Here is a 245,303-nt window from a genome sequence, read left to right on the forward strand (position 1 = left end):
AGACGTCCACAGCGCGGCTCTCAAGTGCCGGGTGGACGTCCTGTTGTTTACATTCCTCGGGCGCGCAGCGGGGAAACAACTTGCCCAGCGCATCGCTGGAAAGCCGATGTGTGTGCCTAGCGGCCGCGATGTCCGCCAGGTACCTGCGATCGACGGTGACAGCAGGGACGTGGAGCTCTGTGTGTAAACACAGAGCTCCACGTCCTGTCAGGGAGAGAGGAGACCGATCTGTGTCCCTTGTACATAGGGACACAGCATCGGTCACCTCCCCCAGTCAGTCCCCTCCCCCCACACAGTTTGAACACACCCAGGATACACATTTACCCCTTCCTCACCCGTAGTGTTAACCCCTTCACTGCCAGTCACATTTATACAGTAATTAGTGCATTTTTATAGCACTGATCGCTGTATAAATGTGAATGGTCCCAAAATTGTGTCAAAAGTGTCCGATACGTCCGCCGCAATATCGCAGGCCTGAAAAAAAAAATAAAAAAAAAATCGCAGATCGCCACCATTACTAGTAAAAAAAAAAAGGAAACATAAATCTATTCCCTATTTTGTAGGCGCTATAACTTTTGCGCAAACCAATCAATATACGCTTATTGCGATTTAAAAAAAAATAAAAATATGTAGAAGAATACGTATCGGCCTAAACTGAGGGAATGTTTTTTTTTTTTTTTAAATGGGATATTATTATAATAAAAAGTAAAAAATAGTGTTTTTTTTTTCAACATTTTCTGTCTTTTTTTGTTTATAGCGCAAAAAATCAAAATCGCAGAGATGATCAAATACCACCAAAAGAAAGCTCTATTTGTGGGAAAAAAATTATAAAAATATAATTTGGGTACAGTGTTGTATGACCGCGCAATTGTCATTCAAAATGCGTCAGCGCTGAAAATTGGTCTGGGCAGGAAGGGGGTTTAAGTGCCCAGTAATGAAGTGGTTAAAGATGCACTCAACTTTTTGTCCATGCCCACCATTTGGCCACGCCCAAAAGAACTCAGACAGCAGCAAGTTGCGCAAGTGGCATCAGCCCTTCACCCCTATACTTCCAGCAGCAGCACAGCAGACCCCCAAAAATTTGCCTCCCCCCGGGTATACAGGCTACAATCCCTAGAATATCAATGGCGGCCTGCGAATTCATGGTGATGCAAACCATTACACAGAGCAGGCTATCCCCGTAGACGTCCTTATTGCGACGAAACGCGTAGGAGTGGCCTAGCCGAAGTGACGTCATCACGCCATACGGAGACACGTGACGAACGGAGGCACGAAGCAGACAGAGGTGGATCTGAGGAAACGCCATCCTTTCCACGCTATATCCCACATGCGGTTATTTCACCTGTTAACTGTAAGTGCACACCTGTTTTTAATAAATCAAATCTTTTACACAGTAACGCACTATGTGGTTTCCCATCATTCTCTATTCTATGACTTTTACCAACGCCAATTGATTACTGGAGTGGATATGATCAGGACCTTGTCCTCTGGATTTCTTGTGCTGGTGTTGTAGCAGTATCAGGACCCTGTCCTCTGGATTTCTTGTGCTGGTGTTGTAGCAGTATCTGGAATAGTCTTTTCAGGGAAGACTAAAAACATCCCTATATCCTATAAGACCGTTGAAAGCACGGTCTTTTTCTCTGGTAAGGAGATTTCATTTCCCACACATCGGGTGTTTTTTTTCCTTTTTCTTCGGTGGAGGACCTTTTAACGTAGACACCTATGGATATTTAGAAGGACTCATTCCACTCATTTCACTTATGAATTTTATATTGAATTGATAATTTAATTGAACTCATTCATTCATTTGGATGGTTCTCATATCATGAACTTTTCATTAATTTTCACATTTCAGACTTAGTTCTGGTTAACACTTCACTTGTTTAAAATTACTTTTTCCTTCATTGGTTAAGTTAGTAGCGCTGTATTATCTTGTTTTTCTGTTCTGTTGTTTACTATGGTATTTAGTAATTAATACTGGCTGCTTCCTTTTCATTTCACATGTTTCGATTATAATTTAATTTTTCACGTTAGCGCAGTGTTTTTTCTGTATATACAGAAAAATCTCCTTCCAGGTAAGTATAAGGCTTCTTTCACACTATGGATTGTATGTCCGTTTTATAATATCCGTATTACACCTATTAACGGACGTTTATTAACGGATTTAATAACGGATACATACGGATAAATATTTTACCATTCTTCCTTTATTGAAAACGGATAATGTTTATCCGTATATATCCGTATACATCCGTTATATCATTCCTTTCTAACGTCCGTTAATAAAAAACATTTCACCCTTTCTTGAAGTCCAGCTCCAGAAGTCGCATGGATATTCAGGGGAACCCCGCCGTCAATTTAAAACAAAAAATGACGTGCGGTTCCCGGTAAATATCCATAACCAGACCCTTCAGGTCTGGTATGGATATTCAGGGGAACCCCGCCGTCATTTTAAAACAAAAGTGACGTGCGGTTCCCGGTAAATATCCATAACCAGACCCTTCAGGTCTGGTATGGATATTCAGGGGAACCCCGCCGTCAATTTAAAACAAAAATGACGTGCGGTTCCCCCTAAATATCCATAACCAGACCCATTATCCGAGCACGTTAACCTGGCCGGCCGCAGAAAAGAGGGGGGGACAGAGTGTGGCCCCCCCTCTCTCCTGAACCGCACCAGGCCACATGCCCTCAACATGGGGAGGATGTCCCCATGTTGATGGGGACAAGGGTCTCATCCCCACAACCCTTGCCCGGTGGTTGTGGGGGTATGCGGGCGGGAGGTTTATCAGAATCTGGAAGACCCCTTTAACAAAGGGGACCCCCAGATCCTGACCCCCCCCCTGTGTGAAATGGTAATGGGGTACACTGTACCTCTACCATTTCACGAAGGAAGTAAAAAGTATTGTAAAAAAACACACTGACACAAAAGAATAAAGTCCTTTATTTAAAAAAAAAAAAAAAAAAACTCCAGCGCTGAAAAATCCACTCGTTCCCGGCTTCCAGCGTTGTCCTGATCCTGCGACGGGTGCGGGTGATCTCCCGCGATGAGAAGATCCAGCGTCGGGTGATCTCCGCTCCGGCGATGTGAAGATCCATCCAGCGCAGCATCCCGGACCTCCTCTCACCGCTGGGCACAGCCCAGCGAATGAGCGGCTGAAGCGGTGACATTTCTTATATAGAGGAGGCAGAGCCACCCGTCACGTGACCCTGCCCCCTCTGACGTACCTCTGCTACGTCACTGGGGAAGACCATGAAGAGGAAAGGTCTGGATCTTCTCATCGCGGGAGATCACCCGCACCCGTCGCAGGATCAGGACAACGCTGGAAGCCGGGAACGAGTGGATTTTTCAGCGCTGGAGTTTTTTTTTTTTTTTTTTTTAAATAAAGGACTTTATTCTTTTGTGTCAGTGTGTTTTTTTACAATACTTTTTACTTCCTTCGTGAAATGGTAGAGGTACAGTGTACCCCATTACCATTTCACACAGGGGGGGGGTCAGGATCTGGGGGTCCCCTTTGTTAAAGGGGTCTTCCAGATTCTGATAAACCTCCCGCCCGCATACCCCCACAACCACCGGGCAAGGGTTGTGGGGATGAGACCCTTGTCCCCATCAACATGGGGACATCCTCCCCATGTTGAGGGCATGTGGCCTGGTGCGGTTCAGGAGAGAGGGGGGGCCGCACTCTGTCCCCCCCTCTTTTCTGCGGCCGGCCAGGTCAACGTGCTCGGATAATGGGTCTGGTTATGGATATTTAGGGGGAACCGCACGTCATTTTTGTTTTAAATTGACGGCGGGGTTCCCCTGAATATCCATACCAGACCTGAAGGGTCTGGTTATGGATATTTACCGGGAACCGCACGTCATTTTTGTTTTAAATTGACAGCGGGGTTCCCCTGAATATCCATGCTCAGTAAAATTAACGTCCGTTAACATAACGGACATTTGCAGAGACATTTACTAACGTCCATGTGCCATAGACTTCAATGTTAAAATATAACGGACGTTAATATATCCGTTACTTGCAACGGACAAATAATTTACAAAAAATAGTGCAAGACCCGTCACATATTCCGTTATAACTAACGTCCGTATGTTATAACGGACTATTACGGATCTTTACGGAACATAAAAAAATCCCATAGACTTTAATGATATTTTATAAAGGACGTATAACTTCAGTTTTTTAACATTATCTGACGGATTTTAAAACGGATTATTAAAACGGATTTATTTTGTAGTGTGAAAAGGGCCTAACATGTTTGTTATTTTGAAACAAGAAAACTCAAGACTTTAATATCACTTTAAGTCTTATGTTAACTCGCCATAATGCTCATGTGGCCCGTGCTAAAATTGGGTTTGCGACCCCTGTCATAGACAATACCAATTTAAAACAGTAGACATCATGTGCATGGTGAAAATTCCAAGTAAACCTTCAGTAAAATAAAAAAAAGGTAATAACATTTGTAAATGATGCATAGTAATGAATATACTGCATGTGTTCAGGTTTTGTGATTTGATGGTAATGTAATGTATAGCAATACAGTGTATGAATGTGGGTGTATATGAATGAGTGTATAGGAAATTGTATAGTAACTGAACTGCGATAAAGGAAAACACCAACCACTCCAGTTTACAAAGTATTGTGCAATTTAATTACAGCTGCATAAAAAAAAAAAAAAAAAAACTATTTTACAAATAGAACTATACTCAAAATTGAGAAGAATTCCACCAGAACATAAATATGCTACAAAATACTGACTTCCGCATCAGAGTTGGTCCGTAATGAAAGTGTTCACAATGATTCCTGCTGCTGGCAAGTTATAACGTGTAGAGAACCGGATCTTCAGCTTTGCGTTAAATGTCGCCAGTCATTATGGAAATGAATTCTTCTATATTTACTGTATACACAAAACAAAAGGTATGTTTTAGACCTCAATCCAGTAATATTTAGTTATTAAGTAAATGTTATTTACACGGGTGGGGGGCAATGTGGTTTTTAAGAACTGAAGTTAGTTGACCTCTATAGTGACTTTCCCTGTTTAAAAGGAATAAATACTCCAGTAATCCCTATTTGTTTGTACAAAGGCTCCATAACATAACCACCAAACATTTTTGGACAAGTATCCTTTAAAAAAAAAAAAAAAGTAACTTCATGCTCCTGACAACCAAGCATGCAGAAAAAAACGTCTTTGCAAGGATGTGAATGGATCAGATGTTGACGCAACTGACTGCAAGGACTACTATCCTGTATTCCGTTTTAGCTTTTAGGGCCAGTTTACACATGCTTCAAAACAAGGCTTCGGACAGGCTTTGTTAAAGTTCTCTGAATACCAGTCAAAGCCCCTGTAACTAAATAACTTGGTTACCTTACAGTCCTGTTTACACCTTGCACTTGCTTTGCTTCAAAAATGATACTCCATGTCGCTTTAGTGGTGCTTCAAAGAAGAACTCTATGACAAAGCTCGCTTGAAGCACCTGTAACTTGATTTTTGAAAGGTTTTAACCCTTTCGCTACCAGTGCCATTTTTGCACACGTTTAAAAGAAATTTAGGCCTGAAGATTACACAAAACCCACAAATATATATTTTCTGAAAGCAGACACCCTAGAGCACAGGTGTCAAACACAAAGCCTGTGGGCCGAATCCGGCCCTCCAGGCCATTTCATGTGGCCCTCGCACCTCTCCTGCAGGCTGCAGCTGCAGGAGAGCTCCAGCCCTCCTCTGGTCCTCCTCCAGACCCTTACTTTATGCTTTTAAGCAATGCATCCAGCTTCTTCCCAGCAGCATAAGGAAAGGGGGGTGCTCTGTAATGTAAGGGAGAGTGGGGGACTCAACTTCTGATGGTGGGGTAGCTCTTGAAATCTAATATATGAGGAGGGGATGCACTGGACATCTAATATTACAGATACAACCGGCCCATTTGAACACAATCATAATGCTAATGTGGCCTAGGATGAAATGGAAAATAAAATAGTGGTAGTGGCATTTTTTAATATGTGTATTATATGTGGGGGCTCAAAAAAAATTAATAATTGTATTGCAAAATTTCCTTTCTCTGCAAAGCGAGCCGGGGACACAGAGAGCTTGACCCAGAAGTGATGTCAGAGACGTCGCTTTACAGATCACAAGAAAAAGGAGAAGAGGACGGACCTACCCACCAGCACCCACCATTAAGATCCCAGGCCTGCCAATGGGCAAGCGGAGCCTGGTAAGCATGGCGTGTTGCGGCAGCAGGGGTGCCGGTACCGGGGGTATGTGTGAGCGATCGGGCGGCAGTGGAGCCGCCCGAATGCTCTCACCTGACAGGCAGGTGTCTGCCTGTCAGTTTCACACACAATCCACACATGGTCAAGCGGTAAAGCAAGTGCAAAAGAGCCCTTACTCTCCTGCCTGCCCATCTTCTAGGACGCTTGAAACTTCTAAGCCAGGATCATTACCACATACATTCCTGTTATGCAGGGGAGCTTTCCATGTGCTGTAAAAGTAACAATATGATACCGAAGAGGGAAAACGGCTAATTGGGCCCAATTTGGACATTTTCACTTAGGGGTGTACTCACTTTTGTTAGACATTAATGGCTGTGTGTTCAGTTATTTTGAGATGACAGCAAATTTACACTGTTATACAAGCTGCACACTCACTACATTGTAGCAAAGTGTCATTTCTTCAGTGTTGTCACATGAAAAATAGTCACAAAAATGTGAGGAGTGTACTAACTTTTGTGAGATACTGTATGTTCTTCCAAAAGTATGGAAGGATGTACATGGACGCCCTCCCGGCAATTTATGCCCGCGCTGTAGCCGTCTTTTGGCTATAGAGCAGGCACGAAGGGGGCAATATACCCAACTGAGCCTTGGAGGGTAACTCGATCGAGCCTTTGAAATGCAAAACCCAATCCAAGTCTGCCTTTTACTGTCTCTCCACATCATGGAGAACCGACCTAGATTTTTTTTTCCATTGCATAACCCTGAAATTTTTGGATACAGTGCAGATATAGTTGCCAATATCATGACAATTATTAATACATCCTTGTCTGTGCTTTTCACTACTACAAGGGCAGTGTGCTTCCACAAATACTGAAAAAGTGGCAATAGAACGCTTGTATTATTAGAAAAACCTTTTGCTCTCAAATTTAAAGGGGTTGTAAAGGTTCATGTTTTTTCACCTTAATGCATTTTATGCACCTGGTTGTCACGGCCCCATAGCGACCCTTCCCCCCGTTTTACTTATCTGAGCCAGTTCACCTGCTCTGTCCGTTCCCCACAGAGTCTCGGCATTGATTGGATAGATTGAGAGCACCACAGCCATTGGCTCCCGCTGCTGTTAATCAAATCCAATTACGCGACCGCGCGTGGGGGGAGGGGCGGAGTCCATGGACACCGAGTTTATGACATGGGAGCGCGTCCGCAAGCTAATCCCCTTGGGAGAGAGCTTCCCAGAGGGGGTTATCTAATGCGGGGGAGGAGCTGCCGCGGGACCACAGAACAGGTGGTTTGGGACCACTCTGTGCACAACGAACTGCAGAGTGGAGGCAAGTATGATATGTTTGTTGTGTTTTTTTTTTTTTTTTTTTTAACAACACGGGAAGCTTTAATATGACTTTAAATGTTCATTCAACGTTTAGCAATTATTTTTTTGGTGATACATTTGTTTGGATCGTGATCACAAGAGAAGTGATTAATAATGGCATAATAGTAACTTTTTAATCTATCTTATTAATTATTTATGCAAGGGCAATAATGGGAGATCGGCACTCAGGTTCCTTAGTTGATTCTCCCATTCCCTGCCCCCTTGTTTCACTTTTAATCCATTTCAATTGTAAAAAATATGCTGGTAGCCTGTATCCCCTTGACATGACAAAGTGCATTTGTGCTAAACGAGTCGCCGCGGCAACCACCATGCTTGCAGTCCACACTGGCTCCCTCCTACTTTCTCCTGGTGGCTGGTGACTGCGTCATCCATGGCATGCCTAGTCGGCACACAGGACTGCATCATGGTCTGTAGGCGTTTATCCTGCCACCCCTATACTGGCCTCTTCATCGGTAAATGAGTACAAGGTCTCAGCACAGCCCAGAACACCTGGCATAATGGTACTGCTTGCCATCATTGATTGTTTAATGACTTGTTGTTTTATACGCTCTGGAATAACCAAAGGTAATTTACAACTTACTGGGCAGTTTTATACACCTAGAATTACATCCATTTAGGATCCTGTGTTGGTGAATTACCACGATTCGTTTTATTTGCACGGAGGGTCCTGAACGCTGTTCATCTTTGTTTGTTTTCATCACTACTCCAAGTGTATCCTTGAAAGCAGCTTGGGGCAGCTCTTTAGTGATCCAACCTACATGCTCTCATGGCATCTTGGCTTTAACACTTTGAGTATATGTGTTTTGATATATTTAAAACATTATTTTTTTCCCCAAAATGGTATATTGTGTCAGTTTAAACATTTGATATGCTTTCGATTTTCTATTGTGAATAAAATATGTGTTTATGAGATTTGCAAATTCATTTTTTATGTATTACATTTAAAGATATAAAGTGTCCCAATGTTTTTGAAATGGGGGTTGTATCTCATCTCTTGTACACGCCCCAATAACTAAAATGAAAACACTACATTGAATACTTTTATAACTCACTTTCTCCATCACCATCCTTGTCAAATTCATCAATCATAGCCCGCAGCTCTTCATCCGTCATGTTTTCTCCAAGTTCCCGGGAAACCCGACGTAGATTCCTCAAGTTAATTTTTCCTGAGTCATCATCGTCAAACAGTTTAAAAGCTTTCAGCATCTCTTCTTGGGGATCACGCTCCAGTATTAAATCTGTAACTGTATTAAAGAAAAAGTATTATAAATACATACTTACTGCATTAACAATATTAATCCAATGAAAACAGAATTTGAATACAATACCATAATCAGACAAATTGTTATGTAGTGTTTTATATACACTCCCAATGGCTCCCAATGATGGTGGCTTCACATGTGGACTCTCTGATCAGAAGTGCATTCTTTGATCAAAAGTGCCTGAGTTAAAAACCAGGAGTTTGAAACAGGAGGTAAGACAGGAGTCTTCATTATTTTTTTTCAATCACTGATCCAGAACAAGCTTGCAGCTAATAAAGTTGGAACTCTTGCTATATAGATTCAGCGGTGCAGCAGACGCTCTCATCTTAGTCTGCTCACCCCAGGGATAGTGAGAGCAGGATGCTCTCAAACGAGTCGGCTCTCCCCAGGGATAGTGCAGCCAGGCAGGGTCCTCCCAGCTCTCAGGTGCTGCAGACACAGCTAAAAAAAACAGGACTAAGACCCCCCCCCCCCCACACACCCCTAGCCAATTGATCCAGGGTTGCACCGATCGCCGTTAAGGGGTCAGGAAGGAATTTTTTCCCCCGATCGCTGCAGATTGGCACAGCACGCCTGGGGTTTTTCGCCTTCCTCTGGACCAATCGGGGAGAGAAGACTCAACGAATGACGGCTCACTTGGACAGTCTTCCACCCATCACGTCCGGCGTCTCGCGGCTCTTCCCGCATCCGCGCCAGACCAGGCCTCATTCGCGGCCGCCGCAATTAGGAAAGACTGACGACAATGTGACTGGCGACAATGGCTAATCTGCGATACTCTGCGGACTCTATTCGGGGTCTGAGACAATTCGCAACAGCATTACCAGCCGTCACCAGAAAGGCCTTAAAAATAGAGCAACTTTTGAGATTCGATCGACGATCGACCATCAAAAATGTAAACTATTTAACCCAGCTCAAGCACATATCATGTGCTTTGATCAACACAAGATCGGCAGTAAAACACTGATTAGAAATCCACGATTTCTTACTACAAAACGATCTAGACTGCCTCTTTATTACAGAAAGCTGGCTCTCAGACGACTGCAACACCATTCTCTGAGAATTGGTGCCAGAAAACTATCGCATTATAACGGAAAACAGAATAGGGCAAAGAGGAGGAGGCCTGGCGGTGATCCACAAGAATCACATTACAATCACTAAGCCAGCCCTTCAAAATCCTCTTCCATTCATGGAAACCCTTACTCTTCAACTTCAAACTTCCCCCCAGGAGACTGTTCACATTCTCCTCTGCTATAGGCCACCTGGGCCAAAATCGCAGTTTTTGCCATCTTTAACAGAGTTTATATCCACTTATACCCTTAACAGCAAACACCTTTTGCTGCTCGGAGACTTTAATCTGTGGGCCAACTCCGCACAGGATCCCATTGCGGACGCCTGCATCGATCACCTGGAGGGATTAGGGCTACAGCAACTTATATGCGGGCCAACACATGCTTCAGGTCACACACTCGACCTAATTTTCAGACAAAATCTGAAAATAAGCATTTTAGAAAATGAACCATTGCCATGGACAGACCACCATGCAATCAATTTCATAATCTCCAAAATTCCCCCAGTGATAAAAGCACCCAAGCCGGTGACAATACACTGGGCTAGATCTCAGAAGAAGCTCCATTCGGAACTCTTTAAATCTACCTTGGGAAACAGAATCAAAACAATCCATCCACATCAAACAGCCGCAGATACACTGGATGCCATAAACGCAGCCCTGCTACAGTCAGCCGATTTAGTAGCACCGAAACGCAAAGCCTGCATCCGAAAAAGAAAGTCTGGCTGGTTCAACAACCAGCTGTCGCTTCTGAAGCAAGAGCGCAGAAGGGCGGAAGCCGCCTGGAAAAGAAGCCCTGCAGAGGATAACCTCATCATCTACAAGGCAATAACAACACGATATCATAAAGAAATCTTCAAAGCCAAGAAACATAATTTTTCTATGGCGATTAACAGCGCCCTAAACCGCCCCCGCGAACTCTTCAAGATGGTCACCCAGACCATGAATCCAGGATGTCTTGAAGTCCCCAACTCAGACACCCAAGAGTTCTGTAATGAACTATCGGATTTCTTCATCAACAAAATTGAAAGAATCCGGGAAAGCATCTTGCAAAACAATACCCCCCTCAACCCCACCGTCAATCAACCACAAAACACCCACAGAAACGCTCTACAATCAACAAAGTTCACTCTGGAACCGATCTCCATTGATACCACAAAAAATATCATTGGTGCTTTGCGGAACAGCACATCGCCCAATGATATCATCCCCACCAAACTGCTGAAGGAATGTGCCGACATCCTGGCACCACCCATCACACAGCTTATAAACCAGTCATTTAAGGAAGGCACAGTGCCATCTCTGTTGAAAGAGGGCACAATCCAGCCCATCTTGAAAAAACCTAACCTGGATCCCAAGGACCCAACTCACCGCCGTCCCATAACAGGCCTAAATGTTCTCTCCAAGATAATGGAGAAAGTAGTGGTACAACAGCTGCAACAGCATCTAGATACCCACAATCTACTGGATCCATTACAATCAGGCTTCCGTCCCGGACACGGGACAGAAACGGCCTTACTCAAAATATGGGACGATGCCCTCGAGGCCGCAGACGAAGGAGAATCTTGTCTCCTGGTTCTGCTGGACCTAAGCGCAGCCTTTGACACGGTAGACCACAAACTGTTACTGATGCGACTAGCCAAGGTAGCAGAAGTCGCAGAAGGTGATTTACCATGGTTTTCTTCCTTTCTTGAAAACCGATCACAAACAGTTAAATTGGGTTCTTTCACGTCGGAAAAGCGCACAGTGTCATGTGGAGTCCCCCAAGGATCCCCCCTGTCACCGGTGCTTTTCAACATCTATCTTCGCCCTCTCTTTGATATTATCAGTAGCCAAGAACTACTCTATCACTCTTATGCAGACGATACGCAACTGTATTTTCTCATCTGCAACAAAAAGGATCATCATCCCAGTTTAGAGAAATGTCTCTCTTTGATAGAAAACTGGATGACAAAGAGTTATCTTAAACTCAACAGTTCAAAAACAGAACTCCTTATGTTTCACGCCAGCCGAAAGAGTCAACTGGCAACAACCTGGACACCCCCGCCCATTCTGGGCCAGATCATCACCCCTAGCTCCAAAGTCAAAAGTCTCGGGGTCATCTTCGACACCTTCATGACAATGGACGCACAAATAGGGTCAGTAGTCAGCGGAGCGCACCATCTGTTGCGCCTACTACGCAGACTTATTCCATTTATCCCCAAAGAAGACGTAGCAGTCGTGGTGGGAACAATCGTGAATTCCAGACTGGACTATGCGAACGCCCTGTACCTCGGACTCCCAAAGTACCAAATCTCCCGTCTGCAAGTCGTTCAGAATACGGCCGCCAGACTGGTGACTGGGAAAAAAAAATGGGAATCAATCTCACCTTCGTTGAGAACCCTTCACTGGCTGCCAGTAAAAGACAGAATTGCATTTAAAGCACTCTGCCTGACACATAAGTGCATCCATGGGAAGGCTCCGCAATATCTTTGCGACAAGATAGAACCTCACAATTCGAATCGCGTTCTGCGATCCACCGACCAAAATCTGTTCAGGGTACCAAAAACCAAATACAAGTCCAAAGGGTCCTAGACTATGGAACGCTTTACCAACCAGCATTCGGTTGGAGGAAAACCACCTGACTTTCAGAAGACAGATCAAAACTCTGCTCTTTTGATGTCATGAGACACGAACAACTAGCGCCCAGAAGCGATTCAGTTCGCATGCGCCGCGCTTTATAAGTTTTTCATTCATTCATATACCAAACTAATCTGGTCAGCAGCCTTCACAAAACTCTTTAAAATTTAAAAATAGCAGCTCTGCGACTTTTTCTTTTCACTTGCATAACAACTGATCAGTGTAGCAAGGCCCTCCCAACAAGGAGTATTTCTGACTTGCCTGACTTGTAGCAATTTGACAGCACAGTATAACACTCGTACATCAGCAATAGGCATTAGGGTGAACGTCATGGCATTGCTACAACATGCATTACTGTGTATACTGGTAATGATAATATTACCACAGCACAATTTTGAATGCGACCTAAAATGAATCAGGGTTTTTTGATAACCAGATTTCTAGCTTAATTTGAACGATAAAACTTGAATAGCTGCTATGCTAAACGGCATCACTTTTGCTGCAGCTTATGTAAATCAGACCCAAAGTGAAGGCAGGATCAACAATGCCATGCAAGGCTAGAACACTCAAGCCCAGTAACACACGATCGGTTTGTCCGATGAAAACAGACCGATGGACTGTTTTCAATGGTCAAACCGATCGTGTGTGGGCCCCATCGGTTTGTTTCCCATCGGTGAAAAAAAAAAAAAAATAGAACAGGTTTTAAATTTTTCCTATGGATAAAAAACTGATCGTCTGTGTGAAAGTCCATCAGTCAAAAATCCATGCATGCTCAGAATCAAGTCGACGCATGCTCAGATGCATTGAACTTCATTTTTCTCAGCACGTCGAAGTGTTTTACGTCACCGCGTTTTGTCACGGTCGGAATTTTGACCGATGGTGTGTGGGCAAGACTGATGAAAGTCAGCTTTATCGGATATCCGACGAAAAAAATTCATCGGATTAGATTCCATCAGATATCCGATCGTGTGTACAGGGCATAACTGATACAGTCATCATTTGACCCAACCTTACCTATGTATTACGTAAAAAAAAAAAAATGTTGGCATGCTCACAAGTTTTTCCTATGAGGAAATCAAAATGTTAACCACAGTGCAAAAACTGAAGCAATAAAAACAATAACTGTTGCCAAATGACATATGACCCAAAGATAACCCTCAGACCCAGTACTTCCATGACATCATGTGTCGAAAAGAAAGAAGAGACATGAAACTATGCTGGATGGTCTGTTTAGTTATACTAAAAGGTGGTATTTGTGCCAACTTAGTTTCCCATCAGTCTGTAATTTGCCAATGTTATGCATGTAGCAATAAACCCTGCCCACAAATATAAGGAATAAGCGGAATAGAATACAGATTAACACGTTCTGTGTTATTGGCACTGGGTCAAACATGACAACGCATTATTTAGTCCTTCTCTGGACAAAGTAGGGAGCCATAGAGGTGTTAAAAAAAAAAAAAATGGAAACCTCCTTTACATAAACATATCTGAACAGTTTATATAAGCATCTTACAAAATCCAGACATCAAAAATATTAACTAGAATAAAAGAACATTTTTATGACTTTAACCTTTTTGCTGCCACCAGCGTAGAAATGTCATTGGTAGCGGAGGGTGTTTACGCATGGCCCCACCTGCAGTGGCTGCCTGATTACTTTCACACACCCTGGTAATGGCCCTAAATTTAACTTTAGACAATTTTTAACTGAAATGTTATCTTTGTTTCCTACACTGCACTAATATCGTTTGACAAAAAAAATAAAAAATGCTCTGTAGGAATATTTTATTTGTACCTGCGATCCAGATTGCAGCTGCAAAGCTTTGCAGGCTGACTGCAAAAAAAAATGCACATTTAATTTTTATTTTTTTTTGCAAATAAACCAGACTTGGCCTTTAAAGCTGAATTCCAGACAGATATAAAAAGACACAAATGAATGCAGTGCTATATTCATTAATACATCCCTAAAGTGATACTAAAATCTTGTTTTTATTTTGTTAAAAATAAAAACAATACAATACTTACCTGCTCTGTGCAGTGGTTTTGAACAGAGTAGCCCCAATCCTCCTCTTCTCGGGTCCCGCTTTGGTGCTTCTGGCCCCTCCCTCCTGTTGAGTGCCCCACAGCAAGCAGCTTGGGGGCACCTGAGCCAAGCCACAACTCCCCGTGTCCATTTAGACACAGAGCCATGGCTTGGCACCCTCTCACTCCTCAATGGCTCACTGACTTTGATTGACAGCAGCGAGAGCCAATAGCTCTTCGCTGCTGTCTCAGTCAATGAGGGGGGAGAGTGCTGGACAGCCGAGTCGCTCGTGCAACAAATCGCTGGATCAAGATGGGCTCAGGTAAGTATTAGGGCCAGTTGACACCAGACGCAGTTTTGTGCACATTTTTTTTCTGCACTAAAAATGCATGCACAGTGTTTTCCATGTATTCCAATGGCTCTAGTTCACACCATGCAGTCAGTTTCCGGTCAGTTTCTGCACCGGAAACTGACTGCATGGTGTGAACTAGAGCCATTGGAAAACATGGAAAACACTGCATGCATTTTGTGCAGAAAAAAACACACAGAACTGAACGCAACTGCGTCTGGTGTGAACTGGCCCTTAGGGGGCTGCTGCACACAAAAGGCTTTTTATCTTAATGCACAAAATTGCATCAAGATAAAAAAAATAAAAACAACTTACAGATGGGGAGGGAGGAGCTGCACAAAGAGCCAATCAGGTGTGTTGCAGTGCAATAAGCATAATAGGAGCCGAAAACAGAGTGACAGAGAGATGAGCTCATCAGTTTGCTGCTTCTCCTTCCACCTTCCTGTCATAGAATAGGAGTGGGGAGGAGACCTGTGAGTAGTAGTAAAAAAACGCAGCAGAGAAAACTAAGCTCCCCCACCCTGAAAGGCAGAACTGTGCTGTGTGGTAAAGCTGTGTAAATCCCAGGATAGAATAGGTAAAATATACCGTACATATATTTGGCAAAAGGAAAACCGCTTTTATATATCTATTTCTGTGAATTTAGCAGTTTGTCTGGAATTCTGCTTTAAATTATATATCTAGTAAATTAATTGAAGGACCCATTTATTCATTGTAAAAGAAAAAATAGCATTTGCCTCAGTAAAAACAGAACTTACCAACTTCATTAAAGTCATCAAAAGTAATTTTCCCTGTTGCTTCACCGTCGTAATCCTTTAGGATTCTTAGAACATCTGCTTTCTTCACGTCAAACCCCAAAGCTCGCATTGCCACCTGCCAATATCAGAAGTCCTTAAAACCATCTGTTGATTAAGACTATAAACATGTCGGTCTGAAAGTAAAATCAACCGGATAAACACCTCTACATTCAGAATGTAATTGTATAAAATGTTCTAGATGTACTATGCATTTAAATCTACAAATATAATCTAAAGAAAGTGAAAAAAAAACTAAAAACGTCCACCCAAAAAGATTGTATGAATCTGAGTTGATAAACAGTGGTCATAGGCACCTCTGGATCCTTATAACGGTCTGGAAATCTATTTGTTTTTTGGTCAGCTTCAACTGGAGCTCTCTACAGAATTTTCTATAGATGTCCACAGCTGTAAAATAAACCTGTCAAGTTAGAAAGACTGTGCTTACCCTTATTCCCCCTTCAATCTTTGGAGAGTTAGTTGAGCCATTACAAACAGGCACATATCAAGTGTTCCAACAGCCGAGAGAGACCCCATTCAAGGTCAGTGATCAAGGGGTGAGTGAGGAAGGATAATGCCACGTACACACGATAATTTTTCGGCATGAAAAAAAAGAAGTTTTTTAAAACGTCATTTAAAATGATCGTGTGTGGGCTTCACATCGTTTTTCGTGTTGTAAAGAATGATTGTGCGTTTTAAACCCGCGCATGCCCAGAAGCGAGTTATGAGACGGGAGCGCTCGTTCTGGTAAAACTACCTTTCATAATGGAGTAAGCACATTCATCACGCTGTAACAGACAAAAAAGCACAAATCGTCTTTTACTAACAAGGAATCAGCTAAAAGCAGCCCAAAGGCGAATAAAACTTCCCCTTTGGAGTGCCGTCGTACGTGTTGTACGTCACCGCGCTTTGTTCATTATTTTTCAAAAACGATGGTGTGTGGGCAACATCGTTTTTAATGATGAAGTTGGAAAAACAAAGTTTTTTGGACATGCTGAAAAATGTCATTAGGCATTAGAATGACATTGTGGAACCGCACATACAATCATCCACACACAACCCTTCTATTTGCCATGGCTTTGCAGACGGTCTCTTGTGCTGAAACTGGGCACTAGAAACCTCCCGTCAGATTTGCAGGCTATGCTGGGACATAAAACAGACTGACAATAAGGGAGCAACGTACATCCTCCAGTGCAGTGCTAACAAACACAGCGATACATCCAATCAGCGAGGGCACAAAGAGCTGAGGGTAGGCAAAGAAAAGTGCCAGACTGCTGCTTCTCTACTGGGCATTGCTTTGGAAACTTGGCTGTGTGGGGGCTGCAAGAGTGGTGTGACAGGAGAGCTCAGAAGTTCCCTGCAATTACTGCAGGCTCAAGCTGTAAAAAGTCCTGCTGAAGAAACTACAGGAAGAATATTTTCACACAGCAGAAAGGTAAAGGAAAAATAGGCTTTATGAAGGGCCTCTACCCTCCACACTCTAAAAGTTTTGAAAAGAGATCTTAGTACTGGTGAACTTGGATTAACAGGTGGCAATGGTTCTAACAGGAGCGCACCTCGTCTGCCAAAAACCTTAATAGTTTCTTTTAGTTCAGGAAAGATCGAGAATGACTGCTCATCCTACCGGGAGGAGTTCCACTTTCCACTTCATCGGAAAGCAAGGCTGCCATGATGAACAAGTTGAATATTGGCTCAGCAGGGGACGCTGACTGGTGCCGCTTATGCCTTGTGTGTCCTGCGGGCTTTAGCGAGCAAAGACTTTTCTCATTAGGTCTGCCACAGAGGTTTAAAAACGTATTTTCTAATTATAACAACAAGGAGGAATAGGAAGTACCAGAGGAGATGAGGGAAGATTTTAGGGTGTGGAGGATGAGGTTCTGAGACCTACACGCAGATTTTCGAGAGGAACCCTGAATAACCTCATCCTGGCCCTGTGCCTACTATGGGCTAGTCTGTACCCTCCATTTCCTTTCTGACTGAGGCTGCTGGATAGATCGGTGAAGGCCCATGCCTCAGCCACAAACTGTAGCAGAGTAGAGGCTGGAGCTCTAGTGTGCCCGTCTGCAGTCAGGGGCAATGCACGTCCTACAGAGAATGGGACTATTCAGTGCAATGGGCAGGGGCGTTTTGGGAGTGCTAAATACAGCGCTCCCAACCCGCCCCAAAGATGCTGCTTCCATCATCCATGCTCATCCATGTCTTTATGGATCTTGCTTTGTGCACAGTCATGTTGGAACAGGAAGAGGCCATCCCCAAACTGTTCCCACAAAGTTGGGAACATGAAATTGTCCAAAATGTCTTGGTATGCTGATGCCTCAAGAGTTCCCTTCACTGGAACTAAGGGGCCAAACCCAACCTCTGGAAAACAACCACACACCGTAATCACCCTTCCACCAAATGATTTGGACCAGTGAACAATGCAAGGTCCATAAAGACATGGATGAGCGAGTTTGGGGTTGAGGAACGTAAGTGGCCTGCACAGAGTCCTGACCTCAACCCAATAGAACACCATTTGGATAAATTAGAGCGGAGACTGCAATCCAGGCCTTCTCGTCCACATCAGTGCATGACCTCATAAATGCACTTCTGGAAGCATAGTCAAACATTCCCATAGACACTCCTAAACCTTGTGAACAGCCTTCCCAAAAGAGTTGAAGCTGTTATAGCTGTAAAGGGTGGGCCAACTCAATATTGAGCCCTACGGACCAAGACTGGGATGCCATTAAAGTTCATGTGGGTGTAAAGGCAGGCGTCCCAGTACTTTTGACAATATAGTGTATATGTACCACCCCAATTAACCTCTTGATGACCGAGGACGTCCTCGGCTTTGTGCGGTGATATCTGAATAATGCATGCAGCTACAAAAAGGGTGTCTGCTAAAAAAAAAAATATATAATGTTTAGGGGTTCCGATTAATTTTCTAGCAAAAAAATTTAGATTTTTACATGAAGGAGAGAAGTGCCAAAATTGGTCCGGTGGTAAAGTGGTTAAGTATTACTTTGGGAAAGAGATTATCACAAGGGTTTAGGTTAAATGTTAAAATTCACCTATTGTTAAAAATCTTACCTTTAATTCATGATAATCTATTGCTTTGTCTTTGTCTGTATCAAACAGATCAAATGCATCTTTAATCTCTTGCTTCTGTTCTTCAGTTAGTTCTCTTTTTTTTTTCTTTTTCATTTTGTCAACTGCCAAATCTGTTCTGCAAAAAAATAAATAAAAAAATCATAAATTTTAAAAAGGGTCTATATAAGTAAATGTGCACTATCAAGACCTTATTTTTTAATAATGTTGATATCCAAGAAAATTGTTGAGAAGTTTAGGAAAACAAAAGACAGCAGTTCCAGAACATGTACGTTAGTGATGGGGAACCTTGGCACCCCAGATGTTTTGGAACTACGGGCCAGATTCACAGATATCTGCGGCGGCGTAACGTATCCCCTTTACGTTACACCGCCGCAAGTTTTCAGCGCAAGTGCCTGATTCACCAAGCACTTGCGTGTAAACTTACGGCGGTGTAACGTAAAGCCGTCCGGCGCAAGCCTGCCTAATTCAAATGGGGCATGTACCATTTAAATTAGGCGCGTTCCCGCGCCGAATGATCTGCGCATGCTCCGTGTGAAAATTTCCTGACGTGCTTTGCGCAAAATTACGGCGCCCCGACGTATTTTTTGAACAGCGACGTGCGTTACGTCGTTTCGTATTCCCGGACATCTTCCGAAAAAAAAAAAATTGAAATTCGTTGTGGGAACGACGGCCATACTTTAACATGGCTGTTCTAAATGTAAGCCATGAAAAGGCAGGCCTAAGTTTGCGATGGGAAAAACCGACTAGCGACGACGTAAGAGATTGCGACGAACGTGCGTATCTTCGTGGATCGCCGTAATCAGCTAATTTGCATACCCGACGCTGGAAAACTACGCAAACTCCACCCAGCGGTCGCCGGAAAATTACACCTAAGATCCGAAGGCGTACGAAGCCGTACGCCTGTCAGATCTTAGCCAAAAGCCGTCGTATCTTTTTTGTGAATTACAAATAAAGATACGACACGGCAAATTTGAAAATACGCCGGAGTATCAGTAGGTATTTCCTCTGTGAATCTGGCCCCACATTTCCATTGATGCTCATGCATTCTGCAGTGTAGTGGAGCATCATGGGAAATGTAGTTCCAAAACATCTGGGGTGCCATGGTTCCCCATCACTTGTAGGTAATACAATGAAGCTTGAGGGGAGTGAGCATAAAAACACCTATTCCAATCATTCTGATTATACAAGATTAAACAACAAGCAGTATTTTGAAACAAAACTAGTAAAGTGTTTTGTACAATCTTTTTGGGGTGCCATTCTAAAGGAGTTGCAAGGCATAACCAGTCATGCGTTGCCATGCATTCTGTAGGAAGTGATAAAACACAAAGTTACAGCAAAACCTGAATTTAAATAGACTCTTAAAGTAGACTAAAACCGTACAGACCCTTTCAAACTTTGGGACTCCTTTGCCCTAATGTGAATGTAAACCCTCCATACACCCAGTGAAGTGAACAGCCTCAGATGAGCCTCCTGTTATACAGCGGCGGCCATAGCCGACGACTGTATCACTCGGCCCCGCCCCCAGCGCGCTGTGTCATTGGCTGCACTGCTTTCAATCCATCCAGTGTAGCCAATCAACGGCCAGGCTGGGAACCGAAGAGGATGACGGAGATGAGCACGGGACTTTTGAAGGGTCAGGTGAGTAAAACGGGGGCTCGGGGCATAAAAAAAAAAAAAGGAAAAAAAAAACATTTACCTTTACAACCCCTTTAAAATATTAAAAGCCAGCAGCTACAAATACTTCAGCTGCTGACTTTTAATAAATGGACACTTACCTGTCCAGGGTGCCTGCGATGTCAGCAGCCGAAGCCGAACAATAGCTCGCCTCTCAGTTGCCCCTGCCGCCATCCTCGTGAGGGAATCAGGAAGTGAAGTGTTGCAGCTTCACTGCCCAGCTCCCTACTGCGCGAATGCGCGAGTCACACACGGCACGTCCTGACTGGTCCCCGCTGTCTCCTGGAACCCAGAAGGCAGCAGGGGGGGGGGGGGTAAGGGGCGTGACTCCTGTAGGAGTCTATTCCTGGAAGTGGTGCAAACACCTGTATTATACAGGCATCTGCACCCCCCTCCCCCCAAATGTGACACCGGAGGGGGGAGGGTTCCGAAAGTGGAGGTTCACTTTTTGTGTGGACCTCCGCTTTAAGGTAGCCCATCAATTTTGAAAGGGCTGCAGAAGGACCACAGAGCAACACACGTCATTTTTTCCAATGCAGCACCCCAGAATGCATAGTATGACTTACAGATTTTAAAGAATGTTTGCATTTTGCATGCATACAAGAGTTACATTTTCCGGATACCTAGGGCAGCAGAGAGGAAGATGTGAGCAAGGATGGAGACTTCTGAAATAGACAATACAGGAACCATGGAGTGAGAAACTACAAAAATGTCCCCAGTGGCTAATGAGAGGGCAGAACACGTTAAGTAGGTTACCTCAACTCTCAGCTGTTTTAGTAATACTTATTATTGAAATCTGGTGACATCTAATGGTCAAAATCAGTCATTACACACATACATACAATTACCATAAGTATTGGGACGCCTTTACAGGCACATGAACTTTAATGGCATCCCAGTCTTAGTCCGTAGGGTTCAATATTGAGTTGGCCCTCCCTTTTGCAGCTATAACACCTTCAACTCTTCTGGGAAGGCTGTCCACAAGGTTTGGGAATATTTGACCATTCTTTCAGAAGCGCATTTGTGAGGTCAGGCACTGATGTGGACAAGAAGACCTTGATCACAGTCTCCACTCTAATTCATCCCAAAGGTGTTCTTTCAGATGATTAGAAGTTATTGGTATTTATCTTTATATCAGCCATTGGGGACATCTTAGTACTTGCTCCATCCTTGCTCACATCTTTCCTTCTGCTGCCTAACAAGCCAGAGAGTGTTTTCAGCAGCTGCTGGTGTAACAAGGCTGGAGAGGTTAGAACTAGTGATATTCCCGAATTAAACTACTTCCATCATTTTTATTTATTAAGATATGTTTTTATCTGCACTATCCAGGGTACTCATGTGTTTCTTTTCTGCACGTTTATACAGCCTTCGGATATACACAGTATCTCACAAAAATAAGTACACCCCTCACATTTTTGTAAATATTTTATTATAACTTTTCATGTGACAACCCTGAATAAATGACACTTTGCTACAATGTAAAAGTAGTGAGTGTACAGCTTGTATAACAGTGTAAATTTGCTGTCCCCTCAAAATAACTCAATACACTGTCATTAATGTCTAAACCACTGGCAACAAAAGTGAGTACACCCCCAAGTGAAAATGTCCAAATGGGGCCCAAAGTGTCAATATTTTGTGTGGCCAGCATTATTTTCCAGCACTGCCTTAGCCCTCTTGGGCATGGAGTTCACCAGAGCTTCACAGGTTGCCACATGAGTCCTCTTCCACTCCTCCATGACTACAGAGCTGGTGGATGTTATAGACCTTGTGCTCCTCCACCTTCCGTTTGAGGATGCCCCACAGATGCTAAATAGGGTTTAGGTCTAAAATGCTTGGTCAGTCCATCACCTTTACCCTCAGCATCTTTAGCAAGGCAGTGGTCACCTTGGAGGTGTGTTTGGGGTCGTTATCATGTTGGAATACTGCCCTGCGGCCCAGTTTTCGAAGGGAGGGGATCATGCTCTGCTTCAGTATGCCACTGTACATGTTGGCATTCATGGTTCCCCCAATGAACTGTAGCTCCCCAGTGTCAGCAGCACTCATGCAGCCCCAGACCATGATACTCCCACCACCATGCTTGGCTGTAGGCACACTTGTCTTTGTACCCCTCACCTGGTTGCCACCACACACGCTTGACACCATGTGAACCAAATACGTTTACCTTGGTCTCTATAGACCACAGGACATGGTTCCAGTAATCCATGTCCTTAGTCTTCTTGGCCACCGTGCCGCAGCTGTTTCATGGTCTTGGCAATCTTCTTATAGCTCAGGCCAGGGGTCTCCGAACTTTTCAAATAAAGGGCCAGTTTATTGTCCTTCAGACTTTAGGAGGGCCGGATTGCAGCCAGCGGGGGTAGAAAATGTCCTGGGCCCAGCATTGGTGAGAGTAAATATGGCCTCAGAGTTGGCAGTCAGTAGGATAAAGCTTAGTGCCCCTATTAGTAGGAGTAATTGTATCCCATCATTGGTATGAGTGAAAGAAATTGTGCCCCCTTGTTGGCGTCAGTGGGAAGAATAGTGCCTTATATCAGTGGGAGGAATAAAGCCCCAAGGGCCGGATAAAGGCTAGCAAAGGGCCACATCTGGCCCTCGGGCCGCAGTTTGGAGACCCCTGGCTTAGGCTATCTTTATGTAGAGCAGGGATATGCAATTAGCGGACCTCCAGCTGTTGCAAAACTACAAGTCCCATCATGCCTCTGCCTTTGGGTGTCATGCTTGTGGCTGTCAGAGTCTTGCTATGCCTCATGGGATTTGTAGTTCTGCAACAGCTGGAGGTCCGCTAATTGCATATCCCTGATGTAGAGCATCAATTCTTTTTTTCAGATCCGCACAGAGTTCTTTGCCATGAGGTGCCATGTGGAACTTCCAGTGACCAGTATGAGAGAGTGAGAGTGATAACACCAAATTTAACACACCTGCCCCCCATTCACACCTGAGACCTTGTAACACTAACAAGTCACATGACACCGGGGAGGGAAAATGGCTAATTGGGCCTAATTTGGACATTTTCACTAAGGGGTGTACTCACTTTTGTTGCCAGCCGTTTACCAAAAAACACACAGAACTTCCAAGCTCAACATACCAACCAATCAGCAACCAACCAAATTCACCTGTCTAACAGTGCATTAAAAACAGGGGTTTAGTTGCATGCATTTGCAAATAAATGCGTAAGCTGCAGGCCATGTCAAGGCTCCCCGTGTACTGCAGACCCTAACTAATGCGTGCAACTAAACACCTGTTTTTAATGCACTGTTAGACAGGTGAATTCGGTTGGTTGGTTGATGATTGGTAAGTTGAGATTGGAAATTCTGTGTGTTTTTTGACATGTGTTTGCCCCTTCCAGTGCTCCTTGCTGTGAAGACCAGTCATAGGTAGGGGCAGTGACTGTTTTTTGTATTGTTGCCAGCAGTTTAGACATTAATGGCTGTGTGTTGAGTTATTTTGAGGGGACAACAAATGTACACTGTTATACAAGCTGTACACTCACCACTTTACATTGTAGCAAAGTGTAATTTCTTCAGTGTTGTCACATGGAAAGATATAATAAAATATTTAAAAAATGTGAGGGGTGTATTCACTTTTTTGAGATACTGTATCCATCAGCTCATCCCCCACAGCTATTACCTTTTGTATCAATTGACCCTCCCTTTTTAGATTGTAAGCTCTAATGAGCAGGGCCCTCCGATTTCTCTTGTACCAAATTGTAATGTAACTGCAATGTCTGCATTTTGTTAAAGCGGAGGTCCGGTTTAAAAAAATAAATAAAAGTCAGCAGCTACTAACACTGTAGCTGCTGACTTTTAACCACTTAAGGACCCCTTCACGCCGATATACGTCGGCAGAATGGCACAGCTGGGCACATCAACGTACCTGTACGTTGCCCTTTAAGCCCAGCCGTGCGTGCACGTGACCCGGTCCAAAGCTTTGTGACCGCGGGACTCGCGGACCCGATCGCTGCTGGAGTTCCGGGGAGCTGAAGAACGGGGAGAGCTGTGTGTAAACACAGCTTCCCGGTTCTTCACAGTGGCGGTGTCATCGATCATGTGATCCCTTATAGAGGGAATCACAATCGATGACGTCACACCTACAGCCACACCCCCCCTACAGTTAGAAACACAGATGAGGTCATACATAACCCCATCAGCGCTCCCTTGTGGTTGACTCCCAAACTGCAATTGTCATTTTCACAGCAAAAAATGCATTTAAAATGCAAATGGTCCCAAAAATGTGTCAAAATTGTGCGAAGTGTCCGCCATAATGTCGCAGTCACGAAAAAAAAAATCACTTATCGCCACCATTAGTAGTAAAAAAAAAAAAAATATTAATAAAAATGCACTAAAACTATCCCCTATTTTGTAAACGCTATACATTTTGCGCAAACCTACCGATAAACGCTTATTGCGATTTTTTTTTTACCAAAAATAGGTAGAAGAATACGTATCGGCCTAAACTGAGGAAAAAAAATTATATATTTTTGGGGGATATTTATTATAGCAAAAAGTTAAAAATATTGCATTTTTTTTCAAAATTGTCGCTCTATTTTTGTTTATAGCGCAAAAAAATAAAAACCGCAGAGGTGATCAAATACCACCAAAAGAAAGCTCTATTTGTGGGGAAAAAAGAAGGCAATTTTCTTTGGGAGCCACGTCGCACGACCGCGCAATTGCCAGTTAACCACTTGCCGCCCGCCAATGACAAATTGACGTCGGCAAAGTGGTTGTAGAATCCTGACTGGACGTCATATGACGTCCTCAGGATTCTGAGCCGCTGCGCGCCCCCGGGGCGCGCATCGCGGCGATCGTTGTTGCAGGGTGTCAGTCTGACACCCCGCAACACCGATCAAGGTAAAGAGTCTCTCACGGAGACACTTTACCACGTGATCAGCCGTGTCCAGTCATGGCTGATCACGATGTAAACAGGAAAAGCCAGTAATCGGCTTATCCTCACTCGCGTCTGTCAGACGCGAGTAGAGCAGAGCCGATCGGCTGCTCCTGTGACAGGGGGGGGGGTTTGTGCTGATCGATTATCAGCACAGCCCCCCCGAGGATGCCCACTGGACCACCAGGGATGCCCACTAGACCACCAGGGATTAAAAAAAAAGGTATGCCACCCTAGACCACCAGGGATGAGAAGGACACAAAAAATGGATGCCAATCAGTGCCGCAATGGATGCCAATCAGTGCCCACAATGGGCATCACTGATTGGCAGGCATTGTTTGGCACTGATTGGCATCCATTAGTACAACACATACGATAGTGCCCATCTATGCCACCTATCAGTGCCCATCCATGCCGCCTAGCCGTGCCGCCTAGCCGTGCCCATCCATGCCGCCTATCCGTGCCGCCCATCAGTGCCGCATATTAGTGCCCATCAATGCCACCACATCGGTGCCCATCAGTGCTGCCTTTTCGGTACCCGTCAGTGCAGTACCATCAGTGCCCATCAGTGAAAGAGAAAACGTACTTATTTACAATGTTTTATAACAGAAACAAAAAAAATATTTTGGTCATTTTTTTATTTTTTTTTGCAGAAAATAAATATCCCAGAGGTGTGATCAAATACCACCAAAGGAAAGATCTATTTGTGGGTACAAAATTATAAAAATTTCATTTGGATACAGTGTAGCATGACCGCACAATTGCCATTCAAAGTGCAACAGCGCTGAAAGCTAAAAATTGGTCTGGGCGGAAGGTGTATAAGTGCCCTGTATGGAAGTGGTTAAAGAGACGCCGTGCCGAATCGCAAAAACTGGCCGGGTCCTTTAGCTGCCTAAAGGTCCAGGTTTTAAGTGGTTAATAAGGAGACTTACCTGTCCAGGGTGCACGCGATGATGGCAGCCGAAGCCTAGCAAACCCTCAGGTCTTGGCTGCCCTGCCGCCATCCTCGGTGAGGGAATCAGGAAGTGAAGGCTTGCGGCTTCACCGCCCGATTCCCTACTGTGCATGCGCGAGCCGCGCGGCGCTATGTGAATGGATGATGTCTCTTGGGACACACACAAGGTCCCAGAAGACATCGCTCCCCCATTCCCCAGGAGGCAGCCGAGGAGGAGAAGAAAGAAGACGGACCGCGGATCAGGAAGTGGCAGATTAGGACGATCTTCCTAGCAACAGGCACATCAGGTATGTATGCATTTTAAAAAAAAAAAAAATTCTTGGTGGAGCTCCGCTTTAAGCGCTGTGCAAACTGTTGGCGCTATATAAAACCTCTATAATAATAATAATGATAATAGAGCTTGCAAGGATATGCAGATTGGCCTTGGTACCAGTGAAGTGTGGTAAATTTGAAGATTTGGCTCTCAGATAAACAGATTACAGCAAAGGGGATTGAGGTGGACGGGGGGCCTTATGCTTAAACTCTGAAGGTTTTTCCGACGGAATTCCGCTCAAGCTGTCTTGCATACACACGGTCACACTAGAATCCGACCGGCAAGAACGCGGTGACGTAAAACACTACGATGAGCCGAGAAAATTAAGTTCTATGCTTCCGAGCATGCGTTCAATTGTTTTCGAGCATGCGTGGTGTTTATTCCATCGGAAAAGCATACAGACGATCGGAATTTCTGATCGAATTTTTTTCCAACATAAAATCCATCTATCTATCGAATTCCGTCGGAAAGCTCCCGTCTGACTTTTTTCGTCAGAAATTACGCTTGTGTGTACAAGGCATTACAGAAACGATTGGCTGAAAAATGGAAGCAGAGAGCAATTCTATTCAGCCGTATTGTGGGGAAAGGGTACAGAAGTCAGTAGCTTACTCATGGACACTCTCTCTTTCCTGGGATTGGTGAAGCGGATGTGAGTGCAATTTATGCTTTTAAATTTAAAAAAAAATTTCATGGGTTACACTGAGGCTTTCTTCTTTTTTGAGTTGTGCTTTGGTTTGAAGTGGAATGTCCTGTCACCTGCTGTGAAGTAAGTGATGTCTCAGCTCCATCCCTCACTGGATTGGCCAGTGGGGGGGGTCATCCTGTACATGCGCACAGAAGCCAGTGATTTCAGCACAGTGTTCCAGGAATGCGCAGTTAGCTGCACATGTGGATCCCAGTGTACAATACAATAGAAGACTGAGAGCAGACAGGTATGTGGGTGTTATTGCAGACCTGTAGTAATGATCTGCCTGCTCACAGTTTGATAAATGATAGGATTAGTTCTGCTTTACATTGATGGGTTTAGTTTAGAGAATCTTACAGCACAGATGTTGGGAATAATTCCAGGCCCAGGCCAGCACAAGTCCAAAAACCTATTTGTTTTTAACCACTTCCCGACTGCACTATAGCCTAATGACGGCTGCAGCACGGTCGGGCAGTTCTGGGAGAGCGCCATATTATCTACACTGATCATCAGTGCAGCCCCAACAGTGCCACCTACCAGTGCCCATTAGTGTCGCCTCAAAAGTGAAGGCTATCAGTGCCCATCAGTGAAGGAGAAAAATTACCTGTTTGCAAAATGCTATAAACAAACTATGAAAAGAATAAGTTAAAATTCCAAATTGTTCTTCTTTTTTTATTTATTTAGCAAAAAAAAAAAAAAACACTATGGTGATTAAATACAACCAAAAGAAAGCTTTATTCGTGTGAAATAAATGATAACAATTTCATTTGGGTACAGTGTAGCATGATGGCACAATTGTCATTCAAAGTGCGACAGTGCTGAAAGCTGAAAATTGGCCTGGGCAGGAAGGGGGTGAAAGTGCCCGGTATTGAAGCGGTCAGTGGCGGCTGGTGTTTTTTTTGGGAGCCCCTGCCCGTGTGCCCCTTATGGACAGGCTGCCACTGGAAGTGGTTAAGGAACAATGTAAAGCTGACCCTTTCTTACTGCCAATAAAAGTCACAATGGGGTTCATTTACTAAAAAGTGTAGAATCTGGTGTAGCTGTGCATGGTAGCAAATCAGCTTCCAGTTTTTATTGTCAAAGCTTAACCACTTCAGACCCGGAAAGGATTTGCCCCCGAATGACCAGGCCATTTTTTACGATACAGCACTGCGTCGCTTTAACTGGCAATTGTGCCATCGTGCGATGCTGTACCCAACAAAATTGACACCCTTTTTTCCCCCACAAATAGAGCTTTCGTTTTGTGGTATTAGATCTGTGGTTTTTTTTTATTTTATTTTTTTAAACAAGAGTGAAATTTTATAAGATAAAAATAAAATAAAAAATAATAATAGATATCCAAAAAAAGAAAAAGAAAAAAAAAATGTCTTCATCAATTTAGGCCGATATATATTCTTCTACATATTTTTTGGTAAAAAAATTAAAAATAAGAATAAAATTACAATAAGCATATATTGCTTGGTTTGTGCAAAAGTTATAGCATCTACAAGCTATAGGATAGATTTAGAGACTTTTATTTTTCTCGCGATCTGCGATTTTTAGCAGGACTCTGACTGTGCAGCGGACAAATCTGACCCCAAATGACACTTTTTGGGGACCAGTGACATTATTACATCAGTGCTATAAAAATGCATTGATTCATGTAAAAAGGACACTGGCAGGGAAGGGGTTAACACTAGGGGGAAATCAAGGGGTTAAGTGTGTTCCCTAGGTGTGTTCTAACTGTAGGGGGGATGGGCTGCCAGTTCCTGATCTCTGGGAACAGTAGATCTCTGTCATGTCATCTGTCAGAACGGGGATCCAACTTGTTTACACTGGCAGATCCCCATTCTGCCTCTGTACTAGACGATCGCAGGTCAGCGGTGGACATCGAGTCCGACCAATCCGCGGGCTCGCTCCCGCAGCATGCAGTGAGTGCGCACCTACAACTGCGCGAGCCGCCGTACAGCTACAGTGATTCGCGCGGGAGAGCCAACCTGCCGCCATATAGCGACTGCGGTTGGTTGGCAAGCAGTTAATTGAACAAGCTGAAGATAGCAGCCTATATGCTGTCATGCATAGCTGCACCAGATTTCTAGTAGATCTCCCTTGTGTGTCCTGGCTTCCCAGGTTATCCTCCTGACTGCTGTGTGACTGTCCCTAGAAACAGATGGCAGCAGTAATAACACATCACGGATTACAATAGCAGAAACCCCCCCCCCCCCATACAGCCCACCACCTCCTCACCTCACAGGCACATTCATGTTCTCTCCGTCCGCTCACACCGGCCCGCTCTGACACACAAACCACACTCGCTTACAGACTGAGCCGACAGCATACAGTAAACACGATCCTATCCATTTGATTGGTGGAGAACTCGTCACTTCCCCTTAGTAACCAGACCGGCTTGGGGGTAATAACGTACCGTGATTGGTTCGTACAGAAGTCACGTGCCAACCAAGCGCTCTGATTTGACGAATCTCCAGTGATGTAGAACACTGGAACAGTTGCTGAGATGGAGCTCTACGAGTCCGGGAAGTTCAAAGAGGGCGGGGCTCAGCGGTGACAGCGTGGATTGGATAAGCCGCAGTACAGAAAGGCTCCGCCTTCTCAGGTGTTCGGCGTTGTGCTTGTAGCTCCATGCTGTTCATACAGCGCCTGGCGCTAAGGGGGAGAGAATGGGCGGGAAGGGACAGTGCAGAGGCGGGGTGCTCAGCCTTCAGTTCTGTGACTATAAAGGTGTGTCATGGAGGCAATAGGCAGCCCATACATGGACTGAGCTGGTATATAATGTACACACCTCACCATTACCTGTGTGTGGGATTCTTCATATCATAATGTCGGCACCAGGATACTTACCACCAAATACACTCATCGGACACTTTATTAGGTACACCTGTTCAGCCAATCAAATGGCAGCAATGCAATGCATTTAGGCATCTAGACGTGGTGAAGATGACTTGCTGAGGCTCAAACCGAGCTTTAGAATTTTTCCCACTATAAGCTACGAGTCTGCTGCAGCCTAAGATCTGCTGATCGCAGGTGCAATGCTCGGCAGGCTCCATAGAAAAAATAAAATAAATGCACATTTATTTTACCTGCAAAAACAGTTCCTTTATTAATTTATGTTTAAGATGAACTTATCCTTTAAGAGGTAGAGAAATGACCCGGCAAAGCTCCACCATCTTACCTCTGAGCTCCAGTCATCTTCCTCTGACAAGGCTGACAAAGGAAGCTGCACATCCACTTCACATGTGGGAGAACGTATGCAGTGCTGTTCCTGCTTACAGGAGGGAGACATAAAAGTTCACACCTTATCCAGTGAACAGTTTATCAGGAGAATAAAACTGACCAAAGTAACCAGACAAGGTGACACTGGCAGCACATTTGCTCTGTGTGTTCAGGACCAGGGGCCTTCATCAGGTCAGGTCCAGTTGATTTCTATTGGAACTTATTTGATTCAATCAAAGTAAATGTGGTTGTTGCCTGTGGCAGAATCTCCGTTTTTTCTATTTTGCACTTCCAAATGGGATAGAAGTGGTTGCTGTGGGTAAGTTACTCCCAGGCCTTTGTACTAGATTCTCCCCGATTAATAAGCCCAAGGGTGAGAGCTGCTTGAATGCTGCCATCTTATCTCTTCTCCGTCTTAATCCCGTTTGACAGCAGGATAATCTGCTCTCCATCTGTATCACTGTTACAGCGATACAGGTTTTAGCTATCATTTATATGAATCCTATATAAGGGCTATTTGGAGGGGCAGATGGTCTATGGGAAGCCAAATAGGAGCCAACAGGGGTACATTTTAGCAACCAGATTTATTCATTTCCCAGCTTTTTCATCCTTAGGCTGGATTTACCCTTTTTGCATAGGGTCATATGTTTGTATGTGCTTGATCAACAATCAGGTGTTTTCATTCATCCCTATTGTCATCAATAAGTCCTATAACATGCATGTACGCATCAGAAAATAGACAATTTACATCAACAGGTGAACTGGAACCATTTAAAACAATAGTTAGTCTGTATTCATGCATTAAAATGTGTTAAAAACACATAGGTGGGACTGGGCCCTTGGACACATTCTTCTCAAATTGTGACAGCTGGTGAGGGAAGAAGATCCCTGGATCGCTGTCACAATTAGAAGAGAGATCTGGAAAAAAGGCTGCAGGAGCAGGAACATGTAACATGTTCCCAAAGGTGAACTTATCCTTTAAAATCAAAATCTTACTCATTCATCTAACAACTGCATATCACAAACTATATGTAACCAGGGTGGATATAAATTAAGGATTAACAATATATATATATAAAAAGATTTTTTAGGATTTAAATTGTTTTTTTTTTTTTATTTGTTTTAATAAAAATGCTTTTGGAGTAAACATCTAAAGATAGTTTTCTATTCAAGATACATTATTAATTTTGTTTATTCAGCATTTAATGAAGATTAGTTGTGTAGCATGAGGCTGTATATTCTGCAATATTTACATTTTTGGTAAACGCATTCAATGAATCCAAGCTCTGCAAGCTGAGATAACATGCACTGCATTCACATAATTTCACAGTAACCATGACATAAAACAAAGTTCAGAAATATTCCTTTATTCCATTGTTTTGCAAATCTTTTGTACAGTACACTACAAACTGTATGATTTAATCAGTTCTTATATTGCTGTTTTACCAACCTGACAGCTTATTATTCTTAATAGGAAACCTTCATTTTGTTTGCAAATATTAAAGATTCTAACTACCAGCAAGAATGAGTCCTTACATTTATAGAGAGACAGTGACTAATGCTGATCCATCATTTCACTTTTAATTTAGGTTAGTCGTTAGTGTACTCATTTAATTAAGTACTTAGCCATCATGAGCACTTTCCCTATACTTTTTTTGTGTATATTCACCATCACTTCATCAGCACTTAATTAGTGTGGCTCTGCTGCCACACGTTCCTATATACATTGTTTGTCTATCACCTTGTCCCCTATCACACTACCCAATCGATGGGACTTACAATCCACTACTTCTGTATTTCGCAGCTGTCCCAACCAATGACCTGCCCTGCTACATGGGCCCAACTCTGTAATGATAGTTTCCCAGTCTACTAGCCCTTTTGTGACAATTTCATGTATGGTTTAACAACCTTGAAGTAATCGCTTGTGTGGGATCTATATTTTCCCCAATTTATTGCAATTGTTTTTACATTGAATTATAATGTAATTTTTCTTTTTTTTCTATTGTATTATATTCTGTATATAGCGACCCCTGGTGGTCTGATGCGGTCTCTGGCCACCTGTTCCTTTTCTTCCCACACAGCGGCGGACTTGCGTTTTCCCCTGGGTTGGGCGACCCAATTGGATCATCCCCTCCTTGCTTTCCCCAAACTGGGCTCCATGCCTTTTGGCTTGTGTGGAACGTGAATCGCAGACCCACCCTTTGCTGAGAAACTGACCTGTGACGTCAGACGCCGCTGATTGGCGGCGTCTCGGACGTCTCTAGGTTGGGGAGCTCATTTAACGGGCTGCGCCCGTGAGTGAGCACCACGGATCTCTTTCGGGGGTTCCTATATATTGGTCAGAGTATTGAGGCCGCTATCATCTATTGACTGGGGATTACCATGGGTACGTTTTCTCTGGCTTTTAGGGGCAATCTCATATGCTATGCCAATTACCCATTGTGACTTACATTCATTGCATTGACAGACTTCCTCTTGCTGGGCAGTCATTTACAATGATGGGAAAAAATGCGAAACTGCGCTACCTAACTAAACATTAAAAAATATTACAAAAGCTGCAACAAAAATTGTGATATACACACAATAAATAGACAGAAAAAAAGATTAAGTTGCGCTAACAATATGTGATAATAAGTTATTAAGTGAATAATAATAAATAAATATAATTGATATAAATCGTGTCCAAAATCCAACGGACAAAAGAGTTCATACAAAAACGTGATGAAAGTTCAACTCAGGTGAATAAAATGATGAGTGACTGGCAAACACAAATCCTCCACCAGTGTGATAGATGAATATGATTATGCGCTTACCAGAAAGGCAAGCAGACAGGGCTTGCAGCTGGAACCCCCAGCTAGGGTCTTTATCCGGAGCTGTTTACCAATGATCTGGATGGTATTCCTCCAATAAATAGATAGGATCAAGGTCCAGGATACATGAAAGAAAATATGTCTCATATGGTGATGTACCGCAAATGAATCCAATAAAGGCACACCAAGGGAAAGCCACCACCAATAAATATCACCAAGTAAGGGGGGACTCTTACCAGATGTATAAAAACAGAGCGCTTGTGGCCAAACCCAGCCAGGGCCTTTAAAGGATTATCTCCAATTCACCAGCTAAGGAAAGGGTACTCTCACAAGCAGCCACAGCAGAGTGTGTCACCAAAAGAAAATAAAGATCCACATAGTGATGTACCGTAGATAAAATGTTTAATAAAGCAAAAAATGCACTTACATAAAAGTCGATCAATATCAGCATAAAAGTTTTGAGCCGGCCGGCTACTACGAACGCCCGTCCTTCGGGACCTAGACGCAGCACGTCAAAGCGTCTCCTCCTCCCGACGTACGTTTCGTACGTTTTCTTTCATGTATCCTGGACCTTGATCCTATCTATTTATTGGAGGAATACCATCCAGATCATTGGTAAACAGCTCCGGATAAAGACCCTAGCTGGGGGTTCCAGCTGCAAGCCCTGTCTGCTTGCCTTTCTGGTAAGCGCATAATCATATTCATCTATCACACTGGTGGAGGATTTGTGTTTGCCAGTCACTCATCATTTTATTCACCTGAGTTGAACTTTCATCACGTTTTTGTATGAACTCTTTTGTCCGTTGGATTTTGGACACGATTTATATCAATTATATTTATTTATTATTATTCACTTAATAACTTATTATCACATATTGTTAGCGCAACTTAATCTTTTTTTCTATTTACAATGATGGACCTTATACAATTTTTTACCTACGATGCCACCTTAGTCAGGAGCACTTTGGGATGTCCCCACGGTCAATCTGCTTCACTGCCTTCGCATCACAGTGAACCACCAGGTGGTGTGGTATCCACACTACTTTTTAATTACTTGGTGAGCCAATTTCTGGTCACGTTCTGCTCAGTTTATTCAATTATGGCTTTGGGTATCTTTCCTGCTCTTCCTTTCCCCCCTTGCCTTCCCCCCTCCTTCCCTTTCCCAGCCCCCCCTTCCTGCCTGCCTTGTCCCTTCCCTGTCCCCCCCCCCTCCCTCCACAGGTGTCCCACTTCTCTTCTACGCTGTTCTTTACTTGATTGTTTCATAAATTCACAGATTTCCACATTATCCCCCTTGTCTGCCGTAGGGGGGCAATTTTACCTGGGTGGCCTGACACCGCACATGACCACCCAAATAGTGGGTAAGCTATTTCCTTTTGTATTATCCTCTTTTATGTTTTAATATGGCTATTGTTGAACTACTATGTTTGCTTAATATTAATTGTATTGTTTGCTTTATAGATTGGTCCTCTTGAGGAAGCGGTTTTACCGCGAAACTAGTCGAGGCATAGACCAGTCTATATGTCAGTAATAACAGATATTGCTTGGGGGTACCCCGAGTTTCTGTTTTTTCTATTTTAATCATGTATTCTATGTTCAATAAATTGTATGTAATAAAAAAAATGTTTACTTCATCATGTATTTCACTCCTTACCAAGTACTGAGATAGTCCACTAATCCTAGGGGGAGGGAATGTTATAGGGTCAGCATTAGCCACTGTCTCTTATCCCTTTGCCCCCACCCATTTCGTCTTTATATCAATTTGGATGAGATTTAAGATTTAAATCAAGTTGATTTAAAGCAAATCCACCCTGTATGAAACCAAATTTTATAGGTCCTTCAGCATAATAAATATCACAAACTGAATATCTTTGATACAGCGAGTTTCTTTTATTTGTGTTTATATTATAGCAAAGCTTTACAAAGATACTTTGAATAAAATTAAACGCATGTCACATCATTATGCAACTTTTTTTCTCTGCATTTGTATAAAATACATTCTTAAAATGATGTTATGGCATATTATATATATACTGTATATCGATAGATAGATTTAGCTCAGAAATACAAATACTTTATTATAACTTTAATAACTATAGCTCATAATATTTAATTATAACCTCCAAAAATATTTTCACACATTGCATGTCACACTTTAGAAAGAATATATATTTTTCATAAATATAAAACGTTGAAAAAAAAAATTAGACTCTTGCTTTTACTATTACACTAACATCAGCATAATACACACTCATATTACTCACACAAAAACAAGGCAGTTTGTGCACTAGCAGTTATTTCTATAGTATGCAAGCTTGTTTGATTAATCCGATTGGCCATAGGATCTCTATCATTAAGAGACACAGGATTCAGATATTCTAAGACAAATGGTTTATATTGCTACCTACATGAGGAATTCCAAGACTTACTACTATTCTGTGTCCCTCAATTGACTTAATACATAATAATATAATAAATATTTTAACCACTTCCGCCAGAAGGGTGTACATGGACGTCCTCCCGTTTCAGTGGACATACCGCACCTACTGGCATCAACCGGTGTTGCTCTTTTAAGCCAGTGATTTCCTGCACCATAAAAACAATCATAGCGGCAGTTCAGCTGCTCGATTGTTCTTACAGGCAGAGGGAGGGGGCGTGTGTCCCGCCACCGCCCTCTGGTGCTTCTATCAGCTGGCCTCTGCGAGCCGAAGAAGGAATCCGCCGCCGGCAAAAGTTTACCATAAGGAATACCGGTGACCAGATGGTCCACGGCAGTCTCTGACTCTCTATGACATTATGAGAGAAAGAGATGGGGCTGCTCTGTGCAAAAACCACTGCACAGAGCAGGCAAGTATGACATTGTTTTATTTATTTTAAATTGTCTTTAATATCACTTGAATCCTGTGTCCCTTAATGAACTCCCAGTAATAAACTTTACAGGAAGTATAAAAATCTTGACTTTACATTTTGTTACAGCTGCGGAGTGTTCCATATTTAATCAAAGTAATGCCCTGTACACACGACTGGTTTTCCCGTCGGAATAAACTCTGAGGCCCCGTACACACAACCGGATCTGTCCGCTGGGATTTATCCGCGGATCAGTTCCAGCAGATAGATCCGGTCGTGTGTACGGCCTAGCGGACATTTTCCAGCGGATAAAAATGCAGCCGACGGATTTTCAGTGGATAAAAATTTCTTAGCATGCTAAGAAATCTATCCGCTGGAATCCTGTTCGCCGGACTTATCCGGTCGTCTGTACAGACTCACCGGATAAGTCCGTCCGATCCCATCCCTCGCATGCGTCGTATTGATTCGACGCATGCGTGGAAGTATGTACCTTCCAGGGTCGCGCACGTCGTCGCGGCCACGTCACCGCGGGGATTTTGATCTGATGGTGTGTACAGCCATCAGATCAAAATCCGCCAGAGGATTTATCCGCTGGGTCTGTACGAGGCCTGATTGTTTTTCCGGTGAAGTTCCAACAAAATTCCGCTCAAGCTGTCTTGCATACACACGGTCACACCAAATTCCGAACGTCAAGAACGTGGTGACGTACAACACTGCGGTGAGCCAAGAAAAATTAAGTTCAATGCTTCTGAGCATGCTTTGACTCGATTCTGAGCATGCGTGGTTTTTAGTCCGTCAGAATTGCATCCAGACGAATGGAGATCCCGATAGAATTTTTTTTTCATCTGAAAAATTGAGAACATGTTCTCTATCTAATTCCGTCTGACTTTCCGATGGAAAAAGTCTGATGGGGCATACACACGGACAGACTATCCGATGAAAAGCGTCCGTCTGACTTTTTCCATTGGAAATTCTGCTCGTGTGTACAAGGCATTACTCTTCTCTGCAAGTAAAAAATATGCATCCAGTACCTTCTTCACACAATGCTTTCTTCAAGATACACAAACACCACAATTTGGTATTTTTAAAAAGTGTTGTGAGATTAGGGATTTGTATTCACTCACCTTAGTATGATTTCTACTCTAGTCCTTAAAAAACAGTGGTTGTCAATCTACTAGATAAATGTGTTTTCAACTGTGGCCCCTGACATCACCCAGAGACCACACACACATATTATTCAGTACACAGAATGTAATGTGAAGGTAAGCTGTCACAGAATGCATCCATGCTACAGGTGTGATTGGATACTGAGGACATACTGCAGGAGACAGTCAGGGCTAGGGATTTGTTTCTATAGATTACTTCCTTTACAGCTCCTTCACATTATGTTCACACTCACTCATCCACTAGAGCATTTGTTTTCTGTGAATAGCAAATATCCTGCTTGATCCCACTGTACATTGTCCCTCCCTGCTTGTGTCTTTACTGCAATCAGAGATTGTGTAGACCAGCTGTTGACCTCTCCTGAGCATGTCCCAGTTTCAGTTCCCTTCTAAGCTTTTAATTTCCTCTTTTTTCTTAACTGTGCAGCCCATGTGACTCACACATATAAACAGTGGTAAACAACAATACCCTCTTTCCCTCCTCCTCCTACATGTCCTCAAATTGCTTAAAACTATGGGGGAAGGGTTTAAGATGGTGATTGATGGAGGCTTTACCTCTCTGTTACTTCCAGCACATACACAGTATACACAGTCTGGAGGGGTGTGATACAGCCTCTGATTGGCAGAACCTCCTCTAGATATCATTACAGTGTGAACAAAGTGAAAGCTATTGTCAGTCAACTTAAACTCCGCCTACACCATGTTATTGCAAAAAATATATAAACATTTGCTTTGAAATATAGGTTTGTATGAAGCTTTAAGACACTTTGTTGCTATTATTATTTATTTTTTATATTTTAAATCTCTACTCTGAAATCTTTTTTTTATGTCATGTGACCAGCATGTGTACATCAGCAGTGTACCAGAAACTCCTTCCCGAGAACAGGAAAGACCTGAGAATTGTCATGTGACCACTGAACAGCAAAGGTACTTAGATGATTTTTTTTATATTAAATTAAATACAGTAGTCTGATCTTTATACATAAAAAGAAGAAATTATGGCATTTAAACATTGTGGGGCAGATCTACGTAACCTTTGCGCCGGGCGCAGCGTATCTAAGAAACACTACGCCGCCGTAACTTTGTGCTTTTTTTTCGAATCCTGAAAGAATTCGCACCCTAAGTTACGGCGGCGTAGTGTTTCTTTGGCGGCGTAATGGCACGCCATTCAAATATCTGTGATGGGGGCGTGTTTTATGTTAATACGTTGTGACCCGACGTAAACTACGTTTTTTTTTAACTGCGCATGCGCCGTCCGTGGGGCTATCCCAGTGCGCATGCTCGAAATTAACCTGGAACAAGCCAATGCTCACGTCGGTGACGTCATTCTACGCAAATCCCGATTCGCGAACGACTTACGCAAACTACGTAAAAAATTCAAAATTGTACGCGGGAACGACGGCCATACTTAACATTGAGTACGCCTCATAACAGCAGCTTTAACTATACGCCGGAAAAAGCCGAACGCAAACGACGTAAACAAAATGCGCCGGCCGGTCGTACGTTCATGGATCGCCATAAATAGCTAATTTGCATACTTGACGCGGAATTTGACGGAAACGCCACCTAGCGGCCGCCAAAAAATTGCAGCTTAGATCCGACGTCGTACTAAGACGTACGCCTGTCGGATCTAGCCGAGATGCCGTTGTATCTTGTTTTGAGAATACAAAACAAAGATACGACGCGCAAAATTTTAAATTACGCGGCGTATCAATAAATACGCCAGCGTAATTTCTTTGTGGATCTGCCCCGTATGTTTAGTATCACTTAACTCTTCCCAAGCATAAACTGGCTTACAGAGCCGTATATATTTGGGGAGAGAACTGATTACATGTGCAAATCCCACGCTTCCTTCTTAAAGCCCATGTTTAAGTGTAAAGGCAGAAGAGTTTTTTATCTTAATGCATTTTATGCCACCAAAAGAAAGCTCTATTTGTGGGGGAAAAAGGACATCAATTTTATTTAGGTACGCTGTCCCCACTGGCAGCGAGCGTCCATTTTCACCCATCTTTCTTCAGGGGCCGTGAAATGCGTCCGTGAGTCGCACACACGTGGGATCTGCCGATTTCTAAAGTGCCCTTTCTAAAGTGCGCATGCACCGTAGATATCGGCGCAGGCTTTATTGTAAATGTCTCCTAAACCGTGGTGGTGATGGAGGGGGTCCACTTCACGTATCGCCGTAATATTTCTTGGTTTACACTCTTAATTATCATAGCCAACCACCTTGCCATTGTCCATTTACCATTATTGTCATTAAAAGGCTAAGAAACTTCCAGTATATCTTTAGAGATTAGAGCTTCCACAAAGGAACATTTAGTAATACAATAGTAATATTTACAGATTTGCATCTAAAAGTTTCAGGAATGTAGCAGTTCTGTCTCAAACACCTCAGATAATACTACCTACTTCTAACATGGCTGATGGCAAAGAACAATAGGCAGACCCTACAAAAAAATAATAATGAAATCAATCAGCGTAATCAAATAATAAATAAATATGTAGAAGTGACAAACACCCCTGACTGCATAGTGAAAGTCTACACAATGCATTGGCTAGATTCCTCACTGAAACATTCATATCTAAAGGGTAGGGTTGTCCGGATACCGATACTAGTATCGGTACCGATATAAGCATTTGCGCGAGTACTTGTATTCGCGCAAATGCTCCCGATACCTGGGAGAAGACAGCGAGCAGAGGGCGGAGTCCTCAGGTGGGTAAGCTTGCAGGGTGCAGCCGCATAATGATCCATCAGTGACCGGAGCTGTAAAAAAGGTTCCCTGGCGGATTATGCCCCCCCTGTACTGCGCAGGTGAACCACAACGGGACAGACGGAAATGGCCGAAGATAAATAGCTCAGAGTCAGCTGAACATGGCGCCTGCACAATGACGACCATATTGTGCACAGACGCTGCCGCACACTCCTGATGCTCGTGCTACTCTGCAAGGGGGCGGGTGCATTACTGTTATATCGTCTAAAGGGGCGGATAGCTACAGAAGAGGCCGAGTTTTCTATTGATGTGCACAGCTGATAACTTGGCTGTGGTTTTAGCAGTAGCCCTGATCCTCGTCTTCTGGGGTCCCTCGGCGGCTGTCTCGGCTCCTGCCCGCAAAAGACAACATCCTTCTGGGAAGCGCTCTTTCAAGGAGATTAGCTTGCGGGTGCGCTCCCATGTGATACAGTAGTGGCCATAGCTGCCGACTGAATCACTCGGCCCCGCCCCGGCGCACTGCATCATTGATTTGATTGACAGCAGCGGGAGCCAATGGCTGCGCTGCTATCAATCATCCAATAAATGAGACGAGAAGCCAGTGTGTTCCTGACGTGGGGCTTTCAAGGGCTCAGGTAAGTAAACGGGGGGGCTAGTGATCGTCGGATGTTTTTTCACCTTAATGCATAGAATGTATTAAGGTGAAAAAACATGTACCTTTACAACTTGCGTTTCAACAATCAATTTATACTGTAAGAAATAAGCTTCTACAGACCAACAATAGCATACTTTTGCTTTGCAGGATTTACCTGTATATCCTTTCGCTATATTTACTTCCCAGTACATAAGTCTCTCTGTATTTTAGCCAAAAAATATTACTCTGAATGAATAAAGCATCAATTCATTCCATTTAGTAATGGGTATCTGTCAGTTTCTCCTACTAATAAAGTTATTTGATTAATAGATTTATATGTATTTTCCAGATATGCTTGCAGTTTGATTATAATATAAGCTGATATGGGCAGCAATAATGGCATCTATATACGTAACAGAATGCTTGGTTATCTTGTTTGGTATTAGATGTTTGCATAGAAATCCTTCTGTTTAGTTTATTATTGGCACGGTACATCCAGTAATTCAGGTTGTTCTCCGGGAATTAGTTACACGAAGTGCAATCCCCGCCACAGACCTCACTGCACAGGTGGAGACCTTATGGCACAGTCCAGCATTCGTAATGTAGTTGGAGGCCAAGCGGTGCAGTCTTTCTCCTCCAAATGTGTTGAAGTGCCCTGGCAGCACTCTCTCCACCAAACCTCTGTCCACCAAACCCTTGAGACGTTCACAGGACCGAACATACTCAGAGATATTACTGTAAGGCAACCAGTCGATCATGGATCCATCATACACCACATCTCCGCTGAAAAGCATCTTCCGATCTCTGTCATGTAAGCAGATACTTCCTCGGGAGTGTCCCGGCATATGCATTACTGCCAGCTGTCTGTCGCCAAGGCTGATGACGTCACCTACAAAGGACAGAAATTGACACTTTGATTAGTAGAATTCACAAGTGAAAATAGGGAACCGATGGAGTAGGTCATCATATATCATAATACAGTGTTGCTTATTGGCTGCTTAGTTTTGTACTATGAAAAAATAAAAAGCTTCAGCAAATAAAGAGAAAAAAGGGAATTGTTCAAATATTACCAGTGTTTGCTTCAAACAAGATCTCCCATCGACCATGGAGAAGAAGCAGAATTGTCAGGGAAGCAACTGGATCGACCTAGAGAAAGGATCTCCAAACTACAGCACTCCAGCTGTTGCAGAACTACACGTCCCATGAGGCATTGTAAAACTGACGGTCACAGACATGACTAGGCATGATGGGAATTGTAGTTCCTGAACAACTGGAGGACCATAGTTTGGAGACCCCTGATGGAAAGCCCACTCCAGGCATTTCCAGGTTTTTTTTTTTTTTTTTTTGGAGCAGCAACGAGGACCAGTGAAGTCAAATTCTGACTTCAGGTCTGCTTTAACCAATCCCTGCTACCACCACATTCACATATTATACTTTACAGCCAAGGAAGCCGCCATCTTAGCCTTGTTTGATCTGCAGTTGCCATGGTGCTGCATAAGTGATCAGTTATGCCACTAGTCATTTAATTGCGGAGGAGGTCACTGAACTGAGTGCATCATTTCCCATTCTGCCAGTTCCAGGTCCCAGTTCTGCTCCCACATCTCTCATGCAGTCTCAAACTGGTCATAGACGGATTGAAATTTGGCCAGTTCAGCATGGACCCGCCAAATTTTGATCTATGGATCAACTTCTGTTCAATGGGAAATGGTGGAAAACTATAATCATCAGCTGCAGCCGCTGTCAGAGTACAATGTGCCAGTAGGAAGGATTCCTCCCTCCACCTCGCTTGCCCTCTTTGCTGATCAGAAAAAAAAAAAAAAAATGGGTAATTATGGTCAGCTTCAATCCTGAAGCAGTAATCCCTATATTGTAAAAATAAGACACCAGCACAGATGAACCTACAAGCCACAAGTCTATAGGAAGCCATTCAATCCATAGGCCTCCACCCAACACTCAAGTATGACTTCTGGGTGGACTGTCATTCTAATAGACATCCAGATGTTATAGTTATTTAAAGCGGAAGTAAACCCATCGATTTGATAGTTTAAAAAAACAGTTAAAGCGGAGGTCCGGTAAAAAAATAAAAATAAAAATTAAAAGTCAGCAGCTACTAACACTGTAGCTGCTGACTTTTAATAAAAGGACACTTACCTGTCCTAGTCGTCAGCGATGTCGGCCCCCGCCGAGGCCGATCCTGGCAGCTCCAGGCGCCGCCATCCACAGTAAGGGAAACAGGCAGTGAAGCAGTGCGGCTTCACTGCCCGTTTCCTACTGCGCATGCGCGAGCAGCGCAACGCTTTGTGAATGGGCAGGCTGCTTTCTAGGATACACACAGTTCCCAGAATGCAGCGCGCCCCATTCACAAGAAGAAACCGAGTGTACGAGGAAGAGGAGCCACCGCGGATGAAGAGGCAGATTCGGGACTTCCGCATAGCAACAGCTATTTCGGGTAAGTAAACATTTTATTTTTTTGGAGTAAAACAAATTTTCAGGGTGGAACTCCACTTTAACATTCCCGGCATACCGGAAATGCTAGCTGTCACATTTGCTTGAGCTCTCAACCAAACTGTCAAACCATTCAATGGCTGGTTTCATAACTGGTCACATATGCAGCATCACGGCAGTTGCAGATTAAACAGAGGCCAAGATGGCAGCCTCCTTGGCTAAAAACGATAGGAGGGTTTACTTCCACTTTAAAGTGCCCAGTATTAAAACTGGAATTTTTGTTGCAAAAAATAAATAAAAATATCTTATATTTCCACTACAATAACTTTGGTGAATTATTCTTTCCATGTTTAAAGGGCTTCACTACAAAAGCTGAAATCCATAATGTGTTGTACCGTGACCGCTAAATGGTCTCCGGTGAAATCCTCTTAACGTACATGCTTCCAGGAAACAATGTCATCATCCCTCTGCTGTTGTGAGTAATTATGGGTCACAGATATAATATGCACAAGCAAGCTCCGAACAACACCACATACATAATGCATGATCATCTATTTCATGATTATTTCAGTGTGAACAAACATTTAAAAGCCATTATGCAAGACATAAACCGCTGGCCTGTATTTGTAACACCATCCAGCAAATTCGTTTTCATGTGCCTGCTAAACACGGCTAAAAGGGGTGACCACCTCAATTTGTATTATGTCGAATCGATTCAAAGAAGTAAATGTCTCCATTATGCTTTCATGGGGGGAAAACTGTAAGGATCTGTTTGCTACTTTCTCAGCAGTGTCAGTGGAAGGAAATGAACAAAAACATAAGTCTCTTCTTACACTTTAAAGTACATGCATTGGATCTGCTATTGGTTTCCTACACCTAGGCCAGGGGTGTCAAACTCAATTTCATCGTGGGCCGCATCAGCATTATGATTGTCCTCAAAAGGGCCGGTTGTATCCGTAAGATTAGATGTGCAGCGCACCCCCTTCCCTTACATTAGATGTCAAGAGCCACCCCATCATCAGAAGTTGAGTCCCCGACTCTCCCTTACATCACAGTGCACCACCTTTCCTTATGCTGCTGCTGGGAAAAAGCTGGATGCATTGCTTGAAAGCTGAACGTAGGGGTCTGGAGGAGGACCAGAGGAGAGCTGAAGAGGTGCGAGAGCCACATGAAATGGCCTGGAGGGCCGGATTCGGCCCGCGGGCCTTGTGTTTGACACCTGTGACTTAGAACCTAACAAGGAAACCCAAAAGTGGAACACCCGCTTTAAGGACTCCTCACCTGGGGGTGCATGCGCGATGCTGGACGGACGCTGCTAGTGTGAGCTCCGTCCGACCAGGAGAGCCAGGCACGAATCCCGGGGCCATCCTGCAGCGAAAAACTCCCAAAATTCACCCATCACCCCCACGGGAGACCGTGCATGTCCTCTGGCAAGAAGGGGCGCAAACGCCGCTCCCCTCACACCATAACCAACTATCTTCTAGACCTGGAGAGGAAGATGTCCCAAAATGGCGCCGGCCACCATGCGGCCTCCAACAGCTCTTCACAGGCTCCTGCCCTGCATTCCTCCAACAGTGAGTACACACAGCCTCTCTCCAAGGCTGATCTGGATGCAAGTCTAACAGCAATATATGAGAAACTTGTGGGTAAACTGGAACAGGAACTGCATAAATCTACCAGTACCCTTACACAAGAAATTGTTAGTATTGGGGGCCGCACAGACATACTGGAAACTAAGCATGATGAACTAGCCCTTGCACATAATGATCTGAGAAAGGATTATGAGTTATTGGCTGATAGTTTTTCTTTCATGCAAGCACACATGGAAGATTTGGAAAATAGAAACAGACGCAATAATATAAGAGTGCGTGGCATCCCAGAATCGATCACTGATCTTAACCAGGCGATCACTAAGTTGTTCCATAGTCTAGTACCTGACAGACCAACGTCTGAATTTGCCTGTGACAGATTGCACAGGGCACTGCGCCCCAAACCGACTCTTGATAAACCTCCTAGATATGTAATAATGTGCTTAATGTCACTAAAGAAGATATTATGAGGGCTTCCAGAAACACTCCAAATATCAATCTGGATGGAGTTAAATTACAGATCTACCCAGATATCTCCCCTGCGACCTTGGATCGCAGACGCAGGATGAAGGAGGTCACAAGTATTCTCCAATCAGCCAGAATTAAATACAGATGGGGCTTCCCTTTCAAGCTGTCTATAATGCACAATGGTACTACATACACCGTCTATAATGTAATAGAAGGAAAAGATCTGCTGATCAAACTAGGCCTATTGGACCAGGAACCCCAGCAGCGCTTTCCTGTGACCCCAAGATCTTCTCCCATCTGCTCAACCCCATCGACTAGACGCAGTCAGAGGGAATAAAGAAGGTGGATCCAACACCCCATCCAGGACCAAGCTGGATGATCGCATGTAACTGGAAATCACAAAACCTTCCATGGCCCCAGGTTGTATCCAGAATGGAATCCATCGGACTCTCGGAAAGAATCCACCACACTTTACTTGATAGCATGCATATTTTTACTAATAAATGGCTCTATTGGTCTACGCCACCTTAATAAATTTCCCCATCCCCCTACAACACTATGGTTTTCTGACTATCTGCCCTTACCCATATGTTCAGTCGAAACTATGTTCATTATTCCTATATGCTTTGTTTATAACTCATGTCTCTACTTAAATATGTACAAAAGTCAATACCCTCCCACTTTGTATGCCCCTTCTACCAATATCTCCTTCTCATTGATTCCCCTATTTTGCATTCCTAATGTTATTCCTAACCCAATGCATTGTATTGTACTGTATTATTACTTGTCTTCCAAATAAAACTTTTTTGAAAACAAAAAAGGACTGCTCACCTTCTGAATTGCCACATTTGGCATGTCATTTTTTGGGGTGGAGTTGGTACTTAATTTTGACAGGTATGTGAATTGACCCGCAGAGCTATGGCTCAGGAAATTAGCTTGCTTGGGTGTCCCCATTGCAAGCTTCTAACTCTGGGGGCACTTGGCAGGAGGAAGGAGCCAAGAGCACCAGCGTGTCCCCCGACAAGAAGGGGATCAGGGCTGCTCTGTACAAAGCCATTAGAGGGTAGGTGAGTAGAACGATGTTTGTTTAAATATAAAAAATAAAAGGCATTTAATATCACTTTAATATTAACCCCTCATCTGACCATTAAAGCTAAACTCTGGGCACAAAAACTTTTATTTAGTTATGTAACGGTCAGGGGTTAACGCCGTTTACGATATTACATTCCGAGCCCAAGACAGCTTATCGACACTCCACAATCCGGCAGACGAACATGGCCCATACAGATTCCCCAGAAACGAGACACAGCTCTGTTCTCTGGTTCAACAGGAATAGACAATCTTTATTAAGAAGACAGGCTCATACACCAAAAAGGATGCTGCAGTAATCAGATGGACAATGACACACTCAACCCACAACATCATACAATGGGTACTAACGAGCCTCCAATACACATCTTTTAGTCAGAATTTCTGGCACCGAGATAATCTACATGAGCTAATTACTAATCATTTACCCAGACAAGGTGACTCCGAGATGAGCTCTTCTCACCTGCTATACAATACACATTTATCATCAATAGAAATTCACACAATACAGTGTTAATTAGCATAACACAATGAAAGGTCTTTAGGAGGCCAGACTAAGTTTAATTTACATCACAGTAGCAGACTTAAAGTGGGAGTTCACCCGAAATTTTTTTTTAAACATTAGATTGAGGCTAATTATGCGAAGCACAATCGGGTGTTTTTTTTTTTTAAATCAATGCCGTACTTACTGTTTTAGAGATAGATCTTCTCCGCCGCTTCCGGGTATGGTCTTCGGGACTGGGCGTTCCTATTTGATTGACAGCCTTCCGACGGTCACATACAGCGCGTCACGAGTTGCCGAATGTCGGTGCGGCTCTATACGGCGCCTGCGCACCGACGTTCGGCTACTTTCGGGAACTCGTGACGTGCTGTATGCGACGGTCGGAAGCCTGTCAATCAAATAGGAACGCCCAGTCCCACAGCCCATACCCGGAAGCGGCGGAGAACATCTATCTCTAAAACGGTAAGTACTGCATTGATTTAAACAAAAAAACACCCGATTGCGCTTCGCATAATTAGCCTCAATCTAATGTTAAAAATTGATTTTTTGGGTGAACCTCCACTTTAATTACCCCCTTAACAGTCTGTGTTCCCACATGAATGAGTCACTCTTCTATTGACCTGTTGGGTTCAGAATAAACAACCTGTAATTAGTTCAAGATATCCTGGAATACATTGTGAATTATCATTATTGTCCCATCTCCTGTAATCCAAGATATAATTTCTCAGTCATCCTATGCCCCTAGTGCAGGGCTCAAAATTTCAAGTCTTGAGCCACTAGCCAGACCTCAAGGGTTACTCGATACTAGTTGCACCACCCAACCCCTACCCTGCTCCACCCCTAATTCTGCCGCTAATCACACTCTCATAAATTATCTTGTAAAAAGTTTTATGCAGCATTAAGTTACAAAAATAAATATTAACAACTTTATCAGTTCCCCCTCAGCACAGCCTTGCCTTGCATACCATTGCAGGCCAGATTATGACAGTAGGAAGAGGAGAGCCGTGGGATCGCTTAGCGGTATAGCACGCTGTTACAATTTACATTGAAATTTCCTCCGCTCTGCTCGATCCCACAGCCCCGCCTCCTCCTGACCCCGCACCTGTAATGGACAGAATGTGAGTCCAAAGAGATATGATGTCAATCACAGGCGTGGAGTCAGGCGGAGGCGGGGCTGTGGGAGTGAGCAGAGCGGAGGAAATTTCAATGTAAGTTGTAACAGCTTGCTATACCGCCCTGCGATTTCCACGGCTCTCCTCTTCCTCTATGCTCTCTGCCATCTGGGCGATTACTGGGAGAACGTCTCGCGATTAACCTCGCCCCCCCCCCCCCCACACTCAGCCCAGCTCCTCACCAGACCTCATTTTCCACTCGCAAAATGCGAGTAGAAAATTTGAGGTCTGCCCTAGTGGACATAGGATGACTTTAGACACAAGAGTCATCAGTGAAGCTGAAACAGGAGTACCCCACACCCTGCAAGAGCCTCTGGGTCCCACAGGCCCTCCCGTTACAAGTTACATTCCTCAAAACCTAAAAGAGGATATAAATCCAAGCTGTGTTCACAGAATGCCTTTACAGACCCTGGTATTACCTTGCAAAAGTAGCAGTCACATCATCACTGTGCTGTACATAGCTTCCACCCACTACAGGTCGCCTGCAGAAAACGACAGGAGGGAGTGGGGGGACAAGAACCTGTCACTCTGCACAAGGAGAGGGCCTCCAATCTCACTGCACTGAATCGCATGTGAAATGAACAGGAATGGGTGCAGTTCCTGTGTGATTCACATGTGGTTCATAGCGTGAACTGAGGCTGTGACCGAGAGTTGGGCAATCACACAACTTCTGCACCCCACTCTGCTTCTCCAGCACTCACTGGAGTGCCAGGCTGGGAAAAGAGCGCTAGCTCAGCCATGAACTAAAAGGCAGAGCCTCAATCAAGCAGAAGGATGGATCCTGACAATATTGTCAGGATCCTTCATAAACTGGGTGCAGCTTTGCCCCCTCAGCTGATAGCGGGTAATACCCCGCTGTCAGGAGAACAAAAGTAAATGCACTCCTGTGACCCAATATACAAGTATTGCCAAAAAGATTTGTCCATACTTGTCTTTCATGACCGTTTTAAAGTGGTTGTCTGTTTTACCGATTAAAGATTTTTTTGAATTCTTTCACAGCTGAAACATATCCAAAGAGCTTATACAGTCGTATGCAAAAGTTTAGGAAAGGACTGTAATTGCTTTTTCAATCTTCCCTTCCTTAGTGTACATGGAGCCCCCCCTTCCAGCTTGGAATCTATTTATATGTTGGTGGTGGGTGGGTAGGCTGAGCTTAGCACCTACTAGAATATAGCCTGTCTCTCCCTATTACAAGAGAATCTGGAGTGTTGTTAAATTGCAAAATTTCATTACCTTTTATTGCTGCTTCGATATCAAATCCAAAGATAAGCAATTTATAGGCATGATTCCCATAGCCATTAGACAATCTAATGACATGAGACAGGGATTGCCACGTTTTGGAATTACGAGCAGAATCAGTGATTCTACCTATGATTTCAAATAATAAATGTAGCCTTAACCACTTCCCGACCTCCTCATGTACATTTACGTCGGCAGAATGGCACGGACAGGCACATCAACGTACCTGTACGTGCCTGCCTAGACGTGGGTGGGGGGTCCGATCGGGACCCCCCCCCCCCGGTACATGCGGAGGTCAGGTCCGCTCGGGGAGCGATCCGGGATGACGGCGCGGCTATTTGTTTATAGCCGCTCTGTCGCGATCGCTCCCCGGAGCTGAAGAACGGGGAGAGCCGTATGTAAACACGGCTTCCCCGTGCTTCACTGTGGCGGCGCATCCATCGAGTGATCCCTTTTATAGGGGAGACTCGATCGATGATGTCAATCCTACAGCCACACCCCCCTACACTTGTAAACACATACACAGTGATCCCTAAATGTTACAGCGCCCCCTGTGTTTAACTCCCAAACTGCAACTGTAATTTTCACAATAAACAATGCAATTTAAATGCATTTTTTGCTGTGAAAATGACAATGGTCACAAAAATGTGTCAAAATTGTTCGAAGTGTCCGCCATAATGTCGCAGTCACGAAAAAAAAAAAAAAAAAACGCTGATCGCCGCCATTACTAGTAAAAAAAATAAAAATGCAAAAAAACTATCCCCTATTTTGTAAACGCTATAAATTTTGCGCAAACCAACCGATAAACGATTATTGCGATTTTTTTACCAAAAATAGGTAGAAGAAGAATACGTATCGGCCTAAACTGAGGAATATTTATTACAGCAAAAAGTAAAAAATGTTGCATTTTTTTCAAAATTGTCGCTCTATTTTTGTTTATAGCGCAAAAAATAAAAACCGCAGCAAAAAATAAAAACCGCAGAGGTGATCAAATATCACCAAAAGAAAGCTATTTGTGGGGAAAAAAGGATGCCAATTTTGTTTGGGAGCCACGTCGCACGACCGCGCAATTGTCTGTTAAAGCGACGCAGTCCCGAACTGTAAAAACCCCTTGGGTCTTTAGCCAGCATATTGGTCCGGGGCTTAAGTGGTTAAAGTGTTACTAAACACACAACAGTAAAACCAGTCTGTATATGCAGGAAAGCATGCTTGTTATACTCACTGTGAAACCTAAGGGGTTAATCCTGCGCATTGTGTAAAAAAAAAGCTGTTTGATCCTGTCTTCTCTGATCGTCCCCAATCCATCTGCAGATAGTACAGAGCCTTGGAGACACTCTGCACATGCTCAGTGTGTATTGATATTTTTTTTTTTGGGGAGGGTGCATGTGATCAGCACAGGGCCAATCAGTTCTGTCCAGACAGAGGGTCAGGGGTCATGCAGCCTCATAGGGCAGTCAGAGAATGGAACTCCTCCTACAAGCTTTAACCAGTGCTTGGCCAGGCACTGATAGAAGTCACAAGACTGCTATATACTGCAGATGAGAAAAGGTATTTAAAGCGGTACTAAAGCCACTGCTGTTTTTTTTTTTTCATACCTGTAAAGCAAAAGCCATAATGAGCTAGTATGCACCGCATACTAGCTCATTATGAAATACTTACCTTGGAACGAGGTTAGGGGAACTTACCTGGTCCACGCCTAGGGAGATGTCATCTTGCTTCGTCGTGTCTTCCGGGTATCGCCGCTCCATCGCTGTGATTGGCGCATGCGCGCAGGAGACTTCTGTCCGGCAAGGTCCGGCGGCTGCCGGGCCTTTAGCCGAAGATCCCTGCAGCGCATGCGCTGCTGCAGTCAGCGGCGCATTGCAAGGGGAATATTTCCTAAACCGTACAGGTTTAGGAGATATTCTTTATACTTACAGGTAAGCCTTATTATAGGCTTACCTGTAAGTAAAAGTGGTAGCAAACACTTTACTACCACTTTAACAGTTTATATTTACTAAAATAATTGCATTTCCATGTTCTGTGGGAGACCAGATATAGTGAATGCAGGGTCCTGGGTTTAGTAACACTATAAATCTGCCAACAAATATGTAGTGGAGGGGCCTGCTTCAATGGATAGACACTGATTGGTTGGTATAAGTAAGGCTTATACCAACCAAACCTAAGATTCATTGTACAAAGATAGTATAGATTTAGACTGTAATGTGTATTGTGAGCCTAAAAGAAATTGTATCATCAGATTGTATAGTGGATGGCCAGTTTTATGTCCACTGTATTTGGCGATATAAGTTAGGAGTTGTATTTTTTTTGGAAGACTGACTTTCAGCATTAACCACTTAAGGACCGCCGCACGATGACATACGTCGGCAGAATGGCACGGCTGGGCACAAGGGCATACAGGTACGTCCCCTTTAAGAGCCCAGACGTGGGTCGCGAGCGCGCCACGCTTGTGAACCAGTCCGAAGCTCCGTGACCGCGCCCGCGATCGGGTCATAGGAGCTGAAGAACGGGGAGAGGTGATTGTAAACAAACCTTCCCCGTTCTTCTCTGTGGCTCGTCACTGATCGTCTGTTCCCTGTCATAGGGAACAACAATCAGTGACTTCACACATCCAGGCACGCCCCCTACACTTAGAAAAAACACATTAGGTCACACTTAACCCTTTAGTGCCCCCTAGTGGTTAACCCCTTCACTTTAATTGTCATAGTAATCAGTGCATTTTTATGGCACTTTTCGCTGTGAAAAGGACAATGGTCCCAAAAATGTGTCAAGTGTCCGCCATAATGTCGCAGTCACGAAAAAAATTGCTGATTGCTGCCATTAGTAGTAAAAACAAAAATATTAATAAATAAAACTATCCCCTATTTTGTAAACGCTATACATTTTGCGCAAACCAATCAATAAACGCTTATTGCAATTTTTTTTACCAAAAATATGTAGAAGAATATGTATCTGCCTAAACATTATAGATAGATAGAGATATATATATATAGATATATATATATATATATATATATATATATATATAAAAAATCTATCTATCTATCTATCTATCTATATATTTTTTGGGGATATTTATTATAGCAAAAAGTAAAAAATATTGCATTTTTTTCAAAATTGTCGCTCTATTTTTGTTTATATCGCAAAAAATAAAAACCGCAGAGGTGATCAAATACCACCAAAAGAAAGCTCTATTTGTGGGGGGAAAAAAAGGACGCCAATTTTGTTTGGGAGCTACGTCGCACGACCGCGCAATTGTCAGTTAAAGCGACGCAGTGCCGAATCGCAAAAAGGGGCCAGGTCCTTAAGCTGCATATTGGTCCGGGTCTTAACCGGTTAATGACATTTGCACGTGAAAAACACCTAAAAAAAAGATTCTAAGCATTCACATTTATCTATAACCTAAGCTCTAATTTAATCACAAAAGTGAAAGTGATTCTGTAAACCTTGAACTGACCCCCAAACCTAAGATGGAATCTAAGCCAGCTCTAACCCCAATCCTAAAGCCAAACCTAACTTCTAACCCATAATATGAACCCACCGTCAGAGCTGGAGTTACCAGAAGGCCTATAGGAAGAAGAGGAAATACTGTACTGCATCTGCACATCAGCCTCTAATATTTACATGTGTCACAATATTCTAAGTCAGCTTAGGATCAGTGAAACAAGAAAAATCTGTGTACCTACAATCTCCATCAATGGAAATCCAGGCCTTCCCGACTAAACCCAACATTACAGATCAACTCAAGCACAACAGCTTAAACCACTTAAGGACCGCCTCCTGCACATATACGTCAGCAGAATGGCACGGCTGGGCACATGTACGTACAGGTACGTCCTGTACATGTACCCAGCCTTTCCGAAGCTCCGGGACGGCAGGACCCGATCGCCGCTGGGGTCCCGTGATCGGTCCCCGGAGCTGAAGAACGGGGAGAGCCGCGTGTAAACACGGCTTCCCCGTTCTTCACTGTGGCGGCTGCATTGATCGTGTCATCCTTTTTATAGGGGGACACAATCGATGACTTCACTCCTACAGCCACACCCCCCTACAGTTGTAAACACACACTAGGTGAAACATAACTCCTTCAGCGCCCCCTTGTGGTTAACTCCCAAACTGCAACTGTCATTTCCACAATAAACAATGCATTTTAAATGCATTTTTTGCTGTGAAAATGACAATGGTCCCAAAAATGTGTCAAAATTGTCCACCATAGTGTCGCAGTCACGAAAAAAAAAAATCGCTGATCGCCGCCATTAGTAGTAAAGAAACAATTAATAAAAATGCAATAAAACTATCCCCTATTTTGTAAACGCTATACATTTTGCGCAAACCAACCGATAAGCGCTTATTGCGATTTTTTTTACCAGAAATAGGTAGAAGAATACGTATCGGCCTAAACTGAGGAAATGTTTTATATATTTTTGGGGGATATTTATTATAGCAAAAAGTAAAAAATATTGCATTTTTTTTAAAAATTGTCGCTCTATTTTTGTTTTTCAGACTACCCAGTTGTGTGACCATAACGAATGGATTTTCACACTAAAGTTCCTCCCCGCCAATCTGGAGGCAGGTCTGTGAGACCGCTTTTATGATTGGCCAAAGCATCAGGCGATCCTATTGGATGCCTAGTGATTTGGCAGAATAGGAGACACACGTGGAGGAAGATACTGTCCTCACTGGGCACTGGGGGTTTTAAAGTGGCGCTGACCACCTATGGTTGTTTGATTGCTTTCTAAAAGTAAACAGGTGAAAGAAAAATGTGAGCAAATCCAAATTTTTGGTCTTTCCTTTAGGCCGGATTCAAACCTATGCGAATTGATTGCGATCTTAAACCGCATCCAATTTGCATAACATTATAAAATACATTGTTTTCAATGAGGCTGGTTCACATATGTGCGATGCATTTGCACTGCGGCTTGCCAAAAAAAGTGTGCCTTTTCTAGGCATTGTGGTGCGGCTCAGGTGCGTATTCAGGCCCATTATCTTCTATGGGCACGCATCTGATTCGCAGATGTGTTCATTTCTCTTCAGGATTTGTCTCATTCATCTCAATACACTTCCCCCCCTCCCCTCTCCCAGGTCTCCAAATTTGCAGCTAAAACGGAGCTGATCTGCTGAACAGTTCTCTTATCTCTCTGCAGAGATAAGAGAGCTGAAATTCGCACCGCACAAGTGTGAATCTGGCCTTAATGTAGACTATAAAAAATGGTTGCGTTATTAACTGCTTAACGACCGCCGCATGTACATATATGTCGGCAGAATGGCACGGACAGGCAGAACGACGTGCCCCCGGAGCTGAAGAACGGGGAGAGCCGCGTGTAAACACGGCTTCCTCGTGCTTCACTGTGGCGGCTGCATCGATCGAGTGATCCCTTTTATAGGGGGACACAATCGATGACATCAGACCTACAGCCACACCCCCCTACAGTTGTAAACACACACTAGGTGAAACATAACTCCTTCTGCCAAACTGCAACTGTCATTTTCACAATAAACAATGCAATTTAAATGCACTTTTTGCTGTGAAAATGACAATGGTCCCAAAAATGTGTCAAAATTGTCCGACACAATGTCGCAGTCACAAAAAAAAATCGCTGATCGCCGCCATTAGTATTAAAAAAAAAATAATAATAAAAATGCAATAAAACTATCCCCTATTTTGTAAACGCTATAAATTTTGCGCAAACCAACTGATAAGCGCTTATTGTGATTTTTTTTTACCAGAAATAGGTAGAAGAATACGTATCGGCCTAAACTGAGAAAAAAAAATTTATATATATTTTTGGGGGATATTTATTATAGGAAAAAAGTAAAAAAATATTGAATTTTTTTCAAAATTGTCGCTTTATTTTTGTTTATAGCACAAAAAATAAAAACCGCAGAGGTGATCAAATACCACCAAAAGAAAGCTCTATTTGTGGGAAGAAAAGGACGCAAATTTCGTTTTGGTACAACATTGCATGACCGCGCAATTACCAGTTAAAGCAGCGCAGTGCCAAATTGTAAAAACACCTCTGGGCATTTAGCTGCATATTGGTCCGGGGCTTAAGTGGTTAAAGCAGTGTTCTGGCTGAAGTGTAACTTTTTAGATAAAAATATCCCTATAATACTGATTCTTAGTTTAGTCTACTAAAAGTATGCTGTAAACTAAGAACTGTTTGTATATATCCAGCATTGTTTTCTTACTTTAGGAAGTCCCAACACACCGCACCGATCTCCTGTGTGGGCATCCGAAGCCGCAGTGTATTACTTCCTGGATTCCGTGCATGCTGGCTACGCAGCATGCACCTGCCGATCTTGTGCATGCGCAAGCAGAAAAATAGCTTGTAGATCGGCTTTGCCTATTGCCTCCTGGGATCTCCCAGGAGACACTGTAAAGCCGTAATTTTTTTTAAAAAAAGTAAGCGATCCCCCCCCCTCAAAAAAAAAAGCCAATTCGTTTTAAGGGGAAACACTTGTTGGATGGTGAGGAGTGTAAAATGTGGGTGAGCTTTAAACACCACAAAAAAAGTCCCATCCCAAAAAAATAATACAAAGTGCCTTTGGGTACAGTGTTGGATGAAGAAGTAATTGTCAGTCAAACTAATAGAGCACTGAAAACTATCCTGGTAATGAAGGGTTATATTATATACAGCCTGGAAGTCAAGTGGTTAAGCAAACTTCCACCTTAAGTTACCCTTACACTTACTGCGGTTCTAAATACACAGGCATTTTGCACGCTGGAAACACTGAGTATGCATATTCTGAAATCCAGAGGGAATAATCCACAGGCAGAATACAACCCACAAAATCATATTGTAATAGAGGAAATGTACAGCTAGATATAATGTTACAGGCTTCTCCTTGCTTTGTCTTTGCAGTTGGTTTTGGCTCAGACCAACACTGAACTATCACACTGATAACCCCTACATGTCACTCAATATCCAGGGGAGGCTGGGGACTTTCATCCTGGGGTGCAAACACACCTTTTCATGGCAGGAACACAATTCTGTGAGCTAAAATGCACCACACCAAGTGGGACGTGGTACAGCAGTGGCTGTTTGAAATAAAATAAAATGTGCATGTTGTCCTAAAAGACAAGCTTAACCACTAAGGCCCGGATCATTATGCAGGTTAAGGACCTTGCCGTTTTGCGATTCCGCACTGCGTCGCTTTAACTGACAATTGCGCGGTCGTGCGACGTGGCTCCCAAACAAAATTGGCGTAATTTTTTTCCCACAAATAGAGATTTCTTTTGGTGGTATTTGATCAGCTCTGCGTTTTTTATTTTTTGCGCTATAAATAAAAATAGAGCAACAATTTTGAAAAAAAAATCAATATTCTTTACTTTTTGCTATAATAAATATCCCCCAAAAAATATATGATTTTTTTTTCCCTCAGTTTAGATCGATACGTATTCTACATATTTTTGGTAAAAAAATAAAAATAATCGCAATAAGCGTTAATTGATTGGTTTGCGCAAAAGTTATAGCGTTTACAAAATAGGGTGATAGTTTTATGGCTTTTTTATTATTATTTTTTTTCACTAGTAACTAGTTTCGTGACTGCGACATTGTGGCGGACACATCGGACACTTTTTTTTTATTCTTTATTTTATATATATTTTTCTTTCTCTTTTCAGTTGTTCACACAGAAGTAGGTACAGCATTGAAAACATAAACAATTCTATTTCATATACAGTTTGAGTTTTAATAATACATTGTTCCTCCCTCAGGGAACTCCACAATCTTAATTCCCTGTATATTTTTTATATAGCCATACCCTTTTAATCTCCCCCTCCCCCCGAACCAAACCCAGCTCTTGGTTATCCTCCCACCCTCCCTGTACACAAAACCAAACCAACCTAAAAAAAAAACTAAAACAAATTAAATAAAAAAACCCTACCCCTTATGTATGTCTCTCTCCCGACCGCCGCCCTCGCCTTAGGGATTTTGCTCTCTGTAACTAATGTATGGGGTATGGGGTTCACACCTGTCTGTATTTCTCCTCCTGTCCTCTCATTCCCATAGTCAAGTTTTCCATCTGCTGAATTTCCGTTACTCTGCCCAGCCATTGTTGTCTTGTCGGCGAAGCCGTGCTCTTCCAAAGAATTGGGATATAGGCCTTCGCTGCGGTAAGTAGATGCCTAAGCAGAGAGTTTTTATACTTTACCATGGATAATGGAAAGTCGTTTAATAAAAATGCTGCCGGACTATCTCCCAGGGTCACCTCAGTAATTTCTTTAACTGTATCAGCAACCATTTTCCAGAATTCTTTCAATTTTGAGCATCCCTAGAATAAGTGTAGCATGGTGCCCTCCGCCTCCTTACATCGCCAACACTGATCTGACACTTGTGGAAATATCCGCTTTAATACTACTGGAGTTCTATACCATCTGGTTAGAATTTTGTACCCTCCCTCCTGGTATCTGGTGGCTAACGAGGCCTTCTGTGTAAACCTAAAAAATTTTAGTTTTCTGAGTCTCCGGAAATGTAATCCCCAACTCTCTTTCCCATGCTTGGATAAATAATAGTTCTTGTGGGGCTTCCGACTCCACTAGTAGACAAATAGCTGGATTCAGGTATCCGTGCCTAACGTTAGGCAGGCGTAGCGTATCACATATATGCTACGCTGCCGTAAGTTAGAGAGGCAAGTGCTGTATTCACAAAGCACTTGCGTCCTATGTTACGGCGGCGTAGCGTAAATGTGCCGGCCTAAGCGTGCCTAATTCAAATGAGGAACAGGGGGGCGTGTTTTATGTTAATGAATCGTGACCCGACGTGATTGACGTTTTTAACGAACGGCGCATGCTCGGACATATCCCAGTGCGCATGCTCCAAAGTACGCCGCAAAGACTTATTGGTTTCGATGTGAACGTAAATTACGCCCAGCCCCCTTTACGAACGACTTACGCAAACGACGTAAAAATTTAGAAATTCGACGCGGTTCCAACGTCCATACTTAACATTGGCTGCGCCATCTTTTTGGTGGAATAACTTTAGGCCTGAAAACGCCTTCCGTAAATTGCGTATCTTTACTGCGACGGGCAAGCGTACGTTTGTGAATAGGCGTATCCCACTGATTTACGCATTCTAGGCGTAAATCAGCGTTCACACCCCTAGCGGAAATAGACAGCTAAGATACAACGGCGCAGGCAGTCGTATCTTAGCTAGATTTAAGTGGATCTCAATTTAAGTATACACTTAAATTTACGACGGCGTAGATTCAGAGTTACGACGGCGTATCTACTGATACGCCGGCGTAACACTCTCTAAATCTGGCTATATACATACACGACAATCCATGTCTCATCTGTTCGCCCTTTAAACATACTTCCTCGAAAGCCTTCGAATTGCTCCCCCTTGTGGTCTCATTGATCGAATAGCGGCTTTCAGCTGCATTTGTCTCATTGGATCTAGTTCCCTCCCAACTGTCTCTTCGATTACCCCACTAGTCGTTATTTGACTATCGCTCACGAAGTGTGTTAGCCTACTAATTCCCAAGCGTCTTAGATTATTAAAATGCAAATCTGTAAGGCCTATCCCAAACCTTGCGTTCCCAAGAACCGGGGTCAGAGGGCTTGGATATTTTGAGATTTTAGTTTTCCTAAATATCCTGTTTATTGCTCGTATCGTGGCCCCACTATGGAGTGTTTCTTCACCCCTTGTGGGATATCTGCGTCTAGGATCCACGCCATTCCATCCAAGGGAATGTTTGTTATTTTTTGTTCCAAATGAATCCACGGCTTATCCTTCTGATGGGCACACCACTCTACCACCCGTGCCATATGCGAAGCATCATGATAACCCATCGGGTCTGGAAATCCCACCCCTCCCCTCTCTTTCGGTAGGGTCAGAATGTCCCTCCGTATTCTCGCTGGTTTTCCTGCCCAAATAAACTTTGCAAATCTACATCTCAGGTCTCTCATGAATCCTAGGGGGATCCTTACAGGTAGGGTCTGAAATAGATAAAGCAGTCTCGGCATTACGTTCATTTTAATAATATTGATTCTACCGAACCATGTAAAGATCTCCCTATCCCATCGTTGAAAGTCTCTTTTGATCTGTCTTGCTAAGGGTGCAAAATTCAGTTCAAAAGTTCTATAAAAAAATTTCAGTATATTTGTTCCCAGGTAACATATATGAGAACCTGTCCACTTAAAGGGGAAATTCGCTGCCAATTGCTGCTGCATGGGCCTGTTCACCTCCACACCCATCGCCTCCAATTTGCTTTAATTCACCTTGAAATTGGACAAGTCTCCATATTCCCTTATCTCCTTCAACAAGGATGGTAGAGATATCGCTGGAGACGTTAACGAAAACAATAAGTCGTCTGCAAATGCAGCAACTTTATATAAGTCCCCTTTTACCCGGATACCTCTAATATCCGTATTTGCCCGTATAGTTCTCAGGAATGGTTCAAGAATAAGAATGAAGATAATCGGGGAGAGTGGGCATCCTTGCCGCGTTCCATTCCATATTGGAAAGGGGTCAGACATCACATCGTTTATCTTCACCCTTGCCGTCGGACAAGAGTATAAGCTTGTGATCCAATTTTGCATCCCCTTCCCTAATCCTATATATTGTAATATGGCTCTCAGGAATCCCCAAGTCCACCCTATCAAAAGCTTTCTCTGCGTCAGACGATACTAGTACTAATGGGTTTTGTTGAAGTTGGGATAGATAAATGGTGCTTAGCACTCTTTGTGTGTTTCCCCCCCCCCCCTCTCTACCGGGGGTAAACCCTACTTGATCTGAATGTATTAGGGAGGGGATATGCATCACTAATCTATTAGCAAGTATTTTCGAGAAGATCTTCAAATCTACATTCAGCAATGAGATTGGTCGATAACAAGTACATTGCGCGGGATCCTTCCCTTCGGACACTTTTGACACATTTTTGGGACCATTGTCATTTTCACAGCGAAAAGTGCTATAAAAATGCACCGATTACTTTGAAAATGGCAATGGCAGTGAAGGGGTTAACCACTAGGTGGCGCTAAGGGGTCAAGTGTGCCCTAAGGGAGTGATTCTTACTGTAGGGGGGGCGTGGCTGTAGGTGTGACGTCACTGATCGTCGTTCCCTATATCACGGAACAGACGATCAGTGTCACTGCCACACAGAAGAACGGGGAAGGTGTTTTTTTTTATACACACCTCTCCCTGTTTTTCAGCTCCTGTGACCGATCGCGGGACACTGGTGGCGATCGAGTAACGCGGTCATGGAGCTTCAGACAGAGTTGCGCGCATGACCCACGGCTGGGCTCTTAAAGGCGATGTACAGGTACGTGCCCAGCCGTGACATTCTGCCGACTTATATGTGCAGGAGGTGGTCCTTAAAGCAGTGGTTCACCCTGTTTTAACACATTCTGTCTATGCAAATGCTATGCATAGACAGAAACCAAACGATTTTTTTTTTTTTTTTTGAGTCCTCCTTACCCGTTTCAGCTGCTGTTTCCGACCTGTCAATCAAAATCCCCCGCGGGGAATGGGCGTGTATGTCCATTCTCCCCAGTCCTGTCAATCTTGTTCTCTAACTCCTCCGGAGACGCGCTGTGCTGTAATCGCGCAAGATATCTCCGGTCACGTGAGTCGTCAAGCGTGAGCTGCAGCTGATAGGCCAGCATTCGCCGTATCCCGGAAGAAGACCCTGTCGGCTTCACAGTGCCAACAGGTAAGATGGAAACGTCCATTGGATTAGAATCAAAAATATAAATTAACGAATTACAGCGCATCGGATGGCTTAAGGAGTGGGACACCCTGTTAGTGCGGGAGTAAGAGCTGTGGATTTGAGGGGGGAAAAAAAAACGATATCCCGCGGAACCCCCGCTTTAAGTGGTTAAAACAGCCCATAGATACAGCGCTCCAGACGACGTCAGTACGAAGAAACCGGTCGAGCGATCCGACAGAACGCCACTAACACTTCCGTTTTCTGCATGCTAAATCAATGCTCTGTTAATTCAACAATATTGTGAGTACCCATTTGTTTTACCAATAAAAACTGATTTTTTAAACAGTACTACACTATGTTGGGACCCCTTTCTCTTTCCTGCATATGAGATAACTACGGACAGCACCCCCAGGACCACAGCAGGACGTGTTTTTGCCAGAGTGCTGCACAGTGGCATACACTGTGAACGCTGTAAACCCCAAGAGGGGGTACAAATCTGGTAAGTGCGGTCCATATAAGAGCACAGATTGGAGTGGATCACCATGTGAAGCATATAACTAGATGTTCATAACAGCACAAAGCACTTTCTCTTTTTAACTAACTTAAAAGCGGCACTTATTTCATTTTTCTTTGTCGTTGTTCACACTTTTGGAGTGGATATCACAGTAATGTAGCACTAATGCCGCGTACACACGATCATTTTTCGGCATGAAAAAAACAACTTTCCAACTTCATCATTAAAACGACGTTGCCCACACACCATCGTTTTAAAAAAATGCTCTAGCAAAGCGCGGTGACGTACAACAGCACTATAAAGGGGAAGTTCCATGCGGATGACGCCACCATCACTGCCCTGTATTGGCTATGTGGCTCTGTACATCACAGAAGCAGGAAACAACATGCAAAAACAAAACTAGAAACTGCAGGTACATTATATGATTGATTTTTATCTATTTTTAAAAGGAATCAGTTAAAGCGGAGTTCCAACCACAATTAGCATGTTTTAAATGTATGTCCTTTCATCCTGCGTTTTTATAATATAAAATCTGGTCACTTACTATTTTACAATTCGCCGCCGATCCGCATAGATATTCAAAAAAGATAGTTTATAAAACTATATCTACACCGTTGTCATTTTTCTTGTGGGCATTGTGAAGCCTATAAGCACTTACTTCCTGGAAGTCTTGGATGGGAAGTGATAATTGGACAGCGCACTGCATCCTGGGAAATGATGACACACATTTCCCAGGAGCATTAGAGGGAGATGTCAGAATCCTAGGTGCTTTCAAAGGCAGATTTCGTGGAACCGCATAGCAACAGGCATTTCCAGATGAGTAAAAAAAAAAAAAAGTTTTTTTTTTTTTTTCCTTTTTTAGTCATAAGCTACAGTTTAAAGCAAAATCGTTTTTTTGATGGAACCTCCACTTTAACTATTATGTCTCGATACACTGTAAACAGTCATTTCAGCAAAAATATTTTTTTTCCTTTACAACTCCTTTAATCCAAAATGGATTCAATTCATTATTTTCCTCAAAATTCTACAAACAATACCCCATAATGGCAATGTGAATGTTTGAATTTTTTGCAAATTTATTAAAAATAAAAAACAAAATAAATGTACATAAGTATTCACAGACTTTGAAGAAGCACCTTTGGTACCAATTACAGCCTCAAGTATATTTGAGTATAATGCTACAAGCTTGGCACACCTATTTTTGGGTGGTTTCTCCCAATATTCTTTTTCTTTGCAGGACCTCTCAAGCTCCATCAGATTGGATGGGGAGCGTCGGTGCACAACCATTTTCTGATCTCTCCAGAGATGTTCAATCAGGTTCAGAGTCTGTCTCTCCTCATTGGCTCCTCAATGAGCACGCTCTATGTGAATGGACACAGATCGTGGCTTGGGAACTCGTGTGCTTGAAGCAAGAGGCTTATAATTGGCAGCACATGGCAGGGTGAGAAGGCAGGACTACCGGCAGCGAGCCGGAAAAAAAAAAAAAGGAAGGGGGATTGGGGATGCTCTGTACAAATACAAAACCACTACACAGAGCAGGCAAGTAGAACATGTTTATTTATTTAATTATAACTTATAGAATCACTTTAACCGCTTAAAGAAACACTAAAGAGAATTTTATTTTTTAAATAACAAACATGTTATACTTACCTCCACTGTGCAGCTCGTTTTGCACAGAGTGGCCCCGAACCTGGTCTTCTGGGTCCTCCTCGCAAGAACTTTCCACCTTCATGCAAGCTCTCTCGCATGGTGGCAAGTTCTTGCGGGCACGCTCCTGTGATACAGCCGGCAGCTATAGCAGCTCACTGTATCACTCGGCCCCGCCCCCGGCACGCTGCGTCATTGGATACGATTGACAGCAGCTGCGCTGCTTTCAATCAACCAATGAATGAGCCGGGAAGCCGACCGAGAAGCCAGTACGTTCATGGCGTGGGACTTTCAAAAGGGGTCAGGTAAGTAAACGAGGGCTGGGGGGGGGCTACTAATGCTCGGATGTTTTTTCACCTTAATGCATTAAACATACCTTTACAATCCCTTTAAGGACTGCCGCACAAACTTATACGTCGACACAATGGCACGGCTGGGCAGATGGGCAGATATATACATCCCCTTTAATTTGGCGGCCACGTGCTCGCGAGCTTCGTGACCGTGCCCTCGAACTTGATGTCCGCCGGTGTCCCGAGATCATGTCACAAAGCTGAAGAACAGGGAGATGTCAGTGTAAACACAACATCTTCCCGTTCTTCCTAGTGACATGTCACGATCGTCTGTTCCCTGTCATCGGGAACAACAATCAGTGATGTGTCACTCGTAGCCACGCCCCCTAACAGTTAGAATCACTCACTAGGACACACTTAACCCCTTCAGCCCCCCCTACAGGTTACCCCTTCACTGCCAGTGTCATTTTTACAGTAATCAGTGCTTTTTAATAGCACTGATCGCTGTAAAAATGACAATGGTCCCAAAATGGTGTCAAAAGTGTCCGATGCGTCCACCATAATGTCGCAGTCATGATAAAAAAAAAAACGATGCTTGCTGCCAATACTAGTAAAAAAAAACAATACTTTTGTGCAAACCAAACGCTTATTGCAATTTTTTTTAACACAAATATGTAGAAGAATACGTATCGGCCTAAACTGAGGGGGAAAAAAAATATATAGATTTTTTGAGGATATTTAAAGTAAAATATAATGCATTTGCTTTATTTTTGTTTATAGTGCAAAAAATAAAAACCGCAGAGGTGATCAAATACCACCAAAAGAAACCTCCATTTGTGGGAAAAAAAAGACGTCAATTTTGTTTGGGAGCCACGTCGCACAACCGCACAATTGTCAGTTAAAGCGACGCAGTGCCAAATCACAAAAAGTGCTCTGGTCTTTGGCCAGCCAAATGGTCTGGGGCTGACGTGGTTAACAAATGTTCGATCTATGGACAGTAGGAAATAAAAGGACATGCATCTATTTCCAATCCGTGACATTTCGGTCTGAAAAAAGAATAAAAAGGAGGCAACACTTTTTCACTTTTTTGGGCCTAGATGGCCTCAGAAGTAATGAGATGTAAATTGATGCATGTCTGTTTGCATCTACCTGCCCATAGACTGACACTGGGCTTCCGTTCAGACCAGCCTGAAAAACTGACAGGCGGATCTGATGTGTGAAAGGGGCCTTTTACATATGCAAGTTGCTTTGGCTAAAAATAGAAAAAGAAATTAAATAAGCACACACACACACAACAGAAAAATAATAAAAATAAATAAAATAAAAACACACCGTAAGAGTGGTTCACACTAGATGCTGTGCGAACTTGCTGCAAATCTGCACCGCATCTAAATTGCAACCTGTTCATGAAAACTGATTGCGCAGTGTATATTAAGTTAATAACACCCTGCAATCAGAACACAACGTAATATGCAGAATCAGGGCTGTGGAGTCGGTAGATAAATGTTCCGACTCCGAATCCTCAGTTTTATGTACTTCCGACTCCTCTGTATTAATATGCGAATGTATTTTATACATTCCTTGAGGGAAAGAAACGCAACCTACCAAAGGACTACTGGCTGGGAAGCCAACAGTCTACTGCAGGGGTCTCAAACTCAAATTACCTGAGGGCCACAAGACAAGTTTCCATATCCCATGGGGGGCCGCATGCAAACTTTCAAACTTCAAAAACAGTACTGGTGTCAGCGAACGCATTATTAACCCTGACCACTACACTGCACACTGACCACTACACTACACACTGACCACTCACCATCAGGGTACAGCACATCAGGGCACAGGGCACAGCACACATGAGTGCACAGCGCACATCAGGGTACAAAGCCCAGCACATCAGGGTACAGGGCACATCAGAGCACAGCACATAAGGGTACAGCACAACAGGCCACATCAGGGTGCACGGCACATTAGGGCAGGGCATATCAGGACAGGGCACATGGCACAGTGCAGGACATGGCACATCAGGGCACAGCACATCTGGACAGGGCACATGGCACATCAGGGTACAGGGCACATGAAACAGCACATCAGGGTACAAAGCCCAGCACATCAGGGTACATGGGGCACATCAGGGTACATGGGGCACATGGCACATCAGGGTACATGGGCCACATCAGGGTACATGGGGCACAATCAGAGCACATCAGGGCACATGGGGCATATCAGGGCACATACGAGCACACCAGGGCACATGAGAGCATATCAGGGCACAATCAGGGAACATGGGGCACACCAGGGAACATGGGGCACATGAGAGCACATCAGGGCACAGCACATCAGGGTACAGGACATGGCACATCAGGGCACAGCACATCAGGACAGGGCACATGGCACATCAGGGTACAGGGCACATGAAACAGCACATCAGGGTACAAAGCCCAGCACATCAGGGTACCCCATGTACCCTGATGTGCTGGACTTTGTACCCTGATGTGCTGTTTCATGTGCCCTGATGTGCCATGTGCCCTGATGTGCTGGGCTTTGTACCCTGATGTGCTGTTTCATGTGCCCTGTACCCTGATGTGCCATGTGCCCTGATGTGCTACTCCCCGGCAGCCCCCCTCTCTTCTCGTCCATCTCAGATGATGTCACAAGCAAATGGGGATGGACGAGAAGAGAGATGGGGCCGCCGGGGAGTAGCAGTGTGACATGAGAGACAAGTGAACTTATGACAGACGCTTCCTGCGCTACTCTTCATGCGATCTACACTTCCGCGGGACACGCCCTGCCTGCGGGCCATTTAAAACCGGTCCGCGGGCCGCAAATGGCCCGCGGGCCGGTACTTTGAGACCCCTGGTCTACTGTATTGCACAGTTTAAGCAAAAGACAGACACAATGAAAACAAAGTTTTTTTTATTCTAAAACATGATTTTCCTAGGAGAATCCCATAGTCATGTTTAAAGTTTAAGCTAACAATCGGAGTTTACAAGTTTTTATAGCCTTAGCTAAATGACAGCAGTTTTTCCAATGGTTTACAGCTTCAGTCTTGAACTATTGGCCCTCCATTCCCTTCACTTATACAAGTGTCTCACTCTCTAGTCCTGCAAAAAACATATTTATTTAATCCCTTATCAGTGAGAGGCTAGGTTACCCATGGGCGCTGCGTTCCCTGTAAAAGCAGAACACAACACTATGGAAAGTATAAGTATTGCAGCTCCTAATTGTGCGTTGCGTGCCATATAGTGAAGCACATGAAAAGCATGCTTCTTCACGGTCACTTAACGTGTTCGTTTTGCGGTTACGTGAGGCACTGCATGCATTGGTCTTTATTCTTACAGTAGAGACGTCATTAATTATAACTTTTTGTGAATTGGGACATTTAAACTTGCTTTTTTTTTTTTTATTCCAATCTAAATTTAGTAGGAGTCTGAGTCGGAGTCGGTGCATTGTTTGCCGACTCCGACTCCAGGTACCCAAAATTTCCCCCGACTCCGACTCCACAGCCCTGTGCAGAATGCGATCCAATTCAATCAGATCGATTCGATCTGAAAAAGGGTCCTGCATGAGTTTGGTCCGAATGTGAAGCTAATTCAGCTACACGGTTTGTATGGCTCAATTCACATCGCACAGACATTGCATGTGATTGGCACAACAATGCAGTGCGAATCTCATGCGATGTCTAGCATCATACTAGTGTGAACCAGCCCTTCACGATATATTGTAGACTTGGAGTACTTTATGGGATAAACAAAAGGAATGCGGGACTGGACAAATGACATGTGATCACCTAAATAAAATACCACACCATTATCACAAAGGGCACAGCATCTTTCAGTGGCATGCTTTTGTCATTTAGTTGTTAAATGACAAAAGCATGCCACTAAAAATCTTATTCTTTGGGGGGGGGGGGGTTGCTCGGTTCACACTGGTGCGATGTGGGAAACCCTGCGAATCCAGTGCGGGTTCCCGCATCGCACCTGATTTGCAGGCAGTTCACACTGCCCTCTGCGAACCGCTGTGGGTGTCAATATAAAAATTAATGACACCACCAGATCACTTCACTCCGATAAGGGTCTGGCATTGATTTTAAAGCGGATGTTCACCCAAAAATCCACTTTTTGACATTAGCTCCAGCATACTGCTAACATCTGCAGTATGCTGTTTTTTTTTTGTACTTATCGTTATATGAGCCCTTGTTATCCGGCTCCGAGCGGGGAATCCTGTGAGGAATGGGCGTTTCTAAGCGAAGAGGAGTTGATTGACGGCTGCTAAGGCACGTCACGCCTTCCGAAAATACACAAAGTCACACTCGGGCGTTTACGGCGCCTGCGCCTGCCGTGTAGAGCTGACTGCGCAGGCGCCGTAAACACCCAAGTGTGACTTTGGGTATTTTCAGAAGGCGTGACGCGCTTTAGCAGCCCGTCAATCAACTCCTCTTTGCTTAGGAACGCCTATACCCGGAAGTAATCCCCCGCTCGGAGCCGGATAACAAAGGCTCGTATAACGATAAGTACCAAAAAAAAAAAACAGCATACTGCAGATGTTAGCAGTATGCTGGAGGGATGTAGCTAATGTCAAAAAGTTTATTTTTGTCCGAAAAGGACGTACACGAAATCTGTAATTAGACACCTGTTAGACGCAGCCAAGGCATGCATCCCACTTCATTGGAAGGCCACCCTTCCACCGACAATACCACAGTGGATTACGAAGGTGGAGGAGATCAGGCGCATGGAAGACCTGGTCCTTACAGCGCACAACAGACAGGAAACCTTTAAAAACACATGGCAGCTGTGGGATATCTTCATATATTTGGCTGAGGGCCAGGCACTGAGGGAGCCCTCAGCTGATGGGTGAACATATGTCAGTGGCCACGCTTCCTCCCACCCCTAACCAGTTGCATACCGGCACGTAGATTTGCAGGCAAGACTCCCCCCCCCATCCCCCCCCTTCTCCACGGGGGGGCATGCGGCTAGAAGAAGAATTACCTCCTCACCCCCTCCCCCTTTTGTCCCTACCCCTGACCGTCTTTCTCCTTTCTACCTCCCCCTCCTCCTCGCTACACTTCTGATCTGTACCTCTAACCCTGAACTTTTCACGACCCCCGTCTGGGGGTCCCTCCTGATAAAAAGAAAATAGTGGGGCCGGTTGCGCGGTCCGGGCATGTCGCTATAATGCTTACCACAGGTTGGGGAGATCCCCCGACCCCCTTTTTTTGGGGGCCGCCGCGGGTTGATTGCGCGTGGCGGCCTCTGGGCGTACCCCGGGGACGCGGGTGCCCTTTGGCGCTGGCGGCCCGCGGGGGCTTCCCGAGGGGAAGTTAGCAATGGTTTTAATGCAAGGTGTTCTGTTGTTGTGTAATTTTATGCATTGCGTGTACTGTTGTGTTTTATGCTTGTCGGCCCGCGCGGCCTTGCCCCCGTTTTACAAAACCCCCGCTTTAAGAGGGACCCCATGCCATTTTTTATTTTAATTTTTTTGGTGTGGGGTTCCCCTCAAAATCCATACTAGACTTGAAGGTCTGATTAGTAGTCAAGGAAGCGGCGGTCAGCTTTCCAGCCTGCTCCTGAACAACCAGCTATACACAGTTTGTTATGGAGAAAAAAAAATGCAAAATGCATGTAAACATTGCGTTTGTGGTGCGGGTCCATTGAAGTCTATGTGCTCAAAATGCAATCTGTGGCGGGAAGAAAAAGACCCTGACCCTTTCCAAAAACACACCAATGTGAATGTATACCATAGGAAACCATGTTCAATAGACTATAGTACGCTTCTGCAAACTGCACTAGAAACACATAGGCGTGAACCTAGGTTTAAACCCTCCAATGTGCAGTCAGCAGAATAAAGTTGCATTGATTTGTATAGGTGGCTGTACGCAACACCACAGATTCCTGAGCATAGAAGTACACTCGTTTTTTACAATGCACCGCCTTCTGGATCTATGTGCGTGGGCCCTTAAAACCAAAGTTCATCTTTTACATCAACTGGCCCATGTAGTTTAAATGGCAATAATACTAAGATATTGTGTAATGCAAAAGCAAGCCTTTTCTGTCACCCTTGAAGCCTGGCCGAAATACTCCCAATGGCTACAACAACATGGTGGCTGGGCCTCCTTTGAGGACAACTAAGGTATGTAACTGCAGTAACTTCAGCATTTTGGATGTATGTAGTATACCCAGAGAGTAAAGGGTTACACACAACTTCATAGTTGTAAAGTGAAAGTGATCAGGGCAGCTGTATAGCCTCCCAATTACTTTTACACAGTGTGGGCAGTGCGGCCTCTCCTTAGTGCTCTTAATAGAGACAAGTACATACTATAAAGCAGGGTTTGACAGATTTGCTTGGAATCTAGGAGCCAGCTAAAAAAGTTAGGAGCCAGAAAACGCGCCCCGTCTCGACGAGCTCGCATGCAGAAGCGAACACATCCTTGAGTAGCGCCCGCATATGTAAACGGTATTCATGTGAGGTATCGCCGCGATCGTTGGAGCGAGAGCAATAATTCTAGCTCTAGACGTCCTCTGTAACTCAAAACATGCAACCTGTAGAATTTTTTTTAAACGTCACCTATGGAGATTTTAAAGGGTAAAAGTTTGTTGGCATTCCACGAGCGGACGCAATTTTGAAGCGTGACATGTTGGGTATCAATTTACTCGGCGTAACATTATCTTCCACAATATAAAAAAAAAAAATTGGGATAACTTTACTTTTGTCTTATTTTTTTAATAAAAAAAGGTGTATTTTTTCCTAAAAAAGTGCGCTTGTAAGACCGCTGCGCAAATACGGCGTGACAGAAAGTATTGCAACGATCGCCATTTTATTCTGTAGGGTGTTAGAATAAAAAATATATATAATGTTTGGGGGTTCTAATTAGAGGGAAGGAGATGGCAGTGAAAACAGTGAAAATTTACATATTAGAACTGCTGTTTTACTTGTAATGCCAACGGCCACCACCAGATGGCGCCAGGTCACAGAAGGAAGCTTGGGACTTCACAAGACCGCGGCCTCAATTACTGGCCGTCGCGCGATGACACAGGATCCTGTGCCCCCACCGTGCCATTGCGGCGGCCGGTAATTGAGGCCGCGGATTTGTAGGCCACAAAGCCGCGGACTCAATTACCAGCGGGCGCCAGGTCACAATTTCTTGTCGCAATTGCGACCTGCCGCCCGGATTTTGTCGAGCCCTGCTATAAAGCAGTGTTTCTCAACCTTTTTTCAGTCAAGGCACCTTCCAAATTGATGGACAGTCTTGAGGCGTCCCGTTCTAAAATGTAAAAACTATTCTAATAGTTTTACATAATGCAGCAACATCAATACACATAGGGCACCCAACATTAGAGGTGGTTTATTATTCCAAAGCTACTTTTACACACTGGTACTGACTAGTATGCCAATGTTTCTCTTCTCCCTCAGTTTTTCCCCATCACTCAGCCAATGAGAACCCCACGCTGATGGAGGGGAGCAAGGAAGGGTCAAACAAGGATGATATGCAGGCAACTGACATTCTCCTTAACAACAGATGATGTCATTGGTCATTAGGAGGTTGGCAGCTAGAAGGCTGTAATGGTGTACAAAGAAAACCTGTGGCTTTATGTAACTAAAAGGCAGGTTTCATCCACCCACCGGCTGGTATACAATTTTGGGGCAATTTTTTGGCATTTTGCCAAGGTACCCCTGAAGAAACCTCAAGGCACCCTGGTTAAAAAAGGCTGCTCTAGAGGGATATGCTTTGGCTCGTACATACAATCTGATTTTCCGACAACAATTGTCTGATGGACGTGTCTTGTCGGATAATCCGACCGTCTGTATGCTCCATCAGACAACTGTTGTCGGAATTTCCGACAACAAATATTGGCTGTGCATGCTCTTAAATTGTGTTCCATCGGATTATCCGATCGTTTGTACACAAGTCTAAAATCCAAAAGTACAAACATTCATGCTCCAAACCAATGCTAACCATAGCACAACATTAACAGAAGCTGCGTAAGGGGCGGCGCTAAAGAGCATAAAAACAACGTAGTTTGGAATAACTTTAGGCCGCCTAAGGCCTTACGGAAATGACGTAATTCGACTGCGGTGGCCTGGCGTACGTTCGGGAATCGGCGTACAAGCTCATTTACATAATCTACGCCGGCCGCAATGGAAGCGCCACCTAGCGGCCATCCGAAAAATTGCAAGCTAAGATAGAACGGCGCAAGCCGTCCTATCTTAGCTTTGTTTAAGCATATCTCTGTTTGAGCATACGCTTAAACATACGGCGGCGTAGATTCGGAGTTAGGTCGGCTTATCTACTGATAAGCCGGCCTAACTCTTTGTGAATCTACCTAATAGAACCTACTTTCCATGTGCTTTTGATCCAGAAAAAAAAAAAAAAACAGTGTGGTGTGAACTGGCCCTTTCACACGGACGTGTCAGTGTATGGGCTCCGCTTTGCTCAGCAGGGATGGTTCCATAGATCCTCGCTGAGCCGGCAGATGACAGGTAGGTCTCTGTCAGAGCGCCGCTCTCCTCTATGGAGGATCGGATGAAGACAGACCGTGGAGTCCGTCCAATCCCTTTGGCGGATCGATTGTCAGCGGACATGTCACCGCTGACACCCGTCGCTCCATAGAGGTGCACGGAGCGCCTGTTCAGGTCTGTCTAAAAAACTGACAGGTCCGCCCGTGTGAAAGGGGCCTTAGGCTGTATTGACACATGATCACTGGCAGAATCTGAAAAATGTCAAATGGTTGCAAAACAAAGAACGCAATTGCGATGCCATTACTTCTAATGGCACTGCGATATTCCTGTGACTGTCTCCCAAAAGAAGCTCATATTCCTCAATCACAGCATGATTGGGGTTCCATTAGAAGTAATGGCATTACAATCGCATTCTGTGTTTTGCAGCCACTTGAAATCACAGGGTGGAATTGCGCAGATTTCACCCTCGATTATGTGTGAACGCAGCTCTTAGGCTGGAGGACACACAATCTGGAGCAGCTGTGCAACCAATCAGCTTCTAACTTTTATTTCCAAGGCATAACTGAACAAGTTGAAGCTAGAAGCTGATTGGTTGTTAGTAAAGTGGCATCCCCCCGTAGTAGATCGGTGACAGTCCGGTCAGTGGTGTCTCTCACCATCCTCCAGGATATGGCTGGGCTTCACCGCCTCCACCTTGAACTGGCTGGCACTCCACCCCGGGATCGGCTCTCTCACCACCTCACTGTCGGACAGCCAGGTCACCGTCTCGAAGTTGTCCCCCCGGATCAGAGCCTCCGCCTCCTCCCGGTGTACGGCCACCTGCTGGAACTGGTGAAGGCCCCCGGCGTGGTCGAAGTGGACGTGTGTGGCCACCGCCATGAGCGGCCGGCGCCCCGATCCCCCGTCCTTGCCGTGCGGCAGCAGCCCGGAGGAGCTGAGGTATTCGGGAAGGCTGCGGAGCCCCAGGCCGGTGTCTATGACCAGGTCCTGGTGGGAGCCCTGCACCAGCCAGATGTTGGCTCGGTTCCCTGACTCGTAGAAGCGTTCCTGGATCCAGTACACGCCGTCCCCCAGAGCCTTGTGTGCATACCACTCCAGAGCCGCCATGGCCTGACCCGCTCCGCCTGTTGCCGACAGTCCAGCTGCCAGTGCCAGCACCCGGGGCAGCGCCCACAGACCTGACACCAGAGTACGGGCTACACGATGCGTCTCCTCCAATGGGAGAAGAGGAGGACAAGGCGGCACCGCCTGGATAGCCAATCAGGAGATGTCTGGGGACGCTTGCTCTTCTGCAAATACACGCTCATTTGTTTTCAGCGTGTCTTTGAGAGGGGACACGTGTGACCTGTGTACAACTGAGAGAGGGGACACGTGTGACCTGTGTACAACTGAGAGAGGGGACACGTGTGACCTGTGTACATCTGAGAGAGGGGACATGTGTGACCTGTGTACATCTGAGAGAGGGGACATGTGTGACCTGTGTACATCTGAGAGAGGGGACGCGTGCATGGGTGGACTGACAACTCATGGGGCCCCCGGCAATAGGAGATTATGGGGCCACACAGTATACACACACACATAGAGTATACATACATAGTATACACACAGAAACAATATACACACACACACAATATACGCACACAGTATACACACACACAGAATACACGTACTGGAGAGGCGGGGCAGCTAAAATCTTGGGATTTTTTAAAAAGCACATATTTTTACATACTGTCCCTGGTTTTACTTAGGCTGGCAACACTGATGGGGCCCCCTAGTGGCATGGGGCCCTCGGGCAGTGCCCGAATGGTCAGTCCGCCCCTGGACACGTGTGACCTGTGTACATCTGAGAGCGGAGACACGTGTGACCTGTGTACATCTGAGAGAGGGGACACGTGTGACCTGTGTACATCTGAGAGGGGACGCGTGTGTGTGACCTGTGTATACCTGAGAGGGGACAGTGTGACCTGTGTACACCAGAGAGGGGACGCGTGTGACCTGTGTATACCTGAGAGAGAGGACGCGTGTGACCTGTGTACACCAGAGAGGGGATGCGTGTGACCTGTGTACACCAGAGAGGGGATGCGTGTGACCTGTGTACACCAGAGAGGGGACACGTGTGACCTGTGTACACCAGAGAGGGGACGCGTGTGACCTGTGTACACCAGAGAGGGGACGCGTGTGACCTGTGTATACCTGAGAGAGGGGACAGTGTGACCTGTGCATACCTGAGAGAGGGGACGTGTGTGACTTGTGCATTCCTGAGAGAGGGGTCAGTGTGACCTGTGTATACCCGAGAGAGGGGTCAGTGTGACCTGTGTATACCCGAGAGAGGGGTCAGTGTGACCTGTGTATACCCGAGAGAGGGGTCAGTGTGACCTGTGTATACCCGAGAGAGGGGACAGTGTGACCTGTGTACACCAGAGAGGAGACACAACTGTGACCTGTGTATACCTGAGAGAGGGGACCGTGTGACCTGTGTATACCTGAGAGAGGGGACGCATGTGACCTGTGCATACCTGAGAGAGGGGACGCATGTGACCTGTGCATACCTGAGAGAGGGGACGCGTGTGACCGGTGTATACCTGAGAGAGGGGACCGTGTGACCTGTGTATACCTGAGAGAGGGGACGCATGTGACCTGTGCATACCTGAGAGAGGGGACGCATGTGACCGGTGTATACCTGAGAGAGGGGACAGTGTGACCTGTGTATACCTGAGAGGGGACGCATGCGACCTGTGCATACCTGAGAGAGGGGACGCGTGTTACCTGTGTATACCTGAGAGAGGGGACCGTGTGACCTGTGTATACCCGAGAGAGGGGTCAGTGTGACCTGTGTATACCTGAGAGAGGGGTCAGTGTGACCTGTGTATACCTGAGAGAGGGGACAGTGTGACCTGTGTACACCGGAGAGAGGAGACACGTGTGACCTGTGTATACCTGAGAGAGGGGACCGTGTGACCTGTGTATACCTGAGAGAGGGGACGCATGTGACCTGTGCATACCTGAGAGAGGGGACGCATGTGACCTGTGTATACCTGAGAGAGGGGACGTGTGTGACCTGTGTATACCTGAGAGAGGGGACGCGTGTTTCCTGTGTACACCAGAGAGGGGACAGTGTGACCTGTGTACACCAGAGAGGGGACACGTGTGGCATGTGTTCACCTGAGAGTGTGCCATGTATACCTTTCCATTCACACCTACACATTTACAAATCGTTAATGGCACCCCAAATGCAGCAAGCAGATGCATGTTATACCACACACAAAAATATACAACAAACATGGTAAAATGCTGGTAAAAAAAGCACAAACCAGAACACGACAAAAGGCTCCATGAGCTTGTTTGCATCATTTGTCACATGTAGGGCAACCCATTGATATCAAAGGCTGCGCTATGCAGCCAATGCGAAAAATGCACAGTTTTTCATTTTTAGCACGTTTTCACTTTTTTTTATATTGATTTATATAGGCATGGGGCGTGGTCACCCGGTGACCACGCCCCATTCCTATATAAATCATTGCGCACTGTGCAGCCGGCATTACAGCGGGAGGAAGCGTTGTGTCAACATCTCAAGAAAAGAAGAGGGAAGAAGGCGACAAAGACCGGGCCACCATTAGTAAAAGAGCTGGCAGAAGATAGCGGAGGTGCCCGGCAGAAAGCACCGGACAGCGAGAGAAGAACCGGAGAGCGCGGAGAAGGCACCGGAGATCGGGAGAAAAGGCGAGAGAGTCGTAAGAGACCACCAAAGTCGGAAGAAGACCGCCAGAGTTGGAAGAAGACCCCCGGAGCTGCCTAATAAATTACTTTAAAAATCTGTGTAGTGAGTTTTTTTATTGACATTTTTTTTTCCACCAGGTGAATGGGTAGGGGTATGATGTACCCCATACTCATTCACATAGGGTGGGGGGTCGGGATCTGGGGCCCCCTCATTAAAGGGGGCTCCCGGATTCCGATAAGCCACCCGCAGACCCCGACAACCAACAGCCAGGGTTGTCGGGAAGAGGCCCTTGTCCTCATCAAAATGGGGACAAGGTGCTTTGGGGTGGGGGCGCCCCCTGCCCCAAAGCACCCCCCCCCCCCCATGTTGAGGGCATGCGGCCTGGTACAGTTCAGGAGGGGGGGCGCTCGCTCGTCCCCACCCCCTTTCATGACCGGCCAGGCTGCATGCTCGAATAAGGGTCTGGTATGGATTTTGGGGGGGACATCCACGCCATTTTTTTTCCCGCATAGGGGTTCCGCTTAAAATTCATACCAGATGTAACCCATGCAGTTTTTTTATTTAAAATTTGGCGAGGAGTTCGCCCTCATGATAACAGCAGAGATACTTCCCTCCCCTTTCCCAGGTCAGCAAATCCGCAGCTAAAACGCAAAGGAACTGCTGAGAACTTGGCAAAGAAACCGGAGCTCAAAAACACAATGCACAAGTGTGAATCCAGCCTCACATGTATATCTGCTGTCTTCAGCTTTATACAGTGGGGATCGAAAGTTTGGGCACCCCAGGTAAAAATTTGTATTAATGTGCATAACGAAGCCAAGGAAAGATGGAAAAATCTCCAAAAGGCATCAAATTACAGATTAAACATTCTTATAATATGTCAAAAAAAGTTCGATTTTATTTCCATCATTTACACTTTCAAAATTACAGAAAACAAAAAAATGGCGTCTGCAAAAGTTTGGGCACCCTGCAGAGTTAATATCTTGTACTGCCCCCTTTGGCAAGTATCACAGCTTGTAAACGCTTTTTGTAGCCAGCCGAGAGTCTTTCAATTCTTGTTTGAGGTATCTTTGCCCATTCTTCCTTACAAAAGTCTTCCAGTTCTTTGAGATTTCTGGGCTGTCTTTCACGCACTGCTCTTTTAAGGTCTATCCATAGATTTTCAATTATGTTGAGGTCAGGAGATTGTGAAGGCCATGGCAAAACCTTCAGTTTACGCCTCTTGATGTAATCCCCCGTGGATTTTGAGGTGTGTTTAGGATCATTATTCATTTGTAGAAGTCATCCTCTCTTTAACTTCAGCTTTTTCACAGATGGCATCAAGTTACCATCCAAAATTTGCTGAAATTTTATTGAATCCATTTTTCCTTCTACTCGTGAAATGTTCCCTGTGCCACTGGCTGCAATACAACCCCAAAGCATGATTGATCCACCCCCATGCTTAACAGTGGCTGCGTTTGATGGGACACAGTGGCTGCCTTTGATGGGACACAGTGGCTGCCTTTGATGGGACACAGTGGCTGCCTTTGATGGGACACAGTGGCTGCCTTTGATGGGACACAGTGGCTGCCTTTGATGGGACACAGTGGCTGCAATTGATGTTTTTTTTTTTAGTTTGTTTGCGCCCCCCCCCCCCCCCTCGCCCAAAAAAAAAATTGAGCACCAGCCGGCAGGGCATCCTGGTATGGTTTAGGACCCATAGTTTAGTTTGTTTAAAGTTAAAACTGTTCCAGAGCTTGCACCTTAACCATCCAGTCAGCAATGACATAACTAGCATTATTCTGTCCCAGCTGATTCCCTATAAATTACTATTTATGGCTAAGATGCTGAATATCACTGATTATGGGATTTTTTTCTTTTTTGGAAATAGAACATGAGAAAATATAATCACATAAAAGGATTACAGCATTCTTACTGCCAGGAAGTGCAGAGTACGTAATCATGAGATCACTGGGCTAGCGGCTTCTGGAAAACCATCATGTGCATTGCAAAAGCTGCAGTATGCAGACACTGTGGCCCAGATTCACAGAGACTTACGCTGACGTATCAGTAGATACGCCGTCGTAAGTCTGAAAATGCGCCGTTGTATCTATGCGCTCATTCTTAAAATGAGCTATGCCTGAATGTTGCCAAGATACGACCGACTTAAGTCTCCTACGCCGTCGTATCTTGGGTGCATATTTACGCTGGCCGATAGGGGCGCTTCCGTTGATTTACGCGTTGAATATGTAAATGAGCTAGATACGCCGATTCACAAACGTACGTATGCCCGTCGTAGTAAGCTACGCCGTTTACGTAAGACATACGCCGGCGTAAAGATAAAACACCTCTATAGATGGCGCAGCCCATGCAAGGTATGGACGTCGGAACTGCCATCGGCTTTTACGTCGTTTACGTAAGTCATACGTGAATGGGGCTGGGCGTAAGTTAGGTTCACGTCGTACGCATTGAGCCGTCGTATCGTAGGGAGTATTTGCGACGTGACTCTGAGCATGCGCCGTACCAACGGCCCATCATTTACATGGGGTCACAGTTAATTTACATGTAGTACGCCCACTACCTGCCTAATTTGAATTAGGCGGGCTTACGCCGGCCCATTTTCGCTACGCCGACATAACTTTGGGAGCAAGTGCTTTGTGAATACAGCTCTTCTTCTCAGAGTTACTTCGGCATACCGCATATGAGATGCGATACGCCGGAACAAAGAAGCGCCGCTCTACCTGAATCCGGCTATGTAAATATATTCTTCATCTGGAAGTTTAAGGCTCCATGCACACTGGGCTGTTCTCTTTGGAGTATTTTCGGTGAGAATGCTGCTCTGATACTTGCTTCAGTTACTCATTGTGGAAAAGAGAAAAAATTGCGCTAACAAAATGGTAAATCAATTAAGTGAATAAATATGAAGGCAGCAATAGCGTGACCTAACACAAAATACTAAAGAAAAAGGGGGAAAATTGCGCCAACCAAGTAATGTGCAATAAAGTCCTTTGTGTAACCACATATAAATCAAATTATCAAGGAAAAAATCACACAAAAATAAGTGCAAAAATAAGTGCAGGTAAGTCCTTAATAAATGCACATATGCAACATCAAAGTCCAAAAACGGTGAAATCCAGGACAAACAACACCCAGTGTGTAGATAATAACGTAAACGTGATCCGCCACCACATGGACTGAGGCTTACCAAAAAGTAACCAAATAACAGCGTTATTTTAGGTCACAGCAGGAAACTCCAGAGTATGGGGAACAGCTTTGATATGGACCAGGAATGTAAACAGACCACACTTCATAGGAAATCCTCGGCGGGATACAGCAAAATCTAATGTGAAGTACTCCTCCTCGAATCGTCTCATACAGCCCAGTCGATATTAGACATGCAGGGAAGGAGACCGCACATAGGGTAGTAGGTACCAACAATTTTATTAAAAATATTAAAAAAAATACTTACAAGTGTTAAGTAAGTATGAGCATAAGAACAGATGCCGGCCGGCATATAGCAGAAGTCCTTCCTGAACGCGGTGACGTCACTGCACGCCGTCCCAGATGCGTTTCGTCACAAATTGACGTTTTCAATGGGAATAGATATATATTCCCATTGAAAACGTCAATTTGTGACGAAACGCGTCTGGAACGGCGTGCAGTGACGTCACCGCGTTCAGGAAGGACTTCTGCTATATGCCGGCCGGCATCTGTTCTTATGCTCATACTTACTTAACGCTTGTAAGTAGTTTTTTTAATATTTTTAATAAAATTGTTGGTACCTACTACCCTATGTGCGGTCTCCTTCCCTGCATGTCTAATATCGACTGGGCTGTATGAGACGATTCGAGGAGGAGTACTTCACATTAGATTTTGCTGTATCCCGCCGAGGATTTCCTATGAAGTGTGGTCTGTTTACATTCCTGGTCCATATCAAAGCTGTTCCCCATACTCTGGAGTTTCCTGCTGTGACCTAAAATAACGCTGTTATTTGGTTACTTTTTGGTAAGCCTCAGTCCATGTGGTGGCGGATCACGTTTACGTTATTATCTACACACTGGGTGTTGTTTGTCCTGGATTTCACCGTTTTTGGACTTTGATGTTGCATATGTGCATTTATTAAGGACTTACCTGCACTTATTTTTGCACTTATTTTTGTGTGATTTTTTCCTTGATAATTTGATTATTTATATGTGGTTACACAAAGGACTTTATTGCACATTACTTGGTTGGCGCAATTTTCCCCCTTTTTCTTTAGTTACTCATTGTGGTCCATGGTAATAAGGTGGTTGATCCTTTTGTGGCGACAGCTTCCCTTCTACCTCCGACCACTGACAGGTCCTTCACCACTGAGCTCCCGATCTCTCACTAGGCCCTCTGATTCACTGACTCTGAATCCCTTGACTTCCTCCAAATCTTTGCTGTGGTATCTCCTTCAAGCGTCACCCACTGCTGACCGGCTCGGTCCCTGGCTTGACACACACGGCTGCTCTGCAAGCGTCACCTCCGCTGGTTAGGTCCCTGACTTGATCACCACCTGAAGTTTCCCGATTCTCTCCTTCGGTGAGAATGCTGCTCTGATACTTGCTTCAGTTACTCACTGTGGTCCATGGAAATAAGGTGGTTGGTCGTTTTGTAGCGACAGCTTCCCTTCTACCTCCGACCACTGACAGGTTCTCCAGCCGGCAGAATTGTCACTTCTGGTTGGATTATAAGCCGCAATCCCAACCCTGCACTGCTCTCTTACTTCTGCATAGGCCCTTACACAGCCTAGCAGCCAGATGCCCCCGGGGTAGGCCCAATCTCTGGCCTAGCAGCCCGGGGCACACGACGCACGGCCACCCAGACAGCTGTCCAGATGGCACCGAACATAGATCACCTGACTCCACCCGAATATATAGGCTCTCCCAGCAGGCCAAGTGATTCAAGAAAACTAGGCATGTGCAAAAGGGAAAAATTATTTTCGTTTCGTTTCGTTTTAATTCGTTATTTAATTAATTTTGTTAAGTTAGATTCGTTACATGTGTTAAATTCGTTTTCGGAATTTGTTCGTTTTCGACCGAATTTCGAAAAGTCCGATCGAATTAGAAAATATTTCGACCGGATTCTAAAACAAATAGTCTCTTTTCGAATAGAATTTTTTTTCGAATTCGATTCGAAAAGATTCTTTTTTTTTTTTTTTCGAATTCTGATCGAATTTTTTTTTTTTCGAATTCCGATCGAATTTCGTCCGCGGGTTTTCGATTCCGAATCGAAAACGTTCGCTCGGATTCGGTAAATTCATTAACCACTTGCCGCCCGCCAATGACAAATTTACATCGGCAAAGTGGTTGTAGAATCCTGACTGGACGTCATATGACGTCCTCAGGATTCTGAGCCGCTGGGCACCCCGCAACACCGGTCAAGGTAAAGAGTCTCTCACGGAGGCTCTTTACCACGTGATCAGCCGTGTCCAACCACGGCTGATCACGATGTAAACAGGAAGAGCCGTTGATGGCTCTTCCTCACTCGCGTCTGACAGACGCGAGTAGAGGAGAGCCGATCGGCGGCTCTCCTGACAGGGGGGGTTCGTGCTGATTGTTTATCAGCGCAGCCCCCCCTCGGATCGCCACACTGGACCACCAGGGAAGCCCATCCTGGACCACCAGGGAAGGGCAAACCAAAAAAAAGTCTGGAAAAAAAAATGTCAATCAGTGCCCACAAATGGGCACTGACTGGCAACATGGGTAAATCAGTGCCGCCCCACAGTGTCCATCAGTGCCACCCCACAGTGTCCATCAGTGCCACCCCACAGTGTCCATCAGTGCCACCCCACAGTGCCCATCCATGCCCAGTGCCCACCTATCAGTGCCCATCTGTGCCACCCATAAGTATCCATCAGTGCCACCCATCTGTGCCGCCCATGAGTGCCCATCTGTGCCACCTATGAGTGCCCAGTGCCGCCCATGAGTGCCCATCAGTGCCGCCCATGAGTGCCCATCAGTGCCGCCCATGAGTGCCCATCAGTGCCGCCTATGTGTGCCCATCAGTGCCGCCTATGTGTGCCCATCAGTGCCGCATACCAGCGACGCCAATCAGTGCCACCTCATCTGTGCCCGTCAGTACTACCTCATCGATGTCCATCAGTGCCATCTCATCGGTGCCCATCAGTGCCGCCATATCAGTGCCCGTAATTGAAAGAGAAACCCTACTTATTTACAAAAAAAATAACAGAAAAAAATAAAAACGTATTTTTTTTTCAAAATTGACAGTCTTTTTTTAGTTGTTGCGCAAAAAAAAATTCGCAGAGGTGATCAAATACCACCAAAATAAAGCTCTATTTGTGGGGAAAAAAGGACGCCAATTTTGTTTGGGTACAGTGTAGTATGACCGCGCAATTGCCATTCAAAGTGCGACAGTGCTGAAAGCTGAAAATTGGCTTGGGCGGGAAGGTGCGTAAGTGCCTGGTATGGAAGTGGTTAATATTGCAATTCGGGAATTTGTATGCATCCGAATGTCCGAATAATGAAAAATTTGTCCGAATTTCGATTCGGAACGAAACGAAATGCACATGCCTAAAGAAAACTCCTGCCCAATGGCTGAGATACCCCATAACCTAACCTTAAAGCGGGGGTTCACCCTTAGAGGGCACTTTTCCCCCTTAGCTTCCTGCTCGTTATTACTAGGGGAATCGGCTATTTATTTTAAACTATGTGCAGTACTTACCCGTTTACGAGACGCATCCTCTCCGTCGCTTCCGGGTATGGGCTTCGGGAATGGGCGTTCCTTCTTGATTGACAGGTTTCCGAGAGGCTTCCGACGGTCGCATCCATCGCGTCACGATTTTCCGAAAGAAGCCGAACGTCGGTGCGCAGGCGCAGTATAGAGCCGCACCGACGTTCGGCTTCTTTCGGCTACGAGTGACGCGATGGATGCGACCGTCGGAAGCCTCTCGGAAGAATGTCAATCAAGAAGGAACGCCCGCTCCAGAAGACCCATACCCGGAAGCGACGGAAGAAGATGCAGCTCGAAAACGGGTAAGTACTGCACATATTTTAATATAAATAGCCGATTCCCCTAGACCGAACGAGCAGGAAGCTAAGGGGAGATTTTTTTTTTTTTTTTAAATGGGTGAACTCCCGCTTTAAGTTGTCCTTCTCATATCTAGTACCACCAAGTAGCTGGCCACATAGTGGTAAAAGAGAAAAGTGCAACAAGGCCAAACTTCTGGAGAAATCAATAGATCTCTATCAATCACCCAGGATAATTATTCCTGGCAGGTAAATTTGTGAGGAGCAACCTTGCCTAAACTAAAGGGTGCTACACTAGCAGAATGTCTTTGGATTGTGGGAAGAAACCCACATGAACATGCAAACTCCTAATTGTTTTGTGGCTCTAATTCACATTTTGTTTCAGAGTTTTGGAGACTTTAGCTTTGGATATGTTTAAAGACATTTAGCTTTGTGTCCGTCCAGAACGAGTGTTCTGAGCATAGGAGTGTGTCCGTCCAGAACTGATGTGTCTCTGACCACGAACCACGTGGTCCACGAACCACGAACACCAATTCTTTCACACTGGGGCGGTTTGCTGGGGCTATTGCGCTAAAAATAGTGCCTGCAAACCGACCTGAAACAGAGGCCGTTGTTTCTCCAGTGTGAAAGCCCGAGAGCTTTCACACTGGATCGGTGCGCTGGCAGGACAGAAAAAAAAAGTCCTGCTAGCCGCATCTTTGGAACGGTGAAGGAGCGGTGTGTATACCGCTCCTCCACCGCTCCTGCCCATTGAAAGAAATGGGACATCGCGGCTATACCGCTGGCAAAGTGCCTCAGCAGAGGCGCTTACAGTGGTTTTTAACCCTTTTCCGGTTGCTAGCGGGGGGGTAAAACCGCCTGCTATTGGCCGAATAGCGCCGCAAAATTTACGGTAAAGCGCCGCCAAAAATAGCGGCGCTTTACTGCCACTGCACCTCCCACCCCAGTGTGAAAGGGGCCTTAGTGTCTTCATTACCACCTGTTTTATTGATGTCTTATGTTGGTATATATGTATATATATATATATATATATATATATATATATATATATATATATATATATATATATATATATATATATATATATATATATATACACATACATATATATATATATATATAATGTTATGCACATAGACAGATGTTGTTGAGGGATACTCTTGGATGCAGAGATTTGTCTTGGTTTACTGTCTCTTATCTACCGTATTTATTGGGGTATAGCGCGCACCCCTAATGTGGACCTGCAATTCCTGAAAAAAAAATGTTTTATACTTACAGTTTTGGTGTCTTGCGCGGCGTCCATCGGTGGCCTCGTCGGGTCCGGCGTGCGGCTTCGGTGGTGTCCTCCCGGCTTCTACCGCGCTGTCTCCCCGTCGATTAACCGCTTCCTGCGCTCAGTTTGAATGCCTGCGCCGACATATACCGAATGCAGTACACTCGGCTACATTCGGCCAGGCTCAGCTTCGCTCGTGCTCACGCTCTGTGACGTTTATGCGTGAGCACGAGCGAAGCCGAGCCTGGCCGAATGTACTGCATGTCGGCACAGGCATTCAAACTGAGCGCGGGTTTTGGCGTATATCGCGCACCCACGATTTTCCCCTTATTTTAAGGGGGAAAAAGTGCGCGGTATACGCCGATAAATACAGTATATATGTGAGACTATCTGCATACCACCATGCTCCCGGCTGGAAAACCTACTTTCTATTGTTCAATAATCCAAATGTAAGATCATTATCTGTTTATTTTGTTCTAATTTTTTAAATAAAGTTCTTGGAACAAAAACTATATATATATATATATATATATATATATATATATATATATATATATATAGATAGATTAAAAACAGGAGGTGAAGTGGGATAAGATTTTTGTTTCTCTTCATGGAGATTAAAAATGAATCCTTACGTTGCCTATTCAAGACAAAGAAATGGAGGACACCCAGTAGCCTCCCACATACTCCAGAATAACATGTATTTTACCTGATCCAGGCAAGAGAAGTAAGTATCCACAGGTGGAAATGCTGGCCCCCAAGTGGACCTGTTACTTTGTTTAGTAAGACCACAATACCAATTAATTAAAGAATCTCTGGGACCCAGTAATATAGCATAATAATGGGTTAATTGTTATTGTGGGTGTAAGGAACTAGGAACACATAAAAGATAAAAACCAAATGGAATTCTCTGTATCCATAGAAACATAATTACACAGCAAGTTCATGGAACTAAAATGTACTGAAATATAGCATGGTGGAGACATTAAAAACAAATACTAGACACACACTGCACTTAATGCAGAACTAGTCTGCAGGGTGGGTCCCAGAGCTTGCACTTTAAAAACAAATCAGCATTGGCAGCTCACGTAGTTTTTTTCTCAAAAGTTCCCATTGGATAGAACCTGTATTATTACCAATCATAGTATGATGAGTATCAAATCACTACAACACTACAAAACATAGTGTCAAATCTGCCCAACAATGCTTCTAAGGTTCTTCAAGTGGAACCGTTTGGTTAACGAGTAACGCGGTTAACAAGCATTTTGAAAGACGAGCAACTTTTAAAAAAAAATCCTGATTTGGTTTGCTCCACTTTTCATGTATATTTTAGAATACAGTGAAGTATACTGATAACGATACACTCCTAATACAATGCTTAAAGCTGAGTTTCAGCCCGGCAAAAACATTTTTTTTTAAATCAGCAGCTGCAAATACTGTAGCTGCTGACTTTTAATATAAGGACACTTACCTATCCAGGGATCCTGCAATGTCAGCACCCCAAGCCAGCATTGCAAGAAAGGGAAACCAGTAGTGAAGCCTTCAGGCTTCACAGACGGTTTCTTCCTGGGCATGCGCCAGCCATGCAGCAGTTTTTAAATGTCCCGTTGTCTTCTGGGACACACACAGGTCCTAGGCAGCGAGGGGGGGATTGGGTTAGAGCAGTGTTTCTCAATTCCAGTCCTCAGGCCCCCCCAACAGGTCAGGTTTTCAGGATTTCCCTCAGATGAAAAAGGCTGTGGTGATTACTAAGGCAGTGAAACTGTTAAAATCACCTGTGCAAAATAATGGAAATCCTGAAAACCTGACCTGTTGGGGGAGCCTGAGGACTGGAATTGAGAAACACTGGGTTAGAGGGACTGGACATGAAGTACATTGCTGTGCAGCGATCTTACACGGAAGTGGGAGCGGGTACCTGTCAAAATCAGGTGGTGGGATGCGAACAAACAGAGCTTCTCCTTTTCAGGGGCTCTTCGCTTTAATATAACTGACTGTATTAAAAACTAAACACAAATCATTAAAACCCTCATAAATGAGAAGTTAATGATTTAAAAAAAAAAAAAAATAACATTTATACTCACTAGGTGCATGCAGTATGGATCTGTCCCCTGCCGGCTCAGTTCTCATACGCTCTGAGCAGAAAGCTGTGACTGTCTCTCCCCTCCAGCGCTCACTGAGCTTCTGGGTGGATACTGACCAGTGGCGGCCCGTCCATAGGGGGCGCGCTGGCGACGCCCCCCCCCCCCCTCCTCCTGTAGTAAAAAAAAAAAAAAAACGGGCCCTTTAAGACATTTTATTTTGCTTAAAATGTCATTTTAACTTTTACCTGCAGTTCTGGCGGCCGTCAATAGAGGGCGCTGCAGCACCACCCCCTATCGCAAATAACACACATTCATTGCAATGAATGTGTGTTATTATTGTTGCCAGCTGCCACTGGTCTATTCATATAACCGGACATACAGGGTGCCGGTTACCTGAATAGCGGCAGCTGGTTGACTGTGAGGAAGTGCCTTTCAGAGCCGCTGGCTCTGATTGGCTTTCCAAGTACAACCCTCCGCCTCTCGGATGTCTATACTCGGAACGCAGCCCCCTGTGTTCCTTGTATAAGACTGACGGCTGTTTCAGCCAATCAGGTTCCCGGATTCTGGTTATCAGGAACCTGATTGGCTGAAGCATCAGCAAGGCGCGAGAAGACATCAGGGACGTGGAAGCATTAAAGTGGTTGTAAACCCTTACTTGTCACTTTTACCTACAGGTGAGCCTATAATACGGCTCACCTGTAGGTATCAAGAATATCTCCTAAACCTGTATGGTTTAGGAGATATTCCCCCCGCAATGCGCCGCTGATTGCAGCGGCGCATGTGCAAGGGGGATCCTCGGCTAAAGGACCAGCATCCGCCGGACCTTGCCGAATTTAAATCAGGCATGCTGGGAGTTGTAGTTTTGCAACAGCTGGAGACACACTGTTTGGGAAATACTAATATCTGATCTTATATCCTAACTTTTAAACTAGACTAAAATGCAGTTAAAGATAATGAAATGACAGTGGTGAAATTACTTACACTAATCAGCAGTTTTTCCTCACTGGATGAAAAGTTACTCCCCACCATCTTCGCTTCGCTGGGCAGCACAAAATAGCGATCCGAAAATCGACTGGCAAAGATCCAGGAAATGATCTCGCGTGTTCTTAGCGCGCATGCGCGGACGAGAATTTCGCAATCAATTTCGCATTCGCATTAGCGAAATTTCGCAAAAATTTTTTTTTTGATAAAATATCAAGAATATTCGATTTTAACGAATATTTCACGAATATTCATCTATATATTCGTGATATATCGCGAAATCGAATATGGCGTATTCCGCTCAACACTAGTAGTAAGTAGAGCTTTTACTGGTTGATATGGGTTCCTACAATCTCTACAACATTATAGCCATCTATTTTTTTTTTTTTTTTTTGGTATAGTTCTTTTTCAGTTCTTATCTTTTTAATAATGACTTTAAAGTTACCCTGTTAGTACAAACATTATCTAAAATGCAAATGCATTTTTATGTTCCTCTTTAAAAAAAAAAAGTAAAAAGATAATTAGATACATTATGGATGATGGCACAGTGAAGACAATGGCACAGCGGCTGCGTTTGATGGCATGGCACAGTGGTAATAATTAATGGCACAGTGGCTGCGTTTGATGGCATGGCACAGTGGTGACAATTGATGCCACTGTGGCTGCATTTGATGGGCACAGTGAGGCTGCAATTTTTTTTTTTTTTTTTTTTCGTTTGTGCCCCCCCCAAAAAAATTTGAGCACCAGCCGCCACTGATACTGACCATGGTTGGGACCTTTCTGGAGCCTGGACCTGCTGAGTGACATCAGCCTGCTGTTGGCTGAAAACGCGTCACAGGAGTGCACAACAAAGTGATTTTACTGATACAAATATCTGAATTCTTCTTGTGAAAACTTACCAAAGAAAGAATGATCATGATATCAAAACAAATGTAACCATTCGTGAATCCATCAACTTTTCTCAGGAATAAACATAGGTCCGCTTTCTGGAAGGACAATTTAATCCGTAGAGGGCCATGTTTTACCTGCACTGGGATGCGTGTCCCAATATCCAGCTATGGGTCTGCCGGCACACAAAATACACATAACACCTGTGCATCCCTGTACCAGTAAAACATAGCCCTGCACAGTGCATGGGTCAAATCGCCCTGCATGAACGAAAGTGAATAACATTGATTTTCTTATTACAATGGCATCTGAAAGTTGGTGGGGTATTTTAGACAATGGGGTTTATTTACTAAAGGGAAATCCATGGTGCACTACAAGTGCACTTGTAAGTGCAGTCGCTGTAGATCGCTGTAGATCTGAGGGGAAGATCTGAAATTAGGGGAAGCTCTGCTGATTTTATCATCCAATCATATGCAAGCAAAAATGCTGTTTTTTTTTTCTTTGCATGTGCCCCTCAGATGTACAGTGACTGTACTTCCAAGTGCACATCCAAGTGGATTTGCCTTTCGTAAATAACCTTCAGTGAGTGGACATGTTGTCCTTGAAGTTAATGGGCTAGATTCAGATAGGTTAGCGTAACCTATCTGATTTACGTTACGCCGCCGCAATTTTTTGAGGCAAGTGCTTTATTCAGAAAGCACTTGCCTCTAAAGTTGCGGCGGCGTATCGTAAATCCCCCGGCGGAATTCAAATTCCGCGGCTAGGGGGCGTGTAGAATTTAAATCAGGCACGTCCCCGCGCTGATCGAATAGCGCATGCGCCGTCCGCAAATTTTCCCAGCGTGCATTGCTCCAAATGACGTCGCAAGGACGTCATTGGTTTTGACGTTAACGTAAATTACGTCCGGCCGTATTCGCAAACGACTTACGCAAACGACGTAAAAAATTAAAAACTCGGCGCGGGAACGACGGCCATACTTAACATAGGATACGCCGCACTTACCCCTCCTATAGCAGGGGTAACTTTCCGCCGGAAAAAGCCGAACGCAAACGACGTAAAAAAAAGCGCCGGGCAGTCGTTCGTTTCTGAATCGGCTTAAATGCTCATTTGCATATTCAACACGTAAAAGATACGGAAGCGCCACCTAGCGGCCGGCCTGGAATTGCAGCCTAAGATCCGACGGTGTAAGTCACTTACACCTGTCGGATCTTAGGCATATCTATGCGTAACCTGATTCTATGAATCAGGCGCATAGATACGACGGCCGGACTCAGAGATACGACGGCGTATCAGGAAATACACCGTCGTATCTTCTTTCTGAATCCGGCCCAAGGTGTTGAAAGCAGAAAAAAAAAGACCATCACAGTTTGTTGTGTATAGGACTACTGTATGTAGCCACAGACCTCTTGCCCAGGGAAGAGATGGCACCAGGATGAAATATGGGAAGAAGGCAAGCTGGCAGAGGCAATATGCGGTTTTGGGTAATGTTCTGCTGGGAAACCTTGATTCTGCCATTCATGTGGATGTTACCTCGACACATACCACCCACCTAAACATTGGTACTGACCAAGTACACCCTTTATGGTATTCCCTGGTGGCAGTGGCCTCTTTCAGCAGGATACTGCGCTCTGTCACACTGCAAAAAATTATTCAAGAATAGTGTGAGGAACACAACAATTGGTTTGAGGCGTTGACTTGGCTTTCAAATTCCTCAGATCTCAATCCAAGCAGGCATCTGTAGGCTGTGCTTGGAAAAACAAGTCTGCCCCATGGAAGCCTCACTAAGCAATTTATTCTGCTACTGAAGGCTTGGTGCCAGATACCACAGCAGCATATCTTCTGAGGTCTAATGGAATCCATGCCTCCAAGGGTCAGGGCTATTTTGGTGACAAATGGGAGACCAACTTAACAGTAGGTGAGTGGTCATAAAGTTATGGCTGACCGGTGTAAGCCATTCGCCTCAGCTGGAGGAGTGTACCCTGTCACATGTCATTAGGGGGCTGGCTGCCTGAACCTTGTAGAGACTGTCAGCTTCCGCTGATTTATAGAAGATGTGTGGCAGCTAAGCAGTGGATAACAGCAGGGCAACACTGGATTCCCTGTGGCAAATAAAGACAAGCTAGGGGAATCGATCAGCCATGACACTACAGTACAAACTGCAGCCATAACATGTGACCACAAGGTAAGACAGAAAAAAGTCCAAAAATTTAACTTTGAGAAGAATATGTGTGGCAGCTAAGCAGTGGATCACAGCAGGTCAACACTTGACTAGTGTAGTTTCCAATGTGCCACTCTCTATGCACCCCCTCCCTCCATTAAATACTTCCCCTTATTACCCCCCACTTTCCCGTAACCAGTTTACCCCAGTAATGAGACCGACACAGTGAATTGGAGAAAATTGGCCACAACAGCCATTTTTATTTTGTAACCAAATCAATATTTAACCAAATTATTAACACTTTTAATATTTTAACCCAATCCCAACTGATCCTTGACAGTAACTACCCCCATTAACCTTTTTTACACTGCGGTACCAATTACCATAACCCAGGCCTCCAGCCGACCCAGCTCTGAGACCCCTTTTTAACCCGCAGTGCACCGTAACCGTATTGCAGCAGACACCGTTCCACTGCAATAACCACCATAGGGGGCCATCCCATCGATGAGCCCCCCAACCATTTCCATTCCATCATTTCACTGTCACCGTCAAGGACCAAGGACACCGCCTCCGCTGTCGTGACAACCCGTCCTTATACCTGCAAGAAAAGAAAACAAACGCACCACACAACAAAAGAAACAAACAAGGGAGGGTGGGTGGGAAATCCTGCCTCCCTCTTCTCACTCTGCCTGCTTGTGGTTTTTGGCGCCGATCCCGCCCCCTATATATAAGGCTCCGCCCCCTCACCGGCCTGCTCCTCCAGCCACTCCCCTGAGACTGAGAGCTCTCCTGCTGTCTTAACCCTCCGTTGCCCTGGTTCCACCCCAGTCATGCCAGCCCTACGTTTATTCCTTGTGCTTTTACTCCGGGCTTTTCTTGACTAGTGTAGTTTCCAATGTGCCACTCTCTATGCACCCCCTCCCTCCATTAAATACTTCCCCTTATTACCCCCCACTTTCCCGTAACCAGTTTACCCCAGTAATGAGACCGACACAGTGAATTGGAGAAAATTGGCCACAACAGCCATTTTTATTTTGTAACCAAATCAATATTTAACCAAATTATTAACACTTTTAATATTTTAACCCAATCCCAACTGATCCTTGACAGTAACTACCCCCATTAACCTTTTTTACACTGCGGTACCAATTACCATAACCCAGGCCTCCAGCCGACCCAGCTCTGAGACCCCTTTTTAACCCGCAGTGCACCGTAACCGTATTGCAGCAGACACCGTTCCACTGCAATAACCACCATAGGGGGCCATCCCATCGATGAGCCCCCCAACCATTTCCATTCCATCATTTCACTGTCACCGTCAAGGACCAAGGACACCGCCACAGCCCGGAAGGAAAACCCCCCTTTTCCTTATGGGCCCCCCCACACCCGCAGGGCTCTCTGAACCCCTTCCTGTATCCCCATCATCCACAAGTCTGTACCCACATCCGTCAGATGAACACCATCCTTGAGCAGATACAAACCCACATTAACCTCCAACTCCCTGTGTCTCACCCCTAAACCCCCGTGTTTAGCCACAAACCTCCCTAGTACCTTGTTTACTTTCACCCTTCCCTTATTGACCCGATCCACCGACCTTGCCATGCGCCATGTACTTCGCGCGACAATGTCTGACCAGATGATCAACATGTTGGGGAAAGATGCCCGCATCGTCAAGACGTCCGCCTTAACTGCCGTCATCAAATCCCCTATAGGCCGGATCCCCAGGTCATTCCCCCCGACGTGTAACATCAACACATCTGGGGGTCGGTCGAGCCGAGCATAGCGCTGTACTTCCGACAGCACCCTGCCCCAACCCATCCCAGGGATCCCCAACCAACGAATAGTAGCATCCTGACTGGAAATTCCCAATTGCCTACCCCCTGGCCTAGCATCCGCTCTTCTAGCCCCCCTACAGACATAAGAATGCCCCATGATCCATACGAGGCGCGCCTGTCTTCCACCTGAAAAAACAAACAATAAATCATGACTATTAACAATTTGCCCCCACAGCAAAGATACCGGCCTTTCCCGTAGACTACTTTCTTCCCCCCCATTTATTAATCCATCAACAAATGAGGGCGAACATACGAACGGAATCTCCTCGACTCCCATCTCCCAATCCGCTTCACTGCCGCCTCATCCAACCCACACCGGGCCGCCTCGGTTGCCGCCCCGATGCGGAAGGAGTGCGAGGCAAACAGCCGCTCGTCTAACCCCACCATCTTCAAACATTTTTTAAAAATTGCAATGAATTGAAATCTTGAAACAAAAGACCCATCCACGTGTACCCAAAACGGGCCACCAACCTCAGGGCGTCCCTCTGCATATTCCCTTACCACCCTTACCGGACACATCTCTGAACCCGGCATCGCATACAAAATTACGTCCCTCCCTTTTCCCATCTGATCCGTCTTTGACCGTCTCAGCCGAAAAACCACCCTATCATCATGTGACCGTACGTCACCCCCCAAAAAACCCCCGGCCACCCGTTTTGAGGGACTAACCAACTCCCCTATCCGAAATGCCCCAAAAAATGCCACCGAAAAAACCGCCCGAAACAAACGCATTTCGTATTCAGACGAGCAGACTTCCTTTAAAACCCCAAAAATTCTCCCCAAAATCGAAAATGACACTGGCCTCCGCTCGTCCTTGTACTGGTGCCCTTTTTTGTATCCTTTTACTGTCTGTTTTACCCAAAATGTTTTCGTGAGGTCTGTCCTACCCTCCAATTTGAACCAAAACGCTAAAGCTGCTAATTTTTTCTCTAAAGCAGATACCGACCCTCCCTTCTCTATATGTCTTACCACAAAATACACCACTAACAAGCCCATATCGCCTTCGCCCAGCTCGGCGCCTGCCAGCCGTCTGAAACTGGCCCATTCCTCCCATACTTTCGAGTATGCAGCCCATGTCTGCCCACTCACCGACCTCCTGATCCAGTCTGCAGCGGCTCCAATGCCAGCCCCCACATCCACCCAGGGCAAGGAACCCCTTCTGCATCCGCCCCTGGCGCCAGCTCCCTGAACCTGTCCCACTGAAATCGAGACAAGGCGTCAGCGAGTTTGTTATCCACCCCCGGGATGTGTACAGCATACAAGAATATGTTCCACTGCAAACAACGCAACACGAGATGGCGCAGTAATCTCACCACCGGTACCGATGAACCGGAGATTCGATTAATGACTTGTACCACCCCCATGTTATCGCAATTTAGCCTGATCTTCAAATTTTTGCATTCTTCCCCCCACAACTCGATTGCCACCACCACCGGGAATAGTTCTAGCAGCACCAGGTTCTTCTCAAAACCCGCTGCTGTCCATGACCTAGGCCATGCCTCAGCGCTCCACCGCCCCTTAAAAAAGGCCCCATAACCCGTGGACCCGGCCGCATCCGTGACCAAATCCAGGTCAAAGTTGCTGACAGGCCCTGACATCCAGATCGCCCTTCCATTATACGTTTCCAAAAACGTATCCCAGATGTGCAAATCTGCTTTCAGCTCACCCGTTAGACGGATATAATGTTTCGGCGCCTTCACCCCCGCTGTTGCTGCCGACAGCCGTCGGCAAAAAACCCTCCCCATAGGGATGATGCGGCAGGCGAAATTCAACTTTCCCAACAAAGACTGCAGGGACACCAGCTGAACCTTGTCCCGCCCCAGCATCCCCCGAATCTCCATCCGAAGATTCTCCACCTTGTTCATTGGAAGCCTACACTCCATAGCCTCGGAATCAATCATGATTCCCAAAAAACTCAACGCCGTGGTTGGACCCTCCGTTTTGTCGGCTGCCAAGGGCACTCCAAACTTTTCCGCCATGTGCTGCAACGTTGCCAACAATATTGCGCACACATTGGACGACGGGGGCCCAACGCACAGGAAGTCATCCAGGTAGTGGATTACTGAATCCGTGTCCGCCACATCCCTGACCACCCATTCCAAGAAAGAGCTAAACGTTTCGAAAAACGCGCAAGAAATCGAGCAGCCCATTGGCAAACATCGATCCACGTAGAACTCATCCCGCCACCGACAACCCAACAGCCGAAAGCTGTCTGGGTGAACTGGCAGTAAACGGAACGCGGCCTCAATGTCCGATTTTGCCATCAGGGCTCCCCTTCCGTACCGCCGCACCCATCGTACTGCCGCGTCAAACGACGTATACGATACCGTGCATGCTTCGGGATCTATAGCGTCATTCACCGACCCCCCCTTTGGGAAGGACAGGTGATGAATGAGCCGAAACTTGTTTGGTTCCTTCTTGGGAACCACCCCCAGAGGGGACACCACCAAATCAGGCAGCGGCATCTCTGTGAATGGCCCCACCATCCTACCCAGCTGAACTTCTTTTGCTAATTTTTCTGACACTACCGCCGGGTTTTCTAAGGCAGACCGCAGGTTCCTAGCCAAGGGTGGCACCTTCGACAAGGAACAGGGAATGATAAATCCCTCCGAAAACCCTGCCGCAAGCAGCCGCGCTGCCCCTCTGTCTGGGTACCTATCTAGAAAAGGCCCCATCTTTTCCACCTTCACTGGCGTTCTCCCCCTTTCCAGCAGCATCCCCCCCCCGCTTGCCCTTTTTGAAGCAACGCGACAAGGGGTGAGCCCCCCCGCATCCGGAGCATTCGTGTTTAAAGCGACAGGCTCCTCCATATTTGCAGGAACCCTCGTTAAACTTCCAGCACCCCCCCCATTTTTTACCGGCCGGTGATCCGGAGGAGGGAGTACCCCCGGCCCCGCCCTGAAAAAACGGTGTATTAGGCCGTGGCGCAGAAATTATCCGCATCCACAGGCTTATATCCTTGTGATCCCAACGTATAGAAGGACGCACAGCCCGCCGCTGGCGAAACTGTTCGTCATACCTCAACCATCCTGTCCCCCCATATACCCTATATGCTTCACCTATCGCGTCCAGATAGCAGAACAGCGCAGAACAGTGTTCCGGGCTCTTCTCCCCTATGACGCTGGCCATAATCACAAATGCTTGCAACCAGTTAGTGAAAGTGCGAGGAATCAGCCTGTACCTTCGCTTCTCCTCGTCGTCTTTTTTGAAACTATCCGGCTTCACCCTATCCAAGTTAAACTTTTCTAACGGTAGGAGGGAAAAAATCTCAACGTACTCACCTTTTTGGATTTTCTCCCGAACCTCCTGTTTTAGATGTGACCCCAGTGGCCCTTCAAAGCAAATATATACTTCACCTTTTGACCCATCGTCCATCCGTACCACATCCGACCTGACCCCCGTGTCACTACTTGCAGTGCTATCTGGCACCAACCCCGTATTCCCCCCCACCGTGGAAGGTAACCCCCCCGCCAAGGGAACCCCGCCCACTGACCCCCCAATCCAGGGCGCAGCCTGAGGAAGCGTTCCTCCAACCCCCCCTTTCCCGGCAAATCGATGCAACAATTCACCCAAACCACACAATAATTCTTGCATCCCCCCAGGGGAACCCTGGGCAGCAGGAGCTAATCCCGCCACCCCGGGGGCCCCGGCTTGCGTTCGCACTGAACTCCCCACATTAACAACATTTTCAGGAGGACCCCCGCCCCCCCCCAACAGAGCACATAAAGCATTAACAAAATCCCCAGATAAATTATTAGCGGACTTACCAGGCTGGCCGGGACCGTCCCTCACAGCCGACACTGGCAACTCCATCGTAGACGAATGCTCCCTCTCCTCCTCATCATCCGATCCTGAAGCTTCCCCCTCCGATCGATCTTCCGAGGCCGGCGTCCTTGGCGAAGTCTGCCTCCCAGGCGTGGCAAGCCTGGAGGCCGTAGATCCCAGCCTCCCGGCGGACCGTCCTCTCCCGATCGACCCGGCCGTGGATGTCCCTGCTCCGCTGCTTCCCCCGCTGGTACTTCGATCGGCATCCCTCAATGTCTCTGTTGTTTTGGAGCTAACCCTTGTCCTGGACTTGGTTGTAGTGTTCCTGGCAGGCCCCCTTTTAGAGGAATTCGGCTTGGATTGTCGGCCCCCCCTCCCTGCTGCAGTACTGTTAATTAGGGGATGAAAGGCCTCTGCCATGCTGCTATGCCTCGTGTGTGAGGATCGGGCGCCATTTTGTTCCGAAGCCCCGCCCCCCGGGCCTGAATTATGTGTGCCAGCACCCCCAGCCGCAGCGTGGCTTCGCTTGGCTGGAGGGGGTGAAGGGTGGCTTTGTGGGCTGCTATTAGACCGCCGGGACCGCGGTGTTGGGGTAGGTGAGTAGCGCTGCGGTGCTCGTGAGCGCCGAGCGCGTGGGGTTAATACTGACTCCGTCTGGGACCCCCCCGCCTCGTCTATCAATAAGCCCCCCACCTGAGATTCCAGCCATCCTTCCTCCTTGTTAGCTGCTGCTGCTCTGAGTCTTGCTAGGATTAAATCCACATCCATTGCTGCATCCGTTTTAGGGGAAATAAATTTTCTGATCTGTGTGAGGGAGCAACGAGAAATCCTGCCTCCCTCTTCTCACTCTGCCTGCTTGTGGTTTTTGGCGCCGATCCCGCCCCCTATATATAAGGCTCCGCCCCCTCACCGGCCTGCTCCTCCAGCCACTCCCCTGAGACTGAGAGCTCTCCTGCTGTCTTAACCCTCCGTTGCCCTGGTTCCACCCCAGTCATGCCAGCCCTACGTTTATTCCTTGTGCTTTTACTCCGGGCTTTTCTGGATTTCCTGTGTGGGTGGGTATGTAAATTCTGGATAAGGCTGGGTTCACACTACTACACTACTTTCATCCTACTTTGCTCTGCTACATTGGTCCTACATTTATCCTACATTGGTCCTACATCCATCCTACTTTCATGAACAGGATACTACTTTGGTCCGACTTCAATGATATTCAATGGGCCTGAAGTAGGATCAATGTAGGACCAAAAGTAGTACAGGGAGCATTTTCAAAGTCGGACCGACTTGTGTAGGACGCTACAAGACGCTCTCATAGGGAAACATTGAACACAGAGCAAAGTAGGATGGAAGTAGTGTAGTAGTGTGAACCCAGCCTTAAGGCCAGGTTCACACCTATGCGAATTGAGTGCGGTTTAAACCGCATCTAATTCGCAGGACATTTCAAAATACATTGTTTTCAATGAGGCTGGTTCACATATGTGCGATGCATCCGCACTGCGTATTGTCTCCAAACCGCATGCGGTTTTTATGTCTTGCGGTGCGGCTCATGTGCGAATTCAGTCCCATTATCTTCTATGGGTACGCATCTAATTCGCACATGTGTTCAGTTCTCTGCAGGAATTTCTCTCATTCAGCTCAATACAATTCTCCCCCACTCTCCTCTCACCCGGAACTTCTCCCAGGTCTCCAAATTCGCACCTGATCTGCAGCTAAACCGCAGTTGATCTGCAGAACACCCTCTAGAGAAATTCGCAACGAGAACGCAGCTCCAAAACGCAACGCACTAGTGTGATTCCGGCCTTAAAGTAAATATAACCACTTGCTGACCGTCCTACAGCACTTTTACTGCTACAGGACCACAGCTGTGTGCAGGATCGCATATATATACGTGATCCTGCACTTCGGCCTACAGGGGGCGTGAACTTCTGCTTTGATAATTTACAGTAGAAGCCCAACTATGGGTGCTGGGCACTCAATGTCCCCTAGCACCTGCCAATACATATTGGCCTAAATTAAAGCGGAGCTCCACCCTAAAGTGGAACTCACGCTGATCGTAACCCTCCCCCCTCCGGTGTCACATTTGACACCTTTCAGGGGGGAGGGGGGTGCAGATACCTGTCTAAAGACAGGTATTTGCACCCACTTCCGGCCACACAGTTTCGGGAAAACTACGGGCATGACATCACCTCCCGTCCTCCCCTCCGTTGTGCTCTGGGAACACTCGGCTCCCAGAGCACAGCGGGAGCCAATCAGCGGCGCAGCGCAACTCGCTCATGCGCCGTAGGGAACCGGGTAGTGAAGCCGGAGCGCTTTACTTCCTGGTTCCCTCACTGAGGATGGCAGGGGGAGCAGCAGAGTGACGAGCGATCGCTCGTCCTCTGCTGTGGACGGTGCTGGACTCCAGGACAGGTAAGTGTCCTAATATTAAAAGTCAGCAGCTGCAGTATTTGTAGCTGCTGGCTTTTAATATTTTTTTTTCATGGCACATCCCCTTTAATGAAGAAATTTGATAATTTTTTCTTTAACCACTTACGGACTGCCCGCTGCAGGAATACGTCGCTACTTTGAAGAGGAAAACCGTTGTTATAGTAGCAGCTAGCTACCATAACCCCAGTACCCTCTTCAAGAGCAGGTGGTCTGTGTTTGGATAAAAGTGGTCTCTGCGGCAGATTCGCCTCAAGATCTCTGCGGTGGGAGAGGGGCCCCCCTCCCGCGGTTCTCAAGTGCCCTACGTCGCTTACCCGAGCAGTCGGCAGCGGCAGAGGTGATCGGATGGTGTCCCTGGGCTGACATGGAGAGGAGCGAGGGGAAGATGGCCCCCACCTGTCAAAACTTCACTTCTGCCCAATGCTTTTTTTTTTTTTCTTATTGCATTTTAGTCTAAATATGAAATCTGGGGTCTTTTTGACCCCAGATCTCATATTTAAGAGGACCTGTCATGCTTTCATGCTGTCATGCTTTTTTCTATTACACGGGCTGTTTACATTCCTTGTAATAGAAATAAAAGTGACCCAACATATTTTTTTTTTTAAAAAGCAGTGTCAAAATAAAAGAATGTAAGTAAAATGCGCAGAAGCAAACGTATACGTGAGCAGCGCCCGCTTATGAAACCGGTGTTCAAACCACACATATGAGGCATCGCCGCGATCGTTAGAGCGAGAGCAATAATTCTAGCCCTAGACCTCCTCTGTAACTCAAAACATGCAACCAGTAGAATTTTTTAAACGTCGCCATTCCACGAGCGGGTGCAACTTTGAAGCGTGACATGTTGGGTATCAATTTACTCATAACATTATCTTTCACAATATAAAAAAAGTAAATTTCTAGCAAAAAAAAAAGTTTTTAGCTTGTAAACTTCAAATCTCAGAAAGAGGCGCAGTCCTTAAGTGGTTACTTGGACCTGTTTTGTAGCAGAAAGTAAAAAATATTTTTTTTTCCAAAATTGACGGTCTAATTTTTTTTTTTATAGCGAAAAACAATAAGAACTAATGCTGAAGATACTCACCTTCACTCTTCTGTGGGGTCTGTGAGGCCCCTCGTTGGCAGTGGCACTGACATCTTCTTCCTGGTTTTACCAAGGTGTTGGCTCTTCAGCCACCTTGATTGTATGGAGTGGATTGAAGTAACTTTTTCACATGTGCAAGAGTTCATCCATCCTGGCACACAGGCACCGTGCCAAAAATGAACCCTAAATTGTGCAATTTAAAGGAGATTTCAAACGGCCAGGTAAGCTTCTTTCACCATGGTTCACACTGGTGCGTTTTGACATGCGATTTGACATGTCAAATCACATGCCAAATTAGCGGCATTTGACGACAGTGGCACCGTCCTAATTAGGACGGTGAGACGCCGCATCTACGGTGCTGCACCGATTAAAAAAAGTACTACTTTTTGAGATTTCAGCCCGCGATTTACATTGACATCTGTGCAGATGTCTCTGAAATCGCGTCTGAATTTGGGACTGACAAGCAGGAGTGAAATCGTCTGAGTGCAGCTTAACTCGCACGGCTTCATTCCCGCAACAAAAAGTGTGAACTTTTTGTGTTTTTTTTTTGCTTTAGTTCTGCTTTCAAAACAAAAACTGACAGAGGGGAATGACGTTCCTCTTTAAAAGTATACTCACATGTTCAGATGGGCTCACCTGTTGGTAATGAAAGCCTGTGATTCTCTGCAAGGCTCAGTATTTGGTAGAAAAGACACAGAACACCTTGGAGACTTTTTCTCTGAACGCCCACCCAGTGTGGTGGTAAGTGTTGTGCCTATGTAATAATTTATGTACCGGTATATATAGCACTGTGGATTATAACTCTGACCTTGTGTCTCTTATTTTGGGAATATTTATCTTACTGCAAAAACTAAAGATACTAAACCATCATTACCCATTAGGCCGGGTTCACACATGCTGCGGCCACAGCTCACAGGAGAGGGTCTGGTGCATCCCTGTTCACCTATTCGGGTGCAAATCGGGTCAGAATTTTTGCCTGAATTTGCACCAAAGACGCACAGGACCCTTTCCAAATCCAGACCACGGCTGCCCCAAAGGTGTGTGAACTGGCTCCATTGCCGGGGACACTCTCCTGTCATGGCAAATCTGCATCCAATATGTATAAAGAACCCAGCTTTAGACGTCAATAAAAGAGGAACAAAAAAACATGCATTTTTAGTATTTAAAGTGCAGGTAAATCCTTATCGTTCACCCCACCTTAGGATTACACAAACTTCTGTCTTCTGCTATGTTAGGATACGTTTAGACGTGCAGTTGAGTGACGGTAAAAGGAAAAAAAAGCAGCATTTTTAGCATTCCCTTACTGCCCCTTAAATCATAAATAGTAGCAGATGGAGTTCACATGCAGTGGTTGCGATTACTATCCACCGTGTTGCAATTGGCATCTCGCATAGTTGCGGCACAAATGGGGTTCAAACAAGTGGTAAACAAGCATCACGTGGTGGCTTTAGACACACTAACTCTACCCTTAGACCCCTTTCACACTGAAGCGTTTTTACAGCATTTTAGCGTTAATAATGGCGCTATTAAAACGCTCTCCATGCATCTCAATGGACCCTTTCACACTGAGTCCTGCAAGCAGCATATTTGGAGCAGCTTTTGGGCGCTGGGAAAAAACGCTCCAAAAACGCCCCTCTCCATTGAAATGAATTGAAAGCACTGTAAAAACACCTTGCCCTTTCACACAGAGGCACTGCAAAAAAGCCCTAAAACGTTAGTGTCCTAGCGGTGCTTTACCAGCGTTTTTCGGGCGCTGGCAGTGTGAAAGGGCTCTAAAAGCACTCAGGCTTTCACATTGGGATTGCAGATGAGGCTTCGCCTGAAAAACACCCCAATGTGAAAGGGGCCTTAATCTGTATGTGCTATACTATCAGGGGTGTTCACACTCCTCGTGACCTTATAAGAAAGGTGATCTAGCAAATGTATCACTTTTTGATTTACAGACATCACACATATGGTGTCCGTTTAATAAACTGTGAAGTTTTTTCTCCGTTCAGTTCACAGCAGTTCACGGCAGTTCTCATGAAGAGAATTATCTCCTCTGCAGCCGGTTTAATAAACTGAGAACTTCAGTTCTCAGATGGTGAACAGAGGTGAAGTTTTTTCTCTGAAAACAGCCGAGATCTGTGTAAAACTGGGTGGACTGCCTGTAATCTCGTGAGATATTGTGAGATTATGGTGCAGCCGAATTCAAAAAGTGAAAGTTTAAAAGAACATGTAATTAATGTTTTCAGACATGTGATAACATTTTATATATATATATATATATATATATATATATATATATATATATATATATATATATATATACATATATACCATATTTATCAGCCTATTGTGCGCACCCGCGTATAGCGCGCACCCCTACTCTGGACGTGAAATTCCTGAATTTTATTTATTTTTTATTACTTATTACAGTTTTGGTGTCTTGCCTGGCGTCTATCGGCGGCCTTGTCTGGTCCGGCATCCATCTGCGGCCTTCGTGGTGTCCTCCCCGCTGCTCCTGCGCTGTCTCTGAGCCGATCCCTGCTTCCCGCGCTGTGTTTGAACGCCACCGCCGCCGTCATATACCGAGCGCAGTACACTCGAGCACGCTCGGCTCCTCTCGCATAACCTAGAAGGGAGCCGAGCCTGGCCGACTGTACCCGAGTGTACTGCGCCCGGTATATGTCCGCGGCGGCGTTCAAACACAGCGCGGGAAGCAGGGAACGGCGGCAAAGTTCAAACACAGTGCGGGAAGCAAGTATCGGTGTATATCGCGCACCCACAATTTTGCCCTGATTTTAAGGGCAAAAAAGTGCGCGGTATACGCCGATAAATACGGTGTGTGTGTGTATATATATATATATATATATATATATATATATATATATATATACATACACACACACACACACGTGTTATATAGATACTGTATGTGTGTGTGTGTGTGTGTGTATATATATATATATATATACACACACATGTGTATATTGTTGTTAATATTCATTTTTAACCCACTGGTGTTGAAATTAGGAAGAAATAAGCCTTCTTCCTCTTATCACACCAGCTTCTCTCCCAGATTCTCCACCTCTGAGCTGGTGAATCTGGAAGGGAGATATTTCAGGTGAAGAGCTGTGAAATCTTCATATCACGGTTTATTAAACTGGCCGTTTGTGACAAAACATCCATGTGCTGTGATGTGAAGTGGAGAATGTGTTCTCTGCTCCTTATCACAGTTTATTAAACCGGCACTGCTCTGTGATAAGCAGTGATCAGCCGTGATCATCATGATCCCGGCTTATCACGGTTTATTAAACGTACACCATAGGTGGCCGCTGTCTCCTCTCTTATCCATAGTCTCTATATTTTCATAAAATTTTTTATGCCTAGTGGTAGCACCGGCCCTGGTTGAACTAGGTGGACTTGGGTGTTTTTTTCAACCTATGTTAAGGATTTTTAGCGCAACTACATTTCTTTTCCTGTACTTTTGGTGTGTATATCACTTTTTAGTTGCAGCTTATATAGGGCATTTAGCGCAGTATTTTTTCCTGTTGAAGGAGCCTGGAAGTAAATTGTGGGCCGAACAGTGGCTGCATCCAATCAGATGCAACTACCATTTGGCCATTCTAATGTGTTCCAGCTGTCTGAATACAATAGCCGTCAGGGAAGATGCCTCTATTCATGCTGTTTAGCATGGTTGGGGCAATCCATAGATTTCTCTTGGTTCAGCCCTAGAGCCTTAAAGTAGAGTTCCACCCAAAAATAGAACTTGCGCTTTTCCGAACCCTCCCCCCCTCCGGTGTCACATTTGGCACCTTTCAGGGGGGAGGGGGTGCAAATACCTGTATAAAACGGGTATTTGCACCACTTCCGGGTATCAACTTTGTCGGAAGTTGCGCCTCTTCGCGTCACCCCCCCCTGCTGTCTTCTGGAAACACACTGTTCCCAGGAGAGAGCAGGGACCAGTGACTGCACGCGGTGCTACTCGCGCATGCGCAGTAGGGAACCGGGCAGTGAAGCCACAAGGCTTCACTTTCTAATCCCCCGCTTTAAACTCGTACACACGGGCCGAATGCTGGAAAACAACGTCCGGTTAAAAAAAAACTGCCGACATTGTGTATGTCGGAATGTTGGACTTGTATGCTGCAAAACTACTGACCGACTCACGATCAGCACTCTCAACCAATGTCAGAGAGCGCTAATTGGAGTGTTCTGGAGGGGAGGTCGCCTCCCTGTCAGAACACAACAGCTCAGCGGGGGAGATCGCCTAACTAACCTTGCCTGGTTAGTACACCGCCTTCGACCGGAGCTAACATTTGCACAAAAAAAAGTGTACCTAGCATTAACCACTTGCCGACCGGCGCACACTGATTTACATTTACATCCTCATCCATTTTCTCAATGCCAGGTTTCACTTTAAAAAGACATACAATTAAGTCTGCAGGTATCTATCTGCATGCACCTGATAGGCTAGGTTCATGCTGATGAGATGACCAGCAAATCATTGAACAAGTAAAATACAAGCAGCCAGCAGGCTCCGCCTCAGCAGGAAAGGAAGACAGAGCTAGTGCTGGCCACAATCTCCTGCTGGTGGGAGTTACCATGTCAGGTGGAAGATGCTTGTTTGATTGTTTCTCTAATACAGCATGCCGAGGGAGGGGGCGGTACGATGAATGCCAGTGAAATCTCTCCTTGGCTTCTCTATATTGGCTGTGCGGGCGGAGGATTCAAGAATATATTGCTTCAAGAGCACTGGTCAGTACTGCAAGTCAGGTGGCAGAGAAACAATCATTGGCCCTTTACAAGTATCTGCCACCTGACTTGCAGTACTGATCAGTGCTCTTGAAGCAATGTATTCTTGATTCATACCCCCCTTACGGCCACTATAGAGAAGCTAAGGAGAGATTTCACTGGCATTCATGGTAACGCCCCGCCCCTCCCTCGGCGTGCTGTATTAGAGAAACAATCATTGGCACTTTACAAGTATCTAATACAGCACGCCGTGGGAGGGGCAGGGCGGTACGATGAATGCCAGTGAAATCTCTCCTTAGCTTGTGATTGTTTATCCAATACAGCACGCCAAGGGAGGGGGCGGCGCGCTACGATGCAAGGCCAGTAAAATCTTTCCTTGACTTTAATAGTGGGCGTGCAGATGGAGGATTCAGGGACACACGCTGCTAGAGCACTGGTCAGTACTGCAGGGCAGGCGGCCATGCCAGCCGTTTATTGTAATAGCCGCGAATGCCGCGAATCGGCCGATTTTTTTTTTTTTTTCCCACAATAATCGGCCGATGCCGATTTCATAAAAACGGCCAAATATCGGCCGATATATCGGTCGACCTCTATACACTTATCTATGTGTCTCGAGATATATAATATTATGTATGTATTATGAATTTTTCTGCGCAATAACCCATTCACCGTTGCTCTTTTCTTGTTGTTGTGTACACACTTCATAGTTATTGCTGCAATTATTCACTCTGTCTATATAGGAAGACGTCACTGAGTAGCGCAGAAGCCTTTTTACATTTATTCGGTATTGTGGGTCAGTCCCTTTTTATCTCTGGTCTCTCTACAAGGTGAAGTTTAAATTGCTCTCTAATCCACCATGCTTGGCTTCTTTTCTAGGTGAACCCCAGTTCTCTCCGGCCTTTGATATGGGTCCAGAGTTCCACAGCTGGATCTTGCAGGGGCTGGTAACTTAAGATTCTCTGTTACATCCTTTTGCTCATTTGAGCGCCTACAACAAAATTTTGCCCTCCACAGATATGAATTCTACAAATATCTGCAAGTACTGCACTTTTTTTCTAACACCTTAAAGGGTCACTAAAGGATTTTTTTTTTTTTAGCTAAATAGCTTAATTTACCTTACTGCAGTCCTGGTTTCATGTCCTCATTGCTTGTTTTTGCTCTGATGTTGCTGTAATTCTGCTCTGTTTTGGACACTTCCTGGTTGTCTGGCTCCTTATGAAAAAAGTAATGGGAGAGTTTAGTTTCGTTTTCCTAGCCATGACTCTCTATGGCACTGTCCAGCACAGAGGCATAAAATAACATGCAAAGACTAAACTACTTTCAGTTTCGTTTTTGCATCTAAGAGGCACATTATATGATTGATTTTTATCTATCTTTAATCGTTTTTAAAAGGAATCAGTTAACTATTATGTCTCTATACCCTGTAAACAGTCATTTCAGCAAAATCCTTTAACTCAAGGCGTGGAATTGGCTAAATCGCCATTTGAGAATGCCTCTAGAGATAGGTGGACTATCTCAATCTTATACCAATACCTTAAAGCGGGAGTTCACCCAATGATGTTTTTTTTTTTCTCTTTTCCCCTTAGATGGATGCTCGTTTTTGTCTAGGGGAATCGGCTAGTTGTTTTAAAATATGAGCCGTACTTACCGTTTTCGAGATGCATCTTCTCCGTCACTTCCGGGTATGGGTCTTCGGGAGCGGGCGTTCCTTCTTGATTGACAGTCTTCCGAGAGGCTTCCGACGGTCGCATCCATCGCGTCACTAGTAGCCGAAAGAAGTCGAACGTCGGTGCGGCTCTATACTGCGCACCGACGTTCGGCTTCTTTCGTAAAATTGTGACGCAATGGATGCGACCGTCGGAAGCCTCTCGGAAGACTGTCAATCAAAATAGGAACGCCCAGTCCCGCAGCCCATACCCGGAAGCAGCGGAGAAGATGCATCTCGTAAACGGTAAGTACAGCTCATATTTTAAAACAACTAGCCGATTCCCCTAGACAAAACGAGCATCCATCTAAGGGGAAAAAGTGTTATGTACGGGTGAACCCCTGCTTTAACGACCACAATACTATGACTAAATCTACAGCCATGATAGGATGAGAGATGGACAGCCCAGGCATTCTCAGTAGGGGGCTGGCAAGATATGGTCTCCAACATGCATAAATGCCCCACTCTGGAAGCAGCCCTGAGCTAGCAACTCTGGAACAGTCTTTTAACCACTAGAGTACCGGGCCATCGTCAAATGACGGCTCCACGGTGACTCTGAATATTCAACAGGACGTCAATTGACGTCCTGTATTCCTGCGGCCATTGGGGGGCCCGGCGCGTCCCCGAGATGCCGATGCGCGTGCCTGGCGGTCGCGATGTCCGCCAGGTACCCGCGATCGGTAACGACAGAGCAGGGACGTGGAGCTCTGTGTGTAAACACAGAGCTCCACGTCCTGTCAGGCGAGAGAGGAGACCGATCTGTGTCCCTTGTACATAGGGACATAGATCGGTCACCTCCCCCAGTCACCCCCCTTCCCCCACAGTTAGAACACAATACAGGTATACATATTAACCCCTCCCTCACCCCCTAGTGTTAACCCCTTGAATGCCAGTCACATTTATACAGTAATTAGTGCATATTTATCACATTAATCGCTGTATAAATGTGAATGGCGCAAAAAACGTGTCAAAAGTGTCCGATGTGTTCGCCGCAATGTCACGGTGACAGTAAAAAAATCGCAAATCGCCGCCAATACTAGTAAAAAAATTAATAAAATAAAAATGCCATAAATCTATCAGCTATTTTGTAAACGCTATAACTTTTGCGCAAACCAATCAATATATGATCATTGCGATTTTTTTTTTTTTACCAAAAATATGTAGAAGAATACGTATCGGCCTAAACTGAGGGAAAAAAAAGTTTTTTTAAAAAAAATTGTGATATTTATTAAATAAAAAAGTAAAAATTAGTGGGTTTTTTTTAAATTGTCACTCTTCTTTTGTTTATAGCGCAAAAAATAAAAATCGCAGAGGTGATCAAATACCACCAAAAGAAAGCTCTATTTGTGGGAACAAAATGATAAAAAAATTGTTTGGGTACAGTGTAGCACGACCGCGCAATTGTCATTCAAAGTGCGACAGTGCTGAAAGCTGAAAATTGGCTTGGGCAGGAAGGGGCGTAAGTGCCCGGTATGGAAGTGGTTAAAAGGGGGATTAAGCAGCTACAGTTTCTCTATGATCGCTCTCTGTCAGGCCTGTACTCACTGTGTCCCTGTGTACACAGAAGCCTCTTTCCAGTACCAGCCAGACCATGTGTCAGGGTTGAGTTCACCTGCTGGTGGCACTGGGGTTCACTTTGCAGATGGCTGCAGTTCCAGTGTCAACTAGCAGGTGTCTCCCAGAAGCCAGCAGGTTCTGATCAGTCATACCCGGCCCAAGTTGCCAGGTGGATATTTAAGGCTGCTCCTCCCTTCCCCCAGGGCATCACTATACTGTCTGATTGCCTCCCTGCTGCCAGATTGTGCCTGATAACCTTCCCTTGTCCTGATCCATCCTGCACCCTTCTGCCTTGTTCCATGCTCTTGTTCCCTGTCGTGTTGCCCTCCTTGCATCCCTGTTGATATTGTATATAGATGCAGTTAGGTTCATTAGTTATTCTTGTTCTTGTTTGCTGGAGTGGTTTATGCTTTCACTGATTGCTGTGTATGTTTATTGGTGTGTGTTCACCATAAATAAATATCACTTTAACTACTTCCATACCAGGCACTTACACACCTTCCCGCCCAAGCCAATTTTCAGCTTTCAGTGCTGTCGCACTTTGAATGGCAATTGCGCGGTCATGCTACACTGCACCCAAACAAAATTGGCGTCCCTTTTTCCCCACAAATAGAGCTTTCTTTTGGTGGTATTTGATCCCCCCCTGCGATTTTTTTTTTTTTTTTTTTTTTTTTTTTATTTTTTTTTTTTTCCCGCAACAACTAAAGACCTGAAAATTTTGAAAACAATTACGTTTTTATTTTTTTCTGTTCATTTTTTTTGTAAATAAGTATGTTTTCTCTTTCAATTACGGGAACTGATGGGCACCGATTTGGCGGCGCTGGTATTGGGCACTCATGGGCGGCACTAATAGGCGGTACTTATGGGTGGCACGGATAGGCACTGATAGCTGGACACGGATGGGCACTGTGGGGTGGCACTGATGGACACTGTGGTGGCACTGATGGATCCATGTTGCCAGTCAGTGCCCATTTGTGGGCACTGATTGGCATTCTTTTTTTTGCCCTTCCCTGGTGGTCCAGTGTGGGCTTCCCTGGTGGTCCAGTGTGGCGATCCGAGGGGGGCTGCGCTGATAAACAGCGCAACCCCCCCGTCAGGAGAGCCGGCGATCGGCTCTCCTCTACTCGCGTCTGTCAGACGCGAGTGAGGAAGAGCCATCAACGGCTCTTCCTATTTACATCGTGATCAGCCGTGATTGGTCACGGCTGATCACGTGGTAAAGAGCCTCCGCCGGAGGCTCTTTACCGAGATCGGGGATGCGGGGTGTCGGACTGACACCCCGCATCACCAATCGCCGCACTGCGCGCCCCCATAGGCGCGCGGGCATGAAATCCTGCAGGACGTCAATTGACATCCGGGAAGTGGTTCTGAAATCCTGACTGGACATCTATCTGTTATTGACCAGGCGGGAAGTGGTTAATGATAAATACTTTGGTCTCAGTTCCTCTGTGTAGCTACGTGTCTGGTGGTCTTAGCTGCTGACCCTGACACCCTGTAGCCTCCAGGTCAAATCTTTAGCAGACTTTCTCCACTGTTTTCAGCAATAGCACCCCCCAGCTCTCCCTGGACTGGGACCTTGATGAACCTCCTTGAGTGTCCAGGTAAGCTTCCTGGGAAGGCAGACAGCTACTTCCTTTTTTTTTTTTTTTTTTTTTTTTTTACAATGCTTCCTGTTCATTTTAATGGTGGAGTGAATGAAGCGTATATATGTGTATTGTACAAAATGCCAACATTACTTTTTGCATTAATGGCCATCACACATTCAGTGCTGCAGACTTCTGTCCAGACTTTTTTTTTTTAATAAATATGTATATTATTTAATCCAATGAAAGCAAACCTTTGTTTCCTATAAATGACTGTGTTTTTTTTTCCCCCCCAATAGAAATGGCAGGTAAAGCAAGAGGAAGAGGGGCTTCCTACACATTTGACCTACAAGCCATTGGTTTCTCGAGAGGTGATGCTCTTCCTGAGACTCAAGCACAGCCTTTGCCCCTATTCCCCGTAAGTCTGTTTTTAGTAAACCTCATAGGGCATTTGTATTTGTAGATAACTGAACAGGCTTCATGGAGGAGCAAATGTAGCTTAGAGGAGGGTGCAGGGTTATAGATTGTAACATAATAACCAGTTCTGACATTTAAAGCGGAGTTCCGGCCACAATTTCACTTTTTAAATATAAATACCCCTGTAATACACAAGCTTAATGTATTCTAGTAAAGTTAGTCTGTAAACTAAGGTCCGTTTTGTTAGGTTGTTACAGCATTTAGACACTTTATAAAATAGAAATTGACCGGGGCCATCTTAAGTGTGGGCATCATGAAGCCAGACTGTATGACTTGGATTTCAGCCTTGCAGATCTTGCACATGCTCAGTGCTGCACAAGCAGTGTCAGATCAGGTTTCGGCACCTGTGCTGTCCAAGTCACATGATTCTTTGAGACTGGGGAGTGCACAGACTCCTGGAAAGTTACACCCACTACATTCCCAGGAGTCTGTGTGGCGTAGGTTAGGAAGCATTAAGCACCTAGGTGCAGGAAGTGGGAAGATTAACTATTCTGCCTAGCAACAACACTTTGAAGGCATCTAAAAAAAATGTTTTTTTTTCGTAAAGGACTAATGACATTTTTTTAAAACTACTGATGTAATGTTATATTTATGGGTGGAACTCCACTTTAATGATGTCTTTATACATTTTTTTTTTGAGATGACCAATGCAAAAGTATGTTTGGACGCCTTGAAGCATTCAAATATTTTAATATTCTGTGCCAAGTGAATTCTGCCATGAAATCAAGAGCAGACCTGAGAAAAGTAAAACTAAGCGTTCAAATCTCGACCAGTTTAGCAGGAACCGGACGAGATTCTAACCGTATATGGGCAGGTTGGAATCGATCAACTTGGTTACAACCAAGCATGCCGGGTTTTACCTGATGCAGCTGCTAGCAATAGTCACTGTCTTCTCCGGGTGGGGATGGCTTTCCCCCGCCGGGAGAAAACAATGGCCCTGCAGGTTGGATTCCAGCATCAACACTGTCTGTGTTGATGGACTAATCAAGTGATTTTTCTTTCCTGCAAACCATGGTTGCAGGAAAGATTTGCTCTGTGAATGACCAGACTTAAAGGGTCACTAGAGGATTTTTTTTTTTTTTTTAGCTAAATAGCTTCCTTTACCTTACTGTAGTCCTGGTTTCATGTCCTCATTGTTCGTTTTTTCTCTGATGTTGCTGTAAAACTGCTCTGTTTTGGACACTTCCTGGTTGTCTGGCTCCTTATGAAAAAAGTCATGGGAGACTTTAGTTTCGTTTTCCTAGCCATGACTCTCTATGGCACTGTCCAGCACAGAGGCTTGAAATAACATGCAAAGACTAAACTAGTTTCACTTTCGTTTTTGCATCTAGGAGGCACATTATATGATTGATTTTTATCTATTTTTAATTGTTTTTAAAAGGAATCAGTTAACTATTATGTCTCTATACCCTGTAAACAGTCATTTCAGCAAAAAAAAATATTCCTTTAGTGATCCTTTAATCAAAAGGGAACACAAATGAGGCCTTTTTTCCCTATAGCTGTGATAGCAAGCATCTTGCTGTGCTTACTTTTAGACATATACAGGTTCACTTTTATGAAACTCTGCAGTGGCTTTTTAATTTTCTTCCAATTCAAACTGCTATATTTTCATTTGGTCAGTGCTGTGTTGTCTGTGCTAAATTGTGCTTCCTATTCTTTTTTTTCCAGAGTATAGATTACAAAGCTGCTCCTCTAATAGAAGGAGAAGATCAGGATTATTTATTAGCATTAAAACAAGAACTAAGAGGAAACCTGAAAAAAATGCCGTATTACATAAGACAAGGAGTCGTGAAACAAAGTATGGTATTCTTTTTTTTTTTGTTTAATATTAAAGGCTACGTTCACTTTTTTTTTTCCAAAAATTCCAACTTCCCTATGTACCAATTTACCATTATTGTACCTCCTGTTGCAGAAAAGAAAAAGCTTTTTCTATATTCTAGGGCAGACCTTACCTTAGCCTTCAGTGTCTTCTATAGAAGATCCTACATATCTGCTGCTACCCATCTTTTAGGACAGGGATATGCAATTAGCGGACCTCCAGCTGTTGCAAAACTACAAGTCCCATCATGCCTCTGCCTCTGGGTGTCATGCTTGTGGCTGTCTGGGTCTTGCTATGCCTCATGGGACTTGTAGTTCCGCAACAGCTGGAGGTCCGCTAATTGCATATCCCTGTTTTAGGACATGAAAACCGTTAGAAGGAAGTACTTAAAGTAATTATAAAGCTTAAATTATTTTATTTTTCTAAAAATGACAAACATGTCATACTTGCCTCCACTGTGCAGTTTGTTTTGCAGTGTGGCTCCGAACACTGACTCCTGGGGTCCCTCTCGCAGCTCTTCCCCTGCATCAGATAACCCCCTGGGAGAAGCGCTCTCCCAGGGGTCACTTTACCCCACCCCCGACACCCGCGTCATTGGATTTGATTGACAGCGCAGCTGGAGCCAATGGCTCTGCTATCAATCTATCCAATCAACAGCTGGGATATTGTAGAGAGGGGTACAGCGCGTCCCCGCTGAGGGAAATCCAGGGCTCAGGTAAGTAAAACTGCCAGGTGTTTTTTCCCCTTAATGCATGGGATGCATTAAGAGGAAAAAACACAAGGGTTTACAACCCCTTTCAGCCGTTGACCTCATTAAACCACACCCTGCACATGTTCTCCCCCTCCAGGAGATTGTTACATGCAGCCATTATCAGTAAGCACCATTCTCACTGAATGCACAGCCAGTGTCCTCCTGCTGATCAATTTATTTTTATTTTTTTATTTTTTTTACCTTACCTTCATCTTGTATAGATCATTTATTTGTCAGAGTGTGCAGGGGCTGAGCAATCACATAATGGCCTATGTGTAGCAGAGCTGTAGTATTGAAAACAGGAGAAGTGTGTCCCTGGAAGTCTGTAAAGATCACCGTACACTAAACAATCTGATTGTACAATCTTCTTTAGATCTTCCATCAACTATGTAGTGCTAGGGCCTTTCTGACTGGATACAGAGTGATTTGGATAGATGGGTATGTCCTTCTATTGTATAGTTTTGGTAAATCTAAAGGAGATCCTACAGCGATTGCACAAATCAGATTGTATAGTGTATGGCCACCTTTTATACATCTAAAATGAATTGGTTGTACTTTAGGTGCCATTAACTGGTAACAGCACCCCAAACACTAAAGACAATGAATGCTCCAAAATGCCCCATGGTCTACTTTGGTTCATTTGTCACACATAGGGCGGCCCATTGAAATCAATGGGCCACCCTATGCATGCTGTGGGGAAAAAAAAAATGTGCACTCCCATCACACTGTATAAATGGGGCCTGAAAGCAAAATTGGTATGTGTATATACAGCCTTCCAATGAGCTGAAGCTGGATTACAAGAACATTAAAGTGGTTGTAAACCCTATTCAATAAATCTGACCTGGGCACATATATGTGTAGTGTTGACTTAGAGCTTTGGAGATAAGCAATGTGTCTTTCCGCTGCTCCATTCCTCTGTTACCAGCAGAGTCACATCTGACGTGCTCTCCGACACAGATAACAGCAGCTGAAAATTTGTGTCGGAGAGGGAGCTTAGAGTGAGATTAGCAGGGAGCTTGTTTATTCACAGTACAGCTCTGCATGTTCTTTTGTTTGTCTGCCTATGTGGAGTGGGGGTGTGTGCCTTTCCTCCAATCGGCTCTCACACAGTATATGCCCATACTCCACACCCACTGCTGAATGCGGAAACCAGATTTATAACGCGATGTGCACTTTTCTAAAGGATGTAGAAAGGGAAAGGCACCAGATATACATGCATACCTCCCAACGTTATGGGACGGGAATGAGGGCTACCTATTAGCAAAAGTATGTAGACCTAGGACACACACCCCGCCACGCCCCCTTACCCACTTAAGGACTGAAAGGATTTACCCCCTTAATGACCAGGCTATTTTTTGCGATACAGCACTGCGTCGCTTTAACTAACAATTGCGCGGTCATGTAACGTTGTACCCAAACAAAATGTATGGTTTTTTTTTTCCCCACTTTTTTTTTTTGTGGTATTTGATCACCTCCGTTTTATTTTTATTAATTTTTTCGCTAAAATCAAAAAGACTGCTCAGAGCTCTCGGATCCGAGTCCCGGAGGGCAGGGTGACGTCATTTCGATAGGCTGGACTTCAGAGGTGGGTGTACAGCAAGTGGTTCCGGCCTTTGGAACTCAGCAGGAAGAGGCCGGTCATTGGCTGGTGCATCCTCCCAACACTCGAGCAGGAAGGATACCTTTTTAAAGAGCCGGAATGGTGGCAGCAACCGCTGCGTACCCTGCATTCGAGGTATTTCCACAATGGTTGGGGTGGATACAGGCGCCCGATGCACCAGCCAGACCCAGGTAGGAGAGGTAAAGAGGTCCCTTTTTTCTTACTCACTGGGTGTTTTCTTTGTTGTGTTGTCCTTCCATGGAAGACTGTGCTGTCTGCTAGAGGTCTAATTTTTTTTTTAGCAGTACAGCAGAATGGGGTAGCTCTGTGTTACAGGAAATGGGTGTTTCCTCGGTACATCACTGTCACTCTCTCTCTGGGTCTGTGGCACCTGGATGGATCGTGGGGTTGAAACCGCTCTCTGATTTGGCAGTGGTCCTTCTGGGGGAAAAAAAGCCCCTTATGTAAGAATCCGCTGAGGGACTTCTGGCCTAAAGCACTCTGTGGAGTATGCCAGGGCTAGTGAGGGAATCCGCACAGCAATGCATAGAAATTCTCCTCAGTAAGGAGGAGCATGCAGAAACTGTGGGGTCTGTATGCTCTCGTTGGAAGAGGAGTTCAAGTCAGGAGTCAGGTCAGCAACCGAGCTTACGCTCCAACCCTCTGCTACCCACCTCAAAAAAGTGAGAGTGAATCGGAGGAAGAAAGAGAGAATCCCTCCTTCTACACTGGACGGAGAGGAGGATGAGGTAGAAGAGGTGGTGAGGCCCTCCCATTACAAATTGTCCTGGGAAGAGGTGGACGATCTAAAGGCAATTTATTGTCACTGCTTGAATATCAAGGGTGGTAACAGGTTAGCATTTCCGTCTACCAGCACTGACTTTCTGGGTTTGCATCCCAAACATATCACTTCATGTAGAGAAGTTAATTTCTTCCTATATGGTTAAACATAACTCCTGACTCGGGGGCTAGAGGATCGATACTGCCTTCTCACAGGTCTTGAGATGCACAGACCGTGCGTTATGCTCAAAAGACTCCATGGACAAGAGGGCAGACTCCTTGCTAAAGAAAGCTCAGGACTAGTCCCTGTCCAACTTAAAACCAGTAATGGCTTCTACAGTGGTTGCTAGGAACCTTAAATGCTGGGTTAAGCAGTTAAAGGGTGGGTACATCAAGAAAATATCTACTTAAGTCTTTTCCTACGCTGTTAAAAGCAGTAAAATACATGGCAAACATCTCGGCAGAATCGACCAGGATGTCAGCGAGATCGTTGACTCTTATAAAACTCAACCCGGAGGGCTTTATGGCTCAAGACCTGGACAGGAGACTCTGTGTTAAAGGTGAAACTGTGGAATTCCAAGAAAACTCACTGTTTGGTCCAGTCCTGGAAACTGTCCTAGACAGGACAGCGGATAAGAAGGCCATTCCGACTAAGAAAAAAGAACATACCGCAAAAAAGTTTTTTTATCCTTTATCACAGCCTCCAAAGGAAAAAGACCAAATGCAGGAGAGACCGGGGTACCCTCAGACGGGAAGAGGTAGAGTGTGTGTGTGGCTTCAAATTTTTCCGGACTTCCCCCGAACAGGTTTTATATAACCAGTCTCCCAAAGGATCAAGAGAAAGTCCTGGCCATGACATCCCTTTTTAAGGGCACTGATTCAACAGGGGTCCAGAGGGAGCAGGAGGTGGTAGGCTTCTATCTCCACATCGTTCTAGCCAAAAAACCTTCAGGAAAATTTTGGCTGATCCTGAATTTGAAGATCTTAAACAGATCCATCAGGTACAAAAGGTTTCGGGTGGACAAGATCTTTTCTCAAAGGAATCTGCTCATTTCAATTGTTTTATGGCGTCAATCGACCTGTCAGACGCATATCCACACATCCCAATTGCAAGCTTGTCTCAAGAGTTTTGGAGGCTGGCATTCAATCTGGTAAACAAAATGTGGCAGATCGGGGCTCTACCTTCTTGGTCTTTTCTCCTCACCCAGAGTTTTACCAAAGAATGGTGGAAGCCTTAGAACCCCTAAGAGAGGGGTCGCCATGATACCCTATTTTGATGATCTACTATTTGCAGAGTCCAAAAATTCAGTTAGCAGACAATCTGCAGATGACTTGGCACCTAAACAATTTGGGATGGCACAGCAAGTAAGATTCCTGGGTCATGAGAGGGACTCGACAAGAAAAAATAGGAAAAGTGGGTAAAATCAAAATTTAGCTTCGCTGTCAGCAGTGCATTTGAAGAGCACACAAAATGTCCTAGTGGACCTTCTAAGTTGAAAGAGGATAAAGGAGTCTGAACGGTCTTTGAATCAGATCTTTTTGATGATCTCCGAGAAGTGGGGCCTACCTCAAGTAGATTTATTTGTGAACCAGAGAAACACAAAGGCCTGGATTCACGTAGCACTTACGCGGTGTATCTCGAGATACGCCACGTAAGTTTAAATGTGCGCCGTCGTATCTATGCGCCGTGCCCATAGAAATAGATACGCCTGAAATTAGGCTTCATCCAACCGACGTAAGTTTTCTACGCCGTCGTATCGTCAGCGCATATTTACGCTGGCCGCAAGGGGCGCTTCCATTGATTTACGATTTGAATATGCAAATGAGGGAGATACGCCGATTCACAAACGTACTTGCGCTTGGCGCATTCATATACGTGGTTTATGCAAGTCGTACGTCCCGGCGTAAAGGTAAGTCATGTTAAGGTATGGACCAGGGAACAGCTGTCATATTTTACGTTGTTTACGTAGTAGTACGTGAATAGGGCTGGGAGTAGGTTACGTCACGTCGTAGGCAGTGATTCGACGTATCTTATGGAGTATTTTAGACGTGATTTGGAGCATGCGCACTGGGATGCGTTCACGGGACGGCGCATGCGCCGTTCGTTTGTCTCATCATTTGCATGGGGTCACGGTTCATCTAAATGGATCACGCCCACCGTCCACCTACTTTGAATTGGGCGGGCTTACGCCTAGGAATTTACGCAACGTTGGGAGCAAGTGCTTTGTGAATACTGTTCTTGCCTCTCTACTTTACGTCGGCGTAGCGCATACGAGATGCGCTACGCCCACATAAAGATGCGCCGCTCTACGTGAATCCAGATCCAGGCCAAAGACACCTGCCTTCTTTTTGCTCAGAGTAGATCAGGCTATGGGATGGGATGCCTTGACTCACAAATTGGACATTGCCCTGTCTTGCGTGTCCCCCCCCCCCCCAACTGATCCTGCAGATGCTAGCGAAGTTCATAGTGGAATCCACGGATATGATTTTACTCACACCCTTCGGCAAAAAGACCTTGGTTTTCAGCCCTCCTGAACTTCTCAGCGAAGCCCCCTGGAGATTACCAGTTAGAAGGGCAGGGCTGTCTTAATGAGAGGGCACACCTGGGCACTGCCCAGGGGCCCCAGATGCATGAGGGGGCCCTGCACTTTTCCCCAAAGCAGCTGGTTCTTGAGCCCACGCTGCCCTGAAATTGGTGGCCCCATGATGGCACTGAGAATGATGGATACACAGGGGAGGCAGTCTGCATCCTACCTACTTGATGTCTGTTTACCTGCACTGTCATCATTGTAAGGGCCCCAGAGCATTACTTTGCTCAGGGGCCCATGATGCTATTAAGACGGCCCTGTAGAAGGGTCCTACCGAGTGACGGGTTAGGGCTATGGCTAGGAGTAGACCTATGCCGGTGAAATTATTCCCAAAGTGGGATTTATCTTTAGTTTTTCAAGGGCTCATGAAAGCCCCCTTTTTTTTGTATTTTTTTTTTTTTTTTTTTACCTTTGCAAGATATCTCCAGAGTTGTGAAGGCTGAAAACAATCCTCATGGTAACGGTAACTTCAGACAGGATTAGAGAGATGTTCTCCAGACAAAATATTAGGGACTGATCCAAGTTTTCTTCCAAAAAATTTCTACAGCGTTCCACCGTATGCAAAAAATTATACTGCCCACATTCTGTTTCACTCCCTCCAGTCGGGGAGAGGAGGCCTTTCACATTCTAGACGTCAGAAGATGTCTTTATCGTTACCGCCCTGTTCATCCTGGCAACAGGAGCACGCAAAGGGGAGAAAGCTTCCAGAAGTACTTTGGAAAGGGGGCTAAAAGCAGGCTATCAAAGAAGCATACCTGGCATTTATAAGGCACTACAGGTTATGTCTGCTGTCTGCCTTGGATCAATCTTTTGTCAGGAAGGTCTTATAAGTTGTGGTATCACCCTGAAGTAAGTACTCGGTTATCATCTCCAAGGTGCTGTCCTGAAATGCGAAGGGAGAAAACCTTGGTTACTTACCGGTAATGCCGCGTACACACGATCAGTTAAACCGATGAGCATGGTCTGATGGACCGTTTTCATCGGTCAAAACCGATCATGTGTGGGCGCCATCGGTTAAAAAAAAAGCCAACTTGTTTTAAATTTAACCAATGTATTCCTAACCGATAGGAAAAACAACGATCGTTAGTAGGCACAACCATCGGTTAAAAATCCACTCGTGCTCAGAATCAAGTTGACGCATGCTTGGAAGCATTGAACTTCATTTTTTTTCAGCACGTCGTTGTGTTTTACGTCACTGCGTTCTGACACAATCGTTTTTTTAACCGATGGTGTGTAGGCGCGACGGACCATCAGTTAACCAATGAAATCGGTCCGTTCTCATCGGATGGACTGATCGTGTGTACGCGGCATAACAGTATTTCCATGAGCCTTTCAGGACAGCAGCTACTTGTATGCATTTATGTAGTATCTTTGGTGGTTGGTGTTTTCTATGCTTATATCTTCCAGCATGTCGGAGGAATTCTTCGGGACGACTGGTATGCCACCAGTCGGCTGCTGCCGGTGGAAGCAGCTGCATTTTAAAGGGCGTTGTCACGGCAGTGTTTCTTTACCCATACTATTCCTTTATAATGACTTTTGGCATTTTCCAAATGCAACAATTGAAAGTTGGATGAAAAATTGGATGAAAGGTTTAGCACCGGCGAACACTTTTTGATAAGTAGTGCTTTTTCTAGGGACAGACCCTCAAAATCAGGGGCAGTTGGGGAGGTATGATGTGTGTAAAACTTATATAAGGAGATTTGTTTCATCTCTGTGTATTATCTGAGACTCTTCACTTCACTGGGTATATGCAAGGGTTTACATCCACTTTAACAGCTGAAAGTCTCCCTCACACGTACTTGTATAAAGCTGGGAATACACTATGCAATCTGATTGCACAATCTCTTTACGATTTCCCTTTGATTTACCAAAATTATGTGATGGGAGAACCCACCCGAACAATCTGTTTAATCTGTATCAAATCATACAGGCCCTTGCGCTACAAAATTGATGGTAGCTCTAAAGGAGGTTGTACAATCAGGGTGTACAATGTATGGCCAGCTTTAAAGGCAGGAGTAGGAAAGTAAAAAAAAAAGTGGTATAGTAATAAGGGAGGTGTGGTCCACAGAAGTAAACTACACCCTAATCTGTGATTCAGTAAGTCAGTACATGATGGCGGGATATGAACTTTCCTGGATGGTCACATACCACAGGAAGTGATGGGCTCCAAATGTATTTTATTTTTTATTTTTTTAACCGAGAGGTACAGGTACAAAGCTTCCATGGATGAGGTAAGTGAGAGATGAGCATATTTGAATGGCTTGAGCAGAAAATACATTTAAAGAGTAAAATTGTACATGAAAAGGTGAATTTTGCCTCTAAGGTCAGGGTTATAAAATGTTGCCTGGAAAACGAGAGCTGACAGAGCTTTAGGCTCTTTTTAAAGCCCAAGTTTGTTTTAATTTTTACTAATCATTACGAGGGACCATACTTGTATTCAGTGAGAAGTGACCCTTGATCTTCCGGTGCTGTGGGGGTTAATATGATCAGCTGGACCTGTCACAGGCCCATGTGAAGAGTGCTAATTATGCCTACCCTTTCTGCCCTCCTCCATTCATAGAAGATGTACTATAGCTTTTATTAATGAAAATTGCTGTCTGTATGAAGTTTGAATTTTCATCCACCTATCTTCCTTTTTTAGAGAGTTTTCCTTTTGATGCAAGCTATAACACAACTTCTATGAATGGAGGAGGGTAAAAAGGGGTAAGCCTAATCAGCAATCTTAATGAGTTTCTGTGACAGGTCCAGTCGATAATACTAACCCCCACAGCACCAGAAGATTACAGCTGTGGGGGGCAGTGGACTTTGGATTTCAACTAAGAAATTGGCTAGAAGCAGTGCTTTAACCTCTCTGTGCGCCCAGTACGTGGGTTTCCCGTACCGGAACGCAGCCCCAGGCACGGGCGTAGGAACCCGGGGGGGACGCATCCCCCCCCAGGAAATAATGCGGGGGGTATGGTAAAATCCCCCCCAGATGTGACAGCGCAGTCACTAAACTGTATGCCCGCTGGCGCTGACTCACTGGCTGCCGCGTGCGCTCCTGGCTGGCTCCCGTTCCTCCTGTGCGTCTCCTCGCCCCCCCCATGGAGGATTGATTTGGTTCAATCCACCGACGTGCGCCGCGTGACGTCACTCCGGCGGCCGGAGGTGAGAGGGGAGGAGGGAGCGAGAGTGACTGTCGGCGCCAGTCAGAGAACAAGTCGTGACTCACGAGGAGCCTGCTGCTGCGCCTGGGCCTGGCCTGCCTTACTGTATACAGTAAAAACTCTGCAAAAAGTAAGAAAGTATTGTGTATTGGGGAGGGGAGGGGGGGGGGGGGGGTGTTGGACTGAGCTGAGGACCTCAATGTGTTTTTTTTTTTTTTTCTTTAGTCAGAGAAGGCAAGCTCAAAATAACAAACATTTTTTTAAACTGCTATTTTTTATTTAAAAAAATATGGTCACCTCAGCCTGAGGTGACCATAATTTTTTTAATAAAAAATAGCAGTTTAAAAAAATGTTTGTTATTTTGAGCTTGCCTTCTCTGACTAAAGAAAAAAAAAAAAACATTAATTGCAGCCTCACTGTGCCACCAAACACAGTCACTGTGCCATCATATGCAGCCACTGTGCCCATCAAACGTAGTAGCCACTGTGCCCATCACATGCAGCCACTGTGCCCATCACACGCAGCCACTGTGCCCATCACACGCAGCCACTGTGCCCATCACACGCAGCCACTGTGCCCATCACACGCAGCCACTGTGCCATCACACGCAGCCACTGTGCCATCACACGCAGCCACTGTGCCATCACACGCAGCCACTGTGCCATCACACGCAGCCACTGTGCCATCACACGCAGCCACTGTGCCCATCAAATGCAGCCACTGTGCCCATCAATTGTCACCACTGTGCCCATCACACGCAGCCACTGTGCCATCACATGCAGCCACTGTGCCCATCAAACGCAGCCACTGTGCCCATCAATTGTCGCCACGGTGCCCATCATACGCAGCCACTGTGCCACCAATTTTACTGATGCCATGTGGGTTAATTTTTATTTATGCCATGTGGGTTGATTTTTACTAATGCCATGTGGGTTGATTTTTACTGATGCCATGTGGGTTGATTTTTACTGATGCCATGTGGGTTGATTTTTACTGATGCCATGTGGGTTGATTTTTACTGATGCCATGTGGGTTAATTTTTACTGATGCCATGTGGGTTGGTTTTTGCTATACCGGTTGATTTTTACTGATGCCATGTGTCAGTTGAGTTTTACTGATACTATCAGGAGGACATCAGTAAAAATCAACTAACATTTCAGCATAGCATTGCTTGATTCATTGGTTTTTACTAATGCTATATGTCGGTTTATTTTTACTAATGCTATGATGGTTTATTTTTTTATTGCTGGATATTGCTCTTCGCATTACCCTCTCTGGATTGCTTTAATAGTTTGATTTATTGGCTTGAGATACGAATATACCTGGCGAGTAAAAATGCTGTCCCCCCCAGATTTGTAAGGGTTCCTACACCCATGGCCCCAGGCCAGGAATATGATGATCATCATATTCAGTGCTGGACTGGGCTGGCTATACTCTAGCTGCAGCATACAAGGGCCTGATACTAGTATCAGGCCCTTGTATGCAGAGCAGCAGCGGCCGCGGCACTAAAACTTCCTGCTCCCTCCTCCCGGCTCCCGGCCCCGTCACTCACCCTCCTCCGGCTCCTCCTCCCCGGCGCCTAATAGAGTACCGGCACCTCTTTTGGCCCACTTAAAGCACTGGCTAGAAGGGTCACTTTGGATTTAGAGCGAGCAATGTTTACCTGACTATTCTTAGCAGCTCTATTTATGTAGCTCAAGTAGGGTTGCCACTTTTTCTTCAAGCCAAACCTGAACAGTTTAGCAGCACACAGTAAAACATGTTTTTGTTTTAGTATACACTATAGAATTGTAACAGACCTGGGACACCTTTGGGCACTCCAAAGAGAATAGTAATGAGGCGCACATAGTTACATAGTTAGTCAGGTTGAAAAAAACACAAGTCCATTCAGTTCAACCATAAAAAAAAATATATAAAATATCGTACAATCCCATATACCCAATTCTATACCCACAGTTGATCCAGAGGAAGGCAAAAAAAAAAACCCAGCAGAGCATGATCCAATTTGCTACAGCAGGGGAAAAAAAATCCTTCCTGATCCCCCGAGAGGCACTCGGATTTTCCCTGGATCAACTTTACCTATAAGGGGCAGATCCACAAAGCACTTACGCCGGCGTATCTCGAGATGCGCGGCGTAAGTGTAAATATGCGCTGGCATTTCTATGCGCCGTATCCCCAAAATGAGATACGCCTGAAAATTTGAATTTTCCGACCGACGTAATTTTTTCTACACCGGCGCATCGTGGGCGCAAAAATACGCTAGACGTACCATTGTTTTGCTGTGCAAATGAGGGAGATACGGCGATCCACAAAAGTACGTTTGCCCGGCGCAGGCTACGCGCGGTGCGCATCAGCTGTACGTCCGGTCTAAAGTTACCCCTCATAAAAGCAGCTTTAACTTTGCACCAGACGTGTGCAGGTCAGCTAAAGCAACACCGTTGGGGACGAGCTGAGCACACACACTTGCAGGACCACAATCTGTATGCCAACATGCCAGGGGCATCCATGGTCATAGCTATACTACTGGCTTTAGATGCGCGCAGAAGGAGGAGGGAACGGAGGAGGAGGAGGGCACGGGAGAGGATATACCGACCGCGCATAAATGTCTTTGGCATGTGTGATTCTGAGGTGTATCACATCTTCAGATTCAGCCCTGCTGTCATCCTGGAATTAACCACAACCCTGAAAGATGACATCACCAGCCAGACAAAACGCTCACATGCAGTGGAGCCACTGGTCAAGGTACTGGCAACACTCCATTTCCTTGCCAGTGACTCTTTTCAGCGTACAAGTGGAGTGGTGACTGGGATGGCACAATCCTCCATTAGCAGATGTGTGCACCAGGTTATCCCCGCAATCCTGAGACGCATGGCCAACCAAATCATCAGACCTACCCAGGAGGACCTGCGGGTGAAGACAATGCGTGATTTCTACAGAATTGCCAGATTCCCACGCACCGTGGGGGCCATTGATTGCACACATGTGGCACTACGGCCCCCCTGTGACACAGAGCACCTATACCGCAATCGGAAGCATTGGCATTCCATCAAAGTACAGGTGATAGCCGATGCCCAATGCCTCATATGGCAAGTCCGTGCCAAACACCCAGGATCCAGCCATGACAGCTACATATACCGTCAGAGCCCCATCCCAATGGAATTTGAACAGAACATGTATGGAGACAGCTGGCTGGTTGGTGAGTGACATGGGTGTCAGGCATGACTGTCCGCCCCCATGATGCAGACATCACAAGGGGCACATGCATGACTAACATCCTCCTGTCTTTTTCCCTTCCAGGTGACGCGACATATGCACTTGGACCCACCCCATCTCATGACTCCATACCGGAATCCCCAAACTCCAGGAGAGCAAAGATACAATGATGCGCACACACACGTACCCGAGCAGTGGTGGAACGCACCTTTGGCCTCCTGAAGTCCCGTTTCCGATGCCTGGATAAGTCTGGGGGTACCCTGTTGTATTCCCCAAACTTTGTGTGCCAGATCATCGGTGCATGTTGCATGCTGCACAACTTGGCCGTGAGAAGGGGCCTGGAGATTGACATACGTGATAACCTGACCCCCCGAACCACACAATCCCCCCCTAACCGAGGGTTCCCCCTCTTCTGAGGGAGCAGCAGTCAGGAGAAGCCTCGCAGTAGGCATCTTTGCATGTTAAACACACACACATTAATCATGGCACAAGGAGAATGCATGCATGCACACCACTGTGGTCCCTAGCACACACACCCCACGTCCTCATCAAATTGGATTAGCACAAGCCCACCATGCAGGACTTGGGAGCAGAAACGCCACGCCAAGGCTCCAAATTATGTCACTGTACATTCATACACCATTCACACGGATCTGGGATCACTTCTCCCTGGTCCTGGGGAACTCTTCTCCACCACAACTGAGGGTGACACCCCTTTTCCGGCAGGAATGTCACCCCCACAATCATACATCATTCACAAAAATAAAACAAATCATAATCGCAGTAAAAAAAAAACAAACATAAAAGACTGAATAAAAAAAAAGACAAAAATGTAACGCCGCTGGCGTGTCCCACGCCTGGGGCAGCCACGGCTCCTCAGGGGAGACTCATGGGGGGGGGAATCAGGGGAAGGAGGAGCATCCCCTGGTCTCTGCCCACCAAGGCCACGGCGATACGCGCAAGGCCCACATTGAGGGCTGCCGTATTGGCCTGGACAGCCTGGGTCAGGGCACGCACCTCCTGACCCACGCCTGCTGTGGCGGTCTGCATATCATTGAGGCAGGTAATGACAGCCAGGGTGTTGCAAGACATGTCCTGCACAGACTCCTTGATGGAGGCCAGGCTCTCCTCCATCCGGTCCTAATGCCCCATACAGACGGTCGTTTTTTGTGATGAAAAAAAAATGACGTTTGAAGTGATGAAAAAAAACGACATTTTTGAAACTTCATTTTCAAAAACGATGGAGCATACACACCATCATTTTGAAAAATGATGAACAAAGTGACGGCACTCTAAAGGGGAAGTTCTATTCGCCTTGAGGCTGCTTTTAGCTGGTTACTTGTTAGTAAAAGATGATTCGTGCTTTTTTGTCTGTTAAAGCGTGATGAATGTGCTTACTCCATTATGAATGGTAGTTTTACCTTCCGTCTCAAAACTTGCTTCTGGGCATGTGCGGGTTTAAAAACGTCGTTTTGCCCACACACTATCATTTTCATTGACACAAAAAATGACATTTTGAAAAACGACACAAAAAATTCGAGCATGTTCGAATTTTTTTTTGGTCGTTTTTCTGAAGACATAAAACGACATTTTCCCCACACACTATCATTTTAAATGACGTTTTCAAAAACGTCATTTTTTTTCATCACAAAAAACGATCGTCTGTATGGGGCATAAGTCTGGGTGACCTGACCCAGATGGCGGGTCTGACGGGCCTGGTCCCTCCTCAGATTTTCCGGCAGAACCTCTGCCACCAAGGGTCTTTCGGGTCGCCTTCCTGCCTCCTGATGAGGCTTGTGGCCTGGAAGTAGGGGAGACCCCTGGGGGGGAGCCCTGTTGGGGGAGGAGTGGGAGGGGCTACCCCTGATGGAGGCCTGACTGCTGCCAGCCACAGGGGGAGCCTCCTCCAAATGGAGAAGTACTTCATTCCCCGACATCACCTCCTCCTCCTCAACCTCCTCATGAGGTGAGCTGGGGCCACTCCCCTGCACAGAGGACTCCCGGCTTGCATGGGGGTCTTCCTCAGACTCATGTCTGGTGAAGGCTGCGGACTGGCCAGATGGCCCAGCACCCTCCTGCACATCTGTGGATGACACAAAACATACACAGGTTGGAGGATCCACACACTTGGCACATATTCCCTCCCCCCCCCCCCCACATGCTACACACCAGAAAGAGAAAAAAAAAAAACGTACCTGTCCTCACGGCCTCCTCAATGGAGTCAAAGCCAGGCAGCCCCTCCACTTGCTGCCTGTGGAAGCACTGGGCCACTGCACGCTCCTCAGCAGTGAGCCTGATATTGCATGCAGGACCCCTCCAGTGCCCCTAGCATGAGCTGAAATCTTTGCCAGCTTCCCACGGACCACGCGCCTGAGATCATTGATCTTTTTTTTGGATCCCACTGCGGGTCCTGGTCTCACCCCCCCAACGCATTGACATCATCTGCGATGTCTTGCAGGATCTGCCTCCTCCTGGCAGGGGTGGTGTTGGCACTCTCAGGCCCATGCAAAAAATGACCAAATTGGGTAATGGCCCTCACGATGACCTCCTTCTCCCGCAGAGAGAAGTTCAACTTCCTCTTCCTCTCGGTCATCTTTCAAAAACCACACGATACAAAAAACACACCGACACGATACAAACCAACAAACAGTAACAGACAACGGAACAAAAGCACCTTGCTTCAGTGGGGGGGGGGAATGGATGTACTTTTGCAATGGAAGGGATAATGTCTGGGCCTATTTATGCCCTGGGCGTATCTCACTAAGTACGCCGGGCCTAGTTCCTATCTCACTGATTATGCCGGGCCGAGTTCTGAGCATGCACAGAGAGGCGCTGACCATAGTCAGCGTCGTGCGCATGCATAGTCCGGCCGGCCCTTCATTTGCATGGGGTCGCGGCTCATTTCAATGGAACACGCCCACGTCCTTCCCACTTTCAATTACACTGCCTTACGCCTCGTAATTTACGTTACGCCGGCGCATATTTGGACGCAAATACTCTGTGGATACGGTACTTGCCTCTCTAAATTGAGCCGGCGTAACGTAAATGAGATGCGTTACGCCGGTCTATATATGCGCCGATGTACGTGGATCTACCCCTAAATGTTAGTACTCAGTTATATTATGTACTTTTAGGAAAGAATCCAGGCTTTTCTTAAAGCAATATACTGAGCTGGCCAGAACCACCTCTGGAGGGAGTCTGTTCCACATTTTCACAGCTCTTACTGTGAAGAAGCCTTTCTGTATTTCTGTATTTGGAGATGAAATCTTTTTTCCTCTAGACGTAAAGAGTGCTCCCTTGTCTTTTGCATTGACCGTAAAGTGAATAACTCAACACCAAGTTACTATATGAACCCCTTCTGTATTTGTACATGTTGATCATATCCCCACTTATTCTACTCCTTCTTCTCTAGAGGAACTGAATTTATTCACTCTTATCTTTCCTCATAGCTGAGCTCCTCCATGCCACTTATCAGTTTGGTTGCCCATCTCTGCACTTTCTCCAATTCCCCCGATATCCTTTTTGAAAACTGGTGCCCAAAACTGAACTGCATATTCCAGATGAGGTCTTACTAATGATTTGTACAGGGGTAATCTCTTTCTCTTTCTCTCGTTTGGCATTGCATGCCATTATTGAGCTTATGATCTACCAAAACCCCCAGATCCTTCTCCACTATGGATCCCTCCAGTTGAACTCCCCCTAGTATGTATGATGCATGCTTATTCTTGGCCCCCAAGTGCATAACTTTACATTTTATCAACATTTAAACCTCATCAGCCACATAGTCGCCCAATTAGACAGAGAATTGAGGTTTGCTTGTAAATTGGCGACATCCTGTAAGGACGTTATTCCACTGCATAGCTTGGTGTCATCTGCAAAGACAGAAATGTTACTTTTCATCCCAGACCCAATATCATTTATAAAGATATTACAAAGTAAGGGTCCCAGCACTGAACCTTTGGGTACACCACTGATAACCGTAGACCATTCAGAGTAAGAATCATTAACCACTACTCTCTGTGCCGCCCCATCCTCCTATCAAGCCACATTCCTGACTGAATAATGTGTCCGGGTTTCAGGTGGATCCTGTACAGGTAGCTCATCACTTTCACATAACACAGGCAGAAAAATTAATAACTTTCCACCTCATCTGTCTTTTCTGTTTTAACAGTATTTGTTTAAAGTGAACAATTCCCATTTTGATTTCCAAATCTTCATTTAACGGTATATATTTTCAGTCACAAGACTGATTCTCGGTGGGGTTGATTCACTTAAACTGGAGAGTGCAAAATCTGGTGCAGCTCTGCATATAAAACAGCTTTCAGATTTTATTGTGAAAGCTCATCATTGAACAAGCTGAAGTTGGAAGCTGATTGGATAGTGGCTACCATGCACAGATGCACCATATTTTGCACTCTTCAGGTTTTAGTAAAGCAATCCCAGTGCTCCATTCATAGTGCTTGTCATAGTTTTGATAACTAACTCAAACCATTTCCAAATGTAATTAGATTTTTGCATCGCAGGCATTGAAAGGTATATCACAAAGTATGAAATGGAAGCAGAAAAAAAACTTGATGCAGAGTGGGTGCCAGGTAAGTGTGCATTATCCATTTCTCTATAGAGAAAACTTGTGTAGAATCGGTATAACTTTGCTTTTGGTGTTTACATACAGTATGTGCTTTGTGTGTTCAGCTACCCAAGACAATAACAACGTACTTTTATTCAATGAACTAAAGGGTGATCAGAGCTGACCTGGCTATGCCTTCCTGTGCCACTCTCGTCTTTCTAGGCCTTTTAGATCACTCTTTCTACATCATAGGCTAATAGGGAGGTATATGGTACATGAACAGTCTATAACAGCTTTTAATGTCAGCAGAATGAAGCAATCCTGGGTGGGTCCCTGAGTTTTTAAGATTAAAGTTTGCCTTTTGGTAGCATGTTACACCCGGGTAACCAAAGAGCACCTATTTGCACCCCACAGATCCTCCACTGTGACAGCAGGAAGATCTTATCCCTGCACCCACTGTCACAATTTAACCACTTCAGATCCGTAGGACGTCCTGGGACGTCCTGGACTTTGAGTGGTGATATCTGAATGATGCCTGCAGCTGCAGGCATCATTCAGATATCTCTGTCTTCAGCCGGCGATTCTGTGCACCAGAAGAATGATCAAAGCGGCGGTTCCGTCGCTCGATCGTTCTTCTAGGCAGCGGGAGGGGACGCCCCCCCCCTCCCGCCGCCATCCGGTGCTTCTCCGGGCTCTCCGTGCCATCGGGGGCCCGGAGAGCGAATCGGCCGGCGCGCGTTGCTGAACCATAGAGATGACTGGTGACCAGACGGTCACAGTCATCTCTATGACCGTCGGAGGGCCGGGCGCGACGTTATGACGTCACGCCCGGTACCCGGAAGTAAACAAAGCCGCAATCGCGGCTGTAGGCATGTAATCGGTGAAATGTTTTTCACCGATTTCATGCTTGTAAGCCTGTAGGAGAGATGTGGGGTCTTATTGACCCCACATCTCTCCATAAAGAGGACCTGTCACAGTGATTCCTATTACAAGGGATGTGTACATTCCTTGTAATAGGAATAAAAGTGATCAAAAAAAAAAAAAATGTCAAAAAAAGTGTAAAAATAAAAAAATGAAGTAATAAAATAAAATAATAAAAAAAAAAATTTAAAACGCCCCTGTCCCGGTCGCTCGCGTGCAGAAGCGAACGCGCATGCAAGTCCCGCCCACATATGTAAACACCGTTCAAACCCCACATGTGAGGTATCATCGCGTGCGTTAGAGCGTGTGCAACAATTATATCACTAGAGCTACTCTGTAACTCAAAAATAGTAACCTGTAAAAAAATTTAAAGCGGCGCCTATGGAGATTTTTAAGTACCGAAGTTTGGCGCCATTCCATGAGTGTGCGCAATTTTAAAGCGTGACATGTTAGGTATCTATTTACTCGGCGTAACATCGTCTTTCACATTATACAAAAAAATTGGGCTAACTTTACTGTTTTGTTATTTTTTAATTCATGAAACTGTTTTTTTCCCTAAAAAAAAGGCGTTTGAAAAATTATTGCGCAAATACCGTGCGAGAAAAAAAGTTGCAATGACCGCCATTTTATTCCCTAGGGTGTCTGCTAAAAAAAAATATATAATGTTTGGGGGTTCTGATTAATTTTCTAGCAAAAAAATTGTGATTTTTACATAAAGGAGAACTGTGCCAAAATAGGCCCGGTAAGGAAGTGGTTAAAAAGCGCATCCATGTGAGCCTTCTCGCACATGGCCACGTCATTTTTTCAGAGTTTTGTGAATGAATGAATGAACTACAACTACGTCTTCCGTTGTGGCAGGTGGCTTGTGGTTCGCAAAGGAACTGCAAGGGTGCTGGTGAGTGCTCTTGCAGTTCATTGATCTTCTTGCTCTCCAGTAACTGCCTGTATGGGAGGTAGGGGCAGACCGCGATATTAAGATGCTGTAGGAGCCTGGCATTGCATTGGTGATCTGTTCATCCTAGCACATTATGACCCTAACTTGCAGGAGGGCTACTTTGTTTTGTAAAAAAACAAAAAAAGATACTTTACTACCACGTTATTATTACTGAGGGCCAGGATCAAAGTACAGCCACCCACTGGTGACCACCAGGCAGGTGAAACAGTGACTGCTGAGACCTTCCAAAGGGGCAAGGCATAGACCAGTCTGTAGGCAGGTGCCTACAAAAGGGTTAATTTTTTTTTTTTTCTGTTCTTGTTTTTCCTGTCTGTGCTTGTGCCCTCAAGTTAATTGGGCCAGTCAAGTGCAAACTGTTACAATGTCTTGATGTTGCACCTACGGTTGACCTGTGAGCTGGGGCTAACTAAGCTGGAAGGGTTAACATATATTTTTTCTCTGACATTTTTAGCAAGGTTACCACACCTACAGGTCATACCCTATAAAAAGGGCTCATCCAATGCCCTATAGGTTCTGTTCTGGCGAAATACTGACAAAATGTATCTGCTATTCTGCTGGAGTGAATCAATCTCTTGCGGAAGGGGGGGGGGTATGAAGGGAGCCTAGTCAGTGATCCCAGTAGCGTCTTGGAACTAGCGGCCCTCATGGATTTACAAATGTTAGTGATGGACTTTACTGCCTTTGTGGGCTACTGCCAAATCGTGGACCTTAAGACACCTATGTTGCCTCTTGTGGATTTATTGCCTAAATGTACTTTTGGCTTAAAATAATTGCTTTATGGAATTTGCCTTCTGACTATGCACACTTTGTGGGGCACTTTGAGAAATCTGTATAGGAACATATGGAAAATTGTTTTGAGAACTGTTACTAAACTGCCCCAGTAAAGGATCTTTCTTTGATCACCTGCTTTGCCTGGTCTGAAGTCCTTTTTAAGGGGGTCTCTTAAAGGGGTGCATGCACAGCATATCAAAAGAACAGGGCTTACAACTTGGGTACTGAGTTAATGAGATGCAAGTCCAGCATTTAGGATGCTGCCTAGTGTAAGCTATATTGCTGTTTGGACAACTGTATTGTGTAATTTGCTTAAATCAACCAACCATTCAGGGAATGGGTGACATGGCAAAGGTGATGACTACTCTGGTAGTAAAGGAGGTTATGTGCTTGACACCTTCACTAGAGGCTTCCCCACTTCCTGGGATCAGAACTGTGGCACAGAGTGCCTAGGGACCCAGCCTGAAGTAACAGGATAGAGTGAGATGTATGAGGTGCCTCGGGAGAAAAAGAGCAAGCACATTAAATGGAGAGAATGTTTTTCTATATCCAGTAGCAACAGTTAGACATGTCACTGGGAGTAAGGTGATGAGGATTGCTGTGTTGGTGGAGACAGGTACAGGCTCTGCGTTACCGTTCCATAAATGATGCACACCTGGGGAGTGGCCCTTCTTGAACAAGTAGCTGTGTCAGTAGTGCTTTAAAGTTAATCATAAATAATTTTGGCCACAAGTTACTAACTGTACGTTGCTGCCACTTGTAAGTCTGGAGTTGTGCCTTAATGTTGACTTCAAATGACCGCAAACTCCTATCTAGTGTTTAGGCATTTGCAAGTGCAGTTTCTTCTTAGTGTCGCCGCTAGGGCGCCTCAATCCCGACCCACAAGTCAACCTCATTTTACTTGTTGAGTCACTGTCCCAAAACAACCATGGTCATCTTGGGTCACAGGGAGAGCAAAGATATTGTATTCATTATAACAAATGGAAGACAGTGTAAGTGAACCTGTATGGGCAAAGTGGAGCATCCCATCCAGTGGTGTGTTTGAACTAGGGGTTGCTTTTGCCTGTTGAGGTACATTTTATAGAAGTTTAATGTTTTAAAAAGCAGTACATCATAATAGCTTGGGGGGGGGGGGGGTAACTGTATAGTTATTTAAAAGCCCAAGCTATTGTTGTAAGCATTACAACTGGCAATACAGGTAATAAATTACTTGACAGAGGCTGGTGACCCACATTAAAGGTACGGTAATATGATTCATAATACAGAGAGTGAATGTGCTTATGGAATCTGGTGCCTGCTTTCACTTCCTAATTGTACTGTAATTTAAAAAATTGCAAAGAACATCTGGGTGTATTGGGCAACCTCCATCCTCCATATTTTCCTACCAGGTCAATTCATGATTCTCCCATAACCATCCTTATTTTTATATTTTTGTTCAATGTGTTTTACTTTTGATAGATTGGCGAATACTGCCGAAAGAGATGAAAGCGGTCAAGAAGAAGCCTAAAAAATGTAATAACGCAATTTTTTTTTTCTGTAATTGGTGATGTGTCTGCAATTGTAAATAAGATATTGCTAAAATTGTAATGTTCTCAAAAAATATTTGCTTTTATGTTAATTTTGTAATATTAATTTTAATAGTATTAATTACATTTGCTTATGTGTTATGAATAAAAGGGGGTTTCTGGTTTTAAATGAGAATCCTAGGATTCTCCCCTCTTTGAAAGCAATGGGTGGTGAATTTTAGGCTTCTTTCACACTATGGATTGTATGTCCGTTTTATAATATCCGTATTACACCTATTAACGGACGTTTATTAACGGATTTAATAACGGATACATACGGATAAATATTTTACCATTCTTCCTTTATTGAAAACGGATAATGTTTATCCGTATATATCCGTATACATCCGTTATATCATTCCTTTCTAACGTCCGTTAATAAAAACCATTTCACCCTTTCTTGAAGTCCAGCTCCAGAAGTCTTTACTGAGCATGCTCAGTAAAATTAACGTCCGTTAACATAACGGACATTTACGGAGACATTTACTAATGTCCGTGCGCCATAGACTTCAATGTTAAAATATAACGGACGTTAATATATCCGTTACTTGCAACGGACACAAAATGGACAAAAAATAGTGCAAGACCCGTCACATATTCCGTTATAACTAACGTCCGTACGTACGCTATAACGGACTATTACGGATCTTTACGGAACATAAAAAAATCCCATTAACTTTAATGATATTTTATAAAGGACGTATAACTTCCGTTTTTTAACATTATCTGACGGATTTTAATACGGATTATTAAAACGGATTTATTTTGTAGTGTGAAAAGGGCCTTAGAAGTGCAGTTCCCGACAATCCAGCATAGAGGGGGAGATGGGCTGGAGAGATGGTCGAGTGAGGACGTGCTGAGCAGGAGCTCCGTCCACCCCACTGAGCTCACCAGATGGCCGTAATTTAATTAGCAACTCGCAAAAGGCATAGTAAGCCCTCTATCATCTTACATCAGTCTGAGTTTGCCTTTTATCAGCTACTATCAGCCACTATCAGCTTGTATTAGCCTGAACTTATCGGAGCCTGTTCACTGTGCTCACTTGCGGTTTATTGTTTATTTTGCTTTCCAAAAGCACAAAGCACAAAGCTGCCCGGTATGAGCACAGACACTCAGCGTGTCAAACAGCTTCAGACACGCCAGACACGGACCTCCCGCAAGGCGGGGGGGGGAGTACAGAGCACAGCCTGCTATCGAGGAATACTTTGCAAAGACTCACAAGCAGGAACCTGGATTCTCCGACGCTCAGACGGAACTGTTGAAAGAGGAAAGTGCTCCGGGGGGGAGCGGAGAGGAGAGCGCAACGGAGGGGTGCCTGGAACGGAGCTGTAGTGGACAAACGGAGTCTGTTGAAGTCGTAGAGAGGACAGCAGACAGGCACCTGGAACAGAGTCACAGAGTGCAGGGAGAGCTTGTAGTATCAGAGAGCCCAGCAGATCGGCGTGGAGTAGTGAGCGCTGAGGGGAAGAGTGTCAGTGTACCAAGTGTGACCGCTGTATTAAAGAACTCAGCAGACCAGTTTGGAGGGGTGAGCGATACTACAAGAGGTGAGATCGTTGTACTAAAGAGCCCAGCAGCCCAACGTGGAACGGTGAGTGTTGTGGGAGGAAGAGTGCGATCTAGTGACATAACGGAGGAGCAGAGTGAGACATTAAAGAGCTCAGCACCTCCACGAGTGATGGAGCAGGACTTGAGGGCTCTGATACAGGCTTTGCCTACAAGGGTGGATTTAGAGGCATTACCTACTAAAAGTGACATAGAAGCCCTTATTGCTAAAATTGAAGAGGCACACCATGCTGACATACAACAAGTATATGTAGAGATACAGGAGGTATCTGAACGAGTGGAGGCAGGAGAGGTGAAAGTTTCAAAACTGGAGGAAAGAATTCTGAAATTAGAGAAGGAAAGAGAAGAACATACAGAAACGGCACTGGAGATGCAGCTGCAGATAGAAGAGCTAGGTGACCGCAGCCGCCGCTGTAATTTAAGAATTCGGGGGGTACCTAAAGTTAATGAACTGGAAAATTTGCAAGAGAAAGTCATGAATATTTTTCAATTGATCTTAGAGGACAAAACTCCATTAAATTTGGATATGGATAGAGTGCATAGGGCCCTTGGTCCCAAATCAGTAGACCTCCAGAGACCTCGGGACATTATATGCCGCCTACATAGATATGCACACAAAGAAGCTCTGCTTAGGCGAGCGTGGGATAAGGGCGTGATTAACTTTGAGGGGGCCACATTAAAAATTCTACCTGATCTGTCCCGTGCTACACTACAGTGTAGGGCAATGCTGCGACCTGTTTTGGAGTGTGTGCGAAAGGAGGGGGGGACATATCGATGGAGGTACCCCATTGCAGTGGCTATTAGGAAGGAGGCAGCTACGTATACATTACAAACATATAATGACCTCCCATAGTTTTTCTCTTTCCTGAAAGTAGAACCATTTACAGTCCCGCACTGGCGACTACCAATCAAAAACTCGAGGAATATTGGGCTTAAACGAATATCAGAACATTCATAAATAATTATAAACAGGCAACAACACACAAACTGAACTGATGTCCCTGTAGGAAAATGAATATTTAAAGAAGTACATTGGAGGGTTTTTTTTTTTTTTTTTTTTTTGCATAAGCAAAGTAACTTTTACATAGTGTTGCATACTCTGTAGTGTGTTTATCTTTTTCTCAAATTGTTTTTTTTCTTGCTGTTTTTGTTTCATAGGGGTCTGAGGGGAAATTTACAGCCCTAGAGAGATAAAAAGAAACCCCTTTTTTTTTTGTTTAAGGGCAAAGGGAAATACTGAATCTGATTCCCCTCACTACACCCTTTTCTTTTTAGTTTTGCTCTTTTTTTTGTATTTTTTTTTTTTTTCTTCTTGGGAGTGCGATATGAAATATAATTTTTTTTTTTTTGTGTTTTTACCCTTTCCTTCCTTTAGGAGGAGGGAGGGGGAGAGGGGGCTATTTAAATATTAATTAATTAGTTGTCATTTATTAACTTGCCCTAGAGTTTCTCCTTCCTCTCTTCTCCTCTCTCCTTTTTTTCTTGGGTATATGAGGTGACAATCGGCACCGCCCCCTCTCGGTCTCTTGTCTCCCCCTTTTTTTTTTTTCTCTCTCTTCTCTCCCCTTCTCTATCTCCTAGAGTTGGGAGAAGCTGTAAGGAATAAAATATGAATGAATAAGATGTGATAAGAATGAGATAAGAATTAGGATATATGATTGGACGGATCCTAAATACTGATTATGGCATCATTATATTGAATATTAGCCAGTGGTCAGTTGTAGGGGTGGAATCAGGGTAGATGGGGGGAGTGGGGTCGTGGGGGAAGATAGAATAAATTGGTATGTTAATAAATTTAATGGTTGTAATTTCACTGGTTTGGAACGGGGGGAGGGGGGATTAAGGGGGCACTAAGGGATAAAGCACATACACGTTGTGAATTAAAACTTTCTTTGGGATCTGGCTGAAATTTGGGAATAAGAAATGGGAGTCTGTCCCAATGGGAGTTGACCCAATGGGGAGACTAACCTCGGAGTGGGTTGGGGGGGTTGGGAGGGGGGTGGGGGAGGGAAGTTGGGTGGTGGGAGATATAATATGAGAGGAGGGTGGGTGGGGGGGTATTGACGGAAAGGTACACGGTCATAGAACACTGGACACAAGTGGGTTTCAATGGGTGAGGAGGAGTCCCCCCCCCCCCTGGCTGGTAACAGCGAGAGTGGAGGTATATGATAGATAGATGAGAAGGGGGAAGGGAGGAGCAGGGGAATGGGATGCACTTGCACATGGATAATAGATATAAACACGGCACATAAAGGGGTTAGAGGGCAACCCCTTAACTGGCTAAAGGCGAATGGTATGATAGATCTTTCTTTTTTTTTGGGAAGAGTTAAATTGAGAGGAGATTGAGCCATATTATCAGGAACAGCATCTGAGATCTGGAAGATGGTTAATAAATATGGACAGGGAGAGATGTGAGAGGTGGATGGAGAGGAGGGGAGTCGGGGAGGGTAGGGGGAGTGAGGGAGAGGAAGGGAGGGGTATGATTTAATGAAGGCACTGGGACTGTTTCTCTTTGAAAAATGTTTATTTTCTTTTTCGTTTTAATTTTGTGTGTTTGTTGCTTGACGGGATAAAATGAATAAAAATGAATAATGCAATTAAATGGTATATATATATATATATATATATATATATATATATATATATATATATATATATATAATATATTGGTGGGCTGTGGACGGCCAGTCGGCTCTGGCTTGGCTGCTCTCTACCCCAACCCCTTAATAGGCCAACACTCAATTATAGACTGGGAATTGAGTGTACAAAGCAAGAAGCTTTACTGACTTGTGCGGCCAAGGAGGGGGTTGGTTGCAGAGTTACTAGGGTTTTTTTTTTTCTATTTTCTTGTCTCTTTCCTTGTTTCTCTCTTTCCCTTTTTTTTGTTCTCTCTCTCTCTCTCTCTCTCTCTCTCTCTCTCTCTCTCTCTCTCTCAATAAGCTTTATTGGCAGGACCAAATACATGTTAGCATTGCCAAAGCAAGGAAAAGGGGAAGGGGGGTAATATAAAGGGGAATGGACATAAGTCTGTGAAAGTCCTCAGGTTTCTCATGTCCCTCTCAGTCGGTGACACGCTGTCACATATTGGGCAGCTATCTTCACCATTGGCTCCTCTTCTCCCAGTAGAATTTGGAGTTTCCTCTTCTCTTCTGTAGAATTGAAGTCCGGGATGAGAGCGGAGAGTCTCTGGAAGTGAGTGTCCCTCACTGATGCGTACTTAGGGCAATGTAGCAGGAAGTGTTCCTCATCTTCCGGGACCCCCTGGTTACATTGCTGACACAGTCTCCTCTCCCTGGGCTTGTAGGTCTGTCTGTGCCGCCCTAATTCCATTTCCAGGCTGTGGGCGCTCAGTCTGTACAGGCTCATTGTCTGTCTTTCTTTGGGGTCTTGTAGCACCTCCAGGTACGGGGCCAGTTTGTAGTCTCTCTGCAGTGACTGGTAAATCAATAGTTTTTTGGAGTTTGTTATTGCGTGTCTCCATTCTCCAACATGTTTCTCTTTGGAGTTATAAGTTATGATTTTTATTTGAGATTTTGTCAGGCCGAATTGTTGAGAGTTTTGGGGAGACAAGGTGTTGATGAGTTGTTGCAGGCCACACGGCTTGGACTGGTTCTTACTGTCCAGTAAGGCTTTATGGTGGTAGGAGTTGGGACTGCTGTTTTGTAGGTGGTCCCAGTATGATAGCGCCCTCTTCTGTACTGCAAGAAGTAAGGGAAATCTGCCCAGCTCGGACCGGCAAGCACTGTTGGAGGTGCTCCGATGGACTTGGAGGAGGTGCTTGCAAAATTCCAGATGGAATATTTCTGTTGGGCTGGGGTCCCATTTGGATTGGTCTGGGTAGGTGATAGGACCCCAAACTTCACTGCCATAAAGAAGAATTGGGGCGATGACGCTATCAAATATTCTAAGCCAGACTCTCATGGGTGGTTTTAGGTGGTACAGCCGTCTCCTGATGGCATAGTAGGCTCTGCATGCCTTGTCTTTTAGTGTCTCTATGGCTGGCTTGAAGCTTCCTGATTGGGTAATGTCTAGGCCGAGGTATGTGTAGCTGTTAGTTTCATCCACAGTGCAGTTGTTTATTGTGAAGGAAGGGCTCTTTGTTTGTTTTGTATTTTTCTTTTGGAACACCATGGTTTTTGTTTTGCTGGAGTTGATTGGTAGTGCCCATGTGGCACTATATTTCTCCAGAACTTCCAGGCTGTCTTGTAGGCCTTTCTCTGTTGGTGACAGAAGTAGGAGGTCATCTGCGTACAATAGGAACTTCACCTCAGTGTCATGTAGAGTCAGTCCTGGTGCTGCGGAGGATTCTAGAGCGGCCGCCAGTTCATTGATGTAGATGTTAAAGAGGGTTGGACTTAGGCTGCAGCCCTGTCTGACTCCTCGGGCCTGTCGGAAGTGTTCAGTTCTTTTCCCATTCACCTTTACGCTGCAGCTGTTCTCAGTGTATGAACTCTTGATGACGTCGTATGTTTTCCCTCCTATTCCGCTCTCCAATAGTTTGAGGAACAGGCCTGGGTGCCACACTGAATCAAATGCCTTCTTAAAGTCCACAAAGCAGGCGAATATCTTCCCATGTTTTGTATGGTGGACATGGTTCTTAATGAGGCTGTGCAGGGTGTAGATGTGGTCTGTAGTGCGATGGTTTGGCATGAACCCCGCCTGACTTCTGCTGAGGACATTGTGTTGTGTCAGGAAGTTGAGGATCCGTTTGTTGAGGATACTGTTGAATAGTTTCCCTAGTGTGCTGCTGACACATATCCCCCTGTAGTTGGATGGATCATACTGGTCTCCACTTTTATGGATGGGTGTTATGAGGCCTTGGTTCCATACTGTAGGGTAGTAACCAGCACTCAGGACCAGATTGAACACTTTACATATTGCAGCGTGTACCTCTGGGGAGCCGTGTTTAATCATCTCTGGCAGGATTCCATCCATCCCACTGGATTTTTTGGTTTGCAGGTTTTGGATTTTCTCCCCAATTTCTTGTGGTGTAATCGGTACATCTAGGGGGTTCTGGAAGTCCTTAATTTTTTCCTCCATGTCATTTAGTCTTTTGATGATGTCTTTTTGTTCTACAGTTAGAGCCTCCTCTGGAATATTTTTGTAGAGGTCCTTAAAGTAGTTGAGCCAGATGTCGCCATTTTGGATGTGGAGGTTGTTTTTCCTGGGTGCTGAGCCAATATTCTTCCATGTTTCCCAAAAAGAATTTTCCTGAAGTGCCTCTTCCAGCTGTTGCAGGTTTTTGGAGATGAGGTCTTGCTTTTTCTTTTTGAGGGTTTGTTTGTACTTTTTCTGTAGGGTGCTATGGGCTATCCTTAGGTCAGCGTTGTCAGGGTCTCTGTGTTTGTTATTGGAGACGGTCCGTAAGGTGTTCCTTAATGCTTTGCATTCTTTGTCGAACCATTTATTGGATTGTTTGTTGGATGGTTTCTTGTAGTTGTTTTTTCTCAGCTGGGCAGTTTCTGCAATGGTGTGTAGTATTTTATGGAAGTCCTTTGCTGCCTGGTTCACACCTGGTGGGCTTATCTCATAGGTAGTGTTTTGGAAGTTTTCAAGCTGTTTTTTAATGTCGGGTCTGTCGGTTACCTCTCTGTATTTTGTGGTAGACTGTTTGGACCATTTAAATGATGGTGGCAGGTTGCGGAGAGACGCCCGGTGGAGTTTTGGTGATGGTTTGCTAGAAGATTTGATGTATAGCAGTAGTTGGTTGTGGTCTGATAGGTGTGTTTGTGGGGTGACTGTAAAACCATTGATGAGTGTGGGGTTCATATCTGTGATGGCATAGTCTACCACACTGCTGCCTACATGGGAGCTAAATGTGTACCTTCCTAGAGAGTCTCCCTTGGTACAGCCATTGAGGATGTAGAGGCCCAGACTGCGACACACATTCAGCAATTTTCTTCCGTTTTTGTTGGTTGTACTGTCATAGCTGTTTCTTTGATTCTGTATGGACTCCTGGTCGTAATTTGCATGGCCCAGTATGTATGTGTTGCCATCAGAACTTGTATAGTCCTTTTCCTTTCCTGTCCTGGCATTGAGGTCTCCGCAGATTAGCACTTGTCCCAGGGATTGGAAGTGGATGACCTCATTTTGTAGGATCTCATAGGTGTCTGGCCTGAAGTATGGAGACTCTGCTGGGGCAATGTATGCTGCACACAGGTAGATGTCGGACTGGGAGGTGAGGATGGAGCTGCTTATTCTTAGCCAGATGTGGCTCTCTCCTTTTTTGATTGCATTGATGTTCCCATGTAGCTCCTCCTTGTACCAGACTAGTATTCCTCCTGAACATCGGCCCTGTTTGATGTTTTTATCTTTCTGTGCGGGGACAGAGAATTCCCTATAGCCAGTAGGTACTGATGGTTCATCCTGTGCCCTGGTCCATGTTTCCAGGAGGATTTGTATGTCCGTCTCATATAGTCTTTGCTTGAAATCTGGATCATTTACTTTGGATCCGAAGGCTGAAGCATTCAGACCCTGAATGTTCCAGCTACTGATTACTAATGATGTCATTTTTTGTTTGTATATTTGTATACCTTGTAATGGGTGAATTTCTTGGGACCAACCGGTTTATAGGTGGTTGTCATTGTCTTGTCTTTTTTGCTTTTTTAGCTTAGTCACATCATTGCATAATGTGCTGAGGAGGGTTAGTATCTCCTCCTCCTTTTCTCTGCTCTGTTGTGGTCTTGATATCCATCTTGAGGTGGGTGGTTTCCATTCTTGCCATCTTTGTGGTCCAGTTCTTTGGCTGGGTGTATTGTTGTTGTATTGTATTAGTGGTGAGGTTTGGGGTCTTGCAGTTGTAATTCTATCTGTCTGAGAATGGTTTGTGCCATGTTCAGGGTTGTGAGTTCTCTCAAGAACAATGTCTTTGTATTCTCTTGCCAGGTGACTGACCCCTTGTTTGTTCAGATGTTTGTTGTCATAGAGGTGTTGGGGCGTTATAGAATGGTGTTCTGCCAGGTGAATGGAAGGCTTTGACCTGGTTTTGTCTGCCAGCTCTGCATTGATTTGTTTGATTATGTTGTTTGGCATGTCCCTCCTTGGAAGAAGGGAGGACAGAATTACTTTGGACTGTGGAAATTTTTGTTGGGCAGTCTCTGTTAGGTGCAATAATTTGTCCACAATGACTTGCGGTTGTTCCTGGATGTTGTTTGTGCCCGTGTGTATGATGATATGTTTGGGGTTAGTGAAATATGGATTGTTGATGACTCCTGTTGCCTGTTCAATTGTGAAACAGTGAATTTTGGAGACTCTTGTTCCTGGGAAGAGCCTTTTAGTGTTGAGGTATTTCCCGTTTGAGTCTATTATTAAGACAATTTCAGGATTTTGTTGCCTGTTCTTGTGGTTTGATGGTTTGTTTGGGGTTTCTGGATTTTTGCAGTTGTCTTGGCTGTTGCTGGGCTTTGTAATATTAATTTTAGGAGGTTGATGGGTCTCACCCGTCTGTTTGTTGATGGGCACTTTGTCTGGACAGACCATCCTTTTTAGTTCTGTTTCCTGATTGTGGGGTATCATCTGTGATTTTAGTATATTTATCTCTTCTCTCAACTGGGTGTTATCTTGCTGTAGTTGTTGTATTGTAGATCGTATTTCCAGTAGGGCAGACTTGTGTTCAGACTTGAGTGTATTCAGCTCTTCCCTCAGACGGTCATTTGCATTTCCATTGTCAACCAACTGTCTTTGGAGCTGCTCCTTGGACTGTACAAAATCTCTTTCTAGGTGAGATAAGCAGTCTCTGAGCATGTTGGGTGAGGGGACATCAGGCATGTCCATGGACAATGTCTTTGCTGCCATTTGTATCTCATCATTTTTGTCTGTAGTTTTTAAATCCTTGGCTTGATCTTTCATTAGGGGGAAGGCATGCTCAAACTCCTCTAGTTGTTCCTCAATGCCTTGTGCCATGATGGTGCCATTGTGATAAATGTTTAGGGTGAGTACAACACAACTGTCTTCCTCATCCCTGACCTTGATCTGTCTGCCCATGCAGATACCTCCCTTTGTAATATTCTTGTAATATTTACAGAAAGCTGTATGCCAGGCTTCAGTATTCTCAGTATGGAATAACAAATCCGTTTTCTTTCTGCCATTTTCAGTATTGGAGAAATCAGCTCTGGATTTTGCTTAATTTGTTCTTTTTTCATGGCTTTCTTTACTTGTTTGTTCTTTTCTCCCTCTGAATAAACAATCTCTAAGACCTCCGACCCCCTGCTGGCTTTAGCTGTAATGGAGTCTGTGTCTGGCATATATGCTGTCTGCTGTTCCATTTTTAAGTGTAGAAGTTTGCTAAATGATATTTTCTATATGTCTCTGTGTTTGCTGTTATAGCAGGATTGTCCTACCTTGTTTCTGTTTGCTTGAGTCCTTCAGCCCTGGATGCTCTCTCATGCTGGATACTTGTCTGCTAGATGGTCTTGTTGTTTTTCATTTTTTGTCTTTATTCTCCTCTTTTCGTTGAGTTATTTCTTCTTTTTCATCTTTTTCTTGTGTGTACTCTCAATTTTCCTTGTTTTGTCCTTCAATTTTGTCCATTACAAGGTATAAAGTGGTGAAGTTTCAGGAGCTCATTCTTAGTGTCTCTATCTCTCTATCTCTCTATCTCTCTATCTCTCTATCTCTCTCCCCAAAGAGGAAAAGCCGAATATACTTAGGAGTAGAGAATACTCAACGGTATACCATGCAACTAACCCAGAGGCAAAGATATTTGTTTATTAAAGGAATGGTCAGAGGGATTACAATGACATTTGTAACCTATTATGCCCCAAACGCTCAACAAGATATTTTTTTAAAAGAATGCTGGGAGCACTCGTTGAGTTTTCAGAGGGACAACTAATTATGGGAGGAGATGCGAATATCCCGTTAATACCAAGTGAAGATACATCTGGGGGAACATCATCAGTACCAGTTAAAGCTGTAATACGAGGAATTCTGATAAAGCATGGCTCAAGAACTAAGAAAATTAGGGAGGCTAAATTAACTGAATTACTAGCAAGGATTCATATACTAGAAGCAAAACATAAACATGCTCAGACAACAGTAGTGGAACAAGAATTATTTAAAATAAGGACCCAGGTTATAGATCTACTACAATATAAAGCCAAAATGGCATTACAGATAGGTCGCAAATGTAGTTATGAATCAGGTAATAAATGCGGAAGACAATTAGCTAGAGCACTTAGAGAAATACAAGCAAGGACTTATATACCCCTAATTAAGAAGCAGGACGGAACGGAGGTTCAAATGCCAGGACAGATTGCAGATGCCTTTGGTGATTTCTACTCCTCACTTTATAATCTAGACTTGGAGGCCCCAGACCAAGACGGAATGAAAGAATACTTAACATCAAGTGAAATGCCATGTCTGTCCACAGCAGACACTGAGGAGCTGGAATCACCAATAACAGTAGAAGAGGTGAGAAGAGCAATAAAATCATTAGAAAATGGGAAAGCACCAGGCCCAGATGGCCTCACGGCCCAGTATTATAAATCACTTGGCCCAGAACTTATACCCTTTATGGTTAAAATGTTCAATGAGGTGGGAAACAAATCAGACTTTCACTCTGAAACAACAAAAGCCATAATAGCAGTGATTCCAAAGGAGGGTAAAGATTTGAGGCAATGCGGCAGCTACAGGCCGATATCCTTGCTCAATGTGGATCTTAAAATATTTAGTAAGATACTGGCCCTTAGACTGCAACAATGCCTCCCCTCCTTGATCCATCAAGACCAGGCAGGCTTTATCCCAACAAGAGAGGCAAGAGATGACACCATTAGAGTAATAAATTTGATACATATAGCAGAATCGTCTAAAACTCCATGCGTGTTCCTGGGGACGGACGCCGAAAAAGCTTTTGATCGGGTGGGGTGGGAGTTCATGTTCTCAGTTCTACGGCATATAAAACTAGGAGAGAAGATGATTGGAAGGATTGCAAGCATGTATAAGAACCCTACGGCGCAGGTAAAGGTGAATGGAGTAACCTCACCCCTCTTTAAGATAAAAAATGGGACAAGACAAGGCTGCCCCTTATCACCCCTGATATTCGCCTTGACTTTAGAACCCTTCTTATGTAAAATAAGACTTAACAAAGATATCAAAGGAATTGAAATAAAAGGAACACAACATAAAATAGCAGCATATGCTGACGACATGCTATTTGCTATAACAAATCCGACGGTGTCATTACCGATCCTGATCAAGGAAATGGAATTATACGGCAGACTTTCATATTTTAAAATAAATTGTAGTAAGTCAGAGGCCATGATGATAGCAATACCAAAAGAAATATCAAAAGGATTGGAACTAAGTTTTAAGTTTAAATGGGCAGCTCATAGTCTGAAATACCTGGGGACAAGGATCGCAGTGACCTCAAAGGAAATGTATGAATTGAACTTTGTACCTCTACTGAACAAAATACGTGAATTGTTGGAAAAATGGAACAAAGGAATGTTTTCTTGGTTTGGAAGGAGCAATATAATTAAGATGAATATATTACCTAAAATATTGTACTTGCTCCAGGCAATTCCGATAACACTACCAAGATTTTTTTTTAAGAACTTACAATCAGTATTTACAGAGTTCATATGGGCAGGAAAGTCACCAAGGATAAAGAGGTCACTGCTATCCTTACCAAGGCAATATGGAGGCTTAGCAGTACCAGATATCTATAAATATTACCAGTCAGTACACTTGGGTCGAGTACTTGATTGGTGTAGACATAAGAACACAAAGATATGGCCAAACTTAGAACAATTACAATGTAAAGAATTACTAAGTAGAGCCCCATGGTGCTATAAAGTAGTTGCAACTAACACAAAAAAACACCCAACAATAGGTACGACTTTAAGGATTTGTTATAATTTGTTCTCTAGGCAATTAATTTCTATGGATAACTCGTCTCTTGCACCAATACTGGGTAATCCGCAGTTTATACCTGGCATACAGAAAGGCCCCTTTTCGGCATTGATTGAGAAGGGGATATACCAGATTTCCCATTTCAGAAACGAAGGCAAGTGGGTAACAATACAGAACTTGATGGATAAAAATGGACCTTATCAGCTGGAGTTCTGGCAAGCAGCACAATTAATACATTTCTTAAATTCCCAAGTGATTCCATGGTACCAGGATCGGGAAATGTCACAATTTGAGAAACAATGTATGGAAGAAGAACCAAGTATACATACAATATCTAAAATGTATGCAATATTGAGTAGTCCATCAGGAAATTTCCAGTTGCCTTTTTTCCAGAAATGGGAATCAGACCTGGGTAGGATTTTTGAGGAAAAACAAAAAACTAAAATGATAAAAGCTATATTTAAGACAGCAACCTGTACCAAAATGCAGGAATGCAACTACAAAATAATTGCACAATGGTACAGGACTCCAGATAAGCTACATAGATACTACCCAAACATAAAAGACGAATGCTGGAGATGTAAGGCAGAAAAAGGTACGATGGTGCATATTTTTTGGACATGCTCTAAAATTAGGGGGTTTTGGGGAGGGGTCCGGAAGACTATACAAAAATTTAGCAAAAAGACTATACCAGAGGACCCAGCTTTCTTCCTGCTGCATCTGTCAGACATTTCCTGGGGAATAAAAGGGAACCCATTACTGTACCACCTGTTGAATGCTGCTAAAGCATGCATACCGCTTAAATGGAAACAAATACAACCCCCTACTTTGAGTATGTGGATTAGGAAGGTGGAAGAAGTAAATAGAATGGAGGATCTGATATGGGCAAGTAGGAAACAGGGAGAGGTTTATAGGAAGATTTGGACACCATGGAATGATTGGATTCAGTCTGAGGATGGAGGAGGATTGACGGGGGAGGAGTAGGGTACGTGGGGGGGGGGGGAGAGAGGGAGAGATACAACTTCCTTCTTCCCTTTCTTTTTCTCTCCTTTCTCCTTTTTTTTTTTTATTTATTTTATTATTTTGATTAACTTTGGAATTAGATGGGGGTGGGGTGGGGAAATTTGTGAATGTATATTTTAATAAGGAACGAGAAGGAACTATAAGTACCATGGGGGGAGAGGGCACTGGGAGTGGGTTAAAATAAAATAATGGAAGGGAGGGCATGGGATAGCGTCCCCCCATGCCCAAATATTAGAGAATTTGAAATTTTTGTTTGTTTAGCAAATGGTATCCCTTACAGTGCCCTCCCCCCCTTTGTTTATGGATTAATTTTGGGAATCAATTGGCCATGCCTTCAACTCGGAGAGTGGGAGGATGGGAATTAAATAAGGGAGATGGAAAGATCCCAATTGTAGGAATGTGATCGTTTGGCTCCTTCTTGTTTTGTTTCTTTTTCCTTTTCTTTCTTTCTTCTCTTCCTCTCTTGAGATGAGTGAATAGAGAGATTGCAAAAAAAAAAAAGAAGTGCAGTTCCCAATGTGACATCTGCAGGAGGCAGAGACCACAGCACTGGGGGCTTCAGCATTCACTAAAAATATAAAAGTATATTGACCAACAAATGTACATTCCTTTTAAAATATACCTATACCAGTATGGATGATATTGAAGACGGGAATATTTTTAAACACAAGGCTAAAACTTTAAAACATAATTTTCTATGGACTGGCAGGATTTCTATAACTTGCATGGGCAAAGCTGGAATTCAGGCACTCCAAAAATTGTGCAGGTAGCCCAACTGCCACTTAATTTAGGTGTGAACTCATCCACGCCGGTCTTTTTTTTTTTTTTTTTTGCGGGGGGGGGGATGTAGGTCATGGAAGTAGGAGACACATAATGTGTATATACACTCTACATGAGGCCTGGATATATCATTACACACTAGTCATGTGCCTATAGGAGGCAAGGCTAGATTTTCTCTTTAAATATAGATTCCAGCATCTAAAGTTGCTTACCAGTATCGCAGCACAAATACAGAATACTTTTTGCTGCAGATCCTTAATATCTGTACCCAAAACTTTTTAAGTTTCGGATAGAATGGAAAAAGGTTTTACTTCCCTATTAAGGGAACATAATTTTGAGAAGACCAGAAAGAAGGGGGCAAAACAAATTCTAATGCCTGAACACAGTTTTGCAACTTTGACATGTGTTTGGAAAAACTGTACATATTATCGCAACTACTTAGTGTATTATAACTTGTGTGATTTATTTATTTTTTCAGGGCAAACTAAGCTTTCATTTGGTGGTCAATTTCGTTTTTTTCATTTATTTGTTTATTAAAGGAAAACTGGCATAAAATACCAAAATGTTAAGATTTTTTTATTGATCTGTATTTTTCTTGCTACTTAAAGTGGAGTTCCACCCATTTTTTTAAAGTCAATAAATTTTTTATTGTATTTTTCAAGTAGCAAGTAACACGGCTCAAGGCCCATAGCTGATGCAACAGCAACATATATATTTAGTACAAAGTATTGTTGTTTAGTATTTTATCAAACCTTTCAATAGACCTAAGCGCATCTTGGGTTGGTAAATAAAAGAAATCATATAAAAATAAAGAGAAAAGAAACAAAATAAACAAGCACAATGTTCCGTCTGTTGTCGATCACACCCACTAGTTCAACAGTCATTACATCAAGAGAGCTTATAATCAAAGAAATTTGTGACGGTCGTACCACTCCAACCATAGTTGCCACAGAGGGCGAATTTTATGTAGGGAGTTCTGCGTGGAGGCGAACAGCAGTTCATATGTGGCATGGGTGTGAGTGGTTGTGAGCACTTCTTGCAAGGGAGGTGGATTGACTTGCTTCCAATGGCGAGCAAGTACTAGTCTGGCACTTAGGAGGATGTGTATAGCTATTCTCTTGTCGGGTGGGAGAATTTCAACACCCAGTGACAGCAGCGCCATGCCAGGTTCCATTGGTAGTGATAAGCCTATAACGTTGGCGATAGTTTTGGAAGATTTCATGCCAGTATTTAACCACTAGAGGGCAGTCCCAGAGAACATGAAGTAAAGTTCCTGGGTTCCCACACATCCTCCAACAGCAATTGGATGTCTGCGGGGCGAATTTTGCTATCCTTGAAGGTGTCAAGTACCATCTCAATAAAATTTTCTGGTTTAATTCCCATAAGTTCACACACCTGGTTGCTGCATATGTAATGCTGAGAGCCTTTCGCCACTGTTCAGAGGGATATTCTTTCCCCCATTCCCTTTCCCACGTCAGTATTGCTGAAGATTTGGTAAAGACATCTTTGTCATTAAGCAGCATATAAAACATAGTGATACCTCTGGTCTTAACCGTAGGGCTAGTGAGATATAAGGTGACCTGCCATGGCAAGGAGATAGGTCTTGTTGGGTGTGTTCGCATAAAGTGATTAACTTGTAAATTAGTTATATACATCCTTATTTGATAAACCAAAGTCTAACTGGAGGGTGCGAAATGTTTTCAGGGCCGGACCCACCGTCAAGTCTGTCATATCTCTTATCCCCTTTCCCACCCAGCTCTCCACGTTCATATTGGGGATTGCACTAGCTAGACATTGGATTGGGATAGGTATATTCGAACAGGTCTGGTGTTGAAAGTTGAGGGAATTGAGCACCTCCCACCCCTGGAGAGCTGCTAAAATCGTTGGGGAGAACTCGCCCAACTGGAAATTAATGGTACGCGACATTAAAAGAAAAACAGAAAGGTCACGACCCGGTACCTGATGACTTTCTAGGTCTGTCCATCTATTCTGTCCTGAGGCTGGGAACCATGCTTTGAGTTGGGCCAAAATCGTCGCTATGTAGTAATCCCTCAGCACTACCATACCCACTCCTCCCATCCGTTTGGTCTTGACTAGTTTAAAAAATGCACAGCGAGCTCTCTTTTCCTGCCACAAGAATTGGTTGAGAAGTGACTGTGCGGCTGTGAAAAAGGTATTCGAGGGCGTGGCCAGCAGCCGGAGCAGATGGCTGTGTGAGAGAGGAGCTCCGTCCACAGAACCTCCATCCAGCGACATCCAGAGCTTAAACCAGCCAGTTTCTACTACCTGACCTCCGCAGACGTCCCAGTGGGAGAAGGAGCAGCGATGGGGAAGCGGAAGCAAGATAGGAAGCCTAAAAAACTTAGACTTCTACCCCGCAGCGAGCACCCCTAGGCCGCAAGATGGTGCCGGGGCCTCGGCCTCACAGCGCGGCTCCAACGGCGGCGGACGCCAGCATAGCCCATCGCACCTGACGAGCGGTTCTCCATCCCAGCGAACAGGGGGGGGGAGCGGGGGCTCCACGCCGTCCCCGTCCCCACTGAACAGCCCGCAGAAATCCGCTTTGAGGAGATCGGAGGACCACAGATATGCAGGTGAGCAAGATGACACCTGCAACTCCCAAAATAGCACAAGAGATTTTGTGGAACAGATCCACGAGTTCCCTACTTCTGGGGTCCCGCTCAGTGACAGTCATGAAGGACATGCTGGTAACCCTTAGAGGGTCTATGCATAGAGACATGATGCAGTGTGTATCACAACTGAAGCATGAGGTGTCGGCCATTGGAGACAGGATAAGCCACGTGGAGGACAAAATGGGAGATTTCACCATAGCTCACAATAACTTGGTAGAGGCTCACTATGAGGCAGAAGGGGATATCCAGGCCATGCGTGAAAAATTGGCAGACTTAGAAGAAAGGTCCAGAAGGAACAATATAAAATTACGGGGGGTAGAGAAGTCAGTGCCACCATCAGACCTAAGGCAATATGTTCAGGAATTCATAGCGGCCATTTTGCCTGATGCCCCTGGAGCTGAGATCATTGTAGACAGAGCACACCGCCTCCCCAAACCTAAATTTCTGCCTGAAAAAGTCCCCAGGGATGTCATTGCCCGCATTCATTTTTTCCATATTAAGGATGATTTAATGCGCTTTGCGAGGAAAAACCATCCCCTCCCTGCTCCATACTCAGACATTTCAATTTACTCGGATCTGTCACAATTTACCATGATGGCACGCAAAAATTTGACCTCCATTACCAAGATCCTGCAAAATAACAAGATCACATACTCATGGGGCTTCCCCACTAAGCTGCTGATCACAAGAGATAACCGCACCTTTGCTATCAGAAATATTGATGAGGGACTGGAACTAGCCAAAAAATGGAACCTTCTTCCAGCAGAAGCTCGTACTTCTATTCCCAAAACCACACCTGCTTGGTTATCCCCTGATTGGAGCACCACTTGAAATGCATTGTATCTCAGCTTTAAATGCCTTCTTCCTCTGCGTCTCACCCGAGGCTGGTTTAGGATGACAACTGTAGTCATCTCTTTTTTTCCCTGTGTTTGGTTATTTTGGGAGCTCATACCCCCCCGTGGGAAATGCGAGGGATACTCGCACTCTGTGAAAGTCTTCACATTTTTATGTGTTGTTTGACATTTTTGCTCTTTTATTTTTTTGTTTGGTTTGTTTTTCTCTTCCCCCCTTCTCTCTTTTTTCTTTTTGACATATTGCCTGAAGAGTATGACACCATACCTGCCTGCTATGCAATTCTCCTGCTTCATATGTATCCAGCCGTTCGCACTACTGTTGAGATCTGGACATCCAACTCCACTTCGATAGCACCATCTACAGGTAACTTTTTAGTACTACATATGGAAGAACTATTTATCAGCAGCAATGAAGAATCTAGACTTACACCTTCAATATGTCTTTGTCTATAGTCTCCATGAACGTGCATGGGCTAAATAGCCCGTATAAACAAAGTGCTATGTGGAGGGAGGCCATCAAAATTAAAGGGGAAATTCTATATGTGCACAGGAAACCCACTTTATGACTACAAAACAACCGAAATGCACCCACAGGGCCTTCCCTCATATTTTTCAAGCAACAGCAGCAGTTAAAAAAAGGGGAGTGTTAATTGCAATTAAGCAATCTGTTACTTTCCAGCTACATGAAGTGTTTACAGACCCGAATGGCAGGTTCATCATCCTGATATGCGAGTTAAACAACTCCACATATACCTTGGTGAACGTATATGCCCCTAACCGCAGACCCCTCTCTTTTCTCAAATCTCTGTTAAAAAAAAGTTGATAAAATCAAGAAGGGCTCTCTATTGTTATGCGGTGACTTCAATTGCATTGTTGATAAGTAGGGATGAGCCGAACATACCCGGGTTCGGTTCGCATCAGAACGTTCGAACAGACCGCGGGTTCGCGCGAACATTTAGAACCCCATTGAAGTCTATGGGACTCGAACGTTCGAATTCAAAAACGATCATTTTAAAGACCAATATTCAATTTAATGTTGGTAAACGTCTTTCAGAACCCGGGTCTTGCCCCAGGGAACATGTATCAATCGAAAAAAATATTTTAAAAACGGACGTTTTTGCGGAGCAGCGATTTTAATGATGTTTAAAGTGAAAAAAAAAAAATGAAAAATTCCTTCAAATATCACACCTGCTGTGTGTCTCTAGTAGTGGCACATGTTTAGAAATGTCCCTGCACAACATTAAATTATTATAAGAACAAAGTAATTTAATACTGGTTGCGCACGTGCTGTGTGGGAACAATATCTCGATTATTTTAGGGGTGGTGGGGGGGTGGCATTATCTTTTTGGGAAAGCAAAATTGTAGAAAAAAGGGCACCCCTCAAACATACTGTAATTGTAGCGCAACAAAGAGCCACGTGCAAAGTATTGCATCAAAAATTGTTATTAGGCGCCCTTGTTACACAGGGGCATAAAAATGTGTCCGTAGGCGCAACATAACACTGCAACCCCTCCCAATATCTGTAATTGGAGCGCAACAAGGAGCCACGTGCAAAGTATTGCATCAAAAATTGTTATTAGGTGCCCCTGTTACACAGGGGCATAAAAATGTGTCCATAGGCGCAACATAACACTGCAACCCCTCCCAATATCTGTAATTGGAGCGCAACAAGGAGCCACGTGCAAAGTATTGCATCAAAAATTGTTATTAGGTGCCCCTGTTACACAGGGGCATAAAAATGTGTCCATAGGCGCAACATAACACTGCAACCCCTCCCAATATCTGTAATTGGAGCGCAACAAGGAGCCACGTGCAAAGTATTGCATCAAAAATTGTTATTAGGTGCCCCTGTTACACAGGGGCATAAAAATGTGTCCATAGGCGCAACATAACACTGCAACCCCTCCCAATATCTGTAATTGGAGCGCAACAAGGAGCCACGTGCAAAGTATTGCATCAAAAATTGTTATTAGGCGCCCCTGTTACACAGGGGCACAAAAATTAGGCCTTAGGCCACGTGCAAAGTATTGCATCAAAAATTGTTATTAGACGCCCCTGTTACACAGGGGCACAAAAATTAGGCCTTAGGCCACGTGCAAAGTATTGCATCAAAAATTGTTATTAGACGCCCCTGTTACACAGGGGCACAAAAATTAGGCCTTAGGCCACGTGCAAAGTATTGCATCAAAAATTGTTATTAGACGCCCCTGTTACACAGGGGCACAAAAATTAGGCCTTAGGCCACGTGCAAAGTATTGCATCAAAAATTGTTATTAGACGCCCCTGTTACACAGGGGCACAAAAATTAGGCCTTAGGCCACGTGCAAAGTATTGCATCAAAAATTGTTATTAGACGCCCCTGTTACACAGGGGCACAAAAATTAGGCCTTGGGCCACGTGCAAAGTATTGCATCAAAAATTGTTATTAGGCGCCCCTGTTAAACAGGGGCAGAAAAATTAGGCCTTAGGCACTGGTGGCGGAGCACAGAAAAACAAAATTTCTTACTAGCTAACAGCATGAAAAGTGAGGAGGAGAAGGATATTCCATCAGCAGCACAACAGGACAGTCACTCAGCATCAGTAGTCTCAAAGGGATCTGATATTTCAACACAAAATTCTTATTCAGTAACATCAGCATCAGGTGCTTGGTAGCCGGTGTTGATCCAAGCCTGATTCATTTTGATGAAGGTCAGTCGATCAACAGAGTCGGTGGAGAGGCGTACCCTGTGATCGGTCACAAAGCCTCCAGCAGCACTGAATGTACGTTCTGAAAGAACACTGGATGCAGGGCAAGCCAGTAGCTCAATTGCGTACTGTGCAAGCTCTGGCCAGTGATCCATCCTCAAGACCCAGTAAGCCAGAGGATTTTCCGTGGGGAAGGTGTCCAAGTCGGATCTTGCCGCTAGGTATTCCCGGACCATGTAAACCAGACGCTGGCGATGGTTGCTGGAACCGGTCAGACCTTGGGGCTGCGGATTAAAAAATTGTCTGAACGCATCGGTCAGACGGCCACCTTCTCCACCGCTCCTTCTCTGACTCACCGAAGCCTCAGCAAGACGTTGTCCAGGGCCAGGTTTTGGTAATCCCCCCGGTTCTGGGAACGCATTGCACAGACCCTTCTGCAAGGCCTCCCGCAGTAGTTTCATCTTCTGCTCCCTCTGCGATGGCAACATAAGATCCGTTACCTTACTCTTGTAACGTGGATCAAGGAGAGTTGCCAGCCAGTAATGATCCCTCTCCTTGATAGCACGTACACGAGGATCCTTACGCAGGCTTTGCAGAATCAGGGAGGCCATGCAGCGTAGGTTTGCAGAGGCATTCGGGGCACAGTCCTCTGGGTCACTGAGGACGACAGGATCCTCAGCCACCTCATCCCAGCCACGTAAAAGTCCACGTGTTCCTTGGGACTGTAAATGATCCCTTGAAGACTGCTGCTGTTGATGCTGAGTGCTAGGCTCCACCTCCATGCTGCTGATACAATCCTCCTCCTCCTCCTCTTCCTCATCCTCCTCCTCCTCTTCCTGTGTTCCAGGTGGGCAAGCAGGAACAGTGTCTGGATAAAGGGGGCCTTGAGAGGTAAGGAAGTCCTCCTCTTCCTCCCTCTGTTCTGCCTCAAGGGCCCTGTCCATTATTCCACGTAGGGTGTGCTCCAACATGTGAATAAGCGGGACAGTCTCACTGATGCATGCACTGTCACTGCTCACCATCCTCGTGGCCTCCTCAAATGGCGACAGGACAGTGCATGCATCCCTGATCAAGGCCCACTGGCGTGGTGAAAAAAACCCAAGCTCCCCTGAGCCAGTTCTGCTGCCATATTGGCACAGGTACTCATTGATGGCCCTCTGCTGCGTGTGCAGCCGCTGCAGCATGGCCAACGTAGAGTTCCATCTGGTGGGCATGTCACAGATTAGGCGGTTCTTGGGCAGGTTGTATTCCCTCTGGAGGTCTGTCAGCCGAGCAGTGGCATTATATGACCTCCGGAAATGCACACAGACTTTCCTGGCCTGCCTCAGGACATCCTGTAAGCCAGGGTACCTGCCCAAGAACCGCTGCACCACCAAATTGAGAACATGCGCAAAACAGGGCACATGGGTGAGTTTTCCACGTCGCAGGGCAGAGAGGAGGTTGGTGCCATTATCGCTGACCACCATTCCAGGCTTCAGCTGGCGTGGCGTCAACCACCTCTGAGCCTGCCCCTGCAGAGCTGAAAGAACCTCTTCCCCAGTGTGGCTCCTGTCTCCCAAGCACACCAGCTCTAGGACCGCATGGCATCTCTTGGCCTGCATTCCTGCGTAGCCCGTCGTACGCCTACGGAGCACGGCTGGTTCTGAGCCAACATCACCACAGGAAGAGGCCACAGAGGAAGAAGAAGAGGAGGGGGTGGAGGAGAGAGGTGTGTCACAAGCAGTTGTAGTGTTTTGGAGGCGTGGTGGTGGAACAACCTCCAAAACTACTGTGCCTTGACCTGCGCCCTTCCCAGCTGCCAGCAGAGTCACCCAATGGGCCGTAAAAGACAGGTAACGTCCCTGTCCATGCCTGCTGGACCATGAGTCAGCGGTAAGATGCACCTTACCACTGACCGCCCTGTCCAGCGAGGTATGGACATTGCCTTCCACATGCCGGTAGAGAGCCGGAATCGCCTTCCGTGAAAAAAAGTGGCGTTTGGGTACTTGCCACTGAGGTACTGCACATTCCACAAACTCACGGAAGGGGGCAGAATCTACCAACTGAAAAGGTAGCAGTTGAAGTGCTAGCAATTTTGCTAAGCTAGCATTCAACCGCTGGGCATGTGGATGGCTGGGAGCGTACTTCTTTCGGCGCTGCAGCAGCTGGGGCAGGGAAATTTGTCTGGTAATATCAGTAGATTGGCCGGATGTACTACCACTACTACGTTGTGACACACCTATTTCTACACCTTCGGTGCAGGCTGCAGAGAGGACTAGGGGTCTAGTGGGGTTTGAGGTCACAGAAGGGCAAGGGGAGGACCGCTTTGGTCTTTGGTGTGGGTCTTTCTGGTATGCCTGCCAACGAGCTGCATGGCAGGTCGACATATGTCTGGACAAGCATGTGGTGCCCAAGCGGGTGATGTTTTGGCCACGCGAGATACGCTTGAGACATATGTTGCAAACAGCAAAGGTAGCATCTGATGGACAGGTTTCAAAAAAGGCCCACACCAAAGAACTTTTGCTGTACCGTTGAGACACAGCAGCGCCACGTAATGCAGTTGGTGTACTGCCCTTAAGCTGACCCCTGGAGGGCTTCCTGCCTCTTTGAAGATGTGCCTGTGCCTCGTCCTCTTCCTCCTCCTCCTCTCTCCTACCAGGCACCCAGGTAGAGTCAATGACCTCATCATCCCCTCCCTCCTCATCATCACTGGCGACAACCTGGCAGTATGCTCCAGCTGGGGGAACATCACTCCCAGATTGTTGTCCCTCTCGGCCACCCCCTCTCCCTGGGCTCACATCAATGCCTTCCTCTATCAGTGTTCCGTCATCGGAGTCTTCAAAACGCTGTGCATCTTCAGCTAGCATGTACCCAACACTGTGTTGAAACAGTTCGGGGGACTCCTCAGGAGGACACGGTGGGACTAGGGAAGGATTGTGTGATCCCATTGTGCAGAGGGTAGAGGACGCCTTGGCAGCTGCTTTGCCAGACAAACTATAATCAGTCTGTGTGAGAGAGGATGAGGAGGATGAGGACGGCTTGGTCATCCACTCAACTAATTTCTCAGCATGTTGAGGCTCAACACGGCCAGCTCCCGAAAAGAAGGACGAGCGGCCACGGCCACGTGCTGAAGAGGATGCACCACATCCATCACCAGCGTTACCTCTAGATGCAGAGCCTGCTTGCCCTCGTGACTCTCTGCCTCTCTTTGTCCTTCCAGCCATAGTTATGCGTTCAGGTGTTATGTAACAAAATAGTCGCTGTCACACCGACTGCGTTCAGATGGTATTAAACAGCAACCACACAGTAAGAGCGACTTGGCTCAAGTGTAAAGTAACAAAGTAGTCGCTGTCACACCGACTGCGTTCAGATGGTATTAAACAGCAATCGCACAGTAAGAGCGACTTGGTTCAAGTGTAAAGTAACAAAATAGTCGCTGTCACACCAACTGCGTTCAGATGGTATTAAACAGCAACCACACAGTAAGAGCGACTTGGCTCAAGTGTAAAGTAACAAAATAGTCGCTGTCACACCGACTGCGTTCAGATGGTATTAAACAGCAATCACACAGTAAGAGCGACTTGGTTCAAGTGTAAAGTAACAAAATAGTCGCTGTCACACCAACTGCTTTCAGATGGTATTAAACAGCAACCACACAGTAAGAGCGACTTGGCTCAAGTGTAAAGTAACAAAATAGCCGCAGTGACACCAACTGCCTTTAGTTGCTATTAAACAGCACGCACGCAGTAATAGCGACTGCGTTCAAATGCGATTTAACAGCACGCACGCAGTGACACCAACTGCCTTTAGTTGCTATTAAACAGCACGCACGCAGTAATAGCGACTGCGGTCAAATGCGATTTAACAGCACGCACGCAGTGACACCAACTGCCTTTAGTTGCTATTAAACAGCACGCACGCAGTAATAGCAATTCAATAGCCCAGTTGCATTAACAGCGACTGCGCTTCTGTGCAAATAAATTGCACACGTGCAGTAACAGGTAATGCGTCTGTGTGTGCAATTAACTAGCACACGTTAAATAACACAGAATAATTATATTTAAAGTAAATCCCTAATGCAGGCAATACAACACGTTAGAGCGCTGCATGTAGAACAATCTCCTGCCTGATAGATAAACTAGCTGAGCTGTACAGTTTATAAATATATTGACAACGCCTAAGGATGTGAATATATTCTCTACAAACTGTACTTTTAACTATACTGACTACACTTCCTACTCTATCTATCTATCTATCTATCTATCTATCTATCTATCTATCTATCTGGTTAAGACACTGTGTCTCTATCTCTCTATCTCTCTCTGTCTGACTGACTGATCTTCACTAGAACCGCCAACACACTACACTAGGCAGCCGTGCAGGCTGCCTTTTATAGTGGGGGGCGTGTACTAATCCCCCTGAGCCATAATTGGCCAAAGCCACCCTGGCTTTGGCCAATTATGGCTCTTCGTTTTTTGAGCGCTGTGATTGGCCAAGCATGCGGGACATACAGCATGCTTGGCCAATCATCAGCGCTCAACGCCCCAGTGAATTATGGGACGTTTTGCGTCACTCGAATTTTGGCGCGAACGACCCGTTTTGTTCGAGTTTCGACGAACGATCGAACGACCGATGTTCGAGTCGAACATACGTTCGAATCGAACGCGGAGCTCATCCCTATTGATAAGCACTTAGACAGCTCCGGCACGAAGCCTTCTTCAAGAAAAGAACTGCTACCGTTACTATCGGAGCACAACCTCTATGATCCTTGGAGGTGCCTCAACTCAACGGAAAGAGATTACACCTATTATTCTTCCCCTCACCGCATATATTCTAGGATTGACCTCTTCCTCACGGATTTATCGCTTTTACATAAAGCACAATTAGCCAAAATCCACTCCATTACGTGGTCAGACCATGCCCCGATTTCTTTAGTATTACAGAATAATTCTCATGTTCCCCCCCACGTACCTTTGGAGAAACAATACTGAACTTCTAACCAATCCTTCTGTTATTTCTTCTCTTAATTCTCAATTATCTGATTTTTTTTAATTTAATGATACTGCTGATATAGATGTTTCTATGTTATGGTGCTCACATAAGGCCTTTAGCAGGGGATTGCTTATCCAAGCGGCAGCTCGGGAGAAAAAACGCAGGGGGGCAGTGCTGAACAACCTCCTCAGGGACCTGAAATCCTTAGAGGACCTTCATAAGTCGACCCCTTCCCCTGCAATAGAATCTGACCTAATAGAATGTAGACAGAAAGTACGTTTAGCCCTTTTATCTGGCCACCAAAATTGCTTAAAGAGACTCAAGGCTCAATTTTATGTACACGGTAATAAAGCAGGCAAACTTTTGGCTAGTTACATAGCTAGGCGACAACAGAAGTCCAACCTGACATCCATCAGGGACCCCCACACCAACATACTTGAACATCACCCCAATAAAATAGCCAACTCTTTCATGAAATATTATCGTGACCTATATAATCTCCACTTAGATAGCGACACCCCACAACCGACTCCTCACTCCATTGACTCCTTCCTATCCACAGTGTCACTACCTTCGCTGACGGAAGAAGACTTAGCCATGCTGAATTCGCAGTTTTCCCAAAAAGAAATACTGGACACCATCAATTCCCTCCCAAAAAACAAATCCCCAGGGGAGGATGGCTTTTCATCCGAATATTATAGAGCATTCTCTCACCTACTTATCCCATATATGGAGAGGTTGTTCAGTAAGGTCTCATCCCTAGCCTCCTTCCCAGAGGAAATGTTACAAGCTATAATCGTGACACTGCCCAAACCAGGGAAGAAGCCGGACTCGCCCCAGAATTTTAGACCCATCTCCCTCCTTAACACGGATCTCAAGATCTACGCAAAAATCCTGGCCAACAGGTTGGCTAAAATAACTCCCTCCTTGGTCAAAGCGGACCAGGTGGGCTTTGTCAAGGGAAGACAGGCTCCTGATGGCACTAGGAGGCTGTTTAACCTACTTCACATAGCTGAAAGCAAAAAAATCCCCGCAGCTATTCTAGCACTTGACGCCGAAAAGGCCTTCGATAGGGTCCACTGGGGATACCTTCGTGCTACGCTGCAAAAATTTGACCTTCAGGGACATATCCTATCGGCAATACTAGCTTTATATTCCAACCCATCGGCGAAAGTTTTTACCTCTTCTGCTCTTTCAGATAAGTTTTACATCACGAACGGTACCCGCCAGGGGTGCCCTCTATCCCCTATCATTTTTACCCTTATGATGGAGCCCCTGGCGGAGGCCATCAGGACTGATAACTCGATTTCAGGTTTTAAGATAGGGAAAACCACCCACAAGATCGGTCTTTTTGCCGATGACGTAGTATTAACTCTCACTGACCCAGCTTCTTCCCTGGAGGGCGTATTTGAAATATTGACAAGGTATAGCAATGTCTCATATTATAAGTTGAATGTAGTAAAGTCATGCCTGTTGCCCGTAAATTTATCACAGAGACAAATATCTTTCCTGAAAAGTAGATATAAATTCCAATGGATGTCTAAGGCGATCTCTTATTTGGGTGTCCGTTTAGCCTTTCCCTCCTCGTATACATATGAGGCAAACTTCCCTAGCTTGATCCACACAGTGAGGAACGATCTACAGCACATTGCCTCTTATGAACTATCGTGGTTAGGGAGGATTGCTGCATTAAAAATGGTGGTACTCCCAAAACTGATCTACTACTTTCGTACTATCCCTGTATGTCTTCCTGAATCTTTCTTCGCACTTATAGACAAACTCTTTAGACAGTTTGTATGGAACCGGAAAATGGCTAGGATCCCTTATGTAATAGTACAGAAACATAGGAAAAATGGCGGGGCAGGATTCCCAAATATGAGAAATTACTACAGAGCGGCGATATTAGACCAGAGTAAAGCCTGGTTTGACCAACAGTCTCCCAAACATTGGGTACACATAGAGAGATCAGTAGTGTCTAACAGGGATCTTCCCTCCCTCCTTATAGCAAACCTGATCGAAGCTCCTTTAATTTGTCCTAAGTTCCCCTCTATTGAGGCGACGCTTATTGCTTGGAAAAAACTCCACCTCACAGCCCCCCGGGAGTCGTTAAAACGATGTCCCTTGTCTAGTCTCCAGGTGTACGAATACCTGATTCCCAACGTTAGTGTAGGTCAGTGGCTAAAAAAAGGAATACTCACTTACGAGGACTTACTAGCAAGAGATCCAGATACACATCAGGGGGGTTATCCACAAAGCCTTGGCGCAACGTAACTTTTCTGATTTAAGTTACTCCGCCGCAAAATTCCCAAGTTAGGTGCCGATCCACAAAGCACTTACCTGGAATTTTGCGGCGCTGTAACTTAAATCCGTCCGGCGCAAGGCGTTCCTATTCAAATGGGCGAGTCCCATTTAAATTAGGCGCGCTCCCGCGCCGGACGTACTGCGCATGCTCCGTCGGGTAAATTACCCGACGTGCATTGCGCTAACTGACGTCGCTCCGACGTCATTTGCTTAGACGTTAACGTAAATGGCGTCCAGCGCCATTCACGGACGTCTTACGCAAACGACGTAGAATTTAAAATTCGACGCGGGAACGACGGCCATACTTAACATGGCTTAGGACAACTAGGGCTTAGCCCTAGTTTTACGCGGCGGAACTCGACGTAAACGACGTAGATTTAGAGCGTCGGGCCCGTCGGAGCGTTCGCGGATCGCCGTAACTGGTCATTTGCATATTCTACGCCGGCCTCAATGGCCTCGCCACCTAGCGGCCGGCCTAGAATTGCATCCTTAAGATCCGACAGTGTAATTCAATTACACATGTCGGATCTTCGTCCTAACTATGGGAAACTGAGTCTGTGGATCAGTTCCATAGTTAGGACCAGGGATACGACGGCGTAACAGCAGTTACGCCGCCGTATCTCTTTTGAGGATCTGGCCCCAGTTCTCTAAAACACAGATTCATTACTTTCGCTCTAGTTTTCCAGATAAGACTTATTTTTTGCATAATGAAGTATGGGAATACCTCAGGACTAATCACGGGAAACCTAAAGGTTTGTCTTGGTTTTATGACTTGCTACAAAACAATTCTAGGTTTAGCAAATCTTCCCACATGTTGAGTTGGGAAAGGGATCTAGGCTCTGTCCATTCCATAGAGGAATGGAAAAGGGCAATAGCCAATTGTTATAGAGTCTCTCATTGCTCCAACCACTGGGATCTAATGTTAAAGACGCTCCACAGGTCTTACCTGACTCCGGTGAGGATGTCTCTGATATTTTCCTCGGAGACCAGTGAGTGCTGGAGATTATGCGGAGCAAGAGGGAACATATTACATATTCTCTGGGAGTGCAAATCCATTCGCAGTTTTTGGCGTGAAGTTTTTAAACTGATCTCCTCAATAACAGGTTTTTTTCTTAAACCTTCCCCTCAATTAGCGCTACTCTTTCTCAACATCCAGACTATCCCTACACAACTTAGGAGCATCATAAGCCATGTTATCATTGCAGCGAGGCTTACGATCACTTCTAAATGGAGGTCCACCTTAGTTCCTAATATCAGTGAAGTTATCCAACGGGTGCAGGAGCAGTACTCATATGAAAAGCATTTTGCGGCCCAATCACATTCAGTAGCAAAATTTCGTGACCAGTGGGATCCATGGGCATCTAAACTCCAGATTAACTAGGCAATTAGGTATATAGCTCACCGAACAGTCTCTTAGATCTGTTGGTTCTCTTTTTTTTCTGTTCTTTTGATTTACTGACATATATGTGCTGGCAGGCAGGCAAAATACAATCACTAGCTATCCACTCTAGTGTCACTCTTGAGGCAATCTCTTCTCTCTTCTTCTTCTTTCTCTTTCTACTTCCCTTAGTAGTCCTCTTTCTTCCCTATCCTCCTCCTTTTCTTTTCTTTTCCCCTCATTCTTTGTTTGTTTTCCCCTTGTACCCCTTTGATTTGTTGATTATAACCCTGGTTAATTTCTTGGGTGCTATATTTACAAGCAACCTACATTCTGGGTTAATATCCATTGCCATGCCACGTGTGGTATAATTTAGAACACCGGATAAGTGTTTTGGCGGCAAGATCTATAGTAATCTTGGGGTTCATGCCACCTCCCAACATGGGAATGTCCAGAGGGGAGGTAACGCCCACATTTAGCAGTAGGGCGTGCTTCCTCATTTACTTATTATTCATTGGAGACAGGTGTGACCCTACGGTCAATATCTTAATGCTAAGTTTCTCTTTTTGTATTATCTCCTCCACTAATTCTACGCAAATATCCGTTGGTTCTGCATTGACGAATGTTGAAAAATTGTATACGTTTGTATAGATAAGCAATTTTTGTATTGTCACTCTTTTTTATGAACCAATAAAAAAACAATTGAAAAGAAAAAGGTATTCGGCACCGGGATAGGGAGTGTACGGAATATGTAGATCATTTGAGGTAACACCATCATCTTAAAGGCCGCCAATCTGCCTGACCAAGATAGTTCTGTTTTACCTAGCTCGCGAAGTTTAGTTTTGAGTTTATCTAGGAAGGATGTGTAATTAGCCCTGACCAGCCCCGCAGTCGTGGAGGTAAGGGTGATGCCTAGGTATTTTATCCCTTCTCCATCCCAAGTATATGGAAAGGAGCTGGCCAGCCTCTCCTGCAATCTAGGATGAATGTTCAAGCCCAGGATATAGGATTTCTGTTCATTAACCTTGTAATATGACATTTGACCAAACATTTGTAATACCTGATGTACCGAAGCCAGGGATCTCTCCACATCTGTCAATATCAAAATCACATCGTCCGCGAAGAGACTGATCTTGTGTGTGGAGGTGAGGGTTTTAAAACCAGAGATCAGTGGATGATTGCGAATGTAACACGCCAGGGGTTCCATTACCAGATTGAAGATCAAAGGAGAAAGCGGACAGCCCTGGCGCGTGCCCTTCGTGATTTGGAATGGAGTGGACAAAACACCAGACGTGAACACCTGCGCCATTGGGCAGGTATACAACGCCATGATGGCCGATAAAATTGATCCTGTAAAGCCGAAAGCAGCCAACACCTTAGCCAAGTATCCCCAGTGCACCCTATCAAACGCCTTCTCTGCATCCAAAGCGAGGAGCAGAGAAGGCGTTTGTGTCTTGTTTAAGCAGTGGATAATGTTAATCAAGCGCCTGGTGGCGTCTGGCGTCCGGTCGTAAATCCAGATTGATCGGGGTGCACTAGTATCAGGAGGATCTTGTTCAAACGAAGGGCGATAAGTTTAGCGTATATTTTCAAGTCTAGGTTTAAGAGTGAGATGGGTCGGAAATTTTGAGGTTCAGATGGGTCCTTCCCTGGCTTGGGCAACGTAATAATCAACGCTTTCAACATTTCCGCGGGGAAAGAGGCCGAGGCAACCGCATCACCAAACACCCTAAGTAAGTGGGGAGACAGTATTTGTTTGAATGACTTGTAATATTCCCCTACAAACCCATCTGGGCCCGGGGATTTGTTAGGTGGTAGAGAGTCTATGGCCCTATGGATTTCCTGAATAGTGAATGGGGAATTTAGTTCCTGGAGTTGCTCAGAGGTCAAACTGGGGAGTGACACCTTGGACAGGAAATCATCAATCAATGCTGGGTTAGGTTGATAAGTGTGGGGATCTTGTTCGAGGTAATAAAGGGACGAGTAGTAGCTACTAAAGGCATCCGCAATGTCTTTGGGATGATGATGTTTAATTTTGGATTCGGGATGCACAATGAAGGGTATTTTGGATTTGTATCTATGACCGCGAAGTCGACGCGCTAGTATTTTACCTGCCTTGTTGCTACTGGCATAGAATTGGGCTTTAAGTCTCCTCGACGACTTTTCAAAGTCGTCCAGAAGGCACATCCTGAGGTCATGTCGCAACTTCGTAAGTTTGCTAGACACTATAGGGGAAGGGGCCTGCTTATTCTGGGCTTCTAAGCGTTCAATATTGGTGGTTAGGTCCCTAATGCGTTTCTGCCTCCGCCTCTTTACCCCTGCTCCAATTTTAATAAAAATTCCCCTCATGTAAGCTTTATGAGCATTCCACAGAATAGAACAGTCATGTACTGAATCTACATTAATATAAAAAAAATTCCCTCAAATGTTCCTCCAGGGAAGCTTTCGAATCTGGTATTTGTAGAAGTGCAGGATTGGCTCTCCAAACTGGGCATGCTCCCACCGAGAGTGTATCGGCTAGCGAAAGGGACACGGACGCATGGTCTGACCATGTGATAGTGTTAATGCTTGTTTTGATAGTCCTGTTTAGGAGGCCAAAATCAACCAAAAATAAGTCTATCCTCGAGTAGGATCTATGTGATGATGAGAAAAAGGTGAAGTCCTTCTCTTCAGCATGGTGACACCTCCAGGCGTCGAATAAGCTATGTTGGTGTATCGTTTGTTGAAGCGTTGGCCCTGCCCGGGAAAGTGTAGAAGTAGAGTCCATAGACCTCTCTGGGACCAGGTTAAAGTCACCGCAGAGCAACAAAGCACCTTGCTTGACACGTTCAATCCTCTTCAGGAGCCTATTAATGAATCGTAGTTGGTGTTGGTTGGGAGAGTATACGTTAACCAGTGTGTACTTAACTGAGTTGATATCACATACTATGATAAGGTACCTGCCATTACTATCTTTAATCTCCTCATGAAGTTGAAAGGAGACTGTGTCTCGAATAGCCATAAGAACGCCTCGTTTCTTAACCTCGGCACTTGCCGTGAAAACATACGGAAAGTTCTTGTGTGAACATTGCGGTTGAGCCGAGGCACGAAAGTGCGTCTCCTGTGCGCATAGAATGTCTCCTCCATGTTGCATGGCCTCCGCCCATAGTGCCCTACGTTTGGCGGGGTGATTTAGGCCTTTAGTGTTGATAGACAAAAAAGTCACTCCCATGGTGTCTAAGTGGTGGCTTTGAGATGGGGGCTCCATAAAGGAGTCGAGATGTATGGAGAATGGCTAAATTCCTCCGTTGTAGGTAGGGAACAGTCCATGTAAATGTAAGTATGTGAGACATCTGTAGGTTTGGTACTCACGCTTGGAAGAACAAATGTGCAGCTTTGAGGGCTCCTCGGCGACTCTGTAGCTTTATCGCATATTAGAAAGGATTCTAGATTGTATTCAGTGGAGTAGGTTCTCAGCAGATGAACGATTCGATAGACCATAATGACCGGCCAGTCGGCCTTCTGGGTGTGTTTCGACTGACGGAAGGTAGGAAGATAAAAAAGAAAAAAAATTAAGAAAAAAAACAGAAAACAGGGTTGCAGTTCCGGCACGAGAGCCGTATCAGACATTTAAACTTCAAAACTGACCAACTGGTCAAAAGAGCTCAGAGTGCAGCAACAAGCTGCTCAGGCACAAATAGGGGGAAAAAAGAAAGTTTGTGATGAAGAAAGCAAGCCCCCCCCCGGGACTTAATATAGTGACAATGCAAACCAGGTTAAGTATGTTTCTTGGAGTTCTTGGCAGTGACTGTCTTCCACGCCTGGGTCACCGATTTTGTTTTTTTCACATTACTATCCGCAGATGATTCATTAGGGAGAATGTCCCATTCCCTTAGTAGGGTCAGGCCGCCTTCTAGCGAGGTCACCACGTGGTTTTTTCCTTCCCTAGTTATGGTAATGCTAGTTGGAAAACCCCACCTGTAGGTAATCTGATGATTTCTCAGTGCCTCAGTTATGGTAGCCAGGTTTCTCCGTTTTTTCAGGGTATACTGGGACAGGTCAGCGTAGAACTGTAAGTGCTGGTAGCAGGATGGAACATGTTCCTTAATGTGGTAAAAGTGCAATCTCAAGATGACATCCCTTGGTATTGTATCAGGTAGTTAGGAAGGCTTCGGGAGGCGGTGAATTCTGTCTATGGTGATGTCAATCGCAGTGGTGTCAGGGAGTAGTTCAGAGAACAAGGCTGCGGCATAGGCCTTAAGTTCCCCTTGCTGCACTGATTCAGGGATCCCCCTGATTTTTAAATTGTTCCTCCTACTTCTGTCTTCCAAATCTGCGAGCTTAATTTTAATGCCCTCCAACTCATCCTCTCCCTGTTCCTGAGCGTCAACCAGATCATTGATCGTTATGGCGTATTCACCCATCTTTGTTTCAACATGTTCCACCCTCTCTTCCACTGCTTGTATATCTGTGTGGAATTTGTTCATACAGGACATCATGTCTGCTTGGATAGTGCTCCTGAGGGATAGCAACATGTCCTTTAACACTGTGTCTAAAACAGGCTGATTTGTAGTGGGGAACTTTTCAATCCTAGCAGGGAGCTCCCTCGTGTCATCTCCAGAGTCTGCTTCTGGCCCCTGCACAGGACTATACTGTGGCTCTTCCATACGGAATCTAGCTTTGGCTGGACTAGCAGTTTGTGGTGTGCTGGGGCACGATCGCGGGCTGTTTCGCGATCCACTGTGCTTGTTATTAGTATCGGAGGGAAGATGAGGAGAGCGAGCGGAGCTTGCTGGCGTGGAGGACATGCCGGCGCCATCTTGCCTACCTCCATGCTGGCTGAACGGAAAAAATTCCGTCAGCTTGTGCGGTTTCCTCTCCTCCTTTCGTTTCCTCGTCATGTTCGGAGGGTTCCCCAGGTAGATGGGCACAGGTCTCGGGTGGTGGAGTTATCCTGGATAGCTGTTGTGAGCCGTTATGCGTCCCGGTGGTGCGGAGCTCTGCTCTCAGGCGACCATCTCAGACCGCGGCTAGCCACGCCCCCCCACCCATTTTTTTTATGTTTGTCTGTGCTGCATGCTCTAATCTCAGTGTTCAGAATGGACAATTTTTATTTAATTTGTTGCTTGTAAATACCTTTATTTTGTAGTCCTTCATTACTTCCTCCTCCTTATTAGCCTAGGCTATTTGCAAGGGTTTCTGGGATAGGCATCATGTTTCCCAGTAGTCCTTGCAAACCTGACTGAAACCTATTACATTTCTTGTGCACTGAGCATGTGCGAGATATGCAAAGCTGAAATCAAGGAAGTCATACAGTCTTGCTTCATGATGCCCACACTTTAAGATGGCCACGGTCTATTTCTAGATTATAAACTATCTAAATGCTGTAAAAACCTAACAAAACGGACCTTAGTTTACAGACTAACTTTACTAGAATACATTAAGCTTGTGTATTACAGGGGTATTTATATTTAAAAAGTGAAATTGTGGGTGGAACTCCCCTTTAACCATGATGAAAAGAATTTTCCCAAATGGGGTTATTGCGCAGCTCGAAAGGAACGAGGTAATACCATGTAATAAAAATTTGTATTTATTCACATGTTAAAAATTGGACAGAAGTGGACAAAAGTTGGATGGCAAAAAATGGATGGAGCATGGGTTGTAACAAGTACACAAACAGCGTTTACATAAATGTATAAGAAACAGTACACAAATAATGTTTATACAGTCAAAAATGTGCATTGTAGTAAAAACAATCTAACGAACGTTTCGACCTTTAGAGGTCTTCTTCAGAGAGTTTGTGTAGCTGAAAATGGAACACATAATGATTAGGCATCTCATGATCATAATTTAAATAAGGGGTACATTGTTGGTTTTACAAAAAGCCCTTTGGTTGGAAGAGCAGTGTGCAAAGGGATGCAATGAAAGCAAAAAAATAAGCAAATTCATGTGCATCATTGCAAACAAAAGTATATTAGATACATTTTTTAATTTTTAATTCCTTTACCTTGATGGTGTGTCTCAATGATGTGCTGCAGTCCAAGCGGCAACATCAGGCGGTCTAATAAGGATAGCTTCCATCCCAGGCAGCAAAAACAGCTGTCCACATACTGTGAAACACCCCGCTCAACACCACAAGAGGTCACCCCCAAAGATTATGGGGCCAAGGTGGAATGACCATATAGGAACCAGGAGGGGTAAGGGGATGTCGGTGGAACGAGGAGATTTAATAAAGAAGCCTGTAAACCAGAATAGTAAAATTGATATTCTGGATGTCTATATACATATATAGTAGGCGCAAGTTATTAGAAAGTTATTGGGGCTCTAGGGTAAGAGGTAACGGTAAATGTAGATAACCGTCACAGGCTATATTGAAAAGAAGCTCTCCAGAGTACTAAGATAAAATAATAATCTCTAGAATACGGAAACAAGGGTCTCCCCAGAGACTAAAGAAGAATAGAGAAAAGCAAAAAGGGGGAAGGGGAGAGAGAAGAAAGAGTGAGAGGGAAGAAAAAAAAATATATATATAGAAAAAAATATACAGAAAAAGAAAGGAAAAAATGAATAAAGAAAGTGGAAGCAAGATGGAAAGAACGCAAGGGAAAAATGGGATGGAGATGAAAAAAAAAAAAAGGACAAAGGAGAAAGTAAATGTGAGCTAAAGAACCATAGAAAAATAATAAAAGTAGAGAAAGAAAAGAAGAAAAGAGAAGAAAAGATGAAGCATGGGAAAGAGATAGTTTGAAAATGTGAAATAAATGTGTGGTGAAACAAAGGGAGTGTTAGTGTGTGGAGGAAAGTGAGGAAGAGTGAAGGAGATGGGGGTGATGGGAGTGAGTTGGAGTGACGTGAGGGGAGAGGTGAGAGGTAGTGAAAAATCAGTGAGGGTGACGGTGAATGAAAGAAGTGAATGACCTAGGGAGGCACAAATAGACATGCATCGGAAGCAAGAATATATATATTTTTTTTTCTTCCCTCTCACTCTTTCTTCTCTCTCCCCTTCCCCCTTTTTGCTTTTCTCTATTCTTCTTTCGTCTCTGGGGAGACCCTTGTTTCCGTATTCTAGAGATTATTATTTTATCTTAGTACTCTGGAGCACTTCTTTTCAATATAGCCTGTGACGGTTATCTACATTTACCGTTACCTCTTAACCTAGAGCCCCAATAACTTTCTAATAACTTGCGCCTACTATATATGTATATAGACATCCAGAATATCAATTTTACTATTCTGTTTACAGGCTTCTTTATTAAATCTCCTCGTTCCACCGACATCCCCTTACCCCTCCTGGTTCCTATATGGTCATTCCACCTTGGCCCCATAATCTTTGGGGGTGACCTCTTGTGGTGTTGAGCGGGGTGTTTCACAGTATGTGGACAGCTGTTTTTGCTGCCTGGGATGGAAGCTATCCTTATTAGACCGCCTGATGTTGCCGCTTGGACTGCAGCACATCATTGAGACACCCCATCAAGGTAAAGGAATTAAAAATTAAAAAATGTATCTAATATACTTTTGTTTGCAATGATGCACATGAATTTGCTTAATTTTTTGCTTTCATTGCATCCCTTTGCACACTGCTCTTCCAACCAAAGGGCTTTTTGTAAAACCAACAATGTACCCCTTATTATTTAAATTATGATCATGAGATGCCTAATCATTATGTGTTCCTTTTTCAGCTACACAAACTCTCTGAAGAAGACCTCTAAAGGTCGAAACGTTCGTTAGATTGTTTTTACTACAATGCACATTTTTGACTGTATAAACATTATTTGTGTACTGTTTCTTATACATTTATGTAAACGCTGTTTGTGTACTTGTTACAACTCATGCTCCATCCATTTTTTGCCATCCAACTTTTGTCCACTTCTGTCCAATTTTTAACATGTGAATAAATACAATTTTTATTACATGGTATTACCTCTTTCCTTTCGAGCTGCGCAATAACCCCATTTGGGAAAATTATTTTCATCATCTTTATCGGGGTGAGCAGCCACATTCTCTCCACCATAGTGTCCTGTCTCTTTTCTCCCCTTTAACCATAACCTACCACCAAAGAACAACCCCCCCAAAAACAATATTTTATATATTATTAATACTAATTTAATTTTTTTTTTTTAAATCCTATCTAAAATGTACTGACACTGACCTAGATCAAACATTGATCTAGCTATTTTTTTTTTTTTTACCCACACTTGTCTTTTTACATTTTTCTCCTTTAGCAAGGAGATAAACCTAATCATGTACACTTAATTCAATTAAGAGGAGAAAGCACACACACAGGGGTGATGGCATGTCAGAGACCATCACAGTGATTAAGTGATCAGGAACCAGGGTTCCCGACAGTCGGTATGGGACCCAGGGATCTTGGTGAGAATCTGGCCCCTGTACTGGACCATATATGAATATATGTGGACTCATGGAAGAAGACCCACTTCAGTGAGGCGAAATATATGTTTACAAACGGCAGCAACATTTTTTACTTCTGTCTGGTAGGCCTGCGTCACACGGGCTTCAGCTTGTATAAAAGCGGTGTGACCAACAAGCTTGGATAATGCATTTGCAGAGCAAGCTTTGGAGTATTTAAAGTACTGTTCAACTTAAGCTTGTAAATGTTGAACACAGATCCTAATGAGTGCTGATTGCCACTTTAACCACCTCAGCCCCGGAAGAATTTACTCCCTTCCCGACCAGAGCACTTTTTGCGATTATGTCACTGCGTCACTTTAACGGACAATTGCACGGTCGTACGATGTTGCACCCAAACACAATTGACGACCCCCCCCCCCCAAAAAATGGAGATTTATTTTGGTGGTATTTGATCACCTCTGTGTGATTTTTTTTTTTTGCGCTATAAACAAAAAAAGAGCGACAATTTTGAAAAAAAGCTATATTTTATATTTTTTGCTATAATAAATATCCCCCAAAAATATATATAAAAAAAAAAACAACAAATTTCTTTCTCAGTTTGGGCAGATATGTATTCTACATATTTTTGGTAAAACAAATCCCAATAAGCGGATATTGATTGGTTTGCACAAAAGTTATAGCGTCTACAAAATAGGGGATCGTCTTATGGCATTTTTTATAAAAAAAATAAAAATATTTAGTAATGGTGGCTTTTTTTTTTAAAATCTTGACTGCGACATTGTCGGACACTTTTGACACCATTTTGGGACCATTGTCATTTATACAGCGATCAGTGCTATAAAAATGCACTGATTACTGTGTAAATGACACTGGCAGGGAAGGGGTTAAACACTAGGGGACAATGCACGGGTTAAGTGTGTCCTAGGGAGTAATTCTTGGGCTACAAGTGCCAGGGACGTACAGGTACGTTTCTTTACGCAGCTGTGCCATTCTGCTGACGTATATCGGCGTTAGCTGGTCGGCAAGTGGTTAATCCAATTTCAGTGCTGAAGCCTGCTAGAGCTTGTTAAAGTGGCAGTCAATGTTCCCATTAGGATCAAGGTTCAAGATTAGGTATTCAACTTTTACAAAGGGAAGCTTAATAGTTCTTTAAAAGTGTAAAGAATGTCAGAGAGGGGGCGTGGCTTGGCAGGCGACGGAGATGGCAGCACATTGAGCGAGCTCCTCCACACACACAGCCCTATCTAGCTGAATACCCGGCACAAAGCATCCCGATGCCTGGCAAAAAGACCTGCTTCACACCGCGATCTCGCCCGAGACGTGCCTCGGTGTCCTATTCCGCCCAGAACATAGCGGAACTTTTTAAACCCAGGACAGCAGGACGCGGCGCTGCAACTAGGCCCAAGATGGCGCCGACTAGCCACGATGAGGACTATAGTGATGATTCACAATCAGCCCCTGAAAGCCTGGCTCGGGGTAAGTCAGCATCGGACCAACCCTTAACGTTCGCTGACATGTCCATGATCGCTGCGGACATAAAGGCCACGTTCTCGGCCGCCATAACGGACCTTAAGACTAGCATGTTAGTGCTTAATGAAAAGATGGCCGCGGCAGAGTCTCAAGGGAAGCGCAGGGACAAGGCCATACTGCGGGTAGAGAAAGCAACTTTGGTGCACGCGCAACATTTTATTGAAATGAACAGACACATCGAGGACCTCGATAATAGAGGAAGGAGGTGCAATGTGCGGGTCAGGGGGATCCCGGAATCCGTTGACGCAGACCAGATAGCGACGACATTGAGCAGCGTATTCAACAGCCTACTAGAGAGACAAGAGGACGCACCGATCGGCTTTGTCCGAGCCCACAGAGCTCTCAGACCCAGAGGACCGGACGGGGCCCCCCCGAGGGACATTATCTGCTGTATGGAAAGTTTTAGCCTGAAGGAGGAAATTATGCACAGAGCTAGAAGGAATGACCACATAGTTTATAATGGAGCGACCATTTTACTGTTCCAGGACCTATCTCCCATAACTCTGAGGAATAGAAGAGCTCTGCGCCCCCTTCTGGACAAACTGAGAGAGAAAGATATGCGTTATACTTGGCGCTTCCCTTTCGCGCTAGTGGTCACCTTCAATGGACACCAGCACATGCTCCGCACGCCCGCTGATTTACCGGAGTTCTGCAACGCCCTAGGTCTGGATTTGGTCGAATTACCGGAATGGTATGCGGAATTCCTACACCCTCTACCAGACCGGAGCCCTCCGGATTCGCCCCTCTCCACCCCAGATACACGGCTGACAAAGAGAGCTAAACATGGCAGAGGCGGTGGATCAAAGACCGGCACCCCGAGAAGGCAAGCAGACGGTCCGAGGGAGCTGAACATGATCTGAGCTGGTGAATGGTAATGTGATGATTCCCTGAGCCGCACTTGTGGTTCACCCTTGCGGCCCTTCCTGGATCTCTCCGGTGCCCCTTCCCCCCCCCCCCTCCCCAGGTCGGCTCTGTTGTTGGATGTTGCTGCCGACCTTCTCCTTAGCTGACTTTGAACCAGGCCCCCTTACAACCCTGCTTTATCTCCCTTTTACACGCTGAGGTTGGGCGAGATAAAAGGTTCTGCTCCCTACATGCACGGTTGTTAGAGTGATTCTCCCGGGAGACGCAACATTATATTCTGCATTATGCCCTGCCCTGGACGTGGCTCTTTGTATGGCATACAAGCAGATGTGTAACCCAGGCACTAGACTGTATGTAGTTTGCACGTAGGTTATACCACCCAGCGGGGCATTACCTAGTCATAATGGGAGACCTGTTGCTGGGACACGGTGGCGGCAACCTGTGGCCGCGGGCCATTGTTGGGGCGATTTGGCCGCGGCTTCCATCTGATAATGGGGAGTTGCCTTGTGCCTTATTACTGCGAAAGCACCTTGATATATATATATTTTTTTTTTCTCTTTTTTTTTTTTGCTTGCTGATCCTGGATGCCATTTCCTTGGCTGTTGTGGGGACCTGGCGGGGGTGGGGGGGGGTACCCGGGAGGGGGGAAACTGATCATCTGCACGCTCCTGCAAGTGTATATATGTTTATTGCGGTAGTTAGCCTTAACTGCAGTTCATGTCCATACCCCATGTCCCATGGTGATTTCACCATGAGCACATGGAGATAGGCCGGGTATTCTTAGTACGCACTACAATAGCTTGAGCCCTACTTAATAGGGCTGTGTGTGTATTCATTTGGTTGTATATTACTCGTTCATAACAGTTTGGCAGCTGGTTCGGTGTTGACATTTGTTGTCACTGCCTCCCTTCTGCCCCACAAGGCTTCTGGTGACCCGGCTGGGTCACTAGTTGCACCTTACTACATAGGTGGTCTTCTTCAACCGGGGATAGTGTTCATTTTTGTCCCTGGTGGAGATACACCGTAGATACTCACAGCTTCTTCTTTCTATACTTCTCGCTCTCTCCTATCTTTCATACTACCTCCCCTTCTCTGTCCTTCTCTTTTTCTTTAGCAGAAATTTACTTCATTGCACTAACCTATTGGGAGATAAAAGTCATCACAGTGCCATAGTGGTTGATCATTTGTGTGCAGCAGTAGTGTCATTGTTCTTTTTTTTTTTTTTGTTTCTCTGATTGACTTGCCCTTCTTTTTGTCTCTCTCCTCCCTGTGTGCAGTCACAGCGGCCGGGTCCGGTCCTCTGGACGTCTCCTCCTCCATCCGAAGCCCCAATCATGGCCTACTCATCGCTGGGGACCCACCCATTGGTGGTGTCGCACAATGTGAGGGGTTTAAACATACCTGAACGTCGCACATCCCTGCTGAGGGAACTTAAAAAGGGTAAGCCACATTTTGTGTTCTTACAAGAAACTCATTTCAAGACACACCACATCCCCAAACTTTCCAGCCCGCCCTACACTAGAGTATTCCACTCCACAAACAATGAGGCAAAATCGAAAGGGGTGGCGATTATGGTACACAGAGACGCCCCATTTGAAGTTTCAGAGCAACTTTGCGATCCTGAGGGTCGGTACATTTTCATTAAGGGTTCATATGGGCCTACACAGGTGACCTTGGCGAATGTGTACTTTCCTAACAAGGCCCATATAACATTTTGCCAAAAGGTCATCAAGGAGCTTAGTGGGTTTGCCAGAGGTTGTGTTATAATGGGGGGGACTTTAATGTGCCCCTATGTCCCCTTGCCGACACATCAAACGGGAAATCGTGCATCAAGTACAAAGTTCTGAAACGTCTTAAGCTGCTTCTACAGTCCATGCATTTGGTTGATTCCTGGCGCTTCCTCAACCCAGAGGGACGCGACTATACACACTATTCTGTTCCGCACTCTAAGTATGCTAGGTTAGACTACCTATTTGTTTCACAACGCGATTTAGAGAAGATAACCGGAGCGCACATAGGCACCCAAACATTCTCAGATCATGCTCCAATATCACTAACCATGAACCTGACAGACCACTCCAGAAAAAAACCCTCCTGGAGGCTTAATGCCTCGCTGTTAACTGACCCTGCGACTCTTCCTGTGGTAACAGAGGGCCTGAAAGAGTTTTTCAGACTCAATATCACTGAGGGTTCCGACCCGCTATCTGTCTGGGAGGCACACAAATGCTCCATTCGGGGGATCCTGATGGGCTTGGGTGCAAAGAAAAAAAGAGAAAGGGAAGCAGTAATCCAACAACTAGTCACTAAAATTGCCACTTTAGAAGCCTTACACAAACAATCCCTGTCTGTTTCTTCGGCTGCCTCACTACTCGAGGCGCGGAAGAACTTACAACAAGTACTTGATTCCACGGCTAAACGCATGCTTTTCTTTAAGAAGAGACTCTACTATGAGTCGGGTAACAAGGCTGGCAAGTTCTTGGCGAGAGCACTCAGAGAATGTTCCTCTACGAACAACATAGCAGGCATCAAGGGGGAGGACGGCAGTTTGGTGGTAACAGCAGAAGCGATGGCAGACAGGTTCCATGAGTTCTACACCAAGCTATACAACTTACCACCACAACATAGACAACAAGACATGACTGGGGATAGAACACAGATTATAAATGACTATCTTATTAAGAGTGGACTGCCTACCTTGCCAGACTCAGACGCCACTCTTCTCGAGGAGCCGATAACGGCCCAAGAGATTAAACTGGCCATCACACAACTTAAGTCGGGTAAAAGTCCGGGACCGGACGGATACTCGGCAGTGTACTACAAGACATTCACTGACCTTTTGGCAGGGCCCCTCGGGAATGCACTAAACTCATTGTCTGCCCCAAGAGCCGTGACACCGGACCTACTCTCGGCACACATTACAGTGCTGGCAAAACAAGGTAAAGACCCAGCAGATTGCGCGAGCTATCGCCCCATTTCGCTTCTCAACTTGGACGTGAAATTATTTGCCAAGATTCTTGCCACGAGATTGAGCCCGTTGTTGCCTGGCATTATTGGGCTGGAACAGGCTGGCTTCGTGCAGGGCAGGGAGGCCAAAGACAACACCTCTAAGGCGCTTCTGCTGTTGCACGCGGTGAGAGTCAGGAATATCGAGGGCCTTCTCCTGTCTACGGACGCGGAGAAGGCCTTCGACCGAGTCGCATGGGATTTCATGTTGGCGGTATGCAGACATGTGGGTCTGGGACCCCACATGCTTGCATGGATTGCTGCTCTATACCAGAATCCTTCGGCTCAACTCCGTATTAACGGCACTCTCTCCAAAAAAGTACGAATAACGAACGGGACCCGGCAGGGCTGCCCTCTATCGCCCCTATTATTTATTCTATCTCTTGAGCTCTTTATCCGAACGATCAAACTCAACCCTGTTGTGAGAGGGTTCCGGGTGGGGGACTGCGAATACAAGGTCGCGGCTTATGCCGATGACCTCTTGTTTTTCCTAACAGACCCACACTTCTCACTCCCCGGCTTACTGGCAGAATTTTCGCACTATGGCTACATCTCTAATTTAAAAATCAATTACACAAAATCAGAGGCCCTCAATGTTACTCTACCAGAGAAGGTGTTGGCTTTGGCCAAGGCCAATTCGCCATTTCGGTGGGTAACCAATGCTCTCAAATACCTTGGTATCTGGCTTACACCCCATCTCTCAAATGTATTTGAAAGAAACTTCCCTCCCCTTCTGAGGGGATGCGAGGCAGACCTCAAGCAATGGGATCAAGGGAATGTTTCGTGGCTAGGGCGGGCATCCATAGTCAAAATGGTAATCTTACCTAAATTTCTCTATCTAATACGCACACTCCCTGTAAGGGTCCCCCGAAGCTTTTTCATCTCCCTAAACACAGTTCTACTGCGTTTCCTTTGGAATCGTAAGAAACCAAGAATCAAACTAACAAGCCTAATGAAAGCTAAGGAATTAGGGGGACTAAGCTTTCCAGACTTTAAGATGTATTATCAGGCGTCACACCTGGCCCGAATAGTTGATTGGCACTGTCATGGATCCATGAAAGACTGGGTAGGATTGGAAGCAGAGATATGCTCAGTGGCCCTTAAACATTCCCCATGGGTACCAAAGGCAGCATACCCAACCTCCCTACGTAAAAATCCTATCACAGGGCCTACTTTGGAGGTATTCCAATCAATAGCTAAAAGACAGGGCATTTCAGATGTACCGGGCCCTCTCACACCATTAGCTGATAACCCGGATTTTGCCCCAGGAGTAGACAATGCGTCCCTTAGATCAGCTCCTCAGTCGGACCCCCTACTGACAGGCGAATGCTTCGAAGGGAATAAGCTCAAAGATTGGCAGGCTCTTAAATCTGAAAACAATCTCCCCAGATTGAGGCTCTGGACATATTTCCAAATACGCAGCTACATACACAAACTTAAAGACTCTGCGAACCTAACAAGGCCACTGACCGAAATGGAATCAGTATGCCGCTCACACTCTCCACAGGCTAGAGCGACTTCCGTGGCGTACTCTTGGCTACAACGGGCTGGAGGGGGGGAGTCGGATGGACACAGGGGGAGATGGTCGGAGGACCTGGGAGTGGATATCCCGGAGAAGAGATGGAGGTATGCATGTATTATGGCACACAAATGCTCAATCAGTTCTAGATTGCAGGAAACAAGCTTCAAACTTCTGACCCGCTGGTACAATACACCGGAAAGGTTACACAGATGGGATCCACAGAGATCCGAGGCCTGCTGGAGATGCCAAGATGATAAAGGCACTCTGCTCCACATCTGGTGGAGTTGCCCCATGATCGCCACCTACTGGACAGAGGTGAGAGACACTATTAAACAAATCACAGACACTAAGCTAGACCTAGATGCTGCATGTTGCTTGCTACACCTGTCCTCCTTCTCTCTGACACGCTACAAGAAATCTTTAACTAAACACTTATTGAACGCGGCCAAATCACTGATCCCACTGTACTGGAGCTCTTCCAGAGTTCCGTCCATACGGGAATGGCTTCATAGAGTTCATGATGTGTACGAGATGGAGGACACGTTGGCACAGGACAGAGGCACGGCCGAAAGTCTTCATGACACGTGGCGTACCTGGCTTATCTTTAAATATTCTAGCGCCTATGATAAACTTATGTCAAGAGCAGACTCCGACAATATCGCTTGAGGAGTGGATTCGGCTGAGTCGGATCTTGGACACACTAGGGCAGAGGGATCAGACCCTCCTGCTAGAACAGGATGGACGACCCTCTTCTAAATATTATCTCCCAACCTCTCTCTTTCTTCTTTGCTTCAATTTCTCTTATCCTTCTTTCCTGGCTTCTTTTACCTTATTTCTGCTAACTCTGGATGACAAACTTGAAGGTGATACCTCAGACTGTTTAACATACTAAGTGAAATAGAGATCACTCCTACTGCTGGAGTTATAATAGATATCATAGTTGTTTGAATTGGTTTGGCTCAAATGAAAGCTACATCTATGCTATGAGTTAAACTTGGGACCCTGTGTGTCGTTTACAATGTTCTATGATGCATTCTTAAATGTACAAGTAACTTATACGTTACAAGTTGCTCGGGTCACAATACATCTGTAACTTTTCACAGACTTTTATTGCTATGCTTGTCTGTATCGCATATTTTTTTTTTCTTCAATAAAGCTCTTTTGAATATAAAAGAATGTCAGAGAGCTCTGCAAATGCTTTATCAAAGTTTGCTATTCACATTGCTCTTATACAGTACAAGATAAAGCCCATGTGAAACTGGCCTTCATAGAGATTCCCCTTGACTTCCTGTTCTGAGGACAATTTATTTTCTGACAGGAGTTGATGTAATTTCTCTAACCAAAACTACGAAAAAAAGTTTTGGCAATAAATACACTTTAACCACCCCCCCAACCCCCTCCCTCATGTGACGTCCTGGACTTTGCGTAGAGATAGCTGAATGATGCATCATAAATCATTTGTTTCAGCCGCCAATTCCCTGCACCGTAAGAACAATCATAGCGGCTTGATTTTTACAGGTGGAGGAAGGGGACATGCTGCCCTCCGATGCTTCTACCGTCTCTCCCGTGCAAACTGCGAGCCGGAGAAGGAATCCGCCGGCGGCAGAAAGTTCACCATAGCGACTATTGCAGACCAGACAGTCCCCAGGCAGCATCTATGACCTTCAGAGGCCCGGGCGCAATGCTATGATGTCATGTCCGGCCCAGCAGATGTAAACTCTGCCATCTAGTCTTTCCTGTCTAGAGGAGAGATGTGTCTTAAAGACCCCACATCTCTCCATAAAGAGGGCCTGTTATGCCTTATTCTTATTACAAGGGATGTTTACATTGTGATAAAAAATAATAAGTAAACAATTAATGTTTTTTCTCGCATGCAGAAGAGTACGTTGCGCCCACATAGGTAAATGACATTCGAACCACACATGTGAGGTATCGCTGTTAACGTTGGAGCAAGAGCAACAATTCTAGCTTAAGACCTCTGTAACTCTAAACTGGTAACCTGTAAAAAAAAAAAAAAAAGTCATTTATGGAGATTTTTAAGTACTGAAGTCTGGTGCCATTCCACGAGTGTGTGCAATTTTAAAGCATGACATGTTGGGTATCTATTTTCTCGCCATAACTTCATCTTTAACATTATTTAACATTATACAATAAAATTGGGCTAACATTTTAGTGTGTGTTTTTTTTTTATATATATATATATATATATATATATATATATATATATATATATATATATATATATATATATATATATATATATATATATATATATATATATATATATATATATATATATATATATATATATATATATATATATATATATATATATATATATATTATATATATATATATATATTTATAACCTTTTCGTATTAAAAATTGCTGCGTAAATACCATGTGACCGCCAATTTATTCCCTAGGGTCTTTGCTAAAAAAAAAAATATATTGTTTGGGGGTTCTGAGTAATTTTCTAGCAAAAAAGATGATTTTTACATGTGTGACTCTGTGTTGGGGAGGAAGGTGAAGCCTTTTGCCAAACTAATGAATCTGTTCAGATTCATAATAACCAACAATAAAAGAAAGTTACTGGCCCATTTATTGCAGCAAAGGCCACAACATAACTAATCTTAAAGGGGTTGTAAAGGAAAACATTTTTTTTTTTTTTTCATAATAAGCATCCTTTACCTGCAGACATTCCTCTTTTCGCTTCCTCATTGTTCGTTTTTGCTCAGAAGTTGCTATATTTCTTCTCTGTTCTGTTCACTTCCTGCTTGTCTGATTGTAACTCACCACCGTGAAGGGAGGTTTACTGCGGTGGTCAGTAAAGTGCTCGCCCCCTCCTGGGAACTACATCTGTGCGGCAGGACGCTCTCTACGTGTTAGAAACTCCAAGGAGGTGGGAATTGCTGAGCGTGCCGCAATGCATACTGGGAAATGTAGTTCTTACATGAACGAGCGCCGCAAACCAGGAAGTGAATGAGAGAACAGAAACTAGAATGCTGGAGGTGATATAGATGAAGGAATTTAATAGGTATTTACTCGTTTTTTAACAGAATCATTACACTATTCTGTCTGTCTACCTTGCAGACATTAATTTTAGGCAACAAAATGTTTTCCTTTACAACTCCTTTAAGGTTAACTTAACAATAGGGCAACTTTAAATGACAGAAAGGAAGGTTGGAATGGGAATATATATATATTTGTTACAAAAACTCAAAACTATACACTGTGATCTAAATGGGGGGGGGGGGGGAGTTTGTGCCACTATGATTTGAATTTGGACAATAAATTTGTTTCTGTGCTTGGTGGATTGTTCTTTGTCTGAAAAAAATGTACTAATGCAGCCACCACATGTAAAAATTGGCAAGCTGCAATAATGAAGTTTTGTGTCAAAAGTGATGATCTAGTAGAGTTTTATTGGGCATCCATGGTTGGGCTCCAGTAACAGAAATCTCATCCTGACTACAAGACATGTAGAATGAAGTCTCTCTAAGTGCTAAATCTATCATTGGCTATTGCATTTCATATGTTTAAAAAGATTGGATCCATGTTTACACCACTGCTTATTTAATTTTTTTTTTACCAGGTGTGAAAAAAGTGAAAGAAAAAAAAGCCATTGCTAATGTAGATGTCCTAAAGAAAATTGAGGTAAGTTGCAAATTTACTTTAAGATTAACATTTAGTAACTGTGGGAGAAAAAAAGGGCTAGATGTCCCTAGGTCAGCAGTGGCAAAAGCTAAAGGTGCAGACAGAACCAGTTGTAGACAAAAAGCCTCAAAGAAAACTAGAGGTTACAACCGTTCTTTAGGTGTATATTGACTGTCCAAGATGTGTTCTTGGTTACTAGGGATGAGCTTCGAGTTCGACTCGAACATTGCCTGTTCGGCGAACAACGAACAATTTGAGGTGTTCGCGGCAAATTCGAAAAGCTGCGGAACACCCTGTTAGTCTATGGGAGAAATCTAAAGTACTAATTTTAAAGGCTAATATGCAAGTTATTGTCCTAAAAAGTGTTTGGGGACCTGGGTCCTGCCCCAGGGGACATGTATCAATGCAAACAAAAGTTTTAAAAACTGAAGTTTTTTCGGGAGCAGTGAATTTAATAAAGATTAGAGTGAAACAATAAAAGTGAAATATTCCTTTAAATTTCGTACCTGGGGGGGGGGGGGGTGTAAAGTTAGCATGTGAAAAAGCGCATGTTTCCAGTACTTAGAACTGTCCCTGCACAAGTGTCATTTAAAAGTCATTTAAAACCGGACTTGCGGCTATAATGAATTGTCGGCTCCCGGCAATTCAGAGAGGATTCATTCATAAAAAAATAAATAAATAGCGTGGGGGTCCCCCCAAATTCAATTACCAGGCCCTTCAGGTCTGGTATGGATATTAAGGGGAACCCCGCCGTCAATTAAAAAAAAAAGACGTGGAGTTCCCCCCCAAATATCCATTTCAGATCCTTCAGGTCTGGTGTGGATTTTAAGGTGAACTCCACCCCAATTTTTTTTTTAAAATGGTGTGGAGTTCCCCCAAAAATCCACACCAGGCCCCTTATCCGAGCATGTTAACCTGGCCGGCCGCAGAAAAGAGGGGGGGACAGAGTGCGGCCCCCCTCTCCTGGACCGTACCAGGCCACATGCCCTCAACATGAGGAGGATGTCCCCATGATGATGGGGACAAGGGCCTCATCCCCACAACCCTTGCCCGGTGATTGTGGGGGTCTGCGGGCGGGGGGCTTAGCAGAATCTGGAAGACCCCTTTAACAAAGGGGACCCCCAGATCCTGCCCCCCCATGTGAATTGCTAATGGGGTTCATTGTACCCCTACCATTTCACGAAGGAAGTGTAAATAGTTGTAAAAAACACACACACACACACACACACACACACACCGTGGAAAACAGTCTGAGTGGATTACCACCGCTGGATTTTTTTTTTTTTATTAATAAATGACTTTTTTCTACTGAGTGTGTGTGTGTGTGTGTGTGTGTGTGTGTGTGTGTGTTTTTTTTACAATTATTTACACTTCCTTCGTGAAATGGTAGAGGTACAATGTACCCCATTACCAATTCACAGGGGGGGGCAGGATCTGGGGGTCCCCTTTGTTAAAGGGGTCTTCCAGATTCTGATAAGCCCCCCGCACGCAGACCCCCACAACCACCGGGCAAGGGTTGTGGGGATGAGGCCCTTGTCCCCATCAACATGGGGACATCCTCCCCATGTTGAGGGCATGTGGTCTGGTACGGTTCAGGAGAGGGGGGCCGCACTCTGTCCCCCCCTCTTTTCTGCGGCCGGCCAGGTTAATGTGCTCGGATAAGGGGTCTGGTGTGGATATTTGGGGGAACTCCACGCCATTTAAAAAAAAAAAATCAGGGTGGAGTTCCCCTTAAAATCCACACCAGACCTGAAGGGTCTGGAATGGATATTTGGGGGGAACCCCACGTGTTTTTTTTTTTTTTTTAAATTGACGGCGGGGTTCCCCCTTAATATCCATACCAGACCTGAAGGGCCTGGTAATTGAATTTGGGGGGACCCCCACGCTATTTATTTTTTATGAATGAATCCTCTCTGAATTCCCGGGAGCCGACAATTCATTATAGCCGCAAGTCCGGTTTTAAATGACTTATTTCTTTCAGAAATGACACTTTGTGCAGTGACAGTTCTAAGTACGGGAAACATGCGCTATTTCACATGTTAACTTTACACCCCTACAGGTATGAAATTTAAAGGAATATTTCACTTTTATTGTTTCACTTTTAGCATTATTAAATTCACTGCTCCCGAAAAAACGACCATTTTTAAAACTTTTTTTTTGCATTGATACATGTCCACTGGGACAGGACCCAAAACGAAAAAATAACAAAAAAGGAAAATAGACAGCTGCACACCCTTAAGAGTTTACTACAAATTTATTAGAATAAGTATATATCAAAAGTGACACATATATGTGAGGCATAAAAAACATAGGTCCCCTAAGACTGGGTGGACTTACCCAAAAAGTTCCCAATGGATACCCACTCAAAATAACGGCATATACAAGTAACTAACAAAAGAAGCACTTGATCATCCCCAAGGGAGATAAGAGTCTATAGCAGCGCACCCACCCTCCACACAACATACAGATACCCCCCACAAAAAACACAAGAGAGACCTGACTACTAAAACAATATTCCACCTACTAAAAGGCCATTTTGGCCGCTCACAATTTTTGTTTCGGGTTCTTGTCATAATTGTTCCTGTTATGTTATACGTTGGTAGGAGTCCTGCTGTGGGCGATAGCCATTGGGCTGACTCTCTACCACTACATATTTATGACTGTACCCTGATTGTGACACCTCATGCTGTTCATGTATAACATGTTAAAATTCTAATAAACATATTTTACCCTTTCGTCTTCCAGGACAGCCCTGTAGATTTAGCTCCTCCCTCCGGGACAGGAAACACAATCACCCCCAATTACAAAAGGCGGTCCTCCAGGCCTTCTCCTCAGTTTTTTGTGTTTCCTGCCGGACGGGAGGAGATACAATCATGGAACGTATCTTTTTTTTTTTTTTTTTTTTTTTTTAGAGAGAACCTACCTCAGACCTTCAGCACTCCTCTGGCCCTAGGGGTAGAGAGCGTGGCTGGAGCCTCCTCCGCCGTGAGCTCGGCGAGAGTCGTACCCCGTTGACGGCGGGATCCGTCCCCTGGAAGCATCCGGATGGCATGGCTGCGAGGGTGAGAGACGCCATCGAATCGGCTCGCCACTTCCGGTATTCGATTAGGGGGCGGGTTCCGTGCGTTCCAAAGAGAGGAAGGAGTAATCTCGGCGGAAGCGCGTCATCGTTCCTACTTCAAAAAAGGGCGCGGGGGAGACTCGAAGGAACCCGGCGCTGGTGTTTGTTCAGTGAGACTGAAACAAAAAACACAGGACCATGGATGCAGCAGCAGCTATTCCCGATCCTGGTCCGACAGGCACCGGTACCTCTCAGGTAAGGCCTGGTGATGGCACATGGCTTATTCTGTTAGGTAGGGGATTGTTACCCCATATACCCCCCCTAGGTGGTGAGCCTGTCTGGTGGAGGGTTTGGCACCTTCTAGGAACCTTTTCACAGTGGTGAATGCAGGTCTAGCTGGTTGTAATGTGGTCCACTATGTTGTTTGTTTTAACAGGTTAAGGCCCATGATAAGAACCAGCCTCCTAGGAAGAAATGTGCCGTGTGTGGGACAAAGCTAAGTTCTAACTGGGATAAGCCTTTATGTCCTGATTGTGTCAATAGCTTGGTTAAGGAAAGTTCGGTAACCACTTGTCACCAAATGTTGTCATCTTTTAAAGATGAAATGGCATCCACATTTCAGTCGTTTAAGGGACTGATAGACAGGATGCAGGGTCCGGCCCCGTCCCTACCTAGGGCCTCTAGTGCTCCTTCCCTACAAATTCAAGAGGAAGAGGAGGAGGTTAGAGACAGGACTCCCAGATCAGTTGTTTCCTCTCAGGCAGGTTCAGCATCTGAATCGGAGGGAGAGGAGGATTCCTCCAGGGCGGCCAGATATAAATTATCATTAGATGATGTGGGGGATCTTCTAAATGCTATCTATGATACTTTAGATATCCAAGAGGAACAGGTTCAGCTCTCAAAGCATGACCTTATGTATCAAGGGAATGCGACTAGAACCAAGGTTTTTCCGGTTCATAAGTCTCTGATCGATATGATTCTGCGAGAATGGGAACAACCTGAAAGAAGACCCTTTTTTTCAGGCAGCCTCAAACGTAGGTTTCCATTTGAATCAGATGTGTCTCATCCTTGGAACAAAGTTCCTAGACTGGATGCCCCTTTAGCCAAAGTCTCCAGGAGGACAGATTTGGCTTTTGATGACCTAGGTTCCCTTAGGGACCCAATGGACAAAAGGGGGGACCTACTATTGAAAAGAGCTTGGGACGCCTCTGCGATCAGTTTAAAACCAGCTCTAGCAGCTGCTTGCGTAGCAAGGAACTTGGAGTGTTGGCTCACCCAGTTGCAGGCACACATCTTGTCCGGTACCTCTAGACAGGAGCTTTTAAAATCCTTTCCACTCCTATTCAAGGCAGTAGGATTTCTAGCTGACGCCTCAGAGGAGTCAGTAAAGTTGGCTGCCAGGTCAGCAGCTCTTGTCAATGCAGCCAGAAGATCGGTATGGCTGAAAACCTGGACGGGCGATGCCGCCTCAAAATTGAAATTGTGTGGTCTTCCGTTTTCAGGAGACCACCTTTTTGGATCCGGCCTCCAAGAGGCTTTGGAGCGTACTCAGGACAGGAAGAAGGCCTTTCCTGAGAAAAAGAAAAAAACTGAGGGAAAGAGTTTTTTTCGTGGCTTCAAGGGATCAAGCTTTTGGCAAAACCAGAAGAAAGAAGGCCAACCCAAGAAGCACTGGGCAGGTCACAAGGGGCGTGGTAGAGGAGGAATCCTGTTTAATCCTCCTCAACCCGCCCCAAAACCGCAATGACTCCTGTGTCCCCATGGGAGGAAGGTTGGGGCAGTTCCTCCCACAATGGACCAAGGCAACCTCAAGCCCGTTCATTCTAGATCTAATAAAGAACGGATACAAGCTGGAGTTTGCGTCACTGCCTCACTGGAACTTCAGGGTGACTCAGCCACCCAGGGAAAAAGCAAAGGCAGAAGCTCTCATGCTGTCTCTAGGAGAATTGGTGGATCAGAGTCCTAATTCCGGTACCCCTGGAGGAGCAGGGACAGGGAGTGTATTCCCATATTTTCATCGTAAAGAAGCCATCAGGGAAGTTCAGGATGATCCTGAACCTCCGGCCCCTGAACAAATTTGTAAAATACAAAAGGTTCAGAATGGAGTCGATCTTTACGGTATCAAGATGTCTGTTCCCGGGGTGTTACATGGCGACCCTGGATCTCAGGGATGCTTACCTGCACATCCCTATACATCCAGATTACCAAAAATTCCTCAGGGTGGCAGTAAGGGTAACTCTAGGGATTCAACACTTCCAGTTCCAAGCCCTGCCCTTTGGGCTATCCTCGTCACCGAGAATTTTTACCAAGGTTCTGGCAGAGGCTCTTGCCCCTCTCAGGGACCAAGCGATCACAGTAATCCCATATCTGGACGATCTACTGTTTGTGGCAAGATCGGCTCAACAGTTAGAAAGGCATTTACTGGTAGCGCAGGAGTGTCTCTCCTCACTCGGGTGGATAATCAACCGGGACAAATCCCAGTTGGTGCCATCCCAGGAGGTGGTATACCTAGGGTACAAGATATCTTCGGTAAAGAAAAAAATGTATCTCCCCGAGGAAAAGGTTACCAAAGTAAGTCAGGCGGTAGCCCAGCTACAGTCCAATCAGTGGACTTCAATCAGAGAAGTAATGAGGGTCCTGGGATTCATGACGTCCTGTTTCCCTGCAGTTCCTTGGGCAAGACATCATCAACGTCCATTACAGGAACTTATGCTCCGTCTCTGGAGTGGCCAGAGTCAGGATTTAGAGTCACTGATTCCAATCTCAGCCAAAGTAAAGAGGAAATTGTGGTGGTGGCGAGGACATCACAATCTGAGCAAGGGTCTAGACTGGTCCTTCCCGGTGGAAGTAATAGTGACAACGGACGCAAGTGCCTGGGGCTGGGGAGCCCACCTAGAGGAAGCAGTAGCCCAGGGAGCATGGTCTCCAGCGGAGGCAAGTCGCTCTTCCAACCAAAGAGAGCTGTTGGCAATCCGAAGGACGATAGAGTCATTCCAGGGAAGGTTGGTAGGACGTCACCTGCAAGTTCGCTCGGACAACGCGGCTGCAGTCGCGTACTTGAACAAGCAGGGAGGGACAAGGAGTCCGGCTCTTCAAGAGATATCCAACAAGATCCTCTCCTGGGCGGAGACCAACTTGTCTTCACTAACAGCAGTCCACCTAAAGGGTACTCAAAACTCTCTGGCAGATTATTTAAGTCGCCAGCCAGTGAAACAGGACGAATGGTCCCTAAACGAAGAGGTATTCTCTTAGATAACACAGAGGTGGGGTCTTCCGGAAGTAGATCTTTTTGCCTCGGAAAAGAACAGGAAGGTATCCCAGTTCTTCTCAATACATCCAAGAGACCAGGCCTTAAGGATAGACGCATTTACCAGTCCTTGGAGGTTCAACATCTGCTACGCCTTCCCCCCAGTAAGGATGATCGCAGCGGTACTTCAGAAGTTTCGGTTGGAGGAGACAGACTTTATTTTGATCGCGCCCTGTTGGCCAAAGAGGCCCTGGTTCGCAATCCTGAAGGAACTGTGCATTCTCCCTCCATTCCCCCTTCCAATACGGAAGGATCTGATCTCGCAGGGTCCAATCCTATACCCGCAGGTAGACAGACTAAGTCTAACTGCGTGGTATCTGAGGAACAGTTATTGAGAGCAGAGGGTTTCTCAGAGAGGGTAATAAACACCCTATTACAGTGCAGAAAGCCAGTTACGAGAGCAATCTATGCCAAATTCTGGAAGAGATTTTGTTCTTGGATGAAAGAACAAGAGTTGGATCATCCAGGGATTCCAGCTATTTTGGAATTTTTACAGGCTGGGGTAGATCTGGGTCTCTCCCCTATCACCCTAAAAGTACAGGTAGCAGCCCTGAGTGTCTTCTTGCAGTGTTCCCTTCAGCAGAATTAGTTCGTTAAGAGTTTCTTCAAGGCCTTATCAAGATCAAGGCCAGTAAGGGTTTCAACCTGTCCTTCTTGGGATCTTTCGTTGGTGCTCAGGGCACTTTCAGGCAAACCTTTTGAACCTCTGGAGGAATCCATCTTGAAATGGGTTACACTCAAGACAGTCCTCTTGGTGGCAGTGACCTCAGCCAGACGGGTGAGTGAGCTACAGGCTCTTTCAATTTTGGAGCCTTTTTTGTTAATTTTTGATGATAGGATTATTTTGAAAACAGACCCCAGTTTTCTTCCAAAAGTTGTGTCCAAGTTCCATAGGACACAGGACATTGTCCTTCCTTCTTTTTGTTCCACCTCAAACTCAGAGGGAGCACCCCAAAACTTGTTAGATGTTAGGAGGTGCCTTTTAGTTTACTTAGAATCTTCCAAAGAATTTAGGAAGAGCGATTCCCTTTTTGTTAATTTTTCAGGAAGTAAAAAGGGGCAGAAAGCGTCTAAATCCTCCATTGCTAGATGGATCAGGATGGCAATAGGAAAGGCTTATGAGTTAGAGGGCATACAAGCCCCGTTTGTTAAAGCACACTCGACTAGAGCGGTTTCGAGTTCATGGGCTGAGAGGGCCGGAGCCTCACCAGAAGAGATTTGCAAGGCGGCAACGTCGTCAAGTTATACTACTTTCGCCAAGCACTATCGCCTGGACTTGATGTCTGAGAAGGATCAGGCATTTGGTAGGAGGGTCCTCCAAGCAGTAACCCCACCCTGATAAGTAAGTTTCTTGTCATTCATCTACAGGGCTGTCCTGGAAGACGAAAGGGTAAAACCGGAGTTGGGCTTACCGGTAACTCTGTTTTCAGGAGTCTTCCAGGACAGCCTGGCTTCCCACCCGGTGTTTATATTTCTAACTGGAAATGGAAGTTTGTACTAACGATGTGTTGGTAGATTATGTCTCTCAGAGCCCTTCAGGAATTCTTGGATGAAATGAGGAGAAGGCCTGGAGGACCGCCTTTTGTAATTGGGGGTGATTGTGTTTCCTGTCCCGGAGGGAGGAGCTACATCTACAGGGCTGTCCTGGAAGACTCCTGAAAACAGAGTTACCGGTAAGCCTAACTCCGGTTTTCAACTCTAAAACAATATTCCTAATGGTTCCCACATCAGGCAGTGGTTCCCTGTAAACACAGGTGAAAAATCATCCACTGTCTAAATGGGGGAATACAACAAGGTTGGATACCTGGAAAGGGACATGAAAAGATCCACCGAATGGTGGTAATCAAAGCACTGCTCCACTAGAAGCTGATGGTAGACAAGAAATCAATGAATAAACCTGAAGGACCGTGAGCCTAATAGCCCTCTAGAGGAAGTCCTCACATAAGGATCGCCGTGTCTGGCTTGATAATAATTCCTTATAGAATTGGTTTAATCGATATGTAAAGTTATAAGGAGATATACAATGTAACAGAGGCACTGTGATGATTATCTTCAAAGTCGGATTCACCTGGAGTGCACTTTATAAGGGTGCTGTAATATTACCGCTAATAGTAAACAGATTCCCATAACGTATGGGTAAAGTCCATTCATAAATTCAGACCGGTATGTCCATGTAGTGCTTCACAGATATGGATGAGTGATAGATGATTGAGCATATAATATGTGGATTGATGGGTGACAGTATTGCAATAAAAGTTCCACAGCAATATAATGCAAGGTTTACTCACTGTTAGGCTGTCATTCATAGCTCAGAATCGTAGCTGTTCCATGCAATCTCTAATCATGCGCTGCTCGGAGGGATTGCAGCCAAGCCATCCATCTGTGTACTTACACAGAGTCTGAAGCACTACTCTTAAACGCAGCAGTTTCCGGTGACTAGGATATGATAGTATCCCAAATAGGACAGTGATCGTGCAGTGTCTCTGATGATAATAGATGGTGCCAATATCCAGAATAAAAATGAAAAATATTCAGTCTCCAACAGCAATAGCTCAAAACCGAGCGTTATACTTGTCTTCAAAGTGTGCCATGCATGTCTCCATACGATATCCTTCAATTAGTTGTATAGCCGCTCAAGGTACAATGTTACCGAGCTGGTAAAGGAAAAAGCAGTGAGGCTCAGGTGTGCATAGGGGGGTCCCTGTTCCCCAAGATTTTACATGTTTCGTTCCTTAGACATCGGAACTTCGTCAGAAAAAAAAAAAAGAAAACTTTTTAGGACAATAACTTGCATATTAGCCTTTAAAATTAGCACTTAAAGCGGAGTTCCACCCTATTTTTCAACTTTTCTTCATCCCCTTCTTCTCTGTCCCCTTAAACACATATGGCATCTATTTTTTTTTTTTTATTCTTAAAACTCAGTTTTACAGTTGATTATCTTCTCCCCCGCCGCGGCGTGAGGGGCGCTATGCCTCCTGGGAGATGCACGGGAGCTAGCCGCAGTCTAACTCTGCACACTGTGAGAAGCAAAGATTGCGCTAGGCCACGCCCTCCCGTTTTCCCTATTGGCTAGTCGTTGCTAAACACCTAGCAGAGGGGCGGCTGATGTTCTCAGCTATCGTGCCCCGCCCCCCTGCTTGTAATGTCAAAAGTAATTTCCAGCAGCGATCGGCGGGACAACCCCCCCCCTTCCTTTTATAATTTAATTTGCAGTGATCGGCGCCCTAATCAGTGGAGCTAGCCGTAGTCTGCAAACTGTTTAATTAAATCGGTCAATAAAGTTGATGGTGGGGGCGCCGATCGCTGCTGACAATTACTTTTGACATTTACAGGGGGGGGGGGGGGGCACGATCGCCGAGAAATCAGCCGCCCAGACTGCAAACTGTCATATACTGAGAGAAGCGAAGATCGTGCTAAGCTACGCCCTCCTGCTTTCCCTATTGGCTGGTCATTGCTAAACACCTAACAGATGGGCGGCTAATTTCTCTGCGATCGTGCCCCCCCTCCTGTAATTGTCAAAGGTAATTTCCAACAGGGATCGACGCAGCAATGTAATTTAATTTGCAGTGATCGGCGTACCCCCCCCCCACCACCCAACCCCGATGGCGATGTGAATGTCAGTTATATTCAGCGATCGACAGCACCCCCCCTCCCCTGCTTAGAAACAGTTAATAGCCAATGTCATTCAATTTGCAGCAATCCCCCGCTTATCAACTTTTAATGGCCGATGTAATTTAATTTGCAGCGATCGGTGGAATGGAACCTCCCACCCCCCCTCCGATGGCGATCGACAGCAACCCCCCCCCCCCCCGCTTATAAACTTTTAATGGGCAATGACATTTAATTTGCAGCGATCGGCGCAATCCCCATCCCCAGCTTATCAACTTTAAATGGCCGATGTCATTTATGCAGCGATCGGTGGAAACCCCCCCATGGCGATGTGAATGTCAGTTATATTCAGTGATCGACGGCACACCCCCCCGCTTATAAACTTTTAATTTACTTTTAGCAATCGGCGGTACCCCCCCTTATCAACTTTTAATGGGCGATGCGATTGTCATTTATATGCAGCGATCATCACCCCCCTTATCAACATTAAATGCCTTATTACAGGAGAGGTTTGCATAAGGGGCGGAAACTTCCTCTGACACTGCCGTTGCTATGGAGACCTGACCTAAAACCTATTACACTGCTTAGGGCCGATGCGGGGTGCTTGGGCCGATGCGGGGTGCTGGGGCCGATGCGGGTGGTTGCCGGGGCCGATGCCGGTTGCCGGGGCCAATGCGGGGTGCTGTGCCGGGGCCGATGCCGGTTGCCGGGGCCGATGTGGGGTGCTGTGCCGGGGCCGATGCGGTGTGCTGTGCCGGGGCCGATGCGGTGTGCTGTGCCGGGGCCGATGCGGTGTGCTGTGCCAGGGCCGATGCAGGGTGCCGGGGCCAATGCAGCACAGCACAGGGATGGTGGGAACCCCTCATAATGGGCACAGCAGGAGTACAGACCCCGGAACTCAGTGCAGGAATGGTGGGAATCCCTCATGAAGGGTTCCCACCATCCCTGTTCTGTGCTGACTTCCTGTGCCTATACTCCTGCTGTGCTCATTTTTTGAGAATTGAGTTTCGGGCACAAAATACGAAATAACGGCTAATGCGAAACGGAACTAAACAAAATGAATTTATTGACAGTGCACATGTCTAGTATATGTATACACACTACATATATAACAAGATTATATATATATATATATATATATATTATATATATATATAATTTTGTTATGTAGATATATCTGCACAGGAATAAATTATTTCTTATATTTACTGGTTCCTGGAAGGAGAGGAGGAGAGGTTTGCATAGATAAGGGGCGGCAACTTTCTCTGACACTCCCGTTGCTATTGAAACCTGATCTGAAACCATTACATCGCTTGTGCAGCACTGAGCATGTGCGAGGTGTGCAAGACTGAAATCCAGGAAGTCATACAGTCTGGCTTCATGATGCCCACACTTAAGATGGCCCCAGTCAATTTCTGTTTTATAAAGTGTCTAAATGCTGTAACAACCTAACAAAACGGACCTTAGTTTACAGACTAACTGTAGTAGAATACATTAAACTTGTGTATTACAGGGGTTTTCATATTTAAAAAGTTTTTATATTTAAAATTGTGGCCGGAACTCCGCTTTAAGATTTCAAATGTTCGAGTCCCATAGACTTTAACGGGGTTCTAAAGTTCACACGAACGTTTGGTGTGTTTGCAGGTTCTGGTGCGAACCGAACAGGGGGTGTTCGGCTCATCCCTATTGGTTACCAGTTGATTATTCACTGTGGGTCGTCATTAGGGTTTTCTCTTTCATCGTGACCTTGATTTCAGGACTTCCTTCAACAATTAACTTGTAATACATAATGCACCCAAACAGAACATGCAACTAGTTGCATGTTCTATCACTTTAAAGCGTTGTTCTCATCAATTGGAAAGGTGGACTTTGACCAGAGATGACATGGCTAGAAAAGACCACTACTGATCTTTATAGGCACATGGTGATCTATATAGCACACTTTTTCTCTTCTGGTTTGTGTGGCATGTTGTAGACCCGGGATAGGCAACCTCGGCCCTCCAACCGCATTGAAACTACAAGTCCCCTGAGACATTGCAAGACCCTAACAATTACAAACATGACTCCTAGAGGCAGAGGCATAATGAGATTTGTAGTTTCAACCATAGGCGTGCACACGGGGTGTGCCGGGTGTGCCTGGGCACACCCTAATCCCATGCCGTCTCCCATTCACTGTTAAATGTTCCATCCAAGCAGTGTGTGGACCGCGCTGCCTGTGAATCACTTTCACATACAGCAGATCTGATCGTGAGGAGAGAGCCGCTCACAGTGCATAAAACTTCTTGCAGGGTAGAGAGGAGCTGTCAAAGTGATTTCGGGGGTGGGCGGGCCGAACAGCCATCAAACACCAGCCAATAGGCTGCTCCACCCCTTCACTACCTCCTTAGCCAATGGGAACATGGTGTACAGCCTGCGCGGCTTCTTTGAATACAGAGCAGGAGAAGATTGCCGACAGCTGGAGGAGAGGAGAGGGAGGGGGACGCAGCATGGAGTGTGGGATGGACTTCAGGCTGATGCAAGGTAAGTAAAATGTCGTTTTATCATTATCAGTGCTTTCTCTGGTGAGGGAGAGGCTGTGTTTTCTCTAACAGAGCTCCTGTCTAGATGGTGTTTCTGTGTGTGAGATATGCACTTCTCCTGGGGGAAGCATGGTCTGAACTTCTCCCCTAATCTCTGCTACATCTCCCTACTGACTGCCTGCCCATCAATACACAGGCTAACCCTCCACTCCTGTATTACCACTAAATGTGTCTGTATACTGCTGGGGAACTACAAGTCCCAGCATGCCAGGAGATGGGGGCAGCAGAATGTTCAATTAGGCTGATTTCTAGATGAAAATTGTGTATACTGTGTGTGTATGTTTATGCTTAATGTGTGTGTGTGTGTGTGTGTATGTATATGCTTAATGTGTGTGTGTGTGTGTGTGTGTGTGTGTGTGTGTGTGTATGCTTTGTGTGTGTGTGTGTGTGTGTGTGTGTGTATGTATATGCTTAATGTGTGTGTGTGTGTGTGTGTGTGTGTGTGTGTGTGTGTGTAGTCTGTCTGTATACTGTGTCTGTATACTGTGTGTGTGTCCGTGGCTGTATACTGGGTTTGTATACTGTGGCTGTATACTGTGTGTCCGTGTCTGTATTTTGTGTCTTTATACTGGGTTTGTATACTATGTCTGTATGTGTGTGTGTGTGTGTGTGTCCCCGTATACTGTGTCTGTATACTGTGTGTCCGTGTTTGTATATTGTGTCTGTACCCACATACTCTGTACATTACACTGTACATAGACCTGACCAATGTGTTGTCTCAACAGTTGCTGGTTTTAATTAAAAGGATTGTAAAATCTTGTTTTTTTATTTATTTTTACAACTTCAGCTCCAGGCCATTTTGCTGGACAATGACCGGGCCACTTTTTGCGATTCGACACTGCGTCGCTTTAACTGACAGTTGCGCGGTGGTGCGACGTGGCTCCCAAACAAAATTGGCATCCTTTTTTTCCCCACAAATAGAGATTTCTTTTGGTGGTATTTGATCACCTCTGCGGTTTTTATTTTTTGTGCTATAAACAAAAATAGAGCGACTATTTTGAAAACAAATGCAATGTTTTTTACTTTTTTGCTATAATAAATATCCCCAAAAATATATATAAAAAAATATTTTTCCCCAGTTTAGGTCGATACGTATTCTTCTACATATTTTTCGTAAAAAAAAAAATTCCGTAAAAAAAAAAAAAAAAATCGCAATAACCGTTTATCGATTGGTTTGCGCAAAAGTAATAGCGTCTACAAAATAGGGGGTCGTTTTATGGCATTTTTATTAATATTTTTTTTTTACTAGTAATGGTGGGGATCAGCGATTTTTATCGGTACTGCGACCTTATGGGCGGACACATCCAACACTTTTGACACATTTTGGGGACCATTGGCATTTTTATAACGATCAGTGCTATAAAAATGCATTGATTACTGTAAAAATGTCACTGACAGGGAAGGGGTTAATTATGTTCCCTCATTATGTTCTAACTGAAGGGGGGGGTGGGACTGACTAGGGGAAATGACACATCGCTGTTCATATTTTGTATGTCATTTGATCAGTCATTTCTCCCCCTGAAAGAACCGGGAGCAGTGTGTTCACACACACACACGGCTCCCGGTTCTCGCTCTGTCACAGGCGATCGTGTGTGCCCCTAGTGGCCGCAATGCAAAATCACGTTAGATCATGTTATATTACGTGATTTTGCGCAGCCGATCAGACCTGCCGCCGTAAAACTACGGTGGGTGGTCGGCAAGCGGTTAAATAACAAGCATGTCATACTTACTTCATCTGTGCATATCAGCCCAGATCCTCCTCTTCTCGGGTCCCTCTTCGCTGCTCCTGGCCCCTCCCTCCTATTGAGTGCCCCCACAGCATGCAGCTTGCTGGGGGCCCCATAATCTCCAATTGCCCGGGGGTCCCATGAGTTGTCAGTCCGCCCCTGGTTGGGAGCATGAAATTGTCCAAAATGTCTTGGTATACTGACGCCTTAAGAGTTCCCTTCAACTAAGAGGCCAAGCCCAACCCCTGAAAAACAACCCCCCACCATAATCCACCTCCACAAAATGATTTGGACCAGTGCTCAAAGCAAGGTCCATAAAGACATGGATGAGCGAGTTTGGGGTGGAGGAACTTGACTGTCCTGCACAGAGTCCTGACCTCAACCTGATAGAACACCTTTGGGATGAATTAAAGTGGGGACTGTGAGCCAGGCCTTCTCATCCAACATCAGTTCCTGACCTCACAAATGCTCTTCTAGAAGAATAGTCAAACATTCCCATAGACACACTCCTAAACCTTGTGGAAAGCCTTCCCAGAAGAGTTGAATCTGTTATAGCTGCAAAGGGTGGGCCAACTCAATATTGAACCCTACAGACTAAGACTGGGATGCCATTAAAGTCTGCATGTGTGTTTTACCTCTGGGGTGCACACCCTAATGCAATAGGCTGCGCACACCTATGGTTTCAACACAGCTGGAGGGCCGAGGCTGCCTACCCCTGTTGTAGACAATGAAGTTGTACTGTTTCAAATGAATCTTGTTAATCTAATCTTCAATAAGAAAAGAGGAATTTCATGAATAAAAAGGGCACCTCTTTTCTAATGTTATAAAGAAAAAGTAAATCTTATGCCGCGTACCTGTGTTGCCAACCGTCCGTAGAATTACGGACAGTACGTAAATAAAAGGCACTTTTTCCCTGTTCGTAAAAGTCCGTAATAACGGAAATGTGCCCGTAAAAAGATCAGAATCTGAGCCGCAGCGCAGGCAGCGTCTAATCCTCCTGTATTATGCATAGCCTCGCCCTCTCTGCCCGCCCTGAGCCCACCGCCACGCAGCCAATTAAAAACAACACTCTGCCGCCAGCCTATAGAATTCAAAAGAGCAGCGCGGGAAATTGAGGAACATCATGGCTTGTGTGGAGAGCGGCTCCGTGAGGGATAGCACAGTGGCAGACTGAGACCGACCAGTGCCTGCTCTGCCCGCCCGCCCGACTGACTGGATCAGTCGGCCAGCCGCCCTGCTGGTGCCCGGACCTGGAGTGGACCCTAGTAGTAGGAGGACTTGTCGTGACGCCTGCTGCCTGTCCTCATTGCTACTGCCTTGGTCTGGTGAGTCCGCAGTCCAGCAGACTTGGCAGAGTGTGGCGCGCTAGCCTAGACATCATCAGTATGCGGTGTCCTCCTCCTGTGCCCCTTTCACCTCTCCACAGGTCATCTGCCCTAACCTGTGGAGAGGTGAAAGGGGCACAGGAGGAGGACACAGCATACTGATGATGTGGAGAGGTAATATGATATTTGCAGCCTCTGTCCCCTTCCGGTGCCATGTCTGCAGCCTCTGTACCATCTCCTGCCTTGTGCCATGTCCGCAGCCTCTGTACCATCTCCTGCCTTGTGCCATGTCCGCAGCCTCTGTACCATCTCCTGCCTTGTGCCATGTCCGCAGACTCTGTACCATCTCCTGTCTTGTGCCATGTCCCCAGACTCTGTACCATCTCCTGTCTTGTGCCATGTCCGCAGACTCTGTACCATCTCCTGTCTTGTGCCATGTCCGCAGCCTCTGTACCATCTCCTGCCTTGTGCCATGTCCGCAGCCTCTGTACCATCTCCTGCCTTGTGCCATATCCGCAGCCTCTGTACCATCTCCTGCCTTGTGCCATGTCCGCAGACTCTGTACCATCTCCTGTCTTGTGCCATGTCCGCAGCCTCTGTACCATCTCCTGCCTTGTGCCATGTCCGCAGACTCTGTACCATCTCCTGTCTTGTGCCATGTCCCCAGACTCTGTACCATCTCCTGTCTTGTGCCATGTCCCCAGACTCTGTACCATCTCCTGTCTTGTGCCATGTCCCCAGCCTCTGTACCATCTCCTGTCTTGTGCCATGTCCCCAGCCTCTGTACCATCTCCTGTCTTGTGCCATGTCCGCAGACTCTGTACCATCTCCTGTCTTGTGCCATGTCCGCAGACTCTGTACCATCTCCTGTCTTGTGCCATGTCCCCAGACTCTGTACCATCTCCTGTCTTGTGCCATGTCCGCAGACTCTGTACCATCTCCTGTCTTGTGCCATGTCCGCAGCCTCTGTACCATCTCCTGCCTTGTGCCATGTCCGCAGCCTCTGTACCATCTCCTGTCTTGTGCCATGTCCGCAGCCTCTGTACCATCTCCTGTCTTGTGCCATGTCCGCAGCCTCTGTACCATCTCCTGTCTTGTGCCATGTCCGCAGCCTCTGTACCATCTCCTGTCTTGTGCCATGTCCGCAGCCTCTGTACCATCTCCTGTCTTGTGCCATGTCCGCAGCCTCTGTACCATCTCCTGTCTTGTGCCATGTCCGCAGCCTCTGTACCATCTCCTGTCTTGTGCCATGTCCGCAGACTCTGTACCATCTCCTGTCTTGTGCCATGTTCCCAGCCTCTGTACCATCTCCTGTCTTGTGCCATGTCCCCAGCCTCTGTACCATCTCCTGTCTTGTGCCATGTCCCCAGCCTCTGTACCATCTCCTGTCTTGTGCCATGTCCCCAGCCTCTGTACCATCTCCTGTCTTGTGCCATGTCCCCAGCCTCTGTACCATCTCCTGTCTTGTGCCATGTCCCCAGCCTCTGTACCATCTCCTGTCTTGTGCCATGTCCCCAGCCTCTGTACCATCTCCTGTCTTGTGCCATGTCCCCAGCCTCTGTACCATCTCCTGTCTTGTGCCATGTCCCCAGCCTCTGTACCATCTCCTGTCTTGTGCCATGTCCCCAGCCTCTGTACCATCTCCTGTCTTGTGCCATGTCCCCAGCCTCTGTACCATCTCCTGTCTTGTGCCATGTCCCCAGCCTCTGTACCATCTCCTGTCTTGTGCCATGTCCCCAGCCTCTGTACCATCTCCTGTCTTTTATCATGTCCGCAGTCTCTGAGGGGATCCTAGAAAGGAGCCAAGAGTGGGAGCGCCGGGATGGGGGTTACGGGAAGAATCGGACGTGTGGACTGTGGAGAGGAGATCAGAACAGCAAGCTGGAGCCGTCTGACTGAGCCCCGCACTGTGCACCTGAGAGGAGGTCAGTGACGGTGCCGCCAGGCCAGTCTGGGGGGGGGGGTCACTGATCTAAGGAGGGGAGTGAATACAATAATGTAAGGGGGCACTGAAGGTTCCCCCCTGTATTAGTAACCCTCCCTTACCTTAGTGTATTCACTCTGCGGAAGGTGGTCTCTATTCACCAGAGCCCCCCCCTTGCATCATGATCTGCAGCGTTCCCCTTCACATAAGAGTTCCCTTTCACTGTAAGGGGGCATCCTGCAGACTCTGATGTAAGAGGGAACTCTGTGCTGGCTGGGTTATAGTACGCTGACCTTCATGTAAATTGAGATTTTTTTTTTTTACTTTTGTTAAACTTAAAGCGGTCCTCCACCCTAAAGTGGAGTCCCGCTGATCGGAACCCTCCCCCCCTCCGGTGTCACATTTGACACCTTTCAGGGGGGAGGGGGGTGCAGACACCTGTCTAAAGACAGGTATTTGCACCCACTTCCGGCCACACGCTACGGGCGAAAGACGGGCATTCCGTCACATCCCGTCTGTCGCCCGTTGTGTGCTGGGAACACTCGGCTCCCAGCACACAGCGTGTGAGCCAATCGGCGGGCGCAGCGCGACTCGCGCATGCGCCGTAGGGAACCGGGCAGTGAAGCCGCAGCGCTTCACTTCCTGGTTCCCTCACCGTGGATGGAGGGGGGAGCAGCAGGGTGACGAGCGATCGGCTCATCCTCTGCTGCGATCACCGCTGGACTCCAGGACAGGTAAGTGTCCTTATATTAAAAGTCAGCAGCTGCAGTATTTGTAGCTGCTAGCTTTTAATATATTGTTTTAGTGGCACATCCGCTTTAAACACAATGATAATAGCATTAGATATGTGTTTATAGTTCATTGATATTTGCACTGTTTAGCACAAAAAACAGTAATTTTAGGTACTTTTTTTGCAGTGCCAGTAAAAAATTGGTGCAGTTCGTAAATTTTGTCGTTCTGCCAGTAAAAGTTTTCCCAACTTCATCATTAAAAACGATGTTGCCCACACACCATCGTTTTAAAAAAAAAATGATCTAGCAAAGCGCGGTGACGTACAACACATACGACGGCACTATAAAGGGGAAGTTCCATTCGCCTTTGGGCTGCTTTAGCTAATTCAGTGTTAGTAAAAGACGATTCACGCTTTTCTGTCTGTTGCAGCGTTATGAATATGCTTACTCCATTATGAACGGTAGTTTTACCAGAACGAGCGCTCTCGTCTCATAACTTGCTTCTGAGCATGCACAGGTTTTTTACGTTGTTTTAGCCCACAAACGATCATTTTTTTCAACCCGAAAAACATTTTTTAAAACGACGTTAAGAAATGCAGCATGTTCGAATTTATTTTTTTTTGTCGTTTTTCAGAACATGAAAAACTATGTGAAGCCCACACAAGATCATTTTAAATGACGTTTTTAAAAATGTCTTTTTTCATGCCGAAAAATGATTGTGTGTACGCGGCATAAGGCTTGGCTAATACCTATATGTGCACGGTGGGTAGGCAGCCTATTTCAATGGGCTGCCCCACCCACGAGAAACACCAGGAAAGAGGTCCCTAATCCATTTTCTTTTTTTTCTGCACTTCAATTCCTATGTTTTCATTCATTGTTGATTCACTTAGCCATGTTTCCATGTCCTATGAACGAAAACGTAGGAACTGGGGTGCATAAAAAATGGCAGCAGGTGCTCTGGGCTGATGAGTCAAAATGTGAAATATTTGGCTGTAGCATGAGGCAGTTTGTTTGTGAAGGGCTGGAGAGCGGTACAATAATGAGTGTCTGCAGGCAACCGTGAAACATGGTGGAGGTTCCTTGCAAATTTGGGGCAGCATTTCTGCAAATAGATGGAGATTCGGTCAGGATCAATGGTGTCTTCAATGCTGAGAAATACAGGCAGATAGTTATCCATCATGCCATTCCATCAGTGAGGCGTGGGATTGGCCCCAAATTTATTCTGCAGCAGGACAATGTCCCCAAACATACAGCCAATGCCATTAACAACTATGGTGTACGTTTAATAAACCATGATAAGCCGAGATCATAATGATCACCGCTCATCTCAGAGCATTGCCGGTTTAATATACAGAGATGAGTACTGGAGAACTATTCTCCTCTTCTTCTCATCACAGCACATGACCATTTTGTTACAAAACGGGCAGTTTAATAAAGTGAGATCTGAAGATCTCGCAGCTCTTCCACTGAAATATCTCCCTTCCAGATTCACCAGCTCAGAGGTGGAGAATCTGGGAGAGAAGCTGGTGCGATTAGAGGAAGAAGGCTTATTTCTTCCTAATATCAGCACCAGTGGGTTAAAAATGAATAATGCATGTATGTATGTGTGTGTGTGTGTGTGTATGTGTATATATATATATATATATATATATATATATATATATATATATATATATATATATATATATATATATATATATATATATATATATATATATATATATATATATATAATGAATTGTAGTACCCCAGGGGTGTGGTGACCCAGGGTTTTCAACTGGACTGGTTGAGGGGCTCCAGGGAGCTTACAGTTTACAGAGGAAACTGGCATTTCAGTTTCCTCAATTATTAATAAAATCCAGTTTGGGACCTGGAGCTCTGGGATTTCACAGAGATCTGGGTGGGATGAAATCCCCAGTCCTGGGTCCAGATTTTCAGATAGACCAGCACACTGATTGTGCAGGTGTGTGTGGGCCTGATAGGAGATTCAGGACCAGCATTCTGGGCTCCACCCTCCCGAGGAGTCCAGGCTTGGAAGGGAGAACCCTGAGAGTGCAGGTGTGCACTAAATTAGCTGGAGAAGCTAGAGAAGCTGGAGAGTGCAGGCTGCACTATAATACCCAGAGACCTGAGTCTGAGGTGGCTGACAGGAGTCGGGAAGGCTTTATGTGGGAGCCTGAGCAGTGGTGCTACTGCTAAAGAGAGCCAGGTGGCTCAGTATTTCCTTTTGCACCTGTAAGCCAGGAGGCTGAATGTACCATTCTGTATGGACAGTGAAAACCCCTGTGTGGGAAACCTATGTTTGGATTTTGTTTATTTTTGCCTTTTGAATAAAAGTGGGCCAACAAGCCCTTAAACATAGTTCTGGACTGGCGTGAATTGCTTAAAATCGCATATCCCACTTGAGCTAAACACCCCCAATATTACAGTGTATATATATGTATGTATGTGTGTGTGTGTGTGTGTGTATGTATGTGTATATATATATATATATATATAATATGCGCGCGCACACACACACAATGTATGTATGAATATGTATGTGTGTGTATGTATATGTGTATGTATGTGGATATATATATAGATATATATATATATATATATATATTGTGTGTGTGTGTGTGTGTATATATAGTTATCACGTCTGAAAATATGTAATTGCATGTTCTTTTAAACTTTAGTTTCACTTTTTAAACTCGACTGCACCGTAATCTCACAATTTCTCACGAGATTACAGGCAGCCCACCCACTTTTACACAGATCTTGGCTGTTTTCAGAGGAAACACTTCTCCTCTGTTCTCCCTTTGACAACTGCAGTTCTCAGTTTATTAAACCGGCTGCAGAGGAGATAATTTCTTAAACTTCTCAGTTTATTAAACAGACACCTATGTTCATTGAAAGAACAACAAGGAGTCCTGGAAGTAATGATTTGGCTCCCACAGAGCCCTGATTCTCAACATGGAATATGTATGGGATTATATGAAGAGACAGAAGGATTTGAGGCAGCCTACATCCACAGACTATCTGTGGTTAGTTCTCCAAGATGTTTGGAACAACCTACCGCCCCAGTTCCTTCAAAAACTGTGTGCAGGTGTACGTAGAAGAATTAATGCTGGTTGAAGGCAAAGGGTGGTCACACCAAATATTGATTTTGATTTATCTCCTGTTCATTTAATTTCCATTTTGTTAATTGATAAAAATAAATACCACCTTTTTCTGAAAGCACCAGCCTAAAACTTTTAGGCTGCATTCACACCTTAGCGCGGCGTTTTGTACCGCGATTTGCTGCGACAAAACGCGTTGTTTTTTAACCTTGTTTTCGCTGGAGGGGTGATTTACACATTGTCGGCTATGCCGAAGCCACCTGAAAAAAAAGGTCAGGGACTTGTTTTGAGCTTCAGGCATACAGCGTTTCGGCGTTCGGCGTGGAGATGTGAACCATCTCCATAGAGAACAATGTTAAATCACCCCTCCAGCGTATTTTAGGCTGCAATAGCGTCAGGCTTCAGGCTTTAAAACGCCTAGGTGTGAATGGAGCCTTACATAGTACTTTACATTCTCTCTTTTTTTTTGTTTACAAACTTTTTTTGAGTACAAAAGGTGGTACAAAACCGATATAACATAAGTACATGCAAGGTTAATGGAGGTCATTTTACATACATAGATTAATACAAAGTATAAAGATAACAGTACTGTAATTTAATTTAGTTGACAGGTAAATTGAAGACAAGCGTTATGATGGCTGTAGTAGTAAATAATATAGAATTCCTATATATGAACTATGTAAGGGAATGTCAGGCAGGGTTAAAGAACAAGGCATAGTGTTCAAACCATGAATCCCATTTATTATTGTATATCTGGTTCGTGTTCTGTATTGTATGATACATTTTTCCCTGTTAGTCTTTCAGGACAGGTACTGTAGAGAGACACAGGCTCCTCCCCTCTTAGGAAACACCGCCTTCCAATTAAGGATTTAAACCTCATCCTCCCTCAGCTCCTCAGTTTATGGAGTTTCCTCCGGCAGGAGACACCGCTGGGGCCAAGAGCCAGACAGCTGGGGAGGCTGGGGCTATGTTTCCTGAGGAGGGGGGACCTGGTCTCTTCGTTCCTCAGACCCTGCACAACTACCTGGTGGGCTAGTGAGCTTTAACCGAAAGGTACCTGTGGTGGTGCGTTCCCTCGGCGTCTTTGGGGAAATTTCTGACCGAGGGGGGCGCTGCAGGCGGCGTGTCGGGTCCCTGTGTGATTCACACAGCCAGGTTAGGAAGCTGAGGCTGGCCGGATGACGGGTGACGTCAGATCTGGAAGGTACGCGTCTCCTAGGCCCAGATGCGGCAGGGGATAAGGACCAAACGCTGGGCTGGTGCGGCCTACGCTTCTCAGCCGTGGGGACGGCATCTTTGAGCGTTGCCTACGACCACATTCCTAGGCGGAGATGTCAGAAGTGGAGACTTCACGTGCACCTCCGGAGGACAGCAGCACCCGCCACTCTAAGGTAGGAACCCTAGGGTGGTGTTCCTTACTATCCTTTCAGCTTCACTGGTGTTTTTCTCCTGGTGATTAGGTAGTGTATCCCTCGTTGGTGGTTGGTCCTGGGGTGTTCACTCCTGGTGGATAGCTGTTCAAGCGCCGATGGCCCTCTCATGCTTGCTCTCTGCTTTTTTTGTCTGTGTTTTTCTATAGAAGTCCACAGAGAAATCTGGTCATAATTCCAAGAAGAAGTGTCCTTCCTGCAGAACTTCTTTGGGGGAAAACTGGAGTAAAGCACTGTGCAGACGTTGCATCGAGGGTCTAATTAGGGGGAGAGAGGCAGAGCAGGGTTCTGAGCTAGCAGCATCTGTGAAAGAGCTTTCTAGCACCTTTCAATCCTTTAAGGATCTCTTTGCTGGTTTTCAGTTGCCCCAGAGTAGCCCCTCTCCAGCGCAACAGATTTTTCCACCTAGTCTTGTGGTACTTCCCTCCGTGAGTGGAGAGAAGCCAGAGGACTTCAGAGAGGACGCTGAGGAAGAGCGAAACAGTGCCGCTTCTGACTCCCAAGAGGAGTCAGAGGGTGAAGGGACAGAGGGGGAGCCTGCCAGAACTTCCCGATATAAACTTTCTCTCGAAGAGGTGGAGGATCTTTTACTTGCAATCCACACTACTTGGGGGATATCTGAAGAGAAAAAGTGTCAGGATCAGCGACTAAGGTGACCAAACGCGTAGCTACACAAGGGAACTGAGACCAAACAAAGGATATATGTATTAAGTGATATTTATTTACAGTGAACATACACCAATAAACATACACAGCAACCAGTGAAAACATAAACCACTCCAGCAAACAATAATAACTAATAAACCTAACAGCTATCTATATACAATTGGGTAGATTCAGGTAGGGGCGCCTAAACTTAAGGACGGCGTAGTCTAGCGTGTTTACACTACGCCGCCTTAAGTAAGAGAGGAAAGTACATGATTCAGAAAGCACTTACCTCCTTACTTAGGGCGGCGTAGTGTAAACACGGTGGGCGTAAGGGCGCCTAATTCAAATTGCTTGGAGAGGGGGCATGTTGTATGGAAATGAGGCTTGACCTCAAGTTTTTTTACACTGCGCATGCGCCGGGTGCCTACATTTCCCAGGGCGCATTGCGGCTAAGTACGCCGTACGAGCCTATTGATTTCGACGCGGACGTAAACGACGTAACTCCCGATTCGCGGACAACTTGCGCAAACGACGTAAACAATTCGAACCTCGCGGCGGGAGCGGCGGCCATACTTAACATTGGCTAGGCCACTAGAGCATAGCTCTAACTTTAGGCCGCCTAAGGCCTTACGGAAACAATGTTATTCGACTGCGGCGGGCTCGCGTACGTTCGGGAATCGGCGTGAAAGCTCATTTACATAATCTACGCCGGCCGCAATGGAAGCCGTCCTATCTTAGATATGTTTAAGTGTATCTCTGTTTGAGAATACACTTAAAAAAACGCCGGCGTAGATTCAGAGTTAGGTCGGCTTATCTACTGATAAGCCGGCCTAAATCTTTCTGAATCTACCTAATTATCTACAACATAAGGGAAAAGGCAACAGGGATGCAAGGAAAGGGACACGGCTGGGGACCAGAGCATAGAAAAAGGCAAGAAGGGTGCAGGATGGATCAGGACAAGGGCAGATTATCAGGCTGGTAGCAGGCAGACAGGAAAGGACCAGAATCGTGACGCACTGGGGGAAGGGAGGAGCAGCCTTAAATATCCACCTGGCAGCTGGAGCCAGGTGTAGCTGATCAGAACCTGCTGGCTTCTGGGAGACACCTGCTGGTGGACACTGGAGCTGCAGCAAACAGCCCAGAGCAGGATAGTGCCACCAGCAGGTGAACTTAACCCTAACAGATTCCCCACCTTAAGGAGCGGCCTCCGGACGCTCCATAGGGCCCCACCACCAGGATCTGCAAACTGACTGAGCACTCCACTGTCCATGTCTGAAGGCCTGGTGAGACCCCACCGCCGGGGTCCCAAAACTGTCTGGGTTCTCTGCTGGTCAGATCCCTAAGGGGGCACAACACCAAAGGTATATTCTTAAAAGCGGCCTGTGTCCCAATGCTGGGACACCAAAGGACACCCCAATGCCAGAGTCCCTGGTCCGTGCAGGTACCCCGATGCCAGGGCATTCCTTCACAACTGGACATTCTCTCCCTCTGTTACTAGAGGCCGCTCTGCACTGTACCTCGGGTCTACCCAGCGCATAGGTTACCCCACATGGGTCCCCAAATGCACCAGGGATCGCAGAGATGACCCCTGGGTCAGGACAAAGCTCAAATGGAACACTGTCCTTTCCCATGGGACCTCTACTACCGGGGCTGTAACAGTAGATTTGGCTCTCAAGTTTAAAGGGGAGATCTGGACCACCTGGCCCTGGCACAACAGGATCCTCTAGCTGCAAAAAGAACTCGGGATGAGCAAATGTAGGGATCTTGACCCACCCAGACAACCCCTTTAGGCCACATAACACTGGATCTTTAGAAGCCTCAGACACATAATTAGATTGGTGTTTTACCCAATCAGTCACCAGTTTGACAACAAGTAGAGATTTGGCATAGTCCGGAGGGGCGGCAGCCCCAGAATCGGCATAGTCCGGAGGGGCGGCAGCCCCGGAATCGGCATAGTCCAGAGGGGCGGCAGCCCCGGAATCAGCATAGTCCAGCTGGTCAGCAGCAGCCCGGGAACCCGCTGTGGCAAGCTTGGCAACAGATGGCAGATCACCCGCAGCAGGCTTTGCGACAGACGGCAGCATGGAGAAGGCATGGATCACATCATCAGGTGGCAAGATGGAGGAGGCATGGATCGCATCAGCAGGCGGCAACATTAAGGAGGACTGGATCGCATCATCAGGTGGCAACATGGAGAAGGACTGGATCGCATCTGCAGGCTGCAACATGGGGAAGGACTGGATCGCATCTGCAGGCGGCAACATGGAAGAGGACTGGATCGCATCAGCAGTCTGCATGGAGGAGGACTGGATCGCATCAGCAGGTGGCAACATGGAGGACTGGATCGCATCAGCAGGTGGCAACATTAAGGAGGACTGGATCGCATCATCAGGCGGCAACATGGAGAAGGACTGGATCGCATCTGCAGGCGGCAACATGGATAGTGACACAGATATAAGAGCAGGAGATGAACTTTGTTTCTTTTTCCTAGGCTTAAATATTGGATTACTGCATGTAGTTGCCTTGTGCTGACCAGGCTGTACTGCTGATGGTGGGAAGGTAGAAACAGTATTAGGGGGAATAGAGGGAAGAGTATCAGAAATACATGAAGAGGCCTGAGATGTTGCCATGGGTAACGGTACTGCAGGGGTAGCTTTCAATTGATTGCATACAGGGGAAGTGTGCCCTATGGTGGCAGGGTACTTATGTGACTCATTTAGCGCTGGGGATATGATCTCTGACCAAGCTTGTAGCAGAGGTTGAACTAAAGTCAGTCTGTCTCTCCCTTGCTCACATTGCTCAATTAAACAGTGCACAGAAGCAATACATTCCAACACCACCTGTTGTGAATAGGCTGCATACTGCTGGAGAAACGAACATGCACAATTTTTCAGCAACCATCCCAAAAATCCAGCCTGGTACAAAGTAAATGGAGGAGTGAAAACGTCATGGCCCTGAGAGGTAACCTGAAATAGTAGCTCAGAACAGACCTGAATGAAAGGTTGTACTTGACCAAATGAAAATCTACCCTCCACGGCTAAGGCATGTGCAGTCAGAATGCCTCCAAGAAGCTCCTCCTCAGTTAGATCCTGTCACAGTGAATGACACAAATCTTTATCCCCTACTGCAAGTTGCACACGGCAAATAACCTGCACTCTCAACATTGTGAAAGGAAAAGCAAAAATCCAAATCAACTGGCTCTCAGTCCCCAAGTGTAGCAGATCTGGTCGTTCGTGGGCGTCACGATTATGTCAGGATCAGCGACTAAGGTGACCAGACACGTAGCTACACAAGGGAACTGAGACCAAACAAAGGATATATGTATTAAGTGATATTTATTTACAGTGAACATACACCAATAAACATACACAGCAACCAGTGAAAACATAAACCACTCCAGCAAACAAAAATAACTAATAAACCTAACAGCTATCTATATACAATATCTACAACATAAGGGAAAAGGCAACAGGGATGCAAGGAAAGGGACATGGCTGGGGACAAGAGCATAGAACAAGGCAAGAAGGGTGCAGGATGGATCAGGACAAGGGCAGGTTATCAGGCACAAGCTGGTAGCAGGCAGACAGGAAAGGACTAGAATCGTGACGCACTGGGGGAAGGGAGGAGCAGCCTTAAATATCCACCTGGCAGCTGGAGCCAGGTGTGGCTGATCAGAACCTGCTGGCTTCTGGGAGACACCTGCTGGTGGACACTGGAACTGCAGCAAACAGCCCAGAGCAGGATAGTGCCACCAGCAGGTGAACTTAACCCTAACAAAAAGGCACTATCACTCCATGATCGAATGTTCTTGGGCTTGGGGGAACAAAAGAGGAGAGTGTTCCCGGTCCATGAGGTCCTGATCAATACCATCAAAAAAGAGTGGCAAGATCCGGAAAGGAAACCCTTCTTTTCAAATGCATTGAAGCGAAGGTTTCCCTTTTCTGAGGAGGAAGCCCTAGTTTGGAATAAAGTTCCTAAACTGGATGCTGCCTTCTCGCAGGTGTCCAGACACACTGACTTGGCGTTTGAAGACATGGGGGTGCTTTCAAACCCCATGGACAGAAGAATGGATTCACTTCTGAAGAAGTCCTGGGATTCTTCACAAGGGTAAGCCTGCCATGGCAGCTACAGTGGTAGCTCGCAACATGGAGCATTGGCTCACACAAATTAAAGCACACATTGAGGCAGGGACACCCAAAGAAACAATTTTGGCCTCCTTCCCAACGCTACTAAATGGGGTGGCGTATTTAGCGGACGCATCGGCAGAGTCTATACGTATGTCTGCGCGTTGCGCAGCCTTGTCCAACTCGGCAAGGAGGGCCTTATGGCTCAAGACGTGGCAAGGGGATAGCGCTTCTAAAGTTAAATTGTGCGGTATTCCCCTTACAGGAGACCTTCTGTTTGGGCCAGGTTTGGAGGCTGTTCTAGACCAAACAGCCGACAAGAAAAAAGCCTTTCCCATAAAAAAAAATTAGGGGGGCAGGCAAAGAAAAAGTTCTGGTCCCAGAAGAAGGTAGAAGCCACTAAACCAGAAGGGAAGAAGACATTTTGGGGGCAGAAAGGCAAGGGGCGTGGAGCAGCAATTTTTCGTGCTCCTGAACAGCCCCAAAAACCACAGTGACGGAGTCAAAGTGGGAGGAAGGTTGGGGGCCTTTCTCCCACAATGGGAAATGATCACCAGCAATCAGTTTGTGTTGGGGATCATAAGGCGAGGATACAAACTGGAATTCTCAAGTCCTCCTCCTCCTCCTTTAAGACTTCTGGTCACCGAGCTGCCAAGGTGCAAAGAGAAATCGTCAGCTCTTCTTTCCTCCCTTCCGGAGTTGGAGGATCAAGAGGTGGTCGTTCGGGTCCCAACAGAGGAGACAGGCAGGGGGTTCTATTCCCACATCTTTGTGGTTCGCAAACCCTCAGGGAAGTTTAGACTTATACTGAACCTAAAGTCCCTGAATGTCTCGATCACTTACAAGAGATTCCGGATGGATTCAATTTACTCTGTAAAGGACCCTTCTCCCCCCAAACTGTTTTATGGCATCAATAGACCTGAAGGATGCCTATTTACATATCCCTATAGCGAAGGGCTATCAGAAATTTCTGAGGTTGGCAGTAAGATCCAAGGAAGGGACGTTTTCACCTTCAGTTCAAAGCCCTTCCCTTCGGGCTCTCCTCTCCCCCCCCCCGTATCTTGACCAAGGTTATGGTGGAGGTCATGGCCTTCCTTCGTCTCAGGGGTATCTCAGTGATGGCATACCTGGACGACCTGTTATTGTTCGCGGCATCCCCGGAACAGCTATCCCAGGACCTCCAGGTAACAAGAGATATCCTGGAAAAACTGGGATGGCTTTTTAATCTGGAGAAATCCAATCCATCTCAAAGGGTCACCTTCCTGGGTTACGAACTAGACTCAACCAGGCAGATGGTTTTTCTCCTGGCAGAAAAGGTCCAAAAGGTGGACAAGGCAATGTTACTCCTTCAGGGCAGCTCTCAGCTCTCAATAAGGAAAGCCATGTCAGCCCTGGGTCTGCTAACGTCCACGCTTCCGGCGGTACAGTGGGCAGGGTTGCACTTTCGTCCCCTACAACTTTTCATTCTAGGGGTCTGGGACCACAACCCGGGATCCCTGGATGCCCTAATATCAGTGCCGAGTCAGGTCAAGAGGGCCCTCTGGTGGTGGAGGAAGGGGGCGAACCTTTTACAAGGTCTGGAATGGATTTTTCCAATATCCAGGATGGTAATGACGGACGCCAGTGGCACAGGATAGAGAGAACACCTGAATTCTCAGCTGGTGCAGGGTACCTGGAAAAAGGAGGACTCAAGCAGGTCCTTGAATTGGAAGGAGCTGAAGGCAATAGATCTAGCCCTCATAGCCTTTCAAAGATATCTTCAGGGCCAGCATGTACGGATTCGTTCGGACAATTCCTCCGCAGTAGCCTATATCAACAGGCAGGGGGTCACCAGGAGCAAGTCCTTGTGGAATCTGACAGAATCCATCCTCAGGTGGGCAGAGATCAACTATCTGTCTCTTTCTGCTGTTCATCTGAAGGGGGAGCAGAATCAAGTCGCGGATTTCCTCAGCAGGAAAAAGCTGAGGGAAGGCGATTGGGTTCTGAACCAAGAAGTTTTCGAAGTGATCACCCAAAGATGGGGAATGCCGGAGGTGGATTTATTTGCCTCAAGAGAAAACGTCAAGATGCAGCTCTTTTTTCCCTGAACAGGTGGGACGGAGCTCTAGGGGTGGACGCTCTAGCTCAGACCTGGCAGTTCTCCAGGTGTTATGCTTTCCCCCCTCCGGTTCTGATTCCAGCAGTCTTGAGAAAACTGCAGGGGGAGAGTACAACACTTATTCTGATTGCACCTCATTGGCCCAGAAGGCCATGGTTTTCCATCCTGAAGGGCTTGCCAGTGGAACCTCCCTGGATTCTGCCAATCTGGGAAGATCTCCTTTCTCAGGGTCCAATCTGGTGTCCGCAAGTAGAGAGGTGGAATCTTGCAGCTTGGCTTCTGAAGAGGAGCTGCTAAGGGGCAAAGGTTTTTCAGAACGCTTGATAACTCTTCTAAGCTGCAGAAAGAAGGAGACGCAAGCCATCTACCTAAAAGTATGGAAGCGTTTTAACAACTGGTGCTCGGAAAGCTCTTTCAATGTTCATAGCTCTGCAGCCGTATTAGAGATTCTGCAGGCTGGAGCAGACAAGGGGCTGGCCATTAGCATGCTGAAAGGTCAGGTTTCAGCATTGTGTCTTTTTGGAAAAGCAGTTAGCATTTGATTCTCGGGTTTCTAGATTTTTCAAAGCCTTGAGTAGGCAGAGACCAGTTGGAGCCTCCAACTTCCCAGTATGGGATCTCTCATTGGTTCTACAGGCCTTCACAGAAGAACCGTTTTGAGCCATTAGATAGCTGTACATTAAAGGTGATCACACTGAAGACGGTGTTCTTAGTAGCGATTACCACTGCCAGAAGAGTAAGTGAACTCGAAGCCCTATCCATTAGGGCACCTTTTTTTCAGGTTTTTCGGGATCGCGTTATTTTTAAGACGGATCCGGCCTTTTTACCTAAGGTACCTTCTAATTTTCATAGAAGTCAAGAAATTACATTGCCTTTTTGCTTGAATCCTGTGAGGGAACAGGAATGCAACTTTCATAACTTAGATGTTAGGAGGTGTGTCCTCCAGTACTTAAGTAGCACAAGTCAGTTTCTGGAAAACTGATTCTCTTTTTGTTTTACTTTCGGGGCCCAGGAAGGGGTCCAGAGCCTCTAAACGCACAATAGCCAGGTGCTTAAGATCAGCCATTATTCAGGCCTATGTATATAGGGGGGTGGAGCCTCCACAAGGTATCAGGGCTCATTCCACCAGGGCAGTAGCGACTTCACAAGCAGAGTGTGCTGGTGCTTCCCCGGAGCAGATCTGCAAAGCTGCAACGTGGTCTAGTTTCTCAACGTTCGTGAAACACTACAGACTGGACCTGCTTTCAGCCAAAGATCAGGCCTTTGGACGCAAAGTACTACAAGCAGTAGTCCCACCCTAGGGTAAGGTGCTCGCTTATCCTCTCTACAGTACCTGTCCTGAAAGACGAACAGGGAAAATCAGGTTTACTTACCGGTAACATTTCTTTTCCAGGAGTCTTTCAGGACAGCACTGGTACCCACCCTTTTTTGTAGGGGATATTTCTGGAAACTCATCATATGAGGCCATCAGGTAAGATGAAATATTATATTTTATGACGTGTTCTTGTGTCTCCCCAGCTGTCCGGAGGTACTCTGGAAAAACTGAGGAGCTGAGGGAGGATGAGGTTTAAATCCTTAATTGGAAGGCAGTGTTTCCTAAGAGGGGAGGAGCCTGTGTCTCTCTACAGTACCTGTCCTGAAAGACTCCTGGAAAAGGGATGTTACCGGTAAGTAACCCCGATTTTTCCATCAGACTTATGTTAATCCTTGCTTTGAGAGGTGCCAATGGGATTATTGGTGATTTCCAATTGGATGCAACAAGCCAGTGGATTGCAACACAAATTGTATGTACCAGTCTCATATTGTGAACCGAGAGACCAATAATGGGGGAGAAAAAAAGGCAGTTTTGTAATGTTAGAATGATATTATTGTGTGAGATTTTGGAAGCAAATCTTTCTAACTGCCTCCAAATATATTTGATCTTATCGCAGTTCCAAAAGATGTGAGAAAATGAACCCGTGGAGTTGCAGTCTCTAAAACAGTACAGGGGGGATGTAGGGAAAATAGCATGAAGTTTAATTGGGGTATAATACCATCTTGTAAATAGTTTAAGGGCAGTTTCTTTGATAGAGATAGACTTGGTGCATTTATGTAAATTATTTATACAATTGTCCCAATTAACAGTAGAAAATGTGAAGTTTTCTTCTTGCTTCCACTTGCGCATGTAAGGAAGTTTATTAATTACAGTGTTATTGATTAAATTGGAATATATTTCAGAGATAAATCCTTGTTTTCTTGGTGATTTAAGGCAAAGGTTTTCAAAAAAGGAGGGGGTCTGTATCAATGGCGGCTGGTGCTCAAATTTTTTTGGGGGGGGCGCAAACGAAAAAAAAAAAACAATTGCAGCCTCACTGTGCCCATCAAATGCAGCCACTGGGCCCATCAATTGTCACCACTGTGCCATGCCATAAAACGCAGTCACTGTGCCATGCCATCAAACACAGCCACTGTGCCATCAATTGTCACCACTGTGCCATGCCATCAAACGCAGCCACTGTCCCATCAATTGTCGCTGGCTCTGATAGGCACTTCCACACAGCCAACCAGCTGTCGTTATTCAGGTGGCCGGCGCTCGCCATCCTGCCATCTGAATAGTCGGCGGCAGCGTCAACAATAACATAGATTCATACAATGCATGAATCTGTTATTGTAATCTGTGGCGGTGCGAGACCCAGAGGGGGCGGCGCTCCGGCGCCCTCTATAGACGCACCGCCACTGGTCTGTATGTTAGTAGTCTGGAAGTGTGTGCTGAGAAATTTTCTAATCCGAAGAAAATTATCGTATTCCGTATCCAGAATCTGGTGTTTGGATTTTACCTTGGATCGGTACCTTCTATGAAATTGGAGAGTGAAATCAGGTCATTATCTGTCCACCAAGCGAGATCTGTGGTATCATGTGCAATTTGACTGAATTTCGGGTCACCTATAAATGATGCATGTGGGGGTGATTTGGATATAAGATAAGATTACATTTCTGGTTATACAGTTTAAATATTGATATGATTGTGAGACTATTTGATTTAGAGAGTCTATAGATCCATATGGAATTTTGTTTCCCCATAATATACCTGAAATAGAATATGGTCGGATGGAAACTCTCTCAAATTCTACCCATGGGACCTTTGGGTTGGGAATGTGCCACTGTGCCATTTGAGTCCATCTAGCTAATAGGTAATACGACCAAAAGTCAGGGAGGCCTAAACCTCTGTGTCTTTGGGACTTTTATAGGATCAATCTCGATAAGCGTGGATGAGAGTCTGACCATACAAACTTATTGATGTCAGATTGGAATTTAGTGATCATTATTCATTGAATCTAACAGGGAGTGCCCTAAATAAGTATAACAATTTTGGGAGTAATGTCATTTTAACTGCTGTGATTCTGCCTAAAAACAAAATCTTAAAGGATTTCCACATTTTTAGTGTTGATTTTAATTTTCGTATTAAGGGAATGTAGTTTTCTCTTATCGTCCATGGACGGACACAGCTCCTTAAATCTTGACAAGTGGGTTATGTTCCCTGTTTACAGGAGAGGACTAGGCAGAAACATGTTAAATGGTTAAATACATGGTACATTAACAGGGTTGAACAGCTCCGCCCAGGGGGCGGTCCCTTCAGACATAACTTTCTTTACTGCAGCATGAAGCCTCAGTTCGTTCTGCCTAGCAAAGGAGAAGGACGTATGGCTCCCTTTTGGGCCCAGCACCCTGAGGAAAAGATTTTATTTTACTTTTGTTTTGTCTTTTTGACTTCTATCAACTGTCGGCTGAGAGACAGGCTGGATATTATAGATCCTTGTAGTCTTCTCAGTTCAGCCAGCGAGCGTGAGCACACCTTTGCAAAGAGGCTGGGTCTGCCACGACATGCCCCATGACTCCTGGGGTGGCCAGTGAGCTTTGCTTCAAGGTCTGCACATGACTGGGCTGTGGTGTTGTCTCACTCAGTGGACCAGGCCGATGGCTATCTCCATTGCGGTTGTACGCCTGTCTGAAATGTGTCAGTGAGTCAACGCGTGAATGGGTGAGTACAGTCCCTCCCTCTTAGGGGGGGGGGGGTGGTACGGCTGAGCATTCCTGGGGTTTGGGTATCCTCCCTTCCCTGCTCCCTTTTTTCCCCTCTGCTGTTTTACAATTGCTATGGGGGGAACACCTGGTTGAGGGGACTATGCTTTTCTGGACGTTTTTGGGGTGCTGGGCAGTTTTTCTAGGCTTTCCCCTTTTTTAAATCCTGTGTTTTGCCGCCGTTCTGGCAGCACTGGCGCCATTTTTTTGTGGATTTTCGGTTTCTATTGAAAGTCCCATTGGCGGCCATTTTGTTGTAGCCGCGCCATGATACAGCATGTGGCCGCGCCAGGCTCCATATGCTGCACTCGGCGGCCAACTTGCCTGAGTCCTCAGCCTCTAGTGTTGATTCCTACGGCAGTTCATCTGTAAGGACAGGTGCTACATGCACCTACATGTTATATGCATTATGTAAATGTTCTTAAGCTACAGAGTCAGTATCTGGGTCCTTCCCCAACATGTTGGTGATGGCAGCAGATTTTTAGCACCTGGGATTCCCACAGAGGCTTTATTATTGGTCCTGGACACTTTTGTGCCAGGGTGGGGGCGGACTGCGGATGGGCGGGGGTTAAAAAGAGTGCCCCCTCCCCCCGTTATCCCCTGGGGAATGCTCTGTAATGGAGCCATGGACCAGATACCTGGGTCGGTGCAGGATAAGGCATTATGGGTGCGCTTCTCACTGCTGTACGGGACTCTCTTCAGCTGGTTAGTGGAGCTGGATTTTTGGTTCACAATTCAGACCGCTCAGTGTAGGTTTTTTCCTTCTGTGCCCTTCTTTGATAATTTCTTAGATGTGGAATGAGAAAAGCCACTGAGGGCTTTTGTAGTCCCTCACCGCTGGGCAGTTCAGTGCCCCTTTGAGGAGAGCCCTTTCAAGAGGTGGGCTTCTTCTCCGGTGGTGGACCCTCCAGGTGTCATGTATAGGTGATCATTCTCCCTATTGCGGGGACCCCCGCTTGTATGGATCTGACTGATAGCAGATCCGAAGTATTGACCCTTTCCATGTTTTTCCATGCTGGGGTCTGACTGGCGGCCTATTGTGGCCGCTACTCTGGGGTCTCGGTCACTCAGAGTGAGCATTTGCACCAGACAGCAGAGAAGCGTGACTCTCCCCCGAAGTTATTAGGCTAGCGGACCAGCTGGTCCAGGGCCTCATATAGGTTATGCACACAGTGGTGTAGTGGTTAACTCTATTACTTGGCACGAATCGGGCACTGACAACCAATCTGCCTGGAGCTTGCATTGTCGCTCCCTGTATCTGTGTGGGTTTCCTCCGCGTTCTCCGGGTTCCTCCAAGAGTTTGTGCATACACCTACATAATATTTATACACACTAGGTGTGTGTATTATTTATGGGAAACCCTCCCAGGCCGTCAAAGGCCCAGCTGGGGGTCTAATCCGTCCCTGGTTGCGTATGCGATCATGCCGGCACCCAAATCCTGACAATTTAGGTAGCCTTCCCTCCCTGTCTCTAGGTGGGGGGCAGCTTGCAGGTTCACAATTCGGTAAAACCTTCCTGCTCTCCGACCAGTGCGTCTGCAAGGTGGTCTCTTCGGAGTACTAGATAGGGTTTCCTCCTATCCACAGAAAAAAGTTATTTTCTCGTGTCTTCCTCTCCCGGCCCGTCGGTCTGCCTTGGGCAGTGTGGGACTTGCTAAGCTGCGGGGTAATTTTACTTTTCCTGCAGGACGAGAGGTTTGGGGGTTTTCTAGGGGCCTCAGGCCCTGAATACCTTTGACCGTCGGGTAGTTCCACATGGAATCCTTTTGTTTGGTTGCTAAGCTCCATCCGGGGGACGTCCTGGCATCCTCGGACATCAGGGACGCATACATGCATGTCCTATTTTGCGCATGTCACAGTGTTCCTTCTGTGCTTTATGGTGAGAGAGGATCTCTGTCAGCACCATGGGTTTCCAGCTAGGAGCTCGCACTTATCCTAACTTATTGGGACAGCGAGGTTTTACCTTGTTGGCTACTTGGACGACTTTTTTCTGAGAGCAACGTCTGACCTAGTGATTGTGTTATTCCCATTCGGACTCTCTGAAGATTCGGGTGGGTGTTAAACACCAGAGGGTGTAGCTCAGTGGCAGCAAGCCCGCCTTCCATGTGTGCGACCCAGGGTTCAAATCAGGGTTCTGACTCAGCGTTGGAGTATCTAGGGTTAATCCGGACTCCTCAGTGGCGAAGATCCTTCTTCCCCCTGGAGAAATTGCAGACTCTTCTGACGCAATCGGTCTTCTCTCCGGGCCCCTGCTGGTCCAGGGCCTGTGGGTAGACTCTTTCGAAGCGGGACTGTATGCCCAGTTCCACATTTTTTTTTTTCCGGGGGAAATGCTGTCCAGGTTTTAAAAATCGATTGTCTCTGAAATCATCAGATTCTGGTGTACCACCTAGTCAGAGTATTTCTGAGTTGGTGACAGGGATCCCCGACTCCTCGGTACGGGAAGTTTTTTTTCTTCCTTCCAGTGGTCAGTATTTACGACGGATGCCAGCCTCAAGGGTTGTGGGCCTAGGGGGTCCCGTCGTGTCTGAGTCGCTGGACTTGTGTGGCTCTGCGGCCACACCTCCCTGTATGTGCCCGCTCTCGTCTGGTCTCAGTAGTTACCCAGGGTCGGGCCTGGCTAGGGCCTGGGTGGTTGACTGCCTGGGTCCACCAGGTGCTGTGGACCATGTCTACTGGTCTTTGTCCTATTTTAGGTGATCAGGCTATGTTTCTCCTCGTGGTCGAGGAGGTTGCAAGGTCGTCCGATCTGGTTTCAGCCGGACAAGACCACGGCAGTGACTTCGGTCTACCTTCAGATATACCAGTGGACGGGCCACTGGAGTCGCCAGATGCTGGACCAGGGTGTCTGGTCTTTATGCTGGGCTCCCTTGCAGGTGACCCTCACAGGGCATGGATCACCTGGCAGCTCGTCTCCACCGCAAGGGTGTCAAAGCTAGTGGTCAGGTCTGGTGATATGGTGCAGACGCGTCAGTCGCGCTGGTGGTCCTGTGGGGTCTGTATCAGCAATTCCACCATTGTAGTGCTTCCTCGGCTGCTCCAGTGTGGAGGCTTAGGAGATCCTGATGCTTCTAATCGCTCCAGCTTGGCCTCGGCGTCCTTGGTTCGTCTACCCTGGCGGTTGCCAGGGTGGGAGGTACCTCTGTCTCGAGGTCCCATATTTTCATTCTGTTGTACAGTCACTGACTTGCTCAACATCGCTATTGGAAGCCGGACTTTAAGAGACCGGGGTCTGTCAGACTCTGTCATCTCAACAATGCTGAGGGCACGGTAGTCTTCTTCTGGAGGCTCTACCGTCACATCTGGCAGGGTTTTTTCCGACATCATGCGTCGGTCTCACAGGTATGCAAGGCGGTGACTTGCTCGTCTTTTCACCTTTTTTCCAGAATTTACATGGTTGCTGTGAGTGCATCTTCTGATGCTTCTTTCGGACGCTAGTTTTTGCAGGCGGCTGTTTTAAAACTGCACCTCCTCCGTTGAGGAGCTCTGCTTGTTTTGGGGTGAAATTAAAAATGTTTTTACTGATGTATTTCCCACCCCTCATTTTTTGACACTGCTTGGGGACGTCCCACTTGTCAAGATTTAAGGAGCTGTGTCCGTCCATGGACGATAAGAGAAAATAGGATTTTTTTGTACTCACCGTAAAATCCTTTTCTCTGCATCCATGGACAGACACAGCTCCCACCCCTCCTTTTTAGGTTTGTACTGCTTGTTACAAACTGAGGCTGCATGCTGCAGTGAGGAGGGTTATGTCTGGAGGGACCTCCCCCTGGGCGGGGCTGTTCAACTCTGTTAATGTAACATGTTTTTAACCATTTTAACATGTGTCTGCCTGCCTAACCCACTTGTCAAGATTTAAGGAGCTTGTGTCCGTCCATGGACTCAGAAAAAAAGGATTTTACGGTGAGTACAAAAAATCCTATTTTTTGCAGCAAGATCCTTGATATTGGGGGTGAGGTTAATGCCTAAGTAGGGGAGGGATTCTAATCAGTAAGAGAAATTGAAAGAGGAGCGTAAAGACTCTAGGGTGGAAGGTGGGATGTTTATTGGCATGCCCAATGATTTAGAGACATTAACTGTTAGGCCAGATAGGGAAGGGTATGTAAAAGATTGGGTAATGCAGTTTTAGGTTGTGTTAAAGCGGTAGTTCACCCTCAGTGTCAACATTGTACCATAAAACCAGGCATTGTAGCGCGAGCTACAGTATGCCTGTCTCGAATTTTTTATCCCCGTACTCAGTGTACTGGTACATTATAGATTCCGACTCCCGCGGGGAATGGGCGTGCCTATGGAGAGGGAGGATGATTGACGGCCGGCTCTGGCACGTCACGCTCCCCGAAGACAGCCGGAGTAGGTCTCTGCTCTTCACGGCGCCTGCGCACAGGCTATGCGCAGGCGCCGTGAAGAGCCAAGCCTATTTCGGCTATTTCCGGAGAAGCGTGACGCGCCAGAGCCGGCCGTCAATCACCTTCCGTCTGGATTGGAACGCCCATTCCCCGTGGGCAGTCGGAATCGTCTATGTACGATTACACAGTGAGTACGGGGATAAAAAATTTGAGACAGGCATACTGTAGCTCGCACTACAATGCCTGATTTTATGCTAGAAGAAATTATTTTTTTTTTTTTTCTTGTTTATAGGGTGAACCCCCGCTTTAAGAACAGTAACATGTCATCTGCGTACATACTTAATTTGTAAGTGTTATTTCTTGTTGAATAACCCGTTATGTCTGTATGGTGTAGGATAGCTGTAGCTAATGGTTCAATAGCTAGCGCGAATAACGGGGAAAGGGGGCAACCCTGACGTGTACCTCTGCCCACACTGAAGAATTCTGAATTGCAACCTGGCAGTCTTATTCTAGAAATTCTAAGAAACCCTATCAAACACTTGTTAATATCAAGGCTCAACATGAGAAGTGGTCTAGAGTTTATATTTGCGTCTTGGATAATGTTTGTGACCAATCTGATGTTGTCAGTAATTTGTCTACCGGGGATAAATCCAGATTGGTAAGGGGAGATCAGAGTAGGGATAATTGTGGCAAATCTGTTTGCTAGGAGTCTTCTAAATATTTTGAGATCATTATTTATCACCGAGATTGGTCTATAATTTTGGGGTAATGTGTGATCCTTGTTCGGCTTTGGGATGAGGGACAAATATTAGCGAGTAACAGCTCTTCTGGGAATTGTTCTTCTTTTAGGACGTTATTATATAGTTTCGTTAGATGTGGGATTAAAAGTTGGGAATATTGTTTATAATATAGAGAAGTAAAGCCATCTGGGCCTGGGGCCGAATTTTTCTTAAGTGATTTAATTATGTGAACTAATTCATCATCAGTGCATGGTGAGTATAGGTCTTCTGTACTTTACATTCTCTAATTACTCCAGGTTAACCATTTAAACTTAAACTAAATGTATTCATACAGGAACTGGAGAAAAAAGGCGATGAAGAAAAATCGGATGAAGAAAATGTAAAGAAAAAGGGTAGTGGTGATGAAGAAGAAGAGGAGGAAGTTGAGGCAGAGATTGAAGATGAGGAGGATTGTGAAGAAGTAATGTACAGATTTTTTCCTGAATTATCTTAGAATTAGACATGTTGATTAAGGATTCTTCCTTTCAGCCATGGGTCCATAGAATCAGCTGATGCTGTTGGAGGGAATGGTAGGCAGGGTCACAGATTGATCAATCCATCTGCCTGCCAGTACCCTAAACCTACAGGTGAAACGCGAAAAATTAGAAAATCATGCTAAAGTTCATTTATTTCACTAATATAACTTAAAACTAATATATGAGATAGACTCATTACATGCAAAGCAAGATAGTTCAAGCCGTGATTTGTCATAATTGTGATGATTATGGCTTACAGCTCATGAAAACTCCAAATCCACAATCTCAGAAAATCAGAATATTACATGAAATCAATAAAACAAGGATTGTACATGGAACAATATCGGACCTCTGAAAAGTATAAGCATTCATATGTACTTGGTTTGGGCCCCTTTTTCAGCAATTACTGCCTCAATGCAGCGTGGCATGGACGTTTTGACCAGGATGCTTCAATAGTGACCTTCAGCTCTTCTGCATTCTTCGGTCTCATAGCTCTCATCTTTCTCTTGGCAATGCCCCATAGATCCTCTATGGCAGGGGTTTCAAACTCCATTTCATTGTGGGCCGCATCAGCATTATAATTGCCCTCAAAAGGGCCGGTTGTATCTGTAAGATTAGATGCCCAGCGCATCCCGTCCCCTTTACATTAGATGTCAAGAGCCAGCCCACCATCAGAAGTTGAGTCCCCCACCCTCCCTTACATCACAGTGAACCCCCCCCCCTTTCCTTATGCTGCTGCTGGGAAGAAGCTGTATGCATTTCTTGAAAGCAGAAAGTAAGGGTCTGGTGTAGGACCAGAGGGAGGCATGGAGCTCTCCTGCAACAGGAGAGGTGCGAGGGTCACATGAAATGTCCTGGAGGGCCAGATTCGGCCCGAGGGCCTTGTGTTGACACCTGTGCGCTATGGGGTTCAGGTCAGGCGAGTTTGCTGGCCAATCAGGCACAATAATCCCACGGTCATTGAACCAGGTTTTGGTGCTTTTAGCAGTGTGGACAGGTGCCAAGTCCTGCTGGAAAATGAAGTCAGCATACGCATAGAGCTTATCTGCATGAGGAAGCATGAAGTGCTCCAAAATCTCCTGGTAGATGGCTCCGTTGACCCTGGACTTAATGAAGCACAGTGGACCAACACCAGCAGATGACATGGCTCCCCAAATCAACAGACTGTGGAAACTTCACACTGTACTTCAAGCATCTTGCAGTGGGTGCCTCTCTATTCTTCCTCCATACTCTGGGTCCTTGGTTTCCAAATGAGATGCAAAATTTGCTCTCATCAGGGTCCCACCCCTGCTCTCTCCTCATTGGCTCATTGACAGCAGATGGAGCCAATGGCTCCTGCTGCTGTGTGAGCCAGTGAGGAGAGAGAAAGGGACCTGGGAGAGCCACTGCTCTCATGCACATCACTGGATGGATATTGGGCTCAGGTAAGTATACGTTAAACATTGAACTCAGAGGCGCTTTTCTGTGTGTTTTTTTTTTCTAAGTGTAAGGGTGGGGGCTGGGGGCGGATGCACCCAGGAGGCTTTTTACTTTAACCACTTAAGGACTGGAAGAATTTGCCCCCTTAATGACCAGGCCATTTTTTGTGATACAGCACTGCTTTACATTAGCTGACAATTGCGCAGTCGTGTGACACTGTACCCAAATAAAATTGATGTCCTTTTTGTTTTCCCACAAATAGAGATTTATTTTTGTGGTATTTGATCACCTCCTGTGGTTTTTATTTTTTGCACTATAAACAAGAAAAGGCCGTCAATTTTAAAAAAAATATTTTCTGAAATAAATGTACCCAAGAAAGTTTTAAAAATTTCTCACTTCTTCATTAATTTAGGCCAATATGTATTGTGCTACATATTTTTGGTAAAAAAACTAAACAAAAAAAAAACAATAAGCGTATTCATAATTGGTTTGCGCAAAAGTTATAGCGTCTACAAAATAGGGGATAGATTTATGACATGTTTATAATTCACTAGTAATGGCGGTGATCAGTGATTTTAGCAGGAACCAGTGACATTTTTAGTGATCTGTAGGGATGAGCCGAACAACCCCCCCCCCCCCCCGGTTCGGTTTGCATCAGAACATGCGAACAGGCAAAAAAACAGGCAGAAAAATCAAAAGTGCTAATTTTAAAGGTTAATATGCAAGTCAAGGGAGGGGGCGAGCACGATACTCTATACCAGGGAGAAAGCCTTGCACTACTGTGTGGAGTTACAGACAGAAGAACAGAAAGTGAGGATTTCTCAGAAGAAATAAGGACATTTAAAAGCAAAATCAAGGGATGAGGTAAGTGAAGGACGACTGCACTAAGTAAAGGAAGCTATTTAGGGAATTTTTTTTTTTTACCTTTACAACCCCTTTAAGTGTGGTTTCCTTGTGTGGAGACATTATGGGGCAGATCCACAAAGAAATTATGCCGGCGTATCTATTGATACGCCGGCGTAATTTCAAAATTCCAGCGTCGTATCTTTGTTTTGAATCCTCAAAACAAGATACGACGGCATCTCGGCTAGATCCGACAGGCGTACGTCTTCGTACGCCGCCGGATCTAAGCTGCAATTTTTTGGCGGCCGCTAGGTGGCGTTCCCGTCGAAATCCGCGTTGAGTATGCAAATTAGCTATTTACGGCGATCCACGAACGTACGTCCGCCCGTTGGTTTTTTTTTTCATCGTTTGCGTTCGGCTTTTTCCGGCGTATAGTTAAAGTTGCTGTTATGAGGCATACTCAATGTTAAGTATGGCCGTCGTTACCGCGTACAATTTTGAAATTTTTGCGTCGTTTGCGAATAGGAATTTGCATAGAATTACGTCACCGTCGTAAGCATTGGCTGGTTCCAGTTTAATTTCGAGCATGCGCACTGGGATACCCCCAGGAATGCGCAGTTTTTTTTTAACTGCGCATCCCATGTACGTATTAACATAAAACACGCCCCCTTCACATCCAATTGAATTCCGCGCCCTTACGCAGCCCTTACGCCGCGACAGATCAACTACGCCGCAGTAACTTACGGTGCGGATTCAAACTAAAAAAGGTAAGTTACGGCGGCGTATCTTAGATACGCTGCGCCCGGCGCAGATGTATGTGGATCTGCCCCCATGTATGCAGTTTTGTTTATAGTAGGAATTAAACACCAGGATGAACTAACACTGGAGTGTGACTTATCTTACATGGTGCAAAGATGGGCTACATGATGTCAGCACCTGGAATGCATGTGCATGATAGGAGGTGATAGTCTGAAGTAGTGCTGTGGATTTTGATGTGTTTTACACTCTAATGCTATTAGTTTTCACCAAGGCAGTGTACTTCCAAAGCACATGCTTTGTAGCCCACTGCAATGCACAGTAATGCACTACCATGCGTGATAGTTTGAGATCTCCTGCAAAGCGGATCTCCCTATTATGATCAAACATTCAAAACGTGTCAAGACCCTTTTAACCTCCCTGGCGGTATGATTATTTCAGATTTTAGGTGCTGAAAGCGGTACCATTATTTTGCATGGAAATTTGACTTTTACATTGTAGGCCTGTAATTCTTAGGAATAACTCGCTTAAATCTGTGCAAACCAGAGTCTGGTAGACATCCCGGGTATGATAAAGTTTGAAAAATAAAATCATAAATTATAATATAATATAATAAATAACTATAAATAATTATAACAAATAATAATGTAATTATAATAAAAATTATTCAATAATGTAATCAAATCAAAAACACTGAAATTTGCTCAGTTGCAGAATTGTCGCTGTCATTACTTTTATTGTTTGACGAATTTCCCCACAAATTGCTATCGCTCAATTCTGCAAGTGATTCTAATTTATTATCGCTGTTTTCTAGCTGGTCTAAAAGCACTTTTGATGTAAAGGGCCACTTTTTGGTTGCTATGGACAATCTCCAGTTTCCAGGCAGAAAGAACAGTTTTTATTATATAAAAGTTCATGTAGGACACAGGGCAAACCACTAGGGACAAAGGGGATGTGTATTTATTTCATACAGTACTGTAATCTAGAATATTACAGTATACTGTATGTATTGTGTGTATTTACTTTTTTGAATTTGGCGCCGATCTCCACCCCCATGCATCGTAACGTCGCAGGGAACGGAGCTTGGTGGCACACGGGCACTGTGTGAATCGAGCGAGGAGACACAGCTCGATCACACAGCGGGCAGGCATTGCAGGATCCAGGGGACAATGGTAAGTATTCCCTGCCTGTGGACACTGCGAGGCGATCCCGAGTCTGGCTCGGGGTTACCGCTTTTGGTTCTGAAATTCCCCCCCCTGAGCCATACCGCTGTGGGGGTTAAGAACTTACTATTTTGTTGTACTTGCTATTTTGATTATAAATTTCCCATTGAGCTGCATGGACTCGCCTTTTCTTTTCCCTTTTTATTAACAACAGACAACCAATATTCCTCATCTTTTCCTGGAATTATTTCACTGAAGTCCTAAAACCTTTGTTTTTATGTTTTTTTTTTTTTTTTTTTTTTTTTTTTTTGGCAAATGACTACATTGCCTCCTACTTTGAAGATGGAGATGACTTTGGGAACAGTGATGACAATATGGATGAAGCCACCTACTAGACCTGTATTATAAACTGATGCAACACAAGTCAGAAATATAAGTAATATTACTCAAAAATTTTGCACGCTCTTGGTTTTTGTTTGTCTAGCATTACCCCCGAAGGAGCTGCTGGTTAGTGGGCATGTCTTCGCCGTCTAGGGTATATGATGAGAGCTGAGAAGAACTGCAATGTCTTTTTCTGTACTTTATTAGCCAACGGAGTAGAAGAACAAAAGTAGTAGCTGAAAAGGTAGAAGGGTAACAGATAATAAGTTCAGGTGTAGAACTTTGTTTGGAAATAGGGTTGAGCGAACCCGAACTGTAAAGTTCGGGTTCGGTACGGACTTTGGGTTTTTCCCGAACCCGAATAATTGGAAAAAATCCGGGTTCTGAGTTTGTGTATGTTTTGGCGCGCTGCACGGCAGCCAATCGCCATTCGTTTTACTACTGTGACTGGGAACTGATCACAGCCATGCCTACTTATGGCATGGCTGTGATTGGCCAGTGCAGCATGTGACCCGTCATGTGACCAGCCTCTATATTAGATAGAGGCACACAGCACAGATCGCCACTCTGCTTCACTAATGATAGGAAAAGGCTGCTGAATCTGCTGCTTAGGGACAGTGTTAGGTGTATCCTGCTCCAGATATCTCAAGAAGCACACTTTATTTCTTTGATATCTGCATCATCTTATGGTATCTGGCTCGTTGTCACTGTGCTTCACTTATGATAGGCAAAGGCTGCTGTTGCTGCTTAGGGACAGTGTGAGGCCTCGTACACACGACAGAGTTTCTCGGCAGAATTCACCGAGAAACTCTGTCAAACCCGGATTCTGCCGAGAAACTCTGTCGTCTGTACACTTTTGGCCCGATGGAGCCGCCGAGGAACTCGTCGAGAAAATAGAGAACATGTTCTCTATTTTCTCGTTGTTCTATGGGAGAAGGCGGCCCGCCGAGCTCCTCGGCGGCTTCATCCCTGAACTCACCGAGGAACTCGACGTGTTTGGCACGTCGAGTTCCTCGGCCATGTGTACGGGGCCTTAGGTGTATCCTGCTCCAGAATTCTCAACAAGCACTCTTTATTCCTGTGACATCTGCTGTGCTTCATATAGTTTAGGAATTTTGTTCAGCTATAGGGGCAGTCAGCAATCTATAGGTGACTCTGAATATTTCAACAGCACTGCACCTGTGATATACTGTGTTTTTCTGTCAAGTACATAGTTCAGGGACAGGTTCCAGAAATTTTCCTATAGGGGCAGTCAGCAATCTATAGGTGACTCTGAATATTTCAACAGCACTGCACCTGCCACCACCTGTCCACCTGTGATATACTGTGTTTTTCTGTCAAGTACATAGTTCAGGGACAGGTTCCTGAAATTTTCCTATAGGGGCAGTCAGCAATTTATAGGTGACTCTGAATATTTCAACAGCACTGCACCTGTCCCCTGTGATATACTGTCTGTGCAGTAAATTGTTTAGGGCTGGGTTCCTGCTTCTTGCTATAGGTGGAGAAATATATAGGTGAATCTCTGCCCATTTCACCAGCACTCCACCTGTCCCCTGTCATATACTGTCTGTGCAGTACATTGTTTAGGGCTGGCTTCCTGCTTATTGCTATAGGTAGAGAAATATATAGGTGAATCTCTGCCTATTTCACCAGCTTACACTATTTTTGTATTTAAAATGTCTCAAAATTAGGGCAAGACCCTAAATTTGAGAAATATATAGGTGAATCTCTGCCCATTTCACCAGCACTCCGCCAGTACATTGTTTAGGGCTGGGTTCCTGCTTCTTGCTATAGGTAGAGAAATATATAGGTGAATCTGTGCCTATTTCACCATATTACACTATTTTTGTATTTAAAATTTCTCAAAATTAGGGCAAGACCCTAAATTTGAGAAATATGAGGAAACTGTGGAGCTCCTGTTACAGGGAGAGGACGTGGTCGATCTGTGCCAGCTACAAGCACAAGTGAAACCCCTTTCTCAGGTGCGAGTAGCCGACAGAGCCTGCAGCGGTATTTGTTTGAGCCTAATCCAGCTCTACGAATGACATGGACAGGAGGCCGGTTTATGACTCTTCGGATTGTATGCTGAGCTATACCGTGGTTATCTTGACGGCTAAGGTATTGGGAGACCAGACTTCCCACAGGCCCTATTAGACTGATGCAAAACAGTCTTTTCATCTGGTAAGCAGGCAATCTTATCCTTCCTCACGGGTGTATTGGTGACAGCTTACCTCACATCAATCAAGAGTCTTTCACATTGTCTGCACAATCCACTTCTCTTTCACAAGGAAAATTACTGGATAGAGTCATATGAACTTTGTTTCGTGGCTTTTTAAGACTTTTTCTTCATATATCCATCTGCATTTTTATGTTTTTTCCTATTCTGGCTATATTTTCAGTTTATTCCAGAATGACTTTTTTTGTTTATTATTAATTTATATGAGCACAATATCACTCACTAGCGCTGCACTGTTTTTTTCTTTTTTATGTTACCAAGTTGTTGTACACAATTTAGTGCTAGCAGCTATTTACATTTATAATTCAATATTTAATTTAGCGCAGCGTCAACCTTTTTGGTTTTTGTTTATTTCTACGAATGTTGAGGCCAGGAGCAGAACAGGCGGTAGTAGATTGGGTTGCTGACAGTGCCTCCAGTTCCTTCACATTGTTTTCCAACCAGTCTTGTGCTGAAAGTTCAGAGTTGGCGCCTGCAGCCGATGTCCACCATCAGTCTTTCACCTCACCCCCTTGCAAATCAGCCAAGCAGTCTGAGCCCCAAAGCATGCAGCAGTCTCTTCTTCTTTTTGATGAGTCTGTTAGCATGTGTTCCCAGGGCCATCCACCTAGCCCAGCCCCAGAAGGGGAAGAGATTGAGTGCACCGATGCCCAACCACTTATATTTCAGGATGAGTTCATGGGGGGACCATCACAGCATGTCTTGCATGATGATGATGAAACATAGTTGCCAACTGCTGTTGCTTTTGCAATTGTGCAGACCGACAAGGAGGGAAGTGGTGAAGACTGGGTGGAAGATGATGTGCAGGACGATGAGGTCCTCGACCCGACATGGAATCAACCTCATGCAGGTGACCCATGTAGTTCGGAGGAAGAGGCGGTGGTCGCACAGAGCCACCAGCACAGCAGAAGAGGGAGCAGGGTGCCAAAGCAGAGCGTCCGTCCCCTAGACAGTACGCCTGCTACTGCCCAACGCAGCAAGGGACCGAGCACACCAAAACCAGGTCCAAGGAGTTCCCTAGCATGGCAGTTCTTCACACAATGTGCTGATGACAAGACATGCGTGGTTTGCACGTTGTGCAATCAGAGCCTGAAGCGAGGCATAAACGTTCTCAACCTGAGCACAACCTGCATGACCAGGCATCTAAGTGCAAAGCACGAGCTGCAGTGGAGTAGACACCTCCAAAAACCAAGAAAGGTCTCTGGCTCCTCCTGCTTCCTCTTCTGCATCAGTCTCGGGCCTCTCTGCCTCTTCATCCACCTCCGTAGTGACAGTGCCACCTGCCACCCCTCAATTAGAGGACCGGCAAGCAACACTACCACCTGGGTCACCAAACATCTCCACAATGTCCCATGGAAGCATTCAGCTCTCTATCCCTCTACCCTCTAACACTGGAGCGTAAGAGGAAGTACCCCTCTACCCACCCGCGATCCCTGGCCCTGAATGCCAGCATTTCAAAATTACTGGCCTTTGAAATGCTGTCATTCCGTCTGGTGGAGACGCAGAGTTTTAAAAGCCTGATGGCATTGGCTGTCCCACAGTACTTTTGTGCCCAGCCGCCACTACTTTTCCAGGCGAGCCATCCCTTCCCTGCACAACCAAGTGGGGTACAAAATCGGGTGTGCACTGCGCAACGCCATCTGTGCCAAGGTCCACCTAACTACGGATACGTGGACCAGTAAGCACGGTCAGGGACGTTATATCTCCCTAACAGCGCACTGGGTAAATGTAGTGGCGGCTGGGCCTGAGGCGGATAGTAGTTTGGCGCATGTCCTTCCACCACCGAGGATTGCAGGGCGCTTCAGTTTGCCTCCTGTTCCTAACTCCTTCTACTCCGCTTCCTCATCCTCTACCGCCTCCTCATCTAGTCAGCATAACAAATTCACCACCAACTTCAGCACAGCCATGGGTAAACGCCAGCAGGCAGTTTTAAAACTTTCCTGTTTGGGGGAAAAACCACACACCGCGCAGGAGTTGTGGAGGGACATGGAACAACAGACCGATGAGTGGTTGGCGTCAGTGAGCCTCAAGCCGGGCCTGGTGGTGTGCGATAACGGGCGAAATCTCGTAGCAGCTCTGGGCCTAGCCAGTTTGACGCACATCCCTTGCCTGGCGCATGTGCTGAATTTGGTGGTGCAGAGTTTCCTGAAAACTTACCCCGACACGCCACAGCTGCTGCAGAAAGTGCGGGCCGTCTGTGCGCACTTTCGGCGTTCTCACCCTGCTGCTGCTCGCCTGGCAGCGCTGCAGCGTAACTTCGGACTTCCCGCTCACTGCCTCATATGTGATGTGCCCACAAGGTGGAACTCCACCTTGCACATGCTGGCCAGACTGTGCGAGCAGCAGCAGGCGATAGTGGAGTTCCAGCTGCAGCACGCACGCGTGAGTCGCTCTGCGGAACAGAACCACTTTACCACCAATAACTGGGCCTCCATGCGAGACCTGTGTGCCTTGTTGTGCTGTTTTGAGTACTCCACCAACATGGCCAGTGCCAATGATGCCGCTATCAGCGTGACTATCCCAGTTCTATGCCTCCTTGAAAAAATGCTACGGGCAATGATGGAAGAGGATGTGGCACAGGAGGAGGAGGAGGAATCGGGATCATTTGCAAGGCTTTCAGGGCAGTCATTCACAAGTGGCTCCGAGGGTGGGTTTGTGCACCAACAAAGGCCAGGTACACAATTGTCCAGCAAGGGCACAGTTCTGGAGGATGACGCGGTGGAGGATGAGGAAGACATGGAGGAGGAGGAGGAACCATGTTCACAGCAGGATGGCATCCAGACCAGCTCATGGCCATTACTGGTGCGTGGCTGGGGGGATACAGAGGACACAGATGATACACCTCCCACAGAGGACAGCTTTTCGTTGCCTCTGGGCAGCCTGGCACACATGAGCAATTACATGCTGCAGTGTCTCCGCAACGACCGGTGTGTTTCGCACATTATGACAGGTGCCGATTACTGGGTGGCCACGCTGCTGGATCCCTGTTACAAGGACAATGTACCGTCCTTAATCCCCTCACTGGAGCGTGAACGCAAGATGCGCGAGTACAAGCGCACGCTGGTAGACGCGCTGCTGGTGCAATTCCCACCTGGCAGCAGGGGCACAGTGGAAGCAGAAGGCGAAGGCAGAGGAGGAGGAAGAGGTCGCCAACGCAGCAGGGGCACCGCCAGCACCTCAGAAGACAGGGTTAGCATGGCCGAAATGTGGAAAAGCTTTGTCAGCACGCCACAACAAACAGCACCACCAGCTGATATGGAACGTTTTAGCAGGAGGCAGCATTTCAGCAACATGGCGGAGCAGTATGTGTGCACACGCCTACACGTACTGAATGACGGCTATGCCCCCTTAACCACTTCCCGCCCGGCCTATGGCCGATTTACGTCCGGGAAGTGGTTATGAAATCCTGACAGGACGTTCTAGAACGTCCTGCAGGATTTCATGCCGCGCGCGCCCGTGGGGGCGCGAATCGCGGCGATCGGTGATGCGGGGTGTCAGTCTGACACCCTGCATCTCCGATCTCGGTAAAGAGCCTCCGGCGGAGACTCTTTACCACGTGATCAGCCGTGTCCAACCACGGCTGATCACGATGTAAACAGGAAGAGCCGTCGATGGCTCTTCCTCACTCGCGTCTGACAGACGCGAGTAGAGGATAGCCGATCGGCGGCTCTCCTGACAGGGGGGGTTAGCGCTGATTGTTTATCAGCGCAGCCCCCCCTCGGATCGCCACCCTGGAGCACCAGGGATGCCCACCCTGGAGCACCAGGGTGGGCAAAAAAAAAAAAATGGCAAAAAAAAAAAAAAAAAAAAGCATAAAGAAAAAAGATGCCAGTCAGTGCCCACAAATGGGCACTGACTGGCAACCTGGCAAAAATAAGTGCTGCCACCCCAGTGTCCATCAGCGCCACCCCAGTGTCCATCAGTGCCACCCCACAGTGCCCATCCATGCCCAGTGCCCACCTATCAGTGCCCATCTGTGCCACCCATAAGTATCCATCAGTAGTGCCCATCTGTGCCGCCCATGAGTGCCCAGTGCCGCCTATGTGTGCCCATCAGTGCCGCCTATGTGTGCCCATCAGTGCCGCCTATGTGTGCCCATCAGTGCCGCCTATGTGTGCCCATCAGTGCCGCCTATGTGTGCCCATCAGTGCCGCCTATGTGTGCCCATCAGTGTCGCATACCAGCGCCGCCAATCAGTGCCACCTCATCTGTGCCCGTCAGTACTACCTCATCGATGTCCATCAGTGCCATCTCATCGGTGCCCATTAGTGCCGCCATATCAGTGCCCGTAATTGAAAGAGAAAACTTATTTACAAAAAAATTAACAGAAAAAAATAAAAACGTAATTTTTTTTTCCAAATTTTCAGCCTTTTTTTAGTTGTTGCGCAAAAAAAAAAATCGCAGAGGTGATCGAATACCACCAAAAGAAAGCTCTATTTGTGGGGAAAAAAGGACGCCAATTTTGTTTGGGTACAGTGTAGCATGACCGCGCAATTGCCATTCAAAGTGCGACAGTGCTGAAAGCTGAAAATTGGCTTGGGCGGGAAGCTGCGTAAGTACCTGGTATGGAAGTGGTTAAACTTCTGGGTCTCCAAATTGGGCACATGGCCTGAGCTTGCCCTTTACGCCTTGGAGGTGCTGGCCTGCCCTGCGGCCAGTGTATTGTCTGAACGTGTATTTAGCATGGCAGGGGGCGTTATCACAGACAAGCGCAGCCGCCTGTCCAGAGCCAATGTGGAAAAGCTCACGTTCATTAAAATGAACCAGGCATGGATCCCACAGGACTTGTCTGTACCTTGTGCAGAATAGACACCGGGCCGGCCTTACCCAGCCATTGTTTTTTTTCTGATCTTTCTAGGGTTGCCATCTCATCCCTTTAAAAGCAAAAACATATTAATTACACAGGTTCTCTGGCTGATTAAGTTGCTGCTAATTAAACTCACTTGGTGCCTTATCGACAGTAAATTAGCCCCAGAACCTGTGTAATTACTCTGTGTTCTGGTTTAAAGGGATGTGGTAGCAACCCTAGATCTTTCTCACTCTTTTGGGGTTTACCCTAATTTAAAAAATACATATATTAAAAACCAAAACCTGCTGTGTTGGCTACCTCCACTGCCGCTTCCACCTACACCGCCACATCCACCTCAACCTCCTTATACATATGGACCTCGTCCTCCTAGGTCAAAATGATTTTATTTTTTTATGTTATTTTGAGTTATTTCCCTATCCACATTTATTTTTAGAGTACCTGCCATGCTCTTCCCGACATTTTGCTGCCATTTGCAGCCCTCCAGCCCTTTCCCTTAGTTTTTTAGAGACATTTTTGTAGTCAAAAGTCTGGGTCCCCATTGACTTCAATGGGGTTCGGGTTCGGGTCAAAGTTCGGGTTCGGTCCCGAGTGGGTATTGTGCACCTGGATAGGTCTCTCTAACCAGCCTAGCAGCCAGAATTTTACACGGAAAATTTTGCAAAGTCTCTGCCACAGACCTTCCCAAAGGTGGAGATGTATTTGGTCCAGAATTCTTCCCAACACAGGGTTAAGCACCCGGATCTCTCTTGAATAAACTTGTCAACTCAAAACTGACAGGCAACCATCACTCAGCCTTTCAGCAATCGTGCGTCCTTCGATGAAGTTCAAGGCCTCTCCTGAGATACCAGCCTCGTGCTTGGTGCTCTCCAAGACAGGTGCTTCATTGGTGGCTTCCTTCCTCGGGATGGACAGCACAGGACCACTTTGCAATTGTAGACCCAGTCTGACTACCAGGCATACATAGTAGATCACAACCCCGGTCCAACATGGTCCCGGAGCCAAGAACACTTAAAACATGCACCCCGGCCATGAGGGCCTCACGGGGGTGGTGGGATGACAGACCAGTGATCAACGACCGCAAACTAATGACGTCTGTCTCTTAAGTACTCTCCCCCAGCATGCACAGCGAGGTGATCAACCCTCACTGATTGGCTGCTGAGGAAAAACACCCAATATACCTTGACTTGACTGCTGCCACCCTTGGCCTGGGGTGAGACCAATGTGGTGGATGATTATAAAATCCCTATTTTCAAATCAGGCTAATTCTTTTTATTTTTGGAATCACTTAAATGTTGTTTTTGAATTGGTTTCATATATATACGCATGTGCGGAATTTATGTATCACAACAAAAGATTATTCTCCTTAAAGAGCTTATATCAGGAATGATATATAATGGTTCTTAGTTATGAATCCAGCATTATATAAGAACAGATGCTGCTATCCTCCATTACATGTGTGTCTCTATTCACTCCCTTGCATTCCTGGACGCTTCACTTTGGAGAAGCAATTGTGGAGTTTTTCTATAGGAAATTCCCAGCCCCCACTGCATTCCTGATAGCTTCAAGAGGAAACTGTGACTTTGCCATCATCCTGTCTTTACAGACCCCCAAAAGGAGTTTCTATCTCAGGACTGTTATGCTGTTCTCTGCTCTCTGCTTCGTGTAAACCTCTGATTGGACTGTTTCAACTGTTCGATGTATTTGGATATGAACTGGCCAATAATAGCCTAGCAAGGGGGTGGGATTGATGGGTGTGTACGTATGTTGTGTGATATTCTCTCTGTGTTTTAAATAAAGAACCAGCAGGGTTTGCTCTTCCTGTTGGGATTGAAGACGAGAGAGGTGAGATGTGTTCTGTTCATAGATTACATTGTTCCACCATAGCTATTTGAAATCATCCGGCAGTATGGGTAACCCTGAGTTTATCAGGAAATTGATTAATGAGTCCTCATCACCAACACCCCAGACAACAATAGTGGTCACTCACAGTACAGCCATGGCTGGAACAGAGGCCCAAATTTGGTAGAACAATACAGTCAGAGGTAGTTAAATCTCTGACCACCCTCTAAATTTAAAGCAGCGCCAGCTATGAAAGTAGCAGGCCGCTACATATGCAAAAAAATGGGTATGCCAAAAAAGTTTTTCACTCTCAGGACTGTATGCGTGATACAGATTAATTTAGTTTTAACTCATAAGGCATTGGGCATAAACTATTTTTTTTTTATTATGCACAAAATCTGAATCTGATATGTCAGAATCCAAAAAAACATGTAGGGTCTAGACCCTACCCAATCAGATGTAATTGTATTGCATTTTTTAGGCAAGCCTTCATATGACATAAGTCAACAAAATTACCAGCTGACGTTGGTTGCATAGGCTGATTTTTCTTTTTTTTACATTCTCTGCATTAGGCCCCTTTCCCATTTGCGGACCGTATGTCCTCTTTTTTTTTTATCCATCCGTGTTCGGATGAAAAAGGGACATGCATTGATCCCTATGGGATATATAAAATTGAAGGAACACTAGTGTCGTTTAAATGTTACAAAGAATATAACAGGATATGTAAAAAGGAAATCAAGGATGCAAAAACTCAAAATGAACGACACATTGCAAAAGATAGTAGGACAAACCCCCAAAAATTCTTCAAATATATTAATAGTAAAAAGGTGATGTCTGAGCATGTAGGCCCTTTACAAAATAATCTAGAGTGGGTGACTGGGGACAAAGAGAAGGCTAATTTATCAAATACTTTCTTCAGCTCTGTGTATACAAAGGAGCAGGGGGGAGCTCATGTCCATAATGGGGGTTGTAGTGACAAAGCCCCAAATGATACACAATGGCTCAAAAGTGATATGGTCCAGAAATATTTAGACAGAATAAAGGTGGATAAAGCACCTGGACCAGATGGCATCCACCCACGGATCCTAAAAGAATTGAGCTCTGTCATTTCAAAGCCACTGTATCTAATTTTTGTGGACTCATTCATGACAGGAATAGTACCACTGGATTAGCGCAGGGCCAATGTAGTGCCCATATTTAAAAAGGGAACAAAGTCTTTACCAAGTAACTATAGACCCGTTAGTTTAACTTCTATAGCTGGGAAGATACTGGAGAGATTAATAAAAGACCACATAAATGAGTTCTTGCTGGGAAAAAACTATTTACAGTGGGGATCGAAAGTTTGGGCACCCCAGGTAAAAATTTGTATTAATGTGCATAACGAAGCAAAGGAAAGTTGGAAAAATCTCCAAAAGGCATCAAATTACAGATTAGACATTCTTATAATATGTCAAAAAAAGTTAGATTTTATTTCCATCATTTACACTTTCAAAATTACAGAAAACAAAAAAATGGCGTCTGCAAAAGTTTGGGCACCCTGCAGAATTTATAGCATGCACTGCCCCCTTTGCAAAGCTGAGACCTGCCAGTGTCATGGATTGTTCTCAATCGTCGTCTGGGAAGACCAGGTGATGTCACTCTCAAAGGTTTTAAATGCCCAGACTCATCTGACCTTGCCCCAACAATCCGCACCATGGGTTCTTCTAAGCCAAGGGTGGCCAACCAGTGACCTGGGGGCCATATGTGGCCCGCGGAGCCCTCTGATGTGGCGCGCGACCTCCTGCTCTGGAATAGCGGTTGTCAAGGCCAAATCGCAGGTTGCCGATCTGCCATACCACAGCATCAGTGTTGTGAATGAAACTGGTGGTAGAGGAAGAAAGCTGGTCCGGACCAGAGCCCCATAAGCTGATGTTTCCTCTACAGCGCCGGCTTTGCCACAGAAGGAGTCTATTGCAAAGTTCAGCTAACCTGCAGGATAGACACAGGTGCACTACGCTGCACCCGTGGTGTGGGTAAACCATCAGTTGAAAGCAGTCTTAGGCCCTTTTCACATCATCAGACCGACCAAATGGGACCCTCATTTCACCTTTACAGAGCAACAGATGTCCATTTACACTCGCCTACCTCCAATCCAAAAAACAGATGGGAATTCGCCCCCTTCCATCTTGGCAGATCGGAGGAGCCATAGAGTAGCCGTGACCTGTCATCCGCCCGCTCCGCTCATTGTGGCCCACGACTGGTTACCAAGTTGCTTAAATGGCCCTTGCTATTCAAAAGGTTGGGCACCCCTGTTCTAAGCAGTTGTCTAGAAAACTGAAACTGAAAATAGTTGACGCTCACAAAGCTGGAGAAGGCTATAAGAAGATAGCAAAGCGTTTTCAGATGTCAATATCCTCTGTTCGGAATGTAATTAAAGCGGTGGTTCACCCTCCATAACAACATTTTACCATAAAATGAGGCATAGTAGCGCAAGCTACAGTATGCCTGTCTTTATTTCTTTTAGCCCCGTACTCACTGTGCAATCGTAGAGACAAGATTCCGACTCCCTGCGGGGAATGGGCGTTCCTATGGAGAGGGAAGGTGATTGACGGCTGGCACGTCACGTTCCCCGAAGACAGCCGGAACAGGTCTCGGCTCTTCACGGCGCTATACGGCGCCTGCGCACAGACTATGCGCAGGTGCCGTGAAGCGCCAAGTCCTATTTCGGCTATTTCCGGAGAAGCGTGACGTGCCAGAGCCGGCCGTCAATCACCTTCCCTCTCCATAGAAACGCCCATTCCCCACGGGGAGTCGGAAACTTGTCTCTACGATTGCACAGTGAGTACGGGGCTAAAAAAATAGACAGGCATACTGTAGCTCGCGCTACTATGCCTCATTTTATGGCGCTTTAAGAAATGGGAGTCATCAGGAACAGTGGAAGTTAAAGCAAGATCTGGAAGACCAAGAAAAATATCAGACAGAAAAGCTTGCAGGATTGTGAGAAAAGCAATTCAAAACCCACGTTTGACTGCACGATCCCTCCAGAAAGATCTGGCAGACACTGGAGTTGTGGTACACTATTCCACTATAAAGACATACTTGTACAAATATGGTCTTCATGGAAGAGTCATCAGAAGAAAACCTCTTCTACTTCCTCACAACAAAAATCAGCATTTGAACTTTGCAAATGAACATATAGACAAGCCTGATGCATTTTGGAAACCAGTTCTGTGGACCGATGAGGTTAAAATAGAACTTTTTGGCCGGAATGAGCAAAGGTACGTTTGGAGAAGAAAGGGCACGGAATTTAATGAAAATAACCTCCTGTCCAACTGTTAAGCATGGGGGTGGATCATTCATGCTTTGGGGTTGTATTGCAGTCAGTGGCACAGGGAACATTTCACGAGTAGAAGGAAAAATAGATTCAATAACATTTCAGCAAATTTTGGATGGTAACTTGATGCCATCTGTGAAAAAGCTGAAGTTAAAGAGAGGATGGCTTCTACAAATGGATAATGATCCTAAACACACCTCAAAATCCACGGGGGATTATATCAAGAGACGTAAACTGAAGGTTTTGCCATGGCCTTCACAATCTCCTGACCTCAACATAATTGAAAATCTATGGATAGACCTTAAAAGAGCAGTGCGTGACACAGCCCAGAAATCTCAAAGAACTGGAAAACCTTTGTAAGGAAGAATGGGCAAAGATACCTCAAACAAGAATTGAAAGACTCTTGGCTGGCTACAAAAAGCGTTTACAAGCTGTGATACTTGCCAAAGGGGGCAATACAAGATATTAACTCTGCAGGGTGCCCAAACTTTTGCAGACACCATTTTTTTTCTGTAATTTTGAAAGTGTAAATGATGAAAATAAAATCTAACTTTTTTGACATATTATAAGAATGTCTAATCTGTAATTTGATGCATTTTGGAGATTTTTCCATCTTTCCATGGCTTTGTTATGCACATTAATACAAATTTTTACCTGGGGTGCCCAAACTTTCGATTCCCACTGTAAGCAACAGACAGCATGGATTCATGAAAGACAGAAGTTGTCAGACAAACCTGATTTCTTTTTATGAAGAGGTAAGTAAAACCTTGGACAGAGGCGTGGCTGTAGACGTGGTATACTTGGATATTGCAAAAGCGTTTGATACAGTTCCGCACACACGACTCATGTGTAAGGTAAAGTCTACAGGATTGGAAATATCAGTTTGTAAATGGATAGAAAACTGTCTAAAAGACAGAGTTCAGAGTGTCGTGGTTAATGATTCATATTTTGAACGGTCTTAGGTTATCAGCGGTGTACCCGAAGGTTCAGTGCTGGGACCCTTACTTTTTAATATCTTTATAAATTATATTTGGTCTCAGATCAAAAGTAACATTTCTGTCTTTGCAGATGACACCAAGCTATGTGGAATAATGTCTTTACAGGATGTCGCCAATTTACAAGCCGACCTCAATGCTCTGTCTAATTGGGCGACTAAATGGCAGATGAGGTTTAATGTTGATAAATGTAAAGTTATGCACTTGGGGGCTAATAATATGCATGCATCATACATACTAGGAGGAGCAGAACTGGGGGGATCCATACTGGAGAAGAATCTGGGGGTTTTGGTAGATCATAAGCTCAATAATGGCATGCAATGCCAAGCTGCGGTTTCCAAAGCGAACAAAGCCCTTTCTTGTATTAAGAGAGGTATGGACTCCAGAGAGAGAGATATAATTTTGAAAAGTGAAAGATAATGCGCATACCAGTAATACACAAAAAAAGAAAAAACAGCAGCAAACTCAAAAATGTTATACAACATAAAACATAGACTAAAAGAAATGGAGTTGCGCTACAAAAAACACCTTATGGAAAATTGATACCCATAAGCTAAATAAAGTCCAAAATTTCAATAAAGGGGCTCATATAAAGTGAATAGATTGTCCATGTGTGTGTGTATATATATATATATATATATATATATATATATATATATATATATATATATATATATATATATATATATATATATATATATATATATATATATATGTATATATATATATATATATATATGTATATATATATATATATATAAAACAGAAGTTGAGTCCATTCAATAAAAACAGTGACAACAGTCTAAAAGTGTGAAAGAAATCTGGCAAGTTGAAATGGAGAGTCCAACACAGGTTTGAAATTGATTGAAAGACGATAGTCAAAAACATCACCACCGATGATAGGAGGAGGCTTACCAGATATAGATGACTTAGAGAGGCTTATACCACCCAAGTCACACACAGCTTTTAAGGTTGGTCAACTCGATGGGTGCAGCTGGTCCTGAATCCAACCGGCAACTCAGCACAAGGAATCCAGAACCTTAATATATGTTGGGGGGGTGTATACCGTGTACTCTTGTTGGAGGTAGAGACTCTGTATCCTCATGCCATGCATAGTATAATAAAAGAAAAATACATAGCGTGATACCCTTTACGGAGAAGTATTTATTACAATTATATAAAGAACACTCACGTTTTAGATCAGGGATATGCAATTAGTGGACATTCAGCTGTTACAAAACTACAAGTCCCATCATGCCTCTGCCTCTGGGTGTCATGCTTGTGGCTGTCAGAGTCTTGCTATGCCTCATGGGAATTGTAGTTCTGCAACAGCTGGAGGTCCGCTAATTGCATATCCCTGTTTTAGATGATCATCATAGGCATATCATATGGTACAGGAGTGATGTATATAGGTGGGTGGGTCCAACTGACACGGTTTAACTAAAAAGTCGTCATCGCTATTTAAAGACCCCAATTGGAAAGACAGTGACTCTGGAAATCATATGACATCACTTCCGGTTACTAAACTAGAAGTGATGACAGCGGGGCAGGCCAGCCAGATTCCATATATAAATAATTTATATAGAGGGGCCAAATCAACAAAGGAATCAGCACAGGGTAGTACAGACAACTTCATAATTGAGTAGGCCTCCATATAATATTCAAAGACAAGTGAAGAGCGTCATTCATATGTTCTGAATGTGTAAACACCAGCCAAGCCTCGCTATGAAAGCGAGGCCGCATGGCATCGGTTCCGCGTACGTGTATAAGGCATCCGGATCTCTCTATAGGTATTCCCAAGCCTCGTTATGAAAACAAGGCTGGACTGCATGAACTCCGTCCGCACACTGCATCATTCACGTGTTCTAACAAAGCCAACCAAGCCTCACTATGCAAGTGAGGCCGCATGACATCAATTCCACTTGCGTGTATATAAACATCCAGATGTCCAAGCCTTGTTATGAAAATTGGGCTGGACAACATAAACTCAGCCCGTGCGTCGTAAGCTTACAATTTTAGTGAGGACAACCAAACCTCTTTATAAATGTGACCGAAAACGATCAATGTCAATCCTCTCAATAATCCTAGCTTATATACAAAGGAACCAAGTCTCGTTCCAGAGAGACAGAGGTAGGGATGAGCCAAACACCCCCCGTTCGGTTCGCACCAGAACCTGCGAACAGACCAAAAGTTTATGTGAACTTTAGAACCCCGTTAAAGTCTATGGGACTCGAACATTTTAAATCTAAAGTGCTAATCTTAAAGGCTAATATTCAAGTTATTGTCCTAAAAAGTGTTTGGGGACCCGCGTCCTGTCCCAGGGACCCCAGGGAACATGTATCAATGCAATTTTTTTTTAAAAGTCTGTTTTTTTTCAGGAGCAGTGATTTTAATAATGCTTAAAGTGAAACAATAAAAGTGAAATATTCCTTTAAATTTCGTACCTAGGGGGGTGTATAGTATGCCTGTGAAGTAGCACTTGTTTCCCGTGCTTAGAATTGTCCCTGCACAAAGTGTCATTTCTGAAGGAAAAAAAGTTAATTTAAAACCACTCACGGCTATAATGAATTGTCGGCTACCGGCAATACAGAGAAAAGACATTGAAAGTCATTGAGAAAAAAAAGGCGTGGGGGTCCCTCAAATTCAATTACCAGGCCCTTCTGGTATGGATATCAAGGGGAAGCCTGCGTCAAATAAAAAAAAATGGTGTTCCCCCCAAATATCCATACCAGGCCTTTCAGGTCTGGTATGGATTTTAAGGAGAACTCTACCTCAATTTTGTTTTTAAATGCCGTGGAGTTAGCCCCAAAGATCCATACCAGACCCTTTATCCGAGCACGCAACCTGGCAGGCCACAGGAAAAGAGGGGGGACGAGAGAGCGCCCCCCCTCCTGAACGGTACCAGGCCACATGCCCTCAACATTGCGAGGATGCTTTGGGGGTCTGTGTTGATGGGGACAAGGGCCTCATCCCCACAACCCTTGCCTGGTGGTTGTGGGGGTCTGCGGGCGGGGAGCTTATCGGAATCTGGAAGACCCCTTTAACAAAGGGGACCCCCAGATCCTGCCCCCCTATGTGAATTGGTAATGGGGTACATTGTACTCCTACCATTTCACAAAGAAAGTGTAACAATTGTAAAAAAAAAAAAAACACAGACACCGTTGGGAAAGTCCTTAATTAAAAATAAAAAATAAAAGATTCTAGCGGTGGTAATCCACTCTCGGTCTCCGCTCCAACGCTGTCGGTAACCTGCGATGGATTAGCTCCTCTCCAGGGTCCAGCAATGAGAAGATCTCCTCTTCATCCAGGTCCAGGATCCAGGGATGAGATGTCCATCCAGCGCATCGCATCACCTGTCTCCACCGGAAGACACCCCGGGAATGACGCAGCTTCAGCCAGTGACAGCTCTTATGTAGGTGAGGGCGGGGCCACCCATCACGTGACCCCGTCCCCCTCTGACGCAAGGGAAAACCCAGGCTTTCCCAGTGATGTGATGGATGACCCTGCCCCCCTCTGATGTAACGCAGGTTTATGAAATGTTAGGGGTACAATGTACCCCATTACCAATTCACATGGGGGGGCGGGATCTGGGGGTCCCCTTTGTTAAAGGGGTCTTCCAGATTCTAATAAGACCCCCACAACCACCAGGCAAGGGTTGTGGGGATGAGGCCCTTGTCCCCATCAACATGGGGACATGGTGCTTTGAGGGGTCACAGACCCCCAAAGCATCCTCCCAATGTTAAGGGCATGTGGCCTGGTATTGTTCAGGAGGGGGAGGCGCTCTCTCGTCCCCCCTCTCTTCCTGCGGCCTGCAAGGTTGTGTGCTCTAATAAAGGGTCTGGTATGGATTTTTGGGGGGAACCCCACGTAATTTTTTTTAATTTGACGCAGGGTTCCCCTTAATATCCATACCAGACCTGAAGGGCCTTGTTATTGAATTCGGGGGGACTCCCACGCATTTTTTTTTTTTAATGAATGAATTTTCTCTGGGAGCCGACAATTCATTATAGCCGCGAGTGGTTTTAAATAACTTTTTTTCCTTCAGAAATGACATTTTGTGCAGGGACAGTTCCATAGCACGAGAAACAAACACTACTTCACATGAATACTTTAAAGGAATATTTCACTTTTATTGTTTCACTTTATTTAGCATTATTGAAATCACTGCGCCTGAAAAACGTCAGTTTTAACACTTTTTAGGACAATAACTTGCATATTAGCCTTTAAAATTGGCACTTTAGATTTTAAACGTTCGAGTCCCATAGACTTTAACGGGTTCTAAAGCGCACACGAACGTTTGGTCTGTTTGCAGGTTCTGGTGCGAACCGAACGGGGTGGGGTGGTGTTCGGCTCATCCCTAGTAGGGAAATGGTTAAAAAGGACACTACCGTAATTACCCATCATCTTAAAAAAAGGAACCACCGTAATTAACCATCTTAACCACTTAACGCCCGCCCACTGTATATATACGTCCTCTTTTTAAAGATGGGTATCTCGGTAACGGCAGCAGCTGCTGCCACAACCGAGGTATCCATCTCTTCTGTGGGCGGGCGTGTAAACGATAACGGTGGTCTCCGCGGTGGATTCGCCACGAGATCGCCGTTATCGGTGGCGGGAGAGGGCCCCCCCCTCCCGCCGCTCTTCCGCGCCCTCCGCCGCTTACCGGAGCCGTCGGTAGCGGCGGAGGAGATCGGATGCTGCTGCCTGGAGTGTGAGGACTTGAGTCAGGGCAAGATGGCCCCCACCCGTCCTCATAGCTTTGCTGGGTGGAAGTGACGTCAAAACGTCAGTCCCGCCCAGCGTCTTAAAGAGACAATTTTTTTGTTGTCATTTTTTTAAATGACAAATTTTCCTTTTTTTTTTTTTTCTTGCATTGAAGTCTAAATATAAGATCTGAGGTCTTTTTGACCCCAGATCTCATATTTAAGAGGACTTGTCATGCTTTTTTCTATTACAAGGGATGTTTACATTCCTTGTAATAGGAATAAAAGTGATACATTTTTTTTTATTATTTCAGTGTAAACAATTATAAAATCAATAATAATAAATAAGAAAACCCAAAAAATAATTATTTTAAAGCGCCCCGTCCCGACAAGCTCGCGCGCAGTAGCGAACGCATACGCGAGTAGCGCCCGCATATGAAAACGGTGTTCAAACCACACAAGTGAGCTATCGCCACGATTGTTAGAGCGAGAGCAATAATTATAGCCCTAGACCTACTCTGTAGCTCAAAAAATGCAACCTATAGAATTTTTTAAACGTCGCCTATCGAGATTTTTATGGGTAAAAGTTTGACGCCATGCCACGAGCGGGCGCAATTTTTAAGCGTGACATGTTGGGTATCATTTTACTCGGTGTAACATTATCTTTCACAATATATAAAAAATTTTATTGTTGTCTTATTTTTTCCAAAAAAAGTGCGCTTGTAAGACCGCTGCGCAAATACAGTGTGACAAAAAGTATTGCAATGACCACCATTTTATTCTCTAGGGTGTTAGAAAAAAATATATAATTTTTGGGGGTTTTAAGTAATTTTCTAGCAGTCTTGTAAACGCTGAATCTGAAAAACACCTTCTGTCCATTAGGCTGGTTTCACACTGAGGCGTGCAGCCGCGGTGACGGTATAGCCGCGCTATTTGTAGCGTTGCGGGCGGTATTACCGCGCTTTCCCATTGATATCAATGGGAAGGCGCGGTATAGGAGCGGTGAACACACCGCTCCTATACCGCGGTAAAGATGCGGCTAGCAGGACTTTTGGTGCGCTCCTGCTAGCGCACCGCTTCAATGTGAAAGCCTTCGGGCTTTCACATTGAACACTACAGGGCATGATTTTTCATGCGGTATAGCCATCATCTTTAATAAAGAGGCTCTACCATAATTACCCATCGGCCTAAAAAAAGGGCACTACCGTAATTACCCATCAGCCTAAAAAAGGGCACTACCGTAATTACCCATCAGCCTATAAAAGTGCACTACAGTAATTACCCATCAGCCTAAAAAAAGGGCACTGCCGTAATTACCCATCAGCCTCAAAAAAGGGAACTACCGTAATTATCCATCAGCCTCAAAAAAGGGCACTACCGTAATTAACCATCAGTCTAAAAAAGGGCACTACCGTAATTACCCATCAGTCTAAAAAAGGGCACTACCGTAATTTCCCATCAGCCTCAAAAAAGGGCACTACCGTAATTACCCATCAGCCTCAAAAAGGGCACTACCGTAATTACCCATCAGCCTATAAAAGTGCACTACAGTAATTAATCATCAGCCTAAAAAAAGGGCACTGCCTTAATTACCCATCAGCCTCAAAAAAGGGCACTACCGTAATTACCCATCAGCCTCAAAAAAGGGCACTACCGTAATTACCCATCAGCCTATAAAAGTGCACTACAGTAATTAATCATCAGCCTAAAAAAAGGGCACTGCCTTAATTACCCATCAGCCTCAAAAAAGGGCACTACCGTAATTACCCATCAGCCTCAAAAAAGGGCACTACCGTAATTACCCATCAGCCTATAAAAGTGCACTACAGTAATTAATCATCAGCCTAAAAAAAGGGCACTGCCGTAATTACCCATCAGCCTCAAAAAAAGGCACTACCATAATTACCCATCACCCTAAAAAAGGGCACTACCGTAATTGCCCATCAGCCTCAAAAAAGGGCACTACCGTAATTACCCATCAGCCTAAAAAAATGGCACTACCGTAATTACCCATCAGTCTAAAAAAGGGCACTACCGTTATTTCCCATCAGCCTCAAAAAAGGGCACTACTGTAATTACCCATTAGCCTCAAAAAAGGGCACTACCGTAATTACCCATCAGCCTCAAAAAAGGGCACTACCGTAATTAACCATCAGCCTAAAAAAAGGGCACTACCGTAATTACCCATCAGCCTCAAAAAAGGGCACTACCGTAATTACCCATCAGCCTAAAAAATGGCACTACCGTAATTACCCATCAGCCTCAAAAAAGGGCACTACCGTGATTACCCATCAGCCTCAAAAAATGGCACTACCATAATTACCCATCAGTCTAAAAAAGGGCACTACCGTAATTACCCATCAGCCTCAAAAAAGGGCACTACCGTAATTACCCATCAGCCTCAAAAAAGGGAACTACCGTAATTACCCATCAGCCTCAAAAAAGGGCACTACCATAATTACCCATCAGCCTATAAAAGTGCACTACAGTAATTACCCATCAGCCTAAAAAAAGGGCACTGCCGTAATTAACAATCAGCCTAAAAAAAGGGCACTGCCGTAATTACCCATCAGCCTCAAAAAAGGGCACTACCGTAAGTACCCATCAGCCTCAAAAAAGGTACTACCGTAATTACCCATCAGCCTCAAAAAAGGGCACCACCGTAATTACCCATCAGTCTAAAAAAATGGCACTACCATAATTACCCAACAGCCTCAAAAAGGGCACTACCGTAATTACCCATCAGCCTCAAAAAAGGGCACTGACGTAATTACCCATCAGTCTAAAAAAATGGCACTACCATAATTACCCATCAGCCTCAAAAAGGGCACTACCGTAATTACCCATCAGCCTATAAAAGTGCACTACAGTAATTAATCATCAGCCTAAAAAAAGGGCACTGCCGTAATTACCCATCAGCCTCAAAAAAAGGCACAACCATAATTACCCATCACCCTAAAAAAGGGCACTACCGTAATTGCCCATCAGCCTAAAAAAAGGGCACTACCGTAATTACCCATCAGCCTAAAAAAATGGCACTACCGTAATTACCCATCAGTCTAAAAAAGGGCACTACCGTAATTTCCCATCAGTCTAAAAAAGGGCACTACCGTAATTTCCCATCAGCCTCAAAAAAGGGCACTACTGTAATTACCCATTAGCCTCAAAAAAGGGCACTACCATAATTAACCATCAGCCTCAAAAAAGGGCACTACCGTAATTAACCATCAGCCTCAAAAAAGGGCACTACCGTAATTACACATCAGCCTCAAAAAAGGGCACTACCGTAATTACCCAGCAGCCTAAAAAATGGCACTACCGTAATTACCCATCAGCCTCAAAAAAGGGCACTACCGTTATTACCCATCAGCCTCAAAAAATGGCACTACCATAATTAACCATCAGCCTAAAAAAAGGGCACTGCCGTAATTACCCATCAGCCTCAAAAAAGGGCACTACCGTAAGTACCCATCAGCCTCAAAAAAGGTACTACCGTAATTACCCATCAGCCTCAAAAAAGGGCACCACCGTAATTACCCATCAGTCTAAAAAAATGGCACTACCATAATTACCCATCAGCCTCAAAAAGGGCACTACCGTAATTACCCATCAGCCTCAAAAAAGGGCACCACCGTAATTACCCATCAGTCTAAAAAAATGGCACTACCGTAATTACCCATCAGCCTATAAAAGTGCACTACAGTAATTACCGATCAGCCTAAAAAAAGGGCACTGCCGTAATTACCCATCAGCCTCAAAAAATGGCACTACCGTAATTACCCATCAGCCTCAAAAAAGGGCACTACCATAATTACCCATCAGTCTCAAAAAAGGGCACTACCGTAATTACCCATCAGCCTAAAAAAGGGCACTACCGTAATTACCCATCAGCCTCAAAAAAGGGCACTACCGTAATTACC

General features: G+C 45.3%; 4 protein-coding genes across 5 annotated transcripts; 1 reads left to right on the plus strand and 3 right to left on the minus strand.

The window, feature by feature from the left end:
• Positions 1–4,627: 4,627 nt before the first annotated feature.
• Positions 4,628–29,648, minus strand: CETN3 (centrin 3). 2 transcript variants are annotated; one of them, XM_040342029.1, is made up of 5 exons: positions 29,516–29,648; positions 18,764–18,899; positions 15,662–15,776; positions 8,640–8,831; positions 4,628–4,896 (listed from the first exon to the last, which is right to left on the minus strand). In XM_040342029.1, exons 1-5 carry the CDS (start codon positions 29,530–29,532, stop codon positions 4,853–4,855), a joined length of 504 nt encoding a protein of 167 aa, XP_040197963.1. In that variant the 5' UTR covers positions 29,533–29,648; the 3' UTR covers positions 4,628–4,852. The 2 variants fall into 2 exon arrangements, with proteins under 2 accessions (XP_040197963.1, XP_040197967.1); XM_040342033.1 differs by having other exon boundaries at positions 18,764–18,894; positions 29,516–29,647.
• Positions 29,649–40,541: 10,893 nt separating this feature from the next.
• Positions 40,542–72,928, minus strand: MBLAC2 (metallo-beta-lactamase domain containing 2). The gene is made up of 2 exons (XM_040342039.1): positions 72,376–72,928; positions 40,542–41,550 (listed from the first exon to the last, which is right to left on the minus strand). Exons 1-2 carry the CDS (start codon positions 72,824–72,826, stop codon positions 41,165–41,167), a joined length of 837 nt encoding a protein of 278 aa, XP_040197973.1. The 5' UTR covers positions 72,827–72,928; the 3' UTR covers positions 40,542–41,164.
• A 17,876-nt stretch (positions 72,929–90,804) lies between these two features.
• Positions 90,805–95,170, minus strand: LOC120930909. The gene is made up of 2 exons (XM_040342049.1): positions 92,729–95,170; positions 90,805–92,566 (listed from the first exon to the last, which is right to left on the minus strand). Exons 1-2 carry the CDS (start codon positions 94,447–94,449, stop codon positions 92,557–92,559), a joined length of 1,731 nt encoding a protein of 576 aa, XP_040197983.1. The 5' UTR covers positions 94,450–95,170; the 3' UTR covers positions 90,805–92,556.
• A 4,362-nt stretch (positions 95,171–99,532) lies between these two features.
• On the plus strand, positions 99,533–223,559 carry POLR3G (RNA polymerase III subunit G). Its single transcript, XM_040342060.1, has 8 exons — positions 99,533–99,650; positions 108,788–108,906; positions 110,634–110,763; positions 127,386–127,454; positions 131,535–131,588; positions 179,538–179,599; positions 218,745–218,870; positions 223,418–223,559. Exons 2-8 carry the CDS (start codon positions 108,790–108,792, stop codon positions 223,499–223,501), a joined length of 642 nt encoding a protein of 213 aa, XP_040197994.1. The 5' UTR covers positions 99,533–99,650; positions 108,788–108,789; the 3' UTR covers positions 223,502–223,559.
• Positions 223,560–245,303: the final 21,744 nt, after the last annotated feature.

The sequence above is a fragment of the Rana temporaria genome, chromosome 1 (genome assembly GCF_905171775.1).
Source record: "Rana temporaria chromosome 1, aRanTem1.1, whole genome shotgun sequence".
NCBI lineage: Eukaryota > Metazoa > Chordata > Amphibia > Anura > Ranidae > Rana > Rana temporaria.

Excerpts from the sequence above, each read along its gene's own strand:
- POLR3G (XM_040342060.1), top strand. The coding sequence starts at position 108,790 with ATGGCAGGTAAAGCAAGAGGAAGAGGGGCTTCCTACACATTTGACCTA. Across the intron at positions 110,764-127,385 it reads ACAAGGAGTCGTGAAACAAA|GCATTGAAAGGTATATCACA; the intron begins GTATGGTATTCT and ends TTTGCATCGCAG. Across the intron at positions 179,600-218,744 it reads ATGTCCTAAAGAAAATTGAG|GAACTGGAGAAAAAAGGCGA; the intron begins GTAAGTTGCAAA and ends GTATTCATACAG.
- CETN3 (XM_040342029.1), bottom strand. Across the intron at positions 15,777-18,763 it reads TAGATTATCATGAATTAAAG|GTGGCAATGCGAGCTTTGGG; the intron begins GTAAGATTTTTA and ends TGATATTGGCAG. Across the intron at positions 4,897-8,639 it reads CAAGGATGGTGATGGAGAAA|TAAATATAGAAGAATTCATT; the intron begins GTGAGTTATAAA and ends TTGTGTATACAG.
- MBLAC2 (XM_040342039.1), bottom strand. The coding sequence starts at position 72,826 with ATGGCGGCTCTGGAGTGGTATGCACACAAGGCTCTGGGGGACGGCGTG. Across the intron at positions 41,551-72,375 it reads CAGCCATATCCTGGAGGATG|GTGACGTCATCAGCCTTGGC; the intron begins GTGAGAGACACC and ends TGTCCTTTGTAG.
- LOC120930909 (XM_040342049.1), bottom strand. The coding sequence starts at position 94,449 with ATGGAGGAGCCTGTCGCTTTAAACACGAATGCTCCGGATGCGGGGGGG.